The 280,649-nt window shown below is 41.1% G+C and overlaps 2 protein-coding genes across 3 annotated transcripts; both read right to left on the bottom strand.

Annotated features, from left to right (window-relative positions):
- Window positions 1–36,071: 36,071 nt before the first annotated feature.
- Window positions 36,072–43,173, bottom strand: PPIF (peptidylprolyl isomerase F). The gene is made up of 6 exons (XM_086467213.1): window positions 42,985–43,173; window positions 40,771–40,801; window positions 39,794–39,882; window positions 37,493–37,589; window positions 36,599–36,674; window positions 36,072–36,207 (listed from the first exon to the last, which is right to left on the bottom strand). Exons 1-6 carry the CDS (start codon window positions 43,171–43,173, stop codon window positions 36,072–36,074), a joined length of 618 nt encoding a protein of 205 aa, XP_086323339.1.
- Window positions 43,174–58,652: 15,479 nt separating this feature from the next.
- ZMIZ1 (zinc finger MIZ-type containing 1) lies at window positions 58,653–217,617 on the bottom strand. Of its 2 annotated transcripts, none has more exons than XM_086467210.1 (20): window positions 217,558–217,617; window positions 198,775–198,888; window positions 186,001–186,106; window positions 106,768–106,912; window positions 90,867–90,981; window positions 88,387–88,604; window positions 86,749–86,947; window positions 85,451–85,741; window positions 83,831–84,013; window positions 81,363–81,537; window positions 79,888–80,074; window positions 76,490–76,700; window positions 75,174–75,279; window positions 74,463–74,623; window positions 74,081–74,148; window positions 72,174–72,242; window positions 71,392–71,639; window positions 68,214–68,377; window positions 62,310–62,558; window positions 58,653–58,760 (listed from the first exon to the last, which is right to left on the bottom strand). In XM_086467210.1, the coding sequence occupies exons 1-20, from the start codon at window positions 217,615–217,617 to the stop codon at window positions 58,653–58,655; spliced, it is 3,177 nt and encodes a 1,058-aa protein (XP_086323336.1). The 2 variants fall into 2 exon arrangements, with proteins under 2 accessions (XP_086323336.1, XP_086323337.1); XM_086467211.1 differs by having other exon boundaries at window positions 79,888–80,029.
- Between the last annotated feature and the right edge of the window lie 63,032 nt (window positions 217,618–280,649).

Here is a 280,649-nt window from a genome sequence, read left to right as displayed (position 1 = left end):
GGCCAGGTGAAATGAAGTACTATTTAACTGGCGAGGCATAATATTCACAAGGAATATATGTTTATATATGGCTTTTGCAGAGGTTAAATAACTGTGGGGCCACTAATTGCAAGCACTCGCCCACAACACGAACGCTATTCCTGTTATATGACAAGACAAAGGAAGGTGAAACAAGCCACAGCATAAAAGAAGGAAAAATGTTTCCCCAGTTTTAGAAAGTCTGAGAGTTTTGTGCTGCTGATTTCTTGGACTTTTTCTGTTTGTTACCATCGTTTGGGCAGGGCTTAAGCAAAATCATTTTTGCAGGACGTGGCAAAAAAAAAAGTGAATAATTGTTTGAGGGTGTGGGTTGGGTAGAAAGGGAATGCCATAATGGGACCCAGAGCATCAGGAAGGATTCCAAGAGGTTTTTTGGAGGAGACAAAATTGGCTTGCTTGTACAACTAACAGATCCTTCTCTTGTCATATAATCCTGCTGAAATGGTCCCTGTATGTGTATGGGTTGTTCATTAGGCCACAAGCACACTAAATTTACTGTGAATAAGGGGGGATAAGAATACTTAAAACTGTCCCCAAAATCCTTAATTGAAAGATTAGCCAAACTTACTATTTATAATAGTTTTAAAGCCACTTTTGGGAAATATTTGTGTGTCCTGTTTTCTACTGTACAAATTCGTTGTAATATAAAACTTGTTAGACATAGGGGTGTTTTGAGGCATGAAGAATACTCTGTATAACCTTCCCTCTTTATATCTTCATGAAGCACCTACATACCTGAGGAAAAATGTAGGAGTTATATTTCATTGTCCCATTTCAGGTAGAACTTTGTGCAGGGGCATCCTGCTGCAAAAAAGTATCTCATCAGGGATTGGGAAATGTCATGAACTAAAAGTACCTCAAGGCAGTATCCTGTTTGTATGTCTACAGAAGGGTACGTTGGCAAAAGGACAGAACAAGCAATTCACTTGAAGCATTCACTAAAAAATTACAGGGATAATGTTTGTTTGGGTTGTGTTTTTTTTTTTTAAAACCAACAATTTTATTTTGATGAAGTTTCCTTTAGAGAGATTGATTTGCATGAATGATACTTAGTGGAAATACTTTAAATCCTAAATAACTTGATAGGAATTTAATTTGTTTTGAGGATTAACTCCATAACGCTAAGACAGAGGGGTTTTTATGCCAAGTTACTAGTATGTACAGTCAAGCTCTTGTAAAGCAAATTGAAAACTTACAGTGTGCATTCATATAGGAAACGTGAAGCTCTTCACAAATTTGCTCTAGGGTGAAACTTTTGCCATTTCCCTGCTTTGCTACAAGCAGGGCGAAATTGTTTCTGCCTTTTCTGGTGGTAGTGTCATGTACTTATCTTCCAAATGTCATTATTTATAGGTAGCCCAAGTGACCCAGCCTACTCGTCAGAGCAACAGATAAACATTGTGACTCCTGGCTTCTGACCACAGGTCTTCCTTTAGCTCCGTGATTTTGTGCAAGTCACAAGATCCTTCTGGACCTCAGTTTCCCCAACTGCAAAATGGTGATAATAATACTTTGGTATACCTACCTCACAGGAGAGTTGTGAGGCTTACTTAAGATCTGTAAATGTTTTGACATCACTGGATGATAAGTGCTATGCAATGCTAAAATAGTATTAACTAAATTAATCACTTCTAAACTAGTTTTGTCCAGGTGGCAATTCCATCAACTAGAACAGCTGAAAATAATATTGCTGAAAATTAACACTATTAACAGTTCAGTTGCCTCAGTGAAGATACACAGTTTTAGCATTTTCAAAAGGAAACACATTCTTTTGCACAGACTCAGAAATTATCTTTGAGACAAATTCTCTAAACAAAATACTAATCTGCCCATACAAATATGAATAAGAAAATACACAGGCAAATCTAGGGGTGGATTTTCAAAGCTTGACCTCTAGTATTAATCTCAATATAGTTTGTTTAAAGCACGAGTAATTTTGAAAGAGCCACATGCTAAACCAGATCTATTTTTTCCTCTTGAGCACAGAACAAAAAAATGTTCTTGAGTATTTGTACAAAAAAATCACCTTGATGCTTCATGTCCAGCTAAAGGCCACGAGAGAAACCCCCTTAGATGAAGATAACAGAAAATGTTATTTTATTTTCTCTCTGAAACAAAAATATTGCTATCAACCATTTCCTTCTGTATTGAATTAATTTCCATCTTATGATAACCATTAGATCAGTGAAATAGCTCGTCTCTTGATACAGCGACATGAATATACAGCACACCACCAGGTTCTGAACAAAGGCCAACTAAAAGATACCATTGTATGCAATTGTTGCTGTTTTCCTGACAGTGCCCTGTTACAAATCGTTTATCCAGATTCCACACTGGATGGCAGTGCCTTTAGCTTATGGATTTTTAGGTTGTACTAAAAATACACATGATCGACTTTAACACAATTAATGTCTATAAGTGTAGAATAATAATTCTTAAGAGCATACTTATGAGAGTTCAATATTTACATTATTGATATTTTCCTAGACAGCAGACATAGAAAGTATTTAAGTAATATTAAGCATATTTGAAATAAAAAAGAGGACAGATTTTCCCCTGCACTTATGTTGGGGAAAAGCAGATAAAGAACAAAACACACAGAAAAGCAAGAAGCAACACTGCCGTAGTTTGTACTGCCTAACTCAGACTGTAAATCCATCCTGGTGCAGCATGTGGATGCAATCAGGCCCTGGGCACGCCAGGGCTGGAAGCAGCCTGCTTGCCTTGCCATCCCTGCCAAAGGTGGGGTGAGGAGGGACAGTGACTGGGGGTCCATGGGGAGTGGCCACAACCCTCACTCCCCTGCAGCCACAGGGCTGAACTCCAGCTTCCCACCAGCTGTGTGGGGGCATCCCCTTGTCTCCTGTCCTCGCTGCACAGGGCTGAAACCTCATCTCCCTAATGAGCTGCTGCCTGGGGCAGGCAGCAGCACCAAGCTTGCAAGAGGGGAGCATTCCTCTGTCCCTCCATGCATGAGGTTTGCTCCTAGCATCATAGCGTTCAGCCCTGAGCATTTCCTCCTCACTCATCTGTGTATAGTTTGTGGGTTGCTGGAAAAACACATCCGCATAAGTAAAGTACAATAGCTTATGACCATTGTCTTTTAGTTAATGGCACAGAAGGGAAATTTCTGAATTTTGGTTTCAAAAAAAAAGAAAAAAGATTGATTACAAAATGTAGATTTCTTCTCTTTTTCCCCTCCCTATAGACCTAACTAACTCTTTCCATATTGGAAAAAACTTTAAAATTCAGATTTTTGGCTGGAAAGAGGATGAGTTGATTTATCTGAATGCTTTCTGATGTTCTCTTAACCAGCTCTGCATTTACAACATCAGCTAGTAGTAACCCTTGAAGGCATTTTCAGTCTCATCAGAAAAAAAGCAAGCATCCATAAAAAGAGTTTTAAATCAACACAGGCCTCCCTAAATTGAATATTCTTTAGGGGTATACCTGAGAGAAATTTGGCTCTGTGCATTTATTTGGCAAACTGGAATTTTAATCTCAGACGCTTGCTGCTGCCTGCCTACCCATCCATGCAGTACACACATGCCCCCCACCTCCCTTTGGAGATTTTTAAACTTTCATTTATTTCTTAAAATAAAGACAGTTAAACACAACATTTCCTTAGTCGATCAGAACATTTCACAGATTTTGTCCTTGGCATCAGCACTGCTCTGGAGAAAAATATCAGTGATTTGAAATGTGTGATGTAGATTTTTAGCTGCTTTAACTTGATGTGGCTCCAATGAAGTTGTTACAAATACTTCATTTAATGGTGATGAAGAAAAATCCCTATAGTTTAAAGGGTGGCCCCATTTTAGCAAGTTTCTACTGCTGCTACCATGGACATAAAATGATGCCACACAAGCAAAGTTTGAGGTCTTTTTGTCTCAAAGTTTCTTTTTAATTGCAGATAAATACACAAGAGAATATATTATTTCTGAAAATAGGTGTATTTTGAAGTTCCCCATTATATGGGACTTAGTTTGTAAACTAAAAATGTGAAGTTACGTATGTCTGAGAGAAGTCTTATACCAAGAAATATTATCTACCTTTTACCTTTTTGTGTAACATGAAATTTAGATTATACGTGGGTTGCATACCTGTGGCACTCTAGCAGTTATTCCAAAAATAGAACTACTTAAAACATTAAAAGTTAAGAGCTTCTGGAAGTGTCAGATTTCATAGATTAGTTCTCTTTGTCCTGTGGCCATGTAGAATTTTTTTTTCCTAGTATGGATGCTAAGAGTTGTCCACTGAACAGTATGCAATAAGTCATCAACATGTGTTTTTCAAGTTAAGTGAATTGACATACATTTTCCACTTGCCTTCACCAACATATTTTAAAATGTGATGGAACTACCCCCATACAAAAAATCATTCTTTAAGATATCACTCCACTCCTGATTGGGCTTCAACCCGTATCTCTTTCCTGTCTGCACAACCACTGCTGTCCATTCAGTTTGCTATATTGCTGAAGTGCTCAGAGGGCTGTTTGAGATCTTAGATATAGGGATGATGGTTTGTGTTTCTAGGATGAATTTCAAAGGGACAATCGTGTGCAGTTATTAGCTATAGATGATTGATATAAATGTTTACCCCTGTATTGGAGTATTTTACAGTTTTACTTGCAGATGTGTATTTATCTTGAGTTATACTTGACATAGAGTTTCTTTCATTTTTTTTTTTTAATACTATGTGTGTATTTTGGAAACCTTTTTAGATGTTAAAATTTTTGAATGGTTACAAATATTTCTTGTAATAGTGAATTGTTATCTTATCTGGAAACTCTTTGCAGTAACTTTTTTTGTATATATTTGAGGGCCTTTTAAAAAAAGTATTGTTTGTTTTTTGAGGAAAAGTTTTTACAATTTAGAAGCTTTCAGAAGGGCCTTCCTCTCAACTAGGATACTAACAGAGGTAAGAGTTTTCTTAAGTATTTTGCAGAACTAAGGACGTATCCTTAAGGAAATATTTATGGAAGTAATTTACTTTTTTTTTACAATGCTTTTGTCTGTATAAAGTATGCAACAGAACTACATTAAGAAGGAAATATTGTCTACATAAAATATTATATGAAAGTTGGTACATAATTCTGACAAAAACCCTTGCAATTCTTTAAGCCATATTGTTTTTGTTATCCTTGGATGAAAATATCAGTATTAAGTAACCAATATATTATTCAAGTGCTTAGACTTAAATGAAAATGCTTATACAGTTTATTTATGTGTATTTGGGGAAGGATTGCTAGAAAAAGCTATCACTAGACATATAGCAAGTGAGGAGAAAATAACAGTATACTGTCACTTTATGGCCTTGTGAGAGACACAGAAGATGCTGAAAGCACCATAGAGACTTGGCTTTCAGAAACTCCGAAGCACAAGTGTTGGGTTTCAGATGGTGGTTCTTTCCTTTCCCACAACCAGAGGGGAAGGGAGTTGGTTGCGACACTGTTTGACAACTTGACTTTCACAACTCCTTGTAGACTGTGAGCTCAGCTATGCAGTATCAGCTACAGCAATAATATCAATCAAAGGATGTAAGAGAAAAGTACTGAAGTAGATTATTGTAGGGGTTTATGTTTATTTTAATTAGAACTCATAGCAATATAGAATATGCATGTGCACGTATTTGAAGCATTTTTACACTTTACATTTCATGTAGTTTGATTATATTCTGAAGGACTGGGTTTTTAGTTTGATACTTTAAAAATGGGAGGTCTGCCCAACCCTGTACTGGATTCTTGTTTCCCTTGAAAGGTTATTTAGTACAGCACTCACTGTATTGTGTACTAATGCTAAAACTAACACTGTATCTTATGAATTCTTCAGCTTTAAAAAAATTAACCTGATTATTACTACATTTGTTTAGCTGTACCCACTGACCTTGTCAGATTCAGTTGACAATTTGTATAATTTCTTTTTCTGTAACTGTTAATAAACTTGTACAGCTAAAACAAACAAACAAAACCTATGGACAAAGGCCTCAGAGGTACCAGTTCTGTTTCAGCAACCAAGATGACACCTTGCTCATCTGGTGACTGTGTTGCTAAAGAGACTGTAAATCCTCTGTTGTGGATTGTCCATAAAATGGCATTCCGACATGTGCCTTATTTGCTGGATAGTATACAGCTTTCCTCTAGTATTCTAGCATTTTAATGCTGTATTAAAGTACTACAAAAAAGCAGCAAGAGAGTGGTATGGTTTTCTTAAATGTTCCTTCCTTTGAAGTTTTACTGCCAGCTGTGCTGGTCCCGGTTATGGACTGGCCAGCCTCAGCCTGGTGTTTGTGGTGGAAACCTGCCCCAGCATAACTGTGACCCAAACCATGTGAAGAACAGTTTCTCCACTGTGGCAGAGTCCCTAAGCTGCAACAAGCCTGGTTGCATCCTGGGTGAGAGCGCTTCACCCAAAGTCTCCTCTGCTGGTGTAACAACTCGGGTTAATGGTGCCACCTCTTAGTTTTTAAGAACCTGGTACTTGTCTAGCATTCTCGTGAAGGAAAAGTCTCCTATAATCAGACAAAGTACACTTCTCCTCCATAGCTTAATAGGAAAGCTTAAGTGCCAGAAAGTTGCTATAATGAAAAATAACATTCATCATTCATCAACTAGACCTACTAGTTTATTGCTTATTAGCAATGCTTATCTGACATCCCCAAAGTTCAACAGCAAGCAATTTTTCTGTTGAGGCTGCCAATACTGCTGTGAGTGGAAGTTAAAATAAGGATGCACTGAAATTAACTTTGGACTTTGGGTATCCTGCCTCTAACATGAGAGATTCCCTTCATTTAAAATGAACAGAAAATTTTTAATACACACACCAGCACACAATTCTTCTCTGCCTAATAGCCCCTACAAACATGGTGCATATTTGACACTTGGGAGTTCTTTGCCGCTGTGACATCATTTCTATCGCATAGCAAGCCTGATTTCTGGGAAGATTTGAGCACTCTTATTCAGTCTGCATGAGAGAGCAGGAATGTGTACACACATATGTGTATGGGTATGCTGCATGGGGGGGGGGGGGGGGGGCGGGGAGAGGCTGGCCAAGGAATTGTGCAATTCTGAAGCCTTGAAAAAAGTGACTGTTTCATCAAATGATGAAAGACATCCTCCCAGCTGAGCCCCATGGAAAGGCAAAGCACATATTCAGAGCTAGTTGGTAAATTATTGTTTGAAAAACAAAACATACTGCTCTTCAACACAAAGCTTGCCAATAGCACTGTTCCCATAGCAAACATGAGCCACAAAGCCAAGCTCAGAACTGAAATATATCTTTCCAGCAGAACTGGGGACTCCCCAAATGCCAACACCTCAGATTTAGCACTCCACTGAGACCAGAAAAGAAATGCTGAGCAGACCAACTGCAAAGTCCTAGCTTCCTATTACCACATTTTCTATGATTCCTCAAAGAAATAACTTTTTCATATTTAAAACAAACTAAATTAACGCAAACAATACGGTGTCAACAAAATGATCAAACTACTTTTACCTCATTTTTCATTGTCAAGTACTTCACCTTCCTACTCTATGAGGTGAATGAGGTTAAGAGACAATGCAACACCCGGCTCCTAACAGAAGGGCCAAATAATTCCCACTTTAAGAAAAACAGGGATTTCATATAACATTGATACTTCAAAATAAATAGCTGTTTCATTATTCTTCATGGAAAAGCAATTTAAACACCCAGGACACTATTTTTAAAGTTAGTCACATCACATCAAAACCTCCATCTCAGATCTTCCCAGTATAGTAGCAGGCTTATGAACTAGACCTTAAATCCCAACTAGGAAGGACAGTCTGCATGTTACACTCATGTAGTCTTGGGCCCCCCATACATGGATCATTCACTACCATGTAACACAAGTCTAAAGAATGAGCTGCAGAAGAGACAGTCGCAAGAGAGGAACCTGAAACACCGAAGGCTTAATGCTTACAGTCAGGTCACTAAGAACTAGGAACAACCACTAAGAACTAAGAAATAAAGAACTACAGAAACCTTCTAACTGGAAGAACATATAAAATCCTTACTCCTAAGAAGCACATAGTACAGAGTTTGTGATTCTGAAAAAAACAGAATACAACACACAGCTTTGCTTTTCTCTAGTATTCACCTCCTGAACTTATAGAAACAGATCATTTGGAAACTCCTGTCTCAGTAACACCAGATATTGGGCCCAGCACTTTTGTTTTACTGAAAGTAATGCAGTTGCTCTTTCTCACCATCCATCTCAAAAACACTTCAAACAATAACAAAACACAGAAAACTTGTCTTGATAGAACCTACCAAAACTGCAAAACTTCATTCAAACAGCATAGATAAATACCTCTCACAATCCTTTTGCAAACTTCAGGAGACATTTTTAGGAACAGCTCATGCTAAGAAATACCTACCTCAGCATTTATTGTTTTTTTTTCTGAAGGGCCGAAACTGAAGTTGAGGCAATCACATTCATATGGAGTTAGAGCATCCCTGATTTGCAGCCCAGGTGAGCAGAGGCAGCCAACACTGCTCTGCAAAAGAGCAGAACATCAGCCATCCCTGTTCAAAAGCACTAGCCAGGCAATATGGCTCTGTGGCAAATGAGGAGACCACAGAGGCAGCAGCAAGAATGGGCATTCTTTGGAGACTTTGCTTCTATGCCATGAACTTAGCTAAATAAAAATGCAGTAATCATTGACTTTTCCTTTTTTTTTAAGTAAAAGGTAAAAAGGGAGCTTGCATACCCAGCTAACCCAACCAACACCTATACCTACAGGGAAAACAAATCATAGCCAAAGACTTTATGGATGTTTTAAGGGGAGTAGTGTGCAAGCCAAAGATTTTCTTTTATTTTCTACTCCAGACTTTTCACCAGCTGAGAACAGAAGTTACAATGCCAGAACACCATAAGAAAGCTTTCTTTTACACAATTTCTGAACACATCTAAGCAGCAGGTATGGGAAACATAACTCCAGGCAGCCATTCATAAGTTCTCCTTACAGTTTTGCAATATAACAAGAAGTTACAACTTAGTGGGCTTCCAAGGAGTCAGACATACTTATGTTCTATTTGATTTCAGCCAGCAAAACTTTGAGAAGAAGCAATAATGCAGGAAAACACTGCCGAAGTAATAGGAACTAAGCCCTCAAAACTCACTGCTTGCAAATGAAACCGTGATAAACAGACAAATACCACTACCAGAATTTAAAAAATACCTTTATTGAGTACCTTCAGGTAGGAATTCACAGAACTAACACCCATCAGCCTCTAGAAAGGGCCTCATTTCCCTCTGCCTCTCTTATACACTGGCTGTGGGCCCTGATTGCTGGGGCTTCAGCTGGGCTGGCCAGCTGCAGGAACACCAGCCCCTCCCCAGGTCCAGGCACTTTCCCCCAGCTGTGCCTGCTGCAGTGCAAAACCAAACAGCTCTCTGCAACAGAGCTACAAGAAAAACGGGCAGACATCAGCGCCACCAACAGCAATCCTCATGAGCAGCTGGGAGGTGAAGGACAGTTCAATTAGCGCCTAGGAGAGACAAATAACTCCTATTTTAACGTTCACAGTAGTTGAAATCTCAACATGGTTAAGTCTTAGGCAGCTGTAGAAATTTAATTAAGGAAATATACAAAAGTAAGCTTCACTGGACAGAAACTTGAGTAATGCACATTGTAATGAACCAATTCAAACTGCTTTCCAACATGCCCTGCCAAATTTTCTGAATGTCTTGGACAATTTTTGAACACACAGTGGTTGCACGTATCAAGTAATACCTTGCCCAACTATTGGTCTAAGGTGTGGTTACTTCTTTGGCCATTTAGCTATCCCGTGTGTTTGCATTGTTTTAATGAAACTGAGGTAAATGTGACTGAATTAAATAGAGACGAGTACACCCACTTGCACCAACATGTTTCAGGATTTGAAGGAACCGAACCAACTTCATTAAGCTGGACGTCTGCAGGGAGGGGAACAGCAATTCACTGATTCAGAGCAGCAAAAGCAAATATGAGTAGTAGCTGATAAGAGTCCTTGACACTCAGTGAAAGACACCTCAAATGGTGCATATTCAATAGCAGATTTTAAATCAGAAATAAATGGATGGTGTTATTTTGGATAACTCAACTCAATGATCACAATAGTGAAAAAAAAAAAAAATTAAAAAAGGCAAATAGAGGATTTGGAAGTAGGGACAGGAAACCAAAGAGAAAACACCGTTATATGATCCTTATCACTCTAACAGGATAAAACAGAAGTAAAAAAAAAAAAAAATCAGGAATGATGAAAGGAAAATAGTTTCCCTGTGAAAAGAGACATTGTGCACTGGGCCTTTGCCTCCTGGAAAAGAGATCACTGAGGGTGGATGTGACAGTGGCCTATAACATAATAAATGACATGAATAAGGGGGGAAGTATTCATTGCCTCTACAACGCTTTCCTTCTAGAAGCAGGGAATTTTGGATAAAATTGTCTGAGCTAACATAATTTAAAAAAAAAATTTCACACAGCAGTCTGAAATTCATAGTCATGGGATATTCTAGCTATAAAAAGAATAAATGAGATCAAAACCAATTACAAAACCACATTAAAAAAAAAAAAAAAGTCCTGTAAGTGTTGTTAACCATGAAGCTGCGACCCTGGCTGAGGAAGTCCGAAAGCACAGAAGTAGCCAGCAGCAAGAGACGACACCAACACTGATTGCCTGTGTTTAGTATCTTTTCCCTCAGTAAGCTGTTGTTGGAAAGAAGATACCAGAGTAGGTGCTGGTCTCATCGTTGGGATGGTCTGAGAGGACAATTTTTCATATGGCAGTAGGAGCTTCAATACATATGAAAGTAAACATACTTTTAGCCCTTTATGTACAGAAACACTTGCATGGCACCCATCAGGCACCTGACGGTGTCGGGCAGGCTCAGACAGACATGCCCAGGGAAATACCCATTAGTTCCCCAGCACTCTTGCTTTGGAAGAAAACCTTGCATCCCACCTACACTCATGCTCAGTTGGGCTAATTGGCAGGAAAGTAATTGAAACACCACCATAATTTGTAGTCTACAACTGAATATTGCACTACTGTAGCTAGTTTGCTATCTTTTTTTTTTTTTTTTAATTCATTGCAGATACTTTTGTTTGAAATGCTGGGCCTAATTAGCTGTGGTTAAAGTTATTTTAAACGCATCCACACACTGCATTCCTGCTTGCTGGGCCACACCACCCGCTCTTGCTCTCCAAGTGGCAGGACAGGGTTTAGCCCTCAATTAGCCTCACCATATGGTTTTCTGGAGTCACAAAGGAATTTACTGAGTCAAATAAAATTTCTAAGAGGTGTTTAAGCACCTCCTAGCATCCTAAAGGTCCAGTAAACAGAGCTCATAAGGATGAGGTCGTAGGCTCTGTGCTGCGATGGGAGGCAGCCAAGCTGTCTTGAGCTTCCATGATGGGTTTCAGCCATGCTACACTATGCATTTCTGCCCAGCACCTAGCCACAGACAAGGATGTCCCAAAAAAACATAGAGGTTGGTTAACCTGCGCCCATGTTTCCTCGTCCATGGATCTTAAATGATGTCTTTAACTCCAGGGGTACAGCTTCACACCCAGGCAGCCCTTCATGCTCTTCAGAGTCCTGAGGTGCTCTTGTACAAGTAAAAATGCATGGGAGCTCTGGAGAAAGCATGAGACACGCAGAGCTGGGTTGAGAAACACTTTACAATTCATCTTTTCTGCCATAAATATCCCTGCCCATCTCCGTACAAAGGGAGGAAATGTCAGTCCAGAGGCAGACAGAAATATTCAGACCAAAGGAGTTACATCTGCAGGCTTTTGTGAAATGAATGTAGCCAAGAGAAGGTGGTGAACTTTTTCTCCCCCGATTTCCTTCCTACGTTGAGCCCTGTGCACCTCCTCACAAGAATTTAGCACAACGGGAGAAGAAATAGAGGCTCAAATAAGGCTTTGCAGTCCCAGGAAAGTTGAAGTTCAGTCTAAGGTATGTGTGATTTGGTCCCTCAAGGACTGTACATATGAAATATAGCTTAAATTTTATTTTTTTAAAATAAGAATTTAATACACTTCATAAACCTGATCTTCTCTTCAACACCTTACCAGCAAACCTGGCAGACTTCAAACAGCTTTCTAAATACGAAAAGTAGGGGAATTTGTCACCTGAGTTCTTTTTGTAAATGTACACAGTACTGCTGGTAGTATTTAACTTTACGGTAATGGGCATATAAACCTCATTTTCACTACTGGCAGGTATTCTTGTTTTCCTAAGAGTTAAAAACTGCTTTTCTTTTAACCCAGGTACTGCCTGGTCTCTAGCATGTCAGCAATCCCTTTCAGGGATACCTAAGATTAAAAAAAAAAATTTAAAAAAAAATAATAAAAAAAAATCTGCTATTAATTCACTCCAAAGCTGTGTCCTGTTCCCCGGGTAAAACAAACAAAATAAAACAAATCCCAATAACTGATCTTCTAAAAAACCCAGCTGGTTAAAATCTTTCCACTGACTGGAATGAGACACATATGTTTAGATTATAAAGCTGATCAACTTCAGCAGAGGCTCCTTCACCTATAGATTTAGTTTGTAAGTGATTGTGCATGAAATAACTGGAACTGTAAACTTCAAGTCCCTAGATGCCTCCTACCTCCTTGGTTTCTCTTGCCTCTCTCAACTATTGCCTGTATTTCACAGTTGTTGGTCTTTTGTGGCCTCTTCATTTCAAGTCTGAAATTATATTACGTGCTTTGCACCACTCCTGGCTTTTCAAAAGCAGTATTTTGCATTACAATAACATGCTCTCCCCTCCCCACATCTTTAATAGCGTTCTCACACACATCCCAGGCAGCTCCACACCACCTGTGGCATAGGCAAATGCCCTGGTGCTCTTCACTGCCAGTGGCACTTTTGAGACAATTATTTGTTGTACAGTGTTGAGTAATTTATTTTAATATTTTTAAATGAGAAGCATTTCTTTAGCAAGCACTGAAAGACTCTTAAGTTTGTTAGAAGGACATGGAGAAATATCTAGGCCAACTACTCAGGCTTCTACCTGCGCTGGACCCTGCCCACCTCTAGATCAGACGAAGCAGGTGCATGACCACGGCTATTTCACTGCCCTTGTGGGAAGCAAAGTGAGCTCTCTGTAACCAAGTCATGATTGTGGTTTCCAGACTTTCTCACATAGTCCTGGTCACTGGCTCAGCAGAGAATCAAAAATGCCACAAATGAGGCAGACAACACTAGTTTGCAAGGGGCGGAGCTGAGTTCTTGGTTGCCCTGTTAGTCCCCAAGCATGGTCACTTGCAGCTGGGTTACAGCCAAATAATCCCAACCTTTTCTTCTTCCCGGGGCTCCTTCTATCATTCCTCAGGTAGCTCAGTATCTCTAGGAGGCATCCCATCAGGGACAAATCTGATTTTTCTACTGTGTGAATGGCGTGTTTGAAGCCCTCTTTGTTTGTTTGTCCAGGTGGAGCCAATGAATAGCTCTTCAGGGTGGAAAGCACATTGCTAAGGGGTGCACTTTGCTCCACTGAATCTTAGGGGAGACAAGTGACATGGTGCAATGGTTTTGCAGTGCAGCAAAAAAAAATATCCCAAACACAGGAAGCCGGGTGTGAAAATTACCTTCTTGATTTCTCCTTTCAGCACGTTTGGTTGCCTAGTGAGAAGGAGCCCGAGATGGAGTTAGCAGACGGGTCTGCAAGATTGGTCCTGGCAAATGTGGAAACTTTTGCAGCCTCTGGCTCTGTCCCCAGCTTGTCCCCACTTTCCATGAATACCTAATTGAGACTGCCTGGCTTTTTCCGCAGAGGTGGGAGTCAGTTTCCAGGCAGGGCATATGGGTGTATTCTGTAAGTTTTTGCCTTGTGAAGCTTTACTACCCAAAAATCCTCCCATCTCCAGTATGATTCACTTGGCTGGCAAGGCAGTGGCTGACGGGCACAGGTAATGGTTGTTGCTGTTGGCAGGAGAAACCAGAGGGGAGGGGTGGGAACAGAGCAGCTCTCTTTTAAATAAATGATGCTGACAGCAATCATCTCATTTTGTATGGGGCATGAAACCCTCTCAGGGTACTACACAAAAGTACCTGCAAGACAGAGAACTCCAATACAGACGCAGCAAAGGTATGAGAGGCAGCTGCATGAGGGCAAGGGTGTAGCCATTTGGGCTGTTCGTCCCTTGATGTCACTTGCAGCATTTGTCCTGGTGCGATCCGTGAGCAGGGCACCATCAACTATCCCAACCCGCAGTTTAGCATGTGCCCGAGAGCACCTGCAGCTCTCAGTCTCTGGACCACAGCAGTGCTTGTGGCAGCCTCCGGCCACCGCCACTCCCACTGCTGCAGCTGCAGCGCTACTCTGCGGGTTTGGAGGGGCAGGTCCCGAAAGCAGAGACGTGCCTACGTACCACTGTGTGTGACAGTGGCTCCCAAGCCAGAATTAGTCTGACCTGCTGTTTCTGTACACGGACCAGCAAAGAGCCACTCAAAGCCACAGTTCACCATCCAGAGCAGGACGGGGCTGCGCACACCATAAGCTTTGCCCCCTACAGATTTCCCATAGGTGATTGAGTCAGTATTAACTTACACCCAGCCTAGGTAGGCAGCAGTCAGGTAGCACGCAGCTAGGTCTAGGCTCCCCACCACACCATGGTCACGCTATTCCTTTCTCAGTGGGCCAGACCCTGCACCTGCCAAACATAACGCAGAGAATGGAGTGGCCTGGCCTATCATGGATGTTGGGGTTCCATATTAATCACATGGAAATCATTTTGGACAATTAATCATACAGGTGAAAGGCCAACTGGCTGCACACACTGTGTGGGGCATGACCTAAAAGCAATCCCAGTGATTGAGATGATGTAGTGTGAAAGCTGGATTAAACAGGTCAAGTAAATTTGGAGCAGCTAAAATAAATCGAACTCTCTTCCAAAACATATGTTGTACTTGCCACATAATATTGCTGTAGTGTGGTAGCGTGTCTCAAACATGCCAAAACTGTGATACATTTATTCCAGGGTCACAGCACCAGAAGGAGAGACCAAGGATGGTTACTTTGGAAAAAAAGCCGGTCAGAAAGTAGTTCTAAGAAAGTCACAAGCACTCCTGAATAAGCTGCCTGATAATGCTTTGCATGTCTTTCCTTCAGCCAACCTGCCCAAATATCCTGAGCCCAAGGAAGGGATCCAAGCTCACACTGAGCAGTTAAACATGAATGAATGTTCTGGGCTTTTGCTCCCCTCTATAAACATTTTCCAGCTAGTGGTAAGCTGTTTTGAAAGCCCCCAGCAGCTTGGCTGGGAGCTGGAGACATTTTACAACATCTGGGAATGATTCCTGAATCACTTCCCCGTGTACACCTGTATTGAACTCCATTGGCAGCCAGTTTGCTGTGGAAAGCCAGCCTGCACTGCCCATCCAGGACCCAGGCAGGGAGGGCATCACCACCAGCCAGGCTGGCCAATTCCAGCCCAAGTGTGGTTTGCAGCGGCCTGCAGTGTGGAAAGCAGGGACAGTTAATGTGAAATGCTCACCATTCCTCTGTGCTGACCTCACTTTAAGCCATCACTGGTAACACACACAGTGCAAAATGCTTTATTGGAGTGATATGGCCATGTAGGAAAATAAAACAGCACTCAACCACACATGGGCTGATTACCCAGGCTGTGCATTAATCATACTGGGAAAACAGGGAGTCCAAAGTGAGTTGTAAAAGGATTTGGGTGAATTGCAGCCTTTTCCCATCACACAGTCTTCCATGGCCACCCCTGCCCAGGTCAGTGCTGCTTGGTCTTCCACAGTGCTTTTATTTTATGTTATTACCATTTAATTGCCATATGCTTTGTATTATTTTTGGCTTTACTTCATCTTGGTCATCCTAATCCTTCTGCTACACCAGATAATCAAGAATTGTCAGCAGTAAGCCACTGGATAGTAAAACACAGCACTTGAAAGATAGGAAATGTACAGGGTTGATGCTTCAAATTCTTCCTTGTATGGAGCCCTGCAGCATGTAAAGGGTTTTGTCCATCTTGAACTCATCAATGGAAAAGTGTTTTTAGCTTGTGTGCTTTCAGTGATGTGCTTTTGAACGGCTGTATTTCAGTATCATTATTAATTGCCAAAATCCTGCCTCATTGACAGGGGCCGTGATGGAGAGTGCACGTGGCATGAAGTTCCCAGAGTAAGAGAGGACAGTAGGGGCATGCTGTCCCACATGGACAACACACTCCTTTTTTTTTTTTTTTTAATTTCTCTGTGAGAATTTGCAAATGTACCAAAGTTCATGCATTTGCAATTTATATTCTATAGATGAAGCATATAAGTCCATGGAAAGCTTTGTGAATGAAGGGCTAACTAACTGGAGTATGTAGGAAAGCTGACCTAGAAACTTGGTGACTCCCACCTAACCACTTGTGAGCTGAGGGAGGGAGAGTGCGCTGTACAACATGCTGCCCCTGCTGCATTTACATTGGCCACAGTGACCAATGTTGGTCGTGTATGAAACTCCTGGGTACCCACACCACCTGCTTGTAGGCAGAGGGGAGGGAAAAGGGAAGGTCAACAGATGAACCCCAAATTAGTGTGATTGCTGCTGGAGTTCACAAATAATCCTCTGGCAATAGGGAAGAGAGGGTGTGAGCCTTTGAACTATGGATCCCTGGGGTGCCAAGCTGCAGAAACCGTACTTGGGAAAGATGGGAAAAAATGTATTATTGACAATCAAGTTCTGGGTTCTGTGCTTTATTTTCTATACCTGTCTTCTTCTATATGTATTTTCTAGACAACCATTTGCTTTGTTTTAGTGCCATCCCCATTTACCTGGCAGCATAGTATAGAGAAAAGCAAGACCTGTAGGCAGCCTCATGACCACAGGGGTATTTGGGCAGCACCTGGGAACGTGTCCTGACTGTCTGCAGAAGATCAGAGGAGAGTTTTTGCTAGCCTTTGGAGGGGTGCTCCTTGGCTGACACAGGCATCCCAGCCGTAAGGAGTGGTGACAGTAAAGCACAACAGATAAAACCCAAAGCCTTGCAGGGTTTGTCATACATTAATTAATGATTTATAAAGCAAGTGTGTGACTGACTTAACAACCCACTGCCCTTCTAAAGTTACACATGTATTTGAAACCAATCCCTAAATATAAATGAGGTGGTCAGCTTCGGTGCAGGTCGAACCTTAGTGCATCAAGCCTTGTTGGCCATCAGCTGTTTTCTCCGGGTGAAGGGCAGGTACAGCCCCTATTTCTGAGCCATGTGGACTGGTCCTGTCCTGGAAAGGAGGTTGTGCAGGTTTCACTGATGTCGAGTGAGCCCAACCAGGCTGATTGCTCCTTGGGTATGCCGTCGTCCATCCAGGATGAGATGGAAAGGACACAGTGAAATGCTGATGGATTCTGAGAAACTCCACTTGCCACCTCCATGGCCAGTCCAGGGATTCATCTTCTGGCTTAGGTGTAACTGGCTGGCATGCGCCCTGAGAAATTCTCACAAGTCCCAAACCCCCCAGACCCCAGGGCTGTGCCAGCAGCTTGTGCTGGTGCCAGGGGGCTGCAGAGCTTCCTAGCTGGCTGCCTTTCCAGCCTCATTGCAGCCGCCGGTGCCGCAGGACACCCCACACCACAGACCACGGTGTTCATTCACTGCAGCGTGCATTATGCGTTACACTGCGGCACCAACAGCGAGCCCTGCTACCTGTGTATGTGCTCACTGAGGCCTGTTTTATTTATGTCCAGAAGTATCTTTTATAAAATCAAACATCTGAACAATGTCCGTGTTGTGTGTTATTTTCTCAAGGCTGCAGCAGATTGTTTCTGTGCTGTCATGTTTCTCTAGAAGACTTTTGCCAGACCTCTATACATGGCTGTGGTGTTATTGAGAGAGCTAAATGAAGACCTGATGCAGACATTCCCTTAAAAACATTCATGTATTTAGTTTGCCAGAAAGACAATGATTTTCAAGCTGAACCAGAGCTTTAAAGACAAATCTGAACATTTCTAAACATGTTAGAGCTTTTCTCTTCCTGAAAAACAAATGAGGACCGGTGGTTGAGTACTGCAATTACACTGACAGGCTGCCAGGCTCACACCAGGATAGCATCTATCATTTTGCTACGGCCGAAACAACCAGAAAAGTAATGCTGCAGTGCAAGGTCAGGCCAAGGCTGAGTGTGCTGGTTTCTCCATCCTGTCAGCTGTCAACTGCCAAGGAAAGAGGTCCAGTGGGGAAGTCAGGGAGTACGTTCAAGCTCTCCTCTGCTATAGAAAGGAGGAGAGGGAAATGTGTACACTGGAGACTGGCAGAGCACTGGGAACTACCTTTGATGGCTGTATTGCCAACTGGTCACCTTCCCAGTGGTCAAGGCAGCAGCAAGGGTGGCTGAAAGCACAGCATCCCTGGCAGCAGGCAAGGGCTCCCCCAACACCCCTGGGGGCCGCTGCAGTGCCTGCAGCCCAGGTCCCCGCACAGCGAGGGATTGGGTCCCCAGGGTGGTCCCTTCTTGCTGGCCTTGAGGCAGGGCTGACGGGGGTGGGGTGGGGGGTGGGTGGATCCTGCTCCAGGCAGTCGGCCAAGGCAAAATCCCCCTGAGTCCTGCCTCGGCTTCCCACTCCCTTTGGTAGATGATTCGCACCCCCGACAGGCCTTATGGTATAAATAAGGGACCACTGCTTTGTGGTTGAGCATCTACAGCACTGACAAAAACCAGATTGCCACCACAGTTATTTCCTCTTGTGAGTAAAAGGGAAAACTGTGGTACCTCACGCACCTCTGGGCAGAAATAGCTGACAAATATCAACTTCTTCATGGTGAAGACTGCCGCTAATGGTATCTGGGCCTCACTTTGAGATGTTAAACTACTAATTTCAAATGCTGCCCTGTGATGTGAAATGTATTTACACTTGGAGCAATCGGGGTGTTTTGAGAAGACTTGCCTTCACAAATAACACCCTGGCCTAGATGTTGACATCAGTTTTACAGCTGCCACCCAGCTCCCAGAGCCTGGGGACGAGACCAAACCACGGCCCTACTCACTGGCCGGCTACTTGTGCAATGCAAACAGGCACAAATTAACATCTCTGGACATCTCCAGAAGCAATGGAAACTAATAATTCTTTTGGACAGGATGGATTTCCTGCTGAATTTAATAACAACAGTTGGAGACAACCATCTGGATACTTGCTGCTTTGAGATAACCAGCCAGTAAAATTCCTTGCAGAAAATTCCTATGTGACAGCCAGACATGTGCTCTCTTATTTCTAGTCATCATTGTGTATATTTATAGAACCCCACCAGCAAAATGCTTAAGATGAAGGAATAAAACTCAAGACAGCCCACTATCAGCAAGCTTGCTTTTTATGAGGTTTTTCAAAGCTACACTGAATTTCAGGGCTCTGGGTTGAGGCTTTCACAAGATCTGCGTTTGGCACCCAGTTCCCTTTGAATTCAGATGAAGCTGGGTGTCTAACTCCCTTCAGGACCTTCAAAAAACCCAGGTTTTGTAAGCAGTGGCATGAGAAAGAGAGAAACGTCTCCAAGAACAGACTGAGAACAAGAATAGAAAGAAATGATAAGGAGTGCTGGGAAGCCAAGATTCACATCAGGAAAGAGGGGCTTTAATGAAGTCAGGGGCCAAAAGGGAGCATTAAAGCATCTATTCTGACAGCCCATATGCTACAAGTCATTAAATCTCAGTCAGTTACTCTCATATTTAGTCTAATAACTCTTCTGGCACATTTTCAAAGACAGGCATTTCATCTTGACTGGAAGACTCACATCAGTTGGTGGCTTGGTCCAAAGCTAATCATCCTTACTGGTCAGAAATTGATCCTCATTTCCTACATTAATTTGCACACCTCAGATTCCAGATGTTCTGTCTTTTTATGCTTTCATATGGTAAATTAAGTATCCGGTATTTTTTTCCACATTCCACTTACAGTGGAATATAGTCACTCTCAGTCCCTGTCCCCTCCCTTTTTATTTTCCTTTAAGCTAAAAAGTCTCTTTTTATAAGGGATTTTCTTCTAGTAGAAATAATTTCTGTGGCTCTTTACTGTGACTTGCCTAGTTTTCCAGCGTCTTCTGAAAACAATCCCCGAACCGGAGCATGCCTTTGTTTGTCTTTCCTTTTTAAAGACAGAGCTTCCCCCTCTTTCTGCTTCCTACCCCCAGCAGTTGCAGTGACCCTTTTGCCACAACACCTAAGAGAAACTGCATGCATCCACTGCAGCCCTTAACTCCTTCAAACACACAGGTTTTAGGATGCAATAGTCACTCTATACGTGCTGCCTCCATGTTATCAGAAGTAAAGCTTTGTCTTTGGCTATATAAAAATCACTTTTGTAGACTTGAACCCATCAGGTCACTCCCATTGCTGTGCCTGATGTTCCTGGTATCATTCATTATCTGTCTATCATTGTTCTGTCATAAGTTTTACCAGCAGTGATTTTGGTATTGATGAAAAGGATTGACCAGGAATCTGTTTAGAAGTCCCAGCCCTTGTGAAATGCCACTGACTACACAACCCACACCCCCCTGGCATTTGATGACTACTTCAGGAGAGCTATCAGGTATCAAATTCCAATTCATCTCTCAAGTGCTTTATTGATGTTACAATTATTTTTTTCTTAAATCAGAAAGCCATGATGTCCTAAGTCACGTCTGGTACAGAAGGCAAAACATACTATGTCATACCCTTGGTTTTATCAGCCAAATCTATAATCTAAGACCGCAGCCTGGATTCCCCAGGTTTTAGGTGCTGCAGTGGCAGTATGGACAGGGGAGCTCAGGGAAGAGCTCAGGAGCCATGTTGCGCTGTGTTGCGCAGCCCTAGCTGTCGCATTTGCCGCTGCTGACATGAGGGCCTCACTCTCCGTCTTCTGTGCATACCAGGACTGCCTAGACATGACAGCTACAGATAGCCCCAATGTGGAGGTTTTGTATCTCACAGGTACATCAAGGGCCTCTCTCACAAAGCACCACCTTCCACTTCTCTGACGCTGCCCGGCCAACCCCAGCAGGCTATTGCCGAAGGCACCGATATTTCAGGCAAGCAAATCATGCCCTAAGGTTCAGTTTTGCCAATTATGTCATACTTCCACCATTAATGAGAATTTCTAATTCATCTTGCTTGCTATTTGCATGAGTGTATCAGCTACTGGAAAAACTCCTGTCTTTGGGATCCTGTCACACACGCCTGCCCCTCCTGCTGCCTGCTCCACCTCCACTTACCGGTGCAATCGCAGTCTCTGTGATCCTTTGGGACTATAGGATAGGAAAGCTGAGCTCTTTCTTCTGTCCTGTATCCCTTTCTGGTGGCGGTACCAGAGCTGTATGTCCTCACAGAACCTGGGCACAGGTGCATCAGCCTGTGCGTACCTCAGCATCGCCTAGTCCTTGTGGGGCCCAGGGTGGAGATCATCTCCCTGGGACACAGCTATATTTTCAGTGGGTGCAAGGGAAGACAAGCTCATCTAGTTCTGGATATGTGACAAGTATGAGTTCACTAGGAGCAACTGCAGTTACAGCCCAGCCTTCCTCCTCCACCAAGACAAAGTCCAGCAGCACGATATGCTGCAAGACAAATGAACTGAATTCTAGGAAAGCTTCTAGAAACTAATGGTGTTGGAGGGAAAGCATAGCTTGAAGGACTTAAACTTGATTCCAATCTGACTGCAATCCAAAGAGAAAATTAATTCCATTTTAAATACTAGACTTTTAAAATATTTTTTTTTGTTACTAAAGCATTCTGAGCTAGATCATCATCCCTTTTACTGGGCCCTCACCCACTAGCATCAGAAAGATTGCTTTTACGGCTTTTTCTTTTCTATCAAGGCTTACCTCCCCCTTGAACTCTCCTATGTTGAACTGCTGGAGCAGATTATGGGGAAGAAAAAAAAAAATCTCAAGCAGATGCCAGCAGGGAACCCCAATAACAAACCAGTACATTTCCCTCAAAACCAAGCACTTCTGCCAGGCCATTTAGAGACATCTTTGCCAAATTACAAACCCTTCAGGAAACCTTTGGGCCTATGAATGCTCTTTGATCCATCTTTGGTACAAACTGGGATCACTAAACAAGGTCAAGAGAAAACACCATTATTGCAAATCAAGTGTTATAGGCGTCATTTTAATCACTGCAAACCCTTCGCTTCTTTTTACAAAACCCACACAGTAATTCAGCTGTATCTGTCAGTAGCTGCTTTTAGTTGAAGCCGTTCGTTTATCACTAGAGATTCCTATCTCTCCCCAGACTGCGGCCACATCAGTAGCCTGCATGGCCGAAGCCAGTGGCAGCTTATCTGCAGGAAGGGCTGGCCAGGCCCTGCTGACCCTGGGGCTGTGTCCTCTGAGCCTGAGACCTAGCCCAGCGTCTTACCATGGGAAAAAAATGACAACATATAAACAGTGGGGAGACTTGTTACCTCTTGGTAAACAAACTCTCTCTGTGGGAGTTGTAAACATAAAAAGCAGCCATCGTTATGTGTTGTCCCAGATGACCATCTCTAACCTAATGGTGAGGGTAAACTCCAGCAGGCTAGTATGAGTAGTGCTCAGGTGGGGGTAAGGGCTGCCACAGACTACCCCTCCCAGGTCTTGGTGGAAGTGCCACCAAGAGCAAGACCCTGGGGACAGCAACGTGGTGGCCCAAAGCTCATCCTCCTGATCTGGCAGCTTGTGGGCAAAACCCAGCACCCACCAGCGTGGCACTACAGTTAACAGGGACTGCAGTGGCACAGGCAGCTCCTGGTTTCACCATGCTGAAGTCCGGAGGTTTGCTAACCCCTGGCAGCTGCAGCAGGAACACAAAGCACAAAAAGCAGCTCCTCAAAATGCCAAGTCAGCAGTTTTCTTATCGGAGGAGACTGAAAAACAGGGCTCTGAAATATACTGGGAGAGTTTCCCACTAAACATCAACTAACGGGCCTTTATTTATAACTTATAAAAGTAACTGCATTTCAAATCCAAGGGAAAGAGGGACAGCACTGGGTTTTTTAAGCTATGAATTTTGCTACCAAAAAACCGCTGTATTAAGCATGAATGCTGATTATTAAAAAGCAAAGCCAATATAAATGATCCAGAGCACAACATTCCTTAATGGAGACCATAAAATACAAGGACTAGGGATGGACAATTTGGAACGAAGTGATAGGAAATTAATACCTTTTGCTGCCAGTTAGTCTTACAAACAGAACAAGTCACACCAATGGACCAAAAAAAAAAAAAAAAACAAAAAAAAACCCAAAAAAACAAAACCCAAAAACCAAAAAAGAAAAAACAAACAACTTTCAAACTCATCATTGATCATATATGCTTGGGAAGATTTTCAACTGGGATTGAGTTTTAATCTTCAGACACTGCTAACCACACTGGGCATTTTGCCTTTAACATCAGTGGGCAAGGAGTTACTCCATGAACCTATTAGTTTTGTACGTCCAGGTGCGAGGATTTTTGTTCAGTAGGGAACTAAGGGAGGAGAAATGAGAAGTTGTTTGCTGTTGTGTTGGGCTTGGTTTTGTTTTAAACACTAGACACCAGTTTTCAAAAGCTGCAGGGTCTGGATGCAGCCATTCAGACATAGTCAGGCAGAGGTTTGGTTTAGGTCCCATTTCCAGTTTTAATAAACCAATGGCTGTAATAAAGGACAAGGAACTTGAAAATGTGCAGGGCCAAGATATAATATTTTATAGTTCATCCTGCAAGGCAGAAAGATGATATCTCACTAAGGCATATTAGGGGTTGTTGGAGAGTTCCCAAAAATAAAGGACCTAGCTTATTTTTTTGTTTTCATTCATTCTGCTCTATAGTCTGTGGTTTTGTTTTTTCCAGCTTTCCATTGCTCTGTGCCAACTAGCACAAAACATGCGTAAAATACTGTCTGTCCTCTTTTATGCCGATGGTCTGCTGGTAGCAATGAAGCCACCTCAACACTGGGACCCTAACACTGAGGTACCCCAGCTATAGGACTACAGAAAAAAGCTAAGAAATAACTGGATGTTAAGTGTTTCCCCAGAGGAAAGAGTCTTGTCCTAATAAATTACACTGGATTGGAATAGGGTAAAAACGTCACTGATTACTGAAGATCCATCTCAGCTTCAGGATTGCACCACATGGGCACAAGTCATTTTTCCCGGTGTTTTTCCCCCTTTGGGACCACTACCATTTCCCAGCACATCCCACTTACATGACTAAACAGCAGGGATTGAGCCAGAGACACCTGGGGTGGGGACAGAATCTGCCTCAGCACCCCAATCAGCAGGGAACTGGCTCGCCAGGTGAACAATGTCATATACAGACAAGATCAGAAGTAGGTTATCATCCAGGCTCATATTTCTGCCAGGTTTTGAGAGAGCGACTGAAGAATGCATGTTGAAGCTATGACTTTAGAGACAGGAGCACTGAAATAATAAAATAGGGGGAAATTCAGGATAACAAATTACATCAGTGAAACAGGAACAATTTAGGGTCTTGTTAAGCCCAGGACCTTAGTCAGCAATGACACACTGGGGCAATATTATTTTAACCCTTTGACTCCTTCATACAGAGTTCAGTCTGCTCTTTGAGGGGCCCTGCTCTTGAAGGACAACAGGGAACAAACCCACGTTATCTGCAGGCTGTTAGCAGCCATTGAAAAACCGTCAGCTTCATTCCTGAGGAACTGAGGCAAGCTTCTGGGCAGATGAAGCTGGCACAGGCCATGCTCCAAATGCCCCAAATGAGGGGCAAAAAGGAACTGAGCTCTCTTAGGTGGGATAATAATGACTGCAGCTGCAAAGTCCCACTAAAAGCAAGGCAGAGCCCTTAGGCTGTAAATTCAAGTTACATTTAAAGGCTCAGGAGGCAATGCTGCCACATACCATTTCTGCAGAAGCCTATCAGCTGGATGGGAACCACCAGCCCAACTCCCAGGGGGACTCCCAGCCCTGCTGGGATATCCTCATCCCCACAGCTTTGCCCCAGCTCCAGCCAGGCGGGAAGGATGGAAAAGCTCCCACCCACCAGGTCCACAGAGCCCCTCGCTGCGGGCAAGCAGGATGGCTCAGGCTGAGGCACCATGACGAAACCCCTGAGCCCACACTGGCAGGAGGAATGGGGATCTGGGGACACGGGGACAGGAAACTTTGCAGCAGTTGCAGGTAGCTGTGTTCTCTGTTCATATCTCCTCCCCAGCTGCAGGCTCAGGTACACAGCTGATTTCCCAGCTAACATATCAGTGCTCTCACGTTTTCAGTTTTGCGGCTCCTAAAATATATTGGTTTACCTCCATATTTTTTTTTCTGAAATATTGTATTGATTTATCTCCCATAGATATAAAATATTCTTTCCTACTGTATTCTAATGTACTGCATCCACACTGAGCTGTTTTGTCTTCAGAGTTGTTTCTGTTTCACTGGCCTGGCACTCTGCTGCATGTTACCTTGCCTTTGTTGCTCTTCAATCTTGCACCTTTGCTCTTTCACCTGTGTTTTGAGTTTAGAAAGCAAAGAAAATAGAAAGTGGAAGGAATATGTTATTCTGCCCCCACAATGCAGGGTACTGCTGTCACACCTCAGGTGTGACATTGGCAGCAAAGGACATCCCTCCCTCTGCTGCTGGCAGGTGGAGGTGCCTCCTGCCCCCCTGCTCCTCAGACACCCTCTGAAACAGCTATGGAAGGAGATGATATAAACCTTGTTAACTGGGGCAGTAATTAAATAGGAGTAAAAAATATCAGCAGCAGCTGTGAAATGCTGCTGTGCTGCCAGCAGGCAAAGGTAACCAGCCCCCAGCTCGCGCCATGCCCACAGCCTCCTCCACCTTTCTCAGGAACCAGATCTTAACAGCAGAGAGAAGTGTTAGCTCCAGACTTCAAAAGTCACATTTCTGAGCGTGGCCAAGAAGCAGGGTTGTAAAATTAGGGGCCAGCCACAGCCTTTGGGTTTGCATGCAGCAGGACCCCAGAGGAAGGGCATGTCATCCAGCCATCGGTTTGGCTCTCCCCTCCTGTGAATTGTGTCCTGAACCAGATGCAGTTTTATAGCTCTGCTTAAGGCGATCTGGGCCAGGATGATTTCTGGAAAATTATTTCACATTATTGTGAAGAGAAAAAAGCATTTCCTTTCATTTTGGCGTGAAGGGAACAGTGCTGAAAAGGTGCAGAAGAGCAAGACGTAATTATCTTTCCCACTGTTCCACACCAATTTCTATACATTTTGTAACTAACCATCATATAATCCTCCAGTCCACCCCAGAAATGAAGTCATCCTTACAACTAAATGAAGTATCTAGTTTTCCTTTGTTAGGCACTCCTGCATCTGTGTGCATGAATACTATTTTCCTAAATCCAGGGGCATCGAACCATTTTTCCAGTGGTTTCAAAACAACTGGAAAAGAAACAGAATAAAAGCACTGTAAAAATGAACTGCTTTCCCTTGACCCAACGTGACACAGTCAGTTCCAACAAGCAGTTTGTAAAAACAGCTACTCCTGACGTGGCCAATCCACTGGTGATCTCTCCTTTTGCTGTCTTGTGTTTTGAGCCCTCAAGCTCTGTGCGATCCTGTTCACCCTGTAGTCAAAAGAAAGCATTTAACATAGGGGGGGTCCAATATATAAAATCCTTGCATCTCTTTTAGCTTCAGTGATTTGGTATTGGTGCTTTCAGCCAGATAGAACAGATTTCTCACAGCAGGACGAGCCTGTGACCCAAAGGGATGCAGGAGCCCTGCTGGGAGCCAGGGCAGCCATCTCTAGCTTCGCCCTCCAAAGGTGAGTCAGTGACAAGAGCCCAAGAGCTGCAGCCATGCCAGGAGTCCCCTGCTGTGCACAAGCAAATGGGAGAAGCAGATGCCCTGACCCCCTGTCCCCCATCCCCCCCAGCTGGAGGTACAGCTGCTGCACAAGGGGCATAAACTGGTGATGGACAGCAAATACTCTGGAGTTCAGTTTCCCAGTCAACATCTGCTTTCACTGGTAGGTTTGCTGGAAAGAAGGTGGCATTAAGGTGTGATTTCAGGCAGGTGACTCACAGGCAGTCAAGGTAGTGGCGTGCTCTCATTGCAGACTGGGGGAGTTACTTTAGTACAAGGCAAGATCCAGCTGGACATTAGAGTGAGTATATCTTCAGGCACCCAAATGCACACGTGTTCAGAGTGCCCTGTGATAACCTGTGCAGCTGTACCCGCTCCTGGTGTCACCATCACATCCCCCTGCCTTGGCCACGCTGCCTGGCGCCACTGCCAGCCCAGAAGCTGGGCGAGGAAATCCAGTAACAGCCGCAACCTCCATCTCACATCACCCTGCAGGGAGTAACACCTGCAGCCCTGAATCCAGCCCTACCTTCAGAACCTCACAGCTGTTGGTGCCACAGCTGTGAGCACACTGCTGTATTGGGAGGAGGTGTGGAGGACAGCAGTGCTTTCGGAGAGCAAATCTTGCACCCAGAGCTCTGCTGCATGGGGGCTGAGCACACTCCCTCCTCACAGGGCACAATGAAGCTCTGCCTGCACCCCACCCAGGGGTGCCAGAGTCACAGCCAAATCTTCTGGCAGGGGGCTAAATTGCAGCTTCCTTCAGGTTTCCTCTGCAGGGTGGAGGGAGTAGATACCTCAGGCGACTGAGCTGCACAGCCTCATGTCAGGAGCCAAGGAAGAGTTCTTTCTGCAGCTCCCTCGCTCTGAACTCTCTGTTGCTTGACATCAACAACTGCGCACAGAGGAAGGTGGGTGATGACAAGAGCAAGGAGGGAGACGCCCGAGCCAAAGGGCTACTGTTTCAGGCAACTTTGGGCCGGGAGCTACTTGCCCTGCAAAGTCAGCCCCAGCTCTGCATCTGAGGTGCTGCCACTGACCCAATAGCAATCTTAAAGGCCTCCCTCGTCAGCCACGGGTAATTAATGTTGGCAGTGCCCGTCAGGGCAGCAATCTGCATTGTTTCCCCGTTGCGCAGGGCCAGCCTGTTGTTTGCATACACCAGTGAGCCAAGGGGCCAAGGGTTAGTGGGTTAACAGCAATGTAACGTCATGCTGCTCTCAGGGTGGGGGACACGGGCTGTAGCTCTGCATTTGGGTGTAACTGCATGCTGGCCTCAAGCTATAATCGTTTCACCCCTGCCCAGCCAGCCTGCCTTGGCTTCGCTGCACACTCCTCCCACAGGCTGTACAACCTCATACCAAAAAAGAATCAGACCAAAAACTGTAAAGCTTGAGCTTCTGCAGTTTAAGCAAGGAAACGTTTTTAAAAAACGCAGCAAAAGAGTTTATAGGATCCTGGCGACATGAGCAAAGCATGTGACAGGCTGAGAGGCTGAGACTGCATGCTGGCATCCCCTGGTTTTTAATGTACAGAATCACGCAGCTTTCTCCAAGGACACTTTGCACTTTGTCTGGCCTTGGCAACCATCAAGTTAATAGCAACACTGCTTCCAAAAAAATAAAATCCTAACCAAACACTGACTTTTGGCAGGGAAAAAAAAACACCCTAAGACACCACATCCTTTGGAGCGTGCACTGTTTAGTACTAACACAAAATTTATTGCTCTGGCAAAGCCTAAACACTAGCAGCTGCTGCCTCCTCCTCACACTCCTCTGCATCTCTGAGGACCACCTCGTGTCAGCTGTGCCAGTGGTGAGGTCGGAGCAGCGAGTCCTCTGAGAGTCAAGCCAGCCCGGCCCAGGGCTCCTCCTCAGCCCAGGGCTCCTCCTCGGCCCAGGTCCCGGTGGGTGCTGGCGTTGCAGCTGCCACACATCACCAACAGATTGCCTTTGGCTCAGCTGTGACAGCGGGTGTTATTAGAGAGGCACCAGCGACACGAAAGACTCTCTGGAGGAAACTGCAGCCAGCCGGGGATGAGGTAGGAGTGGAGGGGGAGAGAGCAAGCAGGAAAACCACAAGACACTTGCGCCTGCTAAAAATGATTTCCACCTAGTAATTTTAGCAGCTGTTGTGCTCCTCTGCCTGCCTTCCTGGATGAATTTTAAGTAGGAGGTGAGTGAAAATGAGAACAGTGACAGAGTTTTCCCCCCCCAAACCTCTGTATCTGCACATTTTTAACTTCTCCCTGACCCCATCTTAAAGTCACAGTCAGTTATTTTCCGCAGTTAAGTGGTTTTTGTCCTGGCTGGTAAAAAGAACCAGGAATTCACAGCAACATTTCTCAAGGGTGGTTAAAAATAGTGGCCCATCAGAGGAGGGCGGAGCTGCACCAGCATCCCTGGTCCAGCCCTGAACCTCAGCCCACGTGGCCAGACGTGGCCACCTCAGAGCTCCAGGCCCAGGATATGGATGCAAAAGGAAATGCAGCTTCCCAATAAATAACAAATGCCACGAAGCCATCGCTCCTTCCCATCTGGTGAGGGACTGTTTGTCCCTGGCACGTGCTGGGGTGGACCGCGGCAATGCCCTGCCTCTGCGTGGAGGCAGCCCTGAGGAGCAGCAGCGTGTGGCAGGCGCTGTGCCTGTCCCCTTGCCCTACACCCGCTCGCTTGCAGCTGCAGCAGGCGCATTTGGAGAGGATGGGGGGAGGATGGCTGGAGAAACCTCTCTGAGCCCTGTGGTTAAGCAGGTGCTCTGCTGAAACACACACACACATTGAAGCACTCACAGTGAGGGCTGCTATTCAGTTGGAGGTACGCTGATGTTTACGCACAAGCTATAACCTGTGTTTTAATATTCAAAAATATACATGCCTAGTGAGCACGGGCGAACATCAAGCAAACTCCACAGTGTGCGATCAAGGCAGGTGAAGAATTGTCTGAGAACAGGTAGACTGGACCCACAGTTTGAGAGCTTTAAGTCCAGTTACCTGCTCATTCATACTGCTCTTTTCTAGAGCTTTTGGGGCCTGAATGTTTTGCTGAATGCCTGAGAGATGATGAGCTGAGTAAGTTTTCCTCCATTCTTCTCAAACTTCGTCAATCCCAATGATGACCAAATTTTAGGTTTTTGTTCACTCAAGCAGCTAATAAATAACGAGCAATTTAAAGTCAGCGTTAGCCTCTGATATGGTTGCACTGAACTCAAGTCAAAAAACACCAGCAATATTTTATTGCCAGCTATGTCCTATGACATCTGCTTCACCACTGACAGAACAGCCAGCAGGTACTGACAGCCTTCTGTAGAGAGGTTCCTCAAACTTTTCTCCATTTAGGCACGGCATCTGAAGTCAGACAAGCTTGTCCTCTCATGCAGATCCCTTTTAACAGAACCACCTCCCTCTCCTGCCACAATGAGCTCTCCTGCCTCCCTCATGCAATTGCCTCCAAGTCCCTTCATCTTCCACCATTTATAGCTTGCAGTGAAGGTCCTCCTCCATTCCGGCTCTTAAATCACGCCCTTGCCAGTCCCCGACACCCTTGGCCTCAGCTCTAAGAAAAACCCCCCACCTTTTTGCTCCTGTTTGCCATCCAGATCAGTGAGTCATCTGCTTCCCCAGATGCAGCCTTTCTGTCCCACAGCTCCCCCAGGCCCACCTCTTCAGGGCACGATGGGTGACCTTATGCCAGCAGAAGCTCCTTCTCTTGGAGGTTTTAAGGAGAATTAAAAACTGACATCGCTAATCTCTGTCTGCCTCTCTGTCTGCCCTCCGGCTGGGTACTGCTGGGACAGCAGTTTTGCTCACATGAAGCAAACTGTACACAGTCCCCTGCCATGAAGATGGAAATTATGTGCAGGGGAGCAAGGCAGGGGCTCAGCCAGCCTGCGGCACGGCATGGCCTTGACGTGGGGCTCCGAGGGCTCAACCAGTGCAGGAGGAAAGAGGTTACACAGGAGAGGTACTTGTGCTTTCATCGTGCTGCAGCTCTTTTTTCCTGCACTATCTGGCAGTTCACCCATGGCTAATGTAGGATGCAGGCTCTGGGTGGCCACAGCACCCTGTGCAGCATCCCCTGGCAGACATGTAGACCACATGGAGGCAGAAGAGCATGGAAAAGGCATATCTAGAGCTGTACTGGAAAAAATCAGAGTGCTGATACTGGAGAAGGAACATCAAGGCTTAGGACAATTGTTGCCAAGGTTCAATTTCCAGTTAGACAGTGCAACATATTGATGTTTTGGACTCTGAAGATTTTGGGCCAAAATTCACCTGTGATCAGCTGCTTCACACAACGTCTTTAAACAGAGTCAGACTCAATACAGAACCTGCAGTTCAAGATTTAAAAGTTTTTCACTTGAAGGTCGATGTCTTTGTAGGCTGGTTAGTTCTAAATTGGGTAGAAAGTGTCTGTCCAACTACAAATTCCCAGCTAGCAGCAGGACATCCAGATTGTTCTTGAAATGTCACATAAAATGATTTGTACTCTAAGTAATTCACTTCTTTGAGGTTCTGATTGTTGATATATTGCTACCAGCAGAGTAAGCAGCATTACAAAAGAGAACAACACTTTGTACCTCAAATGTCTTGACTTCAAAGCATTTGAGCTTTATAAACAGAGACATAGCCTCAGTCTACCACCAGAGAAAGCGATTGATGTAAGCAGAAATCTGGAACAAATAATTAAAACATGAGACTAAACAAAAACATTTGTGAGTTTGTTGAAACAACTCTAAAATATAAACTAATTTTTTCTGTGTATATTTGTTTACACTTTACCTAAGGGTGCTCTCCGAGCATGTTATTTCTTACTTGTGTTTGCATTTGGAAGTACGTCAGCGGCAGCCACCGTGGAGCTCACTCTGCAGGCTCCTTTCCTGCCGTGCCCATGCCTCACCCCAGAGGCAGCCTGGACCTGCCAACCTCTCTTCCAGTCTGCAAGCTCCTATTCTAAACATCCAGGTGAAAACCTGCAGTAACACTCCCGCCACCCCTCGGCTCATCTCACACCACAGCTCCATAGCGAATACCTCCCTTTCTCTTCTGTGACCTGTTAGAGCTGTGCAGGATTTCTAACTCGCGGCCCCCCAAACCGTTTCAGGCGACACACGCCATTCTAACACCTTCCGTCGCACCTCGGTAAGCCGCAGGCCATGGCCACGTGTGGCCGCGGCTGGGAAAGGCCCTACTCTACCAGTCTGCCTTCGCACCCCGCAGGAGCTGAAGCCGCCCCTCCAGGGACGGCAGGCCTGCCCCAGCGAGACCCACCGCCGCAGCTCCGCTACTGCCGAGTCCCTGAGGGCAGCTCCTAACCTGCCGGCGCAGCCCAAGGGAAGCCGCGGGACAGTTGGTTACCCGCGCTCCTGTCGTTCTACCTTCACCTCGCCTGAACTTGGCGGGGCTTTGTCACCTCTGGCTCCTGCACTGCGCTGTGACGGAACACGCGCCCCCGACGCCGCCAGCGCTGGCGTCACAGCGGCGGCCCGGCGCGCCATGCGCGGCCGTGTGGCGCCATCTCGCGGGGAGCGGGACAGGCCGGAGGGGCCTGAAAGGCGGCCGGCCACTACGGCCTGCCACGGCCCCGAGACGGCTGCGTGTGGATGAGCTGCTTGAACTGCTGTGAAGGCGCCCAGTCCACCGCCCGTCTGTGACCTGGGACGGTGGCCAAGGGCCAAACCGAACATGGGAACTGCAATCAAACACTCTGCCGGGGGGCGGGAATAATTGGCACACTGATCATTTGGTGGGAACGCCCCTTTCTTACAACAGCAAAGGAGAGATTTTATCTGATCCTCCGCTACCCCAAAAGCGGGGACTCCCCGGCACTTGAGGACGCCCCAGCCACGTGCCAGCTCTGCCCCAGAGCTGCTGTGCTGGAGCAGCACTGAACCAACGAATCACCGGCCAGGGGCTGTGAACATCACACCGTACTTCAACTTGTATGGCAGCCATTTTTCACATCTTTAATATATACATGAATAACATTAGTTGCTCTGGGATCACTCAACTGCTTTAAAATTAACCACGTTCTGAATTACTTTAAGATCAATGCTTTTTACCAGCAGAAGACAAGGAAAGCATATCCATCTAACATCTAAATGTATTTAAAAAATAATTTTGGGCAGTTTCCTATCTCACAGTTGAAGTGGATTAGCTTTAGAAGTCAAAGTCCTTTTCTGTACACAACAGAGCTGTGGGGCAGAGATTACTGTTGTCATAACGTTTCATTTCGCTATGAAGGGGTACAATGTCCCAGGGTAAGGAAGTCACAAACAAGTGGTAGCACTGCCAAACTCTTCCTGTTCTAGCCCATGGTTTCGAAGCTGAGAAAACCAAGCAAGGCTGCAAAAGGAGAACCCTGTTGTCCTGGTAGCTGTTTGTGATACAAGAGGGCTAACAGGAGAGAGACAAACAGTATCCTGTAAAAAATTAGATTGTGGCACAGAATTACTAACAAAGGCCCATTTCTGTGTACTTAACCCTGCAATCCTGACTGCTGCCCAAGCCTGACAACCACAGGACCACAGAGGGCTAGGGACAGCCATCCAGTGTGCCGAGGTCCTGCAACCCTTGCTGTGGGGTTCTGTCGTGCCACAACCACCTCTTAAAATTACCTCGAGTATACTTGGTACAAGCTGTATTTTCAGTATAGGAACACTCTTGCAATGCTGCAGGCTGCAAGACTTAGACTGGAACAGAGCTCTGTGCCTTTTCATTTTTAAATATAGGGAAGTGGAGGGGAAGGAAAAAGAAAAAACAGGAAGAACAGAACACCAGACAAACCCTTTTTGAGGAAGATACTTTATAGAAGACAACTTCAAGAGACTGACCTGGTTAGGTTGTCAATATGTCAAGACTCACCTTACACTGCTCTAAGCAAAGACTGTCTTCTGGCAGAGAAGAGTATGCAGAGAACCGGTATCTGGACACCAAAGCCAGCCCCATCGACTAACCACAGTGATTCTGCAGGTCTTAATACTTACCTTCCAGTCGACTGTGAGCCTTGATGGAGAATTTTGGCTTTTACATTTCAAGTTAGTCCATAAATGTGTCCGTAAAAGCCACTCCCATACGTAACAGATCACTATAACATGCATACTACTATTACTTATTTAAGGCTTAACCGTTCTGTGAAAATGGACTGGTTTGTGGCAAAGCAGCCTCCACTGGGCCTTCCAGTCCACAAATACCGCTGTCACACAGGAAGATGCTAAATTCTTAAGGTCATCATCTGTGACCACATAGCAAGGAATGAGGTTTTCCTCAATTGTCCAGCAAAAAGCTGGAACTAAGAACTTTTTGAAAAGGAATTAAAAAATTTAAAACCACACCACCCAGTAAATTTACACTTTCCCCATTATCTCTGCAAATTGATGGAACCAGTCAGACAAGAGAACAGCCTCAAAACCTGAGCCACTATCCATACACCAGATACTTCAGATTCACCAGTAAGAAGCAAAGCATGGCACCATTGCCCCGTCTCTTGCTGGCTGTGCCTCTGAATGACGCGTGGCTTCTGAACACCGCTAGATCGGAGCCATCACAGAGCAGATGGAGTAGAACAGCCCGAGTAAACACAACAGGTTTCAGCTCCTCACACTCCTGCTTTCAAGGAAGTGTGAAAGTCATATTTAAGCAAGGAACAGACTTTTTTTTTGTGGTAGAACTGTATTTAATTATTTTTTCATATACAAATTTAGACAACACACACACATACAATCATTATTCTATCAAACTCAAATAAGCCAAACCAGCACAAATTAATACTTCAAAAATACTACAAAGAAAGATGAAACAGCTATAGTGGAAAGAACAAAAAGCTTTTCGATTCCATTTTCTGCAAAATCATACTCTGAATACTACCTCGTGCACACAAGAACGCAGCCATTGGTGGAAAAAAAATCCAGTGCAAAAGAGCTTTAAACCCACATATCAGTACGCAATGGAAGCAAATTCACATTTGAAGAGAGCCATCACATTTTTCTCTTTGGTAACAAGACTATTGCACAAAAACAGTTAAGTGCTTCTTCCCCACAAGCATTAATTCTTCACAGTTTTAGCGATTCTAAAAGTTATGTTGCGAGGTTCCAACATTTGTTATGGCTCAAGCGCTCCACATAAAACATACCCGTTCATACAAACAAAATGTATTTATCTGATCTGCTGAGGTCTGTCTTTCTCGCACATCAACCCCAACAATACTGATTTTGCTGCAATTAGGCCTTGTGTTTTGTGGTGATCAATTTTGACTTCTGATGATGCTGCAAGAGAAGAAATCATAATCCAAGCAATACCCAAGGTGGGCTGACTTCACAGGACCAACAGGACAGAAAAGCAATGAAACCTATTTCTCACTCAAACAAGCTCACTATGCTCCGATTATATTCCCAAAGTGCAAAAACAGGCTATCCATTGAGAAACTGTGCTGTATTCCTCACAGAACCAGATCTTGGAGCAGAACTGCACTTCAAGTAAGTTCACAGTTGCATAATAAAAAAGTCCCATGATCTTTTGGCTAATTTGTGGTCTTACTGCCCAGAGCTCCAGTAGCAGGCCAACTCAACCTAAGGCAATTTGCTTAACCCAGAAGTCAAACAGCTCCAATGAAGCAAGGTAAGGTAGAGTTCAGTTTTAAACAGTGGTCTGAGACTACCAAAAAAAAAAAAAAAAAAAAAAAAAAAAAAATCAAAAAACCCCCATTAAAACATACTTAATTTTAAAACCTCCACAAGCACACATTAATTCTATTGAGTATACTTAAATTGAGACACAGAAAGAAAATGTCTGACAGTCATGTCGCAGACAACCCTGAGAGCACTAGTTAGTATTATTTTTTCAAAGTGATGAGACGAACAAGAGAATAGGTGTTTATTAGCACCAAAGGAAACACAACATTTCTCAATTTATATCTAACTCCCACCTACGAAACTCCACCACCAATTCTAACACCTGAAACATCCAGATACAAACAACAGTATCAACACTGCAGTCAGATACGCTCCTGGGGACCTCACCACTTTTTTCAAGATGCAAAGGGACTCTACCAAACCAGTGTGACAGCATGACTACCAAGGTAGCTCAGTTAAAACATGTTTCAGTTACCGTTTGGTGCTTGTAATCAGTACTATTCAATAAAGTATAAAAGTTGGACCAAGTTTAATAGAAAATAAGGTTCTGTAGGTGCTACTCATGGGATCAGAAATGTTTGGGGTTTTTTATGAATTGTTTTTCACAGCATCGAAGTTGTCCTGAATGGCAGGGCAAAAGGCTAGGACAGCTGGCCACAGTCAGTAATGACAATCTTTTTGGAGGTCTTTCCACTCTTGGAACCAAAGCTCTCAATTTTTTTCACGACATCCATTCCTTCCTTTACATGCCCAAAAACAACATGTTTCCCATCTAGCCTGTAAAACAAATAAACAAAATCAGTTTTACTTAAAACAACATAAAGACTGAACCAAAATGAACCCATCAACTGCTATGGCAAAGACACAACTGCTCTACAAATGACATTAAATACTTTTAGCTCTGACCTTAGAAGCATTATGAGGGATAGCAGCCTTGTTACTCTCACAGCCCTTCCTCTGTCAAGTGGCACAAAACAATTTATTTTCCATTGTGAGTCAAGTACTTTGGAAATTAAAAAGAAAAACAAAACCCCCAAAACAAACCAACCAACTAAACAAACAAAAAAATCAACCCACAAAGAAACCAACACACAACCCTAAGAAAACCCCAACTCCTCTGGATCCAGACATCAATTCATGAGGTTAACACGCAGGGCTGAGAACCTACCAGTCTGTTTTTGCAGTGCAAATGAAGAACTGAGATCCATTTGTATTGGGTCCTGCATTGGCCATTGAAAGCACACCTAGAACAACAGCAGCAGCAGCTCATTAGACTGGCGTGACAAGCGTGCAGTGGAGAAGACAATTTTCCTCTGCACACGTAGACTAAAGATGGACAGAAAGAAGATGTGATGGTCTCACATTGTCTTTAAATGATTTCTAACGCCAACTTCTTGTCTTTGACTATTCCCTCAAGCCCAGCCTCCCTTCTTTCCACAGCAGGAATGTTAGTAATGTAATTAGCTGTACACATCCTGAATGTGATTAACATCAGCTAACCTCTACTGTGGTTCAACAGCAGCAGTAGTTTCCTGTGATGAAGTAACAATCCGAAAAAGAGAGACTGCAGAATTCAATCAGAAGTTCTGATGTGTGGCTTTCCCTTTATTTTTTCTCTATTTAATTTGAGCCTAAAAGGATGTGCCTGTGTTATCTAGTAAGTAAGAAATCCCAGATTGCTTTGTTTCACTTCTGCAGTAATCATCTAAGTAAAAATTCAAGCCTACGACTTGCGAAAGAGGAAGATAAAAGCAGTCATTTTGCCTTTGTAGAATTTATAAGTAAAATACAAAAACCCCAATACTTCATTTTGCACAGTCCCTTTCATAGTAAAAGCAAGAACGACAATGTCACCCATTACAGGCTGGCTTACATTTGTACAGCAGTCTACACAAACACGCACATACCAGGGATGATGCGTTGTTAAACTTCCCTGACATTTCTGTAAATACCAAGTGCCCCACACATCTAAAACCCCTTATTTTTTAAAAATACATCTTCATAAACAACGATTCGTTATAGGTTATAGTCATCAGAAGGTAGAAAGAATATGTTTATTTACCAGGTCCTACATGCTTAAGTATGAAATTTTCATCTGGAAATCTACTGCCGTAAATGGATTTTCCACCGGTTCCGTTATGATTTGTAAAGTCACCACCCTGAAACAGAAATGGCCATTAACTTTACTAGCACACAAGCATATACTTTACATGCTATCGAAAATATACTCACATGCTCTAATTTAAAAGTAATAAAATCAGCAAATTTTCTTCAGGTTAAGAATGAGTACAGTCACACGAGGATTTAAAACCATGTAACTAGATGAAGATACAATCAAGCTAGAAGTAAATTTCTGCTCCAAATATTGCTGGTATTCTCCAACTGACATCCATAGCTCCAACAACCACTCTTCTGTGTTACCAGCCTTGGTCCCAAATATGATGCAACAAATGGCAGTAATTTTAAGAAACACCTCACAGGCCTCAAAACAAAATCACCCAAATTCATTACCATAGGCAAGATCTCAGAACTATTTTTTCCCCTTTCTTTCTTTTCCCCAACAGGTATAAACACTGATCAGAATCTCCATTATTATTTGCTATTTCCAGGTTTTGCTCTTCAAGTGTTACACCTGAACCATTTCAAACTTCCCTCAGCTACATGCAGTTTGCTGGGATAGATGTGACCACCTGTCTCAGGCGAGACACACAAAACCCAACAAGCAAAAAACGCAGCCACAGTGACTCACAAAGGTGGCTACTGAACACTGCTTCCAGCAATCTGCCATCACCTCTCCCAGAAGCGACACCACCCGTGTAAGCAAAGAACTAACAAGTGTTTCACGTGATGCTCATCTTCCCATTCTCACCTTGAGCAATCTATTACAAGAGGTGTCACAGCTACTCCTGCGCGCTCCCGGAAGTGTGCTCTGCATGCTGCATGCCATGGGCAGGCATTTGAATTGCCAAGTCCTGGCTATGCTGACCTCCAATTAGGCTATACCAACTGACTGAATCATATTAACACTCCATCTCAACAACTGGAAAAGCCTCTACTGTTTCCTCTCACTTTAAAATATTTGAAACCTATGACAGTATTTCCACTTCAGTAATGACTACCAAGTAATGCTTAAACATCAATTCATCATCTCGCCATACCATGGAGTCAACCACCCAGTATCCTCATTTCAGGTCCATTTGTAGGGACATAACTGGGAGGCAAGAAGAACAGACTTACACAGAAATTCACCAATCAGTGGCAGAACTGAGAGCAGGATTTCTATTTTTCTTATATTTATATATTTCTGACCCCAGCAAAACTGCTAAACTTTGCCCTTTTGTCAGCATCACAAAACCTTAGTCTGTATTTCAAAGGCAAGAAAATAAGTCCTTTACAGCACACTTGTCCCCCTTCTCTACTTAGAAATAGGTCATAAGACAGCTGTTCTGACAGCTGTATTTTTCACTTTAAAAAAAAGCAGGGTGGGGACACACCATCACAGACATCAGTTAATAAATAAAGCATGCTTACTATAACCTTAATCTCAATTTTTTTACAGAGCCATTCTACAATGCAATGTTGTTGAAATGTAGCTTCCTTTAAGGGAAGAGAGGACCATGAGGCATCACATCATCCAGTGCACTACAGCAGCTGAAATCCTGCTCATCTGTCAAGGAACGTAGAAAAAAAAAGCTTTCAAAAGGCTTTTTCCATTTATTTGGGTTTTTTTATCATTGTTGTTGCTGCTGCTGTTTAAGAAAAAATTACTAACGTGTATGGACTTTAATTTAGAATTTTGAAAGATTCATCCCTTAAATCAAAACAAAATCCATTTCAGGTGTGTCATCACAAAAAATCTACCCCAACCAACTCTTTTGGTTCCCTCCTTCCCTCCATATTAGGGAGATGTTCAGAAAAAAAAGTATTTTTTTAAAAAAGAACACATTCTCTATTGTGAACAGAGTATTCTGCTAGGAATAAAAAATGGACATGTTTTCTCAGCTCACTTAAAACACAAGGTTGATTGTAATTCTACACACAAATGGTTCTCCCAAGCAAGTGCCATTTGCCAAATACGCCCCGCACTAAAGTACACTGTTATATGAAAGCAGAAAGCCTTAAGACAGTTTTTTAAGACAGTCTACACATAATTTACATTTATTTGTACAAAAGATGTGCTAAGCAACAGCCAGAGCAAAAAGATCAGAAACGCAAGTCACACTGTCACTTCTTTATTCTGTTGTTACCAAAGGTTAGAGCAGAGCCACTTAAAATGTCACTACTAGTCTAACTGGTTCTAAAAATAGATGTAAATAACATGCAAGTAAATTTAATGGCAAAAGTAAAAACCAAAAAAAATCACCTGGCACATAAATGAAGGAATCACTCTGTGAAAAGTGGATCCTTTATACCCAAATCCTTTTTCACCAGTACAAAGAGCTCTAAAGTTTTCTGTGGAAACAAAGCATAAAGCATTACGTTGCCATATATGATGCATAATATAATCAAACACAACTAGATTAATTATGTCTCAAGTTTATACACTTCAAAAATGTTACAGTATCTTTAAGGTATCATTGATTTCTTAGTTGTTCCTGTCCTTTAAAAAACCTCTCTTAGAAAGCTAAGGAAACAAAGCTCGTTTAGCCTCAGAACAGGGTACAAACAGAACCCTTTTCCATCTCATCTCCCTTTTATTTTGCTGTGGTACCTTAACTCCAACCTCCCCCTGCCTCCCTAGGCCCACCCCTCTAGAGTCAAAGATTTAATTTTCTGGCTTTTATGCCTTTGTTCTCTATAGTAATGGTGTAGATGATGCTTTTTTCCCTTAAGGATATTCATCTACTGGGAACTGAAAGAGAGGTACAAGTTTTTTAGAACCACTAAATAAGCAGATGAGGAAGGAAGCAGGTGATAAAACACAAAAACCTTGTAACATGAGTGCACTGATCAGCTAATGAGCAGGAAAACAAAACCCTATGCGCTCCTTGGAAACTCTGAGAGACACCATCCCTTTGGTTCAACCTCTCCCCTTTGCTCTGGGGTTTGATTTTAATGCAAACTAATGTGTTCTCAAACATATTTATTCACCACTGATAAGCCAACATATGGACTGTACTGTCTTGGTGCAAATTACAAAATGAAACTGTTTGGAACAACAGCAAATTGTAACTCCTCACTAGCGCCGTTTTGACAAAGTTCGTATCATATTTCTCTATTTAACAACTAGAGATGGAACATGGAAATAGTTTGCAAAAGGTGAAAGAATATTCTTGTTCCTGCAAATCACAACCTAAACCTTAAATATTTAAGTATGAAATTCTGGAGATGCTGCCTTACCTACTGTCTTTGGAACCACATCAGCTTTCAGCTGTTAAAGAAAAATAAACAAATGAGTAAGTCAGCTTTTTCATACATACCTAGAAAAACTTCTACATGGGAGGCTGGTACAACTGAAGCCTCTTCCCACAGTGATGAGCTATCTGAAATCACAAGCCACCCAAAATTCCAAGAATACCTTAAGATTTTCCAAGTATTTGGCTAGTAATTAATAATATCCCCTCAATGCAACTTTTGGCCTGTTAATGAAGAGCAACTTGACCAGTGTCTAATGATTTCATTGATCAACACAATAATTTAGCAATAACGAAGAAGAATCTTTACAATGGACCTCAAGGATCAAAGCCAGTTTGGATACAACTGGAGAGATCAAAGTCTCCTCAGCACACAGCCATCTATTGAAATCTGCAGCAAAGGCAAAGGAAAAAGATGAGCAGAAACTGTGTATCAAACTCAACTCATGATGTTACATACACATTTGTTACCAACAGAAGTGTCTGATTTTTATTAGCACGCATCTTTTCACTAATCTTAAAAATACAGGGTTTTATAATTGCCTGAGAAAAGTGACATAAAAGTGGCCATACCAGGTCACATCAAAAGTTTTATCTGGTCACATATCCTGACAGTGGCCAGCAGGAGACACTTAAAAACAGTATGGCTGTGGTGAGAATTTAATGTTCCGTCCCTAGGGTGCTCTCCTCAGATGCCTATAATTTAGAGTTGAATCTAATCACAACTTAGCCAAAGATTCAAGGCAATGCCTCAATGCATTCAGATTTTCTGTAAATTAAGCACACTAAAAATCTTTAGCGTGGAAATGAAATGCCACCACAAGAAATACAGTAACATTAATGCTATTTTTTTATAATACCATCCAGCTATTTACTAAATCTCATTGATGAATAAGGAACTTGCACAGCAATTGACTCCCTCAAACGCTACCTCCTGAGAACACAAGAGCCGGTAGTGTCCAACTAATTCATATGCTTACACTTTCAATGAAGAAAAATGAATTAGGCTCTAACCTCAAGGGAAACCCTTTTAGACAGAACCCTTATGAACTACATTTTTAAAAAAATCTACCGGTAGAGACCCAACGTGGGTGCTGGAGGCAGAAGGCCACACTGAATTCCTTCAGTAGGCAACAATTCGGAGGAGCAGCACCCCCTCGCCAGTGCACGTTGTGGAGCAGAGCCCTCATTCCTTCCCATACACAAAGCATTTATTCAGAGGCACGTGCCCAGCCCCAAGGATACGCGGTGCACCACAATTAAAGTCTCTGCGCTTATCGTCCTTCCTGTAAGAGCGGAGCGTACCGCAGTTTTCCTGTCCGGGCCTCCTTTAAATGGCTGCTTATTCCAGAAACTGAATTTTTAATTATAAAGCCGTTTGCTATCCGGCTGCTGAGCTGGCTGCCCGTTCAAACAGAGCTGTGCAAACCTTCCAATGCACGTGAAGCTGGAAGCTCAAAGAGGCAGTACCTCAGAAAACCGGACTAAGATCAAACAGTAAGGACTCGGGGGGGGGGGGGGGGGAGGGTGAAGGGGGAACCAGGACGAAGCCGGGCGAGGGCTGAAGACCCCCATGGCGCGCTGCTCCAGGCACGGCCCACCGGCGGGCGGCCAGGCGAGGGCCCACCGACAGCGCAGGGCCCCAGAGCCGCGCTGGGGCGCCGGGCGCTCTGTGACCGCTGGAGCCGCACTTGTTTCTCTCCAGAGAGCTACCGGTACGCTGCGGCAGCGAGTTCAGTATCTCAGCTTTCATGCTACCGTTCAAAGTTCTCTTCCGCGGAGCCACCCTGCCACAGCCCTGCCCAGCCGCCACCTCAGGGGCCGCGGCCGCCCCCGAGCAGCGAGTCCCACAGACCCATGACTGCTAACACACGTGAGCCTTACCGCGGCAAACCCAAGGGACCCAGTTCGGCCCTCCTCCGACCCCTCCTCTCCCCCCGCACCTGGCAGGGAACCACCTCATCGCCCTCTCGTCCGGGGAGCAGAGCCCCGCGGGCGGCCGGGCAGCGGCTCCTGCAGCCCGGCGAGGGCCGCCACTGGTCGCCCCGCCGGCCGCCCCCCCGCGGGCTGTCCTGATCTTGCGGCTCACCGGCCGCCATGCCCGGGCGCCCCGCCGCCCTCGGCTCCCCTGGCACCGTCCCTTGGGCCCCGGCGCCAGGTGAGCTGCCGGCAGCCCTCGCGGCAGCCCAGGCGCCCCTACCTCCAGCACGACGCGTCCCAGCGGCTGGTTGTCGGCGCCCACGTCCAAGTACACTACCGGGTTCGCCGAACCGGCGCCGGCCGTGCAGCAACCGCGGGCACCGGCCGCCCACATGCCGCCGAGCCTCGGCGGCGGCAGCAGGTCCCCGGGCGGGCGAAGCAGGCGGCGGGCGGCGCTCAGCGCCAGCATGCCGCGGGCGGACAGGCGGGCACGGCGGGCGGGCAAGGCGCACACGCACCGACACACACACACGCGGCCGGCGCCGCCGCGGCCTTTTATGGGCTCCGCCAGAGCGCCCGCTGGGGGCGGCGGGCGGCGCGCAGGGCGAAATGGCGGCGGTTGGCGCCCGGGGGCTGCTGGTGCCCGTCGGCCGCGGTGCGGGGTGGAGCGCGGGCGGCAGGGAGCCAGTGCTTTCCCCTGACAGCGGGCCGTTGCGGGGTCCGGCTGCCCTCACGGGTGCCGAGCGGGCTCACGCCATCTTTTTGCCACCTGCCATTTCGCAATGATTTTTAGGGGCCGTTGGGGGTTTTTTGTTTGTTGGTTTGGGGTTGGGGTTTTTTTGCACGTTTCCTCACAGCCCCTTACTCCAGGGATCAACAGTGACGGGAAGTTTCTAAATTTTTTTAATCCCATGCAACGCCTTTGAGCTTGTCCTGCAGGCCCCAAGGGGGGCACCTCGGTGGGAAAGGCCGGGCTGCCGCCATCACGCGTGTGGGGTGACAGGGTGCAGCAGAGACACGGGAGTCATGGGCTACCCGTGCAGCCTGACTCACCGACAGCACGCAGGGAATGACACGTGACGATAGAGATAGATGCGCCTGAGCACGTACCTGTGGTGTCACCCTGGCATCGTGGGTGGGGGCCCGTGACATCATTTCATAGCCGTTCCTTGGCTTTGCCACGAAAACCTGCCTGAGGGATTACAAAAGTGACTAGTAGTAGCCCAGGTTAAATGGTTTGTAAAGGGAAATATCATTCATGTTTCATATGAGAATAACATTTATCATTTTAGTTTTCCCAACTTAGTAACTTAGATCAAAATACTTAGTACATATTTTAGTCATATTCAGATATTATTTTGAAATCCTCTGCAGTTGCCATCCTGATTCTGCATGAAAGAACTTTCAAAAGGTTTTCAAATTCTTAATGCCACAAAATGCCTTTGGTTTAGTCCTGGTCTGTGAGGTCAAAGAAAGCTCTTCCATCAGCATACCAGCGGCAAGACAACTCCTCTCATGAGCCAGTATATGTTGTCTCTAAAAGTCTACTCCTGTGGGGATATTTTACAATCTGCATACATTTTATTTCATCCAAATAATTAATGGTGTAGTTCCACACTGCTAGGTGAACCACAACCTGCCATTACTGTATCAGCATCTCTTCAACCAGCAGTCATATCACTAATGCAAGCCCAGTGGTATCAGAGACCGATTTTTTTTTTTCATTGGAAACAAACAGGAAAAGAAGTTCTGTTCTCCACGTCAAGCTCATGCAAGTGTGCTACATCTAGAGTGTTCTGCCCCATTACACTTGAAGCAAAGGCACAGAGGATGCCTGATGCTTTTCATTTATGATAAACCTTGCAGTTAACGGGACACAACTGGACCACTGTGTCTCTGCAATGAACTCTGCACATACATGACATCCCGTCTGCTTGCTCTGCTCTTTCAGCTTCCCAGATGGAAACAGGATTTCTATTAAGACATTTCTAAAAAGGATGCATAGTTTTATACAGATTATTTTAAGGCATTAAGCCACCGAAACTAAATAGCATTTATCTATAGTACTGCAGGCTACCCTTGTTAAAACTTATAGCCCTTGAGTGTGGGAAAATAGCTCCTAAAGTAATTCTTAGGGGAAAAAAAAAAAAAAAAAAAAAAGAGAAAACCAAGGGTGATTCTAGTACCTGTAATTTTCACATTTGTTGTATTATAAATTAAGTTATTCTAATGAAGGTTAGAGTAATGCAACCACGTAATACAGTATAACAGAATCACACAAAGAGAGCCCCTATGCGAGGAACAGTAAACTTTCAATCCCACCTAAGTTCTTTGTTGTCAAGCAGTTAAAAGTGACTTTATCAGTGACATTCACTGAATTGTCAGAAAACTGTCAATCAAGGCACTGCCCTGACCACAAAGTTCAGGGCAGAACTACAATGTACAATTACAGCCTAAGAAATCCTAGATGAACACTGTTTTTCAGGCACACACTCGAGAGAGACCTATTTTTTGTGCCCATTAAGTGGAAAGACATGAGGGATAAATTTAGCAAGTTAAGAGTCTTGAGACAGCAATTCCAACAGCTGGCGGTATTGCAGGGAATGACTGTAGTATGTACCGTGCTTTGTAACTACAGAACCGTATTAGGCTGTGCCAAAGGGTCCATCTTGTCCCAAACCCTGTCTCGGAAGAGTGCAGACAGGGGACGGGTGTGTTATAGGCCAGTATGGTGTCAACTTCCTACTGCTTCCACTTCAGAGAACTTCCCGAGCTGGACATGACTTTGGTACGCAGTAATCTTTTCTTTGTTTTTCCTGTGTACTTATCCACTCATTGGACCTGTCTTAACTCAGCATCAGCAGCCTTCTTGGCAATGAATTGGAAGCTGCCCTTCCACACGCCTGCTGCCCAGCCCACCAAGAATCTGTTCTGAATATTGCTCCCATTAGCTTCATCTAATGTGTCCTTCTTCTTGTACTGGAGGAGACAAGTTGGTTGGTATCCACCTTTGTCATACTGTGCATGATTTTAGACCTACATCTTTTATCTTCTCAGTCATTTCTTCATAGCCAGCTCAATTATTATTTGTAAGAAAGCTGTTACATGTCTTCAGGATCAGCTTTATTGCCCTTCTCTGAGCTGTTTGCACTTTTATGGATTTTTTGAGATAAGGGGATCTTTGCACAGTTTCCAAGATAGGGGTGAACAATGACTTTGTACATACAGTGCCATGACAGTGTTTTCTATTCCTTTACTAATAATCTAAAGGTGATGGGTTTTTTTTAATAGCAGCTAAATCACTATGCATTTTCTAGTTACCTTGTCTCATCCTCTCAGCTTCAAGTCTGTTTTTGGGAAACGATAACTTCATGTAATCTAATCAATCTGCTTATTCTCTAGTGACCATAAAAAACCTCATGCTCTTTTTAATATTGTTTTAATTGTAGTAGCCTCTAGAAGCCCAAACCAAAATTAGCACTTGGGTGTTAAGTTCTGTGCATACCTGTAGCAACAGTATGTTCTGGCCCTGAAGGACTTACTATTTAATAAACAAGACAAAAGATGAGCAAAAGAAAATACCGTATTATTTCACACTTGGGAAACACTGGCAGAGCAGCTTTGAATGGTTTTGCTAAGAGTTCACAGGCGACTTTGGTAAAGCAAACAATGCAGCTTTCCTCATTTGCAGGCCTCAGTGAGAAGGCAAACCAACTCACTCTCTTCCACAGCAGTGATTTTTTTAATTTGGGAATATGGACTGAATTATTATCTCTAGGCTTATGCGATAAAGCTACTAAATCACTTGTTATGGTCTACTCCTGCACAGTCAGATGACTTAGAACTCATGTAGACGGTATGACTAGGAACTTGTGAGTTACAGAGCTCACTTTCCAAGAAGGACAGAAAAAATGCTCCAAAAAGGTGTCAAAGACCACCCCTTGGTCACTACCAAATGAGGCTTAGAGGTAGTTCAGCGAACCGAAATGATTTTAGAGGAGCTTTGAACACACCCGTTGAAGGTATGTTCATCATTGGAATTCTGCAACATCTGGCTAGGAGGTAAGTGTGTCTGGCTAGAAAATACGCGCACCTGGTGTCCCTGCGCTACACACCACAGGCAACAGAATGCGGTGGCACAGATAAAAGTCAAGACAGATGCTTCAGCAGAGCTGTCAGGGAGGTGGGTACGTGCCCTACAGATGTCATCATTCTCTCTCCCTTCCCCCAGTCTCAAAAGACAATATAGAAGTTACAGACAGATAAACAAGGAGAACCCTTTTGATACGAGACGATGAAGTAACAGAGTAAATATTACCACCGTTGTGCCAAGATGGACAGGAAACAACTGCAGTGGTTAAGTGACTTTTCTAAAGAAACAGAAGGAATAAATGCTTGAAACACAACCTAAATTTGGGGATTTTGATTTCAAGGGGCTTGAAATGGTGTTACCTCCCAGCAGACAGACACTGCACTAGTAAAAACGTGATACATATTCCTGATTCTAACTGCCCAACTCATGCCCACTTGTTTGTGACACAGGAATGTAGGTTAATTGTATTATTCAGTCTTGGATTGTTGCTGGATTGATCTTGGCAGCTGTGGCAAGATCACATTTTGCAACCTACCAACTGGAAGAATGCAACTACGTGCAACTCATCTTTGTCTGTGGCACACTTTGACATGCTCTTCATGGGGCTGTATGCTTACACCATGCAAATAAACAAACAGAGACTGCAGCACTCCACTATTAAGTGGATTTCACATGAACATCACTTGATACTGTGATAACAGGGAATTCCCATGATATTGATTTTAACATTGATTTTAAGAACCCTTGCACATCTGGGACCTAGTTATCTCAAGGACTCTGCTAATCTGGACGGTTAGTAGAGGGAAAGGTCATACAGGGACTCAGCTTGATTTTAAGTGGGGAGAGCAGGAATTTGCAGTGGGCATTCCCACCCTCCACCTGCAGAGCCTGGATGTGCTGCACTTCAAAACACTCAGCATAATTTTTTCTTCAATGTTTTGGCTAAGCTGGAAGATGAGTTGAGAGCTGGAAAGGACTTCTGTGATCTGTATCTGTGATATGCATTTATTTATGAATGGGGACTAGAGTTGGGGAGATGGTGAAAGACCTTTCCATCATACTAAGTGATCGCAGTGTGAAATTAAATAGTAGGAGAGCTCAAAGGGCATAAAGTAGCCACACAGGTACATTTACAGATAAAAAGAAAAAATGCTAATAAATATTTCCTCCAATCACGGTTTCCTCTTAGGAACTGGCAGTAACCCAGCTTACAACGCGAACCTTCTCGCCAGCACACGCTGTACATAAATGAGGAGTTTCCCCACGTGACTTCATACTAATTACCTACAAATAGTCATACAAGAAAAACCTCAATCCACTCATGCTCTTTACAGCCGTGATTAGCATTTTCGTTTCAGCAGTTCTGAGTGACATTGCTTGCTTGGAATTCATTACTCAATCTCCCTGCATAACGCATGGAAACTCACTGCTAATATGTCAGGTCACACAGTGCCCTTATGCAGCGCCCAGGGCACCTCGCAGCTGCCCGCAGCTTCCCAGCAGATTGTCCGTACGCCACTACAGCTGGTCCGTGAACGTCTACGGATAGATTGCAACAGCCTGGCAAGGCACACAGGGCATTTTAAATTCCTGGTTTTAGGCTACAAGAAAAATGCAGCTATTGGTCCCAGTGGACTCACAAAGCTACAGGACATCCAGATCGGTGGTTCATCTGTGGGTGGGTGGGGAGATGCTTTGCATACTTATGAATTGGTATCAAGGTACAGCAAAAGTTACAGGAGTCCTTCTGTCTTCTGAACCACAGAAATTTCAGTTACAACAGCACTTGAAAGGGGTCAGTTCAGCTTATTTACCTGTGAAGAAACGCCTCTGGTCTGGTGATCAAGGAGTAAGGTAATAGTATCACAAATACTTTCAGAATTGATTAGTCATGCTACTTCATCTTGTATGATGATCTTAATGAAAATGGAATTACCCAGGAATTACTCATCAGAGGAGACTCTTAGCAGCTCCTTCCCAGGGAGTGGAGGTCAGCACCGCACTGCCCCCCTCCCTATCCTGAGAGGCTGTCGCAACACCCACTTGCACGGAAACCTACCATCCATTCTCTCACCACTATCAGCTCCTGCCGTGCCTCATCTTTTCTCTCACTATGCGAGTCTGTTGACCAGGTCTCGTTTCTGTGATACAACAAATATATAACTAATAAAACCAAAACCAGAGGAGTACTGACACTTCCTGTAATCACTGTCAAGAACACTAGAAAATGCAGTGAGGTGAAAGAAAGGGGAAGAACATGACACATGTAGCATTTTAACACTGACAGGGTAGTAATACAACATTCTAGGTTGAGGTGCATTTTAGAAGTTAATTTTACTTGCAATTCAAGTAGGAAATGGTTGCAGTGTTCACAGAGGCACAGGTCCATGTGGGACCCATGGTCCCATGCAGCACATCACCAGTAGCACCGCAGATTCCCAACTATCTGATTTTCATTCTCCATCCCTGCTGTAGTACTTGATTTTTTTGAATTATATTCTCATGGGTCTCTAGTTCAGATGGTTGCCTCTTCTGATCTTTTCCCCTCCCCAATATTTAGCAGCTTTCTACACAATTATTTTCCTTATGTTGTCATGTCTTCATGACTTCTCTATACTGTTTCTCAAGAGCTCTGCTTTAACTGGCTGCCTGGTAAATCCTTGGGTTTTCCTTGAATTTGTCTTGTGTGTAAATCTGAACGATGACTCTTTGAGGTAACAGCTGCCTCTGTACCTTGCACAAGATGAATTATCCTGTCTGCACTAAACTAGTTCTAACAATAATCAGAGTTCTGAGACATGTTTTTTAGTTGTACAACTTCAAAACAGGAATTGAACGATAAAAACGGTGAGATAGCATCAGTCTGAATGAGAATCACCCAGAAATTAAAAGCTTCACAGATATAACAAGACTAAAAAAATTCTACCGTTTTTTCTAATGAACAATTCTGCTGGAACCACCCTCACAATACAGACTCTCTGAGATTCCCTTCTGCCTTTTTGCAATTTCACTACAGAAAGGATTGCTCACCATCGGCACATAACAGCATTACTGCATTAGCTAGCGTGGAACGTTATGACATAATTACATGACACATCACAACTGCATGTGACAATCATCTGAATATACAGTGTCCCACCAACTGAGCTAACAAATTGTCAGATGCAAATTAACGTGTGTCACATTTACTATTGAAGAACATAATTTTTGGATAATGAAGTGTTCAGTGAAATACTTAAAAGCTCAGGGCTAGAACTTCTATTAGCATCCAGAGGAGCACAGGGGTCCAGGTGTCCTTAACTTTCGGTTCTGTCTCAGTGTCGCTCCTGCACGTTTTGGCATCAGTTTGATAGTGGCAACATGAAAGTCATGCTTCTTCCCAGAAGGACCATCGTTCATAATTTAGAAAGGAAAACTACTAGCCAAATAGGATTTCTTGTGAAGCAACATATTCTGCATAACTTTATGAGCTGGGTATTTTCAGCAGTCACTAACTAGGACAGCTAATTGGATACATGGGCGAGTCCAAAATTCACTGATTTTGCATGTCTTAAAAATGCACAAAATGTACATTCTGAGAAATACAGAAGCAATGAACAAGGAAAAAATGATCATTAATTATAAATTTGAAACATAAGAATAGTTGGTGAAAATTTGAATCAATTTAAATATGCATTAAACCCCTGTAAGACTTCAACTCCAGCATTTCATTAAGTAAGGGTGGGGTACTTCAATAGTTTTTGCAAACCAAATGAAGAAAACAAACAAACAAAAAAAATACAACTCTAACAACAGTCCAAATATTTTTAAAAATATTTTGCTTTTTCTAGTGTTTTGACTAGTTAAATTTATTAAAATTAACAACCTGTCTCCATGTTCAAAATAATTGATGTGTTGATAGGTGAACAAGGTGACAAATGAAACTGAATGTTCCAGAAGAGTTCAACAAAATCTAAAAAACCAACATCATGAAACAACTATGGACAAACAGGAAAGTCTAGATTGTAAAATTCAATTAAAAATGTAATTACTCAAAACTCTGACCTAGGGGGACAACAGAACTGGTAATCCCCAAACTCTTAGAACGCCTGATAGAGCCAAAAAAAGTGTAGAGAAACCAGTGTATTTAAAAGTGCTAGATACTAGTGTTTCTAGAGAAGCAAACTTTAGTGTGTGTAACTGGATCTATCAAACAATGCCGTGAGTTCAGTAACTGGAGAGACACTGGAGACAAACCAAGCAGACATAGTCAACAGGGGAAAGAGCTTCATGGAATCACAGAATGGTTTGGGTTGGAAGGGACCTTAAAGACCACCCAGTTCCAACCCCCCTGCCATGGGCAGGGACACCTTCCACTACACCAGGTTACTCAAAGCCCCATCCAGCCTGACCTTGAACACTGCCAGGGAGGGAGCATCCACAGCTTCCCTGGGCAACATGTTCCAGTGCCTCACCACCCTCACAGTGAAGAATTTCTTCCTAATATCTAACCTAAATCTCCCCTCTTTCAGTTTGAAACCATAACCCCTCGTCCTATCACTACACTCCCTGATCAAGAGTCCCTCCCCACCTTTCCTGCAGGCCCCCTTTAAGTAATGGAGGGCCACTTGTTAAAGACAGAAATTACATTTCCGACAAAATGTGTCTTTCGTCAGAGTTGGGCCACCACCTCAGTGAACAGCAACTTGCTTCAGCCCCCAGTCCTCGTTATATAGGTATTCTAAAGCATTACATAATGTAAAGTCCACCTTAGTTTCCCATGATGATTTAAATTCTCTGTTCTTCTGGTGAACAATGTGTCCATAAGTTTCCCACCAGTCAGATAGTCCTTATCGTTCTTGTCCTGGTTCTGCTCTTGATCATGTTGTCTATTGGTCCGTTTCAAGGTCATCATGTCATCCGTCTCTAAACAGCTTCCTTCTCATCTGCTCTCAGCAGACCTTTTCTAGATGCTCCATTTAACAATTTATAAATTTTAAGAAGTCAAACTTATGACCTCTAAAGACTAGACACCTTAGTTATCACCTATCTCTTATGTCCGTGTCAATTTAGAGTGCTGTAATTGGCTTAAAACGTATACTTAAAAGTTCCAACTCATCTATCTTCATCTACTAATTAACTAGGCTGGGTTTTTGGCCAACCATGGTAAGGGCTGTACATGAGACAAATGAGCAACACCGTATAGTTCCATGACCAGGATTATTTCTAACAACTGCATTCTTACAAGGTTCAATAGTCTAATTCCTTACTACTTCTGTCCTTCCATTACATACAAAATAACAACAACCATTGATTCTTATTTCTATAACATCATTTATCTGTAAGTAATTATTAAAAGGGATGCTTCTATTCCTTAACACCGCTACAAGGTCTCCCTGGAGCCCTCTCTTTTCCAGGCTGAACAACCCCAACCCTCTCAGACTGTCCTCACAGGGGAGATGCTCTGGCCCTCTGATCATCTTCATGACCCTCCTCTGGACCCGCTCCAACAGGTCTACGTCCTTCTTGTGCTGGAGGCCCCAGAGTTGGATGTGGTGCTGCAGGTGGGGTCTCACGAGAGCAGAGCAGAAGAGCAGAATCACCTCCCTCGACCTGCTGGCCACACTGCTCTTGATGTGGCCCAGGATAACAAATGACAGCATTATATACAGCCTATCAGGGCAGAGTTGTACAACTGTTTTATACGCAGTCTTTCTAGCTTACTTCGTTACAGGAAACCAAGCAGCTCTACATGCAGGAGTCCCATCCCCATTGCCCAAGCAGAAAACAAACAGGGGGTCCTTCTGCCATGGTTCTAATTATTTTCAGTCTCTTGCTCCTGTAAAAGACATGATGAAGTGCATAACAACAGAATACAAAGTGAACAGCCAAAACAATGTGATTCAGAGTTCCATACTGATTAGGAAGAGAAAAAATGTAGGGAAGTAAGCGTTCTGACGTTGTTCAACAATTGATAAGCGGACTGATAAGCAGATCATGGGAGCACAGGCAGAGCACAGAGAGCACACTGCCAGAGTGTGGGACAGGAGACACTAGCATCAACCGGATACACATCTCATACCTACCCTGGGGTCCTCAGGTGACAGCTGGGAGAAAGTTCACGTTCAGAATTGTTGTGGCCTCCTCATACTCCACAGCCAGAAAAACGTACAGCATTTCTGGACATCTGTCGATCTCTTCATTCCCTTCTCCACCTGTACAGTGCCAAAGCGGGTTTGCACAATGTCTCGCTGACACTTCTTGAGAGCTTCCAGGAAAACAGAACACCAAAACATTCGTTAATTATTGGCTGGAATAGATAAACATTTTTTCTGTTTCACTACTGAGTGCGCTGTAACTCAGCTTTATTACATTATCCTAATAATGGGTAGTGCCAGCAAGGAAGGCAGAAGCTGAGAGTCAGAATCAAATGATTTTTCCCAATTTTGAGAAAAATCAATCTGTAGTCTAGATTTTTATATATATACCTGTATATATACTTGTATATACAAGCATTCTGAAATGGTTAGATTGTTCCCGTGTGCTTGAATGCATTTCACAGGTGGGTTTAGACTAAACACTTCCACAAATGCCATAGGCAAACACAGAGATACTCAGTAATTCTCAATCAAGTTCTCAGATGCAAAGTGACTGCCATCTGTGGCTGCGGCCAAGTGTGGGTGCAGATCTCCACCAGGACGGGACCTTTGCGTGGCACGGCTGTTGTTGATACCCCATGTGTATTCCCTGTGTCACGATTCACTCCATTTACAGTTAAACAGGCAGATTAATTAAGCAGACCTTGTAATTCAAAGGCTGCATTTTGAAACCAAGTCTTTCAACCTTAAGGTGGGGATGCAGCAAAAAAAAAGTATCTAATTTTAGCCATCTTCCAAGGTCACTAATTTCACTTTAATGACAGGCTCCAATTGAAAGAGAATATCAAACTGATGAGGATTTAAAACACAGACAAAGCTAACCACCTACTGCGTTGGACATTGGATCCTCTACATGTGCCAACATCAGAGAGAAGCCCGCCTTCCCTGTTACTTGCAGCATGCAAAGATTTCATTTTGAAGTAATCGTTACTCGTTCAGGCAGTACGCAGTGCCCTGGGAACTGAACTGCCAGTCACCCACACCTTGCTCGGCAGGGACTTCTCTGTGATCCTGTGCCTATCAGTAAATGTGCATCCATCAGCTTTTAGTCTGTGTCTCTTCCAGGGCGGTTCACACCTTTCCCTTCCTGCAGCAAGTCCTCCTCCCTGAAAACTTCCACGCTTCCCTGAAAATGTCCCCAAACCAGGGAGGGCAAAGGGGAAGTTGGTTGTTTCAAAAAGAAGCTCAAAATTTACAAAGCAGCTGCCAATTAGCCAGACCTTAATTTTGAAAATTTATTTAGGAAACAAAAAAATTAACATGAGCAAATGAGAATACTTCAGTGTTACAACAGAGTATATAAATGTCTAGCAATAGTCAAATAATTTGATTTTTAAATAAAAAATAACCACATGAACACCTAATATACAGGTTTCATCTGAATACATATTTATTAGATAAATATTAGGTTGTCACATCATCTAACTACATACAGTTTTGCAAGACTAAAAATCACAATTATTTTTTCTGACCAGTTTAAAGTATGAAATGATTGCATTGTACTGTACATACAATGTACAAACAAAGACAATGGCCATTTTTGCATGTTACTTCAGATTGTACTTTTTTTTTTTAATTCTCCTCTGATCGTGATATCAAAAATTGTACAAAGTATGAATTTGGTTACAATTTTTTTAAATCCCCTTATTTTTCTTCGTTATTTCTGTAGCACCCTAAAAATACACAGGTGATAAGACTAGTACACGTAAGCTAAATATTACATGTAGATAAAACAAAACAAAACAAAGGATCAGAGTATATTACAGAAGTGAAAGTGAAACAAATGCTGAGACTCCACAAACGCTAACAAACAGGATTCATTTTCCACATAAGATGGAGCTTCAAGCTTTTTTTTCCTGCAAAATAAAAACAATGCACATTCCAAGGAAAATGAATGCATTTCTGTTAACATGTCTCTATTTGTCATTTACATATGTACAGCTGTCCCTTGAGTCTCCGCTGCAGACATTGCCGTGTATCTGTCAGTCCTATAATCATGTCTTGGCAGCAGAACTGTAGATGTCTGTGGGTTCTTTCCCAGATGAACTTCCATAGGGAAACAATTAAAAAGTAAACAAACAGAAAAAGAACAAAAATACTACTGGAATTTCATATAATCATTAAGCTTTAAAAGAAATGACTGTGATTACCCTATTTGCTAGGTTTTTTTTCTCTAAACTTCAATACGGCAGTGAACAGATAAAAAAAAAAACAACTAAATTTTCATTTAGAAGCTGACTCCACTATACAGTACCCAATTTTAGCTGACAGATAAGTTTTAAAATTGTCTCAAATGTCCGACATTTGGTGATGGGTAAAAATCGTATTTTCTCTCTTAAGTTCTGCTTAGAAACCAAATGTTTCTGTAAGCTTAAAAATGTCAACCATCCGCTTTAATTCTCTATTACTGTACAAAGCAGATGCAAACACTGCTCCAAACAAACTGCTAATATCTATGGGTTTTTTTTTTCCCCCTTATGCTTTCCAACAGGTACTTTTAAATGATACACTTTAAATTCTACCAGTTAGCAAAAGGTCAATCCTTAACATACCTGGTTTAAAATACTAATGTTGTGTTTAAGAGAAAAATCATTTCAGGTGACTAACTTAGCTGCTCAGGAACCAATGGAGGGTGGGTGGAACATTAAAAAGAATCAATTAAAAAAACCTGAGCAACCAGCTCGAACTAACAGTGACAAATCTTCCTTATTCCCAAACCTATGGTTTAAGAAACTCGCCCCCCAAACAAAAACCCCAAATTCTCTAAGGGTATTAAGTCAGTTTATCATTAGCCACCCCTGCAAGTGACTTCAACACCTATATAAACAATGCAGCAAAAATACAGGGGGAAACTACTACAGTAAAATGACTATGAAACACATCTGTAACTGAAGAATGGCCTCTCCTAGGAACTGTGTGATAGCAGCACCACACCACAACCATATTACCATGTATTACACCAAGGTATCTTTAATATTCTGCAGAGATCCTCTACAGGTTGTCAAGCCTACATGAGAAAAAAGACACTTCTAAGCAGAATAAAATATACTATACTGTTTCCCTCCCCCACCCACCAACACCCCTAAGTGTTACCATGCCCCAGCTTCAGAGACTGGAGCACCAGTATAGCGATATCAACGTGGTACCTTATGTACTTGCTGCTTGCCTTAGTGCATCATTACCTGTTCAGACAGCTGGTCCTAGATGTTCTGCTCACTCGGACAAACGAACATCTCTGCCACTACCAGCCCACAATCACCCACAGTCAATGAACATCCGTCTGTTAGTTGGGGTTTTTTTGCCCTAGGCAATCACTTATTGTTATGTTTCCACAACAGAGATGGGCCCTGATTGTCCAGGTACTGCCTGATGTATCAATTCATTCATCACGGAAACAGATAGGAAATTAGGGCTAATTTTTCAAAACAAAACAGGGGGGAAAAAAAAAGAAAAAAACCCAACTCCCTTATTCTGTTAAAGAACCCTCAATTTTCTTTTTTAAAAAAGGACCCATATTTTTCTTCAGACAAGGTATTTAAAAACACCAGCAAAAGTATAACCAGATCATGAAAATGTTGGATATTATCAAAGACGATACTAAAATATTCACAAAGATATTTACAATAGCAATTCTTAAAATAATTGATTTTGCATAATGAACAGCGCCTTTCTTAAAAAAACTTGAAACAGGAAAAATATAAGTGTGGGACCATCTCTACATAATATGTTTGACAGATTCAATACTCCTACTGGAAAATAAAAGAACTAAACCGCCATTTCCTTTAATATCTACAGCAAGGTGCTGCTGACTAGCATATATATATCATGACTCATGTACAGCAGTAGTGGGAAACGTTAACAAAAAGAGCAAAATAAAACAAAAACCGCAAAGAATTTACAAATATGACTTTGGTGAGGAAAGCAAATCCAGAGTCGTAAGCACAGAGCATGCCATTTACAGCACTGCAAACTAAACACAGAGAGCTAGGAAGCTATCTAGTCCAACCGACAGGAACAAACAAAATTTTGCCTGGCACTTCAGTTTAAAACGTATTGTGGCGAGCAAACAAAGGGTGTTTGATTGCATTTGGGATGAGGAAAAAAAGTAGGGTTGAATTTGCTTTAGTAACAAAAAGAAACGAAACCAATAACTGTACAGTGGGCAAAAGCTGAAATGTTGCACCACAAGGGCAAAGTTGGCACACATGCACTTCTTACACAGCTACTGTACATCATTTATAAGAGAGAGAAAGAGAGAGAGAGACGAAGAGCACAGAAATGGGCACAGAAGCAATAGGAAGCTCATGCAGGAGCAGCAACCACACGAGAAGCACAGATCACAGGAGCAAGACAGTGACTGTGGCAGCAGGGTCTCTTGAGGGCAGTAGCAATCTACCACAGTTACGGATTCTCCCCACCCCCGGTCCTTCAGGAGAAAGAGCTCATCCCGGCAGCCAAAGCTTAAAAAAAGAAACTGAAGGAGGAGAAAAGAAAAAGGCTGAAATATCTGTAACAGTCACAGAAACAGAAGGCAAAGCAAAACAAAACTGAAGCTGTAAGATGTCTGTCCAATGTCAACGCCCCTTCTCAAGCTGATTATCAAAACTAATTATGCAGATAGCGATGTTCCTCTCCCTCCATCCTGCAATAACTTCCTGGCTGCCTTCAACCCAGCTCATTTTACTACGTATTGCGCAGTACAGGCAGTGACACAAACGCTTAGGGCACTGAAGGCTGTAGGTAATAATCAGGAACAGTTTGGTTTGCATCCCCCCTCCCTCTCCTCGCCATTCTGCACGGTACACATAGCGAAAAGACCTGCTACAGCAATCTCAACAGTTGGATGTTAATGCAGCCACAGACAGTACTGATTTGAAACCAAACTCACAAAAAAATCCCTAAACATGGCAAACTTTTTAAAATTTATTTTTCCTGGGTGTTCTCAATCTGTGTGCTTGGCCAGAGGAATCCTCTGCAAAGAGGTGGTTAACATTCCTGCGCTTGCAGAAATACCAACACCCACGGCTGCAGCCTGGAGATTCTCAGGACTCCACTACAGATGTCGCATTAGCTAAACTGCTGGCTCCCTCCGATGGGCCTGTATGGCTTCCCTATCTTTGCCACTCGACTGCAGGATTTGTGCTTTTTTGAGCTTCATACGTGTTTTTGTTTTTCTTTTTCTTTTTGTGTGTGGCCAGGACAACCACTCCAATGCAAATCTGTGGCTGGAGCGGGGCAGAGAGGAGGTGGGGTGGAGGGAGTTACAGTTTCAAAAAAAATGGAAGAACACGCATTGGAAGGACACTCTGAGACGGGTCAATTAAAGACAGTTCCATTTTGCTGCCTTTTCTTCCCTTGCCAAGATTCGTTTTTGCCAAGATACTTCACACTATGTTTATCACAGAACTCTCTCTCTAGAGGATGAACAACAAAGGGGGTTTCCAATAGCTGCACAACTGTGTGCTTCTGTCACGTGTAGCACGGCAGACTCAGAGACTACTGCATCTATTTATTGTTTGTATTTTTTTTTTCTCCCGTCACTTTCGCAGTCTTTGAAGCTGTCAAAAGCAGTTCTGAGATGAAGAAAGCAGGGAGTGCACCACTGGATCAAGTTGTGAGTTTTTTTTTCTTCTCTTGTGGAAAAGGAGTGTTAAGATTCCTCGCTGTGCAGCCACACACTTGTGAACAAGTGAAAGGGATGGGAGAATACGTATGGATTCAGTTGTTCTCAAAGAGAGACAGAAGGTCATCATTGCTATTGCTTGGCAAATCGGGAGGATCCAGGTACGAAAGCAGCTCATCTGGATTTGTGAGTTCTGGAAGCAGCTATAAAATATAAAGATAAAAGGAAAATTACAGATAACAGAAACGCAATTGAGAGAAAAAGGGATTAAGCACCACACATTGCTGGAAACTGGCTTTCATATATATGTATATCTCCAAATAAACCGGAAGGCAGCGACTCAGAAACCTAATACCCTAAAATGATGAAGTATCCACTTGTTTGTGAAAGTTAGCATTACTCGGTTTTCACCTGTGAATTACATTACCATCTCAGTTAGGGTTTCTCAATCAACCTCCCCATCACAAAGTTCATCAATAAACAAAGCGTATTTCCTGGCTAGTGATGCTGACAAAAGGTTCTTGGTAAGTGCTCATTATGTCTATTAGTTTTCATATAAAACATTGAATAAAAACTTAAAACATGCAGTTTGAGAACACATATTTGAGCTTTAAGGTAGATCAACAAAGACTGGTCTCACTCGCACCTGTCAGTGTGATGATCACCTGCATCCCTACAGACAGGGGCAGCCCTGTCCTTTCCTCACCCCTCTGTCCCCGCCAACGCCTCTGTGCACTGATGTAAGCTCTGGGGCAATGAGAAGGAGCAGGGAACTCACCTAGGGTTAAAGCCAGACCAGAAGGAGAGGAAAAAAAAAAAAAAAAGAGAGAAAAAAGAAAAAAAAAACAACTGAGAAGGAGTACGGGGAGAGGGCTGGCAAAGCAGGTGGGTGAGTCCTTTCCCTTCCAGTGGCAGTGAGTTTACAATGGTTGGAAGCAGTTACTCAACTACAGCCTTAGGTGCAACTCCAGACGTTTTAAAGGGTCAGGGGCGAAACACCCTGTCCAATGGAAGACACTGATCTCCACAATGTTTTAAAGTATCAAAATGAACAGTTGTGGGGATTTTATTTATATTTTTATTAATATTGTGTTTCAAATAGAAAATGTTTTTCCAGCCATCACTGGGATTCTTTTTGACCTGACAGATAACAAGCAAATCATAACTCCTGGGTTATGTACCAGGCAATGTTTTCTGCCTTATACTGCACCTTGCCATATCCCAGTCAAAAGTAACAGTGTCATACATAGCAATGGCAGGGAAAAGTTTGTAATAAACTCCTTTTATACTCAGTGTTGTGTCAAAGCAAAGACAGCAAAATACAGACTGCTTTAATGAACTTAATAGTAGGTATAAGAAATTAATTTTAAGTTGTTCTATGCTTTCAAATACTATAAAAGTAAAAGCTTGACGACATCACATTTAGCATGCACATATAATATTTTTATATGCTTCTGTTACTCCTGTGCAAATGCAGCTTCATCTTCTAATGTTGTATGGATGAACATATTTTTCAATAAGCTAAACACGAAACGCAAAAAGAAACTTATTACTTCCTAAGCATTTTGAAAAAACTGCAATGTCGAGTTTACATAAACAGAACCTCCCAGGAGGAGTGCTTCTCTTAAAATACAACCTCCTTTTATTCATGGTAAAGATGCTATTGTCATAGCACTAGACTAAAGATATAAGGCTTTTAAATGTACTTCACCTGCTATCATAATTTTTTATGAATACCTAGCACAGAAGCCCAAAAGAAAACTGTGGCCCCACCAAATGTGTAGAAAGTAAAAAATGGTTTAATTTGTCCTACGATTTTACATCTCAATTCTTAAAAATTTAATGTAACATCTCTGAGACTCATTCTTGTACACAGGGGATTTTTTAAAAATTTTTTTTAGAAAAGTAACTAGAAAGGAGTTGTTGAGCACTGAGGGTGCTGGGCTGGAGCAGGGGTAAGAGACAGAGGAGCGCCAGGGGCTGTGAAGGTGGAGCAGGCAGAAGCTGTGGGAACGTGCTAGATTCAGGGGCTGAATTTGGAGGGGTGCACCCAGTGCTCCTGAAGCGAATACGTGAGAGGTCTAACCACTCGTTTGAGTCTTGTGCCTCTGCTGTCTGCCTGTATCTATATCATCTGTATCCACACGAGGCATATCCTTTAACCCAGGTTAAACCTTAGACTGCACCACACTGCAGTCCTAAAGAAGTAACGTGACTGTGTCGGCAGGGAGCGGACCAAGCGCCCGTGGTACAGTGCCCTATTTGGTCTGCTGCATGGGGCTTTATTCAGCCTGGTTCCACAACACAGCCGCTGAAAGTTAAACCCATTAAAATAGCCCATCTGATCACGACTGAGCTCACAGAGCTTTCAAAGACCTATATTCCCCACACGGTACAGCACTTGCCTTCTCATTTAGCTAAGATAACTTCAGCCTCCCATAAAGAATCCAGCATGACTCCATCAGTGATAACCACAGTACTGTGATAAACGTACAGGTTTTTCTACTTTGCTTTTCACTGAGGAATGAGCGCCTGACCCATGACAGCATACTTTATGTTGCTTCAATATTTGAAGAAAAAAATGACATTTTTATTTCACCTATTTAATATTGCTCATACAGGGTCCGTAAGGGTTCAGACCTCCAACTGCCACACGAACTATCGTCCCCAAAGGATGTGCACATGACCGTGTTGTGTAAAAGAGCAGCAGGTTGGTTCAGGTAGAAGTTACTCCACTGAGCACTGTTCCTGTAACTGGAGCACCCATCCCTCCCCTCTGCAAGGCTACCTGCCAGCACAGTGCTCACGTGTGACAGGGAAGACGTAAGTATACAGCAACAGTAAATACAGATATAAATCTGAGGCACAGAGGTGAATATTTCTCTAAAGAGAATTACACTGTGCAGCAGCAGACTTTGGAACAGACAGAAGATACACACATGGGAACACACGACTCAAAATGAAAATCCAGTCCTAGCGCTAAGGAATTTGTATTTCGGGAGGTAGGTGGTTAACCAGAGAGGTACTTCAGATAATTCTCTTCTGACTCCACTGAATGGATGGTAAGAGATGGAAAATTACTTTTGGCCTTAAAACTAGGTTTATCTTTGTTTAGTTGTGAGCTGCCTCCCATAGTGGCTAAGGGGGCAGAAGACATCCTTGTTTATTTTCCTATGTGGCACACACCAGGAGGAAGAACTTGTGCGGCCGAGCTACCCACATGAGCAGGCGAGGGTGGGCACACCTGGTTTTGTCTGCAGGGAGCGGGCACAGTGCCACGGGGTCGGCCAGTACAGATCCCCCTCCCACAGGCCAGGGCACGCTGCAGGGCTCAGCGTGCGGCTCACTTGGCACAGCTCCGCCACAGTCAGAACCGCATACAGCTGTGTCCTTCCTCTTACTCAGGCACGGTGATGGCTTCAGGGCTTCAGCATACGGGAGCCCCCGTCCAGTGATGAGGGGGAAGGGGGGTGATGGCTCCCAGCCTGGAGCCTGAGCTGCTGTCTGAAGTAATACCTGCCCTGGTGCTAGGAAGAGGCGATGGCTCACACGCCACACAGCTGCTCAAACCAGAGCCATTCTCTCAGCGAGCCCGGAGCGCCCTGTCACCTCAGCTGCAGCTCCACGTGCCAAAGCATGAAAGGATGGCATGTGCTGTGGAAGCGGCTCCCATCCCCACGCCCTCCCCGCCCTCCCGCCGCGATGCGAAGCACACGCTATGGCAGGCAGATGATAGTATGACACAGACTTACATCCAGCGAGGGCTCCGGCATGTCGGGTGCTCCCTGTCCACCAGCCTGACCCTCTAAGGCTGAGGAGGGATTAAAGGTCAGGTCACTGTGTGGATGGTTGCTAGAAGCGGCCGGGGGCGGCTGCCGGGACTGCTGGGTAGGAGGCCCGCTGTGATGTAATGGCTGCCCTGACTGGCTGCTGGGGTGAGGGACGTGCAAACCTTGCTGCATGGAAGTATGGGACTGATCAGTGCTGCCGGGATGAGGGATCTGCGGAGGAGGAAAAAAGCAGGAAAAGAAAGTGAGGCCACAAGGTACAGTGCTCGCAGTGCCTGACTCTGTAACTGCATTTTACAAAAAGAAATAACTTAAATAAATTAAAAAAAGACACAGGAACAAAAAAAAAAAAACAACCCAGAAAACTCAAACAAAACCAAAACCAACAACAAAACAAACAAACAAACGAAATAAAAAAGGGCAATCGGAAAAGAAAACTCCATATCCCAATACTGGAGGAAGCGTTTCAGCTTGTTGAAGGTTATTGGCAAGGGGGAGATAAAGACGCTGGATTTGTGCTGTTTGTTTCCTTGTGACGTGGGAAACTGAGCTTGAAGATGCAAAATAACAAACCCCAAAGAGGAGGGAAGGAGGCTTATGGGTGCTGCTCAGCATTAGCCAGGCACATGCTTTTGCCCTAAAAAATTCCACAAATGAATTAATGATCCCTATGCCAGGAAACTGATTAACTGAGAAAATGCATCCCTTATCCCTCAGCTCCCTTATTGGGTAGCTTCCTGACACTGCTGCCTGTTAGTGTTTCAGCTCATTACAAACATCTTGCAAACACCAGCCCTTCCCAACTCCTCCCCTCCTTTTCTTTTCAGAACACCACCCCTTTTAAGTGCTGAAGATTTTCCTTGCTAATATTTGTGGGTTCTGATGGTTGACACAACAAACAAGTCAGCTCAGCTAGCAGCTCCCTGCCCATCATCAGAGCTGCTGTAGGTGTCTGCGTACCTGCTGACTGCAAAGTACAATGCATTAGCTTAAACTAAGGTAACGATCACACTTCTATTTTGTATCCATGCGGCGGGCAAGTTCTCCAGCAAAAGCTTAGCATTTTTTACATTTTCCATGGGGAATAAGCTATTAAATCACATGCATCTTCCAAACTCTATTGTGGAAGAACGCGGGAAAAGTCCCTCACATGACAGAGAAGCAACAAAAGTGCACAAGCCCAATTCTTCCTTCTGCTGCATGTCACACTTAATGCTAGTGGATTCTTTGGGGCTTGACCTTGGTGCCATGAGAAGGAAGTGTCTGAATGCTTCAGAATCAGATGTCTCATGTTAACTGGGTATATGGAGAAGCAAAAAATGAAAACATTTTTTGAGGAATGCTACATATTGCCACAAAGTGGAGCTGAAATAAAACAACAGATACATACAACAGCATGAAATTCATTCAGCCAAGCCAACAGAAACCAGCAAAATGCCATGTCAGCATTGACCCTTTCATATCACAGTAAACCGCAAGGTTATTTTAACCTTAGTCTTCAGTTTTGGAAAGCAAAAGGGAGGTTATTACAAAACTTAATTAAAATGTTCCCACAAAAAAAAAATATTACAGAAACAAGCATTTAAAAAAAAATACATTTCACCACTCTTATGAAAACTGAAACCCAAATATTGATCCATTGGGACAGTCATACTCAGCTACATGGAGGTGTTTTACAATACTTTGGCAGTATGAAGGTTGGTAGAAACGAGCAGGATTCTATCTGCAACACCATATTTGGTGATTAAAAAGAACTGATACACACTCTTCTCTCCATTAGGGTCACGGTTTGACTACTTGAAAAGTATTCTGCAACATTATTGTTGTTACCTTAGGGGTAAACTTGTACAAGATCCACCCACAGACCACACCTTAATGTAAATGAATCTGCAGCCTAAAAACTTGCAAAAGTCCAAGTGAAAGTAGATGTCTATCCAAATACTACTGTTTCCTTCTTCATTCACTGAGGACACGTGCAACAGAAAGTGTGGGAATTAGGAAAGCTTAGTAATAACAAAAAGTAAAAAGCAATTTAAGACAGTATGCTACAGTGGGAAAGCAGTTTCCGGAAAAAAAAAAAAAACAACAACAAAATGAAACAGGCATATCTTGAATAGTCTCTTATTATCCCTGAATGCACAAAGCAAGAGTCATACTGGCATGTTTATATCAATAATTATTTGAATCAAGAGGCATTCATATGTTCTCAGACATATTTCAAAACAAGTAAGTGGGTTCAAAATTCTACATTATGTTTATATAGGCAAGCATTTTATATACATAAATATTTAGTGGATAAGGCAGTATCTTGGGTCCTGAGGTAACTGTTGGATAGGGAGTAATTGTTAGCTGTAAGATTGAGGGCCACCATAATCTTAAAACAGCCATTGCAGGTTCAAAATCCATCTGACTTAGGCCACGGACTCCACCAGCCTACCTGTGAGAAAGCAAAATGCTCAGGACTTCCATGTTTTTCTATTTGCATTCAGCTAACTAATAAGAAGTTTGCAGTGGTGCAAAAGCATTCTAAGCAACACACTTCGTGTATGTTCAGATTGCAACTCCCATCATTTTATCTTAAAAACACTAGTCCTCACTATGAATGCAGAATCTAACAAAGTTGCCTTCGCTTACACAGCAAGGTAATTCCACAGTTGTTTTTAGGAGCATAAACTTTGGCACTCTTAAAACGTTTACAATCTGTAAAAGAAAAGCTTATAGCAGACAACAACTACCTCTTCAGCTTAATAGAACAAAACAACACAACACTTTATGAGCCCAACAGTGACCCCTAGGAGTGCTGAGAGCAACGGGACCTGCCAGTGCACAACAATATTCCTTTCATCTCAGGAGAAAACTGATAATGAAAAAAAAAAGATCAGCGGGTTAAGTCGATGGTTTATATTTATCTCCATTACTGGGTTCACAGTTTTACCAACTCTTTTGGGTTAGCTGGCAGAACCACTGAAAGATGCCATCCTGCCCTGCTGCTGCTCTCAGCCACTTTCCCCATCCATGCTTCTGTCATCAGGTGCATTCTTGCAGACATGCAGCAAACTCAGCTGGGGAACTGACATGGATTAAAGCTAAACTTTTTTTTTCCCCTCTGAATTGGGTTTCAATCCATCAGTACCCAGATCCAGACCGCTTCATGGCTGCAGCAACACTCGTGCTGGTATGAGAGACCCAAAAAGTGAAAACAGAAACAAAAGCGATGACGTACAGGAGCACCAGCTCCTATCACCTCACTGTGTATATGAAACTATGGCATGATCATCCATTGCTCGGTCAGGTACCACTCCTCACGCTGCCTGCAATAAGCACTAAGCTGAATTCACCTTTGTCTGAAACCTGTTTACAATTTCTGAAAACAAGCATGATGCGATTGTGGCAGCTATTTCATAGCAATTGTGCGTGGACACAGAAACTTCTGTTCCATAGTCCTCCCAACACTTTATGCTGGGGAAGAGGTTGCTTCTAACCACGTTTCAGGTCTTGATTTTTTTCTTCTTCCATAGGAGCAGAACAGCAGTGTTGAGAGAAGGTAGTTATGATGATCCAGCCCTGGTTACCCAGCCCTACATACATCGGGCAAACACACCTGCATTTCCTGGGTGACCGACAGAGCAGGTCTAGAGGGATCAGCTTTCTCTGCCTACCATTATAAAAGGGCCACCACATCTGATCCTGACTTACCGTAAACACAAAATGGGCAAAGTGAACAGTAGATGAAAACAAAATACACCTTAAAAGGTGTCAAAAGGAAAGACAGAAAGCCAGACAAGAGCACAGGCAACATCTTAAAACCTTAGTTCAATTACGCAATGCGATTTATAGTTATTTTTGTACAGAGATGTCCATCCAAAGACATTCAGCTACACAGTTTCAGAATGTTAGTGGCATGCATTTCTCTAAAAGGAGTAATTTTAAAGGTGCCTTTCCTGAGTGTCTGCTACAGACAAACAGTTCATTTTGGAGAGAGAAGAAAGGAAAAAGGAGAAAAAGAGAGAAAGAGGAAAGCAGAGACTTTGCAATACTGAAAAAGCTGTGTGGGAGCACTAACAGTCCTCAAATATGGCTACATTGACAAGGTCAATCTAATTCCCTTGTGCTAAAGACCCGAAACCTGATTCTTGTTAGAGAAAAATCAGCCATTGACACCAACTAGGTAGAACCTGCTTTAGCGCCACTTCCCGTTCCCAAACAGTACAGCTTGCCTATCATGATAGATGAAGGAGAAGTGAGGCACAGGTTTACTTTAACTGCCAGCTATCATAAGCGAGTATCGGATTTGCTACAGACTGGCCCACTTAACCAAAAATCTATTAGCATTTGCCCAAATACCCTCTTACAGCTCTGGAGCATGCATAGCCTTGAGCAGCTTTCACCTTTGCTATCATCTGTAAGCAGTCCCATTTTCAGAAAGTCAAAGGTTCTTCACTTTCATATTCAACCACTTCATGTTCTACCACTTCAGAAATTTCACTAGGGCAACTACCATGGCAAAGATATAGCAGTTAACTGATGAAAGTCAAGAGGCAGGTGTCAGGTAATGGGAGGCAAAGAATAATTCCCTGTGGCTCTGATTCAAAGAAAAGCAGCTGTGAGTGGTTCAGGTTGGTAGTATTTCCCCTCACTAATACTGTATGGTTGGTTCTGATGCAGATAATTCAGACTGCTCGTTAAGCTGGCTACGTGGAATTTGCCAATGTAAAATTAAGCTCACAGATTGTTTGTTCTGTCCTTTATTAGCCTGTAAAGTGGTAAAGTCATTATAGTTTCTGGACTCTTCCTTTGCAGACAGGCTTGTTACTCGGGCTCCCACCAAGCTATACTAAGAACTGTCTCTCCACTCTCTTCCTATTCTCACCATCCTCCTTGGAAAACCCACTGCCAGCTAGAGGAGACATCGACTGAGTAGGTTTTTGCTGAGCATCTGCTACCACATTTCCTCATTACATTCTGAAAATGTACTTTCTAGTATTCACTAAAGACATGGCACAGATGACTTGTCAAGTTAAATATCCTTCCGATGCAGTAACAGCACACTATAAAGCCCCTGCCCTGTAACTTAAATGAACATAAAAGGATGTATACACACACCCCCCACAGCGTTAAAATAGATGACTAGCCATGCCTAAGAGCTAAATGCTGCTGGTAGCTTTTCTATCACCTAGCTGCTGCAGTACTGCATCTTCTGGAGATATATAAAGTTCTGTATATAAAACTCAGTGCTCTGAGCAAGCTGCTTTTCCAACACATAGCTCTGCCTCTCCATCTGCGACCTGAGGAACCTCCATTTTTTAGTCTCTTACATTGATACGCTCTCAGATGACTGGCAGTGTCTCTCCTTGAAATCTACAGGCTTGTCCTATTCCCTACAGCTTAAAGGTACCTTTCATGCTACTTGGGTAGAATTCCCCCTCAAAATGCTCTGATGCAAATTTTGCCCTTGGGGACAAAGCCAGGGAAGATACTGTCCCTGCTTTGAAGCCAGTCAATGTTCTGCTGTAACAAGCTGTCTGCTGAAGATGGATATTCACAGACCCTGCTGGCCTAGAGAATGAAGTCTAGTTTTTTTTCAGGTATCAGAGCAAAGCACAATGATAAACAAAAGCACAATGAGCCCGGTTGTCTCTTTCAGATAAACAAGCTTAAATTACAATTCAAAAAGCTCAGAAAAGCTTCTCCAAAAACTTGAAAAGGCCAGAAACTAAACCCGGCGTTTTTGGCATTTCTCAGGACTACTCTATTTCACAAACTTCCAAAGTGAGTAAGTAACAGCAGTCCACAAGGCAAGTCCATTAGCTGGATAAGAGCTCCTTAGCCCCACAAAGGAAAACCTAGGTCCACAGCACCATTACTTACAGATTCCTGCATGGGGTGACTGAGAGGTTTGTCGAGAGCTGCCATGCCGCTCGGCATGTCTGGGGGATGTGACAGCTGTGGCCCATGCATGAAGTCATTCATAGACGTGCCACCGGGATTCCCATGTGGGAAGTCAAAATTTCCATGACCTTGGTAACTGTTGCCTAAAAGAGAAACATATGTGATATGAAAGAAATTCTTTATTTCCCAACATTGATCTGTCAGAGTATCCTGTAAAACCTGTGCAACATGGCGCCCTCCCTGCACAGCACAGGGCAACTGCAATGCTGAACGTGACAACACTGTGCTCCCTACTGGAGCGAGCTGGAGGAACAGGGAGGAAAAAAGGGCACCCAGCTTTCAAATACTGGCTGCTGTAATAATTCATGTACATGTTCTAACTAACTGAACTGCTGACAGGTTGAAAAAACTGCTGTCAAAGCCACCACAAAAACTTAACCAAGTCAAGAAGTGAAAGCTATATTTAATTCTATGGAATATTTGTATCTGGAAGTATCTCAGTGCAACTGAGACTGACGGCCCAAGTCCAGAATTATTTTTAGGACACCTGTGTTATTTATGTCTACGCTTGTACGCACTCAGTAAGACTGTAGCATTGCTTCAGTTTCCGATACAGCTACCTGACAGAACCACATCAGGAAGATGCCACAGTACCAGTTCATAGCACAGTATCTATTTTACCTCTTCTTCTGTGGTATAAACAGGCAACTTCCATTAAGATAGTGCAGAAGAGGCCTTCATGTCTAATTGAGGTTTGTGATGAAATTCTCCTTCCTCCCACAAAACCTAATAAAATTAACTTGACTGTCTGCAAATACATCAGTTTCCCCCCCTTTTCAGAGTCACAAACTGACTGCCTGTAGCCTGTATTTCAGCATGTGGATATGCACACTCCTAAGGAAAACCCAGTGAATTTACGAAATCCACATGACTTCAGCCTGAAACAATGTTCTCCAAAGCACCAAAATTTCACACCAATTTGGAATAAATGATCTGGATTTACTCCCACACATCTATCATCTAGCAACACACCTGGAGTGACCTGCTGTCTGCAGGACAAGTACTCTATGACCATCCTCGGTATGTTTTGATCAGTCCCACCTCAGCCCAGTGATCTTCACTGGAGTTCTAAAGCAAGCATGCATCCCCATACAGGGATTTTACTCTCCATATTTTTTCTGTCCAGATCGCTCCACTAACACTTCCAACTGAGATACGAACTCTGGTGGCTTATTTGCTATGGAAGCAAAAACTGAACTAAGGCCACTCAGCTGTTTCGTATAAGCAACTGACTGAACGATACTGAGCTCTGAAATAATAGAAGAACCTTGGAGTTTGCATGGAGAGCCTGCAGTTCGTCAGCTGAAGTACAGCAGCTTTAAATATTCAAGTCAAGAAGGGAGTTTGACAAACAGAAGTAGCTGTATCATTTGCTCTTTAGCTTCACAGGCAGAAGTTTAATCTCAGAGGAATAGAAATCATTAGCCACGTCAAGAGTATTTCTCAAAGAAGTCAGAACTTTGATCTATCATGTAAATACTGCAGAGCCTTACTAATTCTTATTTTGTTAATCTTCAAACTGGGTGAGTCTCACAGAATACAGCTGGTCTTCCAGCCTTGCTTCTCAGGAAAGATTTAACAGAAGGGAGCTGGGATAAGGTCTTGTATTACTCGTTATATTTGCAAATTAAACTTCAGTATGCTTACTGTCAAAGTCAAACAAACAAACATAAACCACAGTAGTAATACTACTACTACTTTGCTCTAGAGGACTGCTAATCAGAGGACACTACCTAACCCTAAACACTAAGTTTCAGTGCACACGTTGATGGAGAATGAAGATGCGAGGCAGTATGCCCAAGGAGTCACAGCCGTGCAGCAGCATGCTCTTCCCTGGGGCAAGAGTTGTGCCACATGCTGAGGGACAGACCTACAAAGACATTTAGGATAATCTGGTGCTCTGCATTGATATGCCTATCGCAGGGGAAAGAGGAGAGTGTGGGTTTCACTCGCCCTTGGTGAGTCAGGGCTCCAAGAAGCAATGACTACCTCTGCTACAGGATCCACAGGGGAAGGCAGGGAAGTAACAGCGTAGGCAGCAATCGTTACACAAAAATCCCATTTTATGTGACTACCCTATCAGTTCCCAATTACGAGCTAGAAAGATGATGAAGAAGAAATGGCTCTGTTCTCATGCTCTGACTGCACTTCACTCCTACTGAACAAGTGAAAAATTTGTGATTCAGTGCTCTTGGCTTTGTTATAATAATCATTCATCTGTTTGAAAACCTAAAAAGTTTTATCATCTGTCATCAGTTTTGCAGTCATTGGAGCAAATTAACCATATTTTGCATTCAATCTATATTTTCCTTCAAATGCCTGCAAAAAGCACATCTATCAACTTGTAATCAATTTGGGGATTCTGATCTTGTGAATAGTTTGTCTTTTCCCAGAGCTGAACTGAGTCATATCTTATTACTTGCAAAAGAAACACTCTCTGGTTTCATATTTTCGGAATTGTCACAGTAATTGAGTTATTTACAATATACCAGTCATTTGAGAACGTACCTCCACTGCCTGTATTTAGTTCCCTGTTTCTCAATATGGCAGCACATGGGTAGAGGAACTCAAAAGTAATTCTCTAATGCAAAGGTGTTTGCAAAGCAGTTAAATACTCTTTAAAAGTCATTCACTTTCTGGGTGGCCTACCAAATGCCACTCACCTTGCCACAGATTAAACTTAGTGGCCCATGTGCTAGGGTTAATGGGTCAGGTCCACTACTTTGTAACTTCTGTAGCACTAGGAGCGTTCACTTTAATGAGAGTGGAATAGAAGGAAAATGGACAGAAAAAATGAGGAAATATGTATATTGTGTCAGGCCATGAAAATATAAGGTAATGTGCAATGTTTGTTGATTCAGGGAGGGCCGCATGGCAATAAATATGACAAGCACCAACTTCCTTACTAAAATACATTTTCCTCTAAAAAGGGGAATCTTAAATGAAAACACTGATGCAGAATTTCAGAACTGCAGCCATAATTTGCTTTCCTTATGCATCTCTCTAAGAAGATGCACTGACATACCCAAATCACAAAGCTGACTGAACCAGTGACTTCTAGAGTGACCAGCTGGGTGCACAAAGCTGAAAAACTAACCTTGGTTACCATATTCAGTGGAGTTGTTGCCTCCTGGAGGAGGGGGTAGGGATGGGTAAGGTGAAGGGCCAGGACCCAAAGCTGCAATCATCTCCATCACATTTGGCATGATCATCTGGCTTGGACTCATGGTCTTAAATCTTTTTGAGGGAATGCCATCTGGGTCATCTTTGATGTGAATATCTGACTTTATAGGGACCGGCCTCCAACTGCAAGTTGGATCAATGGTAACTTCTTCAAACTCTGAGCTGTAAAATAACGTGAAAATTTTAGCATATTAATTGATTGTTTTTTTAATCAATTCTGCTGAAGTTTCCACAAGAATCTGCACAGTAACAAATGTTCTGAAAAGCTCTAGTATAATACAATCTCAAGATCTTTCACTCCTCAAGTAAGTGTGTGCTGAAAGCAAGTGTTAAAAAAGGCAACTGTGAGAGCACATTTCTGTGTTTATCCACACAATGAAATTCAAACACATCTATTCATAGTCTGCCACATATGAACCGGAGGGACCACTTGTAAACATGAAAAAGCATTTAATCCTCCATTCTCGCTCTTCCCTCTGCCTCATTGGTGCGGCTGCCATCAAGAGATAACTCAAACAAGACCTATGCAGTAGACGGAAAACTGACAGACTGTGTCACTCACTCCATCAAGGAACCATGAAATAGAACATTCAAGTTCAATCACTATGGCCTACTTTGGCGTGACTATCTCAGTCCTCATTAACATACCTCCTAGTTGCTTAGTCTTGGATATCATAAAGGAGTAAGGTCACTTACTTTTGTATAGCGTTCAGAATACCCCACATATACTGGTCAACCTCCAAGCCCTCCAGCAGAGCAGTTTTACTAGAAAGGAAAAAAACCCCAAACCACATGTTAGAATATCGCTACACACGTGTAAAAGACGGATGGAAGAAGGATAGGTTAGTGATTAAATCAACAGACTGGGGTCCACCAGCTTACTATCTGTAACACATAATTGAGGAATGATTTGGGGCAAACAGTTTTAGTTCTACATCTGCCACTACCAGGATGTCTGTCATCAAACAGGTGAGATAAGGGTACATCTACTCGTGTGTGTCCATAAGCTTTTCATAGCCTTTAAATTTTTTTTAGTGAAATATATTGTGAATTTAAAGGCTTTTCAAACATAGCAGATCATGAACAACATCATCCTATGAACATCAGCTAGCACTATTTTTTTTCCAAATTGGATTTTTTTTTTTTGAGCAGTAATATGGCTTTAGAGTAGCTATGTTTACTTTAGGTCAGCACAGATGGGGACAGAACAAAACAAAACCAGAAGTTATTTAGTTATCTTATGTAGGCACTTAGATCTGAATGCAGGTGCTTAGAGAAACAGGACAAAATTTTTGGCCTGGATGTGTGAATACATAATAAAGGCAAGACATCCAATTCTTGCGATATTTTTAGCCTAATTTAGAATATAAAAAAGATTCAGGTAGTTCAGAGAAAGCATCTGCACTTTAGGATACATATCAATCATGGACAGTCATTGAAACAAGCTCATCTCAAGCCTGCAATGTCCACAGAAGCAAACAGAATGGACAATCTCCGCTCTTGTCTATACCTAACATAGGCTGGCGCAGCAGGGATTGAACTGCAGACTTGCAGAGACAAAGTACAAGCTGCTACAGCTACAGCTGCTTGCGCTAAAGAGCCCTGGTTCCTCAGCCAAGGCTGGAACAAAGTTGTAACCCTGTGGACTGAGCACAGTAGGTTACAGACACTGAACTGGCCTGCAGACGTTCTGCAATTCTTTGTGCCCAGTTAAACAGAAGAACAGGCAGTCTTGTAACCGCTTCAAAGCTTTTTGTTCTGTTTCTTCCACAGTATACTAGCTCTCTGGTCAAAACAGAAGGTTGAAGGTATGCCTTTAAGCAATCACTCCAAACTTTTGCTTCTCGGATATCTTTTACCTTTTTTGAAATCAGCCTTATTCTGGACTAGAATCCTTCCTGCTTTCTGCTCTCACTTTAATTTGCACTTGATGTTGACTCTGACCTTGGAGGATCCAACTTCATTTCCTACCCAATTACTGGGAAATGTTGCAGTCTCCAAAATTCCCCCTCCCCTTGAACACTGCCATTAGCTGTATATCTACGTGACTCAAAGCACAGTACCCGAGACAGTTATTTGGCATCCCTACTTAACTGAACATGTCAGTATCTATATACATTTGAAATTCATTAATTTGGGCATTACAACATTAAAATTCTAGAAAAATAACTCTAGAATCTAGACTACCTGTTTTTTTGCCATGGCATGTTATTGTCTAGTAGTTGCTTATAATTCACAATCTATGGGAAGACAAACTCCCAGTTCATTCATTTATATAGCTATCTGCCTTTTCAGTGTAAATATTTGAGCTTCTTTTGAACTCCACACAACCCATTGATGGCCTGTGATGATACTCGCAGATTAAGTTTTTTGTGAGAAAAATAACTTTTTTTATCTGCTTTTAAATTTCCAATAATCCAGGGTGTTCCCTCCATTTATGAAGTTTTGCAAGAATTCTCACTGGACTTTATGCTATTAGGTAAATGTAATGTATACACCTTATTTCCTAGCACTTCCTTTTTCTCCACTCCATGACTTTAAATATGATCTGAATGTGGTCAAATCAGGTACAACTGCATTTCATGTAGTATGGTTGCACTTACTTGCATACTGGACACCTCCAAGTTCCTCTTTCACAGTTCAGTTGCAAGTAAGATTCCAGATCAAAGCACTAGGTATCAGAAAGAAACAAATCAGAAGGAGAAAAAAAAAAAAAAAAAGGGAAATCAAGGGAAAATACTGTATTAACTGAATCAGTTGGACAAAAGTGAAACTGCCATGAAAAAAAGCCTAGTAGCACTGAAAACTAAACGACACAGCTCACTTTCTCCCTCTCTATTAAACATACATATGTATATAATAATTTAGGTTGACAGACACAAAGAAATCCCATTTCATTAGGAGCTCTCATATGATAACCAAGCTAAAGGTACTGTAACAACACATGGCTGAGGGAATACTGCCAGGCCACTGGCATCTACTCACTTGTACATGCTTGCAATCGTGACCCCTTGCTGGGAGCTGAATCCGTCGGAATGTGATAGGACACTTCAGAGACACTTTAATAGCAGTTTGCTCTACTCCATCTTCTCCATTTAGTGTCGCGTTGCCTGAAGAAGCTGCTACGCTACTGAAGTTCCTCTTTACTGTTTAGGAAGAAGGTTTGTGTACGTGTGAGAAAACACAAGTGTACTGTAAATTCTAAAGTAAAAATCTGAAACGTTTAAGGGCCAATTTAATGGACAATTTATCCACATACGTGTATTCTGTGTAATTTAGAACATTCTCCTACACAGACAAACCATCACACATGCGTATCAGTGTACAGTTCAATCAAATAAAGCACCATATAAGCACTTAAAGCAGCCCTAAATAAAGAAAGAATAATCTTTCTACGTGGGGCTTTTGGCTAAGTCAAAAACAAATATGGGGGAAAAGGCAGAGAGATTCTCCTGGAATGGCACAGTCCTCATTGGGTACTAAGCCTGTGTCCTCAGAACTTTGTCACCCCCACCCAAATAGCCCTCAACATTTGAGGATACAGAGGATTTAATCTACACACATGGTGTTTTGGAAATTCCTGACAAGTACAGCTTAAGGTTTTCAGTAAGAAAGTAAATATTGTGTAGAAATAGCTCATCACAACTGAACATAAGCATTCTGGAAAGTCATTACGCACACAAAATGAAAACTCACTCTTAGTGATACAATGTTCTGCTGGGAGGAGGCGTTTCTTTAGTAAACCTTGAAGCACAGAGCGAACTGATGGCCGGTGTACTAACTGCAACACGAACAAGTGTGACTGAAAGAAAACACATTTTGTTACCAAGAGAACCACACACACGTGGTAAACACACTCCTGAACAGAGCTGCATTCTTCCCTTGGACACGTGGCTTCCATAAGAGCCTGATGCTTAAATACGAAAGCTGGTTCTGCTCTGCTGTGCACATGCGCTCCCTTAGGGGTATTCTGCATGCTGCACAGTATGTTGTTCCGTGCTCCAGGAGCATGGTGTATACAAAGGCTTTGAAAAAAGCAAAGATTTTCTGCATTTTCTCCCTCCTTAATATTCAGAATACATAGGGCTGATGTATTCGTCATTGACATCAGGGTTTATTTTTAAAACCCAGGGTTCTTTGACGCAGTCTAGCCTACCTGTCTGCCCTCAGACTACGTTGGATGTTGCAAAAACAATTTGCTACTGATGTGTCTGGAACCAGCTGACTCTTCTTCCCCAACACAGAGCTTGTTGTGATTCACAGGATGCTGCCCCTGCCCTCAGCCACCAGATAAATGACATTATGCAGAGAAACACTGGTGTGAAGTAAAGCAAAATGGGTGGATGGCTTCCTGACAAAGTGCCTCACACTGTGACCTTGGAAGAGGTAGCAGCTTGCTTTCTTGTCAGTGACAACAGACCAGTCAAAAGCTCAGACTGTATGCGTGCAACAGTCTGCATTAAAAATACGGTACTTGTCCCCAAGAGTAACTAAACCATGGAAAAGGAGAAAGGGGAAAGTTGCATTGTCTAGACTGCATGATGGAACATGAGTTTTTGTCTGAAAAGCTATTTGAAAAATCATCACCACCACCAATGATTATGGTGTTGATGTTCTCACGTCAAACCAAACGCAGTTTTAATACCCTAAGTAACTGAAATTAGTACCGGACAACAGTCTGCATGACAATAATCTACTTTGACATTAATACACTTTAGCCACCTTGTTACACAGGCACACTCTAAATCGGCAGGAGATCAAACTCCCTCCCTCCCCTAGTCCACAAGCCTTTTCAGAGACATTGGAAGGACATCACTACATTCTGCAATAATTCAGCAGCAAAAATTTCCACATTAGCACTCTGACTGTCAACATTATCAAACAAGCACCCTGCCAGAAAAATGCAGGGAAAAAATGAGAGGAAGGCTCTTTCAGCTAAGGCAACATTTGCAAACTGTGCTAAATAGCAAACTCAGCATCAGCAGCTGCAGCCGTGAGCTCAGTGTACTTACACAACAACATGCTGTGACTGTAATTTGAATCGTGTTTCTTCCCGGCTGGCAGACGTGCTTTAGGTGCAGAGGTTTATGAGATGTCTTGTTGTCGCCACGTTCGATGGTAAGTGGGGTTGCATTAACACTGACCTGGACTGAAGCTGGCCAGTTTGTGTTCATTTGTCTGTCTTCATGGTGATAGCACTTGAACTGTAATTCCAAGTCAGACCTGTACAACAACCAATAAATCTTCCTTTAACTTCACTTTCACATTGCAGAGGAATGTCATTTTGATGCTAGGAATGCTTTTTCTTTATCAATCAGATTATTTTTCTAGAATTATTGCCACTGAAGGATATAACATACTTTCTTCATAGAAACCCCACAGAAGCAAGTCACGACAAATTAACGATGCAAGCATACCACAAAGTTGTCATTAATGTTTTACATTTAAAAAGAAACACCTTAAACCTCTTTGCAAAACTAGACTGTGGAATGATCCTGCATAAAGAAAAATGTTAATATCAGGTAGGCCCTTCCTATGTGTTAAGAGTTAAGAAGAAGAAAGTGATATACTGCAGTGGGTTGTGCTGCAAGACTGTGGGATCTTCACCACTTCAGAGCATTCAAAAGAGCATTTGAATGAACTCTTGTCAGACAAAATACAGGTACAGATAATCCTGCCTTGGAACAGGTAAATCAACTAAGACAAAATGACCCCTGTATTTCGCCCCCTGTGTTTCTGTGATTCCAAATTAACACAGCTGTGGATTCAATCTACCCAATTTAGACCTTTCAGAGCATGAATTGCTCCCACCTCTCCAATAATAACTTCCACACACTATTTAGCTTCTCAAAAACTAGTTTTATAACATCTCCAAAAAAGAAGAGGCTGAGGCTAAGTTAACCACAAATTAAGTGGGGAGAGACTATGACTTCCGTTTCATACATGGATGTTAACCTTGTGTTGGAATGAGTAATTTGAAGAAGAAATTCAAAAGAACATGAAGAACTAAACTGAAATTTCAGGATTCTGCTGTTCACGACAGCAAAAGACAGCTGAATGTTTGTCTTTTATGCTTGGAAACCTAGGTGCTCATTTCTTCATCTTGCCTGAAGGAAGATATCTTTGTAAGATCTATGAGGAATAGCTCATTCAGGAGATGACCACTTTAACTGCCATTTTCCTTATCCAAAACCAGATTTCAATTCTGACTTAACATCATCTTTTCTGGATTTCAAAATATCGAGATCTAGCACTGGATAAAAATATAGGGTTTTTTTTTTAAAAAAGAAAGGTATAGAATACAGATTACCTGACCTTTCAACATAATCCATCTATATTACAGAATCACAGAACGGTTTGGGTTGGAAGGGACCTTTAAAGATTGTCTAGTTCAACCTCCAAGTCCTTCCAGGCTTTTTCTTCAATATTTTATTAACATTTTTTGGAAACCTCTCTTTGCAAGATCCACTGGAGATTCTCACGTCACAAGAACACACCACACTCACCCAAATCTGGAGGGAAGCAAGGCTTGGTACCTCTGATACAAAAAACAAGCAGATTAGTGTGTTCCTGAGGACTCTGAGCAAGCCTGCTGAATGTCACACAGTGGTGACAGAGCTCAGGAGACCCTCATGTTCTTAGCACGCAGCGTCTCCACTGTGGGATGCTATTAATAACTGAGCAGGGCTAAGACTGAACCAGCTTCAAGGCCACATTCTTCCTGCCTTCAGCCTTAAACCTTTCTGTTTCTTGTAACCATGAAAAGCTCCCAGCGGGGAGAAAAATAGTTGCACTGCTATTCATTATGTGTGTACACATGAGAGATTTTGCCGAATATTTTAACTGGCAGACAAATATTCAGAATTGGCTTGATTCCACCATTCTCTATGAAACCGAAATCCATCCACACATGTGACTAATTCATTTTTCTGGAGTTTATCCAGCCCTGAGTTAAATGTGAAATGACTTCATTACAGGACCATCCGTTCTCCCCACTATTAACAAGCTTTTCAAAACAGCAAACCTGAGCACAGTTTACCTATGAGTCTTCATTAAAGTAAGTTTAAATAAGGCTATGTGTTTGGTGAGCTAAGGAAGAAAGAAAGAACAGATATTAAAAACAGCCTCATGCCTCAGTGCAGCACTATAAATCTACTGAATGAGCCAGCACAATCCCCAGTAGTGATTACTTATTAATAAGAACTGGCAAATAACTGCCAAAACTCCCTCTGCTGCAAGTACTCCACGATAATGAAATGCAAGTAAGCAATAACCAACCTCAAAGTTAGGTGTTAATTATTTGATGTGGTCTGCTTGCAACCTCCCTCCCTTCCAACCCCCAGGCTACCTCAGGGTAGGGGGGTATCGCGGTAGCGAGGACTCCCGCATCCTGTGTCAAGCCTCAGCTCCTCAGCTTTAGAACCAGAGTCCGCCCCTGGGGTAGGGAACTGAGCACCTCTCTGCCCACCTCATGCCCTCCACACCATGAAAACAGAAGTCTCAAGTGGATTCTAGTGAATGGGAAGAAGATCCTCACTGGGAAAAAAGCTGAAACTACAAGTTATCACTCCCATTAAGGTCAGGGGGTATGTGGTCCAGGCTTGGGAAGAAACTGAAAGTGAGGCAGGCATAACAGAAAATGTGCTTAAGATGCTGCATTTCACCATTTCAGCCGCTACACCTGTGAAACAACCTCCATACAAGATCCTAAGCAATTAACCAGCCTCCACAGTGCACAGAGACAGGATCAAAGAATGTAATCAGCAGCCAAAACAAACACCGAGATGCTTTCTGAGAAAAACAGAACAAGGAGACAAAATTATTCTGTGGTATTTGAAAATATAAAATAAAAAAATCAAGGCTCTGATTGCCATCTGATCTAAAGCCCTTCCATGAGCATGGTGGAATCAGGACATAACCTGGAATCCCTCATGCAGACCTACATTAAATGCAGGGAAATATCACCTAGGAAAACTATTCCTCTGTGCTGGAAAGTAGTACTCATTGTCAGTGAAAAACAGAAACCTTTGTATGTGGAAAGCTATGCTCCGATATTTCTGACCTGTCCTTACTTGTGGACTTATAGGAAAGGGGGAATTTAGGAATTTAGTTTCTAAAGTTTGGAGGATTTAAGCACTTGTCTTTCCAAATAATTTTATCAAGCCCCTAAATCAGGTCTTTCATTAGTGTATTTTTCAGTATCAGATACTCTACACCATTTAAGCATAAACTGTAACAGCCCTGCATAGTTACTCCTGCAACTAACATTTCACGGGCCACAAAGCACCTAGGACTTCAGTCCCCCAAATGGAAGTTTGTACTGGTGTTGGCAGACCTAAATGAAGTTCATCTGGCCTCCCACTCCTCCGTCACTAGGTACAAGACTTCCTCGCAGCAAGGCTGAGCTTACCTCCACATCAGCGTCTGATGAACGGTTGGCCGTAAGTGAAAGACATGGTTACTGACTGCCAGGTTGTGTTCCAGCCGGAAGGGCTCCAGTACAACACCATCTCTCACGGGAAACGTCAGACGCAGCTCATCGTTGTGGTTGGCTGGGATCGAAGAGGGAGAGAAAGTGTGAACTTTCCCTTTAGCATCTGCAGTGCAATAATAACGCGTATATTTATACAGAATAGTAACAAATAGCACAGTGATCTGCTACTGGGTCTAACTTAGCAGGGTCAGACACACAAAAGAGAAAATCATAAGTAACTACACCATCTAACTGATACAAGTAACAGGGCTCAAACTGAAGGCGACGGCAAACTGAGGTCTTCTATTCTCCTACACTTAACATTAGGACTTTAGCATTCTGGCCACAAAGAGAAACCAGGCATGGCAAAAATTCCTGTTTTTTATTACTGGATAGGTTCTGTGTCCACGCTTACTGTTGGCAGATTGACAACAAATCTCTTCATTATGGCCAACTGTGATAATGCTTATTTTCCCCACTTTGAACTGAGATCAACATTACTCAATTAGTTCTAACAGTTTCATCAGCCGAAACTATCCAATGATCAGAGACACTGGTATTCAATTACTATCTGATCTCATATAACAAGATTTTGTGGTAGCTTACAGCTAATCTATGAAGTCCAAATGTCTCTAAATGCTGTGTTCTTGCCCAAACAACACTGCAGGCCACTTTATTCTACTCCATTTTTCAGCTATCCTGACTCCAAACACCAGTTGCAAAGTGCTAATGCAGCAGCAGTTATTTTACAGAAAACATGAAGGTTCTCCCAGTTCCCTAGTAAATGGTATCTCCTATAGTTCATCAGTCACTTCAAAACCTCAAATATCTTGTGCTAGCATACAGCCAGAGAGATCTTGTTATTCCTGCCCTGTGCCCAGCCAAATGTAGCTGTGACGTTGAGCAGCTTTGAAAGGAACATATATCAATTTTTGGCATACTACCAAATATTCCTAAGAAGCCTGTATAGATCATAATAGAGACATCGCTATAAATATTCACATTTTACACTATTGTGCAGTGATGTTCAATGAATAGCTTTGCCCTTGAACAAAACAGACCACAATGAAAGTTCATACATTTAACAAGCCTACCAAGTACACATAATGCAACCCAAAATCAAGTGTTTTATCCTCAGGAAGCGTATCAAAGGAATATTTCAAGAGTAAAATCCTTACAAGTTTAACCTGCAAGAACTTTTCTGATACTCTGTTTTAGGAGGGGATAGCAATCTTTCTCTTTCCTGTCCACTGGCTCTAGTGAGCCTGCACTATGCATGCCACCTATTGCAATTTAGCAATCTGAGCCTCTCCCAGAGCAGCAATCAGAGCTAGTTTCCAGACTCTGAAATGTATGTGGCAGAGAACAGACAGACAATAAATGACTCTGGGGACATTCTGTTTGTTACTCACTTGGAGGTGGTGGTAAAGCATTAATATTTGGTTTAATGTCAGGTGGGAATGGTGGTTTGACATCCTGGTTAGGCGACAGGTATGGAGGAATATTGCTCCCTGGAGTCATAGGTGGTGTGGGGTTTCCTGGAACAGGTGAATGAGGGTAATTTGCCACAGGTACAGGCCTTGATGGCTAGAAAAATAAATAACATCAGATTGTTATTGCAGTCTGAAACTAAGAAAAATAAGCCTTGTGAACTGCAATGCTACCAAACATCAAAGACTACAAACAAGGTAGGGAGGCCCCTCTGTCTCCGGAAGGACAAGAAACCACAGGACGTCCCATGAGGCCTTTGGGGAAGAGGCAGACTAGGATAGCAAAGCAGGAACTGAAATGAGCAGACCAGCCAGCTTAATTAAGGCAATGACCAGATACAAGCAAGACTGCCAAGAGGCTTACTGCGTTCCTCTGAACAGCCTCTTTCCAAATCCAACCAGCCATTTGCTTTGGTTTTTCCACACCACCCTGACCCACCCAGCCTTGTGTATCTCTTTCGCTTCCTCCCAAAATAGCCCCTGTGCTCAAAAGCCTACGTGAAAAACAAAATCCAAAGAGACACAATTAGAATGCCTGTGTCCCTTTTACTTCCTCCATCTATCCTTTCTTCCACCTATTTCCAACTCATCTGCTCAGAACAAAAGCTTTGGAGGTCAGAGGAGACATCTTTTATTCTGTGTACCTAAAATTTGATTCTGTTCTTAGTTTGCTGCTGAATAAGACAAACTAAGAGAAAAAGAGTAGTTAAGTATAAATAGTAGCTATAGTATTAAAACACCATTGCTTTTGTTTCTTGTAATTAAGGGGATGGTTGCAGTTAGCAGAATAAACCAATAACAATGATGTGAAGGAAGCTGACATTAAACAAAACTGGAATTGCACGGTACTCTCTTTTAATAGCTCGGGTACCACAAGCACATACACATGAGAGTGTCAGAAGATGAAAATCTTTACAGACAGCCAAAGTACCAGGACTTCAAATCTGATTTTGTACCTAAATGCTGCACTGCTAGCCTAGGATACTCTACAGTACGTAAGAGAGCTGCACTCTGAAATCTTAAGCATTTACATGTCCAAACATCTTTGCTTCTTTCTTGAACTCCACAATCACTACAACCCAAAGGTTCAGGTCCTGTCTAGGGCAAGCTGGAGTTTTATCCCTAGCCAGGATAATCTCCCTTTTTAACGAGGTCTTTTATTTTCTGTTTCCAGAATGGTCGATATTTGAATACAAAACAGGGCATGCATTGGAAAGATCACACATTCCCTATTAGAATGACCCTGTAAACAAAACACTTCAACCCCATCTAACATAAGCATATGTAAAATGTATTTTAAAAAATCTGTCACTTAGAGAACTTTGCAGAGACCTTCTGCTGTTATTTCAGCATAAGTGACTGCACTGGAATTACAGTAGTTGAGGATCTGTCTCCTCCTTGTGTTCTTCCTGGCGGTGTACTGCAAAAGCTGCCATGATGCAACAGGCATTCCTTTGGGCACCACACTGGACAGCTTGGTTGCAGTAGAACAGATGCTCTATAGTAAAGGGTTTTGTTCTCCCTTCTTTTTTCAATAGTGTTTTCTACGTGAATCACACCAGAACAATTTCAATTTGGCACTAATGAGCAACTTAAATTCTTTCAGCCTACATTCAAAATTAGAATGTAGTCCAGAGACTTCAACAGCTAATGCTTTAAGAGCAGGTCAGGCCACCGATGGTCCTCCCCAATTTTACACTCACTGGAGTACCTGTGTGCAAAACATCACTTCTGTGCGCACCTCAAAGACTTCAAACCTCAGCAGGCCCTCAGTACAAACTCAGTTTGGAGAAAATGAAGTGCTCAAGACGTATCCACAAAACAGGTTTTAGGCAACGTTTTAACAATTCTAATTCTTGCCCAAAACAAGCAGCACAGAGGGAAAAGAGGGAGAAAAGGGAAGGGAGAGGTTGGAGAAAGTCACACAAACTTCAGTTCAAAGATGATGTCCACAGCTGGAACAGCTTTTAAGTTTGGGCTGGCTTAATCCAACGGCAACCACTGTAGGTCTGAAACTGGGATGTCGCAATGTGGAACTTGTTTATTACAAATTTCCAAATCTGTATTCTTGCAGGGTGTCATGAAAATATTACACCTGAATCCCATGAGGTACTTTTTTTTACATGCTATTTTTTAAAGCGAAAACAAAATTTTCTCGTAAAAGCCTCTAATGAGCTGCAGTAACCTTCAATTTTCTTTATGAACTGCTCTGCAGTTACAATGCAATTTGGCTGACTGTCTTGATTCTGCAATATCCACATCATCAGTAAAATCACTGTGCTTTTTTCACTTTCTGTTAATTACGTAAAAGCAGTATTTATAAAGTTATTACCGTGACTTCACTCATAGATGCCTACCAGAATGCAACAAGATAATGTAAAAATTCTTACCTTGTAATACTGCCCCATGTTGACCGTTGGAGGAGGGTATTGCCCTGTGTTTTGCTGGCTTGGCATCCTCTGTCCAGGATAGCTGGGAGATGTAAGTGGTCTTGGAGGGTTGGGAGTGGGGTACTGACCAGGCTGGCTTGGAAACTGGCTATTTGGTCCATACTGCTGGTTTCCATAATTCGGCTATTTCATGACAGAGATGAAAGAAGACAAAGATCTGTTTCATGCAAGTAGCTTTCTTGAACTGATTATTAGCGCACTCTCAATAGTGGAATCAAAACAAACAAAAAAACCCTGCAGGTGAACAATCCTCAACTTAGTGCCAATCATGCCTAAACCAATCTGAAGATAAAAATGATCTGAACAAGCCACATTCTGTGTTTTCTTAATTGTAGAATAAGTGGCAGTATTTACAGAGTGAAAAGCCTTCTCAGAGAAGCAACTCCTGCAAAAGCATGTAACTTCTTTTTAATTTCTGATTATTTTTTTTAAATTAAAAGAAAATAGTCTGCCGATCAGGAAAGAAATGTAGCTCAATAATAAATGTTTGCTATATCTTCTGCATGCCATGGTACTCTTTGCTGTACGCTTTCTATAAACTTTTACTACCACTATTATAGTCAGGGCAGTATCATAATACTGAAAGCTCTACACCTGGAGTTATAGCTGTTGTTATAGTCTCAGTTTAATACAGAATTTCACCAGGAAATTATCTCTGAAGCTAGTAACTGGTGGATAGATTTGCAAAGACATTTAGGTCCATATAGATGCTGAGAGAGAGTTCGTGGGATTCTCAAAAGCATCTACTGCCCAATTCACACCGATTTGAATAGTAAAATGCATTGGTACTTTTTCAAATCCAAAAGCTCATCTGTCTACATCTTTGGTTGTCTAAATTTCTTTAAGATTTTGACCTTAAGTGTTTTGCCCAAGGTCATAACACAAATCAATGGCAATATAATTTTGTCTACAAAGCCACTCAGATCTCATATAACAGCATGGGAATTTAGGCAGAAATACCATACTCCAAATAAACTTATATTAGACGAATGCTGACACACAGAGATTTGAGTTCAGTACGATTTATATTCATTTCAGTGTCTATGAAATTCAAGCCTCAAGAAGTTTGGAAAGCAAGTGGCCTTTAAAATAAATGTTACTACTATTATACAACATATGCCCTGTGTTTCTTCAGAACAGTAACACCATCCAAGAAAATGCAGATCACATATGTGTTGGGCTCAAATGAAGCATTTCACCTTCAACATCTCTTTTAAGTTGCCATGTTAAATAAATCCACTCCTGTGAAGGAAGTCTGCTTAAGGTCTATGAATTCACCATCTAGCATGAGAACCTTAAAGTGACATTTTAAGGGCTCAGGTGGTTTTGGGCCTTGGTTTTAGTGACTGTCATCTTGACTAACATAGTAAGGGCCAATCTGAATACTTTAGAAGCTAAAAAGGAAGAGCTTCCTACTGCTTGTATTTTATTGGCAGCCTTCCTACCAAGGCTGGAACAAAGATGTACCTATCTTACAGGCATGCACACCACACATTACCGAGCATGTTGCAACCTTCAGTCAAAATAACAGTGTTCATAAAATGTAATTTATTTTATTACCTCTCCTGGGTACGGTCTCTTTATGCCTTGTATAGGCAAAGACTGGGGTCGTGGGCCTGGGTAGGCTTGCTGAGGCATCCTCTGCCCATGGGTGCTGAAGGGACTCATTCCAGGAGGCCGAGGCTGGTTCATGCCCATGGGTGGCCCACTCATGCTGGAAGGTGTCATTCCTGCTCCCATGCTTGCTGGGTTCATGTTGCCTGGCATAGAAGCAGGGCCACGAGGACCAGGCTGGTTCATAAACTGGTTGTTGTAAGCCTGAGTTGGACCCATCTGGAAAGAGGAACAAACCTTCAACGGAAGAAGAAGAAGAAAAAAAAAAGAATAAAATGCGACATGCATTTAAAATGGGAGAAGGGAGATGAACATGCTTTTAGGGAGTGGAGGAAGGGAAGGGTTTATGTCGCATTTTCCTTCAATGTTCTCCAACATTTGCTGGGTGGTGATGTTACTTATAACAAAAATTCAATTGGAATTGTAGGAGGCATAAGACAGACAGACAGACATAAGTCTACGGTGAGCAATTACACTGTTTAAATTGGCTAGTCTATTACTGTAAGGTAACAGGTTAGGAAGTTTGCTGTGTAAATACAGCACCACACTACAATTTCTAAGACACTGTGCTTCTTTACATCACCTGGCATATGGGCCCATATACATCAAAACTCAAGAGAGATGAAAAAGCTAAGGGGGAAAAAACCTGAATTATCAAACCCTTGTTTATTTTAAGAAAAAAATTACTACATGAAGTCATGACATGGTTGAGGCTATGGATCACCAGAAACACAGGTATCGCATAGCTGTTTTCATAGACAGTATCGTTAAAAAGCAAATCTCTTTTCTACTGTTGTTTCCTTGTTTGAAGGGGAAAACAACCCAAACAACCAACTGTAGTTGGCAAAATGAACAATTACCCAAGCAGTACAAAACCTATTCCAAGATTCTGGAACATTTCACTGGGTACTCAAATTTAGATGTTCACAGGGCTAGCAAAGGCAGCAGTAACACATCATGTCAGATGCAGCCATACCTTTGTGTAATCTTCAGTTTTTTAAGGAGCAATCTCCAAACTACAGAATACAGTTAGGCAAGATTTATCAGGAAAAACATGGGAAACTGACTCATATCTACACACTCATTCCAGCAGTTTCTCATAAGCATTTATAACCATGCTCATGCACAGAAAAAAAATAAAATAGAGTAGGCATCCTAATAAACAGGGGAGTAAGAAGGACAGCCCAATACCCTGTAATGGTCCAGATCAGGCAGGTATGAAGACATAAGGGTTACTCTCTTACCGGTCCATACTGGTTCATGTCCTTATTCTGTGTTTCCTGAAGGGCTGCCACAGTGGCTGTAGCTGTAGCTGTCGCTGTAGCAGCTGCAGCTGCAACTGCAGCAGCGGCGGCAGCTGCAGCTGGCTGGGTGAAATCAGCTGGTGGCCTTGTGTGTGGGGGGATCCCCATTCCTGCAGGGGCATTTGGGCCTCCAGGGTAACTAATTGGGGGGGGAGGGGGGGGGGGAGGAAGAACAAAAGAAAGAAAGAGAATTAAGGCACGCCTGGTGGATTTCGTTTTGAATGCTGGTGCGATCCTCATCTGGAACTGTTCCAAAACCACACATCAATGCCTAATGAATGCCAGCAGGATAAGGAATTAGGTGTGTACATGAAACACAGGTGTTGCTCAGGTGCAACAGTCGTAGGGCTGCCTCTGGGATTGTAAGGCACCAACGTCAGTTGTTTTGGAGGCAGTGAACTGCTTTGCAGCTCTGTGGCTTACTGTGAAGCTGAACTGAAATCCTGAAAGTTAATGCATGCTCCATTTCCCAATAGTATAAGGGCAGATTGCACAGCAGCATGAACACAGAGCTTCCTCCACTACAGGTCATTTGTTCATCTGCCTCAGTGGTGAATTGTGCCAAGTGTTGCGGACGTTGTAAAAGCATTCCTCCCTGAACCTTAGCAGAAAGGCCAGGAGAGACCACAATGCAACCAGCTCTACTGGATCCTACACAATGTGTTTTGCAGTTACTACCCGGCTCTCCTATTGATAAGATAAATCAAGCTAAACCATGCCTTTCCCACTCCAGGACACCATCTTTATAAATATGGGCCAGTGTACTGTGGCCATTTTAGAGATATTAATATGAAGCTAAAGAAACTTTCTGACTTGCTCAAGGTCACTCAGTAGATCAGCGGCAGAGATGAAAGGACAAATAAGTTTCCTGAGTATCAGGCTTATACTCTTCACAGTAGACTGACTATGCTAACAACCTTTTCAGCAGACTTTGCAGAGGGACCATAAATAGTGGTTTCAGTTAAGTGCACTTACCACCCTTGTTTACAAAGCATAGACATAGAAAGTCAAACTGTAACAAAACCCAGGCTACTAGTTTTGGCTTATTTCACTAATGCAGCATTTACTTTCCCAAAATAAATACACAGCCTGACCATCTCTCTTAACAAACATCTTCATCCCCAATTTTTTTTCAAATTCCTGCTGTGGAGCAAGTCTTCGGGCAAAAATATCGCACTGCATAGGAACCTACTTTGCCTAACACTCAAGCTTATTCCTCCATACACACATAGAAATTATACCATCAATACCTTTCACATCCTGGCCTTATTAAGTGTTAATCATTCCTAAGCCTGTGGTCTGTTTAACAATCTCTCTTAATTAAAACTTTATTTTGGGGGTTTATTAGAGCTAATTGATTGACCTAAGCCATTTCCATTTACTGTGATGAATTTCACTGCAGTTTGGGTAGCCGATTTCCAAAGCTGTAAAAGCAGTACGCACTTCAGTTAACCAGCATACAGTACCCACTGAGACTCTATATAATTAAACTAAGCCCATGACACTTCTGCCAGGTCACTAAAACAAGCTTCATCAGCTATTTACATCCATTTTTCACCTCACACAACGAAATCTTACCTGCCACCAAAGCCTCCACTTCCAGGGTAATTGGGTCGCCCATACATGCCCTGCTGTATGTAGGGCTGAGTGGAGCCTGCCTTGGCTGAAAATTGTTGCTGCTGTCCAGCAAACTGAGGGGAATTGATTCCAGGGTTGCTGGTGGTCATCCCAGAAGCCATGGGATTTCCTGCTGGGTTCATAGGATTGTTAGCATTTGCCATTGGATTTCCCAGCACCTGTGAGTAGAAACATGAGAATAAGGGGCTGTACCTTGAACTACATCAAGCAAATTAAGCTGATTTGCTGCAATCAATAAACTAAAATATAATCACCCGGAGCTCTAATAAGCATACACCTTGTTGATGTCTAGGTGCATATTCCTGGTGATTTCTCTTTTTGCCATTTCCAAACAAACAAGAGTGTCTGATCTCTAATTACCCTTCAGAGATTTTTAACTACATTGAAACCAACCTAAGATGCTTATGAAAGAAGTTACAATAAAGATCTGCTAGAACCATGATCTGTAGGGGACAAATTCATCTGATTAAGAGAAAGGACATGCTTTTTCCTTTTTCTTATATGGGGCTTTGAAATAACATGTAAATATTCAGTCCTACTGGCATACTGCAAAGGCTACTGCAGATGCCAAATAAGTGAAAGAACTTATTTCAGTGGCTTAAGCTGTTCTTGAATCTAACTCTCCCTAAAAGTGTACAGAAGCCTGTCAGATTTTTTATTGCTTCTTAGAAGAGTCCCCTGATATGTTTTTAAAAGGACTTGGTTTGCCTGTTTGAAGCTTTTTTTTTTTTTTTTTTTTTTTTAGTTGAACCAAAACTGACAGGATTTCTACTGAGATGTAAGACTGGCTGTTCATGGATCATCTGTGTGGAAATCTGTCTCCTACTTGGGAGACAGTATATCTCCTACAGTGGTTATGATTTCTGCAGAAGATCAAGTCATCAGCTTTAGGAATTTGTGAAACGGAATTGGTGAGCCCAGCTCATTCCTTTCGCTCGGTGAGCACGAAGACTTAAGGGAGACCCTGTCAAGCTGCTCTGAACAGCCACAACCAAGCTTCACATTCCAGAGTTTTGCCCTTCCCTTGCAGTGATTCTGAAGAAGCATTTTCTTCTTTTTACCAATGCACTTTTTTTCTTTTATTGCACATTACTCTGAAGTATCATGAAGAGTTCAAGAACATTACAGGGTTCTTATGATAGAATAAAACTCTTGAGTCCCCTGCCACCCCCTTTCCTTTTGCCTTTTTACATGTGAAAGATTTCTACAAGAAAATTATTTCCATTTTCTGGCCAATGTATAAACCCATGTATTTACTCAAGTGTTTCTCTCCCAGATGGGATACCTTTTCTTTTAAAGTGTTAAAAAGAAATCAACAAAAATAAATCATGTTATAGATCCTGTAACTGTTTCCTCTCCACTTTTTCAAGAAAGATTTTGCCACTACCAGTGCTCACAGAACTGCCATGTGAGTATCTATGTTTCATGGCCCCTGAATAATTTCTTTTTCAAACGGCTCAATCCATGACACTTTTGGTTTTAATTTTCTGAACAAAATTAAAATAAAATAAAAAACCCCACAAAAAATTTTGTATGGGATCTAACGTCACTTGACTTGAAAAAGGTAGAAAAGACAGGTTAGATTTATGTACCATTTGCACTCACTAAAGACGGTGATGCGTTTAAAGCACTTCATCTACGATATAAGAAAAGGCCAGATCGTCGAGAACTTGCTTTGTGCCACACCCCTTGGAGAGCACACGTTCACAAATAATTGGCATCTCCTTCATTAAAGCGGCTTCTTTTTGTATAGCATAATTCAATATACATTGCAGAAGAAAAAGACAAGTAAGAGTGGAGAGAAGACATGAAAATCTGGTAAGTATGGCTCTCACCTGGAAGCCAGGAAGGAGTTCATGCTTTTGCTCCAAATGCATAGTGAAATGCTTTTGCAAAGTAAGGCAGTATTAACAGGAGAGGTTGAAAAGAGTTACCAGCCTATAGCTGGCAGCCTATAGTTATAGCCTACAGCTGGTAGTTAGCTCTTCAGCATGGGGGTGGATTTCATCAGCCCACAAGTACAACACAACCCTAGGTAAAATTAACAATAACTGTAATTTGGTGAATCTAGCCAGAATATTTTTTTTAATAAAACAACTCTTCAGATTTGATCTGGAATTCCCAAGAGGTTTGGGATTACCCCAAAATTGTGCTTTTAGTGTTGAAACTGTACAGTGCAAAATACGGCCTAAACCCAAGCCTGACACTTGCATGCAGCTAAAGGAGTTACTGACTGAAGCTCTCAGACACCTCCTTTCCGACCAAAGAGGACATGGCTTGAAGAAAAATGTACCATGTACAACAAAGAGAACACAGACACTGTTATTGATCCCAGCAGGATTTTGCAAAACGCTTTCATATTTGCAAACATTAGTGAAAACCCATATATAGAGGGGAATGAACATAAAACCAAAGCTTACCTGGCTTTGAGAGGTGTTAGTCACACCCCATACTGTAGTGACCACTGATAAAGAGCCTGGAGGCTGGTTGGTATTTTGCTGCCAGGGAACAGAATCATAAGGGAAAGACCCATCACTGCAAAAACAAATGTTTAGGAGGGTGAGATTTTGGAAGTTTAAACAGCTGTCAAGTTGCTGGCGGGGTCAAAAGGATTAATACTTGACACTACCTTAACTCTGCACTCCTCCTTCCATTGTAAGCCTAGTACTCTCAGAGACATAAAGTTTTTTTAATAGCAACATGACCATATCAAAACCACACAGAACTGATGAATTCCTTAACCATATTGAAGCACAGGGCTTTTACCATAAAGGTCTGTTACTAATGAAGCAAAAATAAACTCAGCAGCAGGGTTTCAAACAAGGACACTAAGCAAGTTGCTCAGAAGCACTTATTTTTTGCAGTCAATCTCAAGCTCTTCAACGATCACCACTTCAGCTACCTCGTATCAATTCAATTAGATTTTGAGACCAGACTGCCGCTCCACTGTCTGCACTGGGTCCCCAAATGGCCAGAAAAGCCTTTAAAGGAATAGCAGTTCAACATCATTTTGAAAAGTAAATTGAAATTCAGATAGCGTTCTCCCACACGATGGATAGCTGCATGCCAAAACCAGTATTAGCTAATCAGCATTCTAGAAAATCAACTGCAGATACACAACACATCTTTCAGATAAATATGTGGATGAGAGGATTGTTTTTTTCCATTAGCTTTGTCCACAGATAGAAGCAAACATTTCTTACAGTTCTTTTCATACGAAGGGATTGGTGGTTTCAAAATGAACACAGGATAGGTAGGCACCTAGTGTAGTTGACGACATACGTTAAATCCAGTGAAAGTAACTATTAGTCCCACAACTGTAAAATACATTCCACTTGAAATTTGCTTCTTCTCATACTATTAACTTGTAAATTAGATTTCTATTTGCATATATATGTACACATACACATATGACCTCTCCTCATCTAGATATATATATATACACCATTTAGTACACACATACATTGCTCTTTCATTTTCAAATGCCATAGACTTGTATTTTATAGGAAGAATTGCAACTTTGTCTGGACTACCAGCTACCACTGGAATTCTATACAGGGCTACCTTGCCTAAAGAATCCATACAGGCTCTATGAGCTGTATGTTTCCACATGCTTCAAAGCCTGCACCATGAAGTGCCGCACAATTACCTCACACAATACATGGTGAGACAATCAACCTGCCAAAGTCCTTAAATGGGCTCTGTGGCAGATCAGGGAGCTGACTCTTCCATGTTCCCAGACAGTACTTCGGGCCTGGACCACTCCTCCTTCCTTTTGTGCTGAGTTAAATCAAGGATGACCTATGTGTTCATTCTCTATCCTGTTCGTATCACCTAGTGTAAATCACTTAATAGGCATTGCATTGCACAAAGAAGCGTGCACACATGCGATAAAAACTGCTATGTCCCAAGTAACAAATAATCTAGTAACAGCAACGGTGTAAGGTAAAATGAAACAGTGAACACATTTTACAGACAACTAGGAAATTTCAAACAAATTCTGTAATGCTGTGCCAGCACAACAGCACTGTATTACAACTGTGAATTTGAACTCACCCATTTGTTTCAAAATACCCAAATTGAATTAAGCAATAAAATCACCAAAAAATTAAAATTAATTAAATTAGGGAAAAGAATAATTTACCCTAGCAAATTACTAGGGAAAATTAATGGAAAATAATAATTCTCTATAAGATGCTTGACATGTAATGTTTACGTTGACAGCACCCACGTAAAACAATGTGTGAATAAGGGCATGTTTAATACCTTGCAATCAAGAAGTCTTCCTAGCCCATTTTTCTTTAAAATATTTTCTCTCAGAAGGCTGAAAATCTTGTCACTCTCATTCAGAGTCTCAGACAATGGCTCAGTGACTAATATCTGCAAGTGACGCAATGCTTTAGCAGGTCGCCTCCACCAGCATGGAGACAAATGATGACTAACCCAGAATTTGCGACTGCTATGAAGCCTTCCTCTTTTTTTCTGCTCTGAATGATGCCTCCTACTTTACTTCCTTCTCTGACTGTTTTTGATGATGTCTGCTCTATGATTTGTTTGGATATTTATGGCACATATGAGTGTTTGTATACTTCAGTGACTATAAAGAAGCTCTCCCCATGACATAAGCAGTGAAAGGACTCACTGCAGCTATTCCTCTCTATTCCCCACTCATGTGCTGTGGACAGGTAATAAAACCCGAGGGACAAGGCAAACAGTTTGCAAGCATACGAGTAAATAAGAAGGGTAATGACAAGCAGGAATCAAACCACAGTTACTGATGGTTCCTTTAATGCAAATACGTCGTATGCATACTCAAACTTTGAGCTGGCGATGCCTTAGCCTGCTGTTAAGAAGTTATAACTATTTCTTTGCTTTCTTTACCTCTGAAGCATGTTTCTCTCACCCGACTCTCTCCTTTTACAGCACACAGAAGAGAACACGTGCCACTCAACTTGTCCCTCCACCTCATTCTTTCAACTTGTGTTTCTGTCCCCGCAACAACCCAAAGGAATACTCTCACCATCAAAGGAAAATCCATGTAAGTACCGTAATGAAACGTGACCAATCCAATTCTCATATGCAAAAGAGCAGTGGCTCTCTGCTGTTATTATATAGAGCTGTGAATTATCCTGAAATCCCTTTCTTTAAACTTGAAAATGGCAGCCAATAGAGAAAGAAGCTTCAACCTCTCCAGCCACAAGGAAATGCTGCCCATGACATGTTCCTGTTGAACGGTACAAGGGTAATTAAGTCTCTCACTACACCCTGGAGGGCAGTGAGTCAGTTTGGACTCAGCTGGAGTCCACTAAGAGTATTGACTAAATTTATAATAGTGTTAATGAACCTACACTTATTACTGGTCAGCATTAAAGGGTGAACAGCAGAGGAAGCCATAGAGCAATGAGGAAGAGATGGAGGGAAATGACTTCTCAAACTATGTTGTAGTGAATTTGCTATCAAAAGAATAAGAAGGAAGGATTTCTTCGCTCCTGGCCAATGTACTGAAGCCACCAGTAATACAACACTCATGTTGGAGAGGTACATCTTAGGTCTGAACAGCATCTCTCAATCCCAGTAGTAGGAACAAGAAACAGGCAGATATCCAGCCTCTTTGGAATAGTTACAGACTTTGTGTCAGATATAGACTGTTAGTTAATTCTAACAAAAGTTTCTGAATAAAAACTGAGCTCCATATAGTAAATTAATACTAGTGAATTACTGTAATTTATACTTGATTTGTGGCATTATCTGAAAATGCTGTATTTTAAATATGTTTACGTTGTCATTAAAACAATTGTATGTGTATCTGATACTCTGTTTACATGTCTTCATTGATTGAGGAAGGAGAGATTCAGACGGTTTAGTGAAGTACGCATCCCTAGAGCATTGGTACTTCACACGTTGCGGAGGAGGGTAAAAATTGGAATTACACCTTCTGGTGATTTTCCACATTGCTCGTTGAGAAGGCCAGGTCTAAACTCTATCTTTATAAAGTATCTATCTCTGTTTTAAACACTGAAAATCTATCAAGTACTGCAGAAAAAGACCAGATGTTGGCTTTCTCAAATAACCTTTTCACTCCAAGCACTGGCATCACGTTTCCCCACAATTGGGCTTTCAATGATTAGTTTCTGTTGCTTACCCTCAAGCCAGCTTTACAGTTTTGCAGGGGTCTTTAATGTTTCTGAAGCAGAGTCATCCCATCTGACTGACAGCTGACACAGAGTCCACACAGTCCTTTAATCTACCGACTCTATCATAACTTCTGCTGCTGACATCAAGATGAGCAGGCAATTGCCAGTGTCATTTCTCCCATGTCTTCTTTTGTCACCTATGGACACCTAGTGAACCTCTGACAACAAGGAGTGAGGTGTCAGAGATTTACCCAGGCCAAACACTCCTTTGCAGTTACACACAGCCAAAAATCAGAATGGTCCAAATACAACCCACACCCGGGGCTCCTGACCTGTTCTTGCCCACCAGCACCTCTGTGTCTGCACCTTGCTCTGCCCCTGCAACTGCCTCTGTGCATGGGCACTCAGGGTGCCCAGCACCCCTTGGCTGTATTCTTGGTTGGAGCCTCTAGGTGACACTACTTTAATACAAACTAAAATATAACAATTTCCAAACAAGGCTCCTTGCTCCTGCCTCACCCCTCTTTTCCCCCTAAACCCTCATCCATCTGCAGTGGAAAAACATCACATATCCCACAGTCAGAACAGGAAATAAAGCCCTGGGTAACTGTAGCACCAATACATGTGTTTCATGCCTGTATTGCCTCATGAGTTCGGCAGCTTAGCTTCTTTCGTTCAGGTTTAGTTTCTGTTTTACTTGTATTTCTTGAATGACCACCACTCACATAGCTTTAATTATTAATATGGATTCAGTTAGCAAACCTTCTCGATTAGGGCACCACCATAAACTTATTTTAAGCACACTTATTTAAGAAAAAGACTGTTTTGCATGGTGCAGTGTAAATACTGCATTTGAACTGCCTTTTTGGTATGTTCACGTTATGGAACAGACATGAATTTCACTACATTTTTAGAATTTTTGCATCAGCATAAACAAAACATAGCAACTTCTTTAAAAATAAAATCACAGGAACAGATGGAATGCTAGTAGCAGTTTCCTGCAACACTAAAATGCTCCAGGAAGGACTTCAGCTAATTTTTTCCCAATTTGATAAGCTAGGAATCCCTGACAATCCATTCATAAATAACAGATTAAATGGATTTTTTTTTAAATTTTATTTCTAGTCAAATTTCCACTGAAAATACCCTTGGCCTTGACTACTAATTTGAAAAAAAACAACGTGACACCTGAAAGACAAAATTTCTTTCCGCTTACTGGCAATCAAAAACATTTCAGAGATCTGTTTTGTTTTCTTTTTAAAAACCCTGGACATTTAGAAGGAAACAACGGACTTCTCATTTTTCATTGAGATTGTTTTTCAGGGGAACAAAACCAATGTGTCAGCAGCGGAGGTACATGCACCATCTTCATGTGGCTGAAGTGCTTGGCCAAAGTGTTTCAACTTCAACACTTAAAATTAGTTTTCAGTCTCGTTAACAGATATTAAAACACATTCCTATTAAAAAAAATTTTACACCAAAATTTAACCAAGTTATCCCTTGACCTTTTGTGCTGTATTTTCCACAGAATGTAGAAACCACTCTACACAATCCATTCTCTGTTCTCATGGTGGAATATGGCAGATCAAGGAGACGCTCATGTAGAAAGGACATGAAGACCACTTACAGTCGACAAGGAAACATGAAGACATATTGTAAGGAAAACAAAGAATAACCTCTGTACATCACACACTGACACAAAGAAAACTAAAAGATGATGTATACAGGTATCCTAAGGTGTTTACACTAAAGATGAGGGGAAAAAAAGGGTGGTAAAGGTGGTGTAGTAAGTTTGTATACTAATACTGGCTTTGAATGGCTAGCAGTAATTTATTTTTGACTGATGCTGTCTATGTGATGCATACCTCCTCAAATACACTCCTCTATTTAGTATTATTAATTTTTAGTTTAAATTGTACTGGCATAAATTAGGGCTCCATCGTCTATTTCACTAAACAAACACATAAGACAGAGTCCCATCCAAATCACCGGGTGTTTTTATGTACTGCAAAAGTGAAATAAGCCAATTTGGAAGCATTCTGCGAGACTTTTTTCCCCTCTACTTCTTAATGGCGTGACTCCAGACATTCAGATTTTACAGTGAAAATATACAGCTCCAAAAATTATTCCCACACAATTTCTCAAGTCTGTTGTTTCCCTCCACTCATTCCAGCTAGATGAATACGTTCTCTAATTGTTTGGAAAGCTTTGATTCTCCCATCTCCAAATGCACAGAGGATCCATATCTAGTCCTTCCCTATCAAGAAAGAATTACCTCAAATGTTGTTTCAGTACTAGATGTTGCCCGTACCAGGCTATGAGCAATGTAAACTGAAAAGGAATACTTAAAGCAGTTAGAAATTTCTTAATTCACTGTACAAAGAAGGAAGGCTGCTTTCTGGCAAACCTCTTGAAAACACAGAAGTATTCTGAACTTGTTCTAGGTGAGCAGATGTAGGTGAAGCAGTCAAAAGGTGAAAGCAGCAAGCCATTTATCAGCTTGGTGGTTTGGATGGCACCTGCAGCTAGCAGGTGGCTATCACCCCCCTGCCTCTGTTCTTTCAAATATCAAACACATTTACAATAACCATTCATGCAGCCACACACATATGCACAATTCAGCCGCTCGCAGGGAGACTGAGACGGCGAAATCGAGCTGGCAGTTCAGCAGGTGATGCGAAGCACCTCTGGAAGCTGAAAGCCCTTAACTTTTTCTTTACAGTCCTGACAAGGCCTGTGAGGCCTGGATGACTTATAACTACATGAGGTGGGAACGCTGCCTTCCATTTCACACTGGGTTGGTACAGGTCAGCTTGTGACAGCCTTGCTGCTGCTTCCTGGCACCTTACTCTACGGACAGCCTCATCAGCCAGAGAGCCATGCCTGCAAAGTACCAAGCTGCTCAGAAAGAGTTAGTGCACCTGAATCTAGTCCCTGAAATTAGAAAAATGCATCAGGCCAAATAATTAGATTAATTCAGAAGTTTCTGAACCTGCAAACACCACCCCCACCCCCACCCCCCCCCGCATACACACACAGTCTTGCTACGTTACAGATTTCATCTATGTCCACGCACACGTGTGTGAATGTGCACGCAACAATACAGAGATAACACAATTTATTTCTGACCATGTGGAAAAAACGATCACAGCTAGGCAGGTAAGAAATAAAAATGCTACTGAGACCTGCTCCTGCCTCAGAAGAAGCAGAAGAGATTACCATCATCTGACATTATGGGACTACAGCATCCATCCGATCAAAGGAAGAAAGATTAAAGCATCACACCCAGTTCTATTGTTACACAAGTAGACCATGCAACGCATTACTACAGCCCAGATTACAGTTACAAAATCCACCGGTAACAGCCCTGTTATTAACATGCCACCTGTTACCTTTTTCAAAATGCTGAAATTATTTTATGATCGTTTTCAGCTTGATAAATGCAGTTTAACCTTTATTGCATCTCACAGCACAGACCTGCTTCATCCATGTCTCATTTATCTCACGTGTTTCGGAATGCAACCCCGAGCCCTCAGCCCCCCCTGTCACCAGGCATTCCTTCTGCTCTGCTTTATCAATATACCTGGGTTTCCATATCCGACTGCTCCTTTACAATAAAAAACACACCCACCCAGTATTCTACCATTGCCTGTTGCCTTGGTAATCCAAATGCCTGGGTACTCGCTGATTATCGGCGAATGAGACTCGCATTGTTCACACTGCAGCGCGTCTGCTATGTTAATGTGAGATAATGGCAGCCAGAAGACTCCTTTTGTTCCCAGCTTTGCTGTTTATTCATAGTGCCTCGAGGTCAGCGACTGCTACAACAACCGGGGAAGGAACCGCTGAAAGCGTGAGCAGATTCCACTGCTGCTTTGCCTCTGAGACAGGGGGAACCACGAGCAGCCCCGCACAGCGAGAAGGGCACCAGGAGCTCTGCAGTCTGACTCACGCAAGGTGTAGCAGGCGGCTAGGAAGAAGATTTGACGGACTTGCACTTCCGAGATTTTAGATGAAGCTGATTTACGCTTCCCAGCAACAGAAAAAACCGCTTTCTTCAAGAGGCGCGGCGGGAAGGGAGGGAGGGGAGGGGGCAGCACGGCACCACCGCAACTTACTGGAAGCGAGCCGGGCTGGGGGGCTCGGGGCTGACCGAGGAGCGGGGAGCAGAGGCGCGGGGGGCGAGCCCCGCCGCCGGCCAGCAGCCTGCCGCGGGCAGCAGCCGGGGCGAGGGCGGCAGCGGCCCCCGCAGCGCCGGAGGCGCGACCGGGCTGAAACCGGCGGGCCGGGAGCCGGTGCGGGGGGGCGCCGCCGAGCAGCCTCCTCGCCGTGCGGCGGCGCCCGGAGCGGGCCGGGTCGGGCAGAGCAGGGCAGGGCAGGGCAAGGGGAGCCGGGCCGGGCAAGGGGAGCCGGGCCGGGCAAGGGGAGCCGGGCCGGGCAAGGGGAGCCGGGCCGGGCAGGGCAAGGGAAGCCCCGGCCGAAGGACCTCGCCGGCGAGGGATGGCTGCGCTTCGGCCCCGTACGAGGCAGGTCTGAGAAACGCCTCCCCGAGCCGCCTCCGACACTCTGCCTGTCAAAGTTGTTTGGAAATGCTGTTGTTGACACAGTGACACGGACAAACAAACCATCACATCGTATCTCCCCTGACGTGGTAAGTGGGAACGGAGAGCATAGACAGACTGAGGTACCTTCCCCGCATTCTCAGCTTGGTGGAGGTGAGGACATTCAAGCAGATGCCCCGGCTGGTGTGCTATTCCTCATTGCTGGAACAGCCCTTTCACGGGAAGAAACCACCAATTACTGCTGAAGGCACTGTCAGTATCTAATTAATGTCACCGACCCATCTGCACAGGTTGTTGATGGGCTCTATCGACTGAGCAGGCTTTGTTGTCATCGCCAGCGAAAACCAGCCAGGGATTTTTTAGCTAGGATTTCTAACCCATTTTTAGGGGAAGCATTAGAAACCCTCTCCATCACTGCAAATAGTAACACCCGTTTCCTTTTCTTCCCATTCTGATACTCAAGAGACTTGAGAACCCAAGTGTATGAGAACAGCAGGAATAAAAAAAAAAATTGACAAAATGATATATCAGGCATTCACTCCCACGGTTACTAGTCACAGGGAAATCCTGTGGAGGGTCCGATTTTCAACTAAGTGAATGATTTATAGGTATGTGTAAAGAAAAAGCATCCAGAAAAATACCAGGTTTTAGACAAAATGCATCTCTGCCTTCCTGTTACCGAAAGATCCAACAAGAACAAAAACCTTTAAAAAAGACAAGGTATTTGCCATCCTTTGTGCCAGCCCAGTTTTCGTCTTTCACGGCGCTGAGAACTGGGCACGCCGCCGGGCTGCAGCGCTCCCCCCGCTCAGCAGCCGCGGAGCCGCCGCCGCCCGGCGCTCGCACACCCGCCCGGCGCCGTCACCCCGGTTGTCCCTCCCCCGCCCGGCTGCTGCACCTCACACGTGGGCCTGACGCTGCAGCGGCCCAAGGGCACTGACTGCCTTCTGATGTTCCCTACCCGAAGGAACTCACTCCACTTAAAAGACTCCCGGTGACTTTAATGAGTTCTACATCAAAGAGCCAGGCAAAGTACAGCTTTCAGTGTCACCACGCCGCTAGCACGCTGACAGTCAAAACTAGGGGTGTTGCCACAGCTGAATGATTTTTAACTCCAGTGCCATCAGGAATGCGCTGGTTTCATGGAGAACAAGTGGCAGAGGGAACCTTCCCAACACATGGAAAAGGAAAATCACTTAGACTCAGCACAGATCACCCACTTTTGAGAGCAGACCTCATGTAAAGAGCACGATACTATCGTGATTATCGCTAAACAACAAACTGCAATCAATTAGACATTTTCAGGAACTGGATGTTCAATATAGCCCAAACATGAGAATGACAGCTGTCTTTTCAAAGGTGTCAGTTATTGTATTTTAAAAACCAGCACAGACAGGGCAAATCCTGCGAAGGTCAGATTTTGCCTCGGTCAGCAGACACACTTTAAATAATATTTGCCTAGTTTTTATCAGGATTTTCAAAAATACCAGCTGACACTTTTTAATAAAAAAAGTAAATCACAAAATAAAATCCTAAAACTTTTTATCTAGTATATACAACGCTTAGAGGAAAAAATAGAGTACATAACACTAACATGTACTTATCAGAAAGAGAATCACAAAAGTATAGTAGTTGTGTTGCTATATATTATTCTTATTGCAATAGCACTCACTCTGACTCTCTCATCATTACAGAAGCCCTATTTTCACATCTGTGCAAGGTGCTATACACACAATAAAAGATGATCCTTATTGTATAACCTTTTACCAAGCACGCAAAGAATATACATTTGAAGGGATGTTAAGCGGCCCATTATTGTTTTCAGAGATCATGTCTCTCAGTCCCTCCTGTTACCACAAGAATTGACCACAAACTTATCGCACCAAAAATGAAATGCAGATTTTTCACATGAAAATATTACAGGTTTAATTATTAACAGCTAATGGAAACACACTATCAATTTTCAACTAGGGAGTACTAATAATTTGCTTTTAGCTTCAATGATCCTTCAAGGTTTTCTTCCACCTCCTCCCCATAAGCATATGAGCTAAAACTAGTATCAGTGGTTTCACTTGGAGGACAAGATGGGCAAACAAGCCTTGGGACAGTACTTCCGAGCAATTAATTTTGTCTTTAAAATGCTTAGACCATCAGAGCCTTAATACTGTTCTGAACAAATTCTGAGGGTTTTTTTTTGCTTTAAGAAATGGCACTTCTGCAGGAACATTTTTGGATTCTGAACTTTTCCCTTATTTTCTCCTGATGGTGCATTTTAACATTTCTTGACAGAGAAGAAGACAGAAGAAAAAGAGAGGCTGCTCTAGCAGAATCAGGAATAATACAGGTTGCTTTACTGGGTATATTCTCTTATATTAGGATTTACCATCTGTTAAGTCCCTAATTATATTTATTTCACAACTTCACAAACAGAAAGATGAAAAGGCTTTGAAACAATCTTAACTTCCACCTAGAGTTTTGAATTCTTTTGCAAAGTCTGTTCCTGTATGCCACAGCCACGTGCAGTAATGAAGTGATCCCCGACTTCAAACTGACGTATAAAATATGCACAATGTGCTTGTTTTCATAAAAGCGTGTATATGCTGCACTTGACCTTTCACTTTCACCATTTCTCTCATCCAGACATTTTTAAAGTGACTATCACTGTCCGTTAAAACCGCCTATGATGTCAAAATTGAAAAGGCAGCCACCTTTGCAGAAACTCTGACGCTCTTTCTACTGGTACGTTATACCCAGATCACTTCCGATTCTTAACAAATGATGTAAGAGCCAATCCTAACCACTCAGTAAAAATGCAGACACAGAATTGTCGTTCTTTTCCAAGAGCTCCTACCAATGTTCAAAGTTCAGCTCCTAGTAGAGTTTAAACTGGAAGAAAAAATGGACAAAACAAACACTAAAAATAAGCACCCTTGTAAAGGAAGTCTAACCCATAAAAGGTATTTATGGCAACTGCCTGAACATAAAACAGTAATGATAATAAATAAAACACCTACTGTAATTATTGAATTACTACTTAATTTGATCTACTGTTTAATTTTCTCAAAATCTCTAGCACTAAGTAATTTGTGATAAAAAATAATTTTATCTTCATATTTTTCATCAATCTTGACTGCCTTGTACAGACATTACTACCCTTTGGTCACTAACTGCAAGACAGCTGGCAATTAATAGAGAAGACCAAAATCTGGAGCTAGAGAGAAGACAATAAGAACCTGACAAACGCTCATGACAACATACCAAACCGCAACTGACAGCTGTCTATTTTCAGGTGTTTTTGCTGACAAAGTAAGCTTTACTATAAGCTATGCAAGAAATGAGAAGCCCCCTAGGGCTTGCATGGGTCAGATCCACCCTAACCTGAACTAGGGTGCAATTCCCGCTGGGATTGATGGAAATGTACCTATTTCAGCCAACATTCAACTTGATCCACATGTAATGGTCCACCACTTCATGCAATGAAATGCTAAGGAGGAACTTGATCACAGCAAAGGAAGGTGTATAATGACAATAATTTGTACTTACATAACAGCATTTGCCAAAGACCTTAAATTAATTTAAAAGTAAAAAAATCAGCCACCTTGAGTACTATCTGTTATTATAGACATTACATCACATTGGAAAACTATGACACAAAGAAGACACATTACTCCCTGCAAGCTAGAAAGCATGAAATTTCACTCCTATGCAGAAGGGCCAGCCCAAAGACTACCAGCTCCCTAAGTCCCCCATAAATCCCTTAAGTAGGACTTAAATTAGCAGTTATACAGGATTAGGGAGGTGGATAGGTCTCATGCTGGTCCTTCAGTACAGGAGTGAAGTCTATCTGCATGAATCAGTAAAAAAGCCTAAAAATAAATACATTAAAAAAAAAAAAAATCAATGAATGTCACATTCAAGTTTGACCTAACAATTATTACACTGCACTGACTTAAAAAACAAAGTTGAGGTTGAGTTTTTGTTTTGACAATCCAATGCTTATGTTGTTCACAAAGCACAAGAGTTTGCAGTCCAACCAACCACTCTACATTAGGAAGTAGGTATTTAGCTGAATTTTTGTTCTATATGCAACACTCAATCATTCTGTTGATGAAAAACTACATTTAGAAAGAAATTAGCACAATACAGTCCCTACTCTGAAAGCATTTGTTGCATGTGTGCACATCCTTGCATGGCTTATATTCTGCTCTCTGTAAATGCATTTGACCAACAGTATTACTATCAACGTCCTCCTGGATCTCTCTACTTCAGTTTTCTCCCACAACTCAATTAACTTTTTAAAAATGAAAAGCTGGCCCTAAAAATAGGCCAGACCTGAACTCCCTCCAGTGTATGTGCCCACAGTTCCTTAAAAAACCCTTAGATTTAGATTCCTGTAATATATTCTTGAGTCAGAATTTATTTTAAATAGCCGAGCCCTGTTTCGACTTTGAGACTAAGCAGCTGTGTTTCTGTAGTGCCAGGTACATTGGGCTTCTAGTCCCTGATGAGAGTTCTGGGTAATTTTGTTGCTTGTAAAAGCAACAGCAGAAAAAGATCCATGTGAAGTACTCAAGATAGATCAATGACAGGGGAAGGTTGTTTTTTTTTTGTCTAGTGATATTCGTCTCTAGTGATATTCGTCAGCCGACATATATCCTATATTCCCTCTGTAAAGCTACATAAGGTTCTTCAATATGCTCCTGGTTGTTCTAATTTAATATCTAATTCTTCTAAAAAACTTGAAGTACCTATCTACATTAATTTCTTGTAGGAAATGCAAAGCATACTTTTTTTTTTTTGTTTGAATTAATGCAAAAACCTTATGGTAAGATACTGTGAACTTTAATACTAAGCTTTTGACCCAAATGTAATCTAATGCAAATACAAATGTTGCTTCACTGACAGCTTTACCACTAGGATTGTATTTAATGGCTTTTCCTCTTTTGTTTAATTCAAACAAACAGAAAACTCAATTCTTCTTCATCTGATACTTCACTACTGTCTTATAGGCTGATTATAAAACACCCATGAAAATAAACAGTTCCAGCTGGAAAAAGAAGTTGGAAAGCTACAAGATGTCTCATTCTAACGTATCACCTGAGAGATTTTGAGCAGTCACGGTTATGGCTGAATTACAGACGAGACAACAGCACACACTGAAGCAGTGATGCAGGTATTCCAAATCCCTAAGAGGCTGCTGCAGCTATTACAGATAAGAGGTTATGCCACAGAAATGATGTTTCTAGAGGAGCATCTCATAGGTAAACAGCAGTAATTTAAAACTGACTCCCAGTGTCTTCCTCAGCAAAGCATTTCAAAGGCAACATGCAAAAGAAAATTATAGGGACTGTTTGATACTGGGTAGGATGCTCTACTATTAGGCAGAATACTGGTAGGCCAGTATTGCCAGAAATGCTGGTATTTAGGTTTAGCAGAAGAAAGTGTTTATTTTTTGACATGTGACAGAGTTTCAGTGGAAAACTGACACAAAAGAAGAGAGTTGTGTCTCTCTTATCTAGTAATGTAGCACACAGGCCCTGTAGATAGAACAGTGCTTTCATCCCCACTTTATAGACTAGACTCTAGGGGAACAGAGGCTAAAAGGTCAGATGAGAATCAGGCATCTAGAACTACAAAACTACACCTAAGAGAGCGAATATGTTGCACCACACTTTCTCTGCAGACTGGCCACTAATTTCACCCTGGCTTCTGCAAAACTTCTCCCAGGTGTAAAAATAAGTTACTTTAGAATAGAAGGTTTTCTACTCTTTTTTTTTAAAGTGTGTTTACAATCAATCATTTCATAACTGAAAAAAGAGGCAATCCAGGTACTCTGAAAAGTCAGTGATATTGTATGAGTTATACTACAAAAAAGGACTTTGTTCTCAAGGACTATAATAAAAGGCACAGCATTTGCATGGTTTTCTAATAAATGCAACAAAAATAAGGAAAAAAAACCCTGACCCAAAACCAAACGTCGTTTCCAGACAAATTCACGCATGCAAATATACTTGTACAAAGATGTCCTTAAGCTCCATTCTAACACAAAAGTCCAAGTTACTTCCATGCTACCATGGAATCTAGGTACAAATAATTTAGCCTGTTTGTCCTAGGTTACAGTGTAAAATGTGCCAAAAGGAAAAAAAGTATTCTATTACCATCTTCAGGAGCTGCTGAGACCAGGTGGGGCGGTGCTCCCTGCCTCCCCCCTCTGGACTATCTCCTGTTACTGGGCACAACAATGCCTTATCGCCTGACCCATCGATAACTCGCTCCTGGGCTATCTCCTGTTAATGGCCCATCAAGGAACTGCCTCACGACTCCCCATCCCATTGTGAGATGCTCCGCCCGGGGGGAAGGAGCCAAGCAGTCCATGCCAAATAAAAACGGAGATTTTGAACACCCTAGCAGCCTTCTTCCACTGGATTCCCAGAGGAGCTTTTCCCCCCACTGGAGTTCCAGAGGACAAGAGCTACCTACCTACCGCTGGACCTTCGGAGGAAGACCAGATTCTTTTACCTGATTGCTGCTTCCACAGAACTACATCCATCGCTTCAGGAGGACTGCAGCCAGCATCTTATCGGACTGCTACTGCCACCCTAACAGGGTGTCAGGTTGTATTTCTGACTCTGTCAGTGTAAACCAGTGGGTTGTTTTGTTTTTCCCTGCCTTGTGTTATATTTATATATATATTAGTAAAGAACTGTTATTCCTATTCCCCATATCTTTGCCTGAAGGCCTGTTAATTTCAAAATTATAATAATTTGGAGGGAAGGGGGTTGCACTTTCCATTTCAAGGGAGGCTCCTGCCTTCCTCCACAGACACCTGTCTTTCAAACCAAGACACTGTTCCACACTCTTAATCCTTTATTAACAAAAGTGCCCTACACTAAAACCAATTTATGCTATTTGTGATTTCTTTAATGTGATGCTGAGGGAAAGGAAGCCTTGGAAAAAACTCCCTGAAACATAAAGCATGAAATCCTCTCTACACTTAATGTTCAGCTTTTGCCCTGACATAGGCTCTGCAGACAAGAAATACAAATACTGCTCCTCCATATAATTTGGTAATCAAAGGCGTCACGTCTTCAGCTTCTTCTAGTGCCCTTTAATGCTCACATTTTCTATAAATTAAGTGCTTTGTGATCCTCACCTGATATAAGGTCGTATAGGATGTTCTCCCATCTATGGCTACACCCACTATACAATTGCTTTGTATACAATCTGTTTCCAACCACACTTACAAAACAGAACATCACTGAAGTGTTTTCAACCTCAAGAAAAGCCAGCTGTATTTAAATAAACAGTAGGAAAATGTCTGGTAAGAGACATGTAGAATTTTATCTCTAGGGCACAATTTGAAGTCTGAAAGCAAGCCCACTTGATCTGAGCACAGATTTGAAGATGGAAGCATCATTTTACTATGCACCAGGCAATGGCAAGGACAAAACCTGAGTTTCTTTAGTATTTGCTGTAATTACAGATGCCCTGTTGTCTGTAGTGCTGTTCAATGCATGAAACGGCGTAGCCACCTCCATCAACAGTAACAAGCATTTCAATTAACGGATCTGTCACGCAGTACATCTGTTCAGACTGGCACTCTTATGGGCTGGGCTGAGACTCACCTATGAGAGAGGGTGGGTTTCATGGAGCTCATAGAGTTCATGGGGGGTTGCATGGGTAGCTTCCCTGGAGGATCGTTCTGCCGGCTTTTCTGGTGGCGAAGCAGCAAGAGCCGTCCCAGCTCCTCACACCACGATGAAAGCAGCGCTGCGTAAAACAGAACACAATGACAATAAGCACACAACTGAAAAACTGGCACAGACGAGTGCAGGTGCAAGCTACTGTAACAGGACTCACAATCTGAACAGACAAAGCCCAGGAGTGAAAAGCTTGTCCACGAACCACCACTTGCATTATTATCCTATCAAATTGAGCCTGTAATTGCCCTACGCTACCATTATAATGTTTTTACACAAGTTACAAACATTCTGCACAGCCCAGGAGGCACGTGAGAACTTGTCTGAGCTGAGTGGCACAGAGATGAATGGATGCAGCACAACGGGATGGCTGTTGCGAGTAAAAAAAGATTCATTTCACACTAACAGAAATATAACAAAAACACACATAAGATATCATTCACAGAGGGGAGCAGAGAACAACAAGATCTCTTTTCTGTTCAGCTGGGTTTGTGCAAAAGATTAATTGGAGAGGCATGAAGAGATACCCATGTGCAGGAATTAATTTCCAAAACTGCTATCAGCTACCAGTCTTGAATAGATAAACAGGAGGATATGGCCACACTGATGTATGGATACAAAGTTAGGCATTTAAATCTATATTTGACCCAGCACAACCCCTAAATGTGTATTTCCATTATGTGCCTAATCTGCTGGTCAATGAGGGTGATTCTGTGCTTACAGGAAAATCACACTTATGAACTATAAAGATGCAGAGATTTCCCAGAGGGATGAAAAGCTTGCAACTCTCTCTGAAGACATGAAAGGGGTCATTATCTCTGAAAACATGGCCTCTCTCTTATGCACCCACACTCAGAAAAGACCATCCCCTATTATGGAAACCACCTACTCCGCAGTAAGCAGAGCTCCAGACAGTGTCTGTGGGTGCAATCTGGCTCCTATAAGCACACCCAGCCAAGACACCCCACTGAAGCCTCTGGCAACACCCGACTGAGCTTCAAAGCTGCCCAGTATCAGAATGGCAATGGTAAAACGTCACCAAGGTATGACATGATGAGGAGTTTCACCAGAACAAAGTGCAGACTAATTGCAAAATTCTGCAGTTGAAGAAACGTTCTCAAGTGGAAGCACTTGGGGTTTTTCCTTCTTTAAAGTATGTTTTACAGAACCCTCAGAACAAGAAAATGCTTTGTATTTAATTTTTAACTAAGTGCTTTCCTGAGGTGTTATGAACTGAACACAAATCAAGATTGCACAAGTAGGTGAGAACCAGAAGACTACTCAAAACTCAAGCTGCCACAGCAATTTAGAGTAGGAGAGCTCTACATGTAATTCTAGGCTGACTGGTTTAAAAGAGGCAAGTGCAGACTTCTCTAAAATTGAGGCTTTTACTTCCATTTCTTATTTTTCTAATGGTTGTATTTTCACCAAATAACTTAATCATAAGCAGTAGCAAACTATCATTTCAGGGTACACCACCTTCTTTTTCCAGCAGCTACTCAGAGGTACAGTTAACACACACTTAGAACAAGTTCCAAACAGACTAATTGTAAAGTCGTATTTGTAGGGGAAAATAAGGAATCTGCTTTGCCAAGGACTCCCACAAACATGATTTTCAGTACAAGAAACAATTGGAATTTCTCAAGTTTAATGGCCAAGCAAGAAAAATACTTAAAGCCTGGGCCATTCCTGTGACTTAATCACACATTTGGACAAAGGAGAGGCAGTAATTTCATTGCATTTATCAAGTGGAAGGTCAAGAGCAGTGTTTAGGGAGGCATTTTAGAGCTCTGCTGTGACAAAAAGGGGACATCACTTCTTTATGTAACTATATATGGTCACTCAGAAACTGTCAGCCTCCCATGTAGCCTACAGAAAGCATTCCCCTGAGCTCTGTGAAATGTTCCAGCAACGAGTGTCAGTCTAAGCTGCTTCTCTATTAGCCAAAGAATCTGTCAACAAGCATTTGATCAAATTATACTCACCTTTTATCCCTGGCATAGCATTACTAATGTGCCAGTGACGAAGGCCCCCCTCCCCCTTTTCTAGCTGCCTGCAGATACAAATCCCTGCCTCACAGGGTTTTTTCCCATGCACCAGGGCCACTTGAGCTCTGAGAAACATGAACAAAGTGTTCTGCTGAACACTAAACGCAGCCTTCACAGAGTAATAGTGGATGCTGAGCACTTCCAGACGAGTGTAATTACTACAGCATCAAATGGAAATCGTCCATCTTAAACGAGGCTTTGATGGGAAGAGGGAGCTGCTCCTTCTGCACACCTATATGCACTTGACAAATAAGATAAAAAGCAACAACCCAATGGGTCTGAGGGCATGCATCTGCGAACAAAAGCCAAACCTACTTGGAAAAAAAGCAGAGTAACTCCCAGAAAAGGAACACGGCAATGAGATAGCATAGCTTTGGTGAGGTGAAGACAAGAAACGATCTTAATGAGTTGTTATTATTACCAATATCCAATGTACGCATTTATAAAGCTGAAATGTAACCTGTCAAAGAACAAAGAGGTCCTCAAGATAAGCTGGATGGTTTCATTCTACAGGTTATCTGGAGAGGCTTCATGTTCTTAGAAACTGAGACTGCAGGTATAAAACGTCACAAATTTACTCATCCCTATCACAGCACTCATTATGGAGAGGTTTAACCTTTCCTCCCCCAGGGACATTTCGACTCATGTACCATGTATAATAATCGCTCTCTTCCCTGCGTCTGTGTTTGTGCACAGAATGAAAGCAGAGCTGTTTGTAGCCGCCTTAGGACTTACCAGTGCCCCTCTGCCCGGCTGAGCAGAAGCAAGAACCCTTTAAAGGAGTCTGCCCTCCTCTGCTGGAAACACTGGGGCAGCCTCCCTTCTCCCCTGCCTCATGCACCTCCACTGCTCTGCTCTCTGCTTGGTAAGATGAACATACCCCCCCCACACACATCTGGTACAGCTGGCTTCTGGAGAACATCACTTCCTGGGCTATTCAAGCAAGATGAAACAAACTCAAAATGAATTTACAGATTACACTATTCATCTTTAGTGTACTTAGTTACTGCTTTTTATGCTGACAGTATTAGGCGCATCTCAACTCATTTACACTCAAAGCACGAGAAATTCAGTATCATACTATAATGAGCAGATAAAGCAGCAAGCACAAAGGACAGCTACAGATGGTGCCAACAGTCAGTCTCTCCCTCTCATAGCACAGCCAAGCAGCTGCTTTTTCTCCCCCCTCCGCCCCTCCTCCTTGTACAACAGGAGAACAGATTTTGCAGATGGACCATCCACACCGTCTCTCACAGCCTCTTGCTGCGGCAATTTAATGATCAGCTTTAAATCGTGTTCCTGTGCTGCATTGCTACAATGTCCTTTCCATATAATGATGTGGCTCTCCTGCTTAAGTTGAAGTCAACTGTTGCAACGGGGCGGGGGCAAATTCCTTAAATGTGCACCCACCAAGCCCCTGTATGCAGCCCAGGTGTAAAATACAACCTGGTTAATACACTAGAATTGACATTTTCAGCCCCTGTTCAGTCACAGAGGGCTCTGCCAGCTCACGCCAAAAGATGCATTATAATGGAAATCAAATGACATGCTGACAGTTTAAGTGCATGCACACATTTATTTGGCTTAGAGGGACATACTCTGGGATGATTGGTGCAACATTTGACCTACTTTTCTCCATTTGCAAAACCTGTATATTCTTAATGGGACTGTGTTTTACTTAAGCATCAGTGTATTTTCATATGAATAAATCAATACTGATTTGCTAATGACGACTGTGTTGAGAAACCAACACGGAAATAAGCAGCCTCAGCTTTCATATTTGTGAAGTAGAGAAAAACAGAGATTTAAAAATAAAGAGAAATTTCAATTATGAGCAGCCCAAGGAGTTTCCCTAAGGAAACGAGAGAAAAAAAAACATTCAGAGATATTCAGCTTGCTGCTACCCAGTCCTGGTTTTGTTTCTCCTTTCTCTGAAGAGGACCAGATGTTGCAAAAGTGTCTCAGCACAGCGTGTGACCGACCTCTCCTTAAAATACTTCTAAGTACTCCACACACTCAGAGCTGGCCACGCTTTATGTCCTTCTGGATGCCTCCAATACTTTTAAACAGTTTCATTGAAAAAATCCTGAGACATCGCAATGTATCCCCACTGGGATCCTGGGGACAAGGAGAGGGAAGAGGGCTGGAAGGCAAAGTTTTGAGTTTTTCTTCCTCTTCAGCCCGAGTCACATTTCAAGCATTTCTCTGCAACCACAGAGCTAAGCCTTGCTTGAAAGAGAAAGAAAGCAATTGTTATTTAATCCCCTGCCTCTAGGAGCCAAGTCTTTAAGAATGTGCCAAATATCACAAGATTTGCGACACTATTATTAGGACCAGCCACATCCCCTGGTACGGTTCCTTTCCTGCAAGGGCCCTTTTGTGCTGAAAATCTGCCAGGCAGTACGGAAACAAAGGCCTCCAGTGCCCACTCCGTGCACCTTCCTGTCCCTCAGAGCCACGTGCTAACATCGTCTAGCAGTAGCATCACAACCGCTTTGGAAGCGTTGGGCCCTTCCGTTAGGAAAACCAAGGAGCTCGAGCGGGGGGAAGCCACAAATCACATCCAGGCTGCCTGTGCTGCTTCTTACTTCTTGATGACAAATGATGCCAGTGTACTTGCAACAATTACGTGATGGACGCTGATGATGCAGCCAAAGGAAAGTTTATAGCCATGGCATTGAATATTGGTACAGCCCATTACAATCCCTTTTGGGCCATGGTACAGAAAGGGGAAGGAAAACAAGCTACGCGATCAATGCTACCCCATGGATTCACTAATGCACTTCATTAGCTGCATCCACACCAGCACCGACCGAGAGCTGCAACCCTGTAACTGACTGACTTAACTCGGCGCGGTGCAAAGTGCCGTAGTAAGCACCTCTGAGTGAATGAGCCAGTGGGCTCCCTAGAAAGCAAAACACAGAGAAGCACAGTGCTAATCTATTTACCTATTATGATACCCTGGTATTAGTTTCAGCTTATCACCTCACTAAATCGCCTCCTCTTGTTAGGGAACGTGCTTAAAGGTGCAGCAAACTGTTATTTACAGGCAGACACTATATTTACAGCCACAAAGACAGGTGAGGAGGGGATAGGACAACAGCTCAGTAATTTCAATGCCTTCTGCTTCCCGGGAGACTGCTGGAGGGGCACAATAGGATTACTGCTTCGTTGCTGCAGTTAAGCTGCAGTAGATAGTTCAATAGGCAGACTGGCAGACCCGTATTTCTTACTGCAACGAAAATATTAGGAAAAAAGGAGGAGTTTGGTTCAGAGAAGTATCTGTTCAGCACCATCTCACTAGTTTGGTTTTGTGTCTCAGAAGGAAATGCATTTGGCTGAAATGGTATTTACAGCATAAGACAGATAGCATTTTTTTTGCCTATCTTATCCATTATTTTTATATTTTTCTTAGAAAAAAATTAGTATTTTTTACATGGAGAATTCCACATAAGTGGAATACAGAGTTACTGAGGGCTTTTTAGCCTCTTCTGTATGGACTGCAATCTAAATAAAGTTTTTATAAATCATCCAGTGAGATAATTCGGTGGGGTGGGAAGGGAAGCATCAAAGAGAAGGAGTGGAAATAACTACTGTCTTGGTTATTTAAGAATGTTATTCTTTTTACACAGAAAAATGGAAACTATATACTGTTTGGAAAAATACATTAAAACGTTAACTACCTAATGCTCAATGTGCTGCAGTATAAGAAAAATTACTTCAGTTGCATTAAAAGGATGGAATCTTTAGCCACAATTTTGGGAAGCAGTAAATCAGATGTTTTCCTCATGTTTTAAAAGCTATTTTGCATTTAAAGAGCTGGGAAATGGAAAGAGGGGGAGAAACTGGTCATTCCAAAGTATTTCAAGGATTAATTTTCCCACACCTCTCCTCCTCACACACTCCAGCAGAGCCTGGCAATGTCTGGCTAACTCATCGGACAGCCAGTCAGGACAGGAAAGCAAGGCTGCAAAGGAAATAGGATGTAACTATCCATTACGAGAGATTTGGAGTATGTGTGTTTGCCCCTCCTCTTCAGTTCTTTCAAGGCACCACTACGAGGCCTAACCCTGCGACAAGACAAGCCCTACCCCTGTCATTACACAAGCTTCTGCTCTGTATCTGCCTTGATGCCGAGAGCACAAAAGGAGTATATATAATGCCAATTACAAAGCAGTAGTTGTCATTTCTCAGCAGTCTGGCTGTTCAACGCGGACTCGCAGCAGCTCCCAGGGAGTCCACCCCTCCCTCCTCCCAGCCTACCTCTGGCTGCCAGCAGATGCCCACTCCACACGCAGGGGCCCACAGCACAGAGCCAGTGTTTGCTCCCACCTCATCCCGGGAGGCTTACACCCCTGCTGGCTGCTTTTCTGGAGCAGCTGAGGACTGTGTTTGCTGTTCTCCATCAGGCAGTATCAGTGATGTTGCTTAAACAGTCCAAGTAAACAAGCTGGATTAAACTGACTGATTTTATCTGAAGTTAAAACGCTAACCTGGCTCCACTAGTAGAATAGTGAGGAGAGCAAGTTTTATCTTTGGTATCACCTCCAAATGCCCACAGGTTTAAAAAGTCCTGATCCCAGCAACCGCATGGTAAACTGCATGTAACTGAATTCCCCAGCAGAGTGAAGGGGGTGGCTGGCTCAAGCCCTGCTTTGGGAGGCACGAACTGCTCCGCTGATCACAACAGGAACACAAACTCAACAGCCATGGTTCAACGCTTCAATGAAACAGGGTATGATACATGCTTCTATGCTAATATCCAAGTAATGTCCTTTATCACCAATGCCTCCTTCATTACTATTTCTGCAGCTGTGTCCTGCAGAAACACCTAGCTTTGCCCCCGTAGTATCTATATTGCAGTTACGTATTATCATTAAAAAACCACACACCATGCACGTTTGCAGCAAAATAGGTAATGCAGGGAATGCCTAAATAAACTGATTGTAATATCAAATTAATTAACAGACATTTTATTCAACAAAACCCTTGCTGCAAACCTGAGAGTTATCCAGTATGTGCTTTCAAGGCTGCTGCATGAGAGTGTCACCATGTGCAAGTCTGGTCTTGAATATGGGTCCAGCTTGCCTTGGCATATCTTCAGCTCACCAAAAATACCTCTCAAGACAGATATATGTATAGGCTTCCCCAAAAGCTCTCGCCAATTGGAACAGTACATGTTTGAGACACAGATTTGAATACTGCTGTCCTTATCCCATGACTTCAGTGTAACCAGGACTCCCCAATTACCTTCCACACTTGCCAAAACTTGGCAGAGCATCTTACCAGATTCACTACATTAACTCTGAAGTAATACATTACAAAACATAGCAACAATGGCTCAATTTGGCAAGCACAAAACACTCTGCACGGATCCAGATAAAATACGTAAGCAACTCATTTAGGCTTATCTGTACCCAGGTTGCTACATCTGAAAACATGCCCCATTATAAAGAGAAGACAAAGCTGGTGAAAGGCCACCAGCAAGTGAATCTTGGATACGGCTTTCCAAAGGAAATGCACTCCAATAGCATTAGACTGCTTGTTTTCTTACTCATCCAATTGCTGGTTTCACTGCTTAGATTTCAAACAACAGTGTCTTTCATTACTGCTGTATCCTTTTATTTTGTAATGCCAGTTCCAGTCATCAACAGATTTCATACATAATACAGGCATTTGAAAAACAGAAGTGACTCACTTTAACTCAAACTGGTGACCCATAGGTGAGAAGCTCAGTTTCACTTAATCCATCTTGAGCCCTCCAATTGCTACTGTAAACAACTCCTGAGCTAATACTACCACTAACGCCCAAAAGTGCTAGAAAAAAATACCAGAGGCATTTAACCAGAGTTTGAAGGCAGGCAATCCATGCACAACCAGTATGACAATGGAAGTCTGGAAAAGGGAAAATCTAGTGGCTATCTTCAAAAAAGGAAAAGGAGTAACTGCAGAATCAGAGGTCCAGTTTCCTACTGGGAAAAAATAACCCAAACTATTCATAAGGACCAAGAGGAAAGCAAAAAGTAAGAAGCAAAATGGATTTGTCAGGAACAAATCACACCACACCTCTGTACTTTCTTTACACTAGCAGACAAGAGACCTTGAACACAGATTAGTTTGGTTTTAGTGAGGCTTCAGTGCTGGTTTACGTTGCACTTTTACAAATAAATAAGGGAAACAAGGTCTAACTGAACAGACACAAAATGGCTGGAAACTTAAGCTTACCAAACTATTAAACCAATGGTCAGTAACAGAAACAAGCACTATCGGATGGGTTTTCGCAGGAGTTTGTTCTGGGTCTGAAATTATTGAATGCTTCATTTATGGGTATCTATGATGCAGATGCAAAAAGGGCTAGAACGTGTTCTGGGTCAATTTACATATGGCACAAGCTGGAAAGAAGCACCAGTTCACTGCAGAAACCTGGTGTCGAAACCGTCTTGAAAATCTGGAGAAATTGTCTGAAACTATGTCCAACAGGGACAAGTACAAATTATGACACCGCACACCTTCCCAACAAGAGAGTGAGAACCGTCTCCAAAGGCAGGAATTCTTGGAAGCAGAGCTGAAGGCAGTAGCTGTGCAGAGGCTGAGCTGCGCCATGCTGCCGTAGCAAACTCAACCAGCCTCCTCGGCTGCACGAGTGGAAGCCATGTCTGAAAGATGTACACTTCTCCTTTCTCTCTATCCCACCATAATGTACAGCCACAGAAGAAGGAGGAAAGTCAGCAGAATGATTAGGAAAAAAACTACCAATACAATCTGAGAGAAAAGATTGCATGGAGTAGGGCTTTTGGTGGCTTTGGTTTGGGTTTTTTTGTGGTGTTTGGTGGTTTGTTTTTTTTTTTTTTTAAATCATCAGAGGGAAGATTGACAGCAGGATTCTTATTTACTGAGTAACAAAGCATTATCCATATCCACAGCAGAAACACCAAAATACAACATACAAAGAGACAGAAAAGACACAGGTTAGACATTAGGAGCATCCTACTGCTTCTAAATATCTGAAGGGGTAAGCTCAGGAATTTCCATAAATAGAGATGCTGAGGGAAGGTCAGATAAACATCCAGTGAGAATGGTATCAGGGATTCTTCAGGCAAGGGGGCATGGCATAGATGACTTTTTGAAGTCTTCTACAATCAAATGAGTCTATGATTGTGAACATGGGAATTTCAATCAAACAGCCTGCATTAGAAAAATATTAAAATCTGGCTTGTATTTATAATTATTCAAAAAAGACAATAAATGCAAAAAGTACTTAACATCTCAGTTACAGAGTGGGGAGTTCTGCAAAGACTGCTGAAGTGGCCAAACAGCTACATGGCTTGCTGGCTAAGATTTAAAGATGAAAGAAACAGAGAGCAGGTGATATGCTGAAGGTCACACCATTTGTGACAGAACGAGTCCCAGAACAGAGAGGATCATACACCTTCCTCTCTTTGCAATGAAAAACCACAACCACCACATCAAGCGGTTACTGCTCTGTGCCCGCAGTCTCTGTGCCTGCCATGGAACATTTTCAAACAACAACTGTAAAACATCTGGAGAGGCTTTCAAGGAGGAAAAAAAAATTAAAAAACCCACACAAACAAAATTTATAGCAGAAACGTGTTTCCAAAGTTAACACTGAGCAGCCAGAACTTCTGAGAAGGACCAAAAGCTATTTTAGGAACTTTTGCTTCTTGGTTCTGCAGTCTTTAATTTTACATTATTTTACATTTTTATGGGAAAGGAATATTTTATCAGGTGTCCTCAGCATTTTTTTGGTTTTGTACGATTAGTGCAATACAACCTTTGCCAAATTCTCTTTCAGTGTTGAAGGAAAAAAAAAAAGTTAGATTTCAAAGCTAGGAGTTGCAGGGCCATTTTTCACACTATACAAACTTTGTATTTTAACAGAACTAAGCTGAAAGCACTCTGCCCCTGCCCTTGCATCTTGTTTTTCATTCTGAAAGAAAATTACAGCAGCGTATAAAGTAATCTCTACGCACTGAACATGAAAACAGTTAAGGACATCAGCAAAGAGAAACTCAGCCTATAGCACTTTTAAACTTACTTATTTCTGTTTGAACAATACAGAGCAGACAGATGTGTTCACGCACTGCAATTTCAAGGCAGTGACGTTTCCCATTTGACCACCCAGTTAATGTATTCGTTTTCTAACAAAGACATTACTTCTCTTTTTCCCTCTGTGTCCGTCCCACCAACCCCAAAACCCGAGTCATCTTCCCTTTAATAGCAACCTGCTCTGTTCCTCTGGTACCAATCACCTTTTCTTGAGACTAATTAATTAACATTCAATTAACATACCAAAGTTAAATGCCAAATAATTGTTCCCAAGCTGCCCTGGGAACTCGGTAACTAATTTGAGCAAGAGAAGGGCTTCTGTATCCTGAAAGTTTTTTTCTTCTAGCTGTGTCTGTTGGGCTAACAGATATTTCTCACCTCAAACATGATTGTATTAAAGGAGCAGATTTTGTGAGCCACGGATGCTCTTGTTAAGGCATTCCGATGCCCTTTAAGACACAATGCACACTATGTCTATTTTCTTTATTACCAAGAAAGCAAAACTAGCAAATCATCTATGCTCCATTACTATCAGGGCCATGTAGAAAACTCAAGTTGGCATAAAATAAGAAACATCTATATAACCCTACCTTGATCTCCAGATTGTTTTGACTGTATTTTCATGATACAACATGCTCAGCAGCAACACTGCCTTCAGGTAGCCCTGTCTTCTGCCATCTGTGCCCATGCCCTGCTGTGGCTTGCATGCTCCCAGATGTGCTGAAGCATCTCTTTGCATGACCACCCTGTGAACCTGACCAGGAATTTAATCTGACTGATTTTTCTTCTTCTCCTCCCCCCAACATTTATTTGGGTTTGGTTTGTGTTTTTCCCCCAGCTAGATGAATTTCCTGCTGCAGCTCAGAGCCTGGACCCAGCACCAAGGCTACAGCAGTCTGCAGAGGGGCAATCAGCCAGCTGTTTTTCTGTACAGGTGGTACCCAAAGACACGGCTCCAGTGCACGCGGACAAGCCTCTGTTCAATTAGCTGAGCTACAAGCACACAGTGGTTTTGAACATGAAACTGTTTCAGTTAAAAACCAAAGTATGAACATTTGGTTTAGATAGATCAGAAATTACTGCTTCCTTGTCTTCAGGGGAATGTTTATGGTTTTACAAGGTAGAAATAGGTTATCTACGGAATACAGGAGAGGTAAAAAAATGAACACGGCTAATTGCTTGTTACATGCATCTAGAGAAGAAGCCAGTAGAAATCACAGCCCACACTGATTTTTCAATACCTTTCTTTTCTCTGTCTGAAAGCAAAAAAGAAATGGGGAAGAGGAAAAGCGTTATTTGTGACTATCTCATCCTATGGACAGTTACAGAAGAGCAGCCTGCCTAAATTCTCCCAGAGGGCACCTGGGCCGCTCTCCCTGCACACAAATGCTGTAATTTCAGGACTGGAGTGCTGTAAGATAATGCCATCACTGCTTTTGCCATCTATAAATAACAACTGCATTGGGATCCAGCCGAGTCACGTGGAAAAGCTGGCCAGCGATAGATACATGTGTGTGAGCATGCACTGGAAACCCAAATAATTCTAATAATCTCACATGAAATAAGATGTAGCTTTCCAAATTTAGCTCTGGTCCATGCACACTCTGCGGCTCGCGGAGGACTGCTATTATTTTTTTTTTCAATACTGTTCTTTCCTTGGAAGCTGCTGACTAGGGCATTAGTGGGGTATTGTGCGAAACTGTATCATGTGCTGCTGTGCAGACAGACTGCTCGAGAGGCAGAGGAGAATCAATTCCTCCGGCAGCTCTGCTAACCCTCCCTCCCCTCTCATCGACATCCTATCTCAGCCACTGAAAAGGCGAATGGGCCCAGGCGAGGCAGCCATGGGGAGGGGTGGGCGAGTGAGAAAGAGAGACAGACAGCACAGCATGGATGTCACACGCTGGAACAGTTTTCTGATCCTGCGCCGAACTGCAGCATGCGCCTTCCCAGCCTCCTGTGAGTATTTCAGGCAGAGGACTGAGACAACAGAGAAAATAATACAGTCCTAATGACACACGGAACCAGGTTTTAGCACCAATTTTCTATAGCAAATCTGCTAGAGCAGTGCAAAAGGACGATTTAAAAAAAAACCCAAACAAACTAATTTGGATGCTTAAAGAATCCCACAGCGTTATTAACAAACACAAATAGGAAACCATTTCAGACGAGTTGTATGCAACTCCTCAGGGCATTTTCCGGGAAAATGACTAGAATACAACCTGACATGACCAATAGAGCCTACAAAAATGTTGTTTATCCAAGACTGTAATACCCACAAGACACTATTTGGGTAAGATTTTCATCTTCAGAAGCTAAAACTGAAGAGAGCATATATTGAGGAAGAGAGCAAAAAGGAGGAGGGAGGGCAGCAAGAGACCCAGAGGATTTCCCAAGGCTTCAAGCCCCGTTAATTCTGCAGAGCATTTCACAGGGACAGCGTTTCTGTTTCACAGCCTGTAGAAAAGCAGCAGTTTACACCAGCACTGAGAAAACATCCTATCTAAATAGCAGCCACATCTATTTTATGTTCCCAGAACATCTGGATAAGAAGAATCAAAATGGACATCAGAACACCAAACATTACTGTAAAACAGACAGTAACATTCAATCCAAGCAGATGGTAAATAAAATTCTCTGTTCTTGGTCAGAACCATTTTGGATTAGCTCCTGCTCCTACTGAAGTTGGTGGAAAATACTGTAAGCAATTTTAGTGGCAAGAAGCTGAATCTCGTATATTACATTTACAGAACTCTACCAATCTAATCCTTTTTTTTTTTTTAAATACACCATTTTAAGTATACTTTATATACACTTCTCCTTTATGCATTGATAAGTACTTTCATGTTAGTCTAGCAGATGATAATTTTAATTTTAGCAATGTAAACTAAGAGATTACGTGCGGAAGTGGCTGGAACAGAGGGTCAAAACCAAGAAATGACAGTAAAAGATAATACAATATGTTAAAGAAAATTGAGGTTTCTGAAACGTTAGAGAAATGCATTTATTGCCTACAGACTGTGCCTGGCTACTTACTGTCTGGGGACTATATAAACGGCCTTTCACAAACAAGTAAGAGTTGGCTCCTTCCATAAGGAACTTGAAAGAAATGCAATAAAAGTTCAAAACCAAGATGGCATGGGCAAAAATTTCTCAGGGAAATTAAAACAGGAATGTTTTCTGGAAGGAGCTGGTTACTTGAAGCACTTGAAAGAAACAAGGAGTTTGCAGCCAAGTATTAAGAAATTTTCTCTAAGGGAAATAGACTGAAGTCATTTTGAAAACATGAGGGTGGAGGAAGAGACACAGAGAACCCTCAAAAGCAACAGAAACGCAGGGAAACAAGGACTGAGGGAGCAAGGAACAGACCTGAGGGAGCTGGCTGACTGTTTAATGAGAGGGAGAATGGGTAATTACAGTGGGCTCCACAAAGGTGTGATTTCTTTTTTTTCTCCCTGCATACTTTTAGTCCTCTATCCTACTTTGAAAACAAGTTTCTACTACATTTTCTTCCTGCTTAGAGCCTGTATATGTACCTCCCTATGGAATAAAGGCCCCCAAAAGCCAAATTGTCCAAATTTGCCCAAATTAAAATAGTATCTTCATGCAATACCCTATCTAATCCTGTATATTGCAATACTCATTAGCAACCTGCAGTTTGGTGCTATGAAAACTAGAAATTACATAATTTCAAAATCCCGCGATTTGGATCATTTCATTGACATTGGATAAAAAGCTGTTTCACTGAAATTGCTCCTGCTCATATACTAGACACACACATCACCCTTTTACCTCTTCATTATCACAACCCTCTTGAAAGAAAAAAAAATCAAAAAGGCTGTTGAGAACATCTGGTTTGTTCTCTCTTGGATTTCACATTGATTGTTAAGATCAATTCAGGATACCAGCTCCAGTTCCAAAGGCTGTCAAGAAAGGTAAAAAAAAAAAGGGGGGGGTGGGGGGAGAAAGGCAAGCAGTGCAGCTTGACTGTGGTGTTGGCCAAAAAAAAAGGTGAAAAAAAAAATTTTTAACTTCCTACACAACATAGTTGTTCTCCCTCTGTCTTCTGAGTCATATCTGTTCATGTTACTAAGAAAGCCCCACAGAGCCAATATCGCTAGGGAAGAACAAGATGTATTTTCAACAAGACTGTTAGCTTATTCCAGCTGCTGCAAAACCCTTACCTTCAGAAATGACGAAAGAAGCAGAAAAAACACTGTGAATTGCAGGTTCCAGATACTTTAATTCATGAACCAGGGATATTTGGTGTGGAAAGGCAACAGCAGACATTGTCTAGCCGTCTGTCCAGCAAGATAACTTTGAAGGATGCCATCGTGTTTTGTTCTACCTTTTATACAGTACTTACAGCCATTAGGTCAGAAATACTACTGAAATTTCCAGCATGACCACAAAAATCCTATGTACTAATACTAACACAAAAAAATTAAAGGTAATAATAATAATAAAAGAATAGGACAGAATATTTCCAAATTGCAAAATGCTTCAGTTTTCGGGAAGCAGGATTCAACTCTAAAAATATGCACATCTTAATAGCTGTCTGTAAAAATTATTTTGTAGCAATATGCTAAATCAGATGTTTTTTCAAATGCACAGTTGAGCACTGCCATGTGATCAAGACCGTGCAGTCTGAAAGATATACATGTAAACAAAGCACTTCTTTTATCTGCAAGTCACTGATAAACAGTAGCTAATCCTCACCTAATCCTGTGAAGAGAACATCATCCTAGTTTCACAAAGAGGGAAGCTAAGGTAGCGAATTAATCCTTTGGGGAAAATACTGAGGTTATAATGCCGGAGAGACTAGTTATTGTCTAAAGGTATACCGAAGTCACATCTAGTTGCTGCCAGGGTGAGTGACTCTGAGGCTACTGACTGGCAGGTCTGCGTGAAAATTTCAGTCCGTTCTGATACATTTCTGCTGCTGAGACTAACTCCACTCCCTGAGGGACCTTTCAGGTACTGTTGAGGGAAAGCATAGGAAGGAGAGAATGGGTTTGGACATCAACATAGAAACAGGATTTTCACATCTATAGAGCAGGGTCTTGAAAGGAGAGAGGATAATGCCAGTCATTAAGGACAATACATTCACAGTCATCCATAGCATCCTGAAGAGGAGAGGATCAATGCACTCAACATCAGACGTGGGATTAGAGCTCAGAGGCTCTTTTCGTAGCCTGGATGCAGACAACTAGACCATGCTAATCTGACAGGAGGAGTTCCTGCAAGGCAGCTGCAAAAAAGCACAGATTAACATTGCAGAAAATAAAACGGGGATTCTAAAACCTCTGCAAATTCTTGCCCCAGCAAACATGCCACTGAACGCTAGAGAATAAATAATAACAAAGTGGCAAAAGCTAAAAATCTTCCTTTTTAAGTGGTCTTCAGAGCACATGCACATACCGGGAAAGTGCTCAACTCTGCAGCCTGTTTGGCACCTGGAGCAACGACCTCAGTGAACTCCAGCACCAGTCCAGCAACTTGAGCCAGAACGTTAAACAGAGAAAAGAGGGTTCAAAGCTAAAGCCTAGGATCAAGTGATCAAAGCTTTAAAGGGAAATAGTCTAGTTCACTGAAATATTTATAAAAGGTAGGATCTCAAAGCTTCCATGGAGTACAGACCAAGCCCCCACTATTACAGACTGGAATAAACTAACAGAGAAGGCATGTTTAAGGAAGGTTTGTAAAGGAAAAAAATATATTTCATCCTGGAAAAATCTAGGCATCAAAAAGGATAGCAGAACACAACATGGGTAAGCCAACATGAACAGCTTTGTAAAATAAAAGGGATGCATTAAAAAAGGTATAAAGACTTCATAAGGGAAGATTGTAAGAATGTTACATGATCTACAGCAAACATTACTGTAGGCATTGTGATGAAACAAATGACAACCTTCTACCAGACATATTCTTGACTAGCAAGTTTCTGCAGATAGACACTGATTAAAGGAACAATCAGCAAAATCCACAACCTGGACCTCTGTGGACTAATGTGATGTAGTAAGAATAGATACGAAGCACAGTCACTACACTAATGAGAGATAACAACAGAGCAATTAACACAGACAGTTGTAACCTCTTGCAACAGATGCCGCTGTGTTCCAGACATTCTATGACTGGAAGTCATAAGGTCTTTACTAAACACTGCCTTTAGAAAAGGTGAGAAACTACAGTGGATCAAATCAATGCTCTCTTGAGTTCAGGGAGTATTTTCATCCATCCATCCTAGACAATGGAGAAAGTATTTCCAATGTGCTTTCTTTGTCAAATGCACCTTACAGGAGTCAGAGAAGACCTTTCCAGTATTGAGACAGACATCAGCTCAGAAACTTAAGATCGAATAATAATCTTCCATACACGTAGAACCGAAAACACCGCAATGTCAATCCTAACATACATGCAGGCAAATTATAATTAATCCCCAATTACAAACAAACCTTTAAAATACAGATGATATTTCTGGTTTAGAAAAGACCACCCAGCAGTGTTTCATCAGGCACTGGGGTTTTTCAAAGTCTTTGTTCACCAACTTGATGATACACTGGATTTTTTTTTTTATTCTTTGTGAACTTACGTTTGATCAAGATACAAATTTGCTACCTAAATATCACTACTGTAACTACAGAGAGGCATGAGTGGCATGGAGATCCATTAGATAAGCATAACTGAAGTGCAAAAAAAGGAGCATTAAGTAGTGAGGTGAAAGAACTAAAGTATAAATCTGCTCCACTCTTTGGAGCAGAGACTGTTTCTTCAAATGTGTTTGTACAGTGCTTAGCACAATGGGCATGCTGATGTAGATATGAGCACTAACCAAATATTGATAACTAATAATGGCAAATGCCTTAACCTCAATAAAACAGCACATCTGCAACTGGCATTTTTTAACGGTGGAAAGAATCAGGATCATAAAAGAAACCTGTCCAGTGAAATATTAAGAGCGATAGTGCCTAAATCTGGTGAAATCACATAGCATTCTAAATTACTATCAAAAATACTATGTTATCGTGTGCTGGCTAACAATTTGCACCATGGGGACTCAGCAGTTCTGGGTTTACCTTGTTCAGTTTAAAACTCCACGTTAAGCAATGCTTTGTCTATTAGCAGTAAAGTACACTGAGAACAAGATGGAAGAAAACAGTGACATTGGCTACAAGAAAAAAATAGCTGCTCTTACCTTGCTTAAGGCATCGTAAACACAACTGGGTAAGCCAAAGACTTAACCAAAAACAATGTGCAAGAAACATGAAAAGCAGACAGAAGAAAGGACACAGTAGGTGAGGGCATGATTCCCATGCACTAAAAAACCCAGACAGGAATGGGACAAGGTAAGGGGAGGGCACTGCTTAACTTGTGTTTGGAAACAGTACGCAAGACAGACCTGCAGATTGCTTGGGAGAGAATGGGAGAAAAGGGCAGGAAAAGCAGGAGAGAAATGGGGGTAGGTGGGCAGTGGAAAGTGAAACAGTCTCATGTTTCATGAGCTCTCCCATTACACCCCTGCACGTGCATCATGCCCCAATTTGAAAACCCCTTGTCTACCAAGGACCAGAAAGGAGTAAACTCCCAACAGGCCCTGGCACAGGAGGACACCTAATTTGCACATTGCTAACCCCTGCAGCAGGCTGCAGGCTGAAAAAAGGCTTGGGTTGACTTGAGTGAAATCAACAATTTGGGACATTAACTGCCCAACTCCAAGAATTTTATTTTAATTAGCCTATGGTATTTTTACATGTGTACAAGTTACCTATGGTGATTTCTTCCTACAAAGAGTAATCACATTCGGTTTCTCAACAATTTACAATTAACCCGAATTTTCAGTTACAAATTTAAGTCTAACTAGTGATGACTGAACTTGAGAAAACTAATGTATAAAAACACACAAACACTTTGAATATCTGGCCAAAAGCTGATGATATAAGGCTTCCCCACCCCTTATTCTAAGCAGTTACTGTGGTTCAGAAAGCAGGCGGACCTCATCTAGATTAGAATAAACTGACATTTCAGTAACTGAAAGTTGAGCCAGGACACAGGCATATCTGAGCTAACCCTTATTACCTGTATAACAATACCAGACACAGCTCCAGGCCGTGAGGGAGGGATGCAAAGGGGTGTATCCCTCTGTGTGCACACTTCTAACGAGCTAACTCAAGGAGCAGACAGAGAACTGATGGAATAAATGGCACCACAAATTTTTGGTCCTTAAAGGACAAATTGAGATGTTGTTTCACATTATTCAAATCAATTCCAACATCTCTACTGCTATCAAAATGGTTTCAGGTTTCACAGCTTGCTCATATTAGAAAAACTATCTATGAAGAATAAAAAAAAAATCACTTATCTGAACTACTTGCAAATTGGTATTCCATTTTGCACAGTTACAGTCAAGTAAATTGCATTCAATTTATATTAGATCAGTTCAACAATAACAAATTCAAAATAGTCATCCTCAGCAATCTCTCAGCTTCCACATTGTTTCAGGTGGGAAGTATCTCATACTTTTGATAGCAGAACATGCCAATGTCCCAACAAGCACCACAGGACACAGCATCTGCTACTGTAAATGCAATAATTTTTCTGATGGATGTATTATGCATCTGAAATCTAGACTATTATGACTAGACACTGATAATATGACCTATTTCTGTTTTCAGTGTGATTCCTAACAGCTGCCAAAGAGGCCTGGCTTCACTGGTGCTGCCTGGCTATGCCTGCTCAGCTGGTAACTCAGGCTGGCGCCTGAACATGCTGGTTAGCAGTCAAAGCTGGGAGCAGTTCAAACATGGTCAGTCACAAGGAGGTCTTCTGAGATTTTCTCTTCTAAAGCCAAGGAGGTCCCTTATGAGTACTTGCAAACCACAGTTATTCAGCTGCGTATCAACTTATCCAACACTGGGTAATTTTTTTTTTTTTTAATGGCAAAAAACCCCCTGACAACTTTGCCACTGAAAGACCGTCATCTTGCCAGATAGGAAATACACTATCTAGAAGGAAAAGGTCAATAGAATTTTCTTCCGTAAACAATGGCCTAGCCTGTTCTCTGAAAGACGTATATAGGGGGTTTTATATTTATATATTTCTTCTTTCCTTCTTCTTTTTTTCCCTTCAGATACAGATGCCTACTTTGTTAGATTTCAGCCTGAATTGCCAAAATCCAGCAGGATAAGGACACAAAACCAGTCTTATGATGGGAGCGATGATCCCCAACAATCTGGCCTTTATTAGAAACACACTTAAAATTGAGCTCAAATGTTATCATCTGCCCATAGAAGATTATTAGAAAATGCTCCAACAACAACTTTAAATCCAGAAAGACCAAGTGGTGAAATTATCGTTGCAAATGCTGAAACCATTTTGGTACTACAATACTGCTTAGAGCATATGGCATAAAACCTTGATACAGATTCCTGCCTGGTTATTTATTTTGGTCTGTCCTTGGTCAGGTCAGGCTCTTCATGACTGCAATTCATTTGACACAAACCAAACCAAACCAAACCAACCCACAAAACACCAGCCTTCCCTGGACACAATTTCCTAAGTAATGAAACCCAGCTACTGTAGGATGGGCATCTTTTAAGGACTTTATTTCAAAATCCCTTTTCCTCTTCACTTCCCAGGTATTATGATCCATTATGGTGCATCTCATAATTCCTATTCATACAAAGTCCTGGGAGGCATTTTGTTGTTGGTGGCAGTGGCGAGGTAAATTCTGGTTGTGCTTACAAGCTATAACATATGATAGCACTCCCACCAATCCTCGCCAGCATGCAAAAAACACTGATTTTTTTTTTTTAATATATATTTATTTTTTTTAAAACAAGTGAAAGTTTAGGAATTCATGATAGTGACAGCAGTGATGTTCTTTGACATGACAACCTCTATTTAACCAGACAAAAGCTCAAAAAGAATATCAAACAAACCAACCTCCCCCTCACAGACTTCTCCTGCCTCATGCCATCACTAATCCACCAGCCTAGTTCACAGAGACCAGCAATGCTAGAGACCTCGAGGGTCTCCACACCTACCAAAGCCCAGTCCCCTTACTTTTGCACCAACAACGGTTCCCAGATGTTATAGCACATATAGTTGAAAGCCATACACCCCATTCACTGCCAATGGGAATAGTGTCAGCATCTCATTTGAAAGTGGGTATCACACAGCTGCTCTAAGTCAATGGGCACCTGACTGCGAAGCCTTTGTGCTGTTAGGCTGCTGGTGATCTTCTCTCAGTACTTGACGAGTGACACAGAGAAGAGATGGGACCATATTAAGCATGCAAGTAGGGATCTTAAACTTAGATTAGAGCTGTTAAAACAAGAATGTAATTTCACAAGCACTTTTAATAGCAGTGCTATCTTGCAACCTTTCAGTACTCTGCTCCTCCCACCACTTCTTCCACCCCCATGACCAGTATAACCGCAAAGAGACCCACTGACCTGAGAAGATCTTTTTTACCTCTGCCAGTGATGCCACCAAAGAGATACTTCTTAAACTACAGTGCAGAAGTGGTCTCTTAATTGTAATAAAATGTATTTTTTTGAAAGTTGCCTCAACGTGTTGGATTCCAATTTTCACTTTTAACAAGCTATTTTAACTTTTCATGAGACATCTTTTAACTTTTACAGCTCAGGAAACTGGACTTTGTAATGCAGATGTCTTAAGAAATGATCAGCAAAGCTTGTAAAACCATACTGAAACTGATAAAACACACACTTACTTTAATAGCTATTAGAACATTCTGTAGTTAAAAATAGATTACATCAGAAATATTCTACAAAGGTCAGTAAATGTTGTCATCTTATTAGATTTTACTGCACACACTTTTTTAAAGTTAAAAATAACAAATTCTCACAAAACCTGCAATAAAATTCTTTTATTCCCACATGAAAGTCGGGTTGGCTAAACCGCAAAGGTATGAACTCATACCTGGAATAAGCAGTAGGATGAAATACAGCTGAAGCCAGGCAGGCTGGTACCATATACCAGATCTCCACTAACTCTAGAAGTTAAAATTAACGTATTTCAAACTGATCCTTCAAATTAGGTCCTGAGGTCACAGAAGGCCACACACTCAAAGGAGCTGAGTGTGTGTATTACATTAATGATCTTAATTCAGGATGAAACTGTACAATTTTACAGCATTACTTACAAGGTGTAGTAAAAAGCAAAGAATAAGTCTGAAATCTGAATTTGATTCAGCTTTTGACTTTCTGTGCAAGCATGAGGCAGTTCTGAGTAGTAAGGTGAGACACCAGAGAATGAAGTTTCTGCTAAAACAAGAGAGGCTCTCTGCTCGAGACGCTCAAGGGAACCTCGCTGCCCAGGAAGACGATCTGCAATACTACTACCAACAAGACTAACTGGACACTGGATGTTTGACTCAGGCCCTCAGATCACTTTCAGGTTGTCTAGCACTACATTTTAAAAATAATAAAAATAAATAGAATAAGCACAGAAAGTGTGTTTTGGAGAAAAACCAGTAGTAGCAAAAGTTGCTTTGTCTGTGAGTCCAAAAATACAGTCTCATTCACTCACAAGAGAAACTATTAATGGACAGAAAGAACACTGCATAATTTGTAGGTCTTTGCAGGGTTCCCCCCTACCTCCCAAGACTCCCTTTTCCCAGAAACAGCATGAGCCAGATAGAGCTTTTTTCTCTCCTACCAGTCTCGAATTTTTTAGGTCTTGTATGAGTGAATCGTAAAGAGCTGTGACACAAAGTACAGTTTAACCAACTGCCAAACAGGAAAGCACTCATTATTCTTTAAACGCATCCTTTGTGCAAATGACTACAGTAGAACATGATGAATTAAAAAAAAAAAAAAAAAAATCCCACACAGGCAACATGACCAGAGTCCATCTATCCAGCATGGTGCAAACAGCATGCAGACAATACTGTCTCCTTTATCTGCTTTCTCAAACTGACCTTGTTGATCTGCTAGATCATGAGTCCATGTACCGTATTTATAAAAACAGAGCACAGGGGCAGACAGCTGACTTGCCCTAGAATGTCAGCAAAACCCTTGCTTTTACTTTGCCTGCAAGGCTTTTATCGCTGACATGAAATCCAAGTCTTATGAACAAGACAGTTGAAAAGTTTGTTAAAGGAGAGGTGCACCAATTAATATTTGTTAATATGGACAGTTACAGCACTAGACAAGAGCTACAAGAGTTCAATTTACCATATGCCTTACAATTACAGAGGATATAAATTACTTACACTCTGCATTGGCAACAGGGCAAGCAACAGTAACAAGTACTGTCCTTCTTCATAGTGCACAGTGTTTAGCTGGCCATTTAATCCTATTGCTTTTTTTAACAGTGAAAACATCTGAGGTGTGCAGAGTCCCATTTTAAAGGGTTTCAGATCAGTTAACCTTAAACATGTAACTGAACACACAACAGAGGTAAACCAGTACAGTTCTTTGAAGGTGTCAGTGAAGACATGCCTGAAGTGAAGCTTGTTCATGAAACTCAATTGCCCTTTTGAAGAGCATTGGACAAAGCCCCTGGCAATAGACTCTTAAGAAACTCAGCAGTCATGGGACCTGTGGCAAACAGCACTGTCATCCACTTGGAACTGCTTAACAGAAAGACAAACCGAATCAACAGTGCTCAATGTGGAAAACTATTAACATGTGAGGGGGATCAAAATCACGTCAAAAATTAGGGGTGTTTAATGTATTCACACAGTTTGAAAGTAAGATGACAACATTTGCAGATAGCACATTTCTGGGTTAGAAAAAGACAAGATGGAGAAGAAAAAAACCTGTATGGTCAAGTGGATGCCACACGACATTTTGTTCTGATGAATATGACCATTTACACCAGATTAAAACATGACTGGGTTCTAAACCTGTACAGATTTCAGGATGAGGACATGGCACTGTAAAAAACTAGATGAAATCATCAATAAACGTTAAGAAATAGAAAGACGGGACATAAGAAGGAAATGGCAATAATAAATAAATAAGTATTTATTACTACTTAAGTGAAAGGCTCACTGTTCAATGGAATACAGTACACAGTTTTGGTTTCTCTGCCTTAAGAAGTTAAGCAAATAGTTAAAAGATTCAGAGATCAGCAAAATGACTGAAGAAACAGAGACACCTGAATGAGTAAACAGTAAAAAACTGTATTATTGATAAAAAAAGGAATATAGAAACATCAAGCCTCACGGAAAAGATACACTTGACAGAAAAGGTTTCAAAATTATGTTACTAGCATTCAGTAATGAACACATTTCTTTACTACTGCTAGTTTTCTTCTTCACACAGCTCAAACAGTGAAGTGCATTGAAATCCCTATTACAAAGTATTTATGAAGCCAAGAACAGAGTGGAACTCAAAATTAAGCATATTTGTATGTACACATCCTCACTGACATTAGAAAAGATAAACAACAAAAATGGACATTAAACATTAGCTCTTGTTCTTAAAGTATAGCAAGTTTCATACATTTAGCACATGTGACATCTAAGATCAAAAGTGGAAGAAAAAAGAGAGTAATTTTCTGAAATGTAGAATACTAACTTCACAAAAGTCCCAGCAATTATTCTTACCTAATGATTCAGTTCAGTGTTTACCTCCACGAAGCAACATGTACAAACTTCTCGTACTAGTTAAAAAGGCAATAGGCTTAGCTCAAAAAAATGACAAGTTGAAAAATCAGGATTAGCAAACTGAAGGCCAGAAATGAGAGCTGAATCATACAAGCCTGCTGCCTATACAAAGCACTGGAGCAGTGCATTTTAAATCAATCTGTTCATCCCAGGCAATATGTATATTGGGATAATTGTTTTTGTTTCTCCAATGTTTAGTTACCACAAAAACCATCTGCAAGAAAACAGCTTGTGCTTTACAGTTCTGATGAAGCTTGTAAAAAATTAATAGAATGCAAAGAAGGAAACACGATAATGCATAGAGATTATACATCCAAAAGACAAGAGGTATGTGCAGGTCTCACTGATAATATGCTTCATTCATTTTCACATCTGAGGCAGCATTTTAAACCTAAAGGTTGAATTATAAAATGTGTATCTATCATGTTAGCTATCACGTCAAAAATAAAAAACACATGAAAAAATGAGATAATTTCTTCAACAGTTTCTCTTTCATGTATGGGGAATGGGAGAAACAAGTATAGGAAAATGAACTCCTCTGTAAAGTCTTGAGTATGATCAGGAGAATGGCAAAACCTACATCAAGTACTGCAAGGATGGGGTTTTATCTGCTAGGTAGGATTCTAACTATGTTTCTAGGGCCAAGGATGCTGACACTGTCCTCTCCCATCACAAAGCGCCCCTTTGGTTTCTGGGAGAAGTAGAAGCACAGATCTACATGTCAGGCTTTCAGCCCCCACTCTGCACCCCCAGTTCCACATGCATATGCTTCCTACGGCGGGCATGAGGACTTGACTAGGCCACTTAACCACAGAACCTCATCAAGGAGGATATACCAAGGTGCAGAGCTTATCCCCATGCTTCACCCTGGAAAGCCAAGTGGGTTATTAAGGAGAGAATTCCATAGTGAATTTGCTCAAGAGTTTTCTCAGCTCATCTGAGGTTTCCCTATCTTCTCCCAGCGAACAGTATTGCTTTTTCAAAATCGTGTTGAATTGGGCCAGTGGAACTATTTTTCTGGCTTCCTAGCAACAGATGCTAAGGTGTATATACTAAATGGTCTTCTGATGTCTTATTTACAATATGCTATTTCCTCCTAACATCTTCAGACAAAATGTAAATACACAAGCAGCAGCAACAAATAAGGTTAAAACCAGTCATGAAGAACATAGTCTAGAACTGTGTTTACATTGTAACTCCTTACCTTATGTTATCAATGGTTAACTCTGGTAAGAAGCTATAAAAAGGCCTTTTTAAGGTTCCTCATTTATCCTATTTAATTTTAAGACTGCCTGTTCTAAAACACATTATGAGAATAAGAAACTATTGCGAACTAATGCTCAACCAAAGGTTGGGGAAGAAAGAGAAATCAAGTACAGGTAGCAAATCATGAGAATCTCATTCATGTTTTAAAGCTGTATTTGTTCGTAACTAGATCTGGTAAAGTAGCAGACAATGAAAAGGAAGAAAAAGATCAAATTCATAATAGCAGATGCTGTTTTCAAAGATGCTCTTCTCTAAACAAAAAATAATCTTCTACATGTCAGAATTGAGGACAAAATGAAATCAAACAACGTCTCCCCGAGAGGTGAAACAACACCTCTCCACTGCATACATGAAGGGGATGTGCTGCCCCTTCCAATCTTCTGACACATCTGGTATCTTTTCAAGTAAGATCCATGTAACTCAACTACACATCATGTATCTGCTTTTGGATTTCTCACTACAAAGTAGCTGTCTACACAATTACATTTCCAGCTGCCGTTTCACTGTAATTTAATGCTAATTCCTCCATGTTTATATTTGATGCTTTTAATACCATTGTTTTCTAAGGCATTTCAAAAAAGTATTTACCTCAATGAGTCTATACTGGTGAAATTAAATTAAACAGAACAAAAACAGTTGCATGAGCCTCTCTGCTGCAGAGACTGACTACACTGTCTACAAAACTAATCTGCAACACTCCTGAAGCATATTAGTAAGCAATATACAAGCCACTAAGCTCAGAAAGTATGGAATTATGAACACTAATGAGTCATAAGCAGACAGACAGAAACTAAAATTACAAATGATTAAAGATACCCTTCCATTGACAGGGACAGTGAAAGGAACTGTACAGCACATACTAATTCAGTTCTATCACAAACTGGTTAAGACTACTGGTGTCAAGATTAACCATTTGAGTCTGGTTCCAAATCATTCCTCTGCTTACACCATTTTGCTACTCACATCTGTCCTAACTATTATATACCTGTTTATTTAGAGAAAAAGAACATATGGCACTAGAGATACTGAGATAACACATGCAGACTAATGGGTACAGCTGTCATGCAGGAAAGTCAGGCAGGTACATTCGCTCATCTGCCTATGTACACAGACCTACCATACCGTTGGCCAGTCCCCTCCTCAAGCAAGACAGAAATCATGAAAATCTGTTCTCAAACTCGAAACAAAATTTTTATATTAATTCATACTTCAATTCTTCAAAGGTTTTGTTAGCTGAACTTTTCAAAAGTCATAAACATTCTAGCCAAGTATAAGCTTATAAAGCAAAAAGCACATCTGAACTTCAATATTGCTATCAGACACCTGATTACCCCCTCACCTGTACCTAATACCTTCTTAGGGAGTTCTTCCTCAACCTGACTGACATCAGATTCAGGTGTGTTACCTACCAGGGTTTGTGTATTGGCATTTTGTTATTCCTATGTTCATGGACTTCAGCTATCCCTTATGTTTTGGGTGTTACAACTGTTTATTCAGCCGCCTTTATTCTGGAATTGGATTACTAACAGCACCTTTAGTTATGCAGCCCAAAGAGACCACGCAATCTCTTTCCTGCTGACAGACCCAATCTTTCTGCAGAGAGAAAAGACATCATCTTCTCAGAGAAAAAGTGAGAGTGTGTCATTTTGGTGAAGCTGTGTGTGTGGATGAGGACTGCTCTGCTGGTTACTTCCACACAGCGGGTCCCAGTCCTGAGTGCATTTCACCTAACCTGAGCTTTTGGTAAGACTGCAGCTGTAAGGTTTTGCCTGAACTTACATTCTCCCACTTCTTCTGTTCCAATGAAAATAGAAACTTTTAATAGACATTAACCAAAATGAATAATTCAGTTTATGATAAACAGCTGAATTCTGTAACTATTGAAACCAAAACAAATTACTGATTTGTTTTCACTCTAAATTCAAGTAACCAGCATGCAGATGAAAACACAATTAATTTTGAAATGGAAAAACTACCTACAGCAAAATAACTGAAGTAACTTGCATTGTGGCTCACTGCCTGCACAGGCACAGCGCATAGAAGTAGGTCAGAACTGAGAAATCTTACGTTTCTAACTTCAGCGCAGGCTTCCCCAGGTAGGGAAAGTACACTGCTCTGCAAACTGGCTCCACATGAGGACGAATTCTAGCCCCACCTTGGGTAAAAGGTTGGTCAATCACTGGATTATCATTTCCCGGGTTGGATTCACTTAACTGTAACATGGTCCATTAATGCTGGATTAACAAGATATTTGAAGAAGCGAAACATGATATTCCAGAGAAGTGATCATCAAATGCTAGAAATAATTATTACACTTAAATCGCCATAATACAGACTGAGGTTGTCCCATGTTATTGTTATTTGATCCAAACACTGGTTTATTTGTCAAAATCTGAAAGATAAGTAAAAAAATAAATGATCACATTTCTATAGAAGCAAACCAACACTGGAAAAAGATGACCGGCAGCAATATTTATCTTTGAACAGATCTTCCAAATACAGTTAAGGACCATTTGGCTGGAAAAAATGGACCACATCAATTTTGGTGTAAAAGGCATAACTGCATTTTAATTTGTTTACAAAAAGCTCACAGGTGTGGTTTAGACAAGAGTTGCTCAAGTTGCAAATATGCCTTGCTCTGGCAAGTCCCAATTTCTTTCCAAAGGGTAGGCCGCTGCACGGAAGACAGAAAAAAAAACAAGCAGCCTTGGGAATATATGAAAAACTGTTCTCACTTGGAGCTAGAGTTGAATATTTTTATACTGAAACCAGGCTAAACTGCTTTTTTAGGAAGTTACCAAAGAAAACACAGCTGAGGTTGCTGAAAGAGCAAGAGGGGTTGGGATGCATTTTGGTCATTTTCAGCAACTGCAAATTCAGTGAAGAATATCGAAGATGTTGCTGTTAATGAAGTCAAGCACACTTAAATGGAGTTCATAATTTCTCTGATAGTTCTTTGAACCTGAAACTCAAAGTGAAACTCAGGGTGGGATCAAGCCCTTCCGGACTGAAACCTCCGAATTATGCGCAGGTCTGCATCAGACTGATTCTAAAAACGCCTGTTAAGGAGCAAAGCTTTGTTCATGCATTTCCGTAACGCTGAGAATACTCTCATGAACAAGTATACAACATTTTTGTGTAGTTCAACTGCTTACCAATATTTAAAGGACAGCCTTCCCCCCCCCCCCCCCCCAATTTGTAGACTAGGCAGGTTTACCGTTATTCATGGATGATCCACGACACAAAGAAAAATGATGCTATGACGAAGAGAGCTGGTTCAGAGGGAGATATTGAAGAATATCCAGGAGAAAGTTTTTGGAAACAAATTTGCTAGAACACACACCTCAACTAACCTCTTAAGATATGAGAAGGTTTTCATACTAACCACACTGACTAACTAAAGGCACAATCTGAGTTTGAATATGCAGTATGAGATAGCAACAGAGCATTACCCAGAAAACAGTTCTTAGTGAAAAGGTTGGAAAGTTAATATAAGCAGAAAGAGATGTAGCTACTTCCAGCACTATGTTTCCTGCCTCTTCCATTCCTTGCAACCATTTCAATAGACATTCTGACACCACAACTACCGTCAAAAAGTTTGATATACGTGCCTATTGCAAATATAGTTTGTATCAGCAAAGAAAAGTGATCTTGCTAGTTTATAGCTTATACTAATTCTTTGAGTGAAACAAGCTGCATCAGCAAAAGGCCATTTTTGTTGTAGAACTATACCTATCCTAGCACTTTCACCTGTATTGAGAGCTGTAAATAAGCATAGTCCTTAATGACATTTCCATGCTCACACAAGTTTTACATATAGGTCTCACTTCAGGTATCTCACCCTCACTCCACGAAACTCCTTATCATTGTAGCTTAATGCCTTTTTTCCAGGTTTCAGAAAAATCACTGAAATCAAGTAACAAACCAGCTCCCAAAAGATGCGTGCCTTTCATGTCATGTAAAACTGAAGTTCAGTGCAAAGAAGGTAAATTTTCAGAGCTCAGATTATGAAAAGGGAAGCACATGCAGCTCTCTGTGAAAATGTGAAGCGGTTGTACAAGGCAGGCAGAAGTCACGAGCCTGATGGCTAATTTATAGCAGCCAAAGTTTAACTTCAATTTAAAATGGTACTAATTCCATAATTATCAAAGAATTGTTGGTTTGCTAACCTTTTCTTCCCCAGTCTCTTTTTTCTGTTTTCCCTGCTTACTTACAGTACTGTCAAACCAGAACACAGGTTTATTCTATTTCTTACACCGGCAGAACTATCTTCCAGTTTTTAAGAGAGAAATTACCATCATCAGAGGAAATCTGATGATGGATTATTTTGCAGCTTGAGTCAATACTGGTATATGTAGATATTACTACTCATGCAGTATGTAACACAATCTTTAATCTCTAGTGTAATTAGGAAGAAAAAGGGGAGTTAAGGACAGGCCAGAAATAACTTAATCATCAATGAAATCTGCAGCAGAAGCTTCTGGAGAGAGTCACTTAGAATTTTATCACACCCCGCCCCGGGTCCTTGAATCATGCAAAACTGATTTCAAAACAGATTAGGCAAACAATGAAAATACATATGGGAAAACTCAACTGTAGACTTCAGTTTTACATGGTGACAACTGGTAAAAATTTTGAAAAATGCCTTTGTCTGTTAACAATCTAAAGTCCTCTGAAGAAGATTTTTAAAAATCTGCCAAATACTACAAGTGAAACTGCACAACAGCTTGAAATGGCATAAATTAGAAGGGTGGCTTATCGTGATTCCACCAATAGAAAATGAAGAGCCACCATTAGCCTTCAGTTTAAGGTAACAAGCACTATTTAAAGTGTGATTTTTGAAAAATTATCAGCTGTTTGATGTGCTTTGTGAAGATCAACAAATACAGAGATGTTTCAGTGTAAAGACAATGAATAATAAATATTACTTTCACATTAAAACATTATCTTTCATATTGCAGTCAGACAGACATTTTGACAGGGTACTGCAATAATGCAGGAACAGAAGCAAAAAATGAGGCAATGTTAGGGGAAAGTGCTGTTATATATTAAACACAGAGCTGAAAGTAGGTGGAACGGAGCTGCAGAGGAAATACTCAGGCTACTACTCAGGAGTACACTAAACCAAGAAACCTTTAACTCACATATAGTATTATTTTATGATCTGTCTTTGCCTCATTCAAATAAATTCCCTCATTTCAATCTGCTCTGGGTCACACTGATACCTTTTGCAATTTGTACATCCTTGAACGGATCAAATGACTGGAAAACCAAATGCATATTTCAAGTCAAGTATTTGTCACCCAGTATTCTGGATAACTTAGGCAAACTCTGAGTGTTCATATGGGTTAGCCACATGTGCTCTGGCTCCAAGAAAGAGACTTAGAATTGAGAAGTAGGAAGCTCAAAGTAAACACACTGTTAACAGAAACCATCACAACTGGGAATCAACACTGAGGACTAAATAACCTAAACATTGTCAGAGGTCCCATTTTCCAGTGATCTGCATCAGCTTTGCTAGACTTGACACTAAGAAGAACACAGCAGAGAATCAGGACTGATGAATGTGGCCACTGTGGAAAACTGCTTGCCTGACTGCATAAACTGCTTTTTCCTTGCTGTTTAATAAAAACCTATTAAAAAAGTAGGTATCTGAGGCCTTTGTGACCCAGCTAAATAAAGAACAGTGAGTACTGAAAGGAGACATTCATTGCTCCCCATTTTTTCCAAGCTGTTACCATGTCTTTGCCATGAAAGTAGAAATAGCAACAGTTCAGGCACTTCCTCTTAAGACAGCTAGACAACCTTTAAAACATCCATTTCTGAGGAGCCAGAAAGAATCCCAAATTTTCACCAACAGGTAGCTGCTGCCTACGAGGGGTCCTCTCCTCTCCCTCCACTAAGGATTTAATTCTACTCTACCTTGAATCCTCCCAAAATGCTGTGGACAATTTTATTCAAAAATAAAAATATTGATGACATGTCTGTCACTCATATCCCAAGACAAGCAAAGAAAACAGTGTAATATCTGTCTTGCTACCACGAGCTCATCATTTTTGCATCTGCTAGCAAAGGCTAATGAAATCATTCACTAGACTGTCATGAAGTAAAAATATTAGCCATCAAGATAATCAAGCTCTTAGATCAGAAGGAACAGCCCATCTCATGACACTCTCCAGGGCTGCCTGAAGACTGATTTCATTCTTACATCTCCACCCCTTCTTGCTTAGTGCAGTGAGGGCCCTCGGAGGTCCTTGAGATTTGCATGCTGAAGAAAAGAGAAGTATACCTGTAGTTGTACGAGGGTCAGGATTCTGGAGCATTCCAGCTCAGGATTTAGTATTGAGTGCAATTGTTCTAAAAAAATGCATGAGGAGTTACTTTTCCTGGAGGACAGGTATTTGTCTATTTGCCCTCCTTGCTCAGAGGCCAAGTTGTTCCAGCATCTATCCCAATTAATGTCACCTCAGACAACCCAAATTTTTTAAAATTAATTTTACTTATGGGACTAATGACTACATGCAGTTAGCAGCAGGGACCACATCTTCTTTTACCTTGCTTGATTGTGCTATATGAGAACAATGGAGACGTAAAAAAAAAAATCTCTGTAACAGAAGGTCTTTTCCTTGCAAATGAAGTGACTGCAGTGTGTTTCCCTCTATCACTTATGTATAAGGTCTCAAGTAAGACATATTTTCCAACAGCAGCATTTTATTAGATATATTCTCTTTCCTCACATTGCATCACTCTGCTGGTGGTAAGGAACTGAGTGTGCTGGTTTTGGCTGGAATAGAGTTAATTGTCTTCCCAGTAGCTAGTATGGGGCTGTGTTTTGGATTTGTGCTGCAAACAGTGCTGATAACACAGGGATGTTCTGGTTACTGCTCAGCAGGCTTACCCACGGTCATGGCCTTTTCTGCTCCTCACACAGCCCCACCAGCGAGGAGGCTGGGGCTGCACAAGGAGTAGGGAGGGGACACAGCCAGGACAGCTGACCCCAACTGACCAAAGGGATGCTCTGTACCATACGACATCATGCTCGGCATCTAAAGCTGGGGGAAGCAGAAGGAAGGGGGGACATTTGGAGTGATGGCGTTTGCCTTCCCAAGTAACCGTTAGGCATGACAGAGCCCTGCTCTCCTGGAGATGGCTGAACACCTGCCAGCCCATGGGTAGTGGGGAATGAATTCCTTGTTTTACTTCGCTCATGCACACAGCTTTTCCTTTACCTATTAAACTGTCTTTATGTCAACCCATGAGTTTTTTCACTTTTACTCTTCTGATTCTCTCCTCTGTCCCACCGGGGGCAGGGAGGAGAGTGAGCAAGTGGCTGTGCGGTGCTTAGCTGCCAGCTGGGGTTAAACCATGACACTGAGTCAGCATGGTACTATTCAGAAGCCAAAGCTGGATCACCCTTTAACTAAAAAAAGCAGTATTAACAACTTGCAATAATCTGAAGCAAACAGCTTGGATGCAACAACCTCACAAAGACAGGAAACTGCTCTGAAGTGGGACTCACGAAACAGGTTCAGACAAGGTGACTCACCAAACTCCACTGCAGGCTGCATGTGACATGGTCAAATCACCTTCTCTACCGCATGTTTCAATTTCCATTGGATGTGACACATGTAATATCTCTCAGTTCAGAAACACCACAGAATCTCTCACAGTGTTAATGACCAGCAGGGCACCATGTTATAATCACAGGTAGACCACCAAGGTGTTACTAAACTACTTTCAGCATTTCCACAGGTAATTTTAAACTAACTAGCAAAAGGTAGACCATCTTCCATCTCTAGTCCTATCCTCTGCTCAGGACAAAGTACAGAGGCGGTAAATATGAGTAACTGCAACGTTGCTGTCCTCCTCACACTCGCTCTGCAGAGGACATTTGTTTCCAGAGTGTCTGCAAGCACTACATTGAGTCCAACTCCCCCAAAGCAATCCTGACATTCCCTCCTGACTTGTGTCAGCCCTCGGCACACACTGACTAATGCACATAATGAAGTGTCCTTATTCCCTTACTTAAGGGAGAGCAAGTTCCCACTGAAATATCTGCAGAGCTTTATCTTTAAGTGCAAGAGAAAGAAAAGAAGCCAAAAAAAGACATCTGGGACAGAACTGAGGAGACTCTACATAAGCATGCCAAGGAATCTTTTTTTTTTCTCTCCACCCAGTTTTAAAAGTATCAATAGGAAGTAAAAACAAAACGAGCAAGAAAAAACACTTCAACCTAGTCAAATACGTGTTCAAGTGGAAGTAAGAAACCACTTAAAACTCTCATAGGATTATAAGCTCCTTTGACAGGTCTGATAGTTTTAAAGCCCTAATTCCATCACAGTATCTGGCAGCCTGTAAGGGCACACTTTACTAACCATAGGCCACCAGGTCATGACAGATGTTGACAGAAAACATTAAAGGTTAAGTAGATGTAAGGCCATAAACCATTTCAAGTCGTACAGTGCCAACAATGTTAACTAGCAACCACAGCACTGCTTGAGAGGAGAAAAAAATAGTTGTGTCTTTCCACCAACTGCAGTCCCAGGGAGCCCCAGCAGAATAAGGTGGCCAAGATGGCCAGCGCCAGGCGGGCTCAGATGACATGAAAATCCTCTTTGTTATACCAAAGTCTAAATTTCATATGTTATTTAAAATTCATGAAGTGCAAGATTCGATTAATTAAGGTTAAGAAAACATACCCATACAATAGATTTCACTAGTCCTCTTCAGCAAGGGAGCCCTGGCAGCTGCTGTGCAGCCAGTAGCAGCTGCGGTGCCACAGAGGAGCAGCAAGGCAGGAGACATCCTGGCAGCTAAGTTCAGGCAACCTGCAACTGTCTCTGTGTAACTGTATAGCATTCTGACTTTGAAAAGCAGCACTCAGATCCTCACTGTGATGAGGATCTAAACCAACAGTAAAAACAATTCAGCAAGACACAGTAATTTTGCCTTAAATCCCCCCCCAAATTTATTCAAGAACAGCAGTGTAATCACTGCAGGTGGCAATGCACACTTTAACTCTGCCTGAGAGTATTTATGCAACACGTTTATGCAGCTGCAACTCTGAGATGTAATTTTGATCGCTCATTCCTTAAAGGTGTCTAGGTACAATAATAATGGCCATAATCACAGAGTTAACCTTACTCTAGTTGTTAAATATAAAACCTAGTATTTCACATTCTAAACTATTTAACAGAAAGGAAGGTATTGCACAGATCATTGCCTTTGTGTGTGGAAAAGCCTTGAAAGCTGCTCTGCATACCCTCTTCTGTAAGGCACTATGAGGATATTCACAAATAAATCTTCAGGTTTTTCTTTTCTTTTCTAAAAAGAACTCCTCTGAGTGACATCTATCAGGATAATAAATTGCCAACACCAGAAACAATTAAATTCAAAGCTGTTCCGTATGTAAGAGGGAGGGAGTTGACTACTGACCAAAGCTGACATACAAATAGCTTGCTAATTTGTCAGCAATCCAAACTAAATGGAATGGGCTGGCTACAGGTGCAGGTAAATGCCTCAGAAATAGACATCAATAAATCACTTAGCTCTGTAACATTTTAGATTGCAGTTATTTAAAAAAGGGACTTTTTTGCCTTTGCAACATGATTCCTGAGTGCTTCAAGTGAGCCATTTTAAGTCAACACCTAAGATGGGACTTTAAAACTTCCTTTTTTTTGATCTCTTATAACCTACTTTTAACTTAACAGAAATTATAACCTGGATCTTCTGTTCTGCTTATTGCAAAACACATAATCCAAGATTTCTGGGGTATAATGATCAACTAAATCTCCAAGTCCAAAACTCTCTCTAGACTAAATCCCCCCCTGCCCCCAATTTTTTTTGTAGACGAGGAGACAAAGAAGAAGCTTGCTGAATGTCAGGCAAGACAGAAAACCAACATCCTAGTCCCACTAAATATAAAAGTGTCTATAGGGAAAGGTGAAAACAGTGGGTCATTGTCTATTAAATGTGTTCCTTACAAGTAAAATCACTTGGTCCTTATAACTCTCCATCTCAAATACTTCTTCAAAAAGCCAGTCACTGGCTATCTCCTCTTTCTGCTCCAGCACCACCTGCTGGGCCATTTTTCTATGAAAATGATACAAGGAGCCACAAATAATAACAGACAGATACTTAATTGCATGCTCAAAAGAAGGTCACCCTCATTAAAACCAGAAACACAAATACACGAGGACTATCTGCGCTTCTATTTTCTGAAGAGCTTAAAAGTATATTTGTAAGCCATAAAGCCATTTATTAAAAAGATTAAAATCTTTGGTTTCTAGTGGACTAAGACCACATGAAAGCTCACACAAACATTTCTGGTTTTAATCTGGTTCTAATGCAACTTCCATTTAATGAAGCGTATTTCTTGACAGCCACAAATTACTTTAGATAGTCACTTTAAGGACCTTCCAGGTAAACCAGCCAATTAAGGAATTACAGTACTTCCACCCTGAGGAATAGCTAGAAAACATATATAGCCATTTGGAAAGCTGATTGGAACAGGACAATTTAACAGCGCTTGTCTATGTGCAAGATGACATGGTTTAGAAGTTTCTTCCAGACTAATCTCTGAACTGCCCTCTTGCTAGGAAAACAGTAGGAACACACATGGATGAAAAGGTACATTGGAACATGAAGGACTGGTGCTTACTTCCAAAAATATGCCGTGTTATTACACCTAGGATAGGAGGAGTTTTCACACACTTACAACCAAACATGACAGCCGGGCACATTGCCAAACATGCATTATAAATCAGAGCTAATAGCCAAATCTGAACAGGATGCTGGTTACAGAGACAAAGTTCACCAAGGTATTACCAAGCTTATCAAAAAACACAAAAGGTGTAACACAACCCTGTGGCACATCTGTCTGAGTGGGGAGGCTGGAGTTAAAACTATCGACAGCAACAAAATGAGAATGTCGAGAAGCAGCCATAATAGACCCCGTTAACAGAACCAAGGAGACCTACAAGCTGCTCAAGGCAGTCAAATAGCCTGTGATCAATAGAAGCAAATACTGCTGCCAGATCAAGCAGGATCAAGGCTACATAAGCCACTGCAATCTGTATGAATAAGTAAATCATGACAGGCTCCTCTGAAAGCCACAGTGTTAGGGTAATGCTTGAAAAACTCAACTTTCTTAAACAGTTGGATAGTGTCAGTAGATAAGACACTAAAAGTACTGTTAACACCCTTCTTTGAAGTCTGGCTAGAATATGGATAATAAGTGGCAGTAAGTAAGTGGCAAAAAAACCCACAGTATTTTTTATTTTTCCTACTACTAATGCAGAAATAAGGTTATTAACAAAATGTTAAATATATTAAATCACTAAAACAACAACAGGTCAGTAAAGCTGGTTAGCAGAGCTAACTCAGTACTGAAGAGAGTTATATGACAATCTCCTATTAGCACTCTGTTACCTTCTTGGGCTGAGTAAGAAAAGATACCCAAGAACAAGTAAAGGAGTGATTTTTACGAGCATCCCAGGCTGCCCTAGTTCTGTTTCTGCTGAAGCTCTACTCACTTTCTTTTGTAACTAAGGTCAGAATGCTTTTGAAAATCCCACACAAAGATTTTTAATGATATGCATGTGTAAGAAGGAACCTGTCCAGGTACTATAACATTATATTCAAATAGCACTCTAATAAGCTTGTATATACCGACAATTGTGAGGTTTTGTCTGCTTCCAGGATGTCAACACAATCAGAAGTCCAGCTTGCCTACCTGCTGAAATTTAACAGATGTAAGGGGCACTGAAGACGTATAAAGAACACCATCTACTAATAAGAAAACTCAGTTAAGAGGACTAGAAGTTGATAAACAGATGTTAAAGGTTGTTCATCAAACTGGTGAGAGCTGTACTTCAGTTCTAATAAACAACCAGAATTAGGAGCTTAGCTGGGTGTCTCAATATTTTACTGTTACTAATAAAGACAAGCGAGAACAAAATTAACTTTTTTTTTTTTTTTTCTGGAATAGGTAAAACTGCCATTGGTTGCACCGGATTACTGTCAACAGAATGCACCCCAACAAGCTAAGAATCAGGATTAGTAACACACTCCAGAGAATGCAGGACATTTGAGAATGATCCAGCTCAAGAACTGGAGAAATGTATAGTATTTATTATAGCTAGGCTGAGTGGCAGCCTTCCACACTGCTGAAGTAATTACTGTCTCAGTGTCACTCGTTTTATTTCATAACTACACCTTGTCTTGATTTTAAGGAGAAAATTCTTCAGGGAGCTTCCAATTAAAAATGGGGAAAATAACCTGTCTGTGTTCTTTCTGAACTTTTCTTGTCTCCTTACTGAATCCTCAGTGAAAGAGCCTAGGTACGTGCCAGACTGGCTGGCTGCTTTCTCATAGATGATGAACAGATACACACTCTTCACCATGCCTTAAAAGCTATTACTGCTTTGCTTTATTGTGCATTGGTGTACCTCTGATAATTACTGAAGCATCCATTCCATTTGAAGGCCAGCTCATCCTTTTAACATTCTGTTTTAAAAGGTTTTGTTCAGTAACTTCAAATTGTTCTGATATTGAAGAAGCTGATTTTCAGTTACTTCTTGAACAACTGTTTTATATATCTAAACATCCTTCTGCTAAAGCATTTTAGAAGCAGCTACACCTTGTAGAATTTTTATCCCCCATCCTGCCATTAGAAGAGTCAAGAGATATTAACACAATATATTTTTTCCAGTGTGTTAACTTTTAGCTATTTTTATACGGATCTGTTTGTTTTGGTCACTCCAAAGAAATGATGAGTAACTCCACACTACAGTGAAACAGATCCCACACCTAGTGTTTTTCCACAGAACTTTCCGGTTTCTTCTGGAAATGGAGTACAAGGAAAACCACCACAGCAAACTCTAGGAAGCTCAGAGCCCAGGCAGTGGGGTCATTTGTTACAGCAATATTTTTAACCCCCACCAGGATATGTCTATGTTGCATCATATGCTGTACCCCACTAGGTATCAGAGGTAGTAAACCATCTGCTCAGCCTGCACAGCTATCCACATAGCCCAGCCAGGCTTCTGATACTCAGATGAGATCACCCAGCTCTAGCTTGGATAGCTCTGAACTACAATGCAGCAATAGCTAAGCAGGGCCAGGAGGAAGCCGCTTTTCCCAACTTTTTTTTTTCCTTGAGCAAAAGCATTGCTGTCCAGCTGCTTACAAGCAGTTTCATGGCCATCTGTTAATAGCAGCTTCTCCTGCTTGTTCCACCCAAGACAAAACAGAAGTTCCACTTGCAAGAACAGCCTCAGAAGAAGGTATTTCCTGTGGCAGTCTCTGTTCTCAAACAGAGAGGAACAAAACCAGAGACAATCTTCACTGAGATCTCTGGAACATTATTTTAGCAATGTTCCACATGGTAAGGTTTTGGGTTTATTTGCTTTCCCCTGGTTAGGTCTTTTGCTGTTGAATATAATGTTCTGTCTTTTTTTTTGCTGTGAGAGAAAAAAGAAATTACAATTGTAAAATCCCACAGAGTGAGAGTTTCCTGTTGGCTGCACTCTGGTAAGATTTTTCATTGCTGTTGATCAGTAATATCCCTTTTGCTGTGTCCTGGTCATGAGAAAGCAGCCTTGCATTCTGACAGCCCCAGTGACAACTGAGGATAACACAGTACCTTCTGTGTCCTCAACTTACCCTGTGACACAGAAAAACACTGTTCTCTTGTCTTAGTTACACATCTTGTAACTGGGGGGCTTGGGGGGGGGGGGGGGGGCTGCATTCAGAGTTTCTCAATCTAACTGCTATACTAACCTTTACGGCAACAGAAGGCCTGTTTTGCCAGACCATTCTCTCTAAATTAGCCTGCTGTAATTAATACAGTACCTGTTATTAAACAACAAATTGTCTATTAATAGAGCCCAAAGTGTCCTCTATTATTCTTTCATTGTTAGCCTGCATGCTCTTCTCTGCTTTGTAACCATCAGCTATCCTCTGTGTACTTTATGGGCATTCTCAATAAGTTTCTTCGGCACAAGAGTACCAGTAAGAACGCCTGTGTTTCTCTGAAGTATGAAGACAGCAACATTTCTGCCAGGATCAGAGACATGGACATGTACAGGTTTGGCATTTGCACCCATTCTACTGCAGTCTACACAAGATTAAAGGCTTAAGACTAAGTTTCAAACCTCTCTTATGATCAGTATTTTCAATTGCTACCATGAAACCGTACCTTGCACATTCAGTTGACTTCCTTACTAGTGAAATTTCACTGCATTTGCAGACTTATTTCCCCAGAGATTTTCTGATGGCTCCTCCAGAAAGGCATAAAAGTGGGGTGAGTGCGAATCAAATTAATGTTAAGTATTTTTTTAAAACCAAAATTTTAATCATGAATTCAAAACTGAGCCTTTGGTAACACTATTCTGTTGGATTAAACTCAAACTGAAGTGTTACTGACCGAGTTCTTCTGCAGTAACTTCACATAAAACCAAACTTTAATTCGCAAATTCTACTCCACTAACTGCCATCTTGATTCAAGTGCTAAGCAAAAAGAGGAACAAAATCCTGCTAAGCAGACTGGTGACAGCATGGAGGAAACACGCTTTTGCTCAGCTGAGACGAGCTCCTACTATTATGCATGATTAGCTGCCGATAATTACTTTCTTTACCAATGTAACTGTAATAAAGTTCTAACTTGATGCAAAAATTAAAGGAAATATTAGGTAACTCAGAGCAATTTTACGTGGATCTTAGTTTTACGTACTTCCATTTCCAGTTAGTGTTTTAGCCATGCTAATTGTTTCCCTTAGGTCATCCCAGCCTAATGACCAGGTTAGCTCAACCTGATTTGAGACGTGACTGTTTGAAATAAACTGTCACCACAGTATCTATTTCTCCCAAAAATCTGCAGATTTGCAGAACAACGTAATTTTCTGTAGTTTTATGAGCCAAGATAAGTTGTTGTCACAGATGGGGGTTCAAACTGGCCAGTCCACCCCATGAGATCTGTCTACAGAGACCATTTACTTCATCAAAAGTTGACAGATAGTAAGGGATTTTCAGCCAGATCTTATCATGGGCTTACCTGAACTCAGGGGAAGTAGTTTGTATGACTGAAGTCAACACTTGTGACTTCAGTGGACACAGGATCACTGGCACTACTTTACACAAAGTCTATTTCACATTATGCAGCGATTTTACTAATCAAAGTAGCTGCTGTCTACAATAGCAAGCCTCTTCCCCCAACAAACCATGCTGTCAATGTCTGAGTTGCAACTACTGAAGCTGTATATATTCCCTGCATTTCATTTTTCCTGTTTTATTCAGTTTTAAGTTATTATTTGCTTTAATCCGAGGAACTAAACCAAAAAATAAACCAACATCTCAAATTCCAGGCTGGCATCACTAGTTTAAAACTTTCTGAAAACTCCATAAAACACATTAAATAATCCTTTTAGTTTTTGCACAGGTGAAGAGATGAACTTGTTACTACTTGATGCAAGGGGCAAAAAACTTGTCAACTCGAATACCCACGACTGCCAGTGATAGTAACACTTCCTTGGGACCTTCTTTGAAACGAGTTGCTACAGATGTGAGTTCTGCACGGCAAGGTCTTTATAAAGACAGCAAAAATGAAATGGTGGCAGCAATATTATCACTGCTGTTCGCAGAACAGCTCGTCACATTTTGACAGTGCCAGACAGGCTAAAGTTGGAGTAAATGCCACTCATAACTGCTGTTGCCTTTTGGGTTTATGATTGCAGACACAGTAAGGGAGATTCTTGCAGAATTTGAACGATTCCCCCCCTAAAATAAAAATGTGGTAAAGTCCAGCTACATTCTCAAGGGGTGAATTTCCTTCCCGCATCCCCAGAGCCCTGAAGGGGCACCCGGGATGAGGGGCAGCCGCCCGGCCCCCCGGCGGGCCCGCCCGCACCCCGGCACCCCGCAGCGCGCCTTACCCACAACCACCCTCGCGCCGGCGCACCCCGCCCGCCCGCCCGCATACACACGCACACACACGCACACAGACTCGCTCCCAGGCTGGTTGAGGCGAGCGCGCACGCACGCACGCACACACACACACACACGTCCCCGCTTACACACGTACGCCCCGCCCCCCCCCCGCCAAGAAACCAACTTACCCCCAAGTTACATGTCCCTGACAAAGCCTATGGTTCTCCTCCGCTCGCCCGCCTCGCCCCCGCTGCGCAGAAAGGCCACATCTGCCTGCGAACACTTCTAGGCAGAAAACAGCCAGTGCAGAACAAAGACAGCCGGGGCTGCCTTCATCTCGGCACAAGGCAGCCAGTAGCTATTTTCAAGCTTGTTCGCTTTCCCCCCTCTGAGGGCACCCCGCTCTGTTTCTCCCTCTCTCTCTCCTCTTTGCCTGTCCAGCTACTGCACAACACACATCAATTATTCATTGCTTGTCTCCCGGTTTCCAGGCAAAACCAATCACAGATGGAGTCTTGCTAATGGGCTCATGCCGTACTTGCCAACAGGCTATTTGTGCTCAAGCTACAACCCTCTAGAGACAATAAAGAGAATCAGGTTAAGCTTTAAAACTTCACACGTACGCGAACAGACCTAAACCGGCAATATACATGTAAGCATCCCTGTGACATTGCTTCGCAGGACGTCTTCGGCACACAGCATGGCAGAGGGCTGCTTTAGACCTTCTGAAAGGGGTTTAAGAAAATCAAACGCTCAGAAAAATCTCACCTCAGCTGCATGTTACTGATATTGATGGTTTTCTTTTCTGCCTCTAGTGATCCATCTCTTGCCTTCCCATTACACCTCTCCCTCCTCCTCTCATACTCATGCACGCACACGCACACACACGCACACGCAGCCACAGCCACTTTGCCAGAAGGAAGAGAGAAAGAGAGAGGAGGAAAAAAAAACCACCCAGGCAGCTCACATTTCAAACTTGCAAGGAGGGGTGGTGCTTAAAACGCTAGGACAAAGCCTCTGTCTCTGGCATCCAGCCAAAATACTAAAATAAATCCCCTCGATCAATTAATTGGAAGCAACACTTGTTCGAGTCCGCATGACACACCGTTAACGGCGCCGGGGCTGAAAAGTCTTCAGATCTGGGAAATCTTACACCCTTGTTTCCCCCCACCCTGTTTGCTGAATGCTGTTGACTAAATCCATCAAACTAGTCATGCTAATTAGCGTCCAGAGCAGCCTCGGCGGCGGAGCAGCGCCCGGGGCGGGCGGTCCCCGCGGCCGGGAGTTTCCTTCCGGACCGGCCGCCGGCCCGCGCCGGGGCAGGAGGTACCGGCGGGGCTCCGGTGGGGCGGGCCGGGCCGCGCCGGGGCGGCCGCTGCGGCGGCGGTGCTGGCTGCGGTGCCGGGGTGGGCAGCGCCAGCCGCCCGGAGGCGCGGCAGCGGCCGGCGCAGCGCTCCCGCCCGGCGACGCGACGGGCGCTGTCCCGCCGCTGCGGAGGGGAAACTGAGGCAGGCAGGGAGGGAGACAGCGGGGCTGCGGGCTGGAATCACTGACACCAGCGGGGCTGCCTTGCTTGCGTTTTGGTGTTCGGGGTTTGTTTTGGTTTTTTTTTTTAAGAAGAGTTCAGACCTTCACCCCTGCCGGCTGCCCGCTGCTCCGAACAGCGTCACCCTTTCCCACGCCACTGCCCGTGGAAGAGTTTTAAGAAAGTTTCACAGATCAAACTGTGCCACAAGGCAGCCTTTGGTGGACACCGTTTCAGCTGACAGTGTCAAAGAAAAAAAAAAAACAACAACAAACAAACCAAACAGGAAGCTAACGTGACAATTTCTTTGCTCCCTCTCCGAGGGAAAACTGGCAGTTTAAGTTGTGGCCAGCCGAGCACCAGCCTTTTCCTGCCAGCCTCCTGCGGTGCGGAGCCACTTCCTTCCCCGGCACAACCTGCACAAAGGCACCTCCACCTCTTAAAGGCGCACCCGGCCCTTTTGCAGGGAAGCTAGCCTGCACGTTCCAGCGAAAAAAACAAACAAAATAGAAACAAGAACGGAGGACTTAAAGAAAAAAATCCTGGCTCTCCAGCAAAATTCCTTTCAGCGAAAAAAACGACCTCAGCTTTCCTTGCCATGCTTACAGCTACTTAACCGTGCTTTGTAAACACCTTAGCACAGAGAGTCTGCAACATGACAGATAGGAGCAGCAAACTATCACAGATATCAAAGAGCCGCTCTTCTCTGAAAAATGATTCAACAAAAAACCATTGTCAGATTTCATGTTCATTTTTTTTCCCCGGGAATCCACTTCAAACAAGTAAATGGTATGTGTGCTTTTCACCTGACTTCCACTCCCAACGTACCAACTCAAGGTCAGCCTGCCAGACAGGACTACAGCTTTCCCCCCATCACCACCAGACTCAGCAGTACTGCAAACCAAACCCTCCGTAACACTTCTGCAATCTCCGAGCTACACAAGCCTGACCGAAGAAAGACTTCTTAGCAACATGGCTGCTACAGGTGCTACGAAACAGCGCTGGGCCGGTATCCATAGTGGATAGTCTGTACGGCGCGGGCAAGCCTTCAGCTAGGTCCTCAGGGATCAGGGTGGACCCACAGGGCTGCTGGAACAAACTCTCACACGAAATGTAGTTTCCATTGCAGTTGATCAAATTGGAGATTCAGTCACACAACAGGAAAGTACAGAGCCTCATACAACTGTTTTTATTGCCTTTCAGCGTGGATGGATGCTTTTAAGGAGCTGTAAATTATTCCGCTAGGCTGGCAGAATGGGTAAGAGCAAGCAGGAGTTTTAGAGGACTGGCAAAGCAGTAAGAGAAGTACGTCGGTAATCCCAAACAAGGGCCAAATTCCTTACTGCACTGAGTTCAGACTTGGTGGTTGTGAATGAAATTTATAATATACTATATAACTCTACATAAATTCTAGTCAGGCACAGGATGTATGTTTTCGTGCCTGTTTCAGGTTTTAGTGCATTTACAAAATTTTCACACAGTTCATAAGCTGTCATGGTATTATTTCACATTTCAAAGGAACACACAAAGCAACAACAAGAAGAATGTATCAGGCAGCTGCAAAGTCCCAAATGTCAAGACTGGCTCCTTCCTCATACACACCTCGATGAAATCTTATTTTATAAGGGAAAAATGAGTTCTATTATTTCTGTATGGAAAACTCATATTCCCCAGTATCCTATGTTTTCCCCCCTAACTACCATCATGAGTAAGAGCATTGCCTTTTCCCTCTCTCTGCAATTAAATGCTCTTTCTAGTGTAACAGTGTTTCTCTTTTAAGCTGCCTGTCTTTTCAGCGGAAGTGGTTTAGAGTAGACAAATCACTTATCTAAAAATTATGTACTTACTTCTCCTTTGACAAATCTTCAGCAGGTTTCTAATCCCATCCTGCCACTTGAAATATCACTTTCTGTGATGACATTTGAGTCACAGTTGTCAGAAGCATCAGGCTCTATAGTTAAATGGATTAAATCACACTTCATAGCATGCAGTATTTTGAAGAAGGAGTGGTTTATCATTTGTAGAAATTAATCATAACAGTTTTTTCTCTTGGGCAAATTCCCCATCATTTTTCAAGATTACTATGTTTAAGCCCCACTGACAGCAGTATGTCAAATTACATCACAGGGAAGGTTATCTCAGGCAGTGATAACTATTAACAAGACTGCCTGAAGACACCTACTACTGGGAGAAGCAGGTCTGTACTGGGAAGCACCTTTTAAATGCAGGGGTGGGAGAGCAGACTCTTTGGCCCTGCTTTGTGTGGCTCTATGGAGGCCTCAGGGATCCCGCTCTCTGGTGGTGTGCCTGGCTGCTAGCATCGTGAGCAGCCACTCTCCTGCAGGGCCAGTGAGATGCTCAGCCCCACAGGGGAGGGGAGACAGGGCATCGTTCAGTCCTACAGCAGGGAAAGAGGAGATACTTAACTGGGCCCGCTCTAGCTGATTAAGGAGAACAGTTTGAAAGATTTTCAAAGAAGTTCCGTTTACCTCAAAACAGGAGGCAGTTTTTGTCCGTTTAACATATGTTGTCAATGCCAAGCAATATTACTGATTGGAATCCTCCCAAATCTCAGTGCTGTCAGTCACAGCTTGACACAGAAACAAATCACCACCAGCACATCCATAATGGAACTGCTCTTTGCTCTGCATGCCAAGACGCTTCTCCCTCAAGGAGTGTATTTTCAAAAAGTCAGAAGTCCATCCTTAAGTCATGATGGTGCAACAGACCTGCATGCTCATGGAACACCAATTTTTATGGTGAACAAGCTAATGATGTGGACAGATTTGTATGTTCAGGTGCCTCTGCTCAACATAAATGGCACAATGCTTATCTTCCAACTAGTTCAAGTGAGGTAGCCTTTGGGTGTAACTCTTGCTTCTCTCCCTCCTTGTCCCTCTTTGGTGATACTGCAAACAATTAACCAAATACATGAACAGCTGTAATAAAGACACAGACCACCAAGAGGAAAAGATGGAAAGGCTGCAGAAGAGCGGAGATCAAATCCCCCATTTGGATGCTTCAGTATCAAGTAGGCTGTGCAAGGGGGACATCCTCAGGTTCTACTGTAACTTCGTTATGACAGGTGTGCAGAGGAAAGAGCAGAAAAGTTGTTTAGAGGAAAAAAAAATAAGGAAATTATCTTTTGAGTAGCTGTAATACCAGTTATTGCCCACTGAGTCATAATACAACCCTTTAGCAATGCAAATTTTCTATGACCAAAGGTTTATCTTGGGGACCAATCTTTATTCATCAGTTTTGCCGCACTGCTGAACACAGCAGGGTAGTTCCTTACAACATTTGTCTAGAGCAAGTTATTTGCCCAAGAATCAGTTCCCTGGATATGTATATATTTTACTATTGATTCAAAGGATTCAAAAAACTCTTTAGAAGGCTTACAATTACATAGTTGAAATACACAGAATACATGGATCAGTGCCCTTGTGGATTTTTCCTAATGTTTCACAGTAGGTTGAGTCAGTTGAAGCTGTTATAAATCACAGGGCTGCATCCCAACCAGAAACCAACCATGTACTCAGGAAAAAAAAAAGTAAAATCCTTTGACTCTGCATCAAGTGTCTTTCATGCATAGCCCATTTTCCAGAATCAAACCAACTCCATCCAGAGAGAGGTGAGAGAGGAAAACCCAACATAAAAAGCAAAGATGACTCTTCTATGTGGTTTAGTCTGTCTTGTTAAAGTAAAAGAGTACTATGTTGCAGAGATTACTATGACTAAAGTACTTACCCTTTGGTCTCCTTTGTCAAGCTTTATAAAACAAAGGCAGGAAAGTTACAAAATGTAACAACACAGCATTTCCTTTTCTGCTGCTGCCCTTGACCACTGTTTGCATGTGCCCCGGCAGCTAAATGTTTTGACGGACCCTCTGATGTGGACCTCGAAACACTGAATGCCGTTTTGGATGCACACAACAATTGGACTGGACACTCAACGCCTTCTGAAAGAGACTTATGCCCTATTTAACTTTAAAGACCACAGAAATGCTCCTGTTCTTGTTACCCCATTATGAAAAATTGTTCCTTCAGACCTATGCAGAGGTTCAGGATAGACCTGTATGCACTGCAATGAAAACCACCTCTGTCAGTTGCCATAATCTTTGGAAAAGGAGGTCTACCTTAAATCCACCTAATAGGATGCAACGTGGCGATTTTCTAATCTCCATTTCCTTCCTTCCTCCCTTTTTTTGATTAAATGTCTTTACCATGTGCAGGTAAACAAAAAGATCTACAAAATTACTATGAAATATGTGGAAAACCCCCCAGAATTACAGTGAAGCCACATTCATCATGTTTGTATCTTTGGTTCTCTTCACAGCTATACTTTTACAGAAAACTGAGAAGCAAAACTAACCAAACCACACAGAAATAAAGAATGAGGTACACTAAGGAAAAATCATGTCTGTAATGTAGGATGACAGTCAGAAGAGAGGCTTTACAGAACTAAAAAAAAAGTCACTGTACAATGACAGCAGCTATTGCAGCTGCCCCCTCCCATCCTGAACTGTCCATCAGGCAGTTCTAAGGACAGATGGAACATACCCCACCTGTGATGCTCTGCCCTTCTTTTACTGTATCTATTTTGCTACAAATACTAATTAATGTTTTAAGAACTGCTTTTTGTCACATGGGAGCTTCATTGTTTTTCCAAAATTTTAGAGATGTCTTAACTTTTAGATACTTCCATTCCAAACTCCTTGCTAAATTGGAGCATGGCAGAGATGTCTTCAGTGCTCATCTCCACTTCCAGTGCATTTTGGCACCTGGGCTAGTGTTCATGGCATCTCTTCTAGCAAATAAGGCAGAAACAGAAATTAGCTGAAGCCCTTCCCGTACTATATCCATTTTTTCAGCATGATCAAGTGTGTTTCTAAAACATCAGTATTTTTCACTGATTTTTGATTAAATATTTTTATACCACATCTTGCAAACTGCCCAACTTTTCTCACATAGTTTAAACACTTTTAGCCTGCTACCACTTTGAGGCAATATCTGATCAACTGTTTCTTCAGATTTCAAACTAATCTTCTGCTATTCATATATTCTGCAAAGGACTAAAGCTGTTATACTTGAAGCAAGACTTTCAAGTGCAGTGAGGATTACTGCCTCTCTAAGAAAGTTCTACTGTGCACTTTAATAAAACATTTTTCTGCTGCTTTTTGAGATACTCGAGATTACATTCTCAGTCAAAACATTTATTTTTATTAAACGCGTAGCCGTTTGTAGCTGAAGTCCCACCTCTGGCAAATTGTGGGTTAATTACAGCTAAGATTCCTCTCTCCCTGCTTAACTGTTCAAGGGGATAAGGAGGCAGCTCTGAAGACAGCAACCTAATCAGGTCTCACTGAAAGAAGGCAGGGAACTATCAGAACAGCAGCCTGTGAGGCTGTGTAGCACTAAAGGGATGCAAAAGAGTAAATGAAACCAAAGCTTGGAAAGTAGAAGCCCTGCTAGGGCTCCTGGACTTTTCTTGGCATTGTAAAACCAGTTTGTGCTGTTTTGACCATCAGCAATATTTTTCAGACATATAAATTGTATGAGTATTCCTCATTAAGATCTCAAAAGAATAAGCCCTCCATGAAACTACTCAACGCCAGTGACTATTTTCCTTTAATTTTTTCTTCTAGGTCACACATGCATGCATACATCTCCAGCTGACACTTCTCCTTAACTCCAGCCCCATCCTCAAAGCGGTGCTGTAAGCAGGGCTGCTCTGGCTTTCTGGGGAATGGCTGTTTGAGTTGCCTTCTGTTCTGCATAACCCTGTTGGCCCCATTTTACTGAGCTGCCCCTAAACCAAAAACGGGTTTGAGAGGAAACCTCGGCTATTTGCTTATATCCTTTTTTTATTATTACTTTTTAAAACAAATCTGCTAAAATATGGAAGGTGTCAGTAGTGAGAATAAGTATGTGATAGAAACAACCTGAGTGGGACATAAATGGAATAAGAGAAGATGTAAAGAGAAGCTATGTCGTTCATTAGCCACAGTATTTACACTCTACACGTAGGAAAGTTAATGACAGAACCGTTTTTCTGTGCTATGAGTGAGCTGTGAGAGCATCCAAATGAGAAAATTGAGATGCAGTGTATTTTTTTTAATTAAAAAAATCTATGAAAACAACACTGAGTGGCACTTTCTTCAAGACAACTGTGGAGTCTAGAAAACCATCAAAAGTGCATACAAATGTTTAATGATGCCATATCTAAAATATGAGAGGTTATAAAAATAAATAAACAGATAAAAGTCAAAAGTTACAAATGAAAAGAAAAGTTACAAATTGGTGGCTATGCATCACTGTCTTGGAAAGCTTCCATTCTGGAATACAAAGACATTAATCATTTGGAGGCCAGCTCATGCATCTAGCTTTGTATTTAAACAAATACATGTACCATCATCATACACTTTTTATATCAATCTGCCAGAAAGCCATACAGAGTTATTTTTAGCGGACTGTGAGATAAAGTACAGTTTAGCTTGCAAAGTAGCCTAATAAGGCAAAACGTTCTTGGTGAAGGCCAAATGCAGTCACCCTTCCCCCCATATGCTAATCAATCTCTAAGAGCATCCCTTAATTTCTCCCACTTACTGTGGATGATTACTGCACTAGCAACAGCAAGATAGAACTTGCGGGATCTTTATCATTTTGTCTGTTCTAATAATCAAATATACAGTGACTGCAGAAGAAAGGTAATGATCTGAAAAGAAAGGGATTTTGCTCAGATTGATCAAGGAAACATTAAGTCAGACAATCATTTTAAGAGAAACAACAGCTTAATACCAGTTTTTGCTTTTAGAAACTGGCAAACTCTGGGCTCAGTCAACTCCAAATACTTCAGGCCTCACGCTTTTTCGGTGACATGTTTCCTTCCACCATGTTGGCAGGCAGTGGAACAAAGCTTTGAAGTGGATATAAAGGACTCTCAGGGAATGTGCGTATGCTTAAATATTAGCATTTTTAAAACTAAAAATGTTCCAAAATCCACTAGATTACTTAGAATCTGAAAAAAACCAAAACCTCATTTTGACATGTTGTTGCTGGGAGGGGGAATAATTCTATAACAATTTATGAGAACAAGATTAAAACCAGCAATTAACACAGGCTTCTATCTTTAGTAATTATTCATATACCTGTTTAGCTGATTATAAGTCATAGCTCCAGGCTGTCTGCCTGCATTGCTAGGACACAGACAGCAACCTTTGCTAAATTGACTCCACGGGCTATGCTCATGCTGCAAGAGCTGTTTTCAAGGACAGATGTACAATGTTATATGGGTAAAGAGACGAGCAAATTAAAGATGGGTGTTCTGTCAGAAAAAGGACTGAAGAACTTGTGTCAGCATTTCCCCACATTAATAGGACCTCAGATTTTTAACCCTTCACCACCTATTACTTAGATTTAAGAAGCACCTTCCTCATACTGATAGCACAATTTCATCTTTTCAAATAAAATCATGACAGTACAATAGCTCAGAGCAAAACACAAGGGCATGCACTACAGATAACCATATATCTGTATCTAGATATAGAGGGATTCATGAGAGCTTTTAATCCTTCTTAAACTGTGATTCATTTTAGACCATCATAGCTTGGAAGTTAAAGAAGCTAAGAACACTAGAACATGAAGTTACCAAAACATATTATTGCCACTCAACACAAAAGTATCCCTCAATTTGACATCATCACTAAATGCCCTGTACATTCCTACCAAAAAAGCTACACCCACATTTTTGATGTTTCTTTTTACCATCTTAATTCTGCATATTTCTGTTGAAGGCAGTATATGTGTTTCTTTAAAGGAGACTGAAAGTCTTTTAGACTTACTCTGCTCTGAGAAATATTTAGCAGTACAACCATAGAAGAGAGCTATACTGGCAGCTCCTACCAAGTATAGACACAGTTCACACTGGCAATGGGTTATGTCTTATATTGCCTTTATTGACTTCCTATTGAAATTAAGTTGACAAACAAAGGATTATGTGATCTCACTAAAAGAGGGCTTCTGGTGTGTATATAAACGCATCTTATTTTCCTAAAGGATTTCTAGCATAGATCTAGCCTACTTTGAGACCAAAAGCAAATCTACACCTTGCAATGACGTGAACTACAAGGAGCCAGAAGCCATTGATACACTCCCATGCAGCAAGGCTGTCTTGTACTGTGATGTTGACTTCAGTCCCAAAAGCCATACAGGACTATTATCATACCCAGGGACTGTAAACCCTTCTTCTTGGCAGGGACAATTAGCTTAGGCACCTCGCTATTGACTATCCCATTTCTGAATCCAGAGCTAGGCTTGTTGCTGCAGTCTCAGGGTCTACTGCATTGTGCTGTATCTCTACTGAACCACTTTGCTTCAAAAACTCCTCTCAGTAAAAGTTTCTATTTGATTGAAAAGAATCATCAATTGTCACGTGGGACCTGCTCCTTTTCATATAAACGCAAAATTAAAGAGGCTTTTCAGAACTTCACTATAGACATCTTTCTAGGAAACGGACTACAATCTAAAATAGCCCTTAATTCTCAGTGCAGTGATCAAATAGAAGAATGGTGTATTTCCCACAACTACAGCTATTGCAAAATTTCCAATAACTAGATAAAGCAGGAGACAAAATTAGTAGGTAACATATTATCAATGTTTTCTCTGAAATGAAATTATGTTTATTATGACTACTGAAAATTACCTCCACTCCCTGATGTGATTAAAAATATGCCATGGACAGCCATAGGAAATATAACATAAGGAACAATCCTACACAGGGAATTTGGCAAAAGACCTAAGAAGTTTCTGTTTTTTGATGCAGTGAATTTCTGCATTCATGGAACAGCAGAGAAGCTTATTAGGGGTTTTAACCTCCACCCACACCCCCAAAACACTTTTCCTATATCTGAATACAGAGAAATACTGAAGTCCACACTTCAAGATTTTTTTAATAACTTCAACCATCTGCTAAGTAATTTACAGTCTGTTAGAGTATGCAGCAATAGTATAGCTATGAAAATAGACATTTCCATAATCTGGAAACTATCCATCAGTATTTAACACTATTTCTTACTTCTCTCCTGCAACATTGCATTGCAGAGTTTCACAAAAGTAGTGCTTTAATGATGTACAGGCACCAGAAAGGAATCTTGTCCATAAGAGACACTTTGAAAATCTTGTTCAAGTCAAGATTCCACTTCCACTATGAATGACAGGAACAGCCCTCTTTTTAATTGATACACACTAGAATAGTATTTCTGTCTGCCATATACAACACATTACCTTGCTGGGCTGATTGTCCACAGCCAAAGGATTGAACATTGAGAACGGAACAGTTCAAGACAAAAGCTTTAGGATGGGAGGTTTGATGGTGGCCTATTTTTAATGAAGCCTTCAAAGTAAAAACAAGAATTTTGCATGTTCCATTAAGCTGTAAATGTGGGTTTACTTTTTGGTTCATATTTAAATCCACTGGTAAGTAAACATTAGAGCTGAACATATTCTTTGGAACCTTAACCAGACAACTGTATTTTTAATCAATTTTAAAAATTTCTTAAAGTACTTAAAAGAATACACACTGAAGCATCTCCCCTTTAACTACAAAAGCTGAAGTGAAAGTTCAGGTGTAGCGAGACTGACTTAAACAAGGAAGTACAATCTGGAGAAGACATTTAGAAGAAAGTAAAGTTTGGATACTTCAACTTCAGAAAGTATAATTTGGTCTGGTTTTCTAAAAGTGCCAAATCTCCTGCAGCTAAAAGTTAAGCATCTTTAACATATTTCCAGTTTAGCATCCAAGAACTGAGGAACCACAGGTCATTAGTCTGCTTTGGGAATTGTGGCCTGTATCACCAACAGCTCTTAACTTTTGACCAAACAGTCACTGTCAGCTCTCCAAACTCTTTACTGACAACTGCACCTTTATCATCAACATTTTAAATTAAAAAGTGCTGGCAGGTTATTTAAATGAGGCTTAATATATGTTGGTGTTACTCTGCAGCCACTTATCTTGGCCTTTCCAGACTGCTGCCTGGAAAACGCTGTGCAGATTTAAAATTACTCAGGTCAAAATCTTTCTTAAAAAGATGTAATATACTTTCATACCTGCAAAGAAAAATTAGTAGATTCAAAGCAAATTGCTTTTACCAAAGATAGGAGAAATTAAGTTATACAAGTTACATTTCTCTCTACTCTGGGAAAGTGAATAGTGGACATACTCACAGAAATGTACGTCAACGGAAAAAAGAATCTGCCTTATGCTTAAAGGTAGTTTCTGTGATGAGGGATTAGAGATACTAAACCTTCAGAAGACAGGTACTTCCAAGAAGGAAAGACAAAGATCCTCCAGCGCCGCCGATCTCATCAATCATTTCTGTTTTCTCATGCATAGGATGTCCTCTCCGAATTGCCTTTCTCTTGCTTTGAATCACCATTACCTTCTTTGAAGACATTCTTCTGGGTGAAGGGCTATAACCTGAAAACATTAGTGTTTATATTCTAGTACTATCTCTGCTCTAATCTGCGATCTCTTTCTGGGATTTCATGGTACCTCTCATCTCTGCTGAAGGAGCAAAGTTCAGTGAACGAAGTCTCCTCACTTCAATCTGATCAGAATCAGAAGGGTCTGCCATAAACTCCTGTATCAAAATCGAAATGGAAGCCAGCTTTACAAAACTGGAACAGAACAGCGAATGAGTACCCATCAATACTGGTCCTCAACAGCTTCATCATTTAGAAGACAAAAATGACTTCTTTAGCAAGCTGAGAAGACTTCTAATGCTCTTGGAAATCTTCTCATGCTCCTGGAGTAAGGGGGAGAAAGATGGAGAGAAATGCAAAGTTGGTTTGTTCCTCACTTATTTTTTTCATCAGTGGAAAGGGAAGGATGAGAGAGAAAGAATCCTGGTTTCTCTCAATATATCACTTCTGTGCTCCTAGTCCCATGCCAGACACATGCCACTGACTGCAAACCGTCTCCTATAAGCAAACAGCACACTTTTTCCACATGAGAACAGGCTTTTTCTTAGGTTCTCCATTAAAGCAACCAGGACTTATTTCAGGTTTTCCTCATTTTTGGTAGTAGCTCCTCTAAGGAAAAGATTTTAGGAAGGATGGGCGTAGGTGATGACAATTTTTTTATTGGTTTCCAGGGGAAACAATATATAACATCACGTCTAACCCAGTTCACCTCTATTGACCTGTGCTCTCTCCACTGGCCTCAGTATGAAAAAAACCCAACACATACACAGACACATTCTTGTTTTTTCTGTTGCAACTTAGTTTGCGTTACTGAATATGGTTTCCAGAATAAATTAACAGATCAATCAGGAAAAAAATGAAATGCCTTTAAATTTGGAGTTACTTAAAAACAAAAGAAGAAAGCCCATACAAGTAGTTTCTATACTCTGGGAGTAAGTATGCAAATCCCAACAAGTTATGACATGCACAAAAAAAAAAAAAAAAAAAAAAAGAACATTGATCAAATCAACATTTTGTTTTAAGTATCACCACTGCCACGGGGACACATTAGCTAGGCTGAAGATGTATGGGTCCAGTGTAATTAATATTCCTATGACCAATCACTGGAGTTACACTACTGCCCAGAGACCCAAGGAGGATTAAAATATCATTGTAACATAACAGAAATGATCAGTACTATTTGTTAACTCTTAGCTTTAAAAATACAGCTAAATTCTTAAGGCTTTAACATTGTCTCATATAACAGCAATAATGATTTATGGGCATTCAGCAAGAAAAAAAGATGACATCAATCCCTACAGAACACCACAGGACAAGTAATAACCCTAAACCTACTAAAGTGTGGAACATAATTCACATGATTCTTATGAAGTATTTATGTTACTTTCAGACAAAGTATTGACTGAGATATCTGATGTAATCAAAACCATGAAAACATTCTCTGAATAATTACATCAGATTAAAGAGCTGATATTTAAGGAACAATGCTCTTTGAGGGTAGTCATCCTGCACGCAGAGGAACGCAAAGGTAAGGAAAAAAAGCTGTGGGAAAACACCCCTGTACTGGGGTTAACATTACTGAGGATGATTGTGTCAATCAACTGTAATGCAAGCTAGCAAGTAAGCTCAAACACGGACTGCAAATCTGAAGGAAAATCCATACATTCTTTTAACTCTTGCATTTAACTGCCAGAGCAGCAAGTAGTGCCCTTGGAAGGAGCAACCAAGACAGGGGATGCAGCCACCGCTGCTGCTGCCTTCCAGGAGGGCAGAGCTGGAAGGCGGCAGCATAGGGAAGGAAAAGCTTTCAAGGTTGAGGTGTGCCTGGGGGAGGCAGCCACACTGGGAATTCCTGCAAATTAGACCAAATTCTCCCCAGTAACCTGGCATGCTTTCCATTCTGTGTTTGTAAATGAAAAAAAGAGAGGCACAAAAAAGAAGGCACTTTTGCCCAGAAACTTACAAAATAAAAGCAGTACCCAACCCCCAACACAATTGGTTATATTTACAAAGACAGTAAACAGAGAAGAGAAAAAGGAAAGAATGGTCACTATGTCACCATTTGAGCCCTGTTTGGGGGGAATTCAACATATTAACGTAACTGATTATACTAGTGCATAATAGCAAATCCACTACTTGTCTGCTATCCTCACTTCAGGAACAAATGAGCAATGAGGGCTGTTGGTATACCACACAGGCAGGAAATGAGGAGATCACCTTGCTCTGAGGGGTACACTGTTGGGTACTGATAGAGCCCTCAGTGCCCTGTGGCAAGACTGGCTCCCTTCTGTCATTGGCTGCATTGCCCTGAACCAGATCTCAAAAACATGATCCTTAAACTGAGATGTTTGGTTAAATTTGGTTTCTGACTGCTTTCAGATAAGAACTCACAGTGGTAAATTGCAATTAGTCCAAATGATCTTGTAATTGAATTCACAGGAGGTTCATCACTTTTAAGAAGATGATGTCAAATCTAGGAGGAAGCCTCACGACTACCCTCCCCAAAATGGCAGTAGCAGAAAAACAACTGCATGATCAAGGCAGTTGGGGGACTCAAGATAGCAGTTCCCAGTTCTCTGACAGGGTTAACTCAGTTCCCTGACACAGCTAGCTCAGCTCCCACGTCTTCCTCTCCAACCCTTGCCTTCCTTTACTCTCTTTCTTGTCTGTCTCTGTTACAAGTTCTTCAAAGAAAGGACTTCCAAACTACAGTTTCTTAGCATACGTGGCCTTAATCTCACAGGACCTTCGAGAGCACCAGTGAGTAACATCAACATCACAACCAAGCAACACTGCATCAGGGCATCAGGAAAAACATACATTAGATCCTTGGAAAAGTTCTTCTTTCTTTGGTGACTGCGGCAGATGAAGTTACCTTCTTAGTACCCAGAGTACTTTCACTACAGCCAGAACGTAGTATAACAAATATTTAGCTATCTAATGAATGGATTAAGGCAAGAACTGAGGTTTTTAAATAACTTGTTTAAAAAGGGAACATTATGCATTTAAGAAGGCCAGCAATTACATATTTTTTCCTTTTAAAAAGACATATCATAATCAAGGATGTGACTGTTAACAACCGAGTTCCAGATTTTGTTAGCTTGGTTAAGTGGCCTTTTGCTATGGTTTGGGTTGCGATATGGCCTGGGTTATCTTGTTACCATCAGCAGTTGTACAGCACCATACACAAAACGATCACACTGGTCACACTTCAGCTCACATGCCTACATCGCCAAATTTGTTATCTTGAATTTAGCCTCTCTGAAATCTGTTTTGATCAAGTAGTAAAGGACTTAAAACAGATACTGTCTGGTTAATTTGTTCAGAACTAAACTACTTTTGAAAGTTTGCTAATCTTTTGGTCATGTTGCAACTGTCCACAGTTCAAGAGAATTTCATATTTAGGGATTCTGCTTTGAGAAATGTTGCATTTTTTGAAAACATTTCATTTTAAATCTTTCATCTAATGCTTAATAAGTTCTTCATCAGTGGGCTGCATCCCTGAAACATTATCCCTTACCTGTAATTTGTAAAGTTTCCCATTTGGTGTTTCCCCCCCACACAAAAAAAATCCTTGAAATAGTTACTTAGCAGGACTGACGCAGCAAAGCACATCGTGCTTTTACAACCATTTGTCACTCCTGCAGCCTAAGATGTAACAAAAGAAATAACTTGCTATAGAATATTACTATCTAACAGAACAGTGTGTCAACAACATACACACACAAATAAACTCTCCCCATACATGTTTTAATTCTAACTTAAATTGCTGAATTTCCATCAGCAAAGTTTTTTCTTTGCCACTGTTTGCTTTTTGTTGGTTCCTCCCCCACGGAATAAACTCAAGACTTTTCTCTGACATCTTGAGAAATTAATTTATTTTAATCTTTTAATCTTCCTAATGTCATCAATATTCTACCTCTGTCAAGCAAAAAAGAAAAGAAATTCTACCATTTCCTCTATTCTTCTCCCAGATGTAGCACTGTTATTACCTTTTTTTCATAGTCAGTTTTCCTCTTGCATACATCTACTCTGCTGCCATTCCAGGCAAAGACCATTAGACATTTAGTGATCAAAGGATAAGACTGGCTATGTGAATCCTCATTTGGTATGAGAAGCCATACTGCACCAAGTTTAAAAAAAAATTACGAGTTTTTTCATATTCCCTCCAACTAAATAATAAAGTCACCAGATCAGCTCACGTCACTACTTTTGACCTAAAAAGATCCCAAGTGGGACAGCAAATAACCCTTAGATAGTAGGGCAAGTGACATCCTTGAATAAGAGACGTCCAAAAGATTCACACAGAAGATCAACAAGAAGCAGCACATTTTTAAACACGTACTTAAAACTGGTGCTCAGTCTCCCCATGGAGTTCAATAAGCAGAGCAATTTCTCACCGTCTGTGCATTAACAGCCAAGACAAGGGAAAAAGTTTCCGTTATACCTACTAACAAAAACTGTTTGTGCATACATTCATTGGCCTTCCGGACATATGTGGTCTTACACTTTTGTCACTTCAGAGCAGATGTTTAATTGGGAGGAAGCGATTTTAAACATCTGTAGCCAACATCTGAGAAGCTGGATGAAGACCACACAGAGCCTTGAGGAAATTAAAAGGGTATGTAATTATGTCACTTCCTAGGCTGCGTATTTAGAAGAATTAAAAGAATAAACAAAACCAGAAGTTTCAATAGAGAACCTTCAAAACCCTTCCTCTCCCCTCATTTGCCTTCCTCTGCCTTAGAAAAAAATTGGTACTTTGGGAGATACAAAGTCCATTAACCGAGTAACCCAGGTTTGACCAACAAGAGACACTGCATCACCTAAAGGAAAAAAAAAAACAGGGAATAAAAATAATCTAATATCAAACCTTAAATCCCTTACGGAAACAAAGCAAAACAGAGTAAATATTTAGGAGATGAAACATTATTCAGTCCTAGTGGGTCTCAGGTGTATTGCAATAACTCAGGTTTAGCGAATACACCTGGGTACACACAACAGCAAAAGTCTTCCACCAAGAAGAGCCAGGGGACGGGCTCTCCAAAATCCAAGTCTCTAACTTGCAACAGCATTGCTGGCAGTGCCCCCCAGACTTGAGCAACTGGGCTGCCTCCTTAAGTCTAGTTACATCTTTCAGAAGCCAGGTTCTTTACTTCACAGAAGAGCCTAGCTAAGAAAGAGTATTCAGCTAAGCTTTTCTACTTGGGTATCTGTTACAATGGGAGAGGAAAATAGAAAAGGAGGTGACCAAACAGATCAGTTCTCATGAACATGAGGGGAGACAGCCATGAGATTCAGTTCCAGCGATCATTCAGCAAGATGCAATTTTCAAAACTGCTTTGCTTAAACAGAGCATCATCTACAGAAATCAGAGAGTTAAATTTCTAAAACTCTAGTTTAAACGGCAAACCCTAACAAAATTAAAAGCACATTTAAATAAAAACACAAATGCATCTTGGTTTTGCCACCTCCCTTTTTAAAAGTCATTTATTAGTGTGATACACACAGGTAGCATTCTATTTCCCAACCTGAATGTGAAAGTTGGGACTTTTTGCATTATCAAACATGTAAAAATAAATGTTAATTTGCTAGGAAAATTACTGTTTGAAAACCTTAAATTTAATCAGGATCAAGACAACAAAATGGTAATGGCTCAACTCATGCAAAGTTTGTACAGGAGGAAAATCACAAGGTTTCACAAAAATTATTAGTGACCAATAAATATTTTTCTAAGTCCACAAAATCAATCTCTAAAAATGTTCCTCAAGAGGATGCCAAACCTTTTGATCTACTCTCTGAGAGCAGAGAACCACTATGTAAAATACACTGTAAGCAGCAGTAGTAAACTATTGGTACTTACAAACATCAAAAGAACTCGTCAGAATTTGCAACCTACAAAACCACCAGAGTGGCTCTATGGCAGAAGTGAAAGACTATAGAGGCCAGTATGGTGTGTTCTGCTGTCATACATTCACTTATATAGCTGACACACTTTGGCTCGACAGTAAAAATCTTCCTTTGATCTCAACTACAGACTATGGCTTTTCTTTTTTAAAAAAAAAGGTAGCTCAAAAGAGGAAGATGCTGTTTTGCAACATGTGTTGGGGAGGACAAGACTCCACTGTTTCCAAGTCCCCTGGTCTTAAGCCTTCTATGGAAGGCATCTGTTCCTCTGGAACAGCAGGGAGAGCACACCTGATGCTGACAGCTTTACAAGAGGTCTCTGGTCCACGAGATTGTCTAGAAACTTCTCTGTACAAATCAATGTGTACAGATTACCCAACTCACAAATCTTGAACATCAAAACCATGTACCATTTCAAAGTACTGCGATATTCTCTTAAGTACTCTAACTGGAACATGGTCTTCCCCTCCAGGGAACAAACCCAAACACAAGTAGCAACTTTTCCAAGAAAAAAATATTGTTGAAAGCTCTGTGGAAAACATCAATTTTTGTCCTGCATGAAAACGATGCTACCTCAATTTGTAGCACATACAGATCTTTTACAAAAAGTAAAAAAACCCCAAACCTTAAACGAATTAATTGCTATTAATGAGCAGCCAAAGACAGAGAAAAAAGTCTGCTTTCTCATCTCCAATGAGTTATAATGGCCCACTCAAAGCTGACTCAGGAACTAATGTAGTTGTTTCTTGAAACAAAATAGCAAAAGATTCCATTTTTGGCAGCTTTTAAACCATCTGTTCCACACTATTTTAATCACTTCTTCTCAGTACAGAGATTATGGGTTTCAGTTCATTTGTGGTGAAAAACCAAAGAATGCTGCATTTTTGGAGTGCGTGGGGGGAAATCCAGAATACTCCCAACTACTCTGAAACTGGGGTATTTGAAGAAAGCAAAAGGCTTACTGCTTGCCCGCTCGAGTGTGATAAAACAACGCTCCCCCTCCATGAGGGATTCCTCCTGTGCCTTGAAGCCAACACAAATCGGAATGTGCCACACTGACCTGAAAAATGGGGGATGTGGGGAGGGAGCTCCTATTAGCCACTTTATTATGGCAAAACAATTACTATCATTCTTTCCAACAGAAGAAACCAGAAGTTCCCATTACTATTTGTTGTGAGAAATTGCTTATTAACATGAAGAGCGTGTTTCCTCAGTTCAAAAGTTACAGAATTTCCATGACTATCTCGTAGTACTAAAAGATCAGTAGGGTAGAAGCAGTAGGTGGGTTTGAAGTGATGAGCATATCTTCTCCGTAACACAGTCATTTTTCCTCCATTCTCTCCATCCCCAAAAGAACAATCAGTTCTCAGAGATGACAAGCAAACAGAAAAGGTTAGTCCCACAGCTAATTTGAATAGATCTTCAACTGGAAGTGTCCTCCATGCATGTGACTGGTGGATCAACACAAGCATTTGTGTTTACCTGCCTGAGCTATATGAATGACTATTCCCCTATACCATTTTCACCTTCCCCAAGGAACTGTCCTGTTACAGTTTCTGCTTCCTACTGTGTCTTCTTAGCACTTCTAAGGGGATCTGACACAGTGCTTTGTGCTGCTCTAAGCTGAAATGGCATGCCAGTTCTTTCCCAGGGCACTGAAGGGAAATGTCTTCCCCAATACCAAAAGCCAACGCAGTCTTCTTGAAAACACTGAAAGACTTATCAGATGATTTAGCCTGTGATCTGACTAAGATGTGGGTAGGCAAACAGATTTAGTGAGCAGGAACTTGATCTCTATCCAACCATGTCAGCTTGCCCAAGCTGAATGTCTCACTGAAAAAAGAGGGTTTTTTCTGCTGTAAAGATTAATTCTTGGTGTTCCCATGATCAGTAACTCCTGTACGTTATCATTAAATATTGTATCAAAGGAGCAACTGAACTACATGAAGGTGAGCACAGACTTGTCTAAACAGGATCAGTACATTTGTTTGCATGGCCTTGGAAGACTAACAGCATTGATTGGAAAATAAATAAATAAAATGCATTATTAAATTTTTCATTTTCATTAACATTTTTTGACCAGGCCAGTGTAAATTCACATTTTACATTTAGTGCCTTTTACAGTCATCAAACTTAGCAGGAAATAGAATGTATTCATAAAAATGCTTGATTTTTGCATATACACAAAGCATGTGCAAAAATAAAAATCTAAATATAGTCAACAGTTCATCGAGAGCATAAAAGACATCTAAAGAATATAAGTAGTATGAGACAATATTTATTTTATGTTATTAAAATACTGCTAATGTGACATTTGTTATGGTGCAGAATAAACCCATATGCCTGTAGCTAAGAACATAATAACTCTTAACTATGTAAATTGAGGAGATAGAAAAGATCCCTTCGTTTGCATAGATCTGTGCAGCCACTTTCCATTGCTGAAGGACCCACTAAGCAGATTAATCACCTCTGATATCAGCACACTCAGATTAAGCTAAAGATTTCCATGGGAAACATTTTCTGTACTACAGCAAATGAAAACACAGTGAGGTACCTTCCTTCCTCTTTTTTCACCTTATTGACCCAATTTGGGGGCTTTAGCATTCCATCTGGCATATCCAGCTACTCAAAATCCCTGAAAATCAGGACCTGAGTGAATATTATATACCCATAGAGGGTGCCAGCCTGAACCAGAAAGGGATTGCAGCGATCTATTTTTAGGACAGAAATGTCACAGTCAATAGTAAGGCACATATCCTGCTTCACTCTGCCCTAGAGGCAACAGCTTTAAAGGTCAGAAAGCAACACTTTCTGGAGACACTCCACTTTACCTTCTCTAATAAGAACGCACGATTAGCGTTTTGAATGAGAAAGTTATTTACTGATAGCAGGAGTACTTCAAACTGCACAGACCTGGCATATATATATGTACACTTTGGATGGTTGTTTGCCACAAGCGCATAAGACAAGAGATTTGCATTGTTTCTTAGAGTCCACCAGATGCCTCATGCTCTTGCTTTCTGCAACATACGAAGGACAGATTGTACCACTTGTTCTTAACTGTCCCTTAACAGCAACCCCAGAAAAAAAAAGATGATAAAATGAAAAGAATGAAGAGTTGGAAATGGACTTGTTCCTCAAAGAACTCTCTCTAGTGATTGTCAAGTGACTGTTTTCTCTCTTCAATTGATTGTTTTTATACAATCTCAAATATTTATATTTAAATTTAATTTACTCATTCTATTGCTTTACAGACAATACTGCCCCAGTCACTCCATACAGACAATGAGTAAAAGCTTGTTTGTACTAAGTACCTGAAGTCATTTGATGTTGGTAACAAAGCTCCAAACACATAAACAGCTGTGACAATAGCTCTGGTTGTGAAGTAATCAGTTACCCAAGCAGCTATGACAAGATACGTGTGCAAATTAGTTGATATAGAACAACAAGAATCCCAAGAAAAATGATCCATGCAATCATTACTTCTCCCTCGTTGAGCCACTGAGTGTTGTCCCTCATTTAAACTTTAAGGCCTTGGCTTCTCCATTGCTGTTTAAAGTATCATTGGCTTAAAATATTTATATTTGAGATGCTTCCAAACAAAGATTTCAAAGTCCTCATGCAAACAAGAGATTGCATGATGGCTCTAACAGCTACCCACTGTCCCTCTGAAGCATCTAGGGTAACTGAGAATGGAAATCCAGATAGCTGGCTGTGAAGAAAACAGAGACAAATCTTTAGTGAAGCCCCAGTTGCAGCTTGAGACCTCCAGTAGTATGCTCTAATCATTAGTAAATCTGCCCACTTAGGTGATTTTATTACAGGGTCTACTGGAACCTATTATCCATTTAGACAACTTCTATGTATAAAATCACTGTGCCCCTACTTCGACCCTTCTGTTATCATGATGAGTGTTTTGGATATAGTTTGACACTTTAATCCTGTTTAGTATGCAAAATACGGAGATATGACTAAAAAAAAAAAATCTAAGAAAACTGGTAAAGGAATATCCTGGTTTAAATTAATGAAATCATCTTCTTAGGGAGACACATGGGATGCAGTCAAGGAATGCTCTAAAAAAAGATGGTCTGCTCTACAAAACAGATGGCCAAAAAAATCCACCATCCAGGCCTGAGTTTTTCTTCTGCTTTGCTGTCTGAGATACTGCCCAGCAAAAAAGACAATTTATAGTGTATTCATGAGAAAGCTGCTTGCATGATGGGCTGCTTCCTTCCTCTAACTCCATGCATACAACTTCAGCAGTTGCAGTAGCTGCTCTGACTCTCTACAGGTTATACCCTTGACCTGTGGCAGGATGATGAGCTGCTACAGGAGAGAGAAGGATAATGTGGGATATAGCCAACAGAGGAAAGCTGACGCTTTGTCACTGACAGTAGCCCAGCTCTCCCGTTAGAAAATGGTCTCTCATTCACTGTTCCAACAGCTGCTACCTCTCTCCTTACTTTACCTTATCTAGCAAAGGGAACCAAGTCAAACTGAAGCTCTGACTTACAAGCCACCTGTTAGACCAAGCTACTCTAGACTGTGAATACAGCTGCTAACTGGAATGACATAAACTACACGATACAGACAAATACCAACTACAAGGTTACCCGTTCTCTGTCAAGGCAGCCTGCACAGGTAATGGAGCACTTTTTGAAAAGCAACAGCTTTCAGTCACTACTGGTAAAACTGAAGCAGAAGTCATCAGGAAGGAAGGCATTTTTTTTTTTCCCCCTCAAACCACAAAGATATGAATAAATAAATGAATACATGTAATTTTCTGGTATCTAAAAGAAGATGATTAAATTTAAGCTTTAGACTTAGGCAATTACCAGGAAATAGTGATTAGCAGATAACACGCACATGAACAAAATGTTGAATACCTTTTAAAACACACGTCTAGATTTATTTAGCTCTCTTACCGGCTTTTCTTTTTTGAACTTACTGCTGTTGATAACTTTATTAGCTTCCTTTGCACCCCTAAGTCCCCATGGTGTGAATTTTACCAAGCGGAAGAAATCTGATCTTTTGCAGTGCACCTCCCCGATTAATCCCTTGCTAGTACATCAGGGCAACTTTACTGTGTTATTTGGGCAGGGAGCATAGTTAGAAGCTCACAACTAGCCCCAGCTCATTTACAAAACGTGGCTGAAATTCCCACATGTGTGTTTCTGTGTAAGAAGTATCATGTTGTCCTTTATATTCCTACAGGGGAAATTCTTACTAGGTCCTTAATGATTCAAGGACAACAAATAATAGGTTATTTATTTATGACATCATAATTTAAAATAATGAAACCAAAGGAATCAAAGATTCTTCTGTATGGCAGGTGTTCTTCATTTAACACTTCTGTCTACATGTTTTCTTCATTTCTGGTTTTGTTATGAAAGTGAGTTAGTAATTTGGCTTTCAGAGACTGGATGAAAGGATTCATTTTGTAAGAGTGGCATCAGGAAAAACCAAGCTGAAAAGATTACTGCATTTGGCACAGTCCTGCCATACTGAGTAGCTTACTGCATGGAGGAAAGGTGCCTTAAAAATACCAGGGATCCAACTGCCATGTTTGAGGTATTGTTAGCAAACACTCTAAGTAACTTTAACATATTGACATGGGCCTTCACCATTGTGATTCAAATAAAATGCCAGCAGGCAGACCTCAGAAGAACTGATGGAGGAAAGGGGGAATTTAGACTCCTCCCCACCCACAAAATGATGCTTTGGACCAGCAATGCTGTCCTATTATTCACAGGCTCAAAAATACTGATTCAGCAAAGAATTTAAGCATGTGCCTAAATTTAAGCAGTTTAATTAACTTTGACGTCAGTGAGCCTATTTGTGTGCTTATAATTAGATACGTGCTTGCCGAAGCAGAGCACATCTGAATAGAATCTCGTTGATTTTAATTTGGCCCTTTGTCTTTGCCCCTCATTTATTCTTTGCAATGACTGAAGGATTAGTGCTAAGGTTCTGATTTGGGAATGCACTTAAACAACTCATCTTCACTCACAACATGCAAAAAGAGGCTAAGTGTGTCTCAAAAAATAGGCTTAGACCTAAGTGCTTTCCTGAATAATGGCAATTTCATAATTGAAGAATGAATAAAGAGGAAGGTTTTTTTACTCATACTGTAAATTGGGTGGTCCAGTCTCTCTTTTCACAAGTCCCATTTTTTTAAAAGGTAGAAAATATTTTCCATTTATGTAAATATAGAGCAAAAAGTTACACTCCATGTACTATGATGAAAATACACGAGCAAACAGCTGCTTCATAGAGAAATTAATTTTATATAGGAATCCTTTTTCTCTGTTGTTAGTTCTTGCAGTGTGGAGGAGCCTGCTGTAAATGTCTGATTTGTTCATTTAAATGATGGCTTTCAGGTCCTGATATCCAGGATATTTCAAATTCACATCAAAACAAAGACAAAATAATAAAGCATTACATTTTAAAAAAAAAAAAAAAAAGAAAGAAAACTGCATGCACACCACTCATCCAGACAACAGAAGTAACAGTTCAAGTCCCAGAGGTCAAGAGACAGCTAGGTGCCTCCATAGCACGCACACCAGAGCAAAGCAACAAGATCAAAGCTTCAGCTTTGATCCAGGCTGCTCTGCTAAACACCTCTAGAGGAAAATGGGATGTCTTAACATGCCCATGCAATTGTATTCAGCACACAGATAGCATCTTGAACAAGCCTTTTAACTCAGATACTTCAGCCCATTCTTCTGCGTTTATGGCCTTTTAAAACCTGGAATACACGACAGCCATTAACAACTGCAGGCATGCTACAATTAACGATGGATTTGGAAGGCTACAGCACTAGAGAGGGAAGCAGAAAACAGAAGGAAAACCAAGAAGTGAGTTCACTATGGAAAACACTACACAAAGTGTTACTCAAAATAAACAGGAATCCCGAAGAGTACTTCTTCTGAAGACTCTCTGCCACCTACCACAGTCCTCATCTACAAAGCTCACTACAGGGTTCCCTGATGCTCTGTACCAAGGTGCTGGAATACAGGGTGGGACGACTGCTTTGCACCACGGGGCACCCTAACAGAACGACTGTCAGGTGCCTGAGCTGGACCGAGCAACTGGAACAGCAAAGGCTTTGTTATGCAGTTTGCATAATTGTACTGGTAAATACACAGCTAAAATACCAACGAGTCCTTGAAAAATATCCATCAGAAATTCCATTGATTTTGTGAGTTTTCTAGAAACTCCACTTACAGCTGCGTGAATGTAGTGAGATGGCTAGTCTTTCATTTACTCAAAAACTGTTGGCACATTCCTAACATTCTGCTTTCAAAATATGCTGTCAAAAAGTTTAAAAAGGTCCACCTTCAAATTACACTCAAGAGAAAGCTGATGATACAAAGAAATCAACTATCCACCTACTTCATGAGTGCATTTGGAGACACAAGAACAGAGTAAGAACCTGGCAGTTGGATTATTAAAGCAATATGCTTTAAGTGACAGAACTAATACAGTTCTTTTAAAGCCGTTTAGTTTGTTAAGATAGGTTGACATATTGGGGTTAAAGGAGACATAAGAAAAATTAATTTAGCTAGTAATTTTAGTTATGGGGGTATTATTTGCTTATTAACTTGTGCATGCCATAATGAGATCCACATTATTACCTTCAGATCCCATAAAACTTCATTATCCCACTCCCATTACTTTGGATTTGTCATTACCATATGATTGGGTTTCCCTGGACACATCTAGATTTTTCATCCTAAAATTTCTATTTTTACCCTAAGATTCAGGCTCTCCCACACTAACTCATTTGTCTAGAATTTGCTAGCTTTGCAGGCGGAGCAGGCATACGCTGTTCTTTTCCTCTGCTCCCATGTTGTGACCTCTCCTGTCTTTGCTCTCTATTTTTTTGCTGCATCAGTAAAAGGAACAGACCTATTTCAACCCTGTCAGCTCTACTCTTCTACTGCTTTAAAAACTTACAAACAGCTGCCAAAAGAATGGACACTGTTTAATGTGTAGGACAGATGATGTTTGGTCTGGGCACACTGAAAATGCCGAATCTACAATTTCTCACCACCCTGTGCAGCCAGCAATCAAGGCTTTCTCTCCAGAGAAAGGGAGACTTTCAGTTCAGAAAAGGCATCACTAATAAATAATGCTTCTAGACAGGGAACCTTAAAAAGTAATTCCAATGTTGCTATAGAAGACAGCTATTTCTGCATACATGAGTTTTCTCAAGTATTGTTTTATGTTTTCAGTTTCCCTGCGACCTTTATAGCTTTATTGACCTCATGGTAAGCAAAGAGTTTTGGGCAGAAAGATGAAAGGCAGATAAAAACATCACCTATGCAAATAAATAAAACAATAGAACAATGATCCTTCACAGACTTTTTTTTTCACCTTTGTAGACTAAACGGCACCTGCAGAATAAATGGTTTCCTTTCATGGGGCAACATATATAATTAATATCTGACTATTGCAAGTTTCCGGTATGTTTTCAAACTACAGTCCAAATATATTTACTTTACAATAGATGCACGTATATGTTTACATTCCTTCCAGACTCTCAGTTTAGTTTTATTTTCTTCTCTACAAAATTCCCCTCCAGAATGATTTGTATCACACTGAGACTGTCAGCCATGTACCAATGTTAGCTTTTTGAAGATTATCCTTAGAGGTCATCATCACCCTTCTATAGAGTTTAAGACTGATTGACCAGTTTACCATTTAATTAAATGTGGGGCCAATGTATTTCCCATCCTCCCTCGATCTGAAAACATAAACCTCCCCAGAGCTGAAGAGTCTGTCTCTTCCACTCTCTCTGAGTGAAAGCATACATTTGTCACGGATGCACAAAGGTGTGAATTCTACCAGATGAAGAAAATATGGGGAACACAGACCACACTTTCAACTGTGGAAGCCCGGCAGTCTGTAGTGCTGACTGAATCAAAGGGGACTATGCCAAGTCAGACATGGCAGTTCGGATTTGCCCTCTGTTTTTCTAACATCACCTTCAATGTTTGCTACGCCATGCATTACAATCAAAGAAAAAAAGAAAAATAGTAAAATACCTCTGCATACATAGCTGTTCTAAAGTGATGCTGAAAACCACTCTGCTGTCCTTCGTAGGGACTGAGGTCTGTTTGAAGCCTTGCTCCTAGCAAAGACTCTACAGGATGACTGGCTGCTGAACTGTGCTCAGCTGACTACTTTGCCCTGACACACAGTTTGGGCTCTCATATTAGCAATAAATTCACTCAGTTTGAACTGTCTGAATTTTGGTGTGGGTAAGAGGTATCTTATAATCCTACTCCTATCTCCTATGAGGACAGGCTGAGAGAGTTGGGGTTTTTCAGCCTGGAGAAGACAAGGCTCCGGGGAGACCTTATTGCGGCCTTCCAGTACTTAAAGGGGGCTTATGAGATGGGGACAATCTTTTTAGCAGGGCCTGCTGTGATAGGACAAGGAATAATGGTTTTAAGCTAAAGAAAGGTAGACTTAGACTAGATATAAGGAAGAAATTTTTTACAACGATGGTGGTGAAACACTGGAACAGGTTACCCAGAGAGGTGGTAGAAGCCCCATGCCTGGAAACATTCAAGGTCAGGTTGAAAAAACGGGGCTCTGAGTGACCTGATCTAGTTGAAGATGTCCCTGCTCCCTGCAGGGGTGTTGGACTAGATGACCTTTAAACATCCCTTCCAACCCAAACTATTCTATGATTATAGAACCAAAGGATCCCATTGAGTCTCCAGCAGTGGTTTGATGATCCACCAGCTTTGTGTCACAGGCTTGAGGACTCTCCTCTCGGACATTATTCTTGTTTCTCATCACAGGTTTCTGTCCATTTAGAGGCACTGAATGATTCTGCGTGGGGGCTGATCCTGCTTACACAAAACAGGCAACACAACACTTCTTTCTACCCCTCTATCAAGGTCCTCTAAAAGGCAGATCAGTCCCCAGATCCCACACTACGCACACAGCTTCACAAAGTTGTTTTGATAGAGCTGCAAGTGGCTCAGAGACAGGAACTCCTTCGTAGCAGCTATCAATACTGTATGGCCATGGCCTTAGTTGAGCAGCTTCTGCCTTCTTTTTCTATCACTGCAAGTTGGAAGCAACAACTGGGTGCAAAGAATCAAATATACACAGAATTTGCTCCAACCAAAGACTTTGTCTTTACCTATTAATTTTTCCACACACTTCCTCTCTTTTGGAAGAACATTTTTTCTTTCTTCCACACCGACAGCTGCTAGATCACGTGTCAGTCTAGCCCTTCTCCAGCTCACAATCATGCTCATCCTAGGTACTGGATGTATGTTTAGCTAAATTGAGCAAAAGTTTAAATCAGAATTTAAACAATTTACTGTCCTGTAAGGCATGCTAGATATTGTAACAGAACAAAGAAAGGAGGTTTACACAATTCTGGTTCTGACAAAAATCTACCTGAAGTCTTTGCTTTTGCTCTCCAGATAGCACAACAGTGACAGAACTCCAGTACCTTGCTGTTTTTCCTTTGGTCAAGTCACAGTTACTGTAATTACTGCTAATTATTTCAAACAAACACATTTGGCTGTAATACTAGACGAACCTACAGCAAAACCCCCTTGCAATGGTATCTGGCTTTTCAAGGACCACTAGGACCACTCCAACATTCCCAGTGGGAGACAGCAACTGTAATAATTTTCCAACAATTTGCATCTCCCAATCTCATTTTAGACTAGCAGTGAGTCATTTTTCACACTAAGAACCTAGAGGCCTCTTTCTTCTTTTGCCTTAATTGAAATTGCTTCTGTAGTAAATATACTAAATAATTTCATTTGTTTTTTTCTATGATGGAAAGACAGTATCTTCCAGAGTGAGCAAGATTAATGTCATCTGGGTGTGACCAGACAATCATAGAGGAGACTATCGCACGAGAAAAATACCATGCTTTGTACGCAGATGTTCAGTGTTCAACTTACCTCCTCAGGAGCAGCCCCTGTTCAGCCTTCTACTATTGAGTTCAAAGCCAAGTCAGTAATATTTGCCTTAAAAAATGTCTGAATTATGTTTCCTGTGGGAGCTTGCTTTAGAAGATGCACGTTTTAAAATAGCCTGTGAACCTTAGACTAGGGATTGGTGTCTATGGCTGCAGGTTCGAATCTACAGAGCCCTAGACAAGGCTTTGGGGAACGACAACACAAGCAGGCAAGATTTAATAATCTGCACCTTGTTCTGTCCACTAAAATTAGTGACACCAGCACACTTTAAATGCACGCATTTCTCAAATAATTACAGAATATATTTAAGGAGGTTGCATTTAATGATTAGTTTGTTCACATATTTCATAAAAGCTAGCTTTCTGTGTGAAATGCTACTACTTTAAGTTTTGCTGAGAATAAATCTCTGAAGTCAAGCAGATACTCAGTTCATACAAAACACAAACACTGGGTCTTTGTAACGGTGCGTAGAAGAAATACATATTCACAACAACCAAACATAGATACAACAGAGATACCTACTATACAGAGAGATAAAAGAGTTGAAGAGATTTACTTAGGACTGCAATAAGGACAATATCCAGGCATCTTAATGCTTGACAATTTTTCCCTTCCAGCATATGAAGAAACCCTGTCTATGAGCCCCGGCCCAAACAACAACTACATCTATGGAGACACCTTACAGGAGCAGAGACACGATCACCGTCATAGACTTGTTTCTTGGACTTCACATTCAGACTTTCCTAAAAGCCTGGTTTAAGTCACAAAAATAAGATTCAAAACAACTTAAGTTTCTAGTTCCAGATTCACACCTTTTGAGTTTTATTATTGCTAAGCTACTAAACTTCATGACTTTTTTTTTTTAAGTGAAATCTTATGTCTTCCATTTATTCCTCAAGCTAGGTGTTATTGATAACTGCCACAAAGCATGATTTAGCATACACACATGTGTCAGGAAATAAAAAATAAAGAAAATTTATTACGACATTCATAAAAGTTCGCAACAAGACACAAATATCCTTGCAGTTTTATTCAGAGTATCAAAAAATAAAAATGGCATATTTACCTTGGCATCTGGAAAACCTGCAGAGGAAAACCAATCTGATGGTTTTCCTTGCATGTGTTACTGAAACTGAAGTATGTTGAGACAGAAAGAATCCATGAAGTGGAACCAATCCAGAAGTCTTATCACACACGAATATACTAACCTCTACTGAACTTCTTTGAAAAATAGCATACATAATAAGGAATAATACTGCATTTGTTTTGGGAATATATTACTCAATAGCTCTCTTCAAATCCATTTTGTGTTATTCTGTGGTCTTTCTCCTTGAATTCCCCTGATGAAGAGGCACAAAGACTAATACAAATTAGAACAATCTACAAGGATGAATCGTTGTGATTCTTCGATTATTCTTTAACTGATACGTAAATAAATGTGTTTTATCCCATAGCACAAATACCTTGCCATTGGCATACTTTAATACATGTAGCTGAACATGAGCACTAAAAACCATGAAACACTAAAACACTTAGTAAGAATTCTCAGTATGGAAAACTCTCTTTTTCAAGAGAAATACTACATATAACATCTTGTCCACTAAGCAGTGTGTTTCACAGACTGTCATCTCTAGAGTATTCAGAGCAAGAACTTTCCTTAACAGGCTGACTACATGCTGCAGACGAACCTGCAGGAATTAGGAATGGATCTGAAATTTTGACCAGTGGAATCTCAATTGCATTTAGGAAGGGAACTTGCTGTCCTGGAGCTTGATGATCTGATCTGTTTGCACAGTTCATGCTTTCAGCTATTCAGCCCTCCAGCAGTAAAAAAGCTACCAGTCCCTGGGAAAGTTCGTATAGCTGGACTCCTCATGAACTACTCTGAATGCCTCCAAGACACACAGGCTGATAAAAGAGCACTGGCAGTGAGGTGCATTTGGATGCACTGGAGCTCAAAAGGGAACACGTTCAGGACTGCATGCTGTAAGCTGAGAAAAGGTAACTTGTAAAGGGCAAATGCCATCCTGAAGAGTTTGTTTTCTTCTCTCCCATGAATGCATGTATATTGTCACAGCTGCTGCTCTCCTTACTCTCCATTTGTGACCTACCTCATGTTCAGGGGGACAGATATGTTCCACAAAGCAACAACAGAAAATAAAACATCAAAATCCACACTGAGACCAAGCTCTGGTCTGTCTCTACCACCAAATTTTCAGTTGCCCTCAGCACATACAAGATACCTGAAGCAGAACACAGTGATAGAAATCAGCAGAAAACTTGTCTGGAGAAGGCCAGTTCCAGTCCAACTGAAAGTGTGTTGTGCACATTAGGAAAAGATACCGCCCAGGAATTGCATGATGAGCTAATTCACTACACACTTCAAATCCACAGCAAAATGAGCATTCAGGTAAGTACCAGCCTCATGAAAATCCAAGGAACAGACTAAGAAATCATCAGAGCTAGCTTGTTGCTATAGTTGAGTCTCTACAATTTTCCTAAGTGCTATAGTAAAGGCATTAGTGCAAAAATGTTCCAACCTGGCAAAAGAGTTTTACTGCTACATGTCTCAAAGTCAGAATTGGTACCATGGTAACAAAGACCTGTTTAATGTCAAAAAGAACAGGCCAGGTAAACCACCTGATATTTTGACCAGACAGAATAAAGAATCATCAGCTTGGCCAAGAAACCTTGATAAATACAGGTGTTCAAGCACACAACAGAGCAGTGAATGCCAAAAAGGAATTTCCATTCCAGCAAAATAATACCTATCTACGTAGGTACGTCAGGAGGCCCTAAAACTTACATTAAAGATGAAAAGGAGTTGCCCACCTGAGGATAATGAAAGTCTTGCACAAGTATGATCGTCTTTCCTCTAAGAGGAAAAGGCAGACCAAATGGATCAACAGCAGATGTCTCAGAGGAAGGGAACAGGAACGGCTCGAACAAGTCCAGTGGGGAAAAGCATCTCATTCTGTGGGCTCTTCAGATGCTCCATCTGGAGATGTTTGAGAGCTGACTCCTGACAAGTCTGCTGCATGCCAAGACAACCTGACAGAGGCTCAAGATACAGGATATAATTTTCCAAGATGTAGGTCTTTTAGAGTTTTGTTCTGAGTAAACTCATGGGCAAGACAAACGGGCAAGTCCACTGTGCCTTCCTTGTGATCCTCTTTTCTGCAGTCAATGTAAATGTGGATGTCACAGACTACAGACACGAATTAATGCTGCTTGTCACTAAGCAACGCTGCCGACTGTGCTTCCCCCTTTGGTTAAGTGGAGGTGCCAATTTCATTAACAAAAACTAATGAAACTTACCCATAATCTGAATGAATTAAGAATTAATTACTTATTATTCATAGTATCCATACTATAAATCTTTAGAAACAAGAGCCTTAGTTGCAACAAAGGTACACCTTGCTGATATATGCTCCAGAACAGAATTATTTTATCTGTATTATAACAAAACATTAACTGTCTCAGCTGAAACCATGGTTCCACTGCACTGGATATGTGCCTACAGGGGAAAAGGTAGTTTCTGTCCTGTATAATATTGAATTCAATTAAACCAGACAAATAAAAGTGAGCTGGAAGGTGTATTATAATCTTTGCTTCAAAAATACAAAACTACAAAACAGAGAGCAAGGCATCCAAGGGCACACAGTGAGAATCTGTTCTAAGAGCTCGAATGTAAACCTAGAGAACACCTGAAATGCAATCAGTCTTCTGCATCAAAAGCTGTTTCAGAAGGTAAGAGCTAAAATAAAATGATGCCTTTATTTTAATGAAGAGTGTCAAGTGGACAGTTTTAGCACACTAAGTAAGTACCAATGAATCAGTTGCATGGAAATGTAGCAAGAATTTGGGACTACAGAGATAAAAGGTTCTTAACTAGCTTCCAACTACATCAAGAACCACGTTATAGAATGAGTTTCACATGTTTAATGAGTTTTATCTTTAAAAAGGCAGTTTGGTTTTCCATTTTCCTTTCCTCTGCTCCCTTGCTCCCCATTGTCATTCTAACTGAAAACCTTTTCCAAATGCAACTGCCCTAATCGTTCAGAATTCCCCCCTTATTTCAATAATTTATTCAATTTACACCTACATTTTTGTGCCAACACTGTCTCGTAGTGTCATAGCTCTTCTTGTTCTAAGTTGTTTATTTGTTAGTATTTACGTACATTGCATAACCCTGCTCAGCTTTCATTTCATGAACAACCCAAGCCAAGCTCTTCTACTCTGCCTTCATAAAGCTGCCTACTCATTCTCATCAGCCACTTTCCTAGGTACAGATACAGCATTTGTTTTTCTTCTCCAGTCAGAGACCATTTTGACTTGACTGATTTTCTGAAAATCTTTGGTGTGAGGCAGAGGCTGACGATTCATATGCTATTTCTCTCTAAATGCAGGCCTGTCGATCATTTGGTCCCTTCAAGCTGGAGGGATGCCTTCAACCTTGGCTGTAGTAATTTCCATTCTATACCTGTAATCCTTTTAGCTGCCTTGTTTTGCTCTGTCTCCACAGATAATGGAGCATTAGTATTGGAAACTTAGGCAAAGTGTTCATCTAGCCTTACAGTCCCCCATGATCTAGTTCATCCTTACTTGCTACCTTTTCCTCATTCATATTGCAGACTCATTTCTTCTCTCCTTTTCTGCAAGTTTGATTTGATAATACACCAAAATACACTTTGCCCAATCTATACTATTGCTTTGAAACAAGGCAGTAAAACATGTTAGATGATATACCCTGATTAGGACATACCTTAGGTCTCAGCATCTTGTCTAGTGATGTTTTAACACCATCATTTCCTAGCACTCTCACTGCAAATAACTCTGTTCACCTAGGGTCCAATTTATTCACAGCTTTAGTATCATATCCCCTAAGAACAGCCCTAGTATTTTACAGTTATATTACAATGATTAAAGCTAAAGAAATAAACAAAACATAATGTAAAATGCTCAAATATCATAAAGTTTTAGTTTATGCTTCATATAAAATTAAGATTAAGTAACACTGCTCTTGAAAAGTAAAATCAAAAGCACACCAGGCAGAGCCTAAGGGACTGAAAACAAAGCAATATCAAAAAGGGGTTGCTATCTCTGCTATCAAACATCTATCGCTTAGCTGCCCCTCCAAGCTATCACAGCATTTGTTTGCTGTAGCTTCTCAGTGATTGCTAAAGTACCTTTTCTGCAGTGTTCTGCCCTCAGGCTCCTTCCTCCCTCTCTCTTTACAGAGATACTGAACACTGTCCTTTTCTGACAAAGCTCCCTGTATGATCTCATCCTGTCGTCCCCTTGTCTGGCCTCAGCTTGGCCTCCTGACAAAAGCAAAAGTAGCTACAAGAGCAACGAAGTTCAGTAGCTCGATAAAGTATTTTTAAAAAAAAATATTTCAGAGCAGAAAATGATTCCCTCTCTTTTTTATTATTTTTCTTTTTTTTTTTTTTGCTTTTTTAAAAGAAACACTCTGATCTGTGATCTCTGTTTTACTTGAATAGCAGACCTTAAAGCGAATGTTAGTATCTTCTACAGAGGGCCAAAAGCAGCAGAACATGCTCAGAAAGGTGGCCTTCCTCAGGCTTAAGGAAAAGCCAGAATATGCAAACACCCATGTGCACATATACTATAAGCACTGAAGTTGCTGCAGTTTGAAAGCAAATGAGCAGGCAGCTAACCTGCTGGGCCATTCCTTATAGGTGTCACAACACAGCAAAGGAATTTGCCGTGGAAGGTCTGGGGAGCAGCTGTCACTGAGACAGACATACATATATTTTTAAAGGCTTTGTCATTTGTCTTCAGGGTGGGAAACGCTATATTTGACCTCCTGCTGAGGCAGCAGCCCAGATGCAGCAGCATGGGCTAGAAGAATAAAAGGAGGCACAGCTATTCTTTCAGGTACAAACACCAGAAAGCAGAGCAAAAAGGCACCGTCATTAAATTATCATTACTATTTGAAAGCACACATGACGACTTTTTAATACTTTTCATGCCACACGGGTCTCCCCTCATGGCGTCCTCCAAAACAATTGGTATTAGCTAATTGTTAACTATCTCAATGGCGAAGTAAAACAAGACAAAAAAGCAAGACATCAAACACTGTCTCAGCAACACCAAACGGTCCTGGATGGGAAATGCTAAGGAGCTGACAGCTCTTGGTCTGTTCCCCTACCTTCCCTGCGGCTGAGGCTGTGCCACCTGAGAAGGCTGCTGTCCCACCTGGCTCCAGCCTCTCATCTCTCCCTGCTTCCCCCCATGCTTGCTTGTACTCTCATCTGCCATGTGCCGCTCCTGTAATCACTCCTCAATCTCTTCAGCTTTGCAAGGAGCTACCACCAAAATGGTTTAAACCAACTGGGACAAAACAGTGCGGGGCCAATTGCATGGGCTAGGGGTGTGAGTTTCCCATAGAGCTGGCTGCTCCACCCTCTAGGCTCAGGCTCCAGCCCTCTTCCATCAAAGATAACGGAGACCCTCAGACACTGGCACAGGGACCCTCACACCCCTGAAGAGCGCCAGCTCAGGAAGCCAGTCAAATAGAAAACAAGTCAAAAATCTTCTGCCAGTACGGGTCCCCAAGGAAGCTGGGAATCGCTGGAGAACAGGAGTAGGACTACCAATTGCACTGGTTCAGCTGCCTCTGCAAACCAGCAGACCTGAGGGACATCAAGCTGGCGTGGTCCACCTGCTCCACACATCAGAGCTGCAAAGCCTGGCAGCCACCACTGCCAAGCCACTTCAGGTGTCCCAGCCTGCAGGACATCAGTCAACAAGCCTTGTCCTAAACTGTAGAGAGGTACTAATAATGGATAGCCCTTGAAAGGATTTGGTGCAAGTACCTTCCCCACTGTTCACCTACTCAAATGTTTTAATCAGAAAAGGTTTTTTTCTCCTTAAATTTCAGAATATCAGACACTAAACTATACGGGTTAAAAATGTTCCCAGTTTGATCCCTTTGGCAGTATTAAATTCATACTTGAAGGAATGGAGGAATAAATTCAAACCACTGTAAATTCCCCTTAAGCCTGGAGGAAGGGAAAACCAAATACTAACTCATTAAAAATAATGCCATTTGATATCTACATCAGGGGATTTCTGTAGGAAAGTGACTGGAAGAAGTGTTGAAGGTGTCTTTCAATAAATGTTACAGAAAAAAGAATGAGCTACTTAAAACATGCAAGCATCCTTAACAGCAACTTAAGCAAATCATGAAAGACAGCTTTCAATGATGCATACTGTTTACAAAAAAAGCAAAGGACAATCTCAACATTTTTACAAAAACTGAATGAGGGAGCAGAGCCACTGTAGCTTTAGAAATCAGAAAATGTTAATGCACTCAGATGTGGAAATTAACTCTTTCAAAACAAGTCAGGATGGTCTGAAACAACCTCACATTTGTAATCCCAGTCTGTCAGTATTTCAAGTTGCCCATTCAATGATGTAGTGCTCTGAGATCGTAAGTGAATGTGACATCCTTAGAGTCGGAGCTGTATGTGACATTTCACAAAATATGTTATGGTATGCCCCAAAATATGAGTATTTAATACAAACGGTAAGAGCACTAAAAACCACCATGTAGATATGTATGATGAAATCCCGGGAATAATTGATGAAACAACTGTATACACAGTAAAACCAGAAACCAAATATTTAAGATCATTGGAAATAAATTAATTGTAGATGGAACTGGGAAATGGGAGACAAAGCAAAGAACTGAGAAGTTTTTTAGAATACACTGAGAGAAGAGCACATGATTTCATTACCAGTTTTCCCAGTATTGTATCGATTAACAGTGGAAAGACTGAAATCTGTACAGATTGCTAGGGTAATGAGTTGAAAAAAAAGCACATATTCCCTAAAAGTAATTACTGGTAGAAATCAAACGCTGACACTGGGCTTTTCTAGGATGTGATGACTGACCAGCAGTTTTCAAGACTATCCCCTTCATCCAAGCTCTAAAAGAAAAGGACTACAACGTAAGAAGATCCACAGACTCACAACCTCACCTTCACTAACACACTGACAGACACACATCTCAGGAATAATTGTTAAGAGAGGGGGTATGAATACTTTTAATAGGTATATTTTCAAAGGAAATAAAGTTTTAATGTCTCAGTTAATACAGTCACAGCTGGAAAACCTCATCTGACAAGCCTTTAAAAAAAAAAAACCCAAGACGAGAAGATGTGATAGCTAACCATCGGAGAAACTTACTAGAAATTCAGAAAAAAAGGGAGATTGTGCCTGGTCAACAGAATGTTTCATCTTCCACACAGTTTATTCAACATTTAGTAAAATTAATGATCCCTAATAAATCAGTAAGTCCAGTGAATATGCCTTGATGTGAAAGCCACTTCTGTACAAAGAACTGCTTAGAGCACTCAGGACAAAAGGTAGCCATAAGTAAAGAAGTTTGGGGCTGATAAAAAATGAAAAGGAACATGAAAAGAAACGTTAACACCCAGTCAGATGACTACAAATTACTGTTTTGGAAGAAGGTAACCTTTTCTAATGCTCTGAAACAGGGACTGCATACCAGTTTAGTACTAAGCAGAAAAGTTATTCATGCTCAGTCTGGAACCGAACAGTTATCTGCCTGTTTTCCAAGTCAGTGCACATTATGTTGACATTCATCAGCTAAGAAAAGGAGAACCAGAATTAAATGCTCCAGTTAAATCAAATATGTGAGAAACAGAAAGACCCTGAAGTGCATTTTCTACTTTTACTACATAGAGAAGCAATGGCAACACATCATGATCAAGTATTGCTACTTGATCAGAGCCCTATAACAGATTATTGCTGTAAAATACTGGAAAAATGGCTACTTAATACTATACCAATAGCACTGCCACCTATTCTTGGCTCAAAATTCTAAAGCTAATGACTAGATATACAAGAAACCATGGTACTTGTTTGCACAGACATATGCAGTCATGGAATAAATGCTTGGCAATAGATATACCAGGGAGTGCAGGATGAATGTGAAAGATTCAGAGGTTGACACATGACAGAAAATCAATGGTTTACCAAGATGGAGGGGCCTGAGTGTGTTCATTCCCACCATGAAATTACTGAACATCTGTGCTTCTGGAAGTAACATTTCATCTGTAACACCAAACAGGGCAACAAACAGCACTAGTTGGGGAAAATACAAATTTCCAAAGTCATGCATCCTCAGAACAGCATGCCATTAAAACGCTAAAAGCAGCAGCACTATTACCACGTGGCTGGTTTTGGTTTTGTTTTTTTAAAGAATGCAAGACAGTTGCAGGTAGCATTTATTCAGAATATGACCATCAAGGAATCAGCAACAGGCCAAAACCAAAGCTTTTCCTACCAGCTGATTTTGGAGTGAATTTGTCCCTGTTGGCTGCACATACTGCCAGTAGCCTGTATCCGAGATCCAAGTCAAATCCTTGCTGAGCTGCCACTCGACTAACCACCTGCAAAGGGAAAGAGAGAAAATTTCATTAGGGGTTACTTGAGCTCTTTGCGAAGTTACATTAACCTGCTTATCAGCACTAATGTTAGGCAACTGAATTTACTGTGATAACCACAACACAAACACAGTATGAGGCATTGCTCTCCAATAGTTTCCAGTGCAAGCACAGCAAACTCAACACAGGAGTGTTCTGGTGACCTGGTTATTTAACCACTCGCCAAAAGAAATGCCTGGTAGTTCCATGAAAGTTGGAGAGACAAAGCTTTTTCAGAAGAAATAAGGCAAGAGAAATATATGCAAAGACTGTACAGAATGCATTTTACTGTACTTGAGACTTCAGGATGAGAATCTCTAAGTCTCTGTCTCTGTGTCACAAGCAGTTCCTGGTCCTGTTCTTGAGAGCAGTGCCCAGGTCCTTTAGGTTAAAACGCCCTCCTCCACACTGATGGGCAATGTTCTCCTATGCTGTGATCAGCGTCACAGTTGCTGCGTTTCAACAATACCGTACCGGGAAGCACATTTACTACAGTTTTAGAATAAATAGGCCCGTGCAAGAAGTATTTGCCAAACACACTAATAGGGAAAGAGGCTTCTTTTTTTTCTTTTTTTTTTTTTAAGACTGATCTAGAAGGGCTAGCAAAACCAGGCAAACCAAAGACTGGGCTTAAGGATGAAAAGCAGGCAACTGCTCCTCCAGGCCAGCAACTCAGCTATCAGCCAAGAATGTACCCTCATGAAAATCTGCATAGTATAAACACAAGACTGCAGTCATTCTGGCAAATTATGCTAAAGTTATACACAGCAGAGCTTTTATATTGCCTTCTAGTGGCACAGGATGACTTCAGACTCAGAGGGATAGATAAAACAGATTATGCTTAACATTGCCATTACTGTTTTACATTGAAACAACGGTCAAGGAACTCCACAAGAAACAGAACACCATTTCCTTGTGTGAAGCAAAGTCCCTATCCTAAATAGCTTACAATACAAGAAAATACTCTTTTCCCACCCCTACCTCCATTGAAAGCTTTCATTAATTTAGACAGAGCAAAAAGCAACAGTATAAAACAGAATGAAGAACCAATATGTGATAACCTACAAACATTAAATAAATCCACTGTTCTGCCCTACCTACTTAACACTATTACATGAATCTTGTTCTGAACTTTCTCCAATATCCACTTTTCCTAATTAACAATTAAGAACCAAATTTCTTTCTTAAGAAAGAATTAGCATGTATAAAATTCCAGAGTAGATTATTGTTGTTTCTGTTGTTCCTATTAATTTAGAAATTACAGATTCACGTGACTTTATCAGGTGGGAGTGTCCCTACATTTTTTTAACCCTCCCAATCTCAAAATTGCATAGAGAGCTTCAGGGACATGAAATGAGAATTTGGGATAATCAGTACAATATAACACACAACTGTAGAACATACCCTACCATTTTACCTCCTGTTTCTCTTTACAATTACAGTTGTAAGTTTTAGGTAGGAAAGAAAAAATAATTTGCAAGAAAGAATGTAATTATTTTTGATAAATCAAAAACCATTTCCAACTTGGTAGATCAGCCTCTAATCTCTTACACTTAAAGGTCTGATTATTAATATCCTGGCTAGGACTCTGGGTCCAAACTTGCAAAAATAAGATAAAATAAAAAACACAAGCAAAAGAACAACAGCAGAACAAGATATCGCATATTTCATGCTAAGTTAGCAATAGGAGTGAAGACTGGTGGCTTGCCATGAGACACTTACACACCTGGAAACCTAATTGTTCCCCTTTCCTACTTCCAGTATCACCATAGTTAGCCACTGACAGGTAGACATTAGGGGAGTGATCAGTAGGAAGCAGACAGAAAGTTCCTTTAAAAAAAACATCTTGTTAAAGGCTCCTGAGGGCAATGTCTCGCTAATGTGTAAACATTATTGAAACTCCTTTAGGTATCATCTACTGTACCATCTCAGAGGAACGCATTTCGGAGTGCTAAACAGGTCTGTAAAATAAAGGAGAAAGGGCCCTCCCATTTTCTGTTTTGAAAAAGCACATCATCATTGAACTATTTATTTTGAACTGGACAGGAACGAAGCGATACCCCTTCTCATCAGTGAGCATGTAGTAACTTAAGAAATGTATTGTCTGCTTATATGTTTGGTTCATTTTAAAATGTAAGGCTACAAATACTGAGACCCTGCTGGCCAGAGGCCAAATCACTACTCTTGACTGACTTGCTAATTACGGAAAAAATTCTACAAGGTAACTTAGGAAATACGGAGAATCATAAAACCCTGATCCCATAAAAGCCAATCTATGATTGCAATGTCTTCACTGAATAGATTGCAAAGTTTGGGTCAGTCTGAGTCCAAACAACAGGCTGAGGCCTAACCTCTTACACTCTCATTGGTCACCAGTTTCCTTTTCTTAATTTCCTCTGCCAGAGAAAGCACTGCTCTGTACCTCACATGGTCAAAAGCAGAGCTTTCAGATACCAGGGTGTGCAGCCCCAACGCTGACTGCACCCCGATGGTCATGGCATCGTCCTGCTAAAGCCTACCCTGAAGCAGGTGAAGCTGTACCTTAGCACTGCAAGCAGAGGACTAAGCATGAGAAGGAGGAATCTGAACTTGCAAGTCTAGAGAAGTCAGTCAAACTTACTCATTGCTCAAGTTTTTAATGAAAAATGTGAGGGAAAACAAATTGCAAATTCATTTTACTTAATAGAAAACAAACATTTCTAATAAAATTTCTGTTTTGCCAAGAGTAATTTTCCACCTAAACTTTTCTTCTATGCACTCCACTAAATGCAGAAAGAGGCTCTGTAAAACAAACTGGTCAAACTGTACCGAAAAAGGCTTTCTCTGGGCCCTTCTCCCCCAGCCCTTGGCTTTTGTACACCACTCCTCAGCAACCCCATCAGTCAACACAAATAGGGTGGTTCATTTTTTATTTCCAGCTTCTTTATAGGCTTCTGAATTTTTGTATTAACTGTATTTAAAGTTTAAAGTTATTCTTTCAGTTGTGACAACTAAAGACTGACTTTTATTTCAAAATGAAAGTCGAACAGAACAGATCATATATTCTCCAAAGACCCTATTTCAGGTTGCCTACAACTGAGGTCAGACATTGCTCATTTGGTACTTGGAAGGCTTTCCTCTGGTGAACCTGTATGCAAGGGACCTCCTGGCCTTTTAAAAAAACACTGAGATTTCTCAGAAACAAGACGACAAAAGCGTCATACAAATATGATCTAGGAAGTAAAAGAACTAACTACAAGACATTTGTTAAGTTTAATATATTCAAGCCAGCAGACCCTGCTGAAATTTACCTTAGAGCGCCTCAAAGGAACCAGCCCAGGCAAACCTTGTAACTGCTAACAGTAACCTTCAGGAATTCATTTGAGACAGAGACCTTGGAGGCACATCAAGTCTCATGTTTTAAGATGGTAAAAAGGTGAGTCTCAGAAAATTCAGGTACCCAGACAGACAACAAAAACAAATGACTAAACAAATACTAGGTGAGTAATACAGAACATCATCATGAATCCATCAGCACAGTGTGGTTTTCTTTTGACGAGTTAACTGGCCTTGAAAGTGTAAGGAAGATAGTGGATGTAACATATCTTAACTCTAATACGCCTTTGACATTGCCCTATATGGCACTGCCATAACAAAGGAACATAGCCCAGATGATAGAAGTATAAATTTTACTCAAATTATTAATTAATAGTCCTCTGTCAAATCGTAACTTGTCCTGGACTACAGGTCATTTCTATGTATTCAGTCACAACTTGGACAATGAAACAGAGTAAATCGCAAAACTTCTAGATGATAACAGGCAGAAGAGTCTGCAAACACTGAAGAGGACAGGATAAGAGTCTAAAATGATCTTTATAAAGTGGAAAAATGTTCCAAAAACCAGGCCAAAGACACATACAAAATACTATAGATTGGAAAGAAAAAAAAAGTAACCAAATAGAAAATTAGGAGCACACAGCAGAATTCATCTGCTCAATGTACAAGCGACTAAGGATAAATACTGGGAAAATGTTCTCGGTATTAAAGATCATTAAGGACTTGAACAGGCTGCCTATCAATCCCTGGAGTTTGGGGGGTAACGGGATTTATAGTAGACCAGACAATATCTATACAACATCCCAAGCTTGGGGAAAAGAGTAGACACCATGCTCACTTACGTCTGTTCCGAGCCGACTCTCAGTGATTGCAGACACCTGCTGCTGACCGGAGCCACCCAGCACAGTCTGAACCCGGTCCCAGGAACTCTCCCAAGTTTGAAACCTCCTGTGACTTCGATCTTACTCAGGCAACAGTGCTGATCAGATGGGATTGAGTCAACATGGTTTCAGTTATCCATTCAGTGTTACGGCTAAGTGATATGATACCACCTGCAAACATACTCAGGCTTTCTGTAACTGCTAATTCAAGTTGAGCACAAATTCAGAAAATAGGCACTAGCCTATTTCCTACACACTCTTGTAACACCCTAGCTTTTATTTTAACTTAGATATGGTGCTGACAACTATTTCAAGCTGTGTCTTTAAAGAACATACACCCAAACAAACATTATGGTAACATTAACCACCAATAAGAAAATCTGATCACCCCAAACCTTTGAAATCTTTAATCCAAATTATGTCGCATTCATAACAGAGACATTCCGCTCACTGCCTATGACACAGCTCTGCAGAGTTCCAGATGCCCAAACCCTCAGGGCCATTGATAGGGCGGGGAAAATGATGTCAGTAAGGTTTTAGTAACATGAAAAGCAGAGAAATTTGGCTACCAACTACTTTTCTCTTTGCTGAATTTAACTGCAATACTTACCCCCCTGCTTTTTTTCTCCTTTTGCAAGGCTAAGGAGCTACATGACGGCAAGCTCCATCCCTGCCCTTCTTGTCATCACACCACAAAGTACTGGAACAATGTACCTCTTAACCCAACAGGCCTGTTAATCAAGAGAGCTATATGACTGCTTATTACAAAACTCCCTTCCCATTATGTTGCACTTTCAATGAATCTCTTAACTACCAGCAGTCAAGAGCACACCCCCCCCCCCCCCGCTGGCATCAGAGTGAATTTTACCAATTCAATTTGCTGGCTGCTCAAAACTAAAAATGCCAGCTGATTGCTAGTTCAGACAGCTCTGTGTTCAGCCACTTGCGCATACTTGAAATTATCTGAATGCAGTTTGAAGACTACAGCAGAAATTTTGTAATTAGAATTCTGCAATGTAGATGGTAATTTTCCCCCCTCGGTAACACACAAAGATCAGATAAACAGGAAGCAAATTGAGGAATTTTGCAACATGAATAGTGATCTGCCTCAAACAGGAAAAAAAAAAGGGAGGCATGGGGGAAAGGGAGGAAGAAATTTTTGTGATCTGAAGTCCTGGTCTGATGAGACTCTTACACTGCAGTTGTAGAAGGGCTGCCTCAACAATACAGACTATCAAAGCAGGTGAGTGAAGCCATATATCATTAACTAGTTTCTTGCCTTTGATGCTTAAAAACAGACACTAAGTAGATTCCGCAAACGTAAGGGACTCTATAGAGCCCTTGTATTTAAACTAAGGTTTTCTTAAAATATATTTCCCATCCTATTAGGTGGAAAAGGACTGTATCTTCAAAATAAAATAAACCGGTACCCCTGCTGTCTACTACTTTTCTTGACACTTGCTGCAACAGTGGAGTAAACCATGTAGAATAAGGATACCTCCTTTTGTTACATCCCCTTTCTCTCCTCTGCATGTCTCTAACAACCATAAACATAGAAGAAAAGGTCACTATACTCAGCCTCTCCATCTGAAATCTCCCAGAGGGAAAGATGCAGGGGTTTTGCCAGCTGATCACTAGGCACTGGGTCCCTGCAATACTGCTGCCACCTGAGTCCTGGCAGACTTTGAACAACAGCATGGATGAACATACAGCCATCAGGTGAAGAAAGCAATTAAGGAATTCCAAAAGCATTTTAATTTGGACAGCAACAGTTCAACAAATACTTTAAAGTTGTAAAATAACCCATGTCTTGACTAATGAAATTAAGTTTAAAAAAAAAAAAGGGCTTTAAGATATCATGAGGTGACATGACAGCCAGTAATGCTACCAAATAACTCAGTATTATGAGCTGCTCTGAAGCAGGGTGTTCTGTGCCTGCTGGCTGTACTTTGATGGTACAGTCTGTACCATTTATATGTCTGCACTGCAAACATATAAAATTGTGTCCTTAACAAATGCATGGAGAGGGCGATGGAAGCAGAATTTCTTCCACATGAAGAACTTTTCGCTCTGGAAGTCTTGGATACAAAGACTAAATGCAACGTTTCTAGAGCTCTAATGGGCAGATGCATCCTGCCATTTTCTGAGTACAGATATGCTGAACCTACTCTTCCATCTGGAATTACTCACATTCAGATCCTAACCTGATTTGAAATCTGATTTTTTTAAATGTCACATGTTGATTTTTGATTACATACTTTTCTTCATTAAACAGAATGAACCCAGCCAGGTGTGAAGTCAACGGAGCAGCAGATATCTTGTGAACACATTAGCATTAACTCGACTTTGTTGTTTTTGCTGTCTGAAGCAACCTGTTGTAGAAACTTGACATTATTCAGAGACATAATTTTTGTATTTCTTTATATTTTTTAAAATCAATTATATTTTTCGTTACATATTGGATGAGCTAGAATAGATTTCTGTATCATGAAACTGAGAGCAGCTTTTTTTTTCCTTAAAATGACCTAAAAAATGTCAACAGTCTCAATTCCAGGATTTTCCAAAGACAAATGCAATTCAAAAGATCATTGTACCATGTATCAGTATAACTAAAACATGAACCTTTAGCAGATACTTCCATCAGTTTAATTCACATACTCATTATTTCAGCAACTCTCTTCATCAGTACATAGGTCTAGCAAGAGCTACAAGCATTTAAATGAAATCCATAATCTTCCAGATAAGAGTATGACTAGGACTATAGCTTTGTGTGTTGCTACTCTTTAAATTAAAAGAGAAACGTTTCCTAAACAAACACAGGTGAGTTTCCCACATCTGATGACTGAGGTAGACCCAACATTTGGAGAGGAAATCTAGAACATTGCGGGGGGTGGGGGTGGGGGGGTGGGGTGTGTGTGGCATTTTAATGACTATTTCAGCATAGCCTTTTGTGGACAAACTGGTGTAGGAAGTGCAATCTTTTGGATGCAAAGAGAGACCCAGCTCCTAACCACGGTGGTCAGAGAACTCACTTTTCACTAGAGCAGCTCTGTTGCGTTCAGTGCTTTGGCCAAGAGCCAGCTCAGGCAAGCACACTCTGCTTACCTAAATGCCTCCTACTGTCCAAAATAGTTGTAGTGCTGGATTTTAATTCTTAGACTAAGCCTCTAGGTACAGTTACAGAGTAACTGCACACAGCTGTGCTGCTCTCACCCTTTTCTTTCTTTTTCAGACACACTGAGGAGCCCTGAAGAATGAACTTGGTGCGTTGTAATGCTGAAGTGCAGTAAGAGGACAAAGCAGTACCTTTACTGTCCTTCGCTGAAGACGAGTCTGTAAATCTGCCCTTTATTTTAACTGCTGTGTAGTAACTGAAGCTGCTTCTTTCAGAAGACAGTCAGGTAATGACATATACAGTATGGTTTCAGAGAATGATATTCTTAAGTTTATCAAGAATATTAGCCTTATGCTGTGGTTTAACCCAGCTGGCAGCTAAACACCACACAGCTGTTTGTTCACTCCCCCTCAGTGGGATGGGGGAGAGAAGAGGAACAAAAGGTAGAACTTGCGGGTTGAGAGGAAGACCATTTAATAGGACAGAAAAGGAAGGGAAAATAATCATAATAATGATAAAAGAATATACAAACCAAGTGATGCACAATGCGATTGCCCACCACCTGCTGACCGATGTCCAGGCAGTCCCCAAGCATCAGGCTGCCACCCCCAGGCCAACTCCCCGCCCTGTTTTGTTGTTCAGCATGATGTCATATGGTATGGAATATCCCTTTGGCCGTTTGGGTCAGCTGTCCTGGCTGTGTCCCCTCCCAGCTTCTTGTGCACCCCAGCCTCCTCACTGGCAGGGCAGTATGAGAAGCTGAAAAGTCCTTGACTTCGTGTACGCACTGCTCAGCAACAACCAAAACATCAGCATGTTATCAACATTATTCTCATCCTAAATCCAAAACAAAGCACTGTATCACTCACTAGGAAGAAAATTAACTCTACCCCAGCTGAAACCAAGACACCTTATAATAATATCATGTCATCCCAAAGTGCTTTATAAACTATCAACACTAGAATCAGAAACTGTTTCAATCATACTAAAACCAGCTACATTGGGTTTGTGGAAAGTGGAGGTTATTTTAATCAGCTCCCCGTAACACTATGCAAAAATGCTGTATACCAAAGAACACCATATTAATTTCAATGTCAGTAATTTATAGAATCAAAGATTTCAAATATAATTCAGTTCCTGGCCTACAGATAGTCCTATCTGATTTGAAAAATAACACCTAGCTTTCCTTGGCAAGTTAGAAGAGAGTGTATTGTCTCCAAGAAAGATCATCATTTGTTTGCACGAGTTCCATCAAAGCTGTTTAAGGGAACAGATTCAAAGCTTACCCCTCCCTCCTTGACTTTTTTATTTATCTGTTGAAATGCATCTTCTACATAAACTTGTATTACCCACCCACTTTGTGATTTTCTGTAATGGGTAAGCATAAAAGGTAAACTCTAGAATTAGTGTCTGCCAGAATCGTTTGAACATAACAGTGACGCATGTGCAGTCACACACATTTTTGCCACAAGGGGCACAGCTTTTGGGGCTTAGTTCATGAAAAACTATTTTCTTTTTATAGCACAAGCCATAGGTTTACCTGTGTACCCTAAACCTTTTCTCTTTGACTCTCTGCACTGCACAGAATTATTCCACTTTATTCATAGGCCTTGACAGCGTTAACCTAAGTTCTTTATCACAAACAGCAGTTAGTTCACCTTTAAAAGAGCAATCATTTAAAGGATCCTACATAACAAACACAAAGTATTTAACTAGTTAAACAAAGCCTGTTTACATGCCTTATTAGACACCTCTCTGGTAAAATTTCAGCTGTTGTACCAAATCCTGAGTTTGCTCTTGAGACAAGAAAACCATTCCTGGTATTCTGCATATGATGTCACTGGAGCCCACAGCAACAAATGTTAACTCCAGGAATATCAAGTACTGCTGATACATAAAAATTATTATCTATTGCAAATAGGTAGTACATATACTGTGCACATCTATTATTCTAAAAGAGGAAAAAGATCGCCAAGGAAAAACAAACACTAGAAACATGTTGATGTTCAACACGTGTTGCCTAGCTAACTCAAATTTTCAAGTCATCAAGATTTCCCTAAGTGCTGGCATTACAATTTAAGCACAGAAAACCTTCTGTAACAGCCTATTCTATGTATTTTTATCAAAACCAGTGATACTGTTAGTGAAGCTGGAACGTTTTCTGCTGATGTCCAAGCAGAATATTTCTAAGACCATTCTTCTGCATCCATTCAGGATCTGTTAGACTGGCAACAGGAACAGAAACATAGTGGTGTTATAAAGTCAACCTGGTATTACTGACAGTGCCGACATGAAGATGGTGTGCAGGATAAACAGAACTACTTTCTAAGACCTACTTCTTAAATTAAATCACAATTTCAAGATTTTGAGCATATTTATTCCCTTTTTATTAATAGGATTAAATCTAATTGGTTAATTTTTGAAAAAATATAGATAACACTAAATGACGCAAAGAATCCATTCTACCAGAGGCACCATTAAATTGGCCATTCATAACACAACAGATCTGTTTTGATGCTCTGTCATTACATCTGATGCATTTAAACTTCGTAGTGTATGAATGGAAGGTTTGCTCATTCCTGAGAGAGGCTGCCCTTTTGCAGCAGTGATAAATTAATATGTTTCAATTTGGATTAGTATATACTCTTGTTATCTGCTAGTAGGATATGATTATTTCATATCCCTTGATGGTTCCAGAACAGTTTAGTATGCCAATTTTCCCTAGTCAGAAAGTTAACAGTACAGCATGTCATAAAAGAAAAAAAAAACCCTTTTGCACACTACAGAGGAGTCGTCTCATAAGCAAGCAAGCATTTTTAGTGTTTGTAGAATTCTTGGATTAAATGCGTTTGCCTTTAGGAATCCACACAGCTCAAATGTTGCAACGATGGCAGAGACTACTTGCTTTAAAAAGAATCTCAAAAAATACAGGCGTTTTAAGGAATATTAGTTTTGAAGGTCATTTTAAAGACTGGCAAAACAGAACAATAATCCTGTTTCAGTGGTTGAACAGACTTTCATACTGATCTTTAATTTTTCTTCGAGCATAATCCCCACAAAGAAGAACGTTGATAAACTTTGTCAGCGTTAAGAAAAATTGGCTCCTGATAGTACAGACCATGCAGCTAAGCAAGATGATGTTAAATTTACTCACGATATTCCAGTATTTCAGTTGCCTTTCACTTATTTGCAACTTTCTGAATAATTTCCCTGGAAACAGACTGAAGTTCTATCGTATTTGTTAAATAAAACTAGATAAACACATTTTCCTGTTAAGAGGACAACAAGCCTCAACATCCGCCTTTTCTAAATTTTGAAGAACAACATATTATTTAGAAAGAAGTTATGTATGAGCAAACCAAGATAGAAAGAATTTTTGTAAGGAGAAAAAAAAAAAAGAGAGAGACTTTGCCCACTGTACTGCTGGGTATTAGGAAGATAAAGGAAGTATCAACCTCTTGGGGTACAGCCATGTAGTTAAGCCTGTTTAATGGCAAGCAGGAAAAAGGATGTACACAGTGAGAAACTATAGAATACCTTCCTTAGAGCGATTTTAAAATGAGTAACAAGAAACACATATTCATTGCAGTTTATATGCATTCTGCAAACCCTGTGTATTTATCTAACATAAAACAAGCCAACTGGTTAATTTCCTGTGTTTTTTCCTTGTTAGGAATATAATGAGATTACAACACGTGATAAAGATGCTGCTGCCAGTCAGTCCTACACTGCACAGTGGTCTCCCATAACAAGCTTGGGAAAGAGGGATTTTCATGCCACCCTGTTCAGATTTCAGGGAGGAGTATGAAGCAAAGCAATACATGCTGTTCAAATCTTAACAGTACTTAGATAATAAGGGTTGGGGTTTTTTTGCATTTCTTTCTTGCTTTCCCTACGCTCTTTGAAGACAGTCAATCACTAGCAGGCAGACCTTATTTTGACCCTGCAGTTGGGCAGGGCTGCAGATCTGCTTATGTAGAAAGAAAATATTTAAACAGCAAGGGAATCACAGGTCAGATTTACAATGTTCTAGCAGAGGTCTGCAGAGAAATACTGTGCACAGGCTGCCTAAGTATACTTGAGCTGAATGTCTCCTTTCCCAAATGCTAAACCTGAAAATGCTAGTAAAGTTTTTAAAAAGTATAAATTAAATACTTATGGTCACATCAGTTCCTATGTACTTTTTCTCGTGATAGAGGTTATACATAACTTTTACTTCCAACAGAACTGTAAATATCTTATCTTTGGACTTTACTAACATTTCTAACTTTCTTTTTTTTTAATTGAAAGATTGATATGCACCTCCTTATATCATTTGATTTATTCTAACTTTTTGACATTGATATCTGAGGGATGCTATACACTTGAGCACATTAAGATGGAGCCATTCCTTAACATTTGGATTTCTGGCAACTAAAGCTCAGTCTCAGTGTCTGTTTTATATACATCAGCTACATAGCGCATGAAAACAATCCATGTACTTCTGCTCCCCCAACAAATACAATGATGGTCTCTTCATTAATAATTTTAAAATTTCTATCTCTTTTGTGACCATTTATTTATATCAACTTGTTCTGCAAATTGCAGTGAGGCTTTTGAACACTCCTACTCCAGTGAGAAATTAATTCTTCTGAAGTCCTGACTCCATGTAACAATTTTGGACTGGATCCTGCTGCTGAGTGAATGGAAAATAACACTTTCAAACCAAGAAATGCTGTGTGTACATACTAAAATATATTTTCAATGCATTATAATGAAGTTGCTTTAGGAACTACAGTGGTCTTAATAAAGAATGAATGGAAAGAAAAGCACTGATGTCAACAAAACTGTTGGAATTAGGATGTCAGGGTTATACTTGCAGTCAATATATGTAACCGACTAAGCTGAACAGGCATGTCAGAAACACTGTTTAGCTGAAAGTACGGCATACTTAGAAGACGAGTAGTCCTCCAGTCCCACCCCCAAAAATGAGCAAATGAAAATAAATGCCTGAAAAGTCCACTAACTCTGTAAGAACACAGCTTTCTTAGCAATTTCAGACCATGAAAATACATATTGTATGTGCATATCGAGTAACCTAGCCCATGCATTTGTAAGTAATCTAACTATAAATGTTTTTCCCTTTTATGATTTAACTTCTTGTTACTGCATTTTGCTTCCTGTTAAGTAAAGGAGTCAAATAAACAGTTGTTAGGATCTGGCTTCATGTGTTTAAAATGACGAAACAACCCACCAAATGCAGTTTTTGAAAATCAAGTTCCCTCAGCCACGATAGACTGCATACAGTATAAAACAGGATAGGAACCACTGCCACAGAGACATACCGTCAAACAACCCATCAGGCTCTGCTCAAATGGTCTCTGGAAGGCTCTGGGGTCTCCACACCAGTCCAGGAGCTCTGTTGCTGCATTATGGAAGTTTGCAGGGTTCTGTAAGTGCTAGAAAGAGAAGATGAAGCAACACAGTAAATAACATAAACAAGGGCTGACAGTCCTTTCTACATCACATTAATGCAATGTTTGGAAACTAGGAACAGCGTATAATTTGGAAGCAAGACCTTGAATTGTACAGTGAACACAGAAAGTCCTATTTCATTCTTATTAATACTTACACAGATTTTCTAATTGTCTGATATGTCCTCAGTAGTTAGAGGCAAGCTGTAGCTGAAATACCAGAGCTCCCCTGAATTATTTCCTCCAACACCTCTCCCACCTGCAAATAATAATGGATTCTACTTGGAAATCAAAACTGTCCAGAGCCCAAATTGAGAGAAATTTCAGTCTTACGTTCAAAGTCTTTGCCTTGGGCTTATTCCCCATTGTCGGGACATGCCAGCACAGCCTTGCCTTCCAACAATCAAGGTTTTAACCTCTGCCTGCCAGCCAGGAGGCAAACAGGACAGTGTCAGAAAATACCAGTTACGGAGCGAAGCCCACTTACTATAATGATCCTTGCTAGGAGTTTTGGTTTCTGTTCATTGTGATGCAACATCGTGAGTAATTTGGGTGATGGACTTTGGGACAATGAAAAATGGAGGATTATTGCTTGACTGAAGTGTGGTAGGATACTGCCATGACTGAAAATGTTTTCACATGCACAGAAAGCACATAGAAATTTCAGAGTGGAATCCTATCTCTCCTGAAGAGGACGGCACAATTTTGGGAGAAAAATCTCGTTTTGTTTTGAAATTTGCATGGGCCATGCAATTTTCTGTTACTTTGTACTGAACAACCTGTAGTCCTGTTTCTAGAGTTATTTAGTAAACTTACCCGATACTATTATTCACACTATCATCTCTCACTGTGTTACACTGCCAAAGTATTCCAGCATTTTAGCAGATGAAGGGCACAGGAAAGAAGGAATTAAATTAACATGAACAATATTACTACTAAATTCTCCAGTTCTGGTGCTGCTAGGTATTACAATGACAACTCCAGAAAGAAGAAGAAAAGTGTCTTTAGGAAGTGTTGGCATCTTTTTCAATAATAGTTTCATAATTCTTGGGATTGCTGAGAAAAACATGAAAATGAGATGAGCATTTTATCCGGAAGGCACAAACCCCAACGGCTTAATTTTAAAAATATATCATTATTTTTGAATCAGTTGCATAATTTGGGAAAATATGACTGCACATTTCTAAGCATCTGGATTAACAATAATGTTCACAACTGATTTTTTCCCCCACCTTGTCCCCTCATGCCTGAGAAGCTGCATTTATTAACTTTATGACAAATGAAGGGAAAAAAAAATCCTCTCGTGCCAGGTTTAGAGGAGTTCCCAGTCTGTGAGCTTTTGGATCACATTACTGTAATTTTTATTCAATGAAGGCTCTTGGTCAGAGGCCTTGTTTTAACAAGAAACAACTGACATGTGGGGCACAGATTGAAATAATAGCAGAATTTGAAAAAGCAGAGAGGCACTGTGCAATGCAGTTTTCTTCCTCTGCTCTACAAACATGGACTATAGCTCACACTACCATCCAGTTTGATAGCTTTACCTAGGCTGCATTTCAGAACTACATTTCTTTGCCAGCTGATCATCTAGTTGTTGGAGTCGAACTATTTTATGTACAAATAGAAGAATCCAAGTAAATAAACATAAGAAGCCGTATTTTAAGGCTTCTTGTAAAAAAAAAAAAAGGTCCCATGAACAGAGCCAGCAGTTTGGGTTACGAACCTTCTAAGTAAAAGGGAAAAGGATGCCTTTTTGAAGGCTTAATTTAACCCTGCAGGGAAGTGATTGCCTGACACAAAATCTCTTTAATGTATATGCTCCTTCTGCACACCACTTTCACCTGCACAGGAAACAGAAGCTGGTTCAAACCCTTCTGCAATAACATATGCTATATGCTATAGCTCTGCTATATCAAATATACAATTCCAGAAGGCAAAAAAGGCGCATAAACTGGTGAGCACCATACTGAACACATACTGCACTGGTAGGACACAAGTCACAGATCTCTCAGTAGGTAAAAAAAAACCCAAACCAAAAACTCCTTCCACACAGAAACAACATAAGGAAAAATTCACTGAAAGCTACTCAATTCTGTATGTGAAATACTCTTTAATAGTCCTTCCCTCTCTGTGAAATGAATTGAGATCTGCTGATGAAAAGCACTAAATGAAGAGCTAGATAATATTTATTTTCACCAGTGCTGCCATTTGCCATCTACACACACGACATCTTCCACTAACATTTACAATGAAATTTCCCTAATGAGAAACAGACATTACACTCAAATCAGAACAATTCTTACAGATTTAGGCTCACAAACAAAAAGCAGAGCAGGACCGTAGCCATATCCTTAATTTTCAGTTTAGCATCACATAACGCCAATTCCTACTTACCATGACACCACTGAAAAGCACTATCCCTTTCCTAGAGCAAAGGTACAACATACACTAAATTTGCGCTTCCCTATGGAAGAAGACGCTCCTTCTACTTGCCTGTGTCAAAGGGGTAACCTCAATGACTTAACTGTTTGTTCTGTAACTCTCCATCAAGTTATTTCACTGCATCAGGACTGAGCACAGAGGCCCACTGTCATAATCCACTTCTCAAATACAGTGGGGGTATGCCAAAATCCTAACTGCTTAAATGCAACTGAAACTAGTTTAGTAGCTGGTTGGGCAAGATAAGCAATTCTATTAGTTCCATTATAGGCTAAAAAGCCCTAAATAAACCATAAGAAAACGTTCTCAGAATACCAGCGGTTTCTGACTTTCTGGAGTGTATTTGAGTAGCTCCCATGATGAGAGAAAAGCTGGTCCTGCAGGGATACTTCTTGCAATGCCACATGCAGTTCTGTCTGGGACATATTTACCACAGTTTTCTGACTTTCTTAATATTTTCAAATTAAGGTTTTCCTCTGATTTTTCTTTTTCAGATTACAGAGGGCAAGGTTACTTTTGTGGAAAACAAAGAGAAGATTCAGTATGAACCAAAGCATGAAGGCAGGTGCAAGTCCTTCCCCCAGTGACACAAGAAGACATTCCAAATGCCTACTGCGACTTTTTTTATTTATTGACAGCTTAAACACTGCATCCAGGGCAAAAAGCCCCAATGTCATTCACATCCTCACAACAAAAAGCCTGCTTGAGAAGAATATTACATCTACTATATTCACTGAACAAGAAATTAAAGAGATTTTCTTAGCTCTTGATCCAAGAACAGAAGTACATAACAAAGCTTACGCCAGATCCATCCATCAGCTTTGTTTTGAAGCATTTCCCATTCACTACTCCATCCTCTTCAACTGAAATTACTGGCAGCATTTTGACAGAAGCAAGGCGTGTGCCTGAGGAGTCTAGTCTGAAACCGTGCTTCAGTAAACAAGGGGCGGGGGAGGGGGGAATCACCTCATTAGTAGACGGTTTAGAAAAAAGTGACAATCAATCACATCTGGCTATGACACACCTTGTTGTATCTTCAAAGCTACTAGTGAAGGGCCACCTAACACCACCATGCTTGCAAGCAATGGTGTTTTCAACAAGCAGAGAGGATTTGTATCAATAAAATCTGAAGCAGAGATGAACAAAGCCAATCAACTGAATGAATCAGTTATTTACCAGATTGCTTTCAGTGTCACCTGCTTTTTAGAAGGCTATTAGTGAAACATAACAATTTCTATTATTTCAAAACCTAAGAAATTTTTCAGTGTAATCATTTATAACTCAAAAAACTTAGTATTTCCTTAGCCTGAATGGAACAGAAATCACAGAAATATTTGACTGATGCATGTGAGTGTATCATTATTGCAGGGATCACCAGGTGGTGAAGAGACTCTTTGAAGAGACAGTTTCTCAGAGTGATTTATTTTTGGTCTTGGAAGGAATCTTGTGTTCTTTGTAGCACTTCAGTTAACAGTCTGGTGTAGGGGGATGGAGAAAACAGCAAAGGACTTTGGTCTCCACTTTACTATGTCCAACAAGAGTGAATTATACCAGCAAAGCCCCTTTCTGAGGACTGGGCTGACATTTGGGCTGGATTTCAGGGAAGACAGGAACATCTACCTGCTGCTCGTGATCACCTCTGGCTTAAACATTTTATTTACATAAAGAACAGACCATCTTTGTAAATTAGAGTGGACACATGGGCAGAGGATGCAGGTACACTAGGACCCAAGTTCACCAGCTTTCACAGCAACTGTCTGTGTGCCTCTTGCATGGTTTGCTGCTGTGTAGTTGCCAGAAGGGTGGAGAACAACATTAACATGGGAAGTTACACACAACAGCTGATACGTGGCAACTTTTGGTGCAAACATTTCAAAATACAGCCACTGCTTGAAGTCGTTACTCCCTTCTAATTAGACAGTGATCAAAAAGTCTTGATATGCAGTAAAACTCTGCAGTGGGTCCAAAAGTTTAAGCTTCATGCCACGAATTAATTCAGGCCCCTATGAGTGAAATACATGTATGTAATCAAGACCTGGTATTTTAAAAGGATGCTGAAGCACAATCGAATACTTTCAGTCTACACACCCACACCGAAGTGGGTGCAAACCACTTCCTGTAACCAAAGAAAGACTCAATATGATTTTAGAGACAGAAACCAATTATCCACATTGAAATACGGCAAAGACAACAGTCTTATCTCCTCTAAATATAGAAGACTGCAACCCAGATGTACACTCATGTATCTCAGACAGAACAGTCTAGTAAGTAATAGAAGAATAACAGTCAAAATTAAGAGCAATTACGGAGGGTTAACATCTCACGCATCAAGAAATGCTAACATGACAGCAATGATATGGAAAGTGAATCACTTAAACATGGAATCCATATGTTTCATTTTGTTGCTATAGAAAACAAATGTAGAATTTCAATTTACAAATGACATCTCTGGTGGAGGATTTTTTTCTCTCTTTTCTGTGGAATATATCAGACTGAAGGCACAGACCTAATTTGCCCCAATTTAACCTATTCAAAATGAGACGTCATGCAAATAAGTTTTTGAGCAGCAAACTGCTTAACTATGCTAAACAAGTTACTGCATTTATTTACGTGATGTCGCACCAAATTATAAAGGCTGACTCAAGTTGTCTGTTTATTTTGCTGAGTTACGTCTGCTCTGTGTCTCACTCCTTGATTTAATTGAGCTGCTGAAGATAATATAACTTATCACACAGACACTATGCCATGTTGCTAGATTCTAGGTTAATTAACAGTAGCCTACAGTCACTGAATTTCTCACACGGTTAGCCACTTGGACCCTGTCTACCGTCTAGCTTCACTAATCAATGAGTCTGGGAATTTCACATGAGGGACAGAATACACTAGCAACACAGGGAGCTTTTGACTGCACAGAAAAAGAAAACACAGCTAGATGGCAGGTAGCCTTTTCTTCACTCTGCAATTAACCCTTTCCTACACACCACGTGGCAAGACTGCATGCTTGGCAAAACTGGTGCACCAATTGGGGAAATGAAATCCAGGAGGCAGCTGCTCTCCTGCACGACAGAAAGCTCTGGCGGCTGTTCCACAAGCACAGCCAGCTAACGCAAGCACTGATGGCTGCCAGCCCAGAAAGGCTCCTGCCTTCTCCTAACTGCTCTCCTGCACAGCTCGAGAGGACGCATGGCTGCATGGTGAGCTAGCCTCATGCTACACTAATCATCTCAGATGCACTGGCTCTCCAAAATGGCATGCAGTGCAGCTCCTTGAACCTTAGCACTAGCAGGGGAGACAGGAGTAGTGCGTGTCACTCCAGCGGCAGGCCACTCAGGAGCTCAAGGGAATGGTCATGGATTATAGCATGTCATCTTTTCTTTCAATACAAGACTGAAGATGACCTACAACTAAGGATAAATTTTCTTGACATGCTTAGTCTCATGGCAGGCTACCCCCGACAGCTTCTTCCCCAAATCACATACTTCCACCACTTCCAGTGCATGAGACCACGCTTGCCGTTCTTACCATGAACTAACCTCCCAAATACTGATTTTCAGTTATCAATGATGACGGACATTTTCAGTCATCACTTACAGTGAGGCTCCCCATGCGACCACGCAATCATTAGACCTGACTCCAAGAAGGTGGCAGCAAACAAAATGCAGGGCTGGGAAGGTACCAGGACTCTGCTCTCAGCAGCCCACACTTTGGATTAAACGCAGCACAAAACTTCTCCCGAAGGTGGAGCTATATCATCAATGTAAGAGCAAGACAAAGTTAAGTTCACAGTATAAATACTCCTCCTGCCTCACAACACCACCCCTCCCCCTCCCCTTTTTAAAATAATGGTACTTTTGATTATTTCAACCTAGAGAACTATTTTTTCTTATTAATATTCCTCGTTATTCTCCATAAAAACACAATGCATACAAAGAGAGGTGCAAAAGGAAATAAAGATTTTTAGTGTTCTGATATTGTGCATATTTACTCTTGGGTTAATCCTCAGAATTCAGCCAAGTTATTCCTAGCTAGACAACAGGTTCATCTATGAGTTCTACAAAACCTCGCAACAGGTCCAGAATTTCAAGCAATATAAAGTACCAAACCCATCTTTTCCAAAAGATGAGCCAGATATTCAGCATGCCATGAATTTTGCATAGAGCTCATGACATTTGAAATGCATGTGTACAGAGTTCACATGATCTGCTTGGTATTTTCAGCTGCTGGCATGCAGGTTTCAGAGTCTTTCTCCACAACAATGGAAGTTAAAATTCTCGTATGGCTGTACAAGTCTAGGAATTTAAAAGCAAACCAAAATATTCAGCAATTATTGAACTTCATATATACAAACAACGATGCTCAAAACCTTTCATGCAGAAACCATAGTTCCTTTGGAACTAAACCAATTGATACTGGTTGAGGAAGGAGCTCACCCACTCTTTCCATGCCTATACGACTTTTCTAACCCTGGTGCACACTCGCTCTGACCCTAGAGAGGATTTGGTGTCCAGGTGCTTTGGCAGTTTCAGCCAGGCAATTCAGACTTTTTTTTTTTCTGTTACGATTCACCCAGACATGCCTGCAATCACATGTAATGCAAATGCACTGTTGTACTGAAGGGGGGCGAAGAGGGGAGTAGGAAAGAAAGGGGCCTGGAAAGCAAAGGAGCAGAGAGAACAGCAAGAGATTACATGCCCTTCAACTGAAACAAGCTGGGAGAAGAATTACTGTGGTCCTGCATGTTGGGTAAAGGGCATTCAGCTCCCAAACTAAAACTAATCACCTATCTAAAGAATGTAAACAGGATTCCTGGTCAGACACCCTTGACACAGCATAACCAAAGGGAGACAAGGCTGGTCTCTGTGTATTACTCAGCACACAAGTATGTTCCTACTAGACCTAAATTTGATAGCTCACTCAGCACCATAAGTAAAGAGTAGAGAACCTGCAAATCAGCAAGGGTCATTTGCTGTAATACATTAATAGTGCCTTTACTACTTTAAAACCTGAGCAGGCTCCTTGAGTGAGCCCAACCATGAGCCCCTCTCCCTCTCCTACACACAGGCCTCTAACTTCAGATCCCCATCCACCAAGAATTCTCTCTCTCCCTGGCATGCCCTCCACTGGCTGCAACAGAGCTCAGGGGCTGTTACAGAAATACAGGACATGAATTGAGGCTATGCTTTAAATGTAGAAAACACTGTAACCTGAAATAGGTGGTTTCTCTGTTTATTTTTTTTTACAGCCAAGTGTGATTACACAAAGGCCTTACCCACAAGCAGCTATACTCAGTATATTATAAACTCATCTGCAGTGAAGATTCAAAACAAATGGTCTTTTTCAAGAGGATAGAGGGGAGTATTGAGCTATTTTCTGTCTTTTGGGAGCGTGATTTTTGTTTATCTGGATATGGTTATATATAGTTCAATTCTCTACAGTCCCCTTCAATATCAAAGATTGTTTTATTTATCAAAAAATTAAAAGGCTCAAGCTGTGCATTTTGTATTCAGATAATCCCCCCCTCCCAATGTAGTGTTTGTGAGATTGAGAGATCCCTAATTAATAGAATTATCTTGCACTTACATGGCTCATTCCATCGGAGGATTTATAAATATTTTATTAAGCTCACATTTTGAGAAGCACTAGATACACTGAGAGAGAGATTAAAACTATGTTAGCCATGCCTACTTATAAAAACAGAATGAAAGGGAGTCACCTTTGCCCCATTTGTCTACTGCAGCTTCTTTTTCAAAGGAAAACAGTAAATACTGAGCAAAGACCAGCACTTCTTTATCAGATGTTTTAATTACACAAAAATACTGGGTAAGACAGGCAGGGGAGTCAATACTAAAGACAGAAGATCACATGCTAACAAATGAGAAAAAGAACAAACAAAACCCATGAGCATCACTGAACTGCAGAAAAGCACAAGTTGTTCAGTTGTGAGTTATAAGGGAACAAAACCTGTACTAATACAGACATCCATAGATGCTTCTCTCATACACTTCTAACATAATGTGGGCGTATAAATCAGTATTGGTTTCAAAAAAGGTGAATGCCTGGTAATTGAATAGGCCTGTTCTGCTGCCTGGATCTCCTATACCATGAGCTCTGTGAGGAAGATTGTGTATCTGTGTGCATGTGCTGGAGGAAAGGAAAGATACTGCAACCTTGGCTTGTCCATTAGTTTTACAAAAGTGTTAACGATGGATTCAACATCCCGATCCTCAAGCACTATACAGAGAAGCTAGAAGATCTAAAACAAGAATCACTCTTTAGCTCTGCTGATCAGAACTGCATTGCCGTCTTCCTGCTCTGTTACTCTTCACATCTATGTAACTGCAGTATGGTTACAATATACTTTGATAGAACTTTGTGATATATAAGGCAACATCCAGCAAATTAAATTTCTTTCATCATAAACCCATCTACGGCTGTTCTACCCCACTCTCCCCTGCTCACGAGGAAACTGTGACTTAGGGGTCTAAAGGCTGTGATTCAGATCTGACTGAAGATGGAAACGGGGCACACTAGTGGCAGTATGTCTTTTTGTTAATCTATCGATACATGAACAACAGTGCCCAGTCCAATCTTATCTTTGTACTCTTGTCACCTCCAGCCCTTGGACTTGTGAGGTGTGGTTGACATGCCTGAGGGACAGGGGCCACCCAGAGGGACCTGGATAAGCTTGAGACGTGGGCCTGTGTGAACGTCATGAGGTTCAACAAGATCAAGTGCAAGGTCCTGCACCTGGGTCGGGGCAAGCCCTGGTATCAATACAGGCTGGGCGATGAAGGGATTGAGGGCAGCCCTGCCGAGAACTTGGGGGTGCTGGTGGATGAAAAGCTGGACATGAGCTGGCAATGTGCACTCGCAGCCCAGAAAGTCAACCATATCCTGGGCCGCATCAGAAGCAGCATAGCCAGCAAGTCAAGAGAGGTGATTCTTCCCCGTACTCTGTTCTGTTGAGACCCCACCTGTAGTACTGCCTCCACCTCTGGGGCCCTCAACACAAGAAAGAGATGGACCTTGGACCTGTTGGAGCGAGTCCAGAGGAGGGTCATGAAGATGATCGGGGGACTGGAGCACCTGCCCTATGAGGACAGGCTGAGAGAGCTGGGGTTGTTCAGCCTGGAGAAGAGAAGGCTCCGGAGAGACCTTATTGAGGCCTTTCAGTACTTAAAGGGGGCCTATAAGAAAGATGAGGACAAACTTTTTAGCAGAGCTTGTTGTGATAGGACAAGGAATAATGGTTTTAAACTAAAAGAGGGCAGATTTAGGCTAGATAATAAGGAAGAAAATTTTTACGATGATGGTGGTGAAACACTAGAACAGGTTGCCCAGAGAGGTGGTAGAAGCCCCATCCCTGGAAACATTCAAGGCCAGGTTGGATGGGGCTTTGAGCAACATGATGTAGCTAAAGATGTCCCTGCTCACTGCAGGGGGTTTGAACGAGATGACCTTTAATGGTCCCTTCCAACCCGAACTATTCTATGATTATTTCACAGTTGAGAGCACTGAGAACAGTATGGTTTAGAAAAGACTCAAAATAATCAGATGGCTCTGAATTATATTTCCTTAATCATCCAGAAAACATGATTTTATGGGAAAAAAAAGTCAAGAAACAAAGGAACAACTGTTTGTTCTTTCTCTAATGCCATGGTCAGTCATGGAAGGCTCCATCTATCTTTAAATTTGTAATTACAGTTCAACTGAGTCATGGTATCAGTCTGCCTAACCAGTTCACTCGCTCTTCTTGGCAACTGAAACAAGCCATTTTCCGTTAGTATCTCCCTATCATAACATGCTAGCATAAGACGTCTCTATATGTGATTACAGCAACAATGCTGAGGCTTCTTCAGCTTTATCATTCCAGCAGACAGTGTGATTATACAGGAGCTTTCTTCTCTAATGCTCTTGTGATTTTCAGCCAGTAGTTTCAGTCCTAAATATCTCAACACATCAAGGAGTTAATTTTCTCAAGGCAGTGGCTATGCTCTTTCCCTTAGAATACTATTGCACTATTAGAATAACAATCTAAATATTTACATAAATTGTTAGTGGTTTTTATTGATGAAAATAGGTTTATTTCTTCCAGACTTGTTTACCTGCCCTCTTTATAACAAAAAAAATAATCTAGCTTCACAATGACTTTTAGTAGAAGATTAAGTGAAGGATACAGGCAAAGTGGTGTGTCTACTACATAAATAATTCTGTGTTATGAATCATTTAACAATTTGAGGTGTATATCACAGCATTTTGAAAAGTTTGGGTCAGTGGTTTTTTTTCATGCAGTTCTTACCACATCAAGGTGTTTTAAAGACATTAATGAAGTATTCCAACATCCCTTCACTGGAAGGTCATTGTCAATAGTGCATCCTTTAAAAAGAAATAATGCTACCCAAGAGTATGGTGAGTTGATGGCAAGGGGAAAAAAAAAGTACTGTCTCAAATTCCTCTGACTTATGTACTGAATCAACTTTAAAAAATGCACTTAAACACATTTATTCATTCTCTAAATTTCAGGAGCATAAATGCACTGATTTTTAAAAATAACCAATAGTCTTCAGTATATCCAGTCAAACAGCAGCACATTTGTTGGACATATTTTGTTTTTCAATTAATGTTTTTTACTGATTCGAGTAGTTTACTTACTAACTGATTATGCCTTTTACAGCACTTTTAATCAACTGACTTAATCTTTATTATTTTAATCTCCTAATCTATGCAGAGATAAAATCTCAAGGTGACTATTTAAAATGACCGCTACATGAACTGATACCGCTGTGGAAGATGTAAAATTCACATGACCTATTCTCACGGGGCCGACCAGACAGCTAGACATTACCGAGATATTTCAAAGTCAAAAGAAGAAATGCTTCCCCCATACATCTTTCTCATTTGCATGTGCGTACAAAACTGCCAGAGCACGCGTGCTTTGTGACCTGCCTTTGTACGACATTAACAGCTCTTCTTGCATAGTGCATAGAAGCAATAAGGAGACTTTCCCCTCAGTAGATGATGGTAGAGGCCTGCACAGCTGAAGGCTCTTAGTATTAACAGTACTATCACAACTTCAAACAACTTTTTTTAAAAGCACCTTCTACTTTTACAAACAGGTACAATAGTCCTTATGTGCAAATGCGTCCAAGTCATACCTGCTATGGACTTGCTGTTTCTCTAACGCACCCAATGGAAGGGACTCAAGTTGCAAGCGCATAGGTATGGAGGAAGAGCCAGAAATGGCATTACAGAAGATAGAGACACATTGCCAGCTATGCCACATGTTCACTGCAGAGTTCGACCCAGCTGCTGACAAAAAGGACTTCCTATGATCATCATCTAACACAGAGGTGACACCATGGATCCAACTTACAGATTGATACAATTTTCAAATGTTCCTGCTTATTTACTAACATGCAACTTTTAAGCAATAGGCCAGATTAGTAAATTGAAAAGAATAAAATTATTCTAAATACTATGGGTACTAGAAGTTTTAAGTGTAAGTTTAAAACATATATATTTTCCTTTAGGACAGGTGCTGCAGTGAAACAAGCAGCAGAACTGAGGAGAGAAGTGTACCAACAACAACTTTACCAGCCTGCCTCAAAAGATGATGGGTTATATTCTGCCCACTGGAATCTCGTCAGATAAACACACCAGACAAATACCGCGAACGCTGAGAAAGTGTTTTCCTCCCCCTTCCCTCCAGAAGTGCTTCTAGCACTTTGCCTCTTTGCTCTTTCCCTCCTGGCTTTGCTGCCTGAGCCAGAGCAGTCCCTACCAGGATCAACAGAGCAGGAATGTTGATTGACAAGTCTCTAAATGGACTAGAGGAGCCAGGAAAGCTGGTCTGCTGTCAGTTTTTCCTAAACATACTTAAATCTAGCAAAGGAATATTCCAACAGACTGAGCATGAAGGCAGACAAAGAATTTGCAGCTATGGGTCTCAAAAAAAGAAAAAACATAGCTACTAAGATGGCATTGATGGACCATTCAACCAATAAGCTGTAACACTTGAGGCCTATCAAATCACTTTTTATGTAAAAGAAAGGGTTTTTTCACCATTAGCCTTACTGCTATATGTTATTCCATATTTAACTGCTAAAAACTCCTATAATGCTTATATGGGCTACAGCCAAAAAATATGTATTCTAAATAAATGTGTCCTTCATAAGAATACTTCTCAAAGTTCATCAAGAACGAAATTTTCATGAAGCTTTATTAAAACCTTTTCAGCTGTAATTTCATACCAGTCCATATTAACCAGTCCAAAATATATTAAAAATGACATGTTTAGGACTGCTGAACATTTACATGAGTCTGCAACAATAACATTGAAGAGCAGAAAAATTAGTTCAAGCATTTCAGAGCTTAAACGCTAACAGTTATGTAAATATACAAAGAATTCTATTTGCCTCTGAATTGCAAGCAACCAAACACCCAGTTGCTGAATGATGAAAGAAATGGGCCTGCTTGTTTTTAATCTGAGCAAGAAAATATCAACGAAAACATACAGCAATTACAACTTTTAGCATCTCTCTCTGGTAGGCATGACAAAGCATCGCAACCGCAGCAATTCAGCAAGTGTTCTTGAAGGAAAGAGGGGAGAAATGCTGATCTGTTTCTAGACATCAAGCTATGTGATGTGTGTCTCCAACTAAGCGGGGTTCCCCAAGTGATCCAGCGTCATTTGATGATATTGCTCAATATGTCCTGATGTACACGACACAAACAGCATAAACAACCTTCTCTGTTCCCACCACGACCAAATACTTTTGACACCAGGGAGCCTTTTCATACTTCCCTTTAACCTGTTACTAAAATTTCAACACAGCTTTAGTATGTACCCTGGCAACTGTCCCCAGCACAGCAGGAAGGTATCACACATCTATTCCGAAAGGGCTGGCTTCCTTGTAACTGAAATATAGAGAGATTTTCTCCATTTTCCTCTTTTCAAGAATTTCAGAAGACATGTATAGAAACCTTACAAACCGACAGCAGAGACAACAAAAGGTAGAAGCCCCTAGATTTAAAATAGCTCTAAGTTTTTAAAATGGACACATGAGGGTGAGAGCAGAGAAGAGATGTCATGCAAACCACTGATGTTGCCTGGTATTTGCTCATATCACATAAGCAAAATAATAGATGGTGTTCGATTAAAGCCACACCTCTGATCTACTATGAAGAATGGTTTAAGAAAACCACTCAACTCTTGGTCAGGACTTCCTATGCCATGGGAGCCAAGATGGCTCCTTCAGAAGGCTGCTCCTGGGCCCCAGGCACCAGGGAAGCCCTCAAATTCAGCTCTGTGCCCACCTGAGCCAGCTCCTGCTGCCCTGGTGCTCCATGGTGGATGGTATATCAGAGCCACTTGAGCCATGAGCACTCAGCCGATAAACAGATTATTACTGCAGCCTCGAATAGGGCAGTTCTTGGGGACTATCAGACCTTCGCTGAGCACAAAATCATTTTGTGTTTTTGTTTGTACAGACAAAGAATTAAAGAAAACAAGTCTGTACCCTGAAGATCCAGCCTCCTTCAACGTACCCTGAAGAGTCTCTTGTGTCATGACAAACTAATTGCATGTGTTAAGGGAAGCCTGTTACTTTGGCTTTTTTCCACTGTACATCAAAAATACTATGTTTGATTTTAAAGCACATACACTTACAAATACTAAGGGAATCAGGTACAAAGAGACCTCACAGGCTGTTCCAGCCTTCCACAGAAGTCTGGGGTTTTTTTAAGCTAAAATACACAGCCACCTCTTCAGTTTGCCCTTTCATCTATTCTGAAACACTTCTTAATACACACACTTCATTTCCTAACTAGCTGATCATATACAAGTTTGGGGTTTGTAGCTTTAAAGCGCTAAAAAAGATCAAGGTAAAACACAGTCTCAATCCTGGAACAGAAGTCAGCAAGGACATTACGGGTGTCTCACAAGCCACAGAGCTGGGAAGAAAGATGTCTGTCCTGACTCTGTGTTGAAACCTGATCTAGTTAAAGAAGCACATGGATTACCATTTAGAGCATTTCTCAGGGGCTGGGGTGAGGGGCAATGAGGGCAGCAGACAGCTCTCAAGTCTGGCTGCATGAGCCACTAGCTGCCAGCAAGGTTATAAAACATGCAGATGCTGGGCACCAAGGAAGGACGGTTTTCCTCCCCATTGAAGTGCGCCTTCCATGCCACTGCTGTGTTAACCCCCCGAAAGCATACGCCCCTTCAGGAGAACACCGGTGCTAGTTGTTCACAGGCTGGGAAGAAACGAGAAAAGACTGGAGACCAGGGAAGAAAAGGCAGGCAAGTTTTTGTCTGACCCTGAAGTTAATCCCCAAAATTGGTGATGGTACATTGATATGGCCATGCAAGGTCCTGCTTTGCTCCCTGTCCTGGTTTGGGCTAAATCAGAACTAATTCTGTTTTAGTGCTTTTAACTTTTCAGTTAAGTCTCCTCTAACTAACAGCATTTTCTGAAACAGCAGCCTGTTTTTCCAGACAGTGACTGCTCCTAGCAGTGATAAGGCCTGGTGTTCATAGTTCATACCAAGGAATGGTATGCAGAGAGGCCCTTGCTTATACTTGTTCTTATGGCGACCAAGGTCACTGCTAAATCTTGTACTCCATGTTGGGGTGCCAGGAGTGAAAAGAGTCGCACCTACAGGGAGGAGCGAACTGGACAGGTGACCCAAACCTGACCAACAGAGTATTCCATCCCATATATGTCATATTCAGTATAAAGCTGAGAGATCACGAGGGTCTCGCGCCTTCGCTCTTCTTCGATGGCCGACATCTGAGGAGGACTGATCCGTGCATCCCTGAATCCAGTGCCTGAGTCCAGCTCCTGCATCCCGTCCCTGTCTGCTGCCGAGTCCAGCCTGGGACTGCCCCAGTGCCAGCCCTGCGGTGTGGTGGTGACGTATTGTCATCAGGGTGGGGGGGAGTTGGGTTCGGTATTGGTTTTGTATATATTTGTACATACTGTATATATTTCATTTTTTCCTTATTCTTATTATTATCTTTTCTTTTATTGTTATTGTACCATTAAAGCTGTTTTAGTTTTCTTTTCCAAACCGTAAAGTCTCTCTCCCTTGTTCTCTCTCCTTTTCCCTTCTGGGAGGGGAGAGGGGTTAGTAGAGAGCGTCTGTCACTTGTTAGTGGCCGGCCCAGCCTCAAACCGTGACAATCCCAAACCCAATATGCACACAACAACGTGCGGTGAATTGGAAATTACTCTTTGTGGTACCAGTTAATTTTGCCAGCTAGCGACCTGTCTCAAAGAACAAGGTAAATGTCTCCAAGATGGAAATTTATGACCCTGTGACAGAGAAGTGGGTCTCCTCCAAAAAGCTAGTCAGGGTCAGTTTCTGTCTCTGTCCACTACAGCAAAGGTAACAGCACAAGATTTTGGAACTATGAAAAAGCAAAGAGCAGTCTCTATGCTAAGTTCTTCAAAAACAACAACAACCAAAATAACATCAGCCATTCCTTTCCAACAAAACTGCAAGTATTGCCACTTGCACAAAAAAAGCTTCCTGCTATATATTTTTGGTGTTCAGCCACTGTCTTGGTTAACTACAATTTTTCATGAGTTGAAAACAAAAGCATCCCTGTTGTCTTATTTGGGCCTATACAGAATGCAGGCACCATGAATTCCTGAGCATGCCCAAGTAGGATACCTCCTTGTCAGGCATCTTTTGCTGTCTGACAGAACAGAGCAGCTATGCAACCATGACCCTGCCTACCAGAAAACCCTGAGCTTTCTTCCAGACAGGATCAAACAAAACCAAGAATGCTCCACAAATGCTGGGAAGTCGGACCTTCCTCCCTTCCCCTCGGCCTTCATCAATGAAGAAAGATCCTACATGCATATGTAAACCGGCACTATGTACAAATTAAGTTAGTGGTTTAACTGACAGAGTACCCACTACATTGGTAAAAACACCCCTTTAATAATATAAGAAGTGTAATTTGATATTATTTTATCTCATTAAAATAATACAAATCTCTATGTATGGAAACCGGCAACTCTAGAAAAAGCAACTGATCAGCATCCTCCATTTGTCTTCATCTAAAGGTCTGTTCTTACAGCTGGAAGGTTAAAGTGTTCTGCAAGTCACTTCATTCCTCACCCTATGGGCTACGATGGCCAAAAAGGACATCAATTTGTGCCAGTCAAGGGCATGTTTCTTCTGAACCAGTCAGTTATTCATAAGAAACTGGGATGAAATCCCAAAATGTGTATTTCCCTCAGGCCTCTATAGGGCCATGAGATGAATCAACTTTCACCACAGAGTGATAAAAGAGAAAGAGAGCCACCACAGACCAAGGCTGGATTATGACGAGCAATTTTGCAGGGACAGATTCCTATTTCCGCTCCTTGACCTACAAACTAGCTTTGTTTGATTTATTCCGAAATCTCCTCTTACAAAGGAAACATGGAGAGAAAAATCAGCTGTCTTAGGTATAAACTCTATTCTTTTTTTATATGCCCCAAAATATCTGCATGGCCAGATTTGCAACACATTCTAGAAAATATAACCTTCTACTAATATCTAGGCAAACATGACAAAACATAACAATGGAGACTGATGAAACTGAGAACAGGAACAGATAATCATAGAATCGTAGAATATCTCAAGTTGGAAGGGACCCATAAGGATCATCATGTTCAACTCCCTGCTCCTCCCAGGACTACCTAATACTAAATCGTACGACTAAGAGTGTCATCCAATGCCCCTTGAACTCTGACAGACTTTTCCTGATGTCCAGTCTCAACTTCCCCTGACACAGCTTCATTCCATTTCCTCACGTCCTGTCACTGGTCACCAGAGAGAGGAGATCAGCACCTTCCCCTCTGCTGCCCCCCTTGAAGAAGTTGTAGATAAAAAGAAAATAAAATAAGTTCAAAAAATCTAGACCAAGCCAGTACCACCCCAATGCTTATTTTTTATCAGTTCCTTTGATTTAGGGTGCTTGTGTCTACAACACAAAGAAATCTATTGAACAGAGAAATGCTGTGCTCCCTCAAGAAGCAATATGCACGTGTCCCACAGCAAAAGTAGGCAGGTTGGTTTTTAACTTAGTTAATACAAATATAAAACTGAAACAGCGGGACTCTAGCCTCTATAAATGCTGTGGCCTGAACTGACACAGAAAACTGCTCAGACAATAGCGAAAAATTATTTGGGAACTTCATAATATCATTCTGTTTTTCCAAAGTAATTCAGAAAATTTCAACCAGTTCTGAAGAGATGAACTTTGGAGCTCACCTCGTGGATGCAGCTGGGATAACTAATCTTCAAAATACCTGTGTGCAGTTTGCATTTATGCATCTGTTTGCTGCATGCATGCATTGGTTTAGAGATAGAACCAGGAAACATCAACATGAGAAACCAGTCTCTTGCTCACCTCCGCTACACACAGGACCACTGCTATGAATTTTCTGCAAGGATTCCTGCATGCAGCGAACAACATGTGCGAGGGGAGGATACACGCTGCCTGCAGCGTCACAGAGCAAAGCTCACCGAGAAGGGTAAAGCAGGGAAGATGACATCCGCTCATTCCATCCCTGCCTTTGTAGTTTCACTTGGTTATAAAAGCATTTGCAAGCACGGTTACAGTGGACAAGTCTGTAAATGAGACCTAAATCCCACTGCCTTTCAGTGAGTTGTAAGGGCCCTTCATCTTCATAAACAGATGCTGCTGAAAATTTTATCATGCAGACGGATGTTTTTACATCTCTGCACAAACCAATTAACACAAGCACTTGAAGGTATGCCAGCCGTCCAAGTTTGAGTCTCCAGGCAGTGCAGGTCTCAGGTCAGATACTCGATTAGAATCAAAACTGGCCCATGGAAATTTTGGATTACTGTGCTCAGAGCACAAGAAAGATAGTTGCCTGCTGTGATGCTTTCAGGGCAGAGCTGGCAGGACTAGCACCACTCTGCTTTCAGCTGAGACAGATTTGTTGAGTCTCCGGGCTGAAGATTTCTTAGAAAGGTGAAAGGGAAAATTTGGCTTTTGAGGTTTATACACCAGCTCTTGGTAACATATTCTTCTCTTCCATGAAATTACAATGTCTCATTCCTACCATTCTCCTCCCCTCTAAAAGGCAAGGATATTCATTAAGCAACAGGTAACCATAATGCACAACACCCCCTGCCACATAATACACAATGCTCATCTAGCAGCAATGATCTCCACCTTCAGCTTACCTGTTTTATGCACTGCAGCCGGTCATTGGTCTGCTGTATGTGCCTGTCCATGGAATTCATTTTGATTGTCTCCACTTTCTTCTACCTGAAAGCCATTAAAATCCCTCAATCTGCAAGACAAAAAGGACAGTAAAGATCACTGAACACAGTCCATGTCCGCCTACCACCTAAAGCACCAAGCAGAGCCACTTGCAAGAAATCCCTGAGCACTCTGCGAGATAAAATAATAATAATCCCAGTAACAGTGACAGTCTGGCTTTTGCAACAACAAGGGCATGGGGATTCTTCCTAATCTTCCTCTGAGAGAAAATACCTCCCACAAATATTAAATGGATCAGATATGGCAGAGTATTATATAGCCAAAATTAACACAAAACGTGCGTTATGAAGTCTCTGGATTTCTGTATTGAAAATGAAAGCAAGAGGTATACTTGGGACTCTCCTCCAACTAGCAGATTTAATGAGCCCTCAAAATGGCCAAGATGACAGGGAGTGAAGGACTGGGATTCACAACTCAACCAAGACTTCCAGGACGACTAACGACTCCAGATGTACAACCTAGCATATACGGAAGAGGCCTGATGTTCAGACCAAAGGACTGAAAAACCACGTCCTGCGCTCTTTAGGCCCATCTCTAAACTTAAGGCAACATTAAATTTATTAATTTAATTAAATTAATTATATTGATTAAATTATATTAATTAAATTATTAAACTTAAGGCAATATTAATGTGTAATTTAAGGCAAATTAGAACTTCCCTGTGACTTTAAAAAAATCTAGAAAATGGAAATGAAGGCTCAGAGTGGTGTTAGGAGTTTTAATTCATGTTGCTACAGCTGTATAAAAACATCAAATGAAATCTGGCAACAAGTTATGACGATCTAAAGAGCAAACCCACAGTTCCCTACTCCCACCACTGATGCTTGTCCTGCTGAATTAAGTTTGTGGATACAGGTTGGTACACGCTGGCGCCATCAAGACAAGCTCTGACCCAGGTATTCATTAACTCTTTTTCAAAGTCATTCTTTACATCATACTCCACAACCACACGTAAGTGGCTCTTTGTCAAGATAACGCTATGTGTCTGGAATCAAGAACAATGTGTGTAAGAGGGGGAAATGGTAGGTGCTAAATCAGCACGCACAGATCATGCTGAATTCGCCATTCACCTCTCCCTTATCCCTATGTTCAGACTGAGGTAATGGGTTAGCTGTAGCACTAACAGCTCTGCTGATCTGAGAGGCAGGAATGGCCAAAACATCACTCAAACTTGGACCAAGAGCATGACGCTAAAAGCACAAGTAAGCTTAAGTAAGGCTCCTGGTGTGGGCATGGCTTGCATTTCACTGGGGCTCTTCTGCCTATTCCCCCCTCTGGTCTTGCCTTATAGCTCTCCTATAGCAGCAGAACAGCAGATCAAAGACAGAAGCCAACAACTAATCAATAGTTTCAGTCCATAATTCATATTACCAAATGGTTTGCACCGTGACTTGTACTTATTTTTGTTTTAAGCAGAACCGCATGAGACTCCGGCCTGCACTTAAGCTGAGCAGTTTTAAGTGCTTTTTTCCAGAATTCACTTCTCAGGGGCACAGAGATGTTTCACACATACATATGTATACTCTGCTGTTTCAATCACTTTCATGGCATCTAAAATGGAAATGAAACCACAGATATTGTGCACTGGAACATGAAAACAGTCTTTGCCTACAAATTCACGTATCCTTGTACTGCAACAGAGCGGTACAGTCTAAGAAGTTGTATCCTCACTCATGAACGGGGAAAGAGCACAGATTCAGAAATATATACTCAAATGCGGTATTTATACAAAACTTTATACTAGCACAAGCAAGCTACCGGATTCACACAGAAACACATCCCTCATGAATCTCTTCAGTGGCACTGAGCAGTCTGCTATTCAGAGAGCTGTCCATGACAAACACTTTTCCACTCCGTACATATACATAAGAGACAGCAAATTTTTCAGACAGTTGTTCAGTTAGAGAAGCTGGTTGCTCACTGCTCCTACTACAAGACTCAACATCGCTTCAGTTAAAGCACCTCTACAAGTCCAGCACTGTCCGTACTCAACCCCCAGAAGGAGAAGTGCTCCCCATGGTGGGAACCCTGACTTCACAGCTGTCATGGCAAGACAGACTCCAGACCACAGCATCCGCATGCGGCCCCCACACCCAAGCCGCCTGAGATTTCTGTACCTGGCTGATAATGTTCTTCCATGGCTCCTGCCGGATTAGACTCAGGGAAAGAAATCTTTTATGCTAGACAGCTAAATGAGGTCTTATAACAGCAGCTCAAGCTCCTCATCTCCACACTCTAGACACAAGAGGGTTCAATAAAGCACTCCTGTCAATAAATTATAATACTTATGAAATGGAAAAGCCTGTTTCACATACAAGTATTATCATTTGATTACGCGACTGCCACCTTCTCAATAGCAAATGCCATCCAAAGGTCCTCTAGCAAATGTAAATTGATATATTTTATTAAAAGTGAGTAACAGAGTCTTATCTGCCTGTAAGACCCCCAAACAGACCTCAGTAGTCATGAAGTTTAATCTCTCAGTGGACAGCAGAGGTATTTATCAAGAGATAAGCTAGCCCAGACACGACACAACTTCAGCAGTGATCCATCTTACAAACTAGGACATATTATCTGCATTTTAATTGAACATCAGGACAGATGGGGAAGGGCATGCTGAAAACTAATACAAATGTATACATGCATATAAATTTTTGTTGAAATATTTGAAGAAATGTAAACTGAGGTGCCTTTTTTTTTTTTTTTAAGAAGTCAGGACATTTTTGCTTAATGAACCAGTAAGCAAAATACCGTATTTCTGTTGACTATGTAACACAATTTTTGTCTATTTTGGCATTACCTATTTAACCTCCTCAGTGCCACACAGCTCCAAAAAGAAGCCGGGAACCAAGCTGAAAAGAGTATCTACCCCAAGCAACAGATACACAGACATATTCTATACTGTCAGAAAACACAATTCTCAAGCAAAGCCAGATACACCAGCACTCAGACCCACAGCTAGTGGCATCAGGATCTGCCTCTGGTGTTACTGGTTATATACTTCAGGACTGGGAGACTGGAGAGAGATTTTTTTGGAGACAATGACAACAACTTGTATTCATGTACTGTCACTCATACCAACAAACTATCCTGCACCTTGATTTATGAACTGTACATATGATACCACCCCAATTCTCTATCTTCCAGTTAACCATAAACAAAATCGAAGGTTGCTGTCAGCTACCTGAACCACAGCTTACTATTGTACTTGTCCAAATTGTAATTTCTCCCACACGGCATAGCTTCTCAAAGCCCATTTGGAAAAGCAGAGGGCAGTGCATGCAGAACTAGCTCGAACGACTGAGCAGGAGCCTAACAGGGCTCTTAGAGGCAGGACCGGGAGTGCAGTCCCCTGCTCTCCTACACAGACATGCCACACAGTTCCTGTTGTAAACTGATCAAACTCAGTCTCAAAAATCGTTCTGCTTTAATACGCAACGGCTCCCATTGAAAAGTCCTCTCTGACTCACCCTTCCCCTAGCAGCTAGAAGCATTTTCACTTCCACCCTCAACTCCACTTATTCTCACATCACTAGGGCTCTCTGCCTAAAACAGCCTTTGCCCTGCCAGTCTCCCTCCACCTCTTTCCCCTCACTGCATGGACAGACACCCACCAGCCCTTTACCGGTTTGCTACTTTCACCAGCCTAAGCTCATTTATTCTCTTCTGGTCAAGAGAAGCCCCTTAGTCCACTAACTCCCCAGGCAATAAACATCTGTTGCATGAACCAACAGACAAAATTGTACATGTGAAGCCCCACCACACAGAATGACAATAAACTTGAAATATCCTGACTCACCCCTGCAAGACTCATGTTTACCTTTCTCTCAATACACCATAAAAGCATCAAATAAAGTATTTTTTCAGTAAGCACACTGGCTCTAAATCATTTCTGCTATAAAAAAATGCAGAGCTCATTAGTGGAAAACCATTATTATCTGGAAATTATTCTTTCATAGGCCTCAGCAAGAATTAAAAGATTAAACGTGGAAAGTGAAAATTATCATATGCATCTGAAGTTTTACCAAGGCAGAATAAGCATTTTGACACCAGATCATTTTGCCTGGAAAAAATACCAGCAAAATTAAATTTACACTAACTGTATCTATCACACACTAATGTACAGTGGTCGAGTTCCCCATGTGCACATCCACACCCTGAAATCTAAAAAAATACCCTTTCTGTTGATCTCACGCTGTTTCAAAAGTAGCAGCAAGATCACCTTACTCGAAAATAATGGTGCTTAAGATACAGAAAGCCTGGCAGGGCTGAACAAGAGCAGGCTTCTACTCGGTTAAGTGCTGAGTGCTTATCAGGTCACAAGTGAAAATGACTTTGCAGGGTTCCTCGCCAGCCTCTGGTGCACCCACACTAGAAACCATGCAAAGATTCAAGTGCTGCAAGCAACTCGAGAGACAGCAGGGGATGTTGCTGATCAGGATTAAGGGTACTGGCAGAATGGGACAGAGAAGGGAATTTCACTCGGTGTGTCATAACAAATCCCCTCTGGTGCACACGTTAGCCAGAAAGGTTGTACGATACTGCTTATATGCTAACTCCATCCAAAATGATAAACAAAATAAGAAGTGTTCCGAGCACCTTCTGGTAATTCAGCAATAAAAAGCCCCATTCTTCTGCTGTCTTTTCTGAGATAAAGACCCAATTGCGCTTTCTTTAAAAAAAAATAAAAAATAAAAAATAATTAAAAAAAATGTGAATTATTCTTTGCCTTCCTTCTTCTCTCCCCTCTAGCATGCGAGTTTATAGCCCTAGGCAGTAATTAAAGAGCCCTCATTTACATATTTATTTCTCAAAACCAGATAATGTGTTTTTTTAAAGGAACAGATGTATGGATCTGTTAGACATTTTTAAAACCCTAAATGTACTGAACCTTTTTTTCTGAAACCATTACTGCAAAACCCTCTTTAATATTGAAAAGAAAATGAAATTATGTAGTGGCTATAAGAGAATTTCACAAGCTTCTGCTACACTCTGTGTTGGTTGAAAGTTCAAGTTAGGAGTTTGTAGTTATTGTAGCAGAAACTGGACTTCCAGTAACGCACTGAAGAGCAGCAACTGAGTTAAAACATAGTCCCTACCAGTTCCTAAGGCAGCCTAAACAGCCTCCTAAAAAAACAAATAAATAATTTAAATCATTTCAGCACTGCTTCAAAACACTGACATATCTGAAGCCATACTGCAGTTTGAAAGTAAGTGTGGTTGTACAAGCTCTCCTCACCGCCAGGGCTGCTGCCCACAACAAGAGCTCTGCCACCCCGGGACCAATGAACCGTGGAAACTTGCTCGCCTGTGGCCAGGGGAGACCTGAATCACGACCTGAAACAGGCCCGACCTTCTCCCCGAGTTTGGAGCGACTCCTCACCCCGTGCTTTTTGCTCTTCCTCCCCTCTCGCACGCTTTCTTCCCTTGCTGCCGGGCAGAAACAGCAGGAGAGCAGAGCTCACTGGAAACATGTCACCTGCCGCCTGGCCGAGGCCGGTGTAGGCCCCGCAGCCTGACCGAGCCAAAGCACCGTCACCCACCCCTCAGCTGAGCAAGAGAGCACGAATTCTTGAGAAAGCGGTGTTTTTAGCGAATAATCTCTCCACCAGAAACCCGTTTGGAGAGCAGAGAAGGAAAGGCAGGCCTTGCCAGGGGAGGGCGGGGCAGGGCAGGGCCGTGAGAGGTGTTGGAGGGCCGGCAGCCCGAGTCCCGCCGGGTCTCCGCTCGCACGGGGGCCGAGCTCCCTGTCCTGCCAGCCGCCCTTCAGGGGACCGCGGCTGCTGTAACTAGCAAGATCTCATTTGGAGCCGCTTTGAACCTCTCAGTGGGAGAAGGACATGAAAAAGGCTCAAGAAAGAATTTTATCAGTCAAGAAATTCCTTTTTTAACGTTATTGAGTAGGTGAGAAAAAGAGTGAAACCATTCCCTAAGCAGGGATCCAACACAGCTGCTTCCAAATGTCCCTCTTCCCCGCCCAGGCCCACCCCGCCACGGAACATAAGTCGGTTAATACCGTTTATTCAATCAGCCAAGACTAACAATTTCCTGCATGTCTCCAGCGTGCCGAGGGTCATACGGGAGGCCAGACAATTTTTATCTAGTAAGTGACTTTGATCAACCAACAAGCCAACCCAGAGCGAGGCAGGAGAGGACTGCGCTGGCTAACGACCCCGGCGGAGCGCGGGGCAGCGGGGCCGCAGCAGATCTACCGCCGGGCGGGCAGGCAGATGGCGGGCGCTGCGGGCCGGGCCGGCAGCCGGGGCCGCGGAGATCGCTTCCGCCGCGCCGGCAGAGGGCGCCGCAGGGCCGCGCCGCCGCCCGCCCGCCGGAGCGCGGGGTCCGCCGTGGCCGGGGCGGAGGCCGCCACCGGGCGCTGCCGCCAGCCCTCCCTCCCTGGCGGGCCGCTGCGGAGGCCGCCAGGCGGAAAAGCCGCGCTCAGCCGCCTGCACGCACGGGTTCCCCGAAAGGACGGGTCCCAAACAGCCCAGCAGTTCTCGGGAGCACGTCACCACCCGCGGTAAACGTCAGGAACACCAGGTCCCCCCAGCGCCCGGTCCTGGCGGTAAAACGTGGCAGTCCAGAGGCGAAGCCCACCTAATTCCACTCGGCCTTGCCCTTAGCATTACACATCTTTTAAAAAGTTGTTTCTTGAACTATCAAAACGTACCTCCGTGTGTACACACGGATTTACAGTATTAATTGCGTAGTACTGGGCTAGTGCCCCCCGGCAGCACAGGAAAAGCACCGAAACACCTGGAGCACCTGGAGGCAGACCTCAAAACGAAGCTCGGCATGTATGCGCTTACATAGGCACAGATGCACAGGCATATGTCCTCACACGGCACTGAAGGGTCTTTAAGTCTGCTTTTCAATAAAAGAATTTTCAAAGATGCTCTTAAAGATTATTTTCTGGAAAGAGTTCAACATCTATCCATGACAACTATTTTATTTCCCCGGCTAGATATGGTACTAACAAAAAGTATAAAATGTCAGGTGAAAGGCCGTTTTAATCAATTACACTTGAGAAAGGAAGTTGTTTTAATAAAGCTTTATTTACTACAAGCTGCTAAATAGCTACTGCTGTTGGCTTTTGAGCTGTTAAACAGGGCCAGATGTGAGACAAAGCAGCATTTGTTGTGCTGGGCGAAGAAGAACAGATATTTGTGCTGTGCTGCTTTCCATTGTTGCTCTACAAATGTGCAGTAATCCCCAGAAGACTTTCTATCATCTTTGACTGTGAGAGGGGGAAAGCAAGCGTGTGTGTGCGCGCTGCCAGCAGGCACAGCTTCAGCGAGGTGGGAGTGGGTTCCTGTAATTTATGGTGGCTTGAGCTGCAAGGGCTAGCAGTTTTGTCGGTTTTAAGGAAGCTGTTTCCGCAGCCGTGTGCTTGGGAACATTTTTATATACAGAGCCTGTTATCTGCAGGCATGAACAGCCAGCCGGCTACACACAACAGCAAACCCACACATGCTTTTGAAAAAAAAGACAGCATGACAGCTTGCATAAGCAAGCCTGCTGGACTCCTCTGGGAGGAGGCGCGGCGGTGCACAGAAGTTGTTCAATCATGAAGCACATCTGCAGCCTGATTACAAAAGCAAAGGTGGTAGGGCTAGCTGGAAGCATACACACACGGCACTAGGATATGACCTATGCTTAAAGTATTGACATAAAAATATAAAAAAAAAAAAACCACTGTGTGAGAGTGGTATTGCAGGGACATAAAAATATCACATCTCTAGCTAAGGACAGTGCTCCTTCGAGCCTGGACAAGCTGGTCACCGGCCAGCACTAACCATAAAGCACATGAACTGCCTCCTGCACTGGCAGCCCTCACCTCCAGCCTGTTGGCTGAAATGACGGGTTTCCCCAGACCAAGAGCAGCATCTGCAGACACCAGTTTTGGGTAATTGCCCTGCTGCATGCCTATATTACAAGGCTGGTTTCCCTGCATTCCACCCACCTCCTAGTGTCATCAGCTCTGTCAGCTTGTGATCTTAAGGGACAGCAAGGAGGGAAAAGGACACTGCAGTTTAAAACAGCAAGAGATAATAACAGAAAATTAAAGGCAAAAGTGCACAGAAGTGTGCTCCTGGGGTGCCAGGGCTGACAGACCTGCTGTAGTGCTCTCAGAGGCTTTGCACACTCCAACACAGACAGATCTCCTAGAACAAACATTGACAGTTCCACAGCAGAATCAACTGATCCAGTGGTTTATTAAATGTACTGTAGCTTGCAGGTAAGAAATGCTAATCCTCATCGGAACAGCTACAAGCAAATGAGCCATCCCTAAAAGCTTGTGGGATTGCACCCAAATCATGTCATAACCAGTGTCCTTGATCACTCATACACCAATGCTGTTAAAAAACCCTCCCTGATAAACTGCAAATTCCTAAACCAAGACAGTATCTAGCATCTCTCCCCACCTTTTAGGCTCAGTGGGAGGACTGCAGAGGAAATCAGGTGAGCCTAAGAACTGAAAAGGATTTGCATTCTGGCATATGATGCTTGCTTATTTACCTAATGAATGCTCATTTCTTTCAGAGATTCTGTGGTAAGATATAAAGTGTTTGTTGAAAATTCTTTGCGTTTGCCTACAGAATACTGTGATATGCATGAAGTGTGGCTAACATCATCTGACTTCATACATTCTGGGGGCTGAGCCTATAGAGTTGCGAGAAAGAGCGTGTATGAACTGTAATTTTTTTCCTGCTCTTGCTAGACATCTATCAGCTATACTAAAGAAAGCCAACTGGTTTGGACACATTCAGCCAAGTTATTTGCTTAAAACCTGAAAGATGAGCTGCAGAAGACAACCTAATATAAACATTTTCTAAAGGTTCAGAGGAAACAGTAACAGCCCAATTGGTCTGTACAAAGACAGTCTCAGAAGCAGGAGAAAAGAAAGATAGATGAGAGATGGCACTAACAGCAAATATTTTTAACAATTTAACAATAAGCTATCAAAAAGTGAAGATGCTGTTTTGTATTTGCTATACTCTGATAACCTCTCTCTTGAGCCAGACAGCCTGCTATGTAACAGAGGTCAAAACCTCTTGGGCCAGCCCAAAGAAACGCTCCTAGCAAGAAACATCTCAAGCCCACTGTGAATTAGAAATGAGAAGGATTTGCATTCTGACACTGAATGCCCTCTTACTTATCTGATGAAACAAGGCATATTTTGAAAGTTGAACTGTAGCATCTAAAGGAAATCGTCTGCTGATTTCTTCTCTGATACTGTATCATCACAACTTATATTCCTCATTACTGGGTGGCAACAGAAAGAACATATCAATCCCCCATCCCCAAACTATATTGCACCCAATAAAGGAATGAAGATAGATTTGGACTCCTTTTGTTCACTAAGTTTAGCACTGTGAAGAAGGCATATAGTCAAAGTATATGGTAATTTTTCTTTATGGTCTATAAACATAATATTTATTCACCTTTTCTTTCATCCTATGAGAAATAAGAAACTGCTCCCAAGACTGACGATTTCTGGTAAGCCACTCCTTTGGAGAAGATCACTCAGGGAAAGGGAAGGGGAGGAGTAAGAGAAGGCATTACCTCAATCAGCAAAGTCTCTAGAGAACAGAGCAACTGTAGAGGTGCTTTGGGTCATTAGGCTCTAATAATCTTGATGTCTGCCATTATCCTGGCCTGTCCTGATGAAATTTATGTAGGATTTATCCAACATCCCAGAATGGAAGCCAGATGAATTCCAGGAGGACCAACAAAACGTGTAAAGGCTAAATATAGCTGAAGAAATAAGGTAGAAATTGGATGGCTGTGGATTTTTTAGCCAGAGAAACAAAGTAGTTGCTGGCAGCCAAATTATATATTCTACACCGCTTTCAGTAGCTACCCAAATGTGGCTTCTCTCAAACTCTCCACTTGTCTTGAATGATGACAACCTAGTGCTGGGGGCTGCCATTTCTTTAAAATAATTTAAACTAAAGATATTGGACATCCAAACACAACAAAACTATGGTTTTGTTGACCTCTATAGTCTGACTGACTGACTAGTCAATTTTATCATCTTCATTTTAAGGCAGCTGATTGGAGATCCATCCATACTAATTCTCCTGGACCTGTAGAATGCACATTAAAACCCATGGTATTTGGTTTTATCAAATTGTCCCACAGAAAAACATCCAGTATTTCGAGTCACAACCAAATCCTAAATTATGAGAACCCTTGCATACAGTCTGGGTAAAATGATCCAGAATTGGACAAGCAAAACAAATGACTGTGTCCCTCAATAAAAACAACTTCTGTATGTATGCAGTGAAGCGTTGTGTGAACACAATGTATTGGGAGGCTTGAAATGTGACTGCTATTTATTTGTGTTTGTCTCAACAGCTAATATTCAAGCATCTGAAACACAACCAAAGCAACAGATCCATTGCTACGGAAACTTGATGAAGAAGCCCAGAAATACTTTTGACATCCTATAGTTGACTTTGAAAACAACGTAATTTAAAAACTAGTTCCAACTGCAGCACTTTCCTTACAATAAAGTCAAAGCTGCACATATCCCTACTATTTGACTATCTACAATGTAGTCATTGTTTTTCTTGTTTTCTAAGTGCCCATAATTCCCGTATGGTGGAAATTCTTCTAGACACCTAGATTACAAAATACTACAGGAGCTTTACACAGCAAAGTCTGCTGTGTTCAAGAAAGATTTTAACTGAAACTGCCCCATTCTATTTTCTCACCAACTTACCACTTCTAGATATAAAGGTCCACTTGAGAGGACCTTTATATCTAGAAACTGGTCTTTGAGAATTGCCAGTGTCCCAGACCTACTTTACAGGCACATACATACCACGAGGGAAGTTTCATCTTACCAAGAATCTTAACAGACAATTCAGTTTTCAAAGGTTTGATGAATTCCATGGTTAAAGATCTGTCACCTGCTCAGTTCACAGACCTCTTCAGATAATCAGAACAGATTTCAGTAGCATTTCTTCTGAGAGCACAGATCTCTGTTAGCTGTACCCCACTAGATCTCTCACCCTCAGCTGACAGCACGAGCAGAGCTGAAATGGCGTTTGGCAGAATACAACACAGATATCAAGCAGGTATTTTAAAATCCTCTCAAGTATTTGAAAGCAGCAACTATGCAATGCTAAATTAGACCTAAACGAAAGCTACCCTGATGGGAAAGACTACGATTCAATGTGGTATCCCCTGCTAAGAAGAGGAGGGCACAGTTCCCATCATCACCACTGCTGTTTTGACTGGAACAGGCTAGGAGCGAGCCTGACAACTTCAGAGTGACAACTGTCTCACAAACTAAAGCAGGCAGACTTCCCATTTTTATTACAGACAATGTAAACAGAAACACTATTGCTAATGAATTATTTACAGTGTAGTCCATAAATTAAGACACCTAGACTGTTTAGTGTTTTTCATACCACCATCATTATTAAAAAGCACCTACCCAGAAGCTTTTTCCCATAACTGCAGGGCAAAGTCAGCCCTGTGAACAGAGACCTAAGCTCTTCTCCTGACTAACCACCACCAAACACTTCACTTCTTCAGCTCGTTTGGCTTTCCAGTTACATCGAGAGTTCCTCAGGGTAGATGCTATCTCCACCAAATACGCATTAAGTGCCTAACAAAAATCACAATTCAGACTGGGGCTACCACATGCTAGTTTAATATAAACAATGAAAAGTCATATAATAAAATCTTTAACGTATGTACTAATGTCAGTTAAGGATGAGACATCTAATATTACCCTTCCTGCAATTTCAAGATGAAATTTCCAACATTCAGCCAGACTTCCAAAACCAGAATTAAATTAACCTGATAAACTTACACTGTACATCCAGATGACATCTGGATAAAAGCAGTTTAAGTCCATATGGCATTTTCTTTTCTTCTACTCATATCCTTCCTATTTTTTGTTCAAATGGTTATTACGACACAGTGTAATAGACCTCCAAAAGCTACACACTTTTCTTCTTTGTTCCCAACAGTAACACTACAGACTCCAGAGGTCAGCTTTATAGCCTTCAAGTTTTTCTGAAGCCCTGCCTGATTACACGTACTCTGGAGTGACTTTCATTCTGATCAAACATGACGTGCTGGCAACCCGCATACAAAGCTGGCAGAGCAGCCATGCAGCAAAGCCTTCAGCAGGCAGGAGGAGGTATAATGTCTTATTTGAAACAATGCACAGCTCCCCCAAAAAGGAAACAAGTATACCCTCTGAAAAGGTTCTGATGAACTCAGGGAGATACATGTTGTTGTGACAATTTCAAATCCTACAGAGAATGAAACTGCTTCTATACAACTTCTCCTCGTCCTTCGCTCTTGATTTTTGTCATCCTTGATTCGCTGCATTTTGGCACCCTTCCCCCCCAAGTAACTGGGGTTCATTAAATCTGAAATTTGGAAGGGTGTCTTTTAAAAGTTGGCTCATTTTTTAAAAACCCTAGCTGCCCACTATGCCACATTGCAGGATAAAAAAGGTTCCTGCCTATTGCACTGCTGATTCAAGGAGGGATATAAAAGGAAAGGGCAGACTGGCACAAATCAGGGCATGCTGTGGGAGCGGCCCATTCGCTCCTGTCCCATCTGGGACAAAGGAACTGATTCAGAATGTTAGTACCAGATGTGAGAGTCTATTTTTTCTGGTTTTGCTTCTCTTGACATAAATCAAACCATGAAGGAGTTATGTAGTAAATATCGGCTCTTCCCAACAAAAAAACCCTCTCACTAACTTGCACTACTTAAAATTAAGGACTTCTTTGAGCCATCCTTTCTTCCTTTTCCATAGGCCAAAAATTGAACCTGGCTCCACTGTCCTTTATAATACATTCAAACACTCACCAGTCCTGGATAATGAAATTTTTACTCTCTTTACTCTCTTACCTTTCTTGTTGTCTGTGTATCAGCTGGTTAAGAGTTGGACAGTCGTAGTTCTTCCTCCTAAGGTGATGGTGGTATTCAAAGAGGCAGACAGTAAACTACTAAATAATGAAGTGCTCTATCTGCTATCTCTACACTTCTCAGCTTATAATTTCACCTTTCTAACTGTACAACACGTAAGAAGCGGGCAAACACCTATGCAAATGTCTTCTACCAACAGCTGACTTCTTGGCTATCAGCAAACAGCAAAGCAGCAACAATTAAACAAATCCTTAAGTTAGGTGCAGGCAAATAAAAACCATTTTAAAAGAAAATTCTAAGAGAACAAAACTCACCAACCTTTTTACAGGTTGTCACAAACAAATACTGGAGATGTACAGGCAAATGGGATATCTATAATACAAGACATGACAAAATACAATCTCCTCCTACTTCTATGAAATACCATGGGAGAAAGCATAACTTTTCATTCTTTTCAACTACTACTTCTCTTTAGAAGAAAGAGAATTATTTGACAGACTTCTTTTTTTCTTACCAGCTCAAATACAGATGTATTACTGTAATACTAGGTGTTATGACCATCTGTATGGCAGGACAAAATCAGGGCATGAACCCTTTCTTGATGCCAGAATGTTTTGTTCAGAAAAGGAAGCTGTATGCACAAGCAAGAAGTAAACCACGTTATGCGCAGACAGAACCCTAACCTGAAGAACTGCAGACCTGGGCCTTCCCAGAAAGACACAAGAAGATGTGGATTGAAAGTCATTTGTATCGGCAAGCAAGGGGGAGAGAAGAGGAAAAAAAAAAGTAATAAAAAAGACCCTGCCACAAAGTCTGTAGAGTGTAAGTTAGACAAAATTAACCACTTTCCTTCACAACCATTAAAGCATTATAAAGATCTTGGTAAGATTTTTAGTCTAAAGATCAGTGTTTATTAATCACTTACCCTAATTCAATCTTAAGCTTGTTTACAATAAACAAAGAAAGAAATAAATGGAAACCCTAAAATGCTAGTTCTGTAACTGTAAAAATACTATGTATTAGTTCCTCATAAGATTTGATTCAGTCCCAGAAAATACACCATGATGCTACAGGTAACAGCCAAAAGTCTGTGGATCCTGGCTCCACTGAACGATGACCTGCTACCACCTGCAAGTATGATAAATGCATCAAACAAGCTGACTATTTTCAAGCTTCTTCCCATTTTACTTTCCATGAGAAGGGATCCAGTTAGCACATAAATTTATCTTCTACTGCCTTCAATAGGCCTGAAAAAAATTAGGGGGATGTGTATGACATCATACAGCAATGTTGTGATTTATTTCCTGCTGAGCAACAAAATTACATACTTTTCAAAAATGCTAAGTGGGAAGGTATTTCACTCGAAGGTTGACTTTAGTCTAGGGAGCCAAACTTGCTCTTTACTACAATTTTGATAGTCTGGTCTCTTCTACAGCATCATTGCAGGAGCCCAGCTGCATGTTCTCTAGGTGACTTGTCCAAAGTGACAACTCAGGCAATTTTGAACCTTTCACATAAGCACCAGACAGTGTCCTAACACCTAAGTCTCTCCTTCCTCCTCTATCATAAGAAGATGACGATGTAAAAAAAACTCTGTAGGTTTTTCCCTGGGACGACTCTCACATTTATTTTCTAGTCTTTCAAGTACCACTAAGGACATAAGTTAGTTTATCGCTGCACCCATTCAGACTCAGTGTATCAGAGTTGCGATCTTCACTCTCCCCCTTGTTTTACATTCTGTTCAAAGACTTGTTCAAAACTCTAGAAGAGATTGGTTTGTATTACCTACAACTCAAGTTTCCTCAAACCTCAGTATCATAATGCAAGTGCTTTTAACAATCACACCTGTTCTAGAGTCAAGAATGACTAATGCACTGCATAGCAACTGCAATGCTATTACACAGCTATGGGAAGAAAACCTGTACTTGGTCTAAGAAGCAAAATTCCCAAGAGCTTTCTGATCACCCTGTGAGAAATAATTTACCAGTATTAAAATTTTTTTGAGTTAGCCTCCTTCCTTGTGAAAATTAACTTAGCTGCTATTTATAAGGCTCTGATTAAATTAACACACGCAAATACACACATAAGCACACACACACAAACATAACAGGATGAAATGCTAGGGAAGAAACAGTTTGTATATATAAACGCATGCAAACACTGTCTTGCAAGACTGAACAACAAATCCTAAGTGTTATGGAACACAGGAGGAAAGTTCGCACAAGTGATATTTAGCAGATTTGTCACAGAAACAGGGATTTTGTTCTGCAGTTTAATTCATCTATCATGCAGAGCATGCCTAGCTTTGCCTAGGCTTTTATGAATCATCCCATGTACTAAATTATAACAGCAAAATAACGGGAAACATGGTATATTTTGTATCATATTGCCATGTCCCTACCTGCAAGAAACTGAATTTTTAAATTAGCTTAAAACATCCATTTAACAAAACATGTTCAAGAATTGAACAAGCAATTTAACACTCAACAGAATAAAGCAGCATTTAACACCAAGGATGACCCAGTGGGCCTCCTCACAGGTTCAGCAAAGCATGGGCTGCCTTGGCAGCCTTGAAGAACAGTACAGGGCTGGTACGCAGAAGGGAGCCATTTAGGACATGCACTGGCAAGGAAAATATCAGAGTTGGAAGGTCATATAAATTGCTAGACATGGAGACAAGATCTGTCAAAAAGACAAACTACCTAACAATTTTAACCTACTGGCTAGAGCTGTGCATGTCAGCATAGTGTTAACATATATAATAACTCATTGCAAAAAAGTCTATGTAGATGGAAGAGAACTGCAGCAAAACACCCTACCTTATCTTCTGTTTAGACAGAAACTCATTCTAACAGAGGCTTAAGGAAATATTTTCTCTGATTCTTTTCATCTGACCCCAACATATTATATACAAGTGAAAGAAAAATGAATATGTTAAAAATATAGCTGTCGATTCGTCTACAGTTACAGAGTTCACTAAAGCATCCGTGACAAACACCTCTAATTTTGGACAACACTGAATTTTTTAAATATTACTATTTTTATTTTTTAGAAATAAAAACTTTTCTGAATAGTCACTGAAATATTTAAAACAGAAAGGTGGACATTTGCTAGACAAGAAGTTTTTCCCAACTATTACAACTCAATCAAAATTATGGAGCTATGATTGTTCCTCTACAAGATGTTGATGACACTCCATTTTTAATGTAAAATGGAATCATCTCATGATTTCACTTCTGTTGAGACCACTGCAACTTTTTGAAGCCACATGATTTTTACTTGCCATCTCAAAGCTGCACTGCTTTGCAATTTATTGCTTTTGTCATCCCTCCCCTGGCCTTATTTGGATCAGCATTAGAGAGAAGGCCATCAGGAAGGCATGGAAGTATTTGTCAAGTTAGTAGGTGGGATGCTTCCCTGGGAGAGAGTATTAAGCTAAACCTCCAGGAATACTTTCAGGGAATCCTGATGTTGTTAATCCCTCAGGGTTTATGCATGAAATGTGACATTTGAGATTAGTTCGGAAGCATCTGTTCATAATGCCTAGAACTGAACCTCCGAGAATGTACCGCACACCATTTTCAGAAACAGACACCTCCCTAAAGCTTCATTTCCCTATCGAGTCACTAAAGCAAAAATCCAGTCATTATAAAACTGACCTGCTTCTCATATTATGACCCAGTAAGTAACACACGAAACTCATACGACAAAAGCCCCTGCAAGCTGCATTAGGTTAGAGTCCACTTATAGTGCATACCCTACTACCAGTCAATTTTTTATTCTTGGAGAGTAACTCAGGATACTTATTCTTACATGCTAATTTTCATAGGAATTAGCCTGTTGAACAGTTGACTAATGAAGAAAAACAAAGTCTGCAAACAGAAAACAAAAGTTTCTGGATTTCCCAGGTTTTGTTTCAGTGTTTTTCTGGGTTTTTTTACTGTTCTTTGTTTTACTTTTTTTTCCTAAACACAATACAAGCAGAAGCCAATTCTGAAGAATTTGTAAAGGCAGGGTATATTCCCTCCCAGCTACTCAAGCAGGCAGTAGGTATTCATGAGTACTGAGAGATGCATATAATTATGCCTGAATGATTATTTATCCAGAATGAAGAGCAACTGTGAACCATCTATCACTCTTTGTTCCAGGTCAGAAGTTTCAGCTAGCCATTTAAAAAGAAAAAAAATAGCATAATGTGGATGAAGCAACCACCAATATACTGAGCACCATGAATACTGAATACACAAATCAAAGTGCTTTAGAAACATGGAAGCTCTAAAGCTAGAACTGTTTGTCATGTATTGCTGAACACAAAAAAATAGTTTGGTTCACAACAGAGACATTAACAAGACATATTAATTCTTTTAAAAGATGCATTATATGCTTAGGGTAGCCATTTCCTACTGATTGTGATATATATCCTGTTTAATTTCTTTTAACCAGAGGCTGAGCAGGATATACCCAACAGTACATCAAGCCAACCAAGGAGACTATGCTGAAGTATTGAATAACAAGCTACAACATCTGATACATTTGCAGGATCTAGTTCCTGTATTCTGTCACCTTCAGATTGTCAGAAAGGTGTTGAAGAGCTGTAACACTTAAGTTTTCCATGGCCTCTAAGTACAGAGCTCTCCAATGTGTGTCTATTTCTACTTCTAGGCTGGCATATTACAGAAAAGAGGGACCTTGGGGTCAGCCAGTATCTAAAATCCCCCCTGTGAATGCCACCTGGAGAAGACAGGGAACTGATTTCAACTGGTTTTTATTCTGTGCTAATGGTCCTAACAAAACACGTACTTATCAGAGCTGTTAAAGAAACAGGATGTATTAATGCTGTATGACATTCCATGAAAACAAATCATGAAGATGCCTAAAAATTTACATCACTTGAAAAAAACCCAAACCTTCAGCATACTATGTTTGGTACCATATTAAAAGGTGCTTTCCATTAATCAAACACAGTCTGAACCAAGAAAGTATGGCCACATCTACACTGCGATTTTAATTCCCTGCTATGGTCAACAACATTTCACATGGAGACGGATGGAAAGGAAAAGACTGTGGGGAAAGGACAGGACTCCAGCTTCTACTCTGTAAACCTGCAGCAAGACATGCAATTTTACCAACACGTTGCTCTGGATGCCTGTGGAAGAATGTGGTCTGCTTGCATGAGGGCCTCTAGCATTAGCACTGCTGGTGGAAATACTAGCAATTGTGGGCAGCTGCTGTAAACAATATTTTTATTGAAGTAATGCCTGAAGAAACCAAACTTATGCCTCATTCTTCATTGGTTCTGATAGCACAGCACAAATCATCTTCCTTAAAAAATAATCGTCAGGACAAAGGACAGAGGTGGTTTGGCTAACTTGTTTCACTGACTTAATGTAAAAAAAAGGCCATGGCTGAAAGCTGGAATTAATTCAAAGTAAAAAGCGGTTGGTTTTATCCTACCCTTCTACACGGCAAGACAAAAAAGGAATACTAACCAACTCCTAATCACGACCAGCACAGTCTAAAGCTGAACAACTGCTCGTTTTTAAATATGTCACCTAAGAAACCAATGAATGAGTTAGGCTTTAAACTTGTTCTTTCTTCAGGGAAAAGAAATAGCAAAGGTATTTAAAATTAAACAGGACATTCACAATTAATCTGCTTTTTAATTAACTTACTCTGCTGCTGTAAGTGATTCTGCATTTACTCTCACTCTTTTGAAAATTCCAAAGTGCTACTTCTGACCTGTGATTTACTGTTGTCGTACATCTTTATAAGCAGTACTTTAGTTTAAGTGGCAGTTGCATATTAATTACAAAGTTAATTATGTGCTATGTAATCATGCTGTAATTCATTAGTTTACTCCGCAGAGTGAAAGGATAATGCTAAATGGAAGACCTGATGCAGAGTATTTTAGCAATTTACGTTTTTGCATCAAATATTCAAAATACTGACCAGAAAACATTGTCTGCACTTAAGGAAGCCTACAAAAACTCTCATTGTGATTCTACTAACAATTATGCTTACACCTTTCCTCCTTAAAAAAAGTTGTAGAAATATTAGCAGGGTAAAATATTTTCTCTAAAACCAAGTACACACCTAAAAGCTGCTCAGACGAGGGCAAAATATCAGAAATACTGAATGAGTTCAAGCATACAAATTTGGTACTTCTTGACATGATTCATCCTCAAGACAGGTGCCCTCTGCTTTCTGAAATCAGGTTTCCTTAACATGTTTCAGCTTGAAAACCTAAACACTGAGGCAACCAGTAGTATAAACCACAGTCCAAGACATAGGCTACAAGCTTTTATGATTCTTAATTACTGACACTTTGCATAAAGTACCTATAGCCAGATTAATTTACTACTGGTTTCTGTTTGAAATTTACAGGGAAATGCAATTTCTGCTTGTGCAGGTCTCAAAATAAGTCTGTTACTACAGATCTATGTTTCCCAACAGAAGTATTGAACATAAATGTAACCATTTATTTTTAAGATAATGATTTTTGGTGAAAAATGAACTAGGCACAATATCATAAAGCTGTCTCTCTGTCCCAGGTTTAATTATCCCTGGAACTATCCAGCTTACTTTGATCAATAGAAATACAAAAACTAATTTTTACAAAGATGCTCTTAGTCATGAAGCATTCCTTTTCAGCTTTCAAGCCCTCTCCCCGCCAGGTATTCCAACATTTACTGTTCCTCATCAGGAACTGCTGTTTTTCAACACTGTTTCTTCACAAGTTGTAATCTTTTTTCCTTCTACTAGCTATCACTGTGATGAAAAATGATGCTTTGTGTGATATTTAAAAGTCAACAGGAGTATCTCCTCCTAAAACTAACACCATAAAACCCACAGTAAAGTGCACTTTAAAACCCAGGATAAGAAGTACCTCTATCACTTAAAATAAAGTTACAGATAGAAAAATTACTATGCAAAGGGTCTATTGCTTTTTCGGCACATACTTCATCTCTGCATGTTGGAGTTATTTTCACTTACAAAAACAAAAGCACTACTTTAAGTATTGATAATTCTGCAAAAAACTGAGATGTATCATGAACAGAGTTACAAACTGTTGTGCAGTGTTTTGACTGCATAATCTTTATTATCAGCCAGATTGCATCAACAAAAAAAAGCCCTAACTCTCCGAACAAACATCACTAGATTACCAAACCCATGACTGAGTTTGCAGCACCCGTGGAATTCTGTCTCATGGGCTGGGCAAGTTTTCCTTTGAAGCCATTTAGGAAAAATAAAGAATACATATTTTTACAGGCAAATTACAACAATCAAACTAAGAGCTGTTCACTCCTTAAAATTCTTAAAGCTTTGCTGATAAAGCATCATAGGGACCTTAAAATATAAATAAAATGCACACAGAGTAATTAAAGTTCCAGTGAAAAAATTGAATTAATGATATGGTACTACTGAAATTTTAAATATAGCAAAATAGCATACTGTTTCGTGCTACTGCAATTTGAGTACTATATATAATAATGTAAGGTTTGAGCTGGTTACTTAAACTTTTTAAAACAGCAATTAAAGAAAATGCACCAGTGGCTTTTTAAAAAACAAATCTGAAATCTATGTAAAAACCTTAATAATGTGCTCTGTAGCCTCAGCTTAAAATAAATAGTTCTCTCTCTTTGAGCACTGTGGTCATGGAATTTGCACTAAGAAACACAGTTAAAAATTAATTTGAAGCTCTACTAGAAAAAGGAAACAATAAATATTTTGTCCAATATAAAAGGAAAGAGACAAATCAGTGGAAAAAGTAATTTTACTTTCACACTTATACACAAGTGCCACAACAGCTAAGAAAAATGAAAGCGTTTGCTCCCCCGTCAGAAACAACCACAAGACATTTAACTTTGTATCTAAAGTTAGTATTTAGATATATACAAATAGAGCTTTGTAATTAATTACGTCTGTAGGGACTCGGTTACAGATTGTGTAGATCTACTATCATCTTTGGCTTCTATTTTGGAACAGGTATTCTCTATGTTCAGCCTGTACCCAGGGCTAAACTATGACAGTCGCTGTATCACCTGATGACCCCTCCCCAGCCAGGAAGGGGAATCGGGAAAAAGAGAGCAGAGCTGTGGGTGGAAGTGAGAGCAGATTTTAATGAGGTAACGCAAATACTAACAGAGATATACAGCTATACTCGGCCAAATGAACATGCAGCTGTCCTAATCGACAGGAGAGCAGTCCTCAGGAGCAGGGAGAAACCAGAGGAGGAGCAGGAGGGACCCCAGCAGGAACCCCACAGGAGCTTCCCTTCCTCAGCAAACCTTCCCCCTTTACAATGACCATGACATTATGGCGTGGGCTGCACTCAGGTCAGCTGCCCTGGCTGGCTTGAGCCTGCGTAGCTACGTAGCCATCCCAGCCAAACCACGACAGGTATCTAACACATGTACTGTTTAGAAAGTGTATGGTATGGAAAAGATCTGTGCATTTTGTGTTTTATAGAATTGAAAAAGCATAAATATATATATATATGTATGTAAAAGCTTTATATATATATATATATATATGATGATACATCCATAATTGAACAACAATTAAAAAAACAAAACACAGCTCAAATTCTCATCAACATTTTAGCCCATGGTAGAAAGTACGAGTCTTCCTTTTTTATATGGTGCTGTAAAAAAATTTTAAAGAGCAATTAAAGCTTTCAAAAAAATTTTAAGAATACATTTTGTTTAATTTCAATAGAATATGGTTATATGGTTGACTTTTTTTTTAGGTTCTTTAGAGAATTCTGCACAGAAAAAGAAAGAAACTTTTGGTTTGGTTAGTGACTTTTCTCCAACCTTAGCAAAAGAACCAACAACTCTACTTTCACATTTTCAGAAATTACTTTGGTCTGGATTCTTAATGTTAGACATCTCACAGAGAGGCTTTAGCCCAAGCTAATCACCCGGGTTCCATCAATAGTCAATGGAGAGCGGTACTTTCAAAGGGCAATTTGTCCCTTGCTAAGACAGATGTCAAAAATGGGTAGCACAAATTGCTCTCTGGAGATACCTATTTCTTTCCATTGATTACAGAGCAAGTCTCGATAATTTCTTAAGAAAACAGAGTCTTCACTGACTTGGAGGATGATGCAGACTATTTAGTCCCTGCCTCATTTTTGAAAATGAAACTTTATTTCCTTGACGCTTCTGAAATTGTATGCTAATGTTACAAAGCACATTAATTTTAATTTGGGTAGAATTAAAAGCAGCCAAAAAGAGAGTCCTTAATTATTACAGGGTCCTTGGTTTCTCACTACAGAAATATTAGAAGTGTTTATTACATAATTAATAAGACCTATATTTTATATTTTATTGTAAATAATATGTAAATATATTACTGTATATTCTAATTGCCCATAAGTAAAATGTAAGTATACTCAGTTCCAAAAATGGCTAAAAATAAATATGGTGAAGAGACCTTTCCAGAGGCTTGAGTTTTGTAGGACATGGATATTTAAGTAATATATTCAGTGACTTATATAAGCCTCATTCTCTACACTAACTGTGCAAATGTACATAGTTTCCATACCTAATAAAAGGTGAGGAATTTCTCCATTATTTGGAGCCCTCATCAAGGGATCTGGGAAGCTGCATTCAACTTCTCTGTCATCCCTCCCATGGAAGTTTGGCCAAGTCATAGGGTCTTCTTATGCACTTGTTCAACAGCAGTTTCCCAGGGTGTTATGGGTATACATACATAAAAGTCATGAACTCCTCAATTAGCCACACAGGTAACATACAAGTACCTAGATGAAGTATATTGCAATACAAGTGTTTTCTTTAAATTAAATAAATTTGTCTCAGCTTTCCACAAAGCCGAATTACAAAAACTCACTTAGATGAATATCCTGAAAGAAAATGAGCCTAGAGTCCAGTATGATCTATTACCACCTTTAATTATTAAAAAAAATTACAAGAATCTGAACTTACTTAGGCTCTTTGCCTTATCAGAGGGTTTATTCTAGGGGGCAAATTTTTTAAGTGCACAAAGAACAAGACACTTTGGGCAAGACCATTAGCACATTCTTGTTTGCCCTGGTATAGCCTTAATAGAGGAGAGTGCTACTGATTTACAACTTTGAAAGTAAACAGAATTGCAAATCTCTCACACATATCTCCCTTATCACCCTTCTTGGGACACACAGGCATGTAATGAATTCCCAGGAACAGACAGGGCACCACCTCCTCTCATCTTTGCTAACGTAACACTTGCGTTGCTCATTCGCCGACGGCTGGCTGGTTAGGTGTCCTCGTGCATCTTTTCTCTTCAAATGGTTCACAGCTCCTGCCAAGGCAGCCTGCGATACACCCACTGCTGTTTACAAAGCAGTCTTCAGCTTTGCACTGATTACCAGCCACTGGGCAATCAAGATGATACACTGTTTTACCTAATTATTGACATCTGGATGAGCTGTGTTATCAAACAAAAAGAGGCTTCATTGTTTAGCAGTTCCTAGTGAGTCTGAAAGCTCAAAATTCATTTCCAATGAAGTCATATATCCACTAACGGCACTCTAAACCCCCTGTTTTCCCTTAGTCAAGATTTAAGATGAACTGAAAACCTCGGTCTGCTCCCTTCAGAATGTAGCAGCTTGGTCTACTTCTTATATTAAATTCCTCATCAAGTGTCATTTCTGTCCACTAAGAAAAAGTTTTGGTTACTCCTGTTATCATTCAGCTGTGTGTAATAATTAGCAAGTAAGGAGGAAGGCTGAGTTCTTGCTCACAACAAACATAATAGATCAGACAACATTCTCAGTGTATAAAGGCAGCAAAAGTTTCCTTACCACTTCCCTTACAGGCATCTATATCACAAATATAGTTAGTAACTCCAGATCTCAAGGATTTTTAAAAAAAATGTTAATCACAAAAACCATATCCAAATCCTCCTGCTCAGGATGTCTCCATACATTTACACTTACAATCTTCTAAGGTTCAATTCTCTTCTTCCTATGAAAGCATCTCCCAAGACCCTTGTTTGTAAGACAATTCTCTTTCAAAGGTTTATCAGTCTCCACAGTCATGGAGTCTCCAAAGCCACTCAGTTATCTTAGCCCAGTACCAGCAAAGTACCAGTACCAGTTGTTAGGAGAATCTTTTTAATGCTAAAACCAGGAGTGCCCTCTAGTGAGATTCCACAGGGAGCATGTATGATTAAAATTTGTCAGCAAATTTTATAGGTGGTCTGATCTGTTGGGAGTATAATTACAGTATAATGTGCTTCCCAGAATGTAACATCAAGTATGGGAAAGCAAGAGCAGACTGTGTGGGTTTATGCAACACTGATGGGCCAGAAAACTGGCACCGACTGGCTGGTTAGGGAAATCCCAGAACTAACGCACAGTGGCTGAAAGTCCCATCACATACACACTGTAGCACTACAGAAGGGCTATTTGCTCAGCAGTGGAGAACGCCTAGGCTCAGACACAGTATTAGTTAACATGAGTAAGAGTTTTAATAAACAGACATCAAACACAAACTCATCTAACAATATTTGCCCTCTTATTATATGCTTTGAAATGCTCGCCTCTAATCTTTCAGCCTTTATTCTGTTGTTCATATTTATAAGACTAAAACTACTAAACCTGGAAATGATACCTAAATGAACAGATCCAGACACCACCTAAGCAGATAAAATGCAGTGCACGTGATCAAACAGGCAGATTGAGAAACTCTGTGTCCTGATTTTTCATACTACAAAACTGCTGATCCATCAGCAACTCAAAGTAACTGTGAATCTTGTAGTGTGCCCGGTAGCAGTGCTTGCAGCATAAGCCTTAGGGTATTTTCTAACTTATTAGAGACCTTTTTTTGTCAGCTCATGATGGCAGTTCTTTGTAGGGCTAAATAACTTGCATACCCATCTTTGTACATCTAAATAGAAACACAGCCATACTTTAGAAGTCATGGATTAGTAGTAGCACTTCCCCCCTGCCCCCGCCCCCAACCTGTTTGAGGTTCTCAAGAAAGAAGTGGAAAGCCATAATATTTTGGCCTTCAAAAATACACAGAGTTTTACAAATAAAGAGGAAAGGGACAGAGGTCACAGAATAATGAAAGTAGTGGCACAGTACTGGATATTGATAGTTACATGCACATACTAAATTTTAAAAGACCAACAGGTATAACAACACTGAATAAAAATTCATGTTGTGCTATAGGTGGGCAAGTCGGACTGCATAGCAAGAGAATCGCAGGGGTCGCTGTTTAATAGGAAAAAACATCTCTCAGGAAAACTGCATACTAATTATGTAAGCAAAAGTGACAGCAACAACATGAAGAGTACAAAAAAGAGAAAGAGAGAGTGACAAAGATTGGATTTTACAATGGCAAAATGACTAATTGTTCCTGAGATAGGATCTTGGGAGTATGGTTTTATTGATAGTTAACATTCACTAACACAAGACATTCTCTAAGCAAGAGGCTGCTAACATGAAGAGCTGACAGAGTTAACTATAACATATAACAATAAAAGAAAGAACAGAGAGAGGAGAAATGTCTTCCTTTCCTTCACATATCTGAAGTGTTTGACTTCACACACATCTCAGGCTAGGGATCACAACTAAAACTAAATTTGATGGCTCATATTCCTAATAGGATACAGTGGCCTTCACCTTTAGGTCAAGAGTTCAAATGCAAGCCCAATCAGTGGCAACCAAATGTTGTCACCATCTGCTGTTTAGTGGCCTAGATAAGAAAAGAAAGGTTGTTCAGCTCAGTCCCATTGTTAATGGGCAGGTGTCTCCATCACAGAAACAACCATCTGAGTGTCACTAACTGGAAGTTGAGTCAGAGAGGTCAAGAACTGAATGGGCATAAAAACTGAATTAATAGATTAAAGAGTCCCTCTAGATAGGGGTCAAGGCAGTTCTGTGCTTGCTGTCTACATAAAGAGCATTTCAGTCTTCAGGGCTTGCAGTCACATGCCTATCACTGAGCCAAATTAATTTTTAAATGGAAACAGAATTGAATAAAATGATTTATAATTTAATTTAAACTTAGCTATTAGGCTGGTTCCCATTTTCTTTAGCATCGGCTGGAGGATACAGAAGCATATGCACATCTGGAGCTTATACAACTGCACTGCTAAACATCCAGTAGCCTTCTGAATGTTCAGAGATGTTCAGGTCCTCCAGCTGGACAGGCAGCAGATATGGCCACAGCCACACCATGGCTATTTCACACAGTACTAGTGTGTTTCATGCAATATGCCTGAAAAGCCACCTGGGCTTTTAAGTGTTGAGATTGGTAGTGAGAGCACTGGAAAGGTGCACTGTTTTTAACTGATATTATCATAAACAAAAGTAAATCCATATGGTTTTCGTTTCTTGCAGAATTTGGTATTTGCAAATAAAGAGTGCAAGTAGAAATATGTTAACTAAACTCTTTATATTGATACTGATAAGAAATTATTCTTAGCTTTTATTCTTCCTTTTTAAAATTCCTTTATGTACACTTGTATTTCTAACAGCATCTCAAAACGCTAAGACTTTATAGACTTTGTAAAAAAATCTTCTTTCCTCTATAACATACACATATTTTTTACTTCTGCTTAGATTCACTGAAATCAGATTATAATTACCTTGTTTTGATTCTGACAGTAAGTGTAGTGCTGGAGTCAACAATGAAGCAGGAAGATGTCAGATGCCCAGAGAAGATAGCTTGAAGCATCAGCTTTGAAAAATTCTGGACAGATAGTAACTTGGCTCTCCTCCCTGCCAGGAAAGGTAATCTGAGCTCTATGCAACCTGGAGCATGTGCGTGCATACATATATTTGGGAACATTAAGCATGAGGTTTGTCCAAGGAGGAGGAGTATACTGAGGCTTGCCCAACAATTCCCATATTACAACTGTCATGAAGCTGTGCTTTCCGCAAATCAGTATTTCTCCTTGTCTTAGTATACAACAGCAGCTTTCAACAACACTTTGGGAAACATAAGAGTGCTCTCTTCTACCCTGCAACTCCCACTGTTTCTCACTGCTATCTTATTTGGAGCATGCCTTTGGATGCTTTCCACAATTCATAAATATGAATATTATTCAATATGAATATTTAAAACAAAAAGCAAAGCAAAAATTCTTATTCAAGAAGTTGTTAAAAAAAAAAAACAATCAAGAGAAGGACAGAGGAACTTATTAGTCTCTTTACAAAGTTAAAATAAATTGCAGTATATGTAATTCTCCCCCAACGCTGGCACACACCCAAGTAAATTATATTTTCTTAAGGTAGAAAGAAAACAAATTCTACTCCAATTATTTTCTTTCATCATACTTGAAGGTAGCAATGAAATTCCTGGGAAATAACTGTCTTTCATAGATTATACCTGTATTTGGCAAGGCATACATATGCATAAGTGCATCGAGGGGTAAAGGTATGAGTCAATACAAGTTAGAAGAGGTCTCAGTAAATAAGAAAATATTTTGGATAAGTACTTATCTCCAGTTACTATCTACATTCCAAAGAAGGCTGAGGAGCAGCAGCAATGGGCAACGTCTTCATTCTGATAGCTTCAAACAGTCCTAATGAGTTACGGTCTCCAAGTTATTCATGTTCACTACAGTTGAATGGATGTGCTGTGTTTCCAGCTTCAACTCCAGGCTACAATCCTGGTGAAACACTTTTAGTCCCATACCTTGTTTATTCAGACTGCCCCTGTGGGAACAGGAACGATCTGGTATTTCAAGACCGTCAGACACAACCTGGCCACAAACTTTTGTGAATTAAAACATATCGTAAGGTTCTCTACTAATTGTTATATCAGAAAATAAACTCACAGGTTACCGGATAATATGCAAAGAGAATTGAAAAGTTCCCGCAGGTTGAACGTTCAGTGTCACCTCCCAGAATCTAAGCAGTGAAATCATGAGCGCTATCACTATACAGAGATAACAACAGAGTTTGCTGGCTCCCATTTTATTCTGTGATGGATGAGACACAAGTACAACGCATGAAGCAAATCCCCTGATCCCTATGAGTCAAGAATCATGACATGGCTGCCTGTTTCTGCAGAAGGCTAGTTTCAACGATCCAGATTATCCCTTCCTATTACATGTTCCTGGGGATTGGGCACAGCAGACTGTTCTGACAAGTTAGGAGGAACCTTCTTCTATTTCAAACAAAGAAGTTTGATTGTGACGCTTTAGCAGGACCCCCCTTCAGAAAAGTACCGAACCCTACTGAAGCAGTACAGCAACCGAACAAGACAGGATGTCACTGCAATAAGGAAATAAAAGTGATCTTACTGCCATGTGTTGGATTGTTTCGCTTGCTGTGCCTCTTAGAACATACTCAGTGTGCCTTGCTAAAAAGAAGCACTGACTTCATTCTCCAGGTCATATTTAGCAAAAGAAAGAGAAACTTCTAACATTTAGAACTGCTCTAAGTTAACTATTCTTTTTTACTATTCTTGCTGCTCATTACCCAAAGCATTAAAACATTCTAAAATCTGGTAACTAATTCCCTGCTAAAACATGAAGGAAAAAAAAAAAAAAAAAGTAGTACTCAAAAGCTGTCCATAACTATTTATTTAGTCAAGTACTTTTTCAGTAAAGCTACTGAATTACAAGCTCCACATCTAAGATGCCCCACAGGAAAATGAAATATCTGTCTAACGACTGCTTCCAAAGCACACATCCATCATCTTACCCAGATGCTCAACCTATAGCACTATTTCTTTGTACTCTGCTTTTGTATTAGATGAGGCTTAAACTCAATGAGGTACTAACACCAGAAAACACAAGTAGAAAGCATGAATTGGTGAAGACACAGGAAGCACATCCTGAGCCCTCTTAGTCATTTGTACAAAAGGGTGAGGAAAGCTTCAGAAAAGGGAGGACCTACCTATGCTGTAATAAGCACCACTGCTGAGGAACCTCACAGGTTTCCAGTTTCCAAGCTTATGTCACGACCAATGGTGTGGTCCAAAACACAGGACAGCCATCCCATGAATTTCACCTACCTTCCGTGGACTAAATGCATAACTTCTCCGAGGATGTGCAATGATGGAAGAGATTAGGTACACTGATTCTCAGTACAGCTTTGTGATAGGAGCAATACTTTGTGAGGGAAATGTAGAGAGAAGCCCAAAACAAATCACACATTTATGCTGGAAATATCTCCAAGTTATAAACCTGATCCAGTTATCACAACAGACTGAACCGCAATCCTGTATATACCAACTTAATATACCTTACCTCCAGAATCTGGTAGTAACACACTTTTGTTTAAAACCAGCTTTTTCAGAATCATTGTTAATTCTTTGGAACTAAGAGAGAAATATGCTGTTAATCAAGTTTAAATAAGATAAACATATGAATGCCTGCTTTGACCTCTATGTTTTTTGATAAACACATCAAATTCATTCAAACTTCTCAGAAAACATAGCTGGAAGTACACATTGAAACTGCCCACTGTCAGCCCCCCCAAATTCTCACAAGGCACAATATTCATCTGACTGCCCATCAATAATATTGTAAAGACAGAGCAAATCCTGGTCCATTTATAACCCTGCACAGATAGCTGTGGATCGCTCTCTGTGGCATTAGATAAAACAAGAGGGGATCCAAAGCCTTAGAACACACTGTGCTTTCACAGAAAAATAATAGCATCACCAACAAGAAAACAAAAACCTTTGTTCATGTGCACCTCTTAGCAACTTTCATAAACAAAAGCAGAAAGGTATTGCAGCATCGTAGCTGCAGAGCAATCAGAGCCACGCCTATCGAAGGCTACAGGCGCAATTCGGCAATAGCCTCCATTATACAAGTGAGAAGTTTTTGCCATCTACATTTTAGACACAGCTTCATTAATTTATGTATTTTACTAAGGAGGAGACAAATCTAATTCATGGAAGTCGTGTGGAAGCTTAAATTGGTGTGTATATATAAAATACACAGACACATATATACACGCAAATAAAATTAATTGCAATTTTCTGAATCTACCTACCATCTCTGCCTTCCAATGACTGCATTCTGTGTTATTCATCGGTTGCATTAGATGTGTTTCCCTTTCGTCTTTCAGTTTCAGCAAATACATCTTTATTCTTACGCTATGAACAGAGACTAAAAGATGTCTGATTCACCTCCATACTAGTCCTTACTCATACGCCCCCACACATTCCCATTTAGTTGTCTTCTAAATTCAATATGTCAGTTTTTAATTTCTCTTCATTTTTCTGACTAACAATTTTGTTGACAGGATTTAAATCTTGTCTATCCTGTCTATTCATAACCAACCAGAAAATAAGTTTTTATTCAAGGTGAGGTGACCTGTTTCATCTTGTAGTATTTTCAGCATTATCTTCCGAATATTCACTCAGCCTAAATTCACGTAAGTTCTAGGTGAAACAGCCTCACATTTTAAGTATTTCTCCCCATCCTGAAAAAAAAAAAAAAACCAAACAAACCCATTATACTAACAGAAGCTTTACTGGTGAGAAATTCACCTTGTTATATACCATTCCCATTTTGTAAGAATGATTAGCATCGGAATATGCATTTGTGAACAGCCTGAAAATATGCTGTATTATCAGTGATACATATTGCCAGTATTACATCACTGTTGAAGTGTTTCCTTCGCATTTGCAACTGATCACTAATTATTATAACCCTTCCTTCACATACACAGGCTATATAAAATAGAGTAGTGAAAACAGGTGAAGTTTGACAGACTCTGTCTTCGAGACCAGCTTCCCAAGATAACAATTTTCCTATTATTAGCAAGGGGTTTGATCTCTCTCTCGCAAGGGCACCTTGGCTGCAACTCACCAGCTGGTACAGCACACACAGTTTATATTATCACACTGATTAATGTGCCTAGACAGTAGCAAGTTGTGTGTCTTATGTATTGTTGCAACCTTCCTTTTCTTGAACTACCTAGCATACAAAAATGAATACAATAGAAGAATTTCTCCAGGGCCTCCCTGAGAGGGATTCAGCAATCCAGCTGATCACTTGAGGTAGCCTCCAACCCAGAGTGCTCACTTAGTAGAAGATGACACAGCCTTCCATAAGCAATCCCATTCCTGAACCTGCTCCTGCCCTTTTCCTCCTGTTGCTGTGCTGGCTGTTGGCAATGCAGCCTCTGCACGTGATGGCTATTGTCAAATCCAACGCAGGGACCAGGAGAGAGCCTTTCACTGCCCCACCACTCTCAAAAGAAAACTTATAAGCACACCGCCAACACAATAGGCGACCTGCGTATGCTCATTTTCTTGCCTGTGCCTCTTTGTGTCTCTACACGTTAGACAACACTGAGATCAGAAACAGTACTTTAGTCACAAAATTATTATTTAAATTTTTCTGTAGGACTAAGGAGAAAGAAAACACAGTTACACATACCAGACAAACACACATACACGTGCCTCATCTCTAATTCAAGGCAAACATTTCACAGTCAGTTTCTTGGCATTTTATGTGAATACAAATTAAGTCTAACCAGGTTTTATGTTGAATATGTCAACCATGTCATACATAAAGCTGCATATCACAGTCTTTCAGGAGCAACAGAATGGTGAAACAAACATATCGGGGCTCCTGACTACTTTCAAGCACTGTCGAGTAATCTGTGGAGGCTCATGACCAAAGTCACGTCACTTAGCTCCGTGATAATAGCTTTGGACACACACGACACTCCTTCCCCTGTCAGCGTGAGCTGCTGCAGCAGAGCCTGCCTCCCAAGCGAGGACATGGCCGCTCTGCCTGCGGCACGCCTGCCATACCCGCTCTGCCCTAGCCGAGCCGTCCTTTGGGCACTTGTTGGCATGACTGCCGGCGCTGCAAAGACTCTGCGTATCAACTCCCAACACTTACACTGCTACGCCAGGTTGTGGGAAAATTGTGGTTTGTCTCTTCAGTGCTCTCTAAATTTTTTTACTGAAGAATCATCTTGCATGCCACATCACCAAGCAGAAAAGTTTAAGATTATGATAATTTTCTGTTATTCTTCTCTGGCCATGTCTGATACTTTCTTATCTGCATTTCTGTTGCTAAAGACATTTGCTGATCTTAAACCTGGCTTGAATGAATAGCAATTGTTCCCTTCTGGTTTTGAAGGTACTTTGTTTGTCTACTCCATTCACTGGCCCGAAATCAGCAAGGCCTCAGATGGCTGTTGCTATGGCAACTCTGTTCATTCAACACTGGCATATAATGAAGACAATGTGTTTTCCATTTAGATGAGTTTTAGAGCAAAAGAGGGAAGACTCCTGCTTAACAGTCCCTGAGACTGCCAGGGTAATATAATCAGGGTTTCTGTAGTACCAGTAAAACCACGATGTGCGACTGAGAGAGGGAAAGAAAGAAATTTACATTGATATTTCACAATAATTGCAGCACTGGGCAAATTAATCAACAGTACGGCTGCATTTCTTTACTCTTTTAAGACCTTCTTCACTGAGAATAACTCAGAAATAAATGTTTGGCTCATACGTCTTCCTAGGGAGGTGGCAATTTGGACACCACTGACCTGCTATTTAATAAGACACCTAAGAGCTACTCTCTCTCTCCCCCTGCTTCCTTAAGCAAAGGGGCACTTTGAAAGCACAATTATGATGTGTGGGTACGTGCTTGTTTTTAAGACAAATTTTCATGAACAGTGACAGGCAGAATTACCAATGCAACAACTTTCTCTCCTCTCATCCGCTGGCCACGCAGGCTACATCTGCAAGGCAGAGAGAGTCCCTCCACAGTGGCACTGCAGATCCACACTACAGGTTCTCTGAATACAGATACGATTCACTTCTCACATCTATGCCCTATGTTTTTCTGCCTACCTCAGTTACGTTAAAAATGAGTGTAACTAAGCACGTGTCAGGAGAGAGCAAGCAGAAAGGGCTCTGCTCACCAGGAAGAAGGCACATGGTGCAAGGCTGCCATGCAATTACTGCTGTGTATCGTTACTGAAGACTGCTACTGAACAGGGTATTTTAAAGACATTCTTACAAACATGAACATTTCCAAAAAATATGTACCACAGGAACTTGTCTTCTCCTTTGATTCATAAAGTCCAGACATTTCCTCTCTCTCCCTCTTCTCCTTCCTCCTCTCCTCTCTTGCTTTCCCTACAAGTCTTTTTCTAACTTTTTAGCTGGTTACCTTGTGGCCTTCACTCAGGAAAACAAAATAGGGATTTCTGAGATCTTCAGCAACAACAACAACAAAGAGGAAAATGGAAACTAGGCATTATAAGTTCTATTTACAGTGGAAATAGTGACTTGAAAAGATTTCTCTTTTCCACTGTTTTTGCAGAGCAACAGGGAGCAAACACTTCCTGAAGGGAAAGCCAGTTTTCCAAAATCAAATAAAGTCCAGTGTTTTAAAATTCCTCAAACAGGAAACATCATGTTTTCCGTTGACATGTCCTTCATTTAATCAGGTTATCTCCCCCTTATTTCACTCCAAGGAGGTGAGTGGGTTTGGAACTAAGTCTTTTTTTCTTTCTTTTTAGGAATCACATTTACATAATTTTTTTTAAATGGCAAGTAAAAAAGACTAACATCAAGCTGGAGTAAAGATGCATTTACATACCTTGAAGTATTTTTTCCCCATTGCTGAAGCTAAGATTTCCAGGAGTAAGGAAATGGCCCATTTTAATACACAGGAGGTTCTCTTCGCACATGGAACAGTTGTGGAATCAAAGTAGAGAAATCCTGGGTGTTCTCGGTGATTTCAGCCTTTGCATAACAGCAATTTGTGAAATTGTGCACATTCAACTGCAACATGCAAACTGTCCCAGGATTTCAAATAGCTGTGCCACCAGCTTGCTTAAAATTTCTGAAAACAAACCATAATATTCTCCACATTGATATCCACAGTAAGACAACTGACATTTCTAATTATCTCCAAAATACAAGGTTTACCAGGTGGAGCCAACTAATATTTCTCTGTTATCCAGTGAACTGGGCTTGATGGATGATAAAACTTGGTGACTACCCATATATTTTGTAACACTATCTAAGGAGGAGGAAGATGTACGTCAAGATCTGTGTTTGTTCCTTTGCACTTCTACAGCTGAAGAAAGCAGTCATGTTTATGTCTGTCAGATCTTTTCTGGCTCTTCACTTGTGCTGACAGCCTACAGCCTTGCTTCAGTTCCTACAAAGCTCAGAAACGGCAGCTGCACTAGCTGGCATGCCTTTTCTCATTCCTCCCCTCCACCCCTTATCAACCCCCATCTCTATTTCTAACTTTTTTTTTTTTTTTTTTTTTTGTCTAGATCAAAAGCATATAGTCACCAAACCTGACTGGGCTCCAAGAAAAGACAAAGACTGAATTTTAAGGCATGACTAAAAGTACGTTGTACACGCATTCACACACGCACACAAACTCTCCTCTTCTAATTTCAAACAACCAACCCCTATTCTGAAGACCAGCTATTGCGTTGATCTTACCTATTGTCAGAATACCAAAACCACAGCCATCATTTATGCAAGAAAGACAGCAATATAAATCAAGACAAGCCCAGAGTACTTGAATGTAGGTTCGTTGTCACTTCAGACCTTGAGACGTAGCTCTTTGGCTGTTGCCAGCTAAATCAAGATTCCCCAGATAAAATGACAGACAAACTCATTTTGTAGCGTCAGCCCAATCGAAGGGTAGTTTTGTTTAAATTCAGTAACACAAATTTCTTAAAAATATTGTAAGATGTAACACCGGTTCTTACTGAAACCTCTGTACTCCCTACAAATTAGGAAACCACAACTAGCTTTTCAATTTCAGGGTCGCACAAAGAACTGTATCGCAGAGTAACTGTACTAGCAAATGAAGTTATGTTGAAGCTTTTAAAGCGTTAGAGGTAAACTTCACAATAGCATTCAGGTCAAACTATTCACTAATGGATTAATTTGTTTTCTTTTCTCCTCTCTTCTCTGGAGACAAAACTACTGTAGAAGCACTGTAGAAACAGTGGTGAGGGGGGCAGAGCTTTAGAAGAGCAGGACACAAACCAAAACAGCAGAGCGTGCAACAGCAGAGAGTCCAGAAAGGACAATTTGCTGGTTTTCCTAGATCCACAATATCCTGGTTAATCCACATAGACAGGACAGCAGCAGTAAGCACTACTCCCTCAGAAACAAAGGCAATTTCAAGAAGATTCAGCAACGAATCTGCGATGTACTTCAGTATCACTTGTCAGTGTTTGTACCACGCTGGCGTCTCAGGGCTCTCAGCACAGACCAGTGCACTAGCGCAGGAGGTGCTGCAGGGGCCTGACTGTAGATGTGAATAATCCCACAAACATCAAGGGATTATTCTCCATGGTTCAGCCATCTCAGTCTTCACACGCAAGGTGGGGGAGAGGATAAAGTGGCTCTGCAGCCTGTAATGCAATGTGTGCACATCCAGCCATGCGACACAGGGATGGCACCAGCCTTCACCTAGGAACATGTCCCCTAAAGGGTTTATTTTAGGTGCAAGCAAGCCTAAATTAATTCATACATCCTTGTGTGCAGAGCACCCCTCCCTCTGGCAACCGAGGACCCTGTGGCGTGCAGCATAGCTGCTGAGCCAAAGGTAGCAGGTTCGGCTTCTGTGCCAGCGAGAGCTCCCTGTGCCGCGCTGTCAGCAGGCAAGGAAGAGGGAAACAAATGCGAGTAAGATCTTCTGGGTTCATTAGCTTAATGCCCTGCGCAGGAAGGGGAATCACTGGAAGATGGAGCACAGCAGGGCTGGTACTCTTTGAGATATTTCAGATTCCTAACTCTTTTTACCCCTCCTAATTCCTAAGCCTGTGCCTTCCTCAGCAGTGATGCTGCTCCTGCAAAAGGTCCAGTATAGATGCATCCCCTGTGCTGTGGGGAGTGGGGAGGGGAAGCCCCCGGTCCCAGGCTGGCAGTGGGAGACAAAGAGACAGAAACACTGGATCTGAATAAGCAGGCGGCCAAGTCCCTTGCAGCAGAGGCAGGCACAGAGCACAATATGGAAAGATGGAGAGCTGCTTAGAAGGGTAAGTGGCAGTGAACCCCTCAAAGATATGCGGGGAATTTCTGGTGCAGATGACACGAACACTGACTAACTCTTATTTATACAAACAAAAGGAAGTAACTTATCAGCTGATGTTTATTGTCCTGGTTTCATCTACTTCGATGACACTGCGATAATGTATATTGGCTTATGATCTGTCCCAAAGTAGCAGTAGCAGTTTTTTAATCTGCACTGAAACACTACAGGTTCTTGAAAAAGAAAATATTTTCTTTATATTTTAAAAATTATTTTTCCTTTTATCATCTATGCATGTATAGATGCTAGCAAACTGCAGCCATGTCATAGGTGGGGTGCCTCCTAGTATCATCATAAATAACTGAAAGAACTGTTTCAGAATAAACAGTTTGAACAGTGAAAATAAATTTGTTCTTTTCACTAATGCACTAATAAATGGCAACAACAACAGAAGCAGCAGCATACATTCGATGATTCAATGCTTACAAAATTACTCTGTTCACAAAAATAGCCAGGGAACTTCTAAATTCAGAAAAAAAAATCATGTTTTAATTTAAGAAGTTTCAATTTTCTCTAAGCAAGCTGATTAGCCTCTAAACAACTGCACTCACCCTGCGCTGGTTGTTAGAATGAACTCCTAAACACAGAACACTGTCCTATTGACACATCCACTCAGAATATGGCATGTTCAAGTAAAATTACTTAGAAGTACTTTTTTCCCATCATATTCAGACACACATGTCATTTTCTCATCATAAATTCTCCCTCATCTCAAGAACAATTACTCAGCAAATTGGAAGCTGAGATTTTTCAACCAAACAACAAGAACGTTCATTAAAATGATATAGATACATACAGAAGTCAACAGGATCTAAGTCTTTATTAGTCTTCACTGTGCTTAATATTTAAATCACTAAATTAAGTGATTTAAATATTAAGCATAAAGTTCTTAATATTCTACATTCTTGCTAATCATATCGTGAGAGTCACCACTATGATGAGAATTTTGAGCAATGAATCATTTTTTTGTAGGCAATGGGATTTACTCAGGTAGATGTTCAGTAGCTCTATGTTATTCCTTCTGTGTTATGATACAAGGCATCAGCTCACGAGTGCTGTCTAATAAAGATATTACAACACTAGCAAACATCATGGCTAAACTAAATCCTAATGTAAACTACTGTTAGAGGGGAATTACATTGTTTTCATTTGCTCTGTGAGTTGCAGAGTTTAGGATAATAATATTGCTCAGTAATAGCAATAGCTTAATTTCATGTTGTAACACCCTAATGACTTTATTGTTTCACTCCCATTCCAATTCCAATAAATATTACCATTTAAACACCTGTATTATCAAAGTGTTGTGGTTGAGTACCTTCTGGATAATTTAATTATGTTACAAAAGACTAAGTCAAAGGAAAGCTATATGTTTGTCTAACTGTTGCACCATTTATCTTTTTAGTTTAAGCAGAATCCATCAGAAAAGCGTGTTGATTAAAACAACTAGCCTACAGTCATACTTAAGTTCACGTGCAGGATATATTTCCTTCAACATGATGACAGAGGAGAGGGAGAAAAAAGAAAATTAATTTTTAATTTTGGAAGCATTTCTAAAAGATTTCCAGAGCAACAGGTTTTCTTGTTACACACAATTAAGAAATTAAAGCTCTTCAGACAGATATGTCCAAGTACTACCTTTAGGTCAATGGTTTGCCACTGTAAGAATTAACTGGTTCCTCCTTGGAAGTAGGCAACAATATATAGATCTTAATTTAATGAGTGACTACTAAAAGTCAAATTCTTACACACCCAGTGATTTGGACACCAAAAGAATAGGATAAGCTATAAGAGTAATATACAACTAATCAGATAAAATATATCCTTAACTGTCTTCAATGACATTAGACGACCAGACCTGCTCAAAACATTCCACTCTATTTGCCATTGATAAATATATGAAGATTGTGTTAAAATGTCTCATCTTCAACCTTTTTTTCAAAAAGAGGTTTAACAATTTTTATTTTTAACTTCACCTTAATCAACAAATGAAGCACCTCAAAGAAATGGTAAATCACTACTAAAAAACCACCAATGCTTAAAAAGCATTTTCAAAACCAACTATTTTCCAAAAAATTGATTCACTGACATTTCTTTCATCACGATCTATTTAATATAGAATCTCTCACAGGAGCAATGCACAAGTTTGAAATACTCTCACATCAGCGACTTCCAAAAACCCGCTGATCTCAACCAGGGACTCAGGCTGGTGACCCCAATACAGGTAAACATCCCCTACACCGCAGTACATACATTAGCCTTGTTACGACACACCATGAAAGTTTGGTTCTACTAAACATATTCTCTTTTGTCCTTTTAAAAATGTTGGGGTAAGATTTTAATGGGCATAATAAAGCTCTGGTAAGTAGGTTCCCTGCAGTGGTTACATTTTTGGGGAAAAAAGCTTATCTTAACCCTTTCTGCTCCATTTTGTATTCTTTGGTCTCGCTTCAGGACTCAAAAGAATCTGATTTTTATAGACTGTTATCCATATAAGTGAACAATCTGCAACTGCTTTAACTGGACGTGTTATGTAAAAATACTATTCAAGCTCTACAAGAAAGCTGTACACTGAGATCTGACAGTAAAAGAAAAAATAATCCATGAAGGATATTTACATACTTCCTGTATAATTTTTTTTCTAGGTATGTAAATAAATGAGGAGTTTTTAAAATATAAACAGAAAATATGTTTGTGCTGCACCATCATGAAACGTAAAGGCTAACTCTTTCTGGTTAAGAGGTGTCTGAACTATGTCCATGTGTCTCCAAATATTTGGATAAGCATGTAAATAAAGACCTCAACTGCCAACATTCAAGTTCATGTTCTCTTTTTGCCAATTCCAGTAGGATCCAGCAGGGCTTTGACAAGCCATTCAGCTAAAATTGGTTCTGAATACATCCAGCAAACCACCTCCAATTTAAAGACTAAGGTCAGTGTTTGTAAAGTGCACGTATTACTGACACACTCATCCACCGCATGGATGCTTATCCTCATTAAAACAACATGGCAAGATTAAAAAAAGTTTGACATTTTTATTTAATATTTTTCATGTATTTAAAGAAAACACAGCTTTAAAAGACAAGGTATATTTTGAGGTCTATCAGAAAAAGCTCATCCTACTGACAGCTGTGTTGTAGAAGACAGTATAACTCACAGTATTTATTATTTATTATTATTCTATATTATTATTTATTAACTCAAGGACTCTTGAGTTCAAGACCCGTGTGTGGCACTGACTCAAAACATGCCCTTAGGTAAGTGGTCTAATCATTCCTTGCCTTATTTTGTTGTGGGCAAAATCTCTTCTATTTGAAATGTTGGAAAAGAAATTTTTGAGATCCTAGGACCAAAATCCCTTCTGAAAGTGTTCAACAATAGGCTTGCAGTATCTGAACATGGAAGCAGAAAGCAACTTAATTAATTAGCTACAATTAAATACTTCCTGACACAAAGGGGAAGAGATGTGGGGTTTTTTACTGAACTATGTGTTCAAGAGTTTCATTTTTGTTTTTAATCCCTTTCACATGTGCTGTCATTCAAGTAATTTTCTATCATCCACCAAATATTCTGGGAAGGGACATAAAGAGGTTGGAAAGATGAAGGAGGGAAAAGAAAAAAGAAACATAAGAAATTATTATTTCTATGCAATATTGAAAACTTGACATTGATTAGTAAGTCAGAATCAATAGTAATTTCTCCCATAGATATTATTATTGCCATAGTGTAAAGTATAGTCATCATTTCCATAGTCCAATACTCAGGCTTATTCTCAAAACAGAAAGATGTTTACATAACATTTTTGAAGGGAGAAAAGATTATTTCAGCCTCTTCTAATTAATAGTATTGACCAAATTATGGTGGTTCATTTGTTCTCCTACACAGAAAACAACTGCCCTCTGGCTAAAAAAATAAAGTTATATTAGCTTTTAATTTCCATTTTCAAAGGTAAGTTTATAGAATATTCAAATGTGTAATAATTTTTCCTAGCACACATAATGACTATGTGTGTTCTCTTTTGTGCTCCCCATTTGCCCACTCCATCTACCCTCCATCCTGAACCTACAGTAAAATTATAAATATAATTACAAATTTACATTATAATTTAGGTATCTGTGTGACTGTCCACGTATACTAAATGGAATCACTAACTTAATACAGAGAAAAACCTAACACTGCATTTCTTTGCTTGGTCCAAACCAAGTTCATGCATTTCTTAGGGCATGTGAAAGGATCAGGATGTGGGATGCAGCCCAAAGCTCTGATTGGAGAAATGTTTTTTTAAAATACTATTTCTACTGTTATGGTAGAAAAAAATAATATTGCACTTAGGAAGAAAATTTTTTAATAAGGATTTTGCATTTCATTGGAACATTACAAAGGTTCTTGAAGGAATTCATATGCACTGAATTAACTACTTGAAGCAATTTTCCTAAGGATGCAACAGCAAAGCATACTACCATGTTTAGTGTGACATGGAGTTAGACTCAAACTCAGGCTCAAGAACTATACTAGTGCCTCCACGCGCTGTAATAATTCATATCTTGATCATAAATTTCCAAAGGGAGAGAAAGGGAAGGGGGAGGGGGCAAGAAGAAAGCTTTGCTTAGGCTAAAACCGCCTTACTTCTAAAGGCAAAACACATGCATATCAGGAAACAGCCTCAACACAAAACTCAAAATATTTCTATTGAAAATAACTTTTTGATGCAGAGGAAATCTACAAAACGCTGCATCAGTTGACTCTGGTAAACCAGTCTTACTCTTTCTCTGTCTCAAATTCTTAAGTTGTACTCCACAGCAAAACCCCTCTATCTCAGCATCCAAAGATTCCCACAGGTTGCAATGCCCAACCCAGAAGTCATCTGCTTAACATTCAGCTTCGCCAGCAACTGTGCAAAAAGTCAGCTGTCTTAAAAAAGGAAAAGAAAATTTTTTTAAAAAATCACAGATTTAGTTCACTATTGTTTTTCCAAGGTAATTTCTAATTATTTTCCATCATGGAAACTTTAAGAAAACTAACAGATACTGAACAAATACTGCCTTCTACAAAGAGAAAACAGAATCACATTTCAAAGAAGACATTGCATCCAAATTTACAGCTTTCTGGTTCTCTTCGAGCCAACTCAGACTCCGGATATCAAAGAGCAATTTGGTAGTTGGTTGGCACTGTGGCCGCTGGGGACAAAGCAGGGCTCAGCAGGCTTCCCTGGGGCAGGATGGTGCAACGATACACGCCAGTATCATTGTTCAGCATCCCACCCACATCTCACCACCTAAGAGGAAGCCCTTGGACACACCACCTAAGTGTGCGCAGGAATTTTTGGCATCTGGAACACAGTTGTAATTCAAAAGTTGCAAGTCCATACAAACAACTTCGTTCTGATATAAATCTAATCGTGAGACTAAAATGCAAAGTAAAAAAAAACCAAACCAAAACAAAACAAAAAACCAAAAAAACAACCCTGTTTTGTAAAATTACTTGATAAAAGTGCAGGCAGTATTTTCCATTTCTCACTCTTCGGAATAAATAGCAACACTACAACACACGTCTCCAGAAGAATAAAGCCAGAAGACAAAAACTTTGATTTTTTTTTTTTTTTTTTTGTCAGTCTCACAAACTCTTATAGCACTTCAGCTCTCGCATGGCTTTCTTCCGGGCTAGAGACAGTCATTGCTGGAAGGAAACTGATAACTCCTTGTGCTTCTCAATGTAAAGCAAGTTACCTAAGCTCTCACTACTAGCTAGCCTCTGATAAAGGCAGCACTGTGGAAAATGATGTTCCTATGTGAAGCAGCATGGTAGAAAATTTACCACACATATACCAGTCAGAGAAGATTTTGGTATACATATTAGCAACACCCAAAGAACAGTTTGGTGTAAGGTTCAGCAAAGTCTGACCAGAGATGACAGACACAATGCAACAGATTAACATGATTATCAATAAAGTTCAGCATAACCTCTGCAAATGGATAGGTTATTAACCACGCCGCAGCTCACCACGATGCAAACCAATGCCGCCAGTCAGCCCAGTAACCTCTCACACTGCAGGCCTGGCTGTGCCCTGCGGTGAGGGAGCACCCACGCTGCCGAGCACCTGGCACGGCCCCGCTGGCCAGGGCCCCCCACAGCAGCGCCCCAAGCAGCCCTGACCAGGCCGCACCTCCTCATCTCCCACTAACAGAAACCTTGTTTGGGGGGGCCACCGGGCATAACAGGGCTCAAATCTCACTCATGAAGTATTCCATGGTTTCACACAGACCAAAACCAGTATTTAGGAGACTCATTTGCCCCTTGGTGCATCCAGACTGTCACACAGATTAGTACCTTCAATGAAATGTTGCAGTTGAACACTTTTCAGTACAGCTCAGTTTTTCCCAACCCGATCCACTGTAAATAACACGGAGAGTTTTCAGCTGTAAGCACCATTTCTTGCACTGTATTAATTAGTGTAAAGGACCTGGTCACAGACCTGATAAAGCACTGCAGTCGCTAATTCTCTTTACTCCTATCTGACCTTCCAAGTGACGAGATAAATAAAGGAATCATTCCCAGTGGTGATTTCCAAGATGTTAACTGTTTTCCACAACTTGAGAAAGAAAAACACAATTTTGCATAACTGCACAACAATATGCAGCCAGCAAAAGCATTCACTCATTACTGATTTATCCCCAGACTGATTTTACCAAATTAATCATGCAACGATGAAAAAGTCAAAGACACCTATTTGGCCGAGACTTAAATTACGATCTGGTAGCTTACCTTATTAAATCATAAGATAATTTTTTGCTGTTAGATATAGTGGGTTTTTTACCAGGAATCAAAAAACTAAACAAAAAAGCATTAAACTTCTTCAATAATCCAAGTTTTCACTTAACTATCGGCAGCAAAGTAATTTAATTTCTCAGTGCCTGATAGTATTTCTGCAGGATATCCAATCTTAACTTTACACCTAGCTCAAACTCTTTACTGATATTGCCAGAAATCAGGGGGGTGGAGGGGATATACTTTTTCTTGCTCATTTCTCATTCCCAAAGAAGAATAGTGGAGATAAATTGCATACCTGTTAGAACAACATGATTTAAAACTTTACAACAGAACGAAGCTCCTGTTGTACCATCTGGTTAATAAGCTGTCAGTTCACTTATTAAGAACTATAGAGATCTGACGGAATTTGGGGAAGTGGCTGACAGCCCATCATATTTCTAATTCTAAGGTACAACCTGTCTTTCAGTAAAGTTTGAACAAAACAATTCCACATGCCAGGTTTGCAAGTGAGCTATACAAAGAACAAAGGCACTTGGGAGGAAGCTTGTGAAGATCTAAAGCTTTGTAAAGTATCTAGAGAAATGTATCTATAGCCAGACACTGAATCAGTCTCATTTGCCCCGCTACCCTCCCCAGTGCAATTTCTCCTGTCCCTCCTCCATGCCATACTACATTCTTCAGCAGGTAGTTTCTGAAGGGAGGTTCTGAAGCAGATTTACAGAAGGTAATCACTGTTGGAGAGAGGAAGGAAGGATAGGAGTGTTTCATTTCCAAGGCTAAACGATGAAGCTGATCTTAATGGATAGCATCTGCAACTGTTCTCAGGCTGAGGAGGGGATTCAGACCAGCTGAGGAAGAAAAACAAGTCTCAGCTTAAGCCTAAGGAAAAAAAAGGTAGGGACAGAGGGAAAGAAAAAACCTTGAGTTGGGATTTTCAGCCATCCTCAGTATCCTTTGGAAAAACAAGTTCTTACCTTACAGGAGGTGAAAGTAATGAAAATGTAACTTTTAGTACCCTTATTGGATGTTTTATTACATCCTCACCAGGATCTTCATTAAAATCCTACTTAAGATTAAGTCAGAGGCTGGTTGCAATGGTAAAGTGGCACCTCTAGGATGTTCCCCAATGTGATTAAAAAGCACACAGAGCAGTGTCACAAACTGTAGCTTTTTCAACTTTGACATCTCTGTGGTTTTGTTTTCATTTTTAAGGAGACTGCAACAAACCTTCTGAAGGAAAATATACCAACTGTTAGGAAATATCTTCTGTTAAAGAGAAAAGGTGTGCAGCACTAGCCTGTGGGACCAGCACAAACACAAGCAGCTCTTCCACTTTGACAAAACAACGTCATTACCAACAACGTGATAGTTGGGATCAGGGGAACCAGCTCTATTTCTGAATGTTTCAAATGCAACTGTAACCTTCTTTGGAATGCAAAAAAGCATAACACAGTCTTCCTTGTATTACAGTGATGCTGGAAGACCACATTTGAGTAATGTTCAGACATATGTAAAAGATTCAAGTCCATCTGCTGCTGAAGACTTTACAAGCTTCAGCTTTATTTTCAAGATTGTCAACTAGCAGGAGAGAAATAGTTTCACCTCTGTTGGTAGGACAAACAGTAAGTCACAGAAAGATACAGTGATTTCCCAGAAACCACACAGGACAGTGTGATAGAGCCAAAACTGCACCTACATATCCTGGTCAGAATAGGCCAATCAATCACAAAAATACCTACTTCTGACTCTTAACCACAAGAGAGTTTTGCCAAGATTCTTTGACTTACAAGTCTCCAACACTTGGAGCTCCTGGAGCTGGCTTAATCTCCATGGCATGACTGGTCCTTTTTTAGTTATTTGATTGACATTATAGCTCTGAGTCAGGATTGCGCTACCATACGTAATTAGGTTTGCACTAAGTACTCCACAAAATAAGATCAATACTAAAGTTAAACGTGTTCACGTGCTTTTCTAAACTCTAGTCCTAACAGTGACATGCGAGTAAATATTTTTATAGCTCAAAAATCTCAAAACCCTTACCAGCTCTTTTAATGCCTACTATTTTAGGCACTATTATTTAAATGCATAAAATCTAGTTATTTTATATAAAAACAGAGCATACTGATTTCTTTGTTATCCTAAAGATATGAGCGTGTTTCCCTTTTCATAACTGTAGGTAATGCACAAGGGACCAGAACTTGCAGACATTTTATCACTGAGCATTATACGACAGCACTTTCTGCAATTGCAGTTTATTCTTTGCCCTAAAACCAGAACAAATGCTAATAGAACAAAAGTGAAGATAAACTTGCTCTCCATGAGCTGTGACGTTTTGGGGGTTGGTTTGTCTTCAAATGCAAGCTACATAGAAGAACAAACTGATTTGCAGAAACACACTACCTCTCAATGGTTTGAGCTTAAAAACAAACAAACAAACAATTACTGTAAACCAGAACATAACAGTTGGAATTTTTCTTTTGGGTAAATTATTAGTAAAACTTTTCTTTAAAATTACTCATCAATTACAAACTTCGCCAAAGCAAACAAGCCTGCAAAAACAGCCTTTAAAACCCAGGAAAGTAACAGCATGGTAAGGGATGACTTTCTTGGGAGCTCCCATTTGCCTCCTACCTGCCGGGATCTGCAGGGCTCCTCCATTCACAGCAAGGTCAGGTGGTTAAAGAAAGTCTAGGGGAACCTCAACTGAATGGCTTTAGTGCTAAACTTCTGAGGATACTTTTTAGAAACTCATCAGAGGCAGTGAAACTCCAGGAAAATTCCATATAGGCATGTTTCTACTTGCATGCAGCTCCTTGTTGGATCAGGACCCAGGATTAAGGATTTGTACAGGCTTTCCTGATGAAATAAAGTTCCCTCAGAAAACACTGGTTGAATTTGAAATATTTTTAAATACTTAGGCTCCCTGTCTTAGATACTGAAAGCTTCACAGGTCCAATAATAAGCAGTAGTAAGACTTGCTGTTGAGTTAGTGACTAAGATAAGCCAGGGTCTTGGTCAGGACTGCCCTACCACTGTGATTCCTCAGAGCTCAAGCAGTAATACAGGTACACTAATATTTTTGTTACAGAATGGTGTTGTAGACAAAGCTAGTGAGAAACTGGAGGATGACAGCATTCTGCTTTGTTTAAGAGACAGCGGTTTCAAAGCAATTTTTTTCCAAAACTTTTTCGTTCATAGGAAATTTGAAAGACTGGATTTCCACTTCATTTGAGATGGAAACTCAGATTGCCTGAAAAATGCTATTTCTCATACATTTCTCAATTACAAAATAAGGAATTTTCAAGGTTTTAAACTTACTGTGTGTTCTGTTACAACATATATGAGAATAATCAAAACATACAGAATATTTTAAACATGTTACCATCATCTTTTACAATGTTGAGGTATTAATGGGGTTAAATGTTAAAAGAAATGCTTCTTCAAATAAGAGAGCAGAATGCTGTTCAGAATCTTACACAGAAGCATGTTACCCAGTCTTTTCTTCTTAAGTCACTTCCATCACTTCAATGTTGAAGTTTTCTTTGGAATAGAAATTGGGGGGGGGTGGGGGGAGGACAGGGTAGAAGAAACCAAAATAATTCTTCTTTTCTCAAAGTGCTTTAAAATATGTAAAGTTTTATGTATCACAGCCAGCTTTCCTTTTTCAAAACCCAAAATGTGCATCTTTTTCCAGGCATCATTAATTGCCACCAGCACTGTGCAAACCTCCAAACTCTCAGCAGTTCGGGCTGTCTTCCAGAAGTTGACATACTTACCAGCATCTCTTTGGTCTATAAATCCTGGGAGAGTTTCAATTCTTCCTGGTTCCCAAATGCTCACAAATATTTCAAGAATAGCCTTTTCTGGGGTATTTCTCTTTCCTCTTCCAGACAAGCCCAGCAGTTCAGAGGCATGTGAAAAATGCTGTAAAAAAGCCTCTTGTACCTTCCTCAACCACCTAAAAAGGACCGAAGTTTTGGATAAAGGTTTGCTTTTTGAAGTAGGATACACAACGGTAACCTATGATGAGCATTATGAATGCTCTTTGCAAAAGTTTGTCTCCTATTACAGCCCAAATGGGAGCATCTAAATCTACTCTTCCTGGGGTCACAAAATCTTGTCATACTTGCACCTCTAACAGCAAAGGTCAGAATCTAGCAGTCACCCGCTATGCTACCTCATTTACAAAAAGAGATATCTTTTTTCATATTTCCCTCACAGGGGTTATTAGAACCAATAGCTGATTTGTACCTTTAACTTTCTAATAACCTTGCAACAATACCACTGCCCTGCAAGCAACTGGGCCTTGCTGTTCATTGATTTCAGCAAGAAGCAGGTTTTGCACAGGGATGCATTATCTTCTCAAGACTGAAAAAGATTTATATAATGAAACTTTGATAAAAATCAGCTCTTGAGAGCAGTTACAGGATAAACTCAAAGGTCTGAACAACTCTGAGGCAATGAACAGGTTTAAAATCATGTTCAATATAATACCGAGGCCAAAAAATTTCACTGTATCATGACTAATTTCAGCAGATGTCATGTTTCTGTGCTTTGCTTCAACTATAGACCCTTTGTATTTGAGAAATTAGGGAAAAACCTAAACTTTTTCTGACCTTGTAAAAAATAGCACCCCTTGTATTTGAGAAATTAGGGAAAAACCTAAACTTTTTCTGACCTTGTAAAAAATAGCAATAATTCAAGAACTTCATTTCATGAAGAGAAGAAATTCCAAGAAAAATAGGATGCTTTAAAAAAAAGCAAAACACAAGAGGCTTTTGCTGCCAATGACTCACAATGCTTATTTTTCTCTAAACTGTCCACAAGTACTTCACGGCAGACTGTAAAGATTTTGGCCTTTGCTGAAATGCATTCTCACTGAAAACCATCACTGCATCATCATCCTTCTGTAGCAGTCTCAGCTCAAGGCTTAACGTATAAGGTATCATAGGCAGACCACTACTACAAACCCCGTTCAGTCAGCAGCACTGCTTTTCGGTTTACCTTCCTGTGTCGGCCTGTCATTCACAGCAGGTCAGCAGCTGCCTGGTGAGCAGCTCTGCCAATCCTGCTGCTGCAGAGCGAGCTCCCGAGAAAGGGACCAGACAGCTTGAGGCAAAACTATCTCGGCCGTCCCAAGACAAGCCATGCTTCCTCATGAATCACAGCCATTAGTCACGCTATACAACACAAACACTACGTATTTGAACAGCAGTGTGCTTTGCTGGGGACCAGCTGCATGCTAACTTTTACAGAGGTGCTCATTAAAGCCTCCATTTCCTTTTGTCTTTTGGATCTCAGAGTGATCCCATGCCAGCCTGCTTTTGAAAATTACACTCTCTGCTTCCATGAAAGCTTTGGCTTTTGGAAGAATAAGGTGGGACAGCTTAGCAACATTTGGGGCCTTTTCAAACAGCTGATCAGAGATGAAAGTCAGTGTAGTTGCAATACAGCATAGCCCTACTAATATGGACAACCCATAATAGTTTTGTTGCATGATGGCAAACAAATCTATATTAAACCTGCCTGTATTACAGCAATGTTGTAAGCTAACAACCAACTTTTTCTTTATAAATATACCAAAAAACCCCACCTATGCTTACAAACTAAAAAGACAAGGAAAAAAGGTAGTGTTATTACTCCTCTTTTAGACAGCACGGCTGAGCGACTTGCCTAAGGTCCCACAGCTATTGAAGCAGTATTTTGTTAGAGCCTTAAGCACAAAGCCCCTGTCCCCACTGCGACACCACAGGACACCCTGCTTGCTGGCTTTGGCGATCTGATCGGCGGTCTCTGCTGTGGAAGAACTGCTGCACCAAGTGCTCTAACCTAGTGGTTCTACAAACATGAAAAATCCCAAGTTTGTTAGTAAGCCAATTAGCATCTTGCTAACATCACCTTCATACTTAATTATATTTAGGAAGAAATTATCAGCAAAGACCTTAGTCAATACCCTCACTGCTAATAGCAAAGGCACGCTCAAGGAACAAACAGGGACAGCATAGGAATATTATTCAAAGCAATCTGAACCACATGAACATTGTATTGTATTCATGTCAGGTATGTTCTCTTTCTACTGTCTTAATTTTTTACTTTTTAAATTACTGCATCACATGACATCTTTTAAAAGCTTCAACAAATTAAACAGCTTGACAGAAATATTACTGGAAAGGAGACTCTTGGCTCTATAGAGAAGCATAGATTAGACTGACATATTTATCCTTTCTGACATTATAAAACAATTAAAAAGCAGTATTTCTTATGTTAGTTTGTACTAAAGTGTTATTTGTAATTAAAGAGTCAAGTCCTAGAATTAAGTAACTATCACCTGGAAACCCTATTTCCCTCCCTTTTTAAACTTTGGTAGTGTATTACTAGCAAAAACCTTGAAAAATATAATTCCTGTGTCCTGAATGCCATAACAGAAAAAAAAAAAATACCAAAACCCCAAACCAACCCCCTCAAAAACACCCCACCACCCAAAACCACAACTCAAACCCAAAGGCACTCTTCTAAAAAAAAAAAAAAAAAAAAAATCAAAACATAAAACCAACCAACTCCCTCAAAAATTCCTTAAATAGAAAAAAAATTGCTTCTCCACATTTGTAAGCTTTTCCATAGAAAAGACAGAGTTGCAATTGGAAGCAAGTAAGGTTTTCCTCCCAATGACATGCAAATACATGAAATTTCTAATACTAAACCCTGCAAAAGACAGAGCTGAATTCCCACAAATAAGCCGCATGGCTAATCGAACTCAACATAGGAACAGCACTCAGTCTGTGGCCAGCCATACCGGCAAAACCCTTGTGACATGCTGCATTACACAATGAGCTCTCCTTCCACACGGACCAGTAGCTTCTCCACACGGCAGCATCAGCAAGTGGCCTGGATGCAAGTCAGTGAACTGGAAAGGAGAGTCTCCCATGTGAAGTTCCTTTGCAGTGTCAACGCAAGCATGAAGGGTATCAGTTCACAACGAGAGGTGAACTGGAACAAGAGTTTCATCACACGGAATAAGCCAGTTCCTTCCCTGAAGCGGCATGAGCTGTGCTTGTTAGCATGTACATGGGTAACAGTTATCACATTGATCAACTACTTCTGAATGACAAGCCTTCCCCCAAGGACGCATATACTGTGACCACAACTTAAATACAAAATTTAAACACCAATGCCACAGAAGAATCTCTAGTTTAATCTGGGAGAAAATACTGCAAATAATCATATATTGGTTTTCACATTTTGGAATGCATTTGCAAACCTCTTCAAGGGCTACACAGTCACTCACAACATTTATTTATCTGAACCAATAGCAAATTTAGAGTTCGGGCTTTCTTTGCTGGCAAGAATCAGACTAGAAAGGCAATGGAGGAACCTTCTTGCAGCTGAGTTGGGCACCAGAGCAGGAGAGCACGGTTAAAAAGAAATCCCTATCTCCATCGAAGGCTGGTTTTCCAAAAAAAAAATTAAAAAACACCAAAAAAACCCTGCTACCCTTATTTCTGTTATTTCTTTTACAATAGCATCTGTAAGACCCTTCGCCCGATATAAAAGCCAACTGCGACAAGCTTTCTCCCAGCAGAGATTTATAATCTAATAACAGGATATGGCATAGGTGAAGAGATTTGTCCAAGGTCACTTAGTGGATACACGGCACAAATAAGGATGTCAATACTTCCTGACACTCTCTCTAGTCCCTTGCCATGTAATTCACATTGCCTCCCTACACCTTTGATGACAACCATGTAAAGAACCTATTTAGGGCAGCAGGAGCAGGGGGATGATACTACAGACGACTATGAGGCTATTTTGCTGATGAAATAAAAGGGTTCCATTTATCTTTAAAGGGAATAGTTGCAGGTACAGTCTTTATTTGCTATTACCACCAAATCAGGACAAATTACATTAATAAATTTAATTTTGCATCATAAATTTAATTTCACAACAAACATATGTAAAAATCCTTTTACTTAAAGATTGATTCTTAAAAATAGCAAAATCTACACAGATCTTCCTTTTCTGATATTTGTTGCTGCTAATTTTCAACAGACATCTTTTAAGGAGATCTAAAGCATCAAGAAACATAAACTTAACTATCTTCCTTCCCTGCCTGCCTTTGTTTACCATGTAAATTGCCACCCACACACTTTCCCATATAGAGCACAGTGGGGTACTATTCACCAACACAGAGCTTCAGCAAATGCAGCTTCTGTCCCCAGCAGGAATACGGTTATGCCTGGAGTTCACTCTGTAAGTCGCATAAATTTATCTGGGGGTAACAGGAAAAAGAGGTCTGATAAGAGTCACTGAGCTAATCCGACTTACGCCTAATGGACTTGAGGGAGATGCAGAACAGAAAATGCACAGAAAACAGATCATTTCAGGGAAAGTAATTTTAACCCCATGAATTTGTATTTTACTGGGGTTCCTTAATGACACACATAACCTACATGTTCTACTATGCATCCAAAATCGTGTTAAATCAAGAAACCGAAAAATAACCCTAAGATCCAGATCTATATAGGTTTAAATTAAACTCCTCAACGCAACAGGAATTGTTGAAAAATATTTGAGGCATCTTGTCTTTTAGAATATTATTTTCTTCCTTTCAAAAGCCTTAACAAATGCTATGCAACCTCAAAATCCATTTATGAAGTGCAGTCCCACCACCGTACAGACACTCAGTGAAGGCACACGATGTAGCTGGCTTTCTCAGATAAGCGTCAACATTCATATTTTTATGCACTCAACACCCATCTGTGTGCCTGCAAGCCGAGGGTTTATCATATGGGAAAGGAGCTCCAGGAGCAGCTCACTGCTCTCCACTTCCTGTGGGAGCTGCAGGAGGGAAAGGGAGTAGGGAAACCTTCACATGCCTCAGTTTTCCTTTGGTTGAAGAACTACCAACCGCAAGAGAATAAAAACTGTAAGACCTCTACATTGCTGTATAGCACAGCCTGTGGAGTAAAAAACCAGCAACACACCACCTGTGGAGTAAAAAATCACAACACACCACAAGCTTTGCACAGGGAAAAATATTTTATTCCATGACTTTAGTGCAAGGTTACTGGAGGAGAAGACAGGCACTAAAAAAACCAACCAACCAAACGAGAAAAAAAAACAAACAAACCCACAAGGAAAGAGGAGAGAGAAACAGAACCAAAATGTTCTAGCATCCCCATCTGTGATTTATCTCCTTTTAGAGGTCCACATGGGCACACATGCACAACTAAAACCTCTACTTTCCATCAGAAGACTAAAAAATGCATGTTGTACAAACATATCACTATACATGCATATTTACTAAAGCTATGCTCTTAAGTTTACAGAGCAAGAAAAAAAAAAAACCTGAACTGAAACATACAAAAATTAAATCCAAACTGTATGTCTGAGGATTTTCAGGTATCACTTCTCAAATTACGTGAGTAATAACTATTGTAATTCTGAATTTCCATGATGGGGGTATCCCTTGCAGGTTTCAATTAGTAGCCTTTACTGTCTGAAAGACTTTAATCTATTTTTTTTCCTCCAGTGAAATGTTTTGCCATTAAGCAAAATGGAGGATTAGGAATAATCGCAATTAATGGAGCAAATGTTTGCATAATGAAATCATGCTTATATCAGCAGGCAAAGCAAGAGACTCAGGATAGCCTTCTCCGCTCTTGGTTTTATACTGTGCAGCCTCAGATATTACAGGAAAACAATTCAGAGCGAAAGATTATCCTCTGGCTCCTCATCTGGCATTGTGTTTACTAAGGACAAGCAAAAGTGATGTTATCCCAAGTGACAGGTTAGGCAAGCTTAGAATTTACATTTTGTTCCGCCCCTTTCTTTCTCCCTCCCTTGAAAAGGTTTGGGGGAATATGCATTTTTAAGGAGTCTAACTACCAAGGACTTTTGTAGCTGAAGAATTAAGAAATTAAGTTTCCCACTGTCTAGATTACCATATTTTCAGGGAGACTGCAGTGTGCTTTTAGGTCCCTTTTCTGAAATATCTTCTTTTACTACCCATTTCCTATTTTTCTTGTCTCAAAATGTTTTATTCTAAGCACCAGAATGGATCTACAGATTAGGCTATGGGCTTACTGCACAGCCAAAGTTTCACAGACAGGATACAACGGTAAGGGCCACCTTCTACCTTCAATGCAAGCAGTCACAAGGGAGATACGCAGCGAGACTGCAGCTGATGGAGAATTTTAGAGTATTCCCTCAAAACCATTCCTCAAACCCCAAAGTGGTATCCCCTGTGTACAGTGTTTAAGCAGGAAGCTGCAGAGCCTGATCAAATCCCTACAGGGGAAGAAATGAGGAAAGGTTGGTTCTCATTGAGAATTTAATGCTGCTCTTTTCATTAAAAGTCAGTGCTTGCAGAATGGATTGAAAACAGCCTGTGCTGTAAGTATCCGTAAGGGTCTTGTTTATAGTGCCAAGATAACCATCTCTGCACGGAAGAAGATGTGCTTGGGAGTTTGACAGGTCAAATGTTAAAATAAATATAATAATTTTGAAGGGAAGGAAAAGTCAAGAAAAAGCTAATTCAGTAACTTCAAAAGAATTCAGTGCATAGCTCAGAAAACACTGGCAGAAGGTAGGTGCCTTTACCTCAATAGGAGGACAAATGAAAATACACATTAGAAAAGGGAGCTTCCTTTCTTAGCAACTTTACTGCAAGTCCTAGAGCCCTTTGTTGCCACCTAGCCAGAGGTTAGCAAGCTTCAATCCAGTTTGCTACCACTGAAGTTTTATAACATACTCTAGCAGTCTTCCTTTAAGATCTAAAGCTCAAATAAAGCTAATTTTCAATAGTTAATTTCTGATACTTTCAGAGATTAGTAACCTGCAATATTGTACAGTTTGGATAAAGTATTTTTTCCAAGAATTCTGCTAGTTTACTTGTGAACAACCTCTGCATTTAATTTCTATCCGCTCCCTGCGAGATGGTGGGTAGCATACCCAAAACACTGCATTTGAACTACTCAAAGTGTGTGCACTTTGCTAAATTTGACTTCTCTGCCCAATTACGTGAGACCACTGAACACTGTTTTCTATAAATATTTGAGCATACCATGTTTATTTAAAAAAAATAACCAGAAAGGACTTCAGGGCAAAACACTCCTCTTCCTTTCTCTTACTTCCCAGGTGCCTGAATAATGGGTCACTATGTAATTTCTTCTTACTGTATTTGCCCTGGAGCTGGAAGGCATGGTGTACACTCAGGGCTGTATTTTTCACATGCTAAAAAATTCCAACAGATTTAAGATAATATGTGCACACACACGCATGCAGCATGCTTTGTTGATTCTTGAAACAATTTTAAATTATTTTTCTTCAGAGTTCCAAAGACACATCTAGATTTAGTTTAGTTCTGCCAGCATGTCTGTATAATGTATTTATTGAAAGTAGTATGTCTTGTGAGATTAGGGTTTGCTTATGCTTTCAGTTAAGATTGCTGACATTAATATCACATAAGATGTACAGAAATGAGGACAGGTGATTCTGTGGATGGGTACTAGATTACACTGTCCCTTTATCGGTAGAGATAGCTTGTTCCACAAAGGTAAGGTCTAGATCTGCTCTCTCCCAAATCCAGACAAATTTGCATGTGAAGTTTCAGTTTGGACCAAGTCTATTCTAACTAGTAGCAAAAAAGTACAACTTACACACTAGTATACTCAAAGATGTTCAGCAGAAGAGTTAAAATTGGACACATTGTCAAAATGAGATCTGTGATTGCTCCACATTTGGATTTACTCCGTAGCACATGCTGAAGGGCAGCAGTCCGCAACTGACACCATCACTAATGTCCTTCGTGCATAACCCCTAGCAAGCATGCCAACATGGCAGCTGGCTTTTCCGAGTCCCTTGCCCCCAATGAAACCAACTGAGGAAAACAGATAGCCAGCTGCCATGAGTTCTTCCACCAGCAAGGAAGCCTGGATGCAGACCATCTCACAGTCCCCATAACAACTTGATATACAAAGGTTTCTGTGCTAGCTTTCATGCGCTATGGTTCCCATGCAACTTCCATGACAAAGGACTTCAGAGCGTTTAAATAAAAACAAAGAGGGCAACGGGGTCTCTAGGGACATCAGCTGCAAAATTGACTTGTGATAAAATTACTTCTCTCAGCTACACACACAACAGTCTTTCTTTGGCCAACAATGTGTGCCACAACCACATGAGTTATTTTTATGGATGAATAGTGTTTTATAGTTCAAGTCTTCTGAACCACCCACTGAGTCAAACTATTCAGTGCAAACAAGTTCTTTCACAAATTCTGGCCATGTTTTGGCTGGTTCTTCTTGAATGGTCCCACAAAAAGATTGGTCATTCACAAATACGCACTGAAGAGGTTACAAATCTCTTTCTAACAGCAGTTTGGGGATTGCTTCCCTTTTCTATGTGCTATTTCCTTTCTCAAGGTGTATGACTGGACACAAAACAAGCAGTACTGTTGCTACTTCAACTTCATAGCCAACAGAGAAAGAACAGTAACTGTGCTGCCTGTTCTCCTTCACCCTCCCTTCTCCCTCCCTAAAAAAAGCGCCTCAAAACCAAAAATATGTTTCAATATACATTTTCAGAAAAACTGCTTATGCTAGATGTGGAACTCCCTCATTCACTGATGCTGTAACAAAGAAGCCCTGCTTATCCATTTACTTCAGAACGTATTGTGATCCTAAGCATAATTTTACACGCTAATTTAGTTGAATATTTTTGTGTTACTCAACAGCTTTTATCTAGAGCGTATTCTCAAGCATACACACACAACATTGTCTTGTTAATTACTCCATCAGTGTGAAAGTCTGTCAGGATTCTTACCTTTTATTTCTAGCCACTTCCAAGTACTTTTTGTCCGAGTCTGATCCGGGGAGCAGGTAGCATAAATTTCTATTAATCAATCAATGATGGCAGTGGTGGTGTGCTCTAGTTTTTCATTCTGACTGCAAAGCAAAATTAAAAGCTATATTTTGCAAATTTACGCATTATAGATTGTAGCGGCAGCTGGTGGACTGCTGCTGAGACAGACCGTCTTTTCCCTTCCAGTCCCCTGTGACCGAGATGGAAGAATTACAGGACAGCACTAGCAGCTGCTGCTGCTGCCCCAGAAGCAGCAAGCCAAGGTCTCTGGAAAAATAATTGGGGAGGCGGGGGAAGGGAAGAAGGGGGACAAAGAAGTTGGGGAGGGGAAGGCATTGCCAACGCTGGCTGCACAAACAACACACTGCACCTTGCCCTCAAAAGAAACAACTGAGCTGGTTTGGGCTTCCTTCAGTAGACTCCAGTCTCTTAAACCATTATGAGACTTTGAAACGCTACATTTTTGATAAGGACTTTTAGAGATTAAACAAAAAGTGAGCAAAGGCAATATTCCTTCCAGTTGAATGACTGCAGCAGTTTGCTCTTAAATCCTCTAAAAGTAAAGCATAGTATAATAAGAAACACCCTTCCTTGCAGCTTTTGAAAAGCTTTAAGGCAGAGTCATTCTACAAAGCACTCTCTGATAGCATCCACACAGTCTACAAAAGTCAATTCATGCCCCGTCTGTCTCCTGTAAAACAGGGATAACCAAATCCCTTCTCACACACATGCAGTCATGAAGATAAATAATTAATGACTCCAAGACATCATGTGCAAACACTTAAGATCACTCATCTTATTAGATAGATATGAAAGTGGAACTAGCGGGAATTATGACAGTTTGTGAAAAACCTGCTCAGTGTGAAAGTCAACTCACTATGTATTTGGTCACCTAAGCAGTGGTTCAATGGCAAGCAACACCCATTTACACTACTCACCACACTAAATATGAAGAGCATCCCAACAGGGCTGAAAAACACAAATACGCTGACTGACCAAACAACACCTTACCCACATCTCAAAACCTGAACTTCACCCCAAATTTTCACATTTCCTGGTGGATCTCCCGGGTTCAGCAGCTCTATGCCCACAGCTGACCTCTGGGGCTCTGGTGCCCCACTGAAATGGGACCACAACAGGCCCCCCTCAGCAAGTATTCCTGTGTATGAAGAGCACCCTTTACAACAGTAACTTTTAGTTTAACAGTAGTAACCTATAAACACTCATTTTCAAGAGATACAATCTATTACATCCAAACCATAAATGAGGCATGTGTGTGTCTTGCTGTTCCTTCTAGCAACAGACTTAAATACAAGATACTAGCTGGTCCAGTGGACACTGCTTCATTTCCACACTGGTGGCAAAGACTTCCAGATTAGCCAGAAAATGGATTAATTGAAGAAAAGAAAAAAACACTGCTACCACCACAGATGTAGACTTCTATGCCCTGTACAGAAAGATTTAATAGAAAGGCATACATTCATAGTTTTATGCCTATATGGGAGGATATGCTTCAGTTTAAATATATATGTTTTAGTTGCAGGACCTGTTTTTATCCAGTATGTTTGGTCATTAAAAACAAAAAAAAACCAAAAAAATAACAAACCCCATCAAATCATCTTTGAATTAATCTTATACACATAAGCCGAGAAATGTTTAAGGTCAGAAGAAAGTACTGCTGTCTGAAACAGTTCTCATCGGTTTTGTTGTGTATCAGAATCCCTTTCAAGATAAGCCCAGAACTCTGTATACAAAACCAACACCATTATAAGCAGACACAGCCTTCTCTCAGTGTTTGAATTTCACATTCATTTTGTGAAGCTAAGCCAGTGATTGCAATCTGAAAAAACAGCTTTTGATAGATCATCAATTTCCTGAACAACGTATCAGTTTATCGAATGGGGTTTTTTTCAGACTCCTGTATCTCATTCAATAGCATTATGCCTCACTTACACTTTTTTGGGTTTTTTTTTGAAAATTATAGTTAAAATATTGAGATGACTCCAGAAGACACTTACTTCCTCAAAATCTAATCACAGGTATCTGGTGCTAAGATTATCAGGCACTCAACCTGTTAAAAAGTTTTTTTAAAAAATTAAACAAACCCTTCCTCCTTGGCATATTAGATCCTACCTTGTTTCTAAATCCAGAGAGGATCTAGTCAAAGCACTTGTACATGTGTCTGAGATTAAGCCCACCACCACTTTTATTTTTAATGCATATGGGAGAGGACTCTCAGCAACATCAAACCATTTCTGCTGCTACAAATGCTTCACAACTTACCACCCAATCCCCGCTCTTTAGGCCACACCACCTACAAAGGCTACCTCATCTCGCAGCAAAGGTATTAGCCTCATGATTCTCAACATGCAGTTTCTCTCAGATTTCATTCTGTGGCAATCTTTAAAATTACACAGTCCAAGTTCACTAAAAAACATACCTAGCAAAGACAAAAATCCGTTGTTTACCTCAATCTAGGTCCTGGTGCATGATAAAGCACCTCACTGAAAACATGGCCAGAGTTAGAATTGCAGAATGGTTTGTGCCCACTGCCTCTTGTCCTGTCACTAGGAACCACTGAACAGAGCCTGGCTCCATCTTCTTTGCACACTCCTTTCAGATACTTATATACATTGACAAGATGCACCTGAGCCTTCTCTTCTCCAGGCTGAACAACTCTGTCCCAACTCTCTCAGCCTTTCCTAATATGTGAGGTGCTGCAGTCCCTTAATCATCTTCACCACCCTTCATTGGAGTCTCTCCAGGAGGTCTGTGTCTCTCTTGTACTGAAGAGCCCAGCATTGGACACAGCAGTCCAAGTGTGGCCTCACCAGTGCTGAGCAGAGGAGGATCACCTCCCATGACCTGCTAACAATGCCCTGTCTGATGAAGCCCAGAATATCATTAGCCTTCTTTGCAGCTAGGTCACATTGTTGGCTCGTGTTTAACTTTGTGTCCACCAGGACCCTCAAGTCCTTTTCTGCAAAGCTGCTTTCCAGCTGGCTGGCCCCCAGCATCTACTGGTGCCTGGGACTGTTCCTCTCCCCATGTGAAAGGCTTTCCCCTTTGCTGACCTTCATGAGGTCAGCCCGTTTCTCCAGCCTGTCCAGGTCCCTCTGGATGGCAGCACGACCCTCTGATATTATCAGCCACTCCTCCCAGTTTTATATCATCTGTAATTTTGTTGAGGATACAGTTTGTTCCATCATCCAGTTCATTAATGGAGATGCTGAACAGTATTAGAGCCAGTATTGAACCCTGGGGTACACTGCTAGTTACTGGCCTCCAACTACACTTGGTGCCACTAGCACTCTTTCTGGGAAGCAGAGCTGAGGGAGACAAAGTAATGGCATAGAAATCAAATTACTCTTTTACTCCCACTAGGGGCTTTTCAGATCAGAGTTGAACAGTATAATAGTAAGGCACAGCTGGAAATGGATGTTTCCTAGCTGGTCATGTTCTATCAAAAAAAAAAAAAAAAAAAGTCCTTACATAACATCTAGTCCCAAAAGGTGTCACACTGACATTTACCTCTAGGATACACATTTCTTACAAGTTACCCAGGCTCTTATTCAGCCTTTATTCCTAAGGCAAAGAAATTGGTACAGTTCAGAGAAACAGTGTGAATATTTGCAGTAACACTGATATAGGCATATTTCCAGGACAAGTTTTAGTCAAAACAACTTCTTCTATTAGGAAAACTTGTTTTGACTTCAGTTTTCAGTACAATTTGACTTGAAACCTCTTGTATCCATGCATTACACAAAAAATTTCAGTCATGACTTCAAGGTGACACAGTGGTGATAAGGATTAGAGTGTACGTTCAACATTCATGCCAATTTACAGCTTTTTAAGTAAGGACAAGGGTTAAATTACACAAGAGCCTTCACTGTCCTCCTAGAAGTCTTAACCAGTTAAGGAAAACTGTAGGGGTTTTCCCTCTATCATTAGGAAGGATTTATAGAACGGCTTGGCTTACTGCCTTAAGACAAACAAGGCATGTGGCCTCAGAAGTCCCAGCATCACACACATGGAAAAAGAGGATCAACAGAGACTGGTAAATAGGGTATAATGACAACCTGCACTCAGAGTAGCCTATTCCAGGTATTGACTTCATGTGGCTCAATACTGAAAATATAAGCTAAGGCAGGCCTCTTCCTAAGCAGCAGTTCCCTCAATGACATCTTGGACACTCAAATCTGAAGTTACTCATCTCAGTGACTATACTGTCTCCCTCTCCTCCCTCCTTTTTGACCCAAAGCTATTTTTGAACTTGACCTTCTTTCAGTCTCTCCAGTAAGAATGAAGCCTTTGATTCTTCTAGGGGTCTGGGACCATGATGGAGAGGTAGGCACCATCCGTTGCTCTTTGTGTACGAGCACTTTTTGCTCTCCCTCTATTAGCTCTTCGTCACTCATGTTTGTTTACCCACGATTCACTTGTTTCATTAATTTAACAGATTGCTATACTCATGTGCTTCTTCCCCTCTTGGCTGGGAGGCCACCATTTCACAACACAGAAACTTAAGAGAACCACTTCATGAAAATTAATTCAGCAGATGTTTCTTCTTTGCACTAAGTTAGCTCAGTGTAAGTGGTTTTACACCTACTAAATATAAATACATACGGAGGTAGTTAAGGTACTCTGTCATTCACTCCACTTTTAAAGACTGAGAAGTCTGAAGTTCAAGAAAGTTTGGTTTGAAGACAGCGTGGCCTTACCACACACACATTTTCATGACACTTGAAATCACAGACTGTGCCTGTACGTCATGTTTCATAAACATATGTACAGTTTCTACACTCGAGCAATTATTTTACATTTCATGGAAAGGCCATTAGAAATACAACACCTGGGATCACACATTTAGCCTGAAGCTTCAGGTTGATAATGTGCTTTGTGTGTGTATGCGTGCATGCATATTGCCAAAAAAAAAAAAAAAAAAAAATCAACTGCAAGCTTGCAAAAGTAAAAAAGTAGTCATACTGCAAAGTACAACATCTCCATCAGAGAACATAACATCTATAAATATTGCAATTATAGTAGCTTGCATACTACATTCATGTTACAAGTAGTAGATTAGTTTTGCATGTATTTATATCCAAAGAAACAAATTTACCAGCTACAGAAGACAAAAGCAAAACCTTCCTGAAAATGCTTGATGTTGTCACAGGTATATTCTTGACCAACATCAAAACTTAATCCAATCCACTAAATTGTTTGCAGAAGTCCAGATACCTTTATGCAACAAAATGAGCAAATTTGGTCAATTCTCTGCTTTCGTGCATGAACCCATAATGTCATCAGGTTAAGCACCAGAGTAGTTACTGGTTACTCTGTGTCTTTAATAAGGCATAATTTGAGACTAGTATCTACAACCCTGCACCACACTGTGGAGGAAGAGGATAAACATTGGAACGAAACTCTGCAGCAGGCCCTATTTTTAAAATACCTTCAATTTACCATTAAGGTTCATTTTGGGCAAATAATTTTCATTCTACAAATAACTGGAAAGTGAACTTGATATCAGTTCAACTTCAGATAAACACTGCTAATACTTAGAGCCCTTTGACAATGGCTATTAAAAGAAAAGTTCTATTTATGCCAGACCTTTTATTGAGGTTCCCTACTGAGGAACATAATAATTTGCTGTACGATTACTTTATTGTGTAATTATTCAGAGCTTATTATACACACATCATCTCATAACATAATGTGGATTGTCCTACAATCTTTCTGTCTCCCTGACCAGTTCTTATAAGAAGCTAGAGGCACAAGTTAGTTTGACAAGTTTCTGGACCAAAACCATAGCTGGCAATGGTTCAAACTGATTGCATCCAAAAAGTCACAATGGATGCAATGGCCAAGGACAGTGAAGTCTGTACTCCAGATGTTTGCCTTCAATGAGCTGGGAGGAAAACAGGCTTTAACTATGTACCACTAGTGAGAGCAGCACGATTATTTCAGTTGAGAAAGGCAGATGCTGAATTATCTAAACCTTAGTGCAAAAAAGTGTTGCAGTCTCAGCAAATACATTGAAAAGGCACAGCAACATTAAGTGCCAGGCCACTGTTTATTTCTAGTGTGTATGGACTACAGTAAATACCTGCTATACAGTATGCATTTGATAAACAACAAAGATCTCTCCCATCCCGAACTTCATGGTATAGCTGCGTGCTGCGCCGCAATAACAAGCACATGTCCTTTATTTAGGAAAAGAAGCTCCAGAAGATTTCCAGGGTTACTTTGTTTAACAATATAACTGGAATAAAGCTGTCTACGCAAGCTTGTAGCCTTATGAGTTCGTACATAATTCCTCAAGAGCAAAATTATTACCTGTTGTGCCACATTAGAAGAAAAATGTGATTTAAATCTACTTTTATCTAGAAGCTTCTGGAGAGCTAGTATACAGATGTACACTTCTTGTACTTGCATATGTAATCAATATTTTACATTTTTCTATTTTTACTTTAAACAACAGCTCATAGGAGTAATTGCTAACTGCATAGATGAGTAGAGATCCACTCTGGTGAGTTCTTTGTCAATGGATGGGTTTCATGAAAGCCCACTGCCTTTAACTTGAAAAAACACCCAACAGAAATGGTGGGGCAGAACAGTCCTCAAAATCTAAACTGCAACTTTATCCTCTGTGAAAGCAGGCTATCTGAAAGCCATGAAATTGTTAACATAAAACTTTAGCTTTTTCTCATGTTAAAAAAAAAAAAAAAGACCAAAAAATACCTTATGCCTCTGCTGTTCTTGATGTAATTTAAAATACGCTGTGAATAATATTTTAAGTGTTGTTACATATCTGAATGCCGTAGGAACAGAAGACACGCCCCACTGGGTTATAATCCAGTAATACATCTAGCTCAGTATTCTGTCTCCTAGGATGACAGCAGAAGATACTAAGTAGGCTGGGAAGGTGAGCCCAGACACTATCTATAGTTTACTGCCTTTATTCCCCAGCATCCACAGTCAGATGTTGGTGGGAACATATGGTCCCTCTGGTGTCTGTTCATGGACCTGCTGTCCACAGCCATGTTTAACCTGCTGATCTGCCTCCAGACTTAGCAAGTCTGCCAATTAAAGCAATTTTTCCATTCACCAATGCCAATGCATTGATCTTCTACAAATAAAAGTCTTGCCCCAATCACTAATAAGAAGTTAAGGCTATTTTTGGACATACCTCTAAAAATAATTTCCAGTACCCTCAGTGCTCATTTCAAGTGCTGATATGCAGCAGCCAAACATACCTCTTGCCCCTGAGACTTTTCTAAGAACTTCCCATTACATGGAGTGCAGCAAGAAGAAAACAGGAATTACCATACAGGAACTTAGCCCATATTCTAGGCTAGAGGAAAATAAACTCTTCAAATAAACAAACTGTTGCTGGCATTCCCCCTCACTCACTTCAAGCACAGAAAGGGCACAGCCATGTGTC

Source organism: Leptosomus discolor, chromosome 6 (assembly GCF_034619465.1).
Source record: "Leptosomus discolor isolate bLepDis1 chromosome 6, bLepDis1.hap2, whole genome shotgun sequence".
Classification (NCBI taxonomy): domain Eukaryota; kingdom Metazoa; phylum Chordata; class Aves; order Leptosomiformes; family Leptosomidae; genus Leptosomus; species Leptosomus discolor.
The sequence above is the reverse complement of the archived record's forward strand: the minus strand, read 5'-3'. Positions and strand labels throughout refer to the sequence as shown.

Coding starts and splice junctions, on each gene's coding strand:
- PPIF (XM_086467213.1), bottom strand. CDS start 43,173: ATGCTGGCGCTGAGCGCCGCCCGCCGCCTGCTTCGCCCGCCCGGGGAC. Junction 39,883..40,770: donor TGTGGTTCCAAAGACAGTAG/GTAAGGCAGCAT, acceptor TTGTTTCCACAG/AAAACTTTAGAGCTCTTTGT. Junction 37,590..39,793: donor TTCCTTCATTTATGTGCCAG/GTGATTTTTTTT, acceptor TTTCTGTTTCAG/GGTGGTGACTTTACAAATCA.
- ZMIZ1 (XM_086467210.1), bottom strand. CDS start 217,617: ATGAATTCCATGGACAGGCACATACAGCAGACCAATGACCGGCTGCAG. Junction 75,280..76,489: donor CAGTCACAGCATGTTGTTGT/GTAAGTACACTG, acceptor GTTTTCTTTCAG/TCACACTTGTTCGTGTTGCA. Junction 68,378..71,391: donor CACTGAATATGGTAACCAAG/GTTAGTTTTTCA, acceptor TTTCTCTTTTAG/GCAACAGTTACCAAGGTCAT.